This window comes from Scyliorhinus torazame, chromosome X (assembly GCF_047496885.1).
Source record: "Scyliorhinus torazame isolate Kashiwa2021f chromosome X, sScyTor2.1, whole genome shotgun sequence".
In the NCBI taxonomy this organism is placed as follows: domain Eukaryota; kingdom Metazoa; phylum Chordata; class Chondrichthyes; order Carcharhiniformes; family Scyliorhinidae; genus Scyliorhinus; species Scyliorhinus torazame.
The window spans coordinates 42259477-42531825 of NC_092738.1; positions in this window are offsets into that span (position 1 = coordinate 42259477).

Sequence of the window (272349 nt, forward strand, 5' to 3'; positions counted from 1 at the left end):
TTCGTCTCGTTTTGCTCTCTTTCACCCTCCTTCGTCTCGTTTCGCTCTCTTTCACCCTTCTTCGTCTTGTTTCACTCTGTTCCACCTGCCTTCGTCTCGTTTCGCCCTCTTTCACCTTCCTTTGTCTCTTTTCGCTCTCTTTCACCCTCCTTCATCTCGGTTCGCTCTCTTTCACCCTTCTTCTTCTCGTTTCGCTCTCTTTCACCCTCCTTCGTCTCTTTTCACTCTCTTTGACACTCCTTCATCTCGTTTCGCTCTCTTTTACCCTCCTTCGTCTTGTTTCACTCTCTTTCACCCTCCTTCTTCTCGTTTCACTCTCTTTCACCCTCCTTCATCTTGTTTCACTCTCTTTCACACGTCTTCGTCTCGTTTCGGTCTCTTTCACCCTTCTTCGGCTCATTCCGCTCTCTTTCACTTTCTCCGTCTCGTTACGCTCTCTTTCACCCTCCTTCATCTCGTTTCGCTCTCTTTCACCCTCCTTTCGCTCTCTTTCACCCTCCTTCGTCTCGTTTCGCTCTCTTTCACCCTCCTTCTTCTCGTTTCGCTCTCTTTCACCCTCCTTAGCCTCGTTTCGCTCTCTTTCACCCTCCTTCATCTCGTTTCGCTCTCTTTCATCCTCTTTAGTCTCGTTTCGCTCTGTTTCACTCTCCTTCGTCTCGTTTTGCTCTCTTTCACCCTCCTTCGTCTCGTTTCGCTCTCTTTCACCCTTCTTCGTCTTGTTTCACTCTGTTCCACCTGCCTTCGTCTCGTTTCGCCCTCTTTCACCTTCCTTTGTCTCTTTTCGCTCTCTTTCACCCTCCTTCATCTCGTTTCGCTCTCTTTCACCCTTCTTCTTCTCGTTTCGCTCTCTTTCACCCTCCTTCGTCTCTTTTCACTCTCTTTGACACTCCTTCATCTCGTTTCGCTCTCTTTTACCCTCCTTCGTCTTGTTTCACTCTCTTTCACCCTCCTTCTTCTCGTTTCACTCTCTTTCACCCTCCTTCATCTTGTTTCACTCTCTTTCACACGTCTTCGTCTCGTTTCGGTCTCTTTCACCCTCCTTCGTCTCATTCCGCTCTCTTTCACTTTCTCCGTCTCGTTACGCTCTCTTTCACCCGCCTTCGTCTCGTTTCGCCCTCTTTCACCCTCCTTTGTCTCTTTTCACTCTCTTTCACCCTCCTTCATCTCGTTTCGCTCTCTTTCATCCTCCTTCGTCTCGTTTCGCTCTGTTTCACACTCCTTCGTCTGTTTTGCTCTCTTTCACCCTCCTTCATCTCGTTTCGCTCTCTTTCACCCTCCTTCGTCTCGTTTCGCTCTCTTTCACCCTCCTTCTTCTCGTTTCGCTCTCTTTCACCCTCCTTCGTCTTGTTTCGCTCTGTTCCACCCGCCTTCGTCTCGTTTCGCCCTCTTTCACCCTCCTTTGTCTCTTTTCACTCTCTTTCATCCTCCTTCATCTCGTTTCACTCCCTTTCACCCTCCTTCGTCTCGTTTCGCTCTCTTTCACCCTCCTTCCTCTCGTTTTGCTCTATTTCACCCTCCATCGTCTCGTTCCGCTCTCTTTCACACACCTTCGTCTCGTTTTGCTCTCTTTTACCCTCCTTCGTCTCGTTTCGCTCTCTTTCACCCTCCTTCGTCTTGTTTCGCTCTGTTCCACCCGCCTTCGTCTCGTTTCGCCCTCTTTCACCCTCCTTTGTCTCTTTTCACTCTCTTTCACCCTCCTTCATCTCGTTTCGCTCTCTTTCATCCTCCTTCGTCTCGTTTCGCTCTGTTTCACACTACTTCGTCTCGTTTTGCTCTCTTTCACCCTCCTTCGTCTCCTTTCGCTCTCTTTCACCCTCCTTCGTCTCGTTTCGCTCACTTTCACTTTCTTCGTCTCGTTTCGCTCTCTTTCACCCTCCTTCGTCTCGGTTCGCTCTCTTTCCCCTCCTTCGTCTCGTTTCGCTCTCTTTCACCCTCCTTCGTCTTGTTTCGCTCTGTTCCACCCGCCTTCGTCTCGTTTCGCCCTCTTTCACCCTCCTTTGTCTCTATTCGCTCTCTTTCACTCTCCTTCATCTCGTTTCGCTCTCTTTCACCCACCTTCATCTCGTTTCGCTCTCTTTGACACTCCTTCATCTCGTTTCGCTCTCTTTTACCCTCCTTCATCTCGTTTCGATCTCTTTCACCCGCCTTCGTCTCGTTTCGGTCTCTTTCACCCTCCTTCGTCTCGTTCCGCTCTCTTTCACCCTCCTTCGACTCCTTTCGCTCTCTTTCACGCTCCTTCGTCTCGTTTCGCTCTCTTTCACCCTCCTTCGTCTCCTTTCGCTCTCTTTCACCCTCCTTCGTCTCGTTTCGCTCACTTTCACTTTCTTCGTCTCGTTTCGCTCTCTTTCACCCTCCTTCGTCTCGGTTCGCTCTCTTTCCCCTCCTTCGTCTCGTTTTGCTCTCTTTCACCCTCGTTCATCTCGTTTAGCTCTCTTTCATCCTCCTTTGTCTCGTTTCGCTCTGTTTCACACTCCTTCGTCTCGTTTTGCTCTCTTTCACCCTCCTTCGTCTCGTTTCGCTCTCTTTCACCCTGCTTCGTCTTGTTTCGCTCTGTTCCACTCGCCTTCGTCTCGTTTCGCCCTCTTTCACCTTCCTTTGTCTCTTTTCACTCTCTTTCACCCTCCTTCATCTCGTTTCGCTCTCTTTCATCCTCTTTAGTCTCGTTTCGCTCTGTTTCACTCTCCTTCGTCTCGTTTTGCTCTCTTTCACCCTCCTTCGTCTCGTTTCGCTCTCTTTCACCCTTCTTCGTCTTGTTTCACTCTGTTCCACCTGCCTTCGTCTCGTTTCGCCCTCTTTCACCTTCCTTTGTCTCTTTTCGCTCTCTTTCACCGTCCTTCATCTCGTTTCGCTCTCTTTCACCCTTCTTCTTCTCGTTTCGCTCTCTTTCACCCTCCTTCGTCTCTTTTCACTCTCTTTCACCCTCCTTCGTCTCGTTTCGGTCTCTTTCACCCTCCTTTGTCTTGTTTCGATCTCTTTCACCCACATTCATCTCGTTTCGCTCTCTTTCACCCTCCTTCGCCTCGTTTCGGTCTCTTTCATCCTCCTTCATCTCGTTCCGCTCTCTTTCACCCTCCTTCGACTCCTTTCGCTCTCTTTCACCCTCCTTCGTCTCGTTTCGCTCCCTTTCACCCTCCTTCGTCTCGTTTCGCTCTCTTTGACACTCCTTCATCTCGTTTCGCTCTCTTTCACCCTCCTTCGTCTCGTTTCACTCTCCTTCACCCTCCTTCTTCTCGTTTCGCTCTCTTTCACCCTCCTTCATCTCGTTTCGCTCTCTTTCACACGTCTTCGTCTCGTTTCGGTCTCTTTCACCCTCCTTCGTCTCGTTCCGCTCTCTTTCACCCTCCTTCGTCTTGTTTCGCTCTGTTCCACCCGTCTTCGTCTCGTTTCGGTCTCTTTCACCCTCCTTCGTCTCGTTCCGCTCTCTTTCACTCTCCTTCATCTCGTTTCGCTCTCTTTCACCCTCCTTCGTCTCGTTTCGCTCTCTTTGACACTCCTTCATCTCATTTCGCTCTCTTTTACCCTCCTTCATCTCGTTTCGATCTCTTTCACCCGCCTTCGTCTCGTTGCGGTCTCTTTCACCCTCCTTCGTCTCGTTCCGCTCTCTTTCACCCTCCTTCGACTCCTTTCGCTCTCTTTCACCCTCCTTCGTCTCGTTTCGCTCTCTTTCACCCTCCTTCGTCTCCTTTCTCTCTCTTTCACCCTCCTTCGTCTCGTTTCGCTCACTTTCCCCTCCTTCCTCTCGTTTCGCTCTCTTTCACCCTCGTTCGTCTCGTTTCGCTCTGTTCCACCCGCCTTCGGCTCGTTTCGCCCTCTTTCACCCTCCTTTGTCTCTTTTCACTCTCTTTCACCCTCCTTCGTCTCGCTTCGCTCTCTTTCACCCTCCTTCGTCTCGTTTCGCTCTCTTTGGCCCTCCTTCATCTCGTTTTGCTCTCTTTCACCCTCCTTCGTCTCGTTTCACTCTCTTTCACCCTCCTTCTTCTCGTTTCGCTCTCTTTCACCCTCCTTCGTTTCGTTTAGCTCTCTTTCATCCTCCTTTGTCTCGTTTCGCTCTGTTTCACACTCCTTCGTCTCGTATTGCTCTCTTTCACCCTCCTTCGTCTCGTTTTGCTCTCTTTCACCCTGCTTCGTCTTGTTTCGCTCTGTTCCACTCGCCTTCGTCTCGTTTCGCCCTCTTTCACCCTCCCTTTCTCTTTTCACTCTCTTTCACCCTCCTTCATCTCGTTTCGCTCTCTTTCATCCTCTTTAGTCTCGTTTCGCTCTGTTTCACTCTCCTTCGTCTCGTTTTGCTCTCTTTCACCCTCCTTCGTCTCGTTTTGCTCTCTTTCACCCTTCTTCGTCTTGTTTCACTCTGTTCCACCTGCCTTCGTCTCGTTTCGCCCTCTTTCACCTTCCTTTGTCTCTTTTCGCTCTCTTTCACCCTCCTTCATCTCGTTTCGCTCTCTTTCACCCTTCTTCTTCTCGTTTCGCTCTCTTTCACCCTCCTTCGTCTCTTTTCACTCTCTTTGACACTCCTTCATCTCGTTTCGCTCTCTTTTACCCTCCTTCGTCTTGTTTCACTCTCTTTCACCCTCCTTCTTCTCGTTTCACTCTCTTTCACCCTCCTTCATCTTGTTTCACTCTCTTTCACACGTCTTCGTCTCGTTTCGGTCTCTTTCACCCTTCTTCGTCTCATTCCGCTCTCTTTCACTTTCTCCGTCTCGTTACGCTCTCTTTCACCCTCCTTCATCTCGTTTCGCTCTCTTTCACCCTCCTTTCGCTCTCTTTCACCCTCCTTCGTCTCGTTTCGCTCTCTTTCACCCTCCTTCTTCTCGTTTCGCTCTCTTTCACCCTCCTTAGCCTCGTTTCGCTCTCTTTCACCCTCCTTCATCTCGTTTCGCTCTCTTTCATCCTCTTTAGTCTCGTTTCGCTCTGTTTCACTCTCCTTCGTCTCGTTTTGCTCTCTTTCACCCTCCTTCGTCTCGTTTCGCTCTCTTTCACCCTTCTTCGTCTTGTTTCACTCTGTTCCACCTGCCTTCGTCTCGTTTCGCCCTCTTTCACCTTCCTTTGTCTCTTTTCGCTCTCTTTCACCCTCCTTCATCTCGTTTCGCTCTCTTTCACCCTTCTTCTTCTCGTTTCCCTCTCTTTCACCCTCCTTCGTCTCTTTTCACTCTCTTTGACACTCCTTCATCTCGCTTCGCTCTCTTTCACACGTCTTCGTCTCGTTTTGGTCTCTTTCACCCTCCTTCGTCTCGTTCCGCTCTCTTTCACTTTCTTCATCTCGTTTCGCTCTCTTTCACCCTCCTTCATCTCGTTTCGCTCTCTTTCACCCTCATTCGTCTCGTTTCGCTCTCTTTGACACTCCTTCAACTCGTTTCGCTCTCTTTCACCCTCCTTCGTCTCGTTTCACTCTCTTTCACCCTCCTTCTTCTCGTTTCACTCTCTTTCACCCTCCTTCATCTTGTTTCACTCTCTTTCACACGTCTTCGTCTCGTTTCGGTCTCTTTCACCCTCCTTCGTCTCATTCCGCTCTCTTTCACTTTCTCCGTCTCGTTACGCTCTCTTTCACCCTCCTTCATCTCGTTTCGCTCTCTTTCACCCTCCTTCGTCTCGTTTCGCTCTCTTTCACCCTCCTTCTTCTCGTTTCGCTCTCTTTCACCCTCCTTCGTCTCGTTTCGCTCTCTTTCACCCTCCTTCGTCTTGTTTCGCTCTGTTCCACCCGCCTTCGGCTCGTTTCGCCCTCTTTCACCCTCCTTTGTCTCTTTTCACTCTCTTTCACCCTCCTTCGTCTCGCTTCGCTCTCTTTCACCCTCCTTCGTCTCGTTTCGCTCTCTTTGGCCCTCCTTCATCTCGTTTTGCTCTCTTTCACCCTCCTTCGTCTCGTTTCGCTCTCTTTCACCCTCCTTCTTCTCGTTTCGCTCTCTTTCACCCTCCTTCGTCTCGTTTAGCTCTCTTTCATTCTCCTTTGTCTCGTTTCGCTCTGTTTCACACTCCTTCGTCTCGTTTTGCTCTCTTTCACCCTCCTTCGTCTCGTTTTGCTCTCTTTCACCCTGCTTCGTCTTGTTTCGCTCTGTTCCACTCGCCTTCGTCTCGTTTCGCCCTCTTTCACCCTCCTTTGTCTCTTTTCACTCTCTTTCACCGTCCTTCATCTCGTTTCGCTCTTTCATCCTCTTTAGTCTCGTTTCGCTCTGTTTCACTCTCCTTCGTCTCGTTTTGCTCTCTTTCACCCTCCTTCGTCTCGTTTCGCTCTCTTTCACCCTTCTTCGTCTTGTTTCACTCTGTTCCACCTGCCTTCGTCTCGTTTCGCCCTCTTTCACCTTCCTTTGTCTCTTTTCGCTCTCTTTCACCCTCCTTCATCTCGTTTCGCTCTCTTTCACCCTTCTTCTTCTCGTTTCGCTCTCTTTCACCCTCCTTCGTCTCTTTTCACTCTCTTTGACACTCCTTCATCTCGTTTTGCTCTCTTTTACCCTCCTTCGTCTTGTTTCACTCTCTTTCACCCTCCTTCTTCTCGTTTCACTCTCTTTCACCCTCCTTCATCTTGTTTCACTCTCTTTCACACGTCTTCGTCTCGTTTCGGTCTCTTTCACCCTTCTTCGTCTCATTCCGCTCTCTTTCACTTTCTCCGTCTCGTTACGCTCTCTTTCACCCTCCTTCATCTCGTTTCGCTCTCTTTCACCCTCCTTTCGCTCTCTTTCACCCTCCTTCGTCTCGTTTCGCTCTCTTTCACCCTCCTTCTTCTCGTTTCGCTCTCTTTCACCCTCCTTAGCCTCGTTTCGCTCTCTTTCACCCTCCTTCATCTCGTTTCGCTCTCTTTCATCCTCTTTAGTCTCGTTTCGCTCTGTTTCACTCTCCTTCGTCTCGTTTTGCTCTCTTTCACCCTCCTTCGTCTCGTTTCGCTCTCTTTCACCCTTCTTCGTCTTGTTTCACTCTGTTACACCTGCCTTCGTCTCGTTTCGCCCTCTTTCACCTTCCTTTGTCTCTTTTCGCTCTCTTTCACCCTCCTTCATCTCGTTTCGCTCTCTTTCACCCTTCTTCTTCTCGTTTCGCTCTCTTTCACCCTCCTTCGTCTCTTTTCACTCTCTTTGACACTCCTTCATCTCGTTTCGCTCTCTTTTACCCTCCTTCGTCTTGTTTCACTCTCTTTCACCCTCCTTCTTCTCGTTTCACTCTCTTTCACCCTCCTTCATCTTGTTTCACTCTCTTTCACACGTCTTCGTCTCGTTTCGGTCTCTTTCACCCTCCTTCGTCTCATTCCGCTCTCTTTCACTTTCTCCGTCTCGTTACGCTCTCTTTCACCCGCCTTCATCTCGTTTCGCCCTCTTTCACCCTCCTTTGTCTCTTTTCACTCTCTTTCACCCTCCTTCATCTCGTTTCGCTCTCTTTCATCCTCCTTCGTCTCGTTTCGCTCTGTTTCACACTCCTTCGTCTGTTTTGCTCTCTTTCACCCTCCTTCATCTCGTTTCGCTCTCTTTCACCCTCCTTCGTCTCGTTTCGCTCTCTTTCACCCTCCTTCTTCTCGTTTCGCTCTCTTTCACCCTCCTTCGTCTTGTTTCGCTCTGTTCCACCCGCCTTCGTCTCGTTTCGCCCTCTTTCACCCTCCTTTGTCTCTTTTCACTCTCTTTCATCCTCCTTCATCTCGTTTCACTCCCTTTCACCCTCCTTCGTCTCGTTTCGCTCTCTTTCACCCTCCTTCCTCTCGTTTTGCTCTATTTCACCCTCCATCGTCTCGTTCCGCTCTCTTTCACCCGCCTTCGTCTCGTTTCGGTCTCTTTCACCCTCCTTCGTCTCGTTCCGCTCTCTTTCACCCTCCTTCGACTCCTTTCGCTCTCTTTCACGCTCCTTCGTCTCGTTTCGCTCTCTTTCACCCTCCTTCGTCTCCTTTCGCTCTCTTTCACCCTCCTTCGTCTCGTTTCGCTCACTTTCACTTTCTTCGTCTCGTTTCGCTCTCTTTCACCCTCCTTCGTCTCGGTTCGCTCTCTTTCCCCTCCTTCGTCTCGTTTTGCTCTCTTTCACCCTCGTTCATCTCGTTTCGCTCTCTTTCACCCTCCTTCGTCTCGCTTCGCTCTCTTTCACCCTCCTTCGTCTCGTTTCGCTCTCTTTGACCCTCCTTCATCTCGTTTCGCTCTCTGTCACCCTCCTTCGTCTCGTTTCGCTCTCTTTCACCCTCCTTCTTCTCGTTTCGCTCTCTTTCACCCTCCTTCGTCTCGTTTAGCTCTCTTTCATCCTCCTTTGTCTCGTTTCGCTCTGTTTCACACTCCTTCGTCTCGTTTTGCTCTCTTTCACCCTCCTTCGTCTCGTTTCGCTCTCTTTCACCCTGCTTCGTCTTGTTTCGCTCTGTTCCACTCGCCTTCGTCTCGTTTCGCCCTCTTTCACCTTCCTTTGTCTCTTTTCACTCTCTTTCACCCTCCTTCATCTCGTTTCGCTCTCTTTCATCCTCTTTAGTCTCGTTTCGCTCTGTTTCACTCTCCTTCGTCTCGTTTTGCTCTCTTTCACCCTCCTTCGTCTCGTTTCGCTCTCTTTCACCCTTCTTCGTCTTGTTTCACTCTGTTCCACCTGCCTTCGTCTCGTTTCGCCCTCTTTCACCTTCCTTTGTCTCTTTTCGCTCTCTTTCACCGTCCTTCATCTCGTTTCGCTCTCTTTCACCCTTCTTCTTCTCGTTTCGCTCTCTTTCACCCTCCTTCGTCTCTTTTCACTCTCTTTCACCCTCCTTCGTCTCGTTTCGGTCTCTTTCACCCTCCTTTGTCTTGTTTCGATCTCTTTCACCCACATTCATCTCGTTTCGCTCTCTTTCACCCTCCTTCGCCTCGTTTCGGTCTCTTTCATCCTCCTTCATCTCGTTCCGCTCTCTTTCACCCTCCTTCGACTCCTTTCGCTCTCTTTCACCCTCCTTCGTCTCGTTTCGCTCCCTTTCACCCTCCTTCGTCTCGTTTCGCTCTCTTTGACACTCCTTCATCTCGTTTCGCTCTCTTTCACCCTCCTTCGTCTCGTTTCACTCTCCTTCACCCTCCTTCTTCTCGTTTCGCTCTCTTTCACCCTCCTTCATCTCGTTTCGCTCTCTTTCACACTTCTTCGTCTCGTTTCGGTCTCTTTCACCCTCCTTCGTCTCGTTCCGCTCTCTTTCACCCTCCTTCATCTTGATTCGCTCTGTTCCACCCGTCTTCGTCTCGTTTCGGTCTCTTTCACCCTCCTTCGTCTCGTTCCGCTCTCTTTCACTCTCCTTCATCTCGTTTCGCTCTCTTTCACCCTCCTTCGTCTCGTTTTGCTCTCTTTGACACTCCTTCATCTCGTTTCGCTCTCTTTTACCCTCCTTCATCTCGTTTCGATCTCTTTCACCCGCCTTCGTCTCGTTTCGGTCTCTTTCACCCTCCTTCGTCTCGTTCCGCTCTCTTTCACCCTCCTTCGACTCCTTTCGCTCTCTTTCACCCTCCTTCGTCTCGTTTCGCTCTCTTTCACCCTCCTTCGTCTCCTTTCTCTCTCTTTCACCCTCCTTCGTCTCGTTTCGCTCACTTTCCCCTCCTTCCTCTCGTTTCGCTCTCTTTCACCCTCGTTCGTCTCGTTTCGCTCTCTTTCACCCTCCTTCGTCTCGCTTCGCTCTCTTTCACCCTCCTTCGTCTCGTTTCGCTCTCTTTGACCCTCCTTCATCTCGTTTCGCTCTCTTTCACCCTCCTTCGTCTCGTTTAGCTCTCTTTCATCCTCCTTCATCTCGTTTCGCTCTGTTTCACACTCCTTCGTCTCGTTTTGCTCTCTTTCACCCTCCTTCGTCTCGTTTCGCTCTCTTTCACCCTCCTTCATCTTGTTTCACTCAGTTCCACTCGCCTTCGTCTCGTTTTGCCCTCTTTCACCCTCCTTTGTCTCTTTTCACTCTCTTTCACCCTCCTTCATCTCGTTTCGCCCTCTTTCACCTTCCTTTGTCTCTTTTCGCTCTCTTTCACCCTGCTTCATCTCGTTTCGCTCTCTTTCACGCTTCTTCTTCTCGTTTCGCTCTCTTTCACCCTCCTTCGTCTCTTTTCACTCTCTTTCACACTCCTTCGTCTCGTTTCGCCCTCTTTCACCCTCCTTCATCTCGTTTCGCTCTCTTTCACCCTCCTTCGTCTCGTTTCGCTCACTTTCACTCTTCGTCTTCTCGTTTCGCTCTCTTTCACCCTCCTTCGTTGTGTTTTTCTCTGTTCACTCGCCTTCGTCTCGTTTCGCCCTCTTTCACCCTCCTTGTCTCTTTTCAGTCTCTTTCACCCTCCTTCATCTCATTTCGCTCTCTTTCATCCTCCTTAGTTTCGTTTCGCTCTCTTTCACCCTCCTTCATCTCGTTTCGCTCTCTTTCACCCTTCTTCGTCTTGTTTCACTCTGTTCCACCTGCCTTCGTCTCGTTTCGCTCTTTTTCACCTTCCTTTGTCTCCTTTCGCTCTCTTTCACCCTCCTTCATCTCGTTTCGCTCTCTTTCACCCTTCTTCTTCTCATTTCGCTCTCTTTCACCCTCCTTCGTCTCTTTTCACTCTCTTTCACACTCCTTCGTCTCGTTTCGGTCTCTTTCACCCACCTTCATCTCGTTTCACTCTCTTTCACCCTCCTTTGTCTTGTTTCGATCTCTTTCACCCACCTTCATCTCGTTTCGCGCTCTTTCACCCTCCTTCGCCTCGTTTCGGTCTCTTTCATCCTCCTTCGTCTCGTTCCGCTCTCTTTCACCCTCCTTCGACTCCTTTCACTCTCTTTCACCCTCCTTCGTCTCGTTTCGCTCTCTTTCACCCTCCTTCGTCTCGTGTCGCTCTCTTTTACACTCCTTCATCTCGTTTCACTCTCTTTCACCCTCCTTCTTCTCGTTTCGCTCTCTTTCACCCTCCTTCATCTCGTTTCGCTCTCTTTCACAAGTCTTCGTCTCGTTTCGGTCTCTTTCACCCTCCTTCATCTCGTTTCGCTCTCTTTCACCCTCCTTCGTCTCGTTTCGCTCTCTTTGACACTCCTTCATCTCGTTTCGCTCTCTTTCACCCTCCTTCGTCTCGTTTCACTCTCTTTCACCCTCCTTCTTCTCATTTCGCTCTCTTTCACCCTCCTTCATCTCGTTTCGCTCTCTTTCACACGTCTTCGTCTCGTTTCGGTCTCTTTCACCCTCCTTCATCTCGTTCCGCTCTCTTTCACTTTCTTCGTCTCGTTTCGCTCTCTTTCACCCTCCTTCATCTCGTTTCGCTCTCTTTCACCCTCGTTCGTCTCGTTTCGCTCTCTTTCACCCTCCTTCGTCTCGCTTCGCTCTCTTTCACCCTCCTTCGTCTCGTTTCGCTCTCTTTGACCCTCCTACATCTCGTTTCGCTCTCTTTCACCCTCCTTCGTCTCGTTCCGCTCTCTTTCACCCTCCTTCTTCTCGTTTCGCTCTCTTTCACCCTCCTTCGTCTCGTTTAGCTCTCTTTCATCCTCCTTTGTCTCGTTTCGCTCTGTTTCACACTCCTTCGTCTCGTTTTGCTCTCTTTCACCCTCCTTCGTCTCGTTTTGCTCACTTTCACCCTGCTTCGTCTTCTTTCGCTCTGTTCCACTCGCCTTCGTCTCGTTTCGCCCTCATTCACCCTCCTTTGTCTCTTTTCACTCTCTTTCACCCTCCTTCATCTCGTTTCGCTCTCTTTCATCCTCTTTAGTCTCGTTTCGCTCTGTTTCACTCTCCTTCGTCTCGTTTTGCTCTCTTTCACCCTCCTTCGTCTTGTTTCGCTCTGTTCCACCCGTCTTCGTCTCGTTTCGGTCTCTTTCACCCTCCTTCGTCTCGTTCCGCTCTCTTTCACTCTCCTTCATCTCGTTTCGCTCTCTTTCACCCTCCTTCGTCTCGTTTCGCTCTCTTTGACACTCCTTCATCTCGTTTCGCTCTCTTTTACCCTCCTTCATCTCGTTTCGATCTCTTTCACCCGCCTTCGTCTCGTTTCGGTCTCTTTCACCCTCCTTCGTCTCGTTCCGCTCTCTTTCACCCTCCTTCGACTCCTTTCGCTCTCTTTCACCCTCCTTCGTCTCGTTTCGCTCTCTTTCACCCTCCTTCGTCTCCTTTCTCTCTCTTTCACCCTCCTTCGTCTCGTTTCGCTCACTTTCACTTTCTTCGTTTCGTTTCGCTCTCTTTCACCCTCCTTCGTCTCCTTTCTCTCTCTTTCACCCTCCTTCGTCTCGTTTCGCTCACTTTCACTTTCTTCGTTTCGTTTCGCTCTCTTTCACCCTCCTTCGTCTCGTTTCGCTCTCTTTCCCCTCCTTCCTCTCGTTTCGCTCTCTTTCACCCTCGTTCGTCTCGTTTCGCTCTCTTTCACAATCCTTCGTCTCGCTTCGCTCTCTTTCACCCTCCTTCGTCTCGTTTCGCTCTCTTTGACCCTCCTTCATCTCGTTTCGCTCTCTTTCACCCTCCTTCGTCTCGTTTCGCTCTCTTTGACACTCCTTCATCTCGTTTCGCTCTCTTTCACCCTCCTTCGTCTCGTTTCACTCTCCTTCACCCTCCTTCTTCTCGTTTCGCTCTCTTTCACCCTCCTTCATCTCGTTTCGCTCTCTTTCACACTTCTTCGTCTCGTTTCGGTCTCTTTCACCCTCCTTCGTCTCGTTCCGCTCTCTTTCACCCTCCTTCATCTTGATTCGCTCTGTTCCACCCGTCTTCGTCTCGTTTCGGTCTCTTTCACCCTCCTTCGTCTCGTTCCGCTCTCTTTCACTCTCCTTCATCTCGTTTCGCTCTCTTTCACCCTCCTTCGTCTCGTTTTGCTCTCTTTGACACTCCTTCATCTCGTTTCGCTCTCTTTTACCCTCCTTCATCTCGTTTCGATCTCTTTCACCCGCCTTCGTCTCGTTTCGGTCTCTTTCACCCTCCTTCGTCTCGTTCCGCTCTCTTTCACCCTCCTTCGACTCCTTTCGCTCTCTTTCACCCTCCTTCGTCTCGTTTCGCTCTCTTTCACCCTCCTTCGTCTCCTTTCTCTCTCTTTCACCCTCCTTCGTCTCGTTTCGCTCACTTTCCCCTCCTTCCTCTCGTTTCGCTCTCTTTCACCCTCGTTCGTCTCGTTTCGCTCTCTTTCACCCTCCTTCGTCTCGCTTCGCTCTCTTTCACCCTCCTTCGTCTCGTTTCGCTCTCTTTGACCCTCCTTCATCTCGTTTCGCTCTCTTTCACCCTCCTTCGTCTCGTTTCGCTCTCTTTCACCCTCCTTCTTCTCGTTTCGCTCTCTTTCACCCTCCTTCGTCTCGTTTAGCTCTCTTTCATCCTCCTTCATCTCGTTTCGCTCTGTTTCACACTCCTTCGTCTCGTTTTGCTCTCTTTCACCCTCCTTCGTCTCGTTTCGCTCTCTTTCACCCTCCTTCATCTTGTTTCACTCAGTTCCACTCGCCTTCGTCTCGTTTTGCCCTCTTTCACCCTCCTTTGTCTCTTTTCACTCTCTTTCACCCTCCTTCATCTCGTTTCGCCCTCTTTCACCTTCCTTTGTCTCTTTTCGCTCTCTTTCACCCTGCTTCATCTCGTTTCGCTCTCTTTCACGCTTCTTCTTCTCGTTTCGCTCTCTTTCACCCTCCTTCGTCTCTTTTCACTCTCTTTCACACTCCTTCGTCTCGTTTCGCCCTCTTTCACCCTCCTTCATCTCGTTTCGCTCTCTTTCACCCTCCTTCGTCTCGTTTCGCTCACTTTCACTCTTCGTCTTCTCGTTTCGCTCTCTTTCACCCTCCTTCGTTGTGTTTTTCTCTGTTCACTCGCCTTCGTCTCGTTTCGCCCTCTTTCACCCTCCTTGTCTCTTTTCAGTCTCTTTCACCCTCCTTCATCTCATTTCGCTCTCTTTCATCCTCCTTAGTTTCGTTTCGCTCTCTTTCACCCTCCTTCATCTCGTTTCGCTCTCTTTCACCCTTCTTCGTCTTGTTTCACTCTGTTCCACCTGCCTTCGTCTCGTTTCGCTCTTTTTCACCTTCCTTTGTCTCCTTTCGCTCTCTTTCACCCTCCTTCATCTCGTTTCGCTCTCTTTCACCCTTCTTCTTCTCATTTCGCTCTCTTTCACCCTCCTTCGTCTCTTTTCACTCTCTTTCACACTCCTTCGTCTCGTTTCGGTCTCTTTCACCCACCTTCATCTCGTTTCACTCTCTTTCACCCTCCTTTGTCTTGTTTCGATCTCTTTCACCCACCTTCATCTCGTTTCGCGCTCTTTCACCCTCCTTCGCCTCGTTTCGGTCTCTTTCATCCTCCTTCGTCTCGTTCCGCTCTCTTTCACCCTCCTTCGACTCCTTTCACTCTCTTTCACCCTCCTTCGTCTCGTTTCGCTCTCTTTCACCCTCCTTCGTCTCGTGTCGCTCTCTTTTACACTCCTTCATCTCGTTTCACTCTCTTTCACCCTCCTTCTTCTCGTTTCGCTCTCTTTCACCCTCCTTCATCTCGTTTCGCTCTCTTTCACAAGTCTTCGTCTCGTTTCGGTCTCTTTCACCCTCCTTCATCTCGTTTCGCTCTCTTTCACCCTCCTTCGTCTCGTTTCGCTCTCTTTGACACTCCTTCATCTCGTTTCGCTCTCTTTCACCCTCCTTCGTCTCGTTTCACTCTCTTTCACCCTCCTTCTTCTCATTTCGCTCTCTTTCACCCTCCTTCATCTCGTTTCGCTCTCTTTCACACGTCTTCGTCTCGTTTCGGTCTCTTTCACCCTCCTTCATCTCGTTCCGCTCTCTTTCACTTTCTTCGTCTCGTTTCGCTCTCTTTCACCCTCCTTCATCTCGTTTCGCTCTCTTTCACCCTCGTTCGTCTCGTTTCGCTCTCTTTCACCCTCCTTCGTCTCGCTTCGCTCTCTTTCACCCTCCTTCGTCTCGTTTCGCTCTCTTTGACCCTCCTACATCTCGTTTCGCTCTCTTTCACCCTCCTTCGTCTCGTTCCGCTCTCTTTCACCCTCCTTCTTCTCGTTTCGCTCTCTTTCACCCTCCTTCGTCTCGTTTAGCTCTCTTTCATCCTCCTTTGTCTCGTTTCGCTCTGTTTCACACTCCTTCGTCTCGTTTTGCTCTCTTTCACCCTCCTTCGTCTCGTTTTGCTCACTTTCACCCTGCTTCGTCTTCTTTCGCTCTGTTCCACTCGCCTTCGTCTCGTTTCGCCCTCATTCACCCTCCTTTGTCTCTTTTCACTCTCTTTCACCCTCCTTCATCTCGTTTCGCTCTCTTTCATCCTCTTTAGTCTCGTTTCGCTCTGTTTCACTCTCCTTCGTCTCGTTTTGCTCTCTTTCACCCTCCTTCGTCTTGTTTCGCTCTGTTCCACCCGTCTTCGTCTCGTTTCGGTCTCTTTCACCCTCCTTCGTCTCGTTCCGCTCTCTTTCACTCTCCTTCATCTCGTTTCGCTCTCTTTCACCCTCCTTCGTCTCGTTTCGCTCTCTTTGACACTCCTTCATCTCGTTTCGCTCTCTTTTACCCTCCTTCATCTCGTTTCGATCTCTTTCACCCGCCTTCGTCTCGTTTCGGTCTCTTTCACCCTCCTTCGTCTCGTTCCGCTCTCTTTCACCCTCCTTCGACTCCTTTCGCTCTCTTTCACCCTCCTTCGTCTCGTTTCGCTCTCTTTCACCCTCCTTCGTCTCCTTTCTCTCTCTTTCACCCTCCTTCGTCTCGTTTCGCTCACTTTCACTTTCTTCGTTTCGTTTCGCTCTCTTTCACCCTCCTTCGTCTCGTTTCGCTCTCTTTCCCCTCCTTCCTCTCGTTTCGCTCTCTTTCACCCTCGTTCGTCTCGTTTCGCTCTCTTTCACAATCCTTCGTCTCGCTTCGCTCTCTTTCACCCTCCTTCGTCTCGTTTCGCTCTCTTTGACCCTCCTTCATCTCGTTTCGCTCTCTTTCACCCTCCTTCGTCTCGTTTCGCTCTCTTTCACCCTCCTTCTTCTCGTTTCGCTCTCTTTCACCCTCCTTCGTCTCGTTTAGCTCTCTTTCATCCTCCTTCATCTCGTTTCGCTCTGTTTCACACTCCTTCGTCTCGTTTTGCTCTCTTTCACCCTCCTTCGTCTCGTTTCGCTCTCTTTCACCCTCCTTCATCTTGTTTCACACAGTTCCACTCGCCTTCGTCTCGTTTTGCCCTCTTTCACCCTCCTTTGTCTCTTTTCACTCTCTTTCACCCTCCTTCATCTCGTTTCGCCCTCTTTCACCTTCCTTTGTCTCTTTTCGCTCTCTTTCACCCTGCTTCATCTCGTTTCGCTCTCTTTCACCCTTCTTCTTCTCGTTTCGCTCTCTTTCACCCTCCTTCGTCTCTTTTCACTCTCTTTCACACTCCTTCGTCTCGTTTCGCCCTCTTTCACCCTCCTTCATCTCGTTTCGCTCTCTTTCACCCTCCTTCGTCTCGTTTCGCTCTCTTTCACTCTTCGTCTTCTCGTTTCGCTCTCTTTCACCCTCCTTCGTTGTGTTTCGCTCTGTTCACTCGCCTTCGTCTCGTTTCGCCCTCTTTCACCCTCCTTGTCTCTTTTCAGTCTCTTTCACCCTCCTTCATCTCATTTCGCTCTCTTTCATCCTCCTTAGTTTCGTTTCGCTCTCTTTCACCCTCCTTCATCTCGTTTCGCTCTCTTTCACCCTTCTTCGTCTTGTTTCACTCTGTTCCACCTGCCTTCGTCTCGTTTCGCTCTTTTTCACCTTCCTTTGTCTCCTTTCGCTCTCTTTCACCCTCCTTCATCTCGTTTCGCTCTCTTTCACCCTTCTTCTTCTCATTTCGCTCTCTTTCACCCTCCTTCGTCTCTTTTCACTCTCTTTCACACTCCTTCGTCTCGTTTCGGTCTCTTTCACCCTCCTTTGTCTTGTTTCGATCTCTTTCACCCACCTTCATCTCGTTTCGCTCTCTTTCACCCTCCTTCGCCTCGTTTCGGTCTCTTTCATCCTCCTTCGTCTCGTTCCGCTCTCTTTCACCCTCCTTCGACTCCTTTCGCTCTCTTTCACCCTCCTTCGTCTCGTTTCGCTCTCTTTCACCCTCCTTCGTCTCGTGTCGCTCTCTTTTACACTCCTTCATCTCGTTTCGCTCTCTTTGACACTCCTTCATCTCGTTTCGCTCTCTTTCACCCTCCTTCGTCTCGTTTCACTCTCTTTCACCCTCCTTCTTCTCATTTCGCTCTCTTTCACCCTCCTTCATCTCGTTTCGCTCTCTTTCACACGTCTTCGTCTCGTTTCGGTCTCTTTCACCCTCCTTCATCTCGTTCCGCTCTCTTTCACTTTCTTCGTCTCGTTTCGCTCTCTTTCACCCTCCTTCATCTCGTTTCGCACTCTTTCACCCTCGTTCGTCTCGTTTCGCTCTCTTTCACCCTCCTTCGTCTCGCTTCGCTCTCTTTCACCCTCCTTCGTCTCGTTTCGCTCTCTTTGACCCTCCTACATCTCGTTTCGCTCTCTTTCACCCTCCTTCGTCTCGTTTCGCTCTCTTTCACCCTCCTTCTTCTCGTTTCGCTCTCTTTCACCCTCCTTCGTCTCGTTTAGCTCTCTTTCATCCTCCTTTGTCTCGTTTCGCTCTGTTTCACACTCCTTCGTCTCGTTTTGCTCTCTTTCACTCTCCTTCGTCTCGTTTTGCTCACTTTCACCCTGCTTCGTCTTGTTTCGCTCTGTTCCACTCGCCTTCGTCTCGTTTCGCCGTCTTTCACCCTCCTTTGTCTCTTTTCACTCTCTTTCACCCTCCTTCATCTCGTTTCGCTCTCTTTCATCCTCTTTAGTCTCGTTTCGCTCTGTTTCACTCTCCTTCGTCTCGTTTTGCTCTCTTTCACCCTCCTTCGTCTCGTTTCGGTCTCTTTCACCCTCCTTCGTCTCGTTCCGCTCTCTTTCACCCTCCTTCGTCTTGTTTCGCTCTGTTCCACCCGCCTTCGTCTTGTTTCGCCCTCTTTCACCCTCCTTTGTTTCTATTCGCTCTCTTTCACTCCCCTTCATCTCGTTTCGCTCTCTTTCACCCTCCTTCGTCTCGTTTCGCTCTCTTTGACACTCCTTCATCTCGTTTCGCTCTATTTAACCCTCCTTCATCTCGTTTCGCTCTCTTTCACCCGCCTTCGTCTCGTTTCGGTCACTTTCACCCTCCTTCGTCTCGTTCCGCTCTCTTTCACCCTCCTTCGACTCCTTTCGCTCTCTTTCACCCTCCTTCGTCTCGTTTCGCTCTCTTTCCCCTCCTTCCTCTCGTTTCGCTCTCTTTGACCCTCGTTCGTCTCGTTTCGCTCTCTTTCACCCTCCTTCGTCTCGCTTCGCTCTCTTTCACCCTCCTTCGTCTCGTTTCGCTCTCTTTGACCCTGCTTCATCTCGTGTCGTTCTCTTTCACCCTCCTTCGTCTCGTTTGCTCTCTTTCACCCTTCTTCTTCTCGTTTCGCTCTGTTTCACACTCCTTCGTCTCGTTTTGCTCTCTTTCACCCTCCTTCGTCTCGTTTCGCTCTCTTTCACCCTCCTTCATCTTGTTTCACTCTGTTCCACTCGCCTTCGTCTCGTTTTGCCCTCTTTCACCCTCCTTTGTCTCTTTTCACTCTCTTTCACCCTCCTTCATCTCGTTTCGATCTCTTTCACCCGCCTTCGTCTCGTTTCGGTCTCTTTCACCCTCCTTCGTCTCGTTCCGCTCTCTTTCACCCTCCTTCGACTCCTTTCGCTCTCTTTCACCCTCCTTCGTCTCGTTTCGCTCTCTTTCACCCTCCTTCGTCTCCTTTCTCTCTCTTTCACCCTCCTTCGTCTCGTTTCGCTCACTTTCACTTTCTTCGTTTCGTTTCGCTCTCTTTCACCCTCCTTCGTCTCGTTTCGCTCTCTTTCCCCTCCTTCCTCTCGTTTCGCTCTCTTTCACCCTCGTTCGTCTCGTTTCGCTCTCTTTCACAATCCTTCGTCTCGCTTCGCTCTCTTTCACCCTCCTTCGTCTCGTTTCGCTCTCTTTGACCCTCCTTCATCTCGTTTCGCTCTCTTTCACCCTCCTTCGTCTCGTTTCGCTCTCTTTCACCCTCCTTCTTCTCGTTTCGCTCTCTTTCACCCTCCTTCGTCTCGTTTAGCTCTCTTTCATCCTCCTTCATCTCGTTTCGCTCTGTTTCACACTCCTTCGTCTCGTTTTGCTCTCTTTCACCCTCCTTCGTCTCGTTTCGCTCTCTTTCACCCTCCTTCATCTTGTTTCACACAGTTCCACTCGCCTTCGTCTCGTTTTGCCCTCTTTCACCCTCCTTTGTCTCTTTTCACTCTCTTTCACCCTCCTTCATCTCGTTTCGCCCTCTTTCACCTTCCTTTGTCTCTTTTCGCTCTCTTTCACCCTGCTTCATCTCGTTTCGCTCTCTTTCACCCTTCTTCTTCTCGTTTCGCTCTCTTTCACCCTCCTTCGTCTCTTTTCACTCTCTTTCACACTCCTTCGTCTCGTTTCGCCCTCTTTCACCCTCCTTCATCTCGTTTCGCTCTCTTTCACCCTCCTTCGTCTCGTTTCGCTCTCTTTCACTCTTCGTCTTCTCGTTTCGCTCTCTTTCACCCTCCTTCGTTGTGTTTCGCTCTGTTCACTCGCCTTCGTCTCGTTTCGCCCTCTTTCACCCTCCTTGTCTCTTTTCAGTCTCTTTCACCCTCCTTCATCTCATTTCGCTCTCTTTCATCCTCCTTAGTTTCGTTTCGCTCTCTTTCACCCTCCTTCATCTCGTTTCGCTCTCTTTCACCCTTCTTCGTCTTGTTTCACTCTGTTCCACCTGCCTTCGTCTCGTTTCGCTCTTTTTCACCTTCCTTTGTCTCCTTTCGCTCTCTTTCACCCTCCTTCATCTCGTTTCGCTCTCTTTCACCCTTCTTCTTCTCATTTCGCTCTCTTTCACCCTCCTTCGTCTCTTTTCACTCTCTTTCACACTCCTTCGTCTCGTTTCGGTCTCTTTCACCCTCCTTTGTCTTGTTTCGATCTCTTTCACCCACCTTCATCTCGTTTCGCTCTCTTTCACCCTCCTTCGCCTCGTTTCGGTCTCTTTCATCCTCCTTCGTCTCGTTCCGCTCTCTTTCACCCTCCTTCGACTCCTTTCGCTCTCTTTCACCCTCCTTCGTCTCGTTTCGCTCTCTTTCACCCTCCTTCGTCTCGCTTCGCTCTCTTTCACCCTCCTTCGTCTCGTTTCGCTCTCTTTGACCCTCCTACATCTCGTTTCGCTCTCTTTCACCCTCCTTCGTCTCGTTTCGCTCTCTTTCACCCTCCTTCTTCTCGTTTCGCTCTCTTTCACCCTCCTTCGTCTCGTTTAGCTCTCTTTCATCCTCCTTTGTCTCGTTTCGCTCTGTTTCACACTCCTTCGTCTCGTTTTGCTCTCTTTCACTCTCCTTCGTCTCGTTTTGCTCACTTTCACCCTGCTTCGTCTTGTTTCGCTCTGTTCCACTCGCCTTCGTCTCGTTTCGCCGTCTTTCACCCTCCTTTGTCTCTTTTCACTCTCTTTCACCCTCCTTCATCTCGTTTCGCTCTCTTTCATCCTCTTTAGTCTCGTTTCGCTCTGTTTCACTCTCCTTCGTCTCGTTTTGCTCTCTTTCACCCTCCTTCGTCTCGTTTCGGTCTCTTTCACCCTCCTTCGTCTCGTTCCGCTCTCTTTCACCCTCCTTCGTCTTGTTTCGCTCTGTTCCACCCGCCTTCGTCTTGTTTCGCCCTCTTTCACCCTCCTTTGTTTCTATTCGCTCTCTTTCACTCCCCTTCATCTCGTTTCGCTCTCTTTCACCCTCCTTCGTCTCGTTTCGCTCTCTTTGACACTCCTTCATCTCGTTTCGCTCTATTTAACCCTCCTTCATCTCGTTTCGCTCTCTTTCACCCGCCTTCGTCTCGTTTCGGTCACTTTCACCCTCCTTCGTCTCGTTCCGCTCTCTTTCACCCTCCTTCGACTCCTTTCGCTCTCTTTCACCCTCCTTCGTCTCGTTTCGCTCTCTTTCCCCTCCTTCCTCTCGTTTCGCTCTCTTTGACCCTCGTTCGTCTCGTTTCGCTCTCTTTCACCCTCCTTCGTCTCGCTTCGCTCTCTTTCACCCTCCTTCGTCTCGTTTCGCTCTCTTTGACCCTGCTTCATCTCGTGTCGTTCTCTTTCACCCTCCTTCGTCTCGTTTGCTCTCTTTCACCCTTCTTCTTCTCGTTTCGCTCTGTTTCACACTCCTTCGTCTCGTTTTGCTCTCTTTCACCCTCCTTCGTCTCGTTTCGCTCTCTTTCACCCTCCTTCATCTTGTTTCACTCTGTTCCACTCGCCTTCGTCTCGTTTTGCCCTCTTTCACCCTCCTTTGTCTCTTTTCACTCTCTTTCACCCTCCTTCATCTCGTTTCGATCTCTTTCACCCGCCTTCGTCTCGTTTCGGTCTCTTTCACCCTCCTTCGTCTCGTTCCGCTCTCTTTCACCCTCCTTCGACTCCTTTCGCTCTCTTTCACCCTCCTTCGTCTCGTTTCGCTCTCTTTCACCCTCCTTCGTCTCCTTTCTCTCTCTTTCACCCTCCTTCGTCTCGTTTCGCTCACTTTCACTTTCTTCGTTTCGTTTCGCTCTCTTTCACCCTCCTTCGTCTCGTTTCGCTCTCTTTCCCCTCCTTCCTCTCGTTTCGCTCTCTTTCACCCTCGTTCGTCTCGTTTCGCTCTCTTTCACAATCCTTCGTCTCGCTTCGCTCTCTTTCACCCTCCTTCGTCTCGTTTCGCTCTCTTTGACCCTCCTTCATCTCGTTTCGCTCTCTTTCACCCTCCTTCGTCTCGTTTCGCTCTCTTTCACCCTCCTTCTTCTCGTTTCGCTCTCTTTCACCCTCCTTCGTCTCGTTTAGCTCTCTTTCATCCTCCTTCATCTCGTTTCGCTCTGTTTCACACTCCTTCGTCTCGTTTTGCTCTCTTTCACCCTCCTTCGTCTCGTTTCGCTCTCTTTCACCCTCCTTCGTCTCGCTTCGCTCTCTTTCACCCTCCTTCGTCTCGTTTGCTCTCTTTCACCCTTCTTCTTCTCGTTTTGCTCTGTTTCACACTCCTTCGTCTCGTTTTGCTCTCTTTGACACTCCTTCATCTCGTTTCGCTCTATTTAACCCTCCTTCATCTCGTTTCGCTCTCTTTCACCCGCCTTCGTCTCGTTTCGGTCTCTTTCACCCTCCTTCATCTCGTTCCGCTCTCTTTCACTTTCTTCGTCTCGTTTCGCTCTCTTTCACCCTCCTTCATCTCGTTTCGCTCTCTTTCACCCTCGTTCGTCTCGTTTCGCTCTCTTTCACCCTCCTTCGTCTCGCTTCGCTCTCTTTCACCCTCCTTCGTCTCGTTTCGCTCTCTTTGACCCTCCTACATCTCGTTTCGCTCTCTTTCACCCTCCTTCGTCTCGTTTCGCTCTCTTTCACCCTCCTTCTTCTCGTTTCGCTCTCTTTCACCCTCCTTCGTCTCGTTTAGCTCTCTTTCATCCTCCTTTGTCTCGTTTCGCTCTGTTTCACACTCCTTCGTCTCGTTTTGCTCTCTTTCACTCTCCTTCGTCTCGTTTTGCTCACTTTCACCCTGCTTCGTCTTGTTTCGCTCTGTTCCACTCGCCTTCGTCTCGTTTCGCCGTCTTTCACCCTCCTTTGTCTCTTTTCACTCTCTTTCACCCTCCTTCATCTCGTTTCGCTCTCTTTCATCCTCTTTAGTCTCGTTTCGCTCTGTTTCACTCTCCTTCGTCTCGTTTTGCTCTCTTTCACCCTCCTTCGTCTCGTTTCGGTCTCTTTCACCCTCCTTCGTCTCGTTCCGCTCTCTTTCACCCTCCTTCGTCTTGTTTCGCTCTGTTCCACCCGCCTTCGTCTTGTTTCGCCCTCTTTCACCCTCCTTTGTTTCTATTCGCTCTCTTTCACTCCCCTTCATCTCGTTTCGCTCTCTTTCACCCTCCTTCGTCTCGTTTCGCTCTCTTTGACACTCCTTCATCTCGTTTCGCTCTATTTAACCCTCCTTCATCTCGTTTCGCTCTCTTTCACCCGCCTTCGTCTCGTTTCGGTCACTTTCACCCTCCTTCGTCTCGTTCCGCTCTCTTTCACCCTCCTTCGACTCCTTTCGCTCTCTTTCACCCTCCTTCGTCTCGTTTCGCTCTCTTTCCCCTCCTTCCTCTCGTTTCGCTCTCTTTGACCCTCGTTCGTCTCGTTTCGCTCTCTTTCACCCTCCTTCGTCTCACTTCGCTCTCTTTCACCCTCCTTCGTCTCGTTTCGCTCTCTTTGACCCTGCTTCATCTCGTGTCGTTCTCTTTCACCCTCCTTCGTCTCGTTTGCTCTCTTTCACCCTTCTTCTTCTCGTTTCGCTCTGTTTCACACTCCTTCGTCTCGTTTTGCTCTCTTTCACCCTCCTTCGTCTCGTTTCGCTCTCTTTCACCCTCCTTCATCTTGTTTCACTCTGTTCCACTCGCCTTCGTCTCGTTTTGCCCTCTTTCACCCTCCTTTGTCTCTTTTCACTCTCTTTCACCCTCCTTCATCTCGTTTCGCTCTCTTTCACCCTTCTTCTTCTCGTTTCGCTCTCTTTCACCCTCCTTCGTCTCTTTTCACTCTCTTTCACACTCCTTCGTCTCGTTTCGCCCTCTTTCACCCTCCTTCATCTCGTTTCGCTCTCTTTCACCCTCCTTCGTCTCGTTTCGCTCTCTTTCACCCTTCGTCTTCTCGTTTCGCTCTCTTTCACCCTCCTTCGTCTATTTTCACTCTCTTTCACCCTCCTTCGTCTTGTTTCGCTCTGTTCACTCGCCTTCGTCTCGTTTCGCCCTCTTTCACCCTCCTTGTCTCTTTTCAGTCTCTTTCACCCTCCTTCGTCTCGTTTCGCTCTCTTTGACACTCCTTCATCTCGTTTCGCTCCATTTTACCCTCCTTCATCTCGTTTCGCTCTCTTTCACCCGCCTTCGTCTCGTTTCGGTCACTTTCACCCTCCTTCGTCTCGTTCCGCTCTCTTTCACCCTCCTTCGACTCCTTTCGCTCTCTTTCACCCTCCTTCGTCTCGTTTCGCTCTCTTTCCCCTCCTTCCTCTCGTTTCGCTCTCTTTGACCCTCGTTCGTCTCGTTTCGCTCTCTTTCACCCTCCTTCGTCTCGGTTCGCTCTCTTTCACCCTCCTTCGTCTCGTTTCGCTCTCTTTGACCCTGCTTCATCTCGTGTCGTTCTCTTTCACCCTCCTTCGTCTCGTTTCGCTCTCTTTCACCCTCCTTCTTCTCGTTTCGCTCTCTTTCACCCTCCTTCGTCTCGTTTAGCTCTCTTTCATCCTCCTTCATCTCGTTTCGCTCTGTTTCACACTCCTTCGTCTCTTTTTGCTCTCTTTCACCCTCCTTCGTCTCGTTTCGCTCTCTTTCACCCTCCTTCATCTTCTTTCACTCTGTTCCACTCGCCTTCGTCTCGTTTTGCCCTCTTTCACCCTCCTTTGTCTCTTTTCACTCTCTTTCACCCTCCTTCATCTCGTTTCGCTCTCTTTCATCCTCCTCAGTCTCGTTTCGCAATGTTTCACTCTCCTTCGTCTCGTTTCGCTCTCTTTCCCCTCCTTCCTCTCGTTTCGCTCTCTTTGACCCTCGTTCGTCTCGTTTTGCTCTCTTTCACCCTCCTTCGTCTCGTTTCGCTCTCTTTCACCCTTCTTCGTCTTGTTTCACTCTGTTCCACCTGCCTTCGTCTCGTTTCGCCCTCTTTCACCTTCCTTTGTCTCTTTTCGCTCTCTTTCACCCTGCTTCATCTCGTTTCGCTCTCTTTCACCCTTCTTCTTCTCGTTTCGCTCTCTTTCACCCTCCTTCGTCTCTTTTCACTCTCTTTCACACTCCTTCGTCTCGTTTCGCCCTCTTTCACCCTCCTTCATCTCGTTTCGCTCTCTTTCACCCTCCTTCGTCTCGTTTCGCTCTCTTTCACCCTTCGTCTTCTCGTTTCGCTCTCTTTCACCCTCCTTCGTCTATTTTCACTCTCTTTCACCCTCCTTCGTCTTGTTTCGCTCTGTTCACTCGCCTTCGTCTCGTTTCGCCCTCTTTCACCCTCCTTGTCTCTTTTCAGTCTCTTTCACCCTCCGTCATCTCATTTCGCTCTCTTTCATCCTCCTTAGTTTCGTTTCGCTCTCTTTCACCCTCCTTCATCTCGTTTCGCTCTCTTTCACCCTTCTTCGTCTTGTTTCACTCTGTTCCACCTGCCTTCGTCTCGTTTCGCTCTTTTTCACCTTCCTTTGTCTCTTTTCGCTCTCTTTCACCCTCCTTCATCTCGTTTCGCTCTCTTTCACCCTTCTTCTTCTCATTTCGCTCTCTTTCACCCTCCTTCGTCTCTTTTCACTCTCTTTCACACTCCTTCGTCTCGTTTCGGTCTCTTTCACCCTCCTTTGTCTTGTTTCGATCTCTTTCACCCACCTTCATCTCGTTTCGCTCTCTTTCACCCTCCTTCGCCTCGTTTCGGTCTCTTTCATCCTCCTTCGTCTCGTTCCGCTCTCTTTCACCCTCCTTCGACTCCTTTCGCTCTCTTTCACCCTCCTTCGTCTCGTTTCGCTCTCTTTCACCCTCCTTCGTCTCGTGTCGCTCTCTTTTACACTCCTTCATCTCGTTTCGCTCTCTTTCACCCTCCTTCGTCTCGTTTCACTCTCTTTCACCCTACTTCTTCTCGTTTCGCTCTCTTTCACCCTCCTTCATCTCGTTTCGCTCTCTTTCACAAGTCTTCGTCTCGTTTCGGTCTCTTTCACCCTCCTTCATCTCGTTTCGCTCTCTTTCACCCTCCTTCGTCTCGTTTCGCTCTCTTTGACACTCCTTCATCTCGTTTCGCTCTCTTTCACCCTCCTTCGTCTCGTTTCACTCTCTTTCACCCTCCTTCTTCTCATTTCGCTCTCTTTCACCCTCCTTCATCTCGTTTCGCTCTCTTTCACACGTCTTCGTCTCGTTTCGGTCTCTTTCACCCTCCTTCATCTCGTTCCGCTCTCTTTCACTTTCTTCGTCTCGTTTCGCTCTCTTTCACCCTCCTTCATCTCGTTTCGCTCTCTTTCACCCTCCTTCGTCTCGTTTCGCTCTCTTTCATCCTCCTTCGTCTCGTTTCGCTCTCTTTCACCCTCCTTCGTCTTGTTTCACTCTGTTCCACCTGCCTTCGTCTCGTTTCGCCCTCTTTCACCCTCCTTTGTCTCTTTTCGCTCTCTTTCACCCTTCTTCTTCTCGTTTCGCTCTCTTTCACCCTCCTTCGTCTCTTTTCACTCTCTTTCACCCTCCTTCGTCTCGTTTCGGTCTCTTTCACCCTCCTTTGTCTTGTTTCGATCTCTTTCACCCACCTTCATCTCGTTTCGCTCTCTTTCACCCTCCTTCGCCTCGTTTCGGTCTCTTTCATCCTCCTTCGTCTCATTCCGCTCTCTTTCACCCTCCTTCGACTCCTTTCGCTCTCTTTCACCCTCCTTCGACTCCTTTCGCTCTCTTTCACCCTCCTTCGTCTCGTTTCGCTCTCTTTCACCATCCTTCGTCTCGTTTCGCTCTCTTTGACACTCCTTCATCTCGTTTCGCTCTCTTTCACCCTCCTTCGTCTCGTTTCACTCTCTTTCACCCTCCTTCTTCTCGTTTCGCTCTCTTTCACCCTCCTTCGTCTCGTTTCGCTCTCTTTCACCCTCCTTCGTCTTGTTTCGCTCTGTTCCACCCGCCTTCGTCTCGTTTCGCCCTCTTTCACCCTCCTTTGTCTCTTTTCGCTCTCTTTCACCCTCCTTCGTCTCGTTTCGCTCTGTTTCACACTACTTCGTCTCGTTTCGCTCTCTTTCATCCTCCTTCGTCTCGTTTCGCTCTGTTTCACACTACTTCGTCTCGTTTTGCTCTCTTTCACACTCCTTCGTCTCGTTTCGCTCTCTTTCACCCTCCTTCGTCTTGTTTCACTCTGTTCCACCTGCCTTCGTCTCGTTTCGCCCTCTTTCACCCTCCTTTGTCTCTTTTCGCTCTCTTTCACCCTTCTTCTTCTCGTTTCGCTCTCTTTCACCCTCCTTCGTCTCTTTTCACTCTCTTTCACCCTCCTTCGTCTCGTTTCGGTCTCTTTCACCCTCCTTTGTCTTGTTTCGATCTCTTTCACCCACCTTCATCTCGTTTCGCTCTCTTTCACCCTCCTTCGCCTCGTTTCGGTCTCTTTCATCCTCCTTCGTCTCGTTCCGCTCTCTTTCACCCTCCTTCGACTCCTTTCGCTCTCTTTCACCCTCCTTCGTCTCGTTTCGCTCTCTTTCACCATCCTTCGTCTCGTTTCGCTCTCTTTGACACTCCTTCATCTCGTTTCGCTCTCTTTCACAAGTCTTCGTCTCGTTTCGGTCTCTTTCACCCTCCTTCATCTCGTTTCGCTCTCTTTCACCCTCCTTCGTCTCGTTTCGCTCTCTTTGACACTCCTTCATCTCGTTTCGCTCTCTTTCACCCTCCTTCGTCTCGTTTCACTCTCTTTCACCCTCCTTCTTCTCATTTCGCTCTCTTTCACCCTCCTTCATCTCGTTTCGCTCTCTTTCACACGTCTTCGTCTCGTTTCGGTCTCTTTCACCCTCCTTCATCTCGTTCCGCTCTCTTTCACTTTCTTCGTCTCGTTTCGCTCTCTTTCACCCTCCTTCATCTCGTTTCGCTCTCTTTCACCCTCCTTCGTCTCGTTTCGCTCTCTTTCATCCTCCTTCGTCTCGTTTCGCTCTCTTTCACCCTCCTTCGTCTTGTTTCACTCTGTTCCACCTGCCTTCGTCTCGTTTCGCCCTCTTTCACCCTCCTTTGTCTCTTTTCGCTCTCTTTCACCCTTCTTCTTCTCGTTTCGCTCTCTTTCACCCTCCTTCGTCTCTTTTCACTCTCTTTCACCCTCCTTCGTCTCGTTTCGGTCTCTTTCACCCTCCTTTGTCTTGTTTCGATCTCTTTCACCCACCTTCATCTCGTTTCGCTCTCTTTCACCCTCCTTCGCCTCGTTTCGGTCTCTTTCACCCTCCTTCTTCTCGTTTCGCTCTCTTTCACCCTCATTCGTCTCGTTTCGCTCTCTTTCACCCTCCTTCGTCTTGTTTCGCTCTGTTCCACCCGCCTTCGTCTCGTTTCGCCCTCTTTCACCCTCCTTTGTCTCTTTTCGCTCTCTTTCATCCTCCTTCGTCTCGTTTCGCTCTGTTTCACACTACTTCATCTCGTTTCGCTCTCTTTCATCCTCCTTCGTCTCGTTTCGCTCTGTTTCACACTACTTCGTCTCGTTTTGCTCTCTTTCACACTCCTTCGTCTCGTTTCGCTCTCTTTCACCCTCCTTCGTCTTGTTTCGCTCTGTTCCACCCGCCTTCGTCTCGTTTCACCCTCTTTCACCCTCCTTTGTCTCTATTCGCTCTCTTTCACTCTCCTTCATCTCGTTTCGCTCTCTTTCACCCTCCTTCATCTCGTTTCGCTCTCTTTGACATTCCTTCATCTCGTTTCGCTCTCTTTTACCCTCCTTCATCTCGTTTCGACCTCTTCCTCCCGCCTTCGTCTCGTTTCGGTCTCTTTCACCCTCCTTCTTCTCGTTTCGCTCTCTTTCACCCTCATTCGTCTCGTTTCGCTCTCTTTCACCCTCCTTCGTCTTGTTTCGCTCTGTTCCACCCGCCTTCGTCTCGTTTCGCCCTCTTTCACCCTCCTTTGTCTCTTTTCGCTCTCTTTCATCCTCCTTCGTCTCGTTTCGCTCTGTTTCACACTACTTCATCTCGTTTCGCTCTCTTTCATCCTCCTTCGTCTCGTTTCGCTCTGTTTCACACTACTTCGTCTCGTTTTGCTCTCTTTCACACTCCTTCGTCTCGTTTCGCTCTCTTTCACCCTCCTTCGTCTTGTTTCGCTCTGTTCCACCCGCCTTCGTCTCGTTTCACCCTCTTTCACCCTCCTTTGTCTCTATTCGCTCTCTTTCACTCTCCTTCATCTCGTTTCGCTCTCTTTCACCCTCCTTCATCTCGTTTCGCTCTCTTTGACATTCCTTCATCTCGTTTCGCTCTCTTTTACCCTCCTTCATCTCGTTTCGATCTCTTCCTCCCGCCTTCGTCTCGTTTCGGTCTCTTTCACCCTCCTTCGTCTCGTTCCGCTCTCTTTCACCCTCCTTTGACTCCTTTCGCTCTCTTTCACCCTCCTTCGTCTCGTTTCGCTCTCTTTCACCCTCTTTCGTCTCCTTTCGCTCTCTTTCACCCTCCTTCGTCTCGTTTCGCTCACTTTCACTTTCTTCGTCTCGTTTCGCTCTCTTTCACCCTCCTTCGTCTCGGTTCGCTCTCTTTCCCCTCCTTCGTCTCGTTTCGCTCTCTTTCACCCTCGTTCGTCTCGTTTCGCTCTCTTTCACCCTCCTTCGTCTCGCTTCGCTCTCTTTCACCCTCCTTCGTCTCGTTTCGCTCTCTTTGACCCTCCTACATCTCGTTTCACTCTCTTTCACCCTCCTTCGTCTCGTTTCACTCTCTTTCACCCTCCTTCTTCTCGTTTCGCTCTCTTTCACCCTCCTTCGTCTCGTTTAGCTCTCTTTCATCCTCCTTTGTCTCGTTTCGCTCTGTTTCACACTCCTTCGTCTCGTTTTGCTCTCTTTCACCCTCCTTCGTCTCGTTTTGCTCTCTTTCACCCTGCTTCGTCTTGTTTCGCTCTGTTCCACTCGCCTTCGTCTCGTTTCGCCCTCTTTCACCCTCCTTTGTCTCGTTTCGCTCTCTTTCACCCTCCTTCATCTCGTTTCGCTCTCTTTCACCCTCCTTCGTCTCGTTTCGCTCTCTTTCACCCTCCTTCGTCTCGTTTCGCTCTCTTTCACCCTCCTTCGTCTTGTTTCACTCTGTTCCACCTGCCTTCGTCTCGTTTCGCCCTCTTTCACCCTCCTTTGTCTCTTTTCGCTCTCTTTCACCCTTCTTCTTCTCGTTTCGCTCTCTTTCACCCTCCTTCGTCTCTTTTCACTCTCTTTCACCCTCCTTCGTCTCGTTTCGCTCTCTTTCATCCTCCTTCGTCTCGTTTCGCTCTGTTTCACACTACTTCGTCTCGTTTTGCTCTCTTTCACACTCCTTCGTCTCGTTTCGCTCTCTTTCACCCTCCTTCGTCTTGTTTCGCTCTGTTCCACCCGCCTTCGTCTCGTTTCGCCCTCTTTCACCCTCCTTTGTCTCTATTCGCTCTCTTTCACTCTCCTTCATCTCGTTTCGCTCTCTTTCACCCTCCTTCATCTCGTTTCGCTCTCTTTGACATTCCTTCATCTCGTTTCGCTCTCTTTTACCCTCCTTCATCTCGTTTTGATCTCTTCCTCCCGCCTTCGTCTCGTTTCGGTCTCTTTCACCCTCCTTCGTCTCGTTCCGCTCTCTTTCACCCTCCTTTGACTCCTTTCGCTCTCTTTCACCCTCCTTCGTCTCGTTTCGCTCTCTTTCACCCTCTTTCGTCTCCTTTCGCTCTCTTTCACCCTCCTTCGTCTCGTTTCGCTCACTTTCACATTCTTCGTCTCGTTTCGCTCTCTTTCACCCTCCTTCGTCTCGGTTCGCTCTCTTTCCCCTCCTTCGTCTCGTTTCGCTCTCTTTCACCCTCGTTCGTCTCGTTTCGCTCTCTTTCACCCTCCTTCGTCTCGCTTCGCTCTCTTTCACCCTCCTTCGTCTCGTTTCGCTCTCTTTGACCCTCCTACATCTCGTTTCGCTCTCTTTCACCCTCCTTCGTCTCGTTTCACTCTCTTTCACCCTCCTTCTTCTCGTTTCGCTCTCTTTCACCCTCCTTCGTCTCGTTTAGCTCTCTTTCATCCTCCTTTGTCTCGTTTCGCTCTGTTTCACACTCCTTCGTCTCGTTTTGCTCTCTTTCACCCTCCTTCGTCTCGTTTTGCTCTCTTTCACCCTGCTTCGTCTTGTTTCGCTCTGTTCCACTCGCCTTCGTCTCGTTTCGCCCTCTTTCACCCTCCTTTGTCTCGTTTCGCTCTCTTTCACCCTCCTTCATCTCGTTTCGCTCTCTTTCACCCTCCTTCGTCTCGTTTCGCTCTCTTTCACCCTCCTTCGTCTCGTTTCGCTCTCTTTCACCCTCCTTCGTCTTGTTTCACTCTGTTCCACCTGCCTTCGTCTCGTTTCGCCCTCTTTCACCCTCCTTTGTCTCTTTTCGCTCTCTTTCACCCTTCTTCTTCTCGTTTCGCTCTCTTTCACCCTCCTTCGTCTCTTTTCACTCTCTTTCACCCTCCTTCGTCTCGTTTCGGTCTCTTTCACCCTCCTTTGTCTTGTTTCGATCTCTTTCACCCACCTTCATCTCGTTTTGCTCTCTTTCACCCTCCTTCGCCTCGTTTCGGTCTCTTTCATCCTCCTTCGTCTCGTTCCGCTCTCTTTCACCCTCCTTCGACTCCTTTCGCTCTCTTTCACCCTCCTTCGTCTCGTTTCGCTCTCTTTCACCATCCTTCGCCTCGGTTCGCTCTCTTTGACACTCCTTCATCTCGTTTCGCTCTCTTTCACCCTCCTTCGTCTCGTTTCACTCTCTTTCACCCTCCTTCTTCTCGTTTCGCTCTCTTTCACCCTCCTTCGTCTCGTTTCGCTCTCTTTCACCCTCCTTCGTCTTGTTTCGCTCTGTTCCACCCGCCTTCGTCTCGTTTCGCCCTCTTTCACCCTCCTTTGTCTCTTTTCGCTCTCTTTCACCCTCCTTCGTCTCGTTTCGCTCTGTTTCACACTACTTCGTCTCGTTTCTCTCTCTTTCATCCTCCTTCGTCTCGTTTCACTCTGTTTCACACTACTTCGTCTCGTTTTGCTCTCTTTCACACTCCTTCGTCTCGTTTCGCTCTCTTTCACCCTCCTTCGTCTTGTTTCACTCTGTTCCACCTGCCTTCATCTCGTTTCGCCCTCTTTCACCCTCCTTTGTCTCTTTTCGCTCTCTTTCACCCTTCTTCTTCTCGTTTCGCTCTCTTTCACCCTCCTTCGTCTCTTTTCACTCTCTTTCACCCTCCTTCGTCTCGTTTCGGTCTCTTTCACCCTCCTTTGTCTTGTTTCGATCTCTTTCACCCACCTTCATCTCGTTTCGCTCTCTTTCACCCTCCTTCGCCTCGTTTCGGTCTCTTTCATCCTCCTTCGTCTCTCTCCGCTCTCTTTCACCCTCCTTCGACTCCTTTCGCTCTCTTTCACCCTCCTTCGTCTCGTTTCGCTCTCTTTCACCATCCTTCGTCTCGTTTCGCTCTCTTTGACACTCCTTCATCTCGTTTCGCTCTCTTTCACCCTCCTACGTCTCGTTTCACTCTCTTTCACCCTCCTTCTTCTCGTTTCGCTCTCTTTCACCCTCCTTCGTCTCGTTTCGCTCTCTTCCTCCCGCCTTCGTCTCGTTTCGGTCTCTTTCACCCTCCTTCGTCTCGTTCCGCTCTCTTTCACCCTCCTTTGACTCCTTTCGCTCTCTTTCACCCTCCTTCGTCTCGTTTCGCTCTCTTTCACCCTCCTTCGTCTCCTTTCGCTCTCTTTCACCCTCCTTTGTCTCGTTTCGCTCACTTTCACTTTCTTCGTCTCGTTTCGCTCTCTTTCACCCTCCTTCGTCTCGGTTCGCTCTCTTTCCCCTCCTTCGTCTCGTTTCGCTCTCTTTCACCCTCGTTCGTCTCGTTTCGCTCTCTTTCATCCTCCTTCGTCTCGTTTCGCTCTGTTTCACACTACTTCGTCTCGTTTTGCTCTCTTTCACACTCCTTCGTCTCGTTTCGCTCTCTTTCACCCTCCTTCGTCTTGTTTCGCTCTGTTCCACCCGCCTTCGTCTCGTTTCACCCTCTTTCACCCTCCTTCGTCTCTATTCGCTCTCTTTCACTCTCCTTCATCTCGTTTCGCTCTCTTTCACCCTCCTTCATCTCGTTTCGCTCTCTTTGACATTCCTTCATCTCGTTTCGCTCTCTTTTACCCTCCTTCATCTCGTTTCGATCTCTTCCTCCCGCCTTCGTCTCGTTTCGGTCTCTTTCACCCTCCTTCGTCTCGTTCCGCTCTCTTTCACCCTCCTTTGACTCCTTTCGCTCTCTTTCACCCTCCTTCGTCTCGTTTCGCTCTCTTTCACCCTCTTTCGTCTCCTTTCGCTCTCTTTCACCCTCCTTCGTCTCGTTTCGCTCACTTTCACTTTCTTCGTCTCGTTTCGCTCTCTTTCACCCTCCTTCGTCTCGGTTCGCTCTCTTTCCCCTCCTTCGTCTCGTTTCGCTCTCTTTCACCCTCGTTCGTCTCGTTTCGCTCTCTTTCACCCTCCTTCGTCTCGCTTCGCTCTCTTTCACCCTCCTTCGTCTCGTTTCGCTCTCTTTGACCCTCCTACATCTCGTTTCACTCTCTTTCACCCTCCTTCGTCTCGTTTCGCTCTCTTTCACCCTCCTTCTTCTCGTTTCGCTCTCTTTCACCCTCCTTCGTCTCGTTTAGCTCTCTTTCATCCTCCTTTGTCTCGTTTCGCTCTGTTTCACACTCCTTCGTCTCGTTTTGCTCTCTTTCACCCTCCTTCGTCTCGTTTTGCTCTCTTTCACCCTGCTTCGCCTTGTTTCGCTCTGTTCCACTCGCCTTCGTCTCGTTTCGCCCTCTTTCACCCTCCTTTGTCTCGTTTCGCTCTCTTTCACCCTCCTTCATCTCGTTTCGCTCTCTTTCACCCTCCTTCGTCTCGTTTCGCTCTCTTTCACCCTCCTTCGTCTCGTTTCGCTCTCTTTCACCCTCCTTCGTCTTGTTTCACTCTGTTCCACCTGCCTTCGTCTCGTTTCGCCCTCTTTCACCCTCCTTTGTCTCTTTTCGCTCTCTTTCACCCTTCTTCTTCTCGTTTCGCTCTCTTTCATCCTCCTTCGTCTCGTTTCGCTCTGTTTCACACTACTTCGTCTCGTTTTGCTCTCTTTCACACTCCTTCGTCTCGTTTCGCTCTCTTTCACCCTCCTTCGTCTTGTTTCGCTCTGTTCCACCCGCCTTCGTCTCGTTTCGCCCTCTTTCACCCTCCTTTGTCTCTATTCGCTCTCTTTCACTCTCCTTCATCTCGTTTCGCTCTCTTTCACCCTCCTTCATCTCGTTTCGCTCTCTTTGACATTCCTTCATCTCGTTTCGCTCTCTTTTACCCTCCTTCATCTCGTTTCGATCTCTTCCTCCCGCCTTCGTCTCGTTTCGGTCTCTTTCACCCTCCTTCGTCTCGTTCCGCTCTCTTTCACCCTCCTTTGACTCCTTTCGCTCTCTTTCACCCTCCTTCGTCTTGTTTCGCTCTGTTCCACCCGCCTTCGTCTCGTTTCGCCCTCTTTCACCCTCCTTTGTCTCTATTCGCTCTCTTTCACTCTCCTTCATCTCGTTTCGCTCTCTTTCACCCTCCTTCATCTCGTTTCGCTCTCTTTGACATTCCTTCATCTCGTTTCGCTCTCTTTTACCCTCCTTCATCTCGTTTCGATCTCTTCCTCCCGCCTTCGTCTCGTTTCGGTCTCTTTCACCCTCCTTCGTCTCGTTCCGCTCTCTTTCACCCTCCTTTGACTCCTTTCGCTCTCTTTCACCCTCCTTCGTCTCGTTTCGCTCTCTTTCACCCTCTTTCGTCTCCTTTCGCTCTCTTTCACCCTCCTTCGTCTCGTTTCGCTCACTTTCACTTTCTTCGTCTCGTTTCGCTCTCTTTCACCCTCCTTCGTCTCGGTTCGCTCTCTTTCCCCTCCTTCGTCTCGTTTCGCTCTCTTTCACCCTCGTTCGTCTCGTTTCGCTCTCTTTCACCCTCCTTCGTCTCGCTTCGCTCTCTTTCACCCTACTTCGTCTCGTTTCGCTCTCTTTGACCCTCCTACATCTCGTTTTGCTCTCTTTCACCCTGCTTCGTCTTGTTTCGCTCTGTTCCACTCGCCTTCGTCTCGTTTCGCCCTCTTTCACCCTCCTTTGTCTCGTTTCGCTCTCTTTCACCCTCCTTCATCTCGTTTCGCTCTCTTTCACCCTCCTTCGTCTCGTTTCGCTCTCTTTCACCCTCCTTCGTCTCGTTTCGCTCTCTTTCACCCTCCTTCGTCTCTTTTCACTCTCTTTCACCCTCCTTCGTCTCGTTTCGGTCTCTTTCACCCTCCTTTGTCTTGTTTCGATCTCTTTCACCCACCTTCATCTCGTTTCGCTCTCTTTCACCCTCCTTCGCCTCGTTTCGGTCTCTTTCATCCTCCTTCGTCTCGTTCCGCTCTCTTTCACCCTCCTTCGACTCCTTTCGCTCTCTTTCACCCTCCTTCGTCTCGTTTCGCTCTCTTTCACCATCCTTCGCCTCGTTTCGCTCTCTTTGACACTCCTTCATCTCGTTTCGCTCTCTTTCACCCTCCTTCGTCTCGTTTCACTCTCTTTCACCCTCCTTCTTCTCGTTTCGCTCTCTTTCACCCTCCTTCGTCTCGTTTCGCTCTCTTTCACCCTCCTTCGTCTTGTTTCGCTCTGTTCCACCCGCCTTCGTCTCGTTTCGCCCTCTTTCACCCTCCTTTGTCTCTTTTCGCTCTCTTTCACCCTCCTTCGTCTCGTTTCGCTCTGTTTCACACTACTTCGTCTCGTTTCGCTCTCTTTCATCCTCCTTCGTCTCGTTTCGCTCTGTTTCACACTACTTCGTCTCGTTTTGCTCTCTTTCACACTCCTTCGTCTCGTTTCGCTCTCTTTCACCCTCCTTCGTCTTGTTTCACTCTGTTCCACCTGCCTTCATCTCGTTTCGCCCTCTTTCACCCTCCTTTGTCTCTTTTCGCTCTCTTTCACCCTTCTTCTTCTCGTTTCGCTCTCTTTCACCCTCCTTCGTCTCTTTTCACTCTCTTTCACCCTCCTTCGTCTCGTTTCGGTCTCTTTCACCCTCCTTTGTCTTGTTTCGATCTCTTTCACCCACCTTCATCTCGTTTCGCTCTCTTTCACCCTCCTTCGCCTCGTTTCGGTCTCTTTCATCCTCCTTCGTCTCGTTCCGCTCTCTTTCACCCTCCTTCGACTCCTTTCGCTCTCTTTCACCCTCCTTCGTCTCGTTTCGCTCTCTTTCACCATCCTTCGTCTCGTTTCGCTCTCTTTGACACTCCTTCATCTCGTTTCGCTCTCTTTCACCCTCCTACGTCTCGTTTCACTCTCTTTCACCCTCCTTCTTCTCGTTTCGCTCTCTTTCACCCTCCTTCGTCTCGTTTCGCTCTCTTTCACCCTCCTTCGTCTTGTTTCGCTCTGTTCCACCCGCCTTCGTCTCGTTTCGCCCTCTTTCACCCTCCTTTGTCTCTTTTCGCTCTCTTTCATCCTCCTTCGTCTCATTTCGCTCTGTTTCACACTACTTCGTCTCGTTTCGCTCTCTTTCATCCTCCTTCGTCTCGTTTCGCTCTGTTTCACACTACTTCGTCTCGTTTTGCTCTCTTTCACACTCCTTCGTCTCGTTTCGCTCTCTTTCACCCTCCTTCGTCTTGTTTCGCTCTGTTCCACCCGCCTTCGTCTCGTGTCGCCCTCTTTCACCCTCCTTTGTCTCTATTCGCTCTCTTTCACTCTCCTTCATCTCGTTTCGCTCTCTTTCACCCTCCTTCATCTCGTTTCGCTCTCTTTGACACTCCTTCATCTCGTTTCGCTCTCTTTTACCCTCCTTCATCTCGTTTCGATCTCTTCCTCCCGCCTTCGTCTCGTTTCGGTCTCTTTCACCCTCCTTCGTCTCGTTCCGCTCTCTTTCACCCTCCTTTGACTCCTTTCGCTCTCTTTCACCCTCCTTCGTCTCGTTTCGCTCTCTTTCACCCTCCTTCGTCTCCTTTCGCTCTCTTTCACCCTCCTTTGTCTCGTTTCGCTCACTTTCACTTTCTTCGTCTCGTTTCGCTCTCTTTCACCCTCCTTCGTCTCGGTTCGCTCTCTTTCCCCTCCTTCGTCTCGTTTCGCTCTCTTTCACCCTCGTTCGTCTCGTTTCGCTCTCTTTCACCCTCCTTCGTCTCGCTTCGCTCTCTTTCACCCTCCTTCGTCTCGTTTCGCTCTCTTTGACCCTCCTACATCTCGTTTCGCTCTCTTTCACCCTCCTTCGTCTCGTTTCGCTCTCTTTCACCCTCCTTCTTCTCGTTTCGCTCTCTTTCACCCTCCTTCGTCTCGTTTAGCTCTCTTTCATCCTCCTTTGTCTAGTTTCGCTCTGTTTCACACTCCTTCGTCTCGTTTTGCTCTCTTTCACCCTCCTTCGTCTCGTTTTGCTCTCTTTCACCCTGCTTCGTCTTGTTTCGCTCTGTTCCACTCGCCTTCGTCTCGTTTCGCCCTCTTTCACCCTCCTTTGTCTCTTTTCACTCTCTTTCACCCTCCTTCATCTCGTTTCGCTCTCTTTCATCCTCTTTAGTCTCGTTTCGCTCTGTTTCACTCTCCTTCGTCTCCTTTTGCTCTCTTTCACCCTCCTTCGTCTCGTTTCGGTCTCTTTCACCCTCCTTCGTCTCGTTCCGCTCTCTTTCACCCTCCTTCGTCTTGTTTCGCTCTGTTCCACCCGCCTTCGTCTCGTTTCGCCCTCTTTCACCCTCCTATGTTTCTATTCGCTCTCTTTCACTCTCCTTCATCTCGTTTCGCTCTCTTTCACCCTCCTTCGTCTCGTTTCGCTCTCTTTGACACTCCTTCATCTCGTTTCGCTCTCTTTTACCCTCCTTCATCTCGTTTCGCTGTCTTTCACCCGCCTTCGTCTCGTTTCGGTCACTTTCACCCTCCTTCGTCTCGTTCCGCTCCCTTTCACCCTCCTTCGACTCCTTTCGCTCTCTTTCACCCTCCTTCGTCTCGTTTCGCTCTCTTTCACCCTCCTTCGTCTCCTTTCTCTCTCTTTCACCCTCCTTCGTCTCGTTTCGCTCACTTTCACTTTCTTCGTTTCGTTTCGCTCTCTTTCACCCTCCTTTGTATCGTTTCGCTCTCTTTCCCCTCCTTCCTCTCGTTTTGCTCTCTTTCACACTCCTTCGTCTCGTTTCGCTCTCTTTCACCCTCCTTCGTCTTGTTTCGCTCTGTTCCACCCGCCTTCGTCTCGTTTCGCCCTCTTTCACCCTCCTTTGTCTCTATTCGCTCTCTTTCACTCTCCTTCATCTCGTTTCGCTCTCTTTCACCCTCCTTCATCTCGTTTCGCTCTCTTTGACATTCCTTCATCTCGTTTCGCTCTCTTTTACCCTCCTTCATCTCGTTTCGATCTCTTCCTCCCGCCTTCGTCTCGTTTCGGTCTCTTTCACCCTCCTTCGTCTCGTGCCGCTCTCTTTCACCCTCCTTTGACTCCTTTCGCTCTCTTTCACCCTCCTTCGTCTCGTTTCGCTCTCTTTCACCCTCTTTCGTCTCCTTTCGCTCTCTTTCACCCTCCTTCGTCTCGTTTCGCTCACTTTCACTTTCTTCGTCTCGTTTCGCTCTCTTTCACCCTCCTTCGTCTCGGTTCGCTCTCTTTCCACTCCTTCGTCTCGTTTCGCTCTCTTTCACCCTCGTTCGTCTCGTTTCGCTCTCTTTCACCCTCCTTCGTCTCGCTTCGCTCTCTTTCACCCTCCTTCGTCTCGTTTCGCTCTCTTTGACCCTCCTACATCTCGTTTCGCTCTCTTTCACCCTCCTTCGTCTCGTTTCGCTCTCTTTCACCCTCCTTCTTCTCGTTTCGCTCTCTTTCACCCTCTTTCGTCTCGTTTAGCTCTCTTTCATCCTCCTTTGTCTCGTTTCGCTCTGTTTCACACTCCTTCGTCTCGTTTTGCTCTCTTTCACCCTCCTTCGTCTCGTTTTGCTCTCTTTCACCCTGCTTCGTCTTGTTTCGTTCTGTTCCACTCGCCTTCGTCTCGTTTCGCCCTCTTTCACCCTCCTTTGTCTCGTTTCGCTCTCTTTCATCCTCCTTCATCTCGTTTTGCTCTCTTTCACCCTCCTTCGTCTCGTTTCGCTCTCTTTCACCCTCCTTCGTCTCGTTTCGCTCTCTTTCACCCTCCTTCGTCTTGTTTCACTCTGTTCCACCTGCCTTCGTCTCGTTTCGCCCTCTTTCACCCTCCTTTGTCTCTTTTCGCTCTCTTTCACCCTTCTTCTTCTCGTTTCGCTCTCTTTCACCCTCCTTCGTCTCTTTCCACTCTCTTTCACCCTCCTTCGTCTCGTTTCAGTCTCTTTCACCCTCCTTTGTCTTGTTTCGATCTCTTTCACCCACCTTCATCTCGTTTCGCTCTCTTTCACCCTCCTTCGCCTCGTTTCGGTCTCTTTCATCCTCCTTCGTCTCGTTCCGCTCTCTTTCACCCTCCTTCGACTCCTTTCGCTCTCTTTCACCCTCCTTCGTCTCGTTTCGCTCTCTTTCACCATCCTTCGTCTCGTTTCGCTCTCTTTGACACTCCTTCATCTCGTTTCGCTCTCTTTCACCCTCCTACGTCTCGTTTCACTCTCTTTCACCCTCCTTCTTCTCGTTTCGCTCTCTTTCACCCTCCTTCGTCTCGTTTCGCTCTCTTTCACCCTCCTTCGTCTTGTTTCGCTCTGTTCCACCCGCCTTCGTCTCGTTTCGCCCTCTTTCACCCTCCTTTGTCTCTTTTCGCTCTCTTTCATCCGCCTTCGTCTCGTTTCGCTCTGTTTCACACTACTTCGTCTCGTTTCGCTCTCTTTCATCCTCCTTCGTCTCGTTTCGCTCTGTTTCACACTACTTCGTCTCGTTTTGCTCTCTTTCACACTCCTTCGTCTCGTTTCGCTCTCTTTCACCCTCCTTCGTCTTGTTTCGCTCTGTTCCACCCGCCTTCGTCTCGTTTCGCCCTCTTTCACCCTCCTTTGTGTCTATTCGCTCTCTTTCACTCTCCTTCATCTCGTTTCGCTCTCTTTCACCCTCCTTCATCTCGTTTCGCTCTCTTTGACACTCCTTCATCTCGTTTCGCTCTCTTTTACCCTCCTTCATCTCGTTTCGATCTCTTCCACCCGCCTTCGACTCGTTTCGGTCTCTTTCACCCTCCTTCGTCTCGTTCCGCTCTCTTTCACCCTCCTTCGACTCCTTTCGCTCTCTTTCACCCTCCTTCGTTTCGTTTCGCTCTCTTTCACCCTCCTTCGTCTCCTTTCGCTCTCTTTCACCCTCCTTCGTCTCGTTTCGCTCACTTTCACTTTCTTCGTCTCGTTTCGCTCTCTTTCACCCTCCTTCGTCTCGGTTCGCTCTCTTTCCCCTCCTTCGTCTTGTTTCGCTCTCTTTCACCCTCGTTCATCTCGTTTCGCTCTCTTTCACCCTCCTTCGTCTCGTTTAGCTCTCTTTCATCCTCCTTTGTCTCGTTTCGCTCTGTTTCACACTCCTTCGTCTCGTTTTGCTCTCTTTCACCCTCCTTCGTCTCGTTTTGCTCTCTTTCACCCTGCTTCGTCTTGTTTCGCTCTGTTCCACTCGCCTTCGTCTCGTTTTGCCCTCTTTCACCCTCCTTTGTCTCTTTTCACTCTCTTTCACCCTCCTTCATCTCGTTTCGCTCTCTTTCATCCTCTTTAGTCTCGTTTCGCTCTGTTTCACTCTCCTTCGTCTCGTTTTGCTCTCTTTCACCCTCCTTCGTCTCGTTTCGCTCTCTTTCACCCTTCTTCGTCTTGTTTCACACTGTTCCACCTGCCTTCGTCTCGTTTCGCCCTCTTTCACCCTCCTTCTTCTCATTTCGCTCTCTTTCACCCTCCTTCATCTCGTTTCGCTCTCTTTCGCACGTCTTCGTCTCGTTTCGGTCTCTTTCACCCTCCTTCATCTCGTTCCGCTCTCTTTCACTTTCTTCGTCTCGTTTCGCTCTCTTTCACCCTCCTTCATCTCGTTTCGCTCTCTTTCACCCTCCTTCGTCTCGTTTCGCTCTCTTTCACCCTCCTTCGTCTCGTTTCGCTCTCTTTCACCCTCCTTCGTCTTGTTTCACTCTGTTCCACCTGCCTTCGTCTCGTTTCGCCCTCTTTCACCCTCCTTTGTCTCTTTTCGCTCTCTTTCACCCTCCTTCATCTCGTTTCGCTCTCTTTCACCCTCCTTCGTCTCGTTTCGCTCTCTTTCACCCTCCTTCGTCTCGTTTCGCTCTCTTTCACCGTCCTTCGTCTCGTTTCGATCTCTTTCACCCACCTTCATCTCGTTTCGCTCTCTTTCACCCTCCTTCGCCTCGTTTCGGTCTCTTTCATCCTCCTTCGTCTCGTTCCGCTCTCTTTCACCCTCCTTCGACTCCTTTCGCTCTCTTTCACCCTCCTTCGTCTCGTTTCGCTCTCTTTCACCATCCTTCGTCTCGTTTCGCTCTCTTTGACACTCCTTCATCTCGTTTCGCTCTCTTTCACCCTCCTTCGTCTCGTTTCACTCTCTTTCACCCTCCTTCTTCTCGTTTCGCTCTCTTTCACCCTCCTTCGTCTCGTTTCGCTCTCTTTCACCCTCCTTCGTCTTGTTTCGCTCTGTTCCACCCGCCTTCGTCTCGTTTCGCCCTCTTTCACCCTCCTTTGTCTCTTTTCACTCTCTTTCACCCTCCTTCATCTCGTTTCGCTCTGTTTCATCCTCCTTCGTCTCGTTTCGCTCTGTTTCACACTACTTCGTCTCGTTTGCTCTCTTTCACCCTCCTTCGTCTCGTTTCGCTCTCTTTCACCCTCCTTCGTCTTGTTTCGCTCTGTTCCACCCGCCTTCGTCTCGTTTCGCCCTCTTTCACCCTCCTTTGTCTCTATTCGCTCTCTTTCACTCTCCTTCATCTCGTTTAGCTCTCTTTCATCCTCCTTTGTCTCGTTTCGCTCTCTTTGACACTCCTTCATCTCGTTTCGCTCTCTTTTACCCTCCTTCATCTCGTTTCGATCTCTTCCACCCGCCTTCGTCTCGTTTCGGTCTCTTTCACCCTCCTTCGTCTCGTTCCGCTCTCTTTTACCCTCCTTCGACTCCTTTCGCTCTCTTTCACCCTCCTTCATCTCGTTTCGGTCTCTTTCACCCTCCTTCGTCTCCTTTCGCTCTCTTTCACCCTCCTTCGTCTCGTTTCGCTCACTTTCACTTTCTTCGTCTCGTTTCGCTCTCTTTCACCCTCCTTCATCTCGGTTCGCTCTCTTTCCCCTCCTTCGTCTCGTTTCGCTCTCTTTCACCCTCGTTCGTCTCGTTTCGCTCTCTTTCACCCTCCTTCGTCTCGTTTAGCTCTCTTTCATCCTCCTTTGTCTCGTTTCGCTCTGTTCCACACTCCTTCGTCTCGTTTTGCTCTCTTTTACCCTCCTTCGTCTCGTTTTGCTCTCTTTCACCCTGCTTCGTCTTGTTTCGCTCTGTTCCACTCGCCTTCGTCTCGTTTCGCCCTCTTTCACCCTCCATTGTCTCTTTTCACTCTCTTTCACCCTCCTTCATCTCGTTTCGCTCTCTTTCATCCTCTTTAGTCTCGTTTCGCTCTGTTTCACTCTCCTTCGTCTCGTTTTGCTCTCTTTCACCCTCCTTCGTCTCGTTTCGCTCTCTTTCACCCTTCTTCGTCTTGTTTCACTCTGTTCCACCTGCCTTCGTCTCATTTCGCCCTCTTTCACCTTCCTTTGTCTCTTTTCGCTCTCTTTCACCCTCCTTCATCTCGTTTCGCTCTCTTTCACCCTTCTTCTTCTCGTTTCGCTCTCTTTCACCCTCCTTCGTCTCTTTTCACTCTCTTTCACCCTCCTTCGTCTCGTTTCGGTCTCTTTCACCCTCCTTTGTCTTGTTTCGATCTCTTTCACCCACCTTCATCTCGTTTCGCTCTCTTTAACCCTCCTTCGCCTCGTTTCGGTCTCTTTCATCCTCCTTCGTCTCGTTCCGCTCTCTTTCACCCTCCTTCGACTCATTTCGCTCTCTTTCACCCTCCTTCGTCTCGTTTCGCTCTCTTTCACCCTCCTTCGTCTCGTTTCGCTCTCTTTGACACTCCTTCATCTCGTTTCGCTCTCTTTCACCCTCCTTCATCTCGTTTCACTCTCTTTCACCCTCCTTCTACTCGTTTCGGTCTCTTTCACCCTCCTTCATCTCGTTTCGCTCTCTTTCACACGTCTTCGTCTCGTTTCACTCTCTTTCACCCTCCTTCGTCTCGTTCCGCTCTCTTTCACTTTCTTCGTCTCGTTTCGCTCTCTTTCACCCTCCTTCATCTCGTTTCGCTCTCTTTCACCCTCCTTCGTCTCGTTTCGCTCTCTTTGACACTCCTTCATCTCGTTTCGCTCTCTTTAACCCTCCTTCGTCTCGTTTCACTCTCTTTCACCCTCCTTCTTCTCGTTTCACTCTCTTTCACCCTCCTTCATCTTGTTTCACTCTCTTTCACACGTCTTCGTCTCGTTTCGGTCTCTTTCACCCCCCTTCGTCTCATTCCGCTCTCTTTCACTTTCTCCGTCTCGTTACGCTCTCTTTCACCCTCCTTCATCTCGTTTCGCTCTCTTTCACCCTCCTTCGTCTCGTTTCGCTCTCTTTCACCCTCCTTCATCTCGTTTCGCTCTCTTTCACCGTCCTTCGTCTCGTTTCGCTCTCTTTCACCCTCCTTCGTCTTGTTTCGCTCTGTTCCACCCGCCTTCGTCTCGTTTCGCCCTCTTTCACCCTCCTTTGTCTCTTTTCACTCTCTTTCACCCTCCTTCGTCTCGCTTCGCTCTCTTTCACCCTCCTTCGTCTCGTTTCGCTCTCTTTGACCCTCCTTCATCTCGTTTCGCTCTCTTTCACCCTCCTTCATCTCGTTTCGCTCTCTTTCACCCTCCTTCTTCTCGTTTCGCTCTCTTTCACCCTCCTTCGTCTCGTTTAGCTCTCTTTCATCCTCCTTTGTCTCGTTTCGCTCTGTTTCACCCTCCTTCGTCTCGTTTTGCTCTCTTTCACCCTGCTTCGTCTTGTTTCGCTCTGTTCCACTCGCCTTCGTCTCGTTTCGCCCTCTTTCACCCTCCTTTGTCTCTTTTCACTCTCTTTCACCCTCCTTCGTCTCGGTTCGCTCACTTTCACTTTCTTCGTCTCGTTTCGCTGTCTTTCACCCTCCTTCGTCTCGATTCGCTCCCTTTCCCCTCCTTCGTCTCGTTTCGCTCTCTTTCACCCTCGTTCGTCTCGTTTCGCTCTCTTTCACCCTCCTTCGTCTCGTTTAGCTCTCTTTCATCCTCCTTCGTCTTGTTTCGCTCTGTTCCACTCGCCTTCGTCTCGTTTCGCCCTCTTTCACCCTCCTTCGTCTCGTTTCGCTCTCTTTCACCCGTCTTCGTCTTTTTTCACTCTGTTCCACCTGCCTTCGTCTCGTTTCGCCCTCTTTCACCCTCCTTCTTCTCATTTCGCTCTCTTTCACCCTCCTTCATCTCGTTTCGCTCTCTTTCACACGTCTTCGTCTCGTTTCGGTCTCTTTCACCCTCCTTCATCTCGTTCCGCTCTCTTTCACTTTCTTCGTCTCGTTTCGCTCTCTTTCACCCTCCTTCATCTCGTTTCGCTCTCTTTCACCCTCCTTCGTCTCGTTTCGCTCTCTTTCACCCTCCTTCGTCTCGTTTCGCTCTCTTTCACCCTCCTTCGTCTTGTTTCACTCTGTTCCACCTGCCTTCGTCTCGTTTCGCCCTCTTTCACCCTCCTTTGTCTCTTTTCGCTCTCTTTCACCCTTCTTCTTCTCGTTTCGCTCTCTTTCACCCTCCTTCGTCTCTTTTCACTCTCTTTCACCCTCCTTCGTCTCGTTTCGGTCTCTTTCACCCTCCTTTGTCTTGTTTCGATCTCTTTCACCCACCTTCATCTCGTTTCGCTCTCTTTCACCCTCCTTCGCCTCGTTTCGGTCTCTTTCATCCTCCTTCGTCTCGTTCCGCTCTCTTTCACCCTCCTTCGACTCCTTTCGCTCTCTTTCACCCTCCTTCGTCTCGTTTCGCTCTCTTTCACCATCCTTCGTCTCGTTTCGCTCTCTTTGACACTCCTTCATCTCGTTTCGCTCTCTTTCACCCTCCTTCGTCTTGTTTCGCTCTGTTCCACCCGCCTTCGTCTCGTTTCGCCCTCTTTCACCCTCCTTTGTCTCTTTTCACTCTCTTTCACCCTCCTTCATCTCGTTTCGCTCTCTTTCATCCTCCTTCGTCTCGTTTCGCTCTGTTTCACACTACTTCGTCTCGTTTTGCTCTCTTTCACCCTCCTTCGTCTCGTTTCGCTCTCTTTCACCCTCCTTCGTCTTGTTTCGCTCTGTTCCACCCGCCTTCGTCTCGTTTCGCCCTCTTTCACCCTCCTTTGTCTCTATTCGCTCTCTTTCACTCTCCTTCATCTCGTTTCGCTCTCTTTCACCCTCCTTCATCTCGTTTCGCTCTCTTTGACACTCCTTCATCTCGTTTCGCTCTCTTTTACCCTCCTTCATCTCGTTTCGATCTCTTCCACCCGCCTTCGTCTCGTTTCGGTCTCTTTCACCCTCCTTCGTCTCGTTCCGCTCTCTTTTACCCTCCTTCGACTCCTTTCGCTCTCTTTCACCCTCCTTCGTCTCGTTTCGCTCTCTTTCACCTTCCTTCGTCTCCTTTCGCTCTCTTTCACCCTCCTTCGTCTCGTTTCGCTCACTTTCACTTTCTTCGTCTCGTTTCGTTCTCTTTCACCCTCCTTCATCTCGGTTCGCTCTCTTTCCCCTCCTTCGTCTCGTTTCGCTCTCTTTCACCCTCGTTCGTCTCGTTTCGCTCTCTTTCACCCTCCTTCGTCTCGTTTAGCTCTCTTTCATCCTCCTTTGTCTCGTTTCGCTCTGTTTCACACTCCTTCGTCTCGTTTTGCTCTCTTTTACCCTCCTTCGTCTCGTTTTGCTCTCTTTCACCCTGCTTCGTCTTGTTTCGCTCTGTTCCACTCGCCTTCGTCTCGTTTCGCCTTCTTTCACCCTCCATTGTCTCTTTTCACTCTCTTTCACCCTCCTTCATCTCGTTTCGCTCTCTTTCATCCTCTTTAGTCTCGTTTCGCTCTGTTTCACTCTCCTTCGTCTCGTTTTGCTCTCTTTCACCCTCCTTCGTCTCGTTTCGCTCTCTTTCACCCTTCTTCGCCTTGTTTCACTCTGTTCCACCTGCCTTCGTCTCGTTTCGCCCTCTTTCACCTTCTTTTGTCTCTTTTCGCTCTCTTTCACCCTCCTTCATCTCGTTTCGCTCTCTTCACCCTTCTTCTTCTCGTTTCGCTCCATTTAACCCTCCTTCGTCTCTTTTCACTCTCTTTCACCCTCCTTCGTCTCGTTTCGGTCTCTTTCACCCTCCTTTGTCTTGTTTCGATCTCTTTCACCCACCTTCATCTCGTTTCGCTCTCTTTCACCCTCCTTCGCCTCGTTTCGGTCTCTTTCATCCTCCTTCGTCTCGTTCCGCTCTCTTTTACCCTCCTTCGACTCCTTTCGCTCTCTTTCACCCTCCTTCGTCTCGTTTCGCTCTCTTTCACCCTCCTTCGTCTCGTTTCGCTCTCTTTGACACTCCTTCATCTCGTTTCGCTCTCTTTCACCCTCCTTCATCTCGTTTCACTCTCTTTCACCCTCCTTCTACTCGTTTCGGTCTCTTTCACCCTCCTTCATCTTGTTTCGCTCTCTTTCACACGTCTTCGTCTCGTTTCAGTCTCTTTCACCCTCCTTCGTCTCGTTCCGCTCTCTTTCACTTTCTTCGTCTCGTTTCGCTCTCTTTCACCCTCCTTCATCTCGTTTCGCTCTCTTTCACCCTCCTTCGTCTCGTTTCGCTCTCTTTGACACTCCTTCATCTCGTTTCGCTCTCTTTCACCCTCCTTCGTCTCGTTTCACTCTCTTTCACCCTCCTTCTTCTCGTTTCACTCTCTTTCACCCTCCTTCATCTTGTTTCACTCTCTTTCACACGTCTTCGTCTCGTTTCGGTCTCTTTCACCCCCCTTCGTCTCATTCCGCTCTCTTTCACTTTCTCCGTCTTGTTACGCTCTCTTTCACCCTCCTTCATCTCGTTTCGTTCTCTTTCACCCTCCTTCGTCTCGTTTCGCTCTCTTTCACCCTCCTTCATCTCGTTTCGCTCTCTTTCACCCTCCTTCGTCTTGTTTCGCTCTCTTTCACCCTCCTTCGTCTCATTCCGCTCTCTTTCACTTTCTCCGTCTCGTTACGCTCTCTTTCACCCACCTTCATCTCGTTTCGCCCTCTTTCACCCTCCTTTGTCTCTTTTCACTCTCTTTCACCCTCCTTCGTCTCGCTTCGCTCTCTTTCACCCTCCTTCGTCTCGTTTCGCTCTCTTTGACCCTCCTTCATCTCGTTTCGCTCTCTTTCACCCTCCTTCGTCTCGTTTCGCTCTCTTTCACCCTCCTTCTTCTCGTTTCGCTCTCTTTCACCCTCCTTCGTCTCGTTTAGCTCTCTTTCATCCTCCTTTGTCTCGTTTCGCTCTCTTTCACCCTCCTTCTTCTCGTTTAGCTCTCTTTCATCCTCCTTTGTCTCGTTTCGCTCTGTTTCACACTCCTTCGTCTCGTTTTGCTCTCTTTTACCCTCCTTCGTCTCGTTTTGCTCTCTTTCACCCTGCTTCGTCTTGTTTCGCTCTGTTCCACTCGCCTTCGTCTCGTTTCGCCTTCTTTCACCCTCCATTGTCTCTTTTCACTCTCTTTCACCCTCCTTCATCTCGTTTCGCTCTCTTTCATCCTCTTTAGTCTCGTTTCGCTCTGTTTCACTCTCCTTCGTCTCGTTTTGCTCTCTTTCACCCTCCTTCGTCTCGTTTCGCTCTCTTTCACCCTTCTTCGTCTTGTTTCACTCTGTTCCACCTGCCTTCGTCTCGTTTCGCCCTCTTTCACCTTCTTTTGTCTCTTTTCGCTCTCTTTCACCCTCCTTCATCTCGTTTCGCTCTCTTCACCCTTCTTCTTCTCGTTTCGCTCCATTTCACCCTCCTTCGTCTCTTTTCACTCTCTTTCACCCTCCTTCGTCTCGTTTCGGTCTCTTTCACCCTCCTTTGTCTTGTTTCGATCTCTTTCACCCACCTTCATCTCGTTTCGCTCTCTTTCACCCTCCTTCGCCTCGTTTCGGTCTCTTTCATCCTCCTTCGTCTCGTTCCGCTCTCTTTTACCCTCCTTCGACTCCTTTCGCTCTCTTTCACCCTCCTTCGTCTCGTTTCGCTCTCTTTCACCCTCCTTCGTCTCGTTTCGCTCTCTTTGACACTCCTTCATCTCGTTTCGCTCTCTTTCACCCTCCTTCATCTCGTTTCACTCTCTTTCACCCTCCTTCTACTCGTTTCGGTCTCTTTCACCCTCCTTCATCTCGTTTCGCTCTCTTTCACACGTCTTCGTCTCGTTTCAGTCTCTTTCACCCTCCTTCGTCTCGTTCCGCTCTCTTTCACTTTCTTCGTCTCGTTTCGCTCTCTTTCACCCTCCTTCATCTCGTTTCGCTCTCTTTCACCCTCCTTCGTCTCGTTTCGCTCTCTTTGACACTCCTTCATCTCGTTTCGCTCTCTTTCACCCTCCTTCGTCTCGTTTCACTCTCTTTCACCCTCCTTCTTCTCGTTTCACTCTCTTTCACCCTCCTTCATCTTGTTTCACTCTCTTTCACACGTCTTCGTCTCGTTTCGGTCTCTTTCACCCCCCTTCGTCTCATTCCGCTCTCTTTCACTTTCTCCGTCTCGTTACGCTCTCTTTCACCCTCCTTCATCTCGTTTCGCTCTCTTTCACCCTCCTTCGTCTCGTTTCGCTCTCTTTCACCCTCCTTCATCTCGTTTCGCTCTCTTTCACCGTCCTTCGTCTCGTTTCGCTCTCTTTCACCCTCCTTCGTCTTGTTTCGCTCTCTTTCACCCTCCTTCGTCTCATTCCGCTCTCTTTCACTTTCTCCGTCTCGTTACGCTCTCTTTCACCCACCTTCATCTCGTTTCGCCCTCTTTCACCCTCCTTTGTCTCTTTTCACTCTCTTTCACCCTCCTTCGTCTCGCTTCGCTCTCTTTCACCCTCCTTCGTCTCGTTTCGCTCTCTTTGACCCTCCTTCATCTCGTTTCGCTCTCTTTCACCCTCCTTCGTCTCGTTTCGCTCTCTTTCACTCTCCTTCTTCTCGTTTCGCTCTCTTTCACCCTCCTTCGTCTCGTTTAGCTCTCTTTCATCCTCCTTTGTCTCGTTTCGCTCTGTTTCACACTCCTTCGTCTCGTTTTGCTCTCTTTCACCCTTCTTCGTCTCGTTTTGCTCTCTTTCACCCTGCTTCGTCTTGTTTCGCTCTGTTCCACTCGCCTTCGTCTCGTTTCGCCCTCTTTCACCCTCCTTTGTCTCTTTTCACTCTCTTTCACCCTCCTTCATCTCGTTTCGCTCTCTTTCATCCTCTTTAGTCTCGTTTCGCTCTGTTTCACTCTCCTTCGTCTCGTTTTGCTCTCTTTCACCCTCCTTCGTCTCGTTTCGCTCTCTTTCACCCTTCTTCGTCTTGTTTCACTCTGTTCCACCTGCCTTCGTCTCGTTTCGCCCTCTTTCACCTTCCTTTGTCTCTTTTCGCACTCTTTCACCCTCCTTCATCTCGTTTCGCTCTCTTTCACCCTTCTTCTTCTCGTTTCGCTCTCTTTCACCCTCCTTCGTCTCTTTTCACTCTCTTTCACCCTCCTTCGTCTCGTTTCGGTCTCTTTCACCCTCCTTTGTCTTGTTTCGATCTCTTTCACCCACCTTCATCTCGTTTCGCTCTCTTTCACCCTCCTTCGCCTCGTTTCGGTATCTTTCATCCTCCTTCGTCTCGTTCCGCTCTCTTTCACCCTCCTTCGACTCCTTTCGCTCTCTTTCACCCTCCTTCGTCTTGTTTCGCTCTCTTTCACCCTCCTTCGTCTCGTTTCGCTCTATTTGACACTCCTTCATCTCGTTTCGCTCTCTTTCACCCTCCTTCGTCTCGTTTCACTCTCTTTCACCCTCCTTCTTCTCGTTTCGCTCTCTTTCACCCTCCTTCATCTCGTTTCGCTCTCTTTCACACGTCTTCGTCTTGTTTCGGTCTCTTTCACCCTCCTTCGTCTCGTTCCGCTCTCTTTCACTTTCTTTGTCTCGTTTCGCTCTCTTTCACCCTCCTTCATCTCGTTTCGCTCTCTTTCACCCTCCTTCGTCTCGTTTCGCTCTCTTTGACACTCCTTCATCTCGTTTCGCTCTCTTTCACCCTCCTTCGTCTCGTTTCACTCTCTTTCACCCTCCTTCTTCTCGTTTCACTCTCTTTCACCCTCCTTCATCTTGTTTCACTCTCTTTCACACGTCTTCGTCTCGTTTCGGTCTCTTTCACCCTCCTTCGTCTCATTCCGCTCTCTTTCACTTTCTCCGTCTCGTTACGCTCTCTTTCACCCTCCTTCATCTCGTTTCACTCTCTTTCACCCTCCTTCATCTTGTTTCACTCTCTTTCACACGTCTTCTTCTCGTTTCGCTCTCTTTCACCCTCCTTCGTCTCGTTTCGCTCTCTTTCACCCTCCTTCGTCTTGTTTCGCTCTGTTCCACCCGCCTTCGTCTCGTTTCGCCCTCTTTCACCCTCCTTTGTCTCTTTTCACTCTCTTTCACCCTCCTTCGTCTCGTTTCGCTCTCTTTCACCCTCCTTCTTCTCGTTTCGCTCTCTTTCACCCTCCTTCGTCTTGCTTCGCTCTGTTCCACCCACCTTCGTCTCGTTTCGCCCTCTTTCACCCTCCTTTGTCTCTTTTCACTCTCTTTCATCCTCCTTCATCTCGTTTCGCTCCCTTTCACCCTCCTTCGTCTCGTTTCGCTCTCTTTCACCCTCCTTCCTCTCGTTTTGCTCTATTTCACCCTCCATCGTCTCGTTCCGCTCTCTTTCACACACCTTCGTCTCGTTTTGCTCTCTTTCACCCTCCTTCGTCTCGTTTCGCTCTCTTTCACCCTCCTTCGTCTTGTTTCGCTCTGTTCCACCCGCCTTCGTCTCGTTTCGCCCTCTTCCACCCTCCTTTGTCTCTTTTCACTCTCTTTCACCCTCCTTCATCTCGTTTCGCTCTCTTTCATCCTCCTTCGTCTCGTTTCGCTCTGTTTCACACTACTTCGTCTCGTTTTGCTCTCTTTCACCCTCCTTCGTCTCGTTTCGCTCTCTTTCACCCTCCTTCGTCTTGTTTTGCTCTGTTCCACCCGCCTTCGTCTCGTTTCGCCCTCTTTCACCCTCCTTTGTCTCTATTCGCTCTCTTTCACTCTCCTTCATCTCGTTTCGCTCTCTTTCACCCTCCTTCATCTCGTTTCGCTCTCTTTGACACTCCTTCATCTCGTTTCGTTCTCTTTTACCCTCCTTCATCTCGTTTCGATCTCTTTCACCCGCCTTCGTCTCGTTTCGGTCTCTTTCACCCTCCTTCGTCTCGTTCCGCTCTCTTTCACCCTCCTTCGACTCCTTTCGCTCTCTTTCACCCTCCTTCGTCTCGTTTCGCTCTCTTTCACCCTCCTTCGTCTCCTTTCGCTCTCTTTCACCCTCCTTCGTCTCGTTTCGCTCACTTTCACTTTCTTCGTCTCGTTTCGCTCTCTTTCACCCTCCTTCGTCTCGGTTCGCTCTCTTTCCCCTCCTTCGTCTCGTTTTGCTCTCTTTCACCCTCGTTCGTCTCGTTTCGCTCTCTTTCACCCTCCTTCGTCTCGCTTCGCTCTCTTTCACCCTCCTTCGTCTCGTTTCGCTCTCTTTGACCCTCCTTCATCTTGTTTCGCTCTCTTTCACCCTCCTTCGTCTCGTTTCGCTCTCTTTCACCCTCCTTCTTCTGGTTTCGCTCTCTTTCACCCTCCTTCGTCTCGTTTAGCTCTCTTTCATCCTCCTTTGTCTCGTTTCGCTCTGTTTCACACTCCTTCGTCTCGTTTTGCTCTCTTTCACCCTCCTTCGTCTCGTTTCGCTCTCTTTCACCCTGCTTCGTCTTGTTTCGCTCTGTTCCACTCGCCTTCGTCTCGTTTCGCCCTCTTTCACCCTCCTTTGTCTCTTTTCACTCTCTTTCACCCTCCTTCATCTCGTTTCGCTCTCTTTCATCCTCTTTAGTCTCGTTTCGCTCTGTTTCACTCTCCTTCGTCTCGTTTTGCTCTCTTTCACCCTCCTTCGTCTCGTTTCGCTCTCTTTCACCCTCCTTCGTCTCTTTTCACTCTCTTTCACCCTCCTTCGTCTCGTTTCGGTCTCTTTCACCCTCCTTTGTCTTGTTTCGATCTCTTTCACCCACCTTCATCTCGTTTCGCTCACTTTCACCCTCCTTCGCCTCGTTTCTGTCTCTTTCATCCTCCTTCATCTCGTTTCGCTCCCTTTCACCCTCCTTCGTCTCGTTTCGCTCTCTTTCACCCTCCTTCCTCTCGTTTTGCTCTATTTCACCCTCCATCGTCTCGTTCCGCTCTCTTTCACACACCTTCGTCTCGTTTTGCTCTCTTTCACCCTCCTTCGTCTCGTTTCGCTCTCTTTCACCCTCCTTCGTCTTGTTTCGCTCTGTTCCACCCGCCTTCGTCTCGTTTCGCCCTCTTCCACCCTCCTTTGTCTCTTTTCACTCTCTTTCACCCTCCTTCATCTCGTTTCGCTCTCTTTCATCCTCGTTCGTCTCGTTTCGCTCTGTTTCACACTACTTCGTCTCGTTTTGCTCTCTTTCACCCTCCTTCGTCTCGTTTCGCTCTCTTTCACCCTCCTTCGTCTTGTTTTGCTCTGTTCCACCCGCCTTCGTCTCGTTTCGCCCTCTTTCACCCTCCTTTGTCTCTATTCGCTCTCTTTCACTCTCCTTCATCTCGTTTCGCTCTCTTTCACCCTCCTTCATCTCGTTTCGCTCTCTTTGACACTCCTTCATCTCGTTTCGTTCTCTTTTACCCTCCTTCATCTCGTTTCGATCTCTTTCACCCGCCTTCGTCTCGTTTCGGTCTCTTTCACCCTCCTTCGTCTCGTTCCGCTCTCTTTCACCCTCCTTCGACTCCTTTCGCTCTCTTTCACCCTCCTTCGTCTCGTTTCGCTCTCTTTCACCCTCCTTCGTCTCCTTTCGCTCTCTTTCACCCTCCTTCGTCTCGTTTCGCTCACTTTCACTTTCTTCGTCTCGTTTCGCTCTCTTTCACCCTCCTTCGTCTCGGTTCGCTCTCTTTCCCCTCCTTCGTCTCGTTTTGCTCTCTTTCACCCTCGTTCGTCTCGTTTCGCTCTCTTTCACCCTCCTTCGTCTCGCTTCGCTCTCTTTCACCCTCCTTCGTCTCGTTTCGCTCTCTTTGACCCTCCTTCATCTTGTTTCGCTCTCTTTCACCCTCCTTCGTCTCGTTTCGCTCTCTTTCACCCTCCTTCTTCTGGTTTCGCTCTCTTTCACCCTCCTTCGTCTCGTTTAGCTCTCTTTCATCCTCCTTTGTCTCGTTTCGCTCTGTTTCACACTCCTTCGTCTCGTTTTGCTCTCTTTCACCCTCCTTCGTCTCGTTTCGCTCTCTTTCACCCTGCTTCGTCTTGTTTCGCTCTGTTCCACTCGCCTTCGTCTCGTTTCGCCCTCTTTCACCCTCCTTTGTCTCTTTTCACTCTCTTTCACCCTCCTTCATCTCGTTTCGCTCTCTTTCATCCTCTTTAGTCTCGTTTCGCTCTGTTTCACTCTCCTTCGTCTCGTTTTGCTCTCTTTCACCCTCCTTCGTCTCGTTTCGCTCTCTTTCACCCTCCTTCGTCTCTTTTCACTCTCTTTCACCCTCCTTCGTCTCGTTTCGGTCTCTTTCACCCTCCTTTGTCTTGTTTCGATCTCTTTCACCCACCTTCATCTCGTTTCGCTCACTTTCACCCTCCTTCGCCTCGTTTCTGTCTCTTTCATCCTCCTTCGTCTCGTTCCGCTCTCTTTCACCCTCCTTCGACTCCTTTCGCTCTCTTTCACCCTCCTTCGTCTCGTTTCGCTCTCTTTCACCATCCTTCGTCTCGTTTCGCTCTCTTTGACACTCCTTCTTCTCGTTTCGCTCTCTTTCACACTCCTTCGTCTCGTTTCGCTCTCTTTCACCCTCCTTCGTCTTGTTTCGCTCTGTTCCACCCGCCTTCGTCTCGTTTCGCCCTCTTTCACCCTCCTTTGTCTCTTTTCACTCTCTTTCACCCTCCTTCATCTCGTTTCGCTCTCTTTCATCCTCCTTCGTCTCGTTTCGCTCTGTTTCACACTACTTCGTCTCGTTTTGCTCTCTTTCACCCTCCTTCGTCTCGTTTCGCTCTCTTTCACCCTCCTTCGTCTTGTTTCGCTCTGTTCCACCCGCCTTCGTCTCGTTTCGCCCTCTTTCACCCTCCTTTGTCTCTATTCGCTCTCTTTCACTCTCCTTCATCTCGTTTCGCTCTCTTTCACCCTCCTTCATCTCGTTTCGCTCTCTTTGACACTCCTTCATCTCGTTTCGCTCTCTTTTACCCTCCTTCATCTCGTTTCGATCTCTTCCACCCGCCTTCATCTCGTTTCGGTCTCTTTCACCCTCCTTCGTCTCGTTCCGCTCTCTTTCTCCCTCCTTCGACTCCTTTCGCTCTCTTTCACCCTCCTTCGTCTCGTTTCGCTCTCTTTCACCCTCCTTCGTCTCCTTTCGCTCTCTTTCACCCTCCTTCGTCTCGTTTCGCTCACTTTCACTTTCTTCGTCTCGTTTCGCTCTCTTTCACCCTCCTTCGTCTTGTTTCGCTCTGTTCCACCCGCCTTCGTCTCGTTTCGCCCTCTTTCACCCTCCTTTGTCTCTTTTCACTCTCTTTCACCCTCCTTCGTCTCGTTTCGCTCTCTTTCACCCTCCTTCTTCTCGTTTCGCTCTATTTCACCCTCCTTCGTCTTGCTTCGCTCTGTTCCACCCACCTTCGTCTCGTTTCGCCCTCTTTCACCCTCCTTTGTCTCTTTTCACTCTCTTTCATCCTCCTTCATCTCGTTTCGCTCCCTTTCACCCTCCTTCGTCTCGTTTTGCTCTCTTTCACCCTCCTTCCTCTCGTTTTGCTCTATTTCACCCTCCATCGTCTCGTTCCGCTCTCTTTCACACACCTTCGTCTCGTTTTGCTCTCTTTCACCCTCCTTCGTCTCGTTTCGCTCTCTTTCACCCTCCTTCGTCTTGTTTCGCTCTGTTCCACCCGCCTTCGTCTCGTTTCGCCCTCTTCCACCCTCCTTTGTCTCTTTTCACTCTCTTTCACCCTCCTTCATCTCGTTTCGCTCTCTTTCATCCTCCTTCGTCTCGTTTCGCTCTGTTTCACACTACTTCGTCTCGTTTTGCTCTCTTTCACCCTCCTTCGTCTCGTTTCGCTCTCTTTCACCCTCCTTCGTCTTGTTTTGCTCTGTTCCACCCGCCTTCGTCTCGTTTCGCCCTCTTTCACCCTCCTTTGTCTCTATTCGCTCTCTTTCACTCTCCTTCATCTCGTTTCGCTCTCTTTCACCCTCCTTCATCTCGTTTCGCTCTCTTTGACACTCCTTCATCTCGTTTCGTTCTCTTTTACCCTCCTTCATCTCGTTTCGATCTCTTTCACCCGCCTTCGTCTCGTTTCGGTCTCTTTCACCCTCCTTCGTCTCGTTCCGCTCTCTTTCACCCTCCTTCGACTCCTTTCGCTCTCTTTCACCCTCCTTCGTCTCGTTTCGCTCTCTTTCACCCTCCTTCGTCTCCTTTCGCTCTCTTTCACCCTCCTTCGTCTCGTTTCGCTCACTTTCACTTTCTTCGTCTCGTTTCGCTCTCTTTCACCCTCCTTCGTCTCGGTTCGCTCTCTTTCCCCTCCTTCGTCTCGTTTTGCTCTCTTTCACCCTCGTTCGTCTCGTTTCGCTCTCTTTCACCCTCCTTCGTCTCGCTTCGCTCTCTTTCACCCTCCTTCGTCTCGTTTCGCTCTCTTTGACCCTCCTTCATCTTGTTTCGCTCTCTTTCACCCTCCTTCGTCTCGTTTCGCTCTCTTTCACCCTCCTTCTTCTGGTTTCGCTCTCTTTCACCCTCCTTCGTCTCGTTTAGCTCTCTTTCATCCTCCTTTGTCTCGTTTCGCTCTGTTTCACACTCCTTCGTCTCGTTTTGCTCTCTTTCACCCTCCTTCGTCTCGTTTCGCTCTCTTTCACCCTGCTTCGTCTTGTTTCGCTCTGTTCCACTCGCCTTCGTCTCATTTCGCCCTCTTTCACCCTCCTTTGTCTCTTTTCACTCTCTTTCACCCTCCTTCATCTCGTTTCGCTCTCTTTCATCCTCTTTAGTCTTGTTTCGCTCTGTTTCACTCTCCTTCGTCTCGTTTTGGTCTCTTTCACCCTCCTTCGTCTCGTTTCGCTCTCTTTCACCCTCCTTCGTCTCTTTTCACTCTCTTTCACCCTCCTTCGTCTCGTTTCGGTCTCTTTCACCCTCCTTTGTCTTGTTTCGATCTCTTTCACCCACCTTCATCTCGTTTCGCTCACTTTCACCCTCCTTCGCCTCGTTTCTGTCTCTTTCATCCTCCTTCGCCTCGTTCCGCTCTCTTTCACCCTCCTTCGACTCCTTTCGCTCTCTTTCACCCTCCTTCGTCTCGTTTCGCTCTCTTTCACCATCCTTCGTCTCGTTTCGCTCTCTTTGACACTCCTTCTTCTCGTTTCGCTCTCTTTCACACTCCTTCGTCTCGTTTCGCTCTCTTTCACCCTCCTTCGTCTTGTTTCGCTCTGTTCCACCCGCCTTCGTCTCGTTTCGCCCTCTTTCACCCTCCTTTGTCTCTTTTCACTCTCTTTCACCCTCCTTCATCTCGTTTCGCTCTCTTTCATCCTCCTTCGTCTCGTTTCGCTCTGTTTCACATTACTTCGTCTCGTTTTGCTCTCTTTCACCCTCCTTCGTCTCGTTTCGCTCTCTTTCACCCTCCTTCGTCTTGTTTCGCTCTGTTCCACCCGCCTTCGTCTCGTTTCGCCCTCTTTCACCCTCCTTTGTCTCTATTCGCTCTCTTTCACTCTCCTTCATCTCGTTTCGCTCTCTTTCACCCTCCTTCATCTCGTTTCGCTCTCTTTGACACTCCTTCATCTCGTTTCGCTCTCTTTTACCCTCCTTCATCTCGTTTCGATCTCTTCCACCCGCCTTCGTCTCGTTTCGGTCTCTTTCACCCTCCTTCGTCTCGTTCCGCTCTCTTTCTCCCTCCTTCGACTCCTTTCGCTCTCTTTCACCCTCCTTCGTCTCGTTTCGCTCTCTTTCACCCTCCTTCGTCTCCTTTCGCTCTCTTTCACCCTCCTTCGTCTCGTTTCGCTCACTTTCACTTTCTTCATCTCGTTTCGCTCTCTTTCACCCTCCTTCGTCTCGGTTCGCTCTCTTTCCCCTCCTTCGTCTCGTTTCGCTCTCTTTCACCCTCGTTCGTCTCGTTTCGCTCTCTTTCACCCTCCTTCGTCTCGTTTAGCTCTCTTTCATCCTCCTTTGTCTCGTTTCGCTCTGTTTCTCACTCCTTCGTCTCGTTTTGCTCTCTTTCACCCTCCTTCGTCTCGTTTCGCTCTCTTTCACCCTCCTTCGTCTCGTTTCGCTCTCTTTGACACTCCTTCATCTCGTTTCGCTCTCTTTCACCCTTCTTCGTCTCGTTTCACTCTCTTTCACCCTCCTTCTTCTCGTTTCACTCTCTTTCACCCTCCTTCATCTTGTTTCACTCTCTTTCACACGTCTTCGTCTCGTTTCGGTCTCTTTCACCCTCCTGCGTCTCATTCCGCTCTCTTTCACTTTCTCCGTCTCGTTACGCTCTCTTTCACCCTCCTTCATCTCGTTTCGCTCTCTTTCACCCTCCCTCGTCTCGTTTCGCTCTCTTTCACCCTCCTTCATCTCGTTTCGCTCTCTTTCACCCTCCCTCGTCCCGTTTCGCTCTCTTTCACCCTCCTTCTTCTCGTTTCGCTCTCTTTCACCCTCCTTCGTCTCGTTTCGCTCTCTTTCACCCTCCTTCGTCTTGTTTCGCTCTGTTCCACCCGCCTTCGTCTCGTTTCGCCCTCTTTCACCCTCCTTTGTCTCTTTTCACTCTCTTTCACCCTCCTTCGTCTCGTTTCGCTCTCTTTCACCCTCCTTCTTCTCGTTTCGCTCTCTTTCACCCTCCTTCGTCTTGCTTCGCTCTGTTCCACCCACCTTCGTCTCGTTTCGCCCTCTTTCACCCTCCTTTGTCTCTTTTCACTCTCTTTCATTCTCCTTCATCTCGTTTCGCTCCCTTTCACCCTCCTTCGTCTCGTTTCGCTCTCTTTCACCCTCCTTCCTCTCGTTTTGCTCTATTTCACCCTCCATCGTCTCGTTCCGCTCTCTTTCACACACCTTCGTCTCGTTTTGCTCTCTTTCACCCTCCTTTGTCTCTTTTCACTCTCTTTCACCCTCCTTCATCTCGTTTCGCTCTCTTTCATCCTCCTTCGTCTCGTTTCGCTCTGTTTCACACTACTTCGTCTCGTTTTGCTCTCTTTCACCCTCCTTCGTCTCGTTTCGCTCTCTTTCACCCTCCTTCGTCTTGTTTCGCTCTGTTCCACCCGCCTTCGTCTCGTTTCGGTCTCTTTCACCCTCCTTCGTCTCGTTCCGCTCTCTTTCACTCTCCTTCGACTCCTTTCGCTCTCTTTCACCCTCCTTCGTCTCGTTTCGCTCTCTTTCACCCTCCTTCGTCTCCTTTCGCTCTCTTTCACCCTCCTTCGTCTCGTTTCGCTCACTTTCACTTTCTTCGTCTCGTTTCGCTCTCTTTCACCCTCCTTCGTCTCGGTTCGCTCTCTTTCCCCTCCTTCGTCTCGTTTTGCTCTCTTTCACCCTCGTTCGTCTCGTTTCGCTCTCTTTCACCCTCCTTCGTCTCTCTTCGCTCACTTTCACCCTCCTTCGTCTCGTTTCGCTCTCTTTGACCCTCCTTCATCTTGTTTCGCTCTCTTTCACCCTCCTTCGTCTCGTTTCGCTCTCTTTCACCCTCCTTCTTCTGGTTTCGCTCTCTTTCACCCTCCTTCGTCTCGTTTAGCTCTCTTTCATCCTCCTTTGTCTCGTTTCACTCTGTTTCACACTCCTTCGTCTCGTTTTGCTCTCTTTCACCCTCCTTCGTCTCGTTTCGCTCTCTTTCACCCTGCTTCGTCTTGTTTCGCTCTGTTCCACTCGCCTTCGTCTCGTTTCGCCCTCTTTCACCCTCCTTTGTCTCTTTTCACTCTCTTTCACCCTCCTTCATCTCGTTTCGCTCTCTTTCATCCTCTTTAGTCTCGTTTCGCTCTGTTTCACTCTCCTTCGTCTCGTTTTGCTCTCTTTCACCCTCCTTCGTCTCGTTTCGCTCTCTTTCACCCTCCTTCGTCTCTTTTCACTCTCTTTCACCCTCCTTCGTCTCGTTTCGGTCTCTTTCACCCTCCTTTGTCTTGTTTCGATCTCTTTCACCCACCTTCATCTCGTTTCGCTCACTTTCACCCTCCTTCGCCTCGTTTCTGTCTCTTTCATCCTCCTTCGTCTCGTTCCGCTCTCTTTCACCCTCCTTCGACTCCTTTCGCTCTCTTTCACCCTCCTTCGTCTCGTTTCGCTCTCTTTCACCATCCTTCGTCTCGTTTCGCTCTCTTTGACACTCCTTCTTCTCGTTTCGCTCTCTTTCACACTCCTTCGTCTCGTTTCGCTCTCTTTCACCCTCCTTCGTCTTGTTTCGCTCTGTTCCACCCGCCTTCGTCTCGTTTTGCCCTCTTTCACCCTCCTTTGTCTCTTTTCACTCTCTTTCACCCTCCTTCATCTCGTTTCGCTCTCTTTCACCCTCTCTCGTCTCGTTTCGCTCTCTTTCACCCTCCTTCGTCTCCTTTCGCTCTCTTTCACCCTCCTTCGTCTCGTTTCGCTCACTTTCACTTTCTTCATCTCGTTTCGCTCTCTTTCACCCTCCTTCGTCTCGGTTCGCTCTCTTTCCCCTCCTTCGTCTCGTTTCGCTCTCTTTCACCCTCGTTCGTCTCGTTTCGCTCTCTTTCACCCTCCTTCGTCTCGTTTAGCTCTCTTTCATCCTCCTTTGTCTCGTTTCGCTCTGTTTCTCACTCCTTCGTCTCGTTTTGCTCTCTTTCACCCTCCTTCGTCTCGTTTCGCTCTCTTTCACCCTCCTTCGTCTCGTTTCGCACTCTTTGACACTCCTTCATCTCGTTTCGCTCTCTTTCACCCTTCTTCGTCTCGTTTCACTCTCTTTCACCCTCCTTCTTCTCGTTTCACTCTCTTTCACCCTCCTTCATCTTGTTTCACTCTCTTTCACACGTCTTCGTCTCGTTTCGGTCTCTTTCACCCTCCTGCGTCTCATTCCGCTCTCTTTCACTTTCTCCGTCTCGTTACGCTCTCTTTCACCCTCCTTCATCTCGTTTCGCTCTCTTTCACCCTCCCTCGTCTCGTTTCGCTCTCTTTCACCCTCCTTCATCTCGTTTCGCTCTCTTTCACCCTCCCTCGTCCCGTTTCGCTCTCTTTCACCCTCCTTCTTCTCGTTTCGCTCTCTTTCACCCTCCTTCGTCTCGTTTCGCTCTCTTTCACCCTCCTTCGTCTTGTTTCGCTCTGTTCCACCCGCCTTCGTCTCGTTTCGCCCTCTTTCACCCTCCTTTGTCTCTTTTCACTCTCTTTCACCCTCCTTCGTCTCGTTTCGCTCTCTTTCACCCTCCTTCTTCTCGTTTCGCTCTCTTTCACCCTCCTTCGTCTTGCTTCGCTCTGTTCCACCCACCTTCGTCTCGTTTCGCCCTCTTTCACCCTCCTTTGTCTCTTTTCACTCTCTTTCACCCTCCTTCATCTCGTTTCGCTCTCTTTCACCCTCCCTCGTCCCGTTTCGCTCTCTTTCACCCTCCTTCTTCTCGTTTCGCTCTCTTTCACCCTCCTTCGTCTCGTTTCGCTCTCTTTCACCCTCCTTCGTCTTGTTTCGCTCTGTTCCACCCGCCTTCGTCTCGTTTCGCCCTCTTTCACCCTCCTTTGTCTCTTTTCACTCTCTTTCACCCTCCTTCGTCTCGTTTCGCTCTCTTTCACCCTCCTTCTTCTCGTTTCGCTCTCTTTCACCCTCCTTCGTCTTGCTTCGCTCTGTTCCACCCACCTTCGTCTCGTTTCGCCCTCTTTCACCCTCCTTTGTCTCTTTTCACTCTCTTTCATTCTCCTTCATCTCGTTTCGCTCCCTTTCACCCTCCTTCGTCTCGTTTCGCTCTCTTTCACCCTCCTTCCTCTCGTTTTGCTCTATTTCACCCTCCATCGTCTCGTTCCGCTCTCTTTCACACACCTTCGTCTCGTTTTGCTCTCTTTCACCCTCCTTCGTCTCGTTTCGCTCTCTTTCACCCTCCTTCGTCTTGTTTCGCTCTGTTCCACCCGCCTTCGTCTCGTTTCGCCCTCTTCCACCCTCCTTTGTCTCTTTTCACTCTCTTTCACCCTCCTTCATCTCGTTTCGCTCTCTTTCATCCTCCTTCGTCTCGTTTCGCTCTGTTTCACACTACTTCGTCTCGTTTTGCTCTCTTTCACCCTCCTTCGTCTCGTTTCGCTCTCTTTCACCCTCCTTCGTCTTGTTTTGCTCTGTTCCACCCGCCTTCGTCTCGTTTCGCCCTCTTTCACCCTCCTTTGTCTCTATTCGCTCTCTTTCACTCTCCTTCATCTCGTTTCGCTCTCTTTCACCCTCCTTCATCTCGTTTCGCTCTCTTTGACACTCCTTCATCTCGTTTCGTTCTCTTTTACCCTCCTTCATCTCGTTTCGATCTCTTTCACCCGCCTTCGTCTCGTTTCGGTCTCTTTCACCCTCCTTCGTCTCGTTCCGCTCTCTTTCACTCTCCTTCGACTCCTTTCGCTCTCTTTCACCCTCCTTCGTCTCGTTTCGCTCTCTTTCACCCTCCTTCGTCTCCTTTCGCTCTCTTTCACCCTCCTTCGTCTCGTTTCGCTCACTTTCACTTTCTTCGTCTCGTTTCGCTCTCTTTCACCCTCCTTCGTCTCGGTTCGCTCTCTTTCCCCTCCTTCGTCTCGTTTTGCTCTCTTTCACCCTCGTTCGTCTCGTTTCGCTCTCTTTCACCCTCCTTCGTCTCGCTTCGCTCACTTTCACCCTCCTTCGTCTCGTTTCGCTCTCTTTGACCCTCCTTCATCTTGTTTCGCTCTCTTTCACCCTCCTTCGTCTCGTTTCGCTCTCTTTCACCCTCCTTCTTCTGGTTTCGCTCTCTTTCACCCTCCTTCGTCTCGTTTAGCTCTCTTTCATCCTCCTTTGTCTCGTTTCACTCTGTTTCACACTCCTTCGTCTCGTTTTGCTCTCTTTCACCCTCCTTCGTCTCGTTTCGCTCTCTTTCACCCTGCTTCGTCTTGTTTCGCTCTGTTCCACTCGCCTTCGTCTCGTTTCGCCCTCTTTCACCCTCCTTTGTCTCTTTTCACTCTCTTTCACCCTCCTTCATCTCGTTTCGCTCTCTTTCATCCTCTTTAGTCTCGTTTCGCTCTGTTTCACTCTCCTTCGTCTCGTTTTGCTCTCTTTCACCCTCCTTCGTCTCGTTTCGCTCTCTTTCACCCTCCTTCGTCTCTTTTCACTCTCTTTCACCCTCCTTCGTCTCGTTTCGGTCTCTTTCACCCTCCTTTGTCTTGTTTCGATCTCTTTCACCCACCTTCATCTCGTTTCGCTCACTTTCACCCTCCTTCGCCTCGTTTCTGTCTCTTTCATCCTCCTTCGTCTCGTTCCGCTCTCTTTCACCCTCCTTCGACTCCTTTCGCTCTCTTTCACCCTCCTTCGTCTCGTTTCGCTCTCTTTCACCATCCTTCGTCTCGTTTCGCTCTCTTTGACACTCCTTCTTCTCGTTTCGCTCTCTTTCACACTCCTTCGTCTCGTTTCGCTCTCTTTCACCCTCCTTCGTCTTGTTTCGCTCTGTTCCACCCGCCTTCGTCTCGTTTTGCCCTCTTTCACCCTCCTTTGTCTCTTTTCACTCTCTTTCACCCTCCTTCATCTCGTTTCGCTCTCTTTCACCCTCTCTCGTCTCGTTTCGCTCTCTTTCACCCTCCTTCGTCTCCTTTCGCTCTCTTTCACCCTCCTTCGTCTCGTTTCGCTCACTTTCACTTTCTTCATCTCGTTTCGCTCTCTTTCACCCTCCTTCGTCTCGGTTCGCTCTCTTTCCCCTCCTTCGTCTCGTTTCGCTCTCTTTCACCCTCGTTCGTCTCGTTTCGCTCTCTTTCACCCTCCTTCGTCTCGTTTAGCTCTCTTTCATCCTCCTTTGTCTCGTTTCGCTCTGTTTCTCACTCCTTCGTCTCGTTTTGCTCTCTTTCACCCTCCTTCGTCTCGTTTCGCTCTCTTTCACCCTCCTTCGTCTCGTTTCGCACTCTTTGACACTCCTTCATCTCGTTTCGCTCTCTTTCACCCTTCTTCGTCTCGTTTCACTCTCTTTCACCCTCCTTCTTCTCGTTTCACTCTCTTTCACCCTCCTTCATCTTGTTTCACTCTCTTTCACACGTCTTCGTCTCGTTTCGGTCTCTTTCACCCTCCTGCGTCTCATTCCGCTCTCTTTCACTTTCTCCGTCTCGTTACGCTCTCTTTCACCCTCCTTCATCTCGTTTCGCTCTCTTTCACCCTCCCTCGTCTCGTTTCGCTCTCTTTCACCCTCCTTCATCTCGTTTCGCTCTCTTTCACCCTCCCTCGTCCCGTTTCGCTCTCTTTCACCCTCCTTCTTCTCGTTTCGCTCTCTTTCACCCTCCTTCGTCTCGTTTCGCTCTCTTTCACCCTCCTTCGTCTTGTTTCGCTCTGTTCCACCCGCCTTCGTCTCGTTTCGCCCTCTTTCACCCTCCTTTGTCTCTTTTCACTCTCTTTCACCCTCCTTCGTCTCGTTTCGCTCTCTTTCACCCTCCTTCTTCTCGTTTCGCTCTCTTTCACCCTCCTTCGTCTTGCTTCGCTCTGTTCCACCCACCTTCGTCTCGTTTCGCCCTCTTTCACCCTCCTTTGTCTCTTTTCACTCTCTTTCATCCTCCTTCATCTCGTTTCGCTCCCTTTCACCCTCCTTCGTCTCGTTTCGCTCTCTTTCACCCTCCTTCGTCTCGTTTTGCTCTATTTCACCCTCCATCGTCTCGTTTCGCTCTCTTTCACCCTCCTTCGTCTTGTTTCGCTCTGTTCCACCCGCCTTCGTCTCGTTTCGCCCTCTTCCACCCTCCTTTGTCTCTTTTCACTCTCTTTCACCCTCCTTCATCTCGTTTCGCTCTCTTTCATCCTCCTTCGTCTCGTTTCGCTCTGTTTCACACTACTTCGTCTCGTTTTGCTCTCTTTCACCCTCCTTCGTCTCGTTTCGCTCTCTTTCACCCTCCTTCGTCTTGTTTTGCTCTGTTCCACCCGCCTTCGTCTCGTTTCGCCCTCTTTCACCCTCCTTTGTCTCTATTCGCTCTCTTTCACTCTCCTTCATCTCGTTTCGCTCTCTTTCACCCTCCTTCATCTCGTTTCGCTCTCTTTGACACTCCTTCATCTCGTTTCGTTCTCTTTTACCCTCCTTCATCTCGTTTCGATCTCTTTCACCCGCCTTCGTCTCGTTTCGGTCTCTTTCACCCTCCTTCGTCTCGTTCCGCTCTCTTTCACTCTCCTTCGACTCCTTTCGCTCTCTTTCACCCTCCTTCGTCTCGTTTCGCTCTCTTTCACCCTCCTTCGTCTCCTTTCGCTCTCTTTCACCCTCCTTCGTCTCGTTTCGCTCACTTTCACTTTCTTCGTCTCGTTTCGCTCTCTTTCACCCTCCTTCGTCTCGGTTCGCTCTCTTTCCCCTCCTTCGTCTCGTTTTGCTCTCTTTCACCCTCGTTCGTCTCGTTTCGCTCTCTTTCACCCTCCTTCGTCTCGCTTCGCTCTCTTTCACCCTCCTTCGTCTCGTTTCGCTCTCTTTGACCCTCCTTCATCTTGTTTCGCTCTCTTTCACCCTCCTTCGTCTCGTTTCGCTCTCTTTCACCCTCCTTCTTCTGGTTTCGCTCTCTTTCACCCTCCTTCGTCTCGTTTAGCTCTCTTTCATCCTCCTTTGTCTCGTTTCACTCTGTTTCACACTCCTTCGTCTCGTTTTGCTCTCTTTCACCCTCCTTCGTCTCGTTTCGCTCTCTTTCACCCTGCTTCGTCTTGTTTCGCTCTGTTCCACTCGCCTTCGTCTCGTTTCGCCCTCTTTCACCCTCCTTTGTCTCTTTTCACTCTCTTTCACCCTCCTTCATCTCGTTTCGCTCTCTTTCATCCTCTTTAGTCTCGTTTCGCTCTGTTTCACTCTCCTTCGTCTCGTTTTGCTCTCTTTCACCCTCCTTCGTCTCGTTTCGCTCTCTTTCACCCTCCTTCGTCTCTTTTCACTCTCTTTCACCCTCCTTCGTCTCGTTTCGGTCTCTTTCACCCTCCTTTGTCTTGTTTCGATCTCTTTCACCCACCTTCATCTCGTTTCGCTCACTTTCACCCTCCTTCGCCTCGTTTCTGTCTCTTTCATCCTCCTTCGTCTCGTTCCGCTCTCTTTCACCCTCCTTCGACTCCTTTCGCTCTCTTTCACCCTCCTTCGTCTCGTTTCGCTCTCTTTCACCATCCTTCGTCTCGTTTCGCTCTCTTTGACACTCCTTCTTCTCGTTTCGCTCTCTTTCACACTCCTTCGTCTCGTTTCGCTCTCTTTCACCCTCCTTCGTCTTGTTTCGCTCTGTTCCACCCGCCTTCGTCTCGTTTCGCCCTCTTTCACCCTCCTTTGTCTCTTTTCACTCTCTTTCACCCTCCTTCATCTCGTTTCGCTCTCTTTCACCCTCCCTCGTCTCGTTTCGCTCTCTTTCACCCTCCTTCATCTCGTTTCGCTCTCTTTCACCCTCCCTCGTCCCGTTTCGCTCTCTTTCACCCTCCTTCTTCTCGTTTCGCTCTCTTTCACCCTCCTTCGTCTCGTTTCGCTCTCTTTCACCCTCCTTCGTCTTGTTTCGCTCTGTTCCACCCGCCTTCGTCTCGTTTCGCCCTCTTTCACCCTCCTTTGTCTCTTTTCACTCTCTTTCACCCTCCTTCGTCTCGTTTCGCTCTCTTTCACCCTCCTTCTTCTCGTTTCGCTCTCTTTCACCCTCCTTCGTCTTGCTTCGCTCTGTTCCACCCACCTTCGTCTCGTTTCGCCCTCTTTCACCCTCCTTTGTCTCTTTTCACTCTCTTTCATCCTCCTTCATCTCGTTTCGCTCCCTTTCACCCTCCTTCGTCTCGTTTCGCTCTCTTTCACCCTCCTTCCTCTCGTTTTGCTCTATTTCACCCTCCATCGTCTTGTTCCGCTCTCTTTCACACACCTTCGTCTCGTTTTGCTCTCTTTCACCCTCCTTCGTCTCGTTTCGCTCTCTTTCACCCTCCTTCGTCTTGTTTCGCTCTGTTCCACCCGCCTTCGTCTCGTTTCGCCCTCTTCCACCCTCCTTTGTCTCTTTTCACTCTCTTTCACCCTCCTTCATCTCGTTTCGCTCTCTTTCATCCTCCTTCGTCTCGTTTCGCTCTGTTTCACACTACTTCGTCTCGTTTTGCTCTCTTTCACCCTCCTTCGTCTCGTTTCGCTCTCTTTCACCCTCCTTCGTCTTGTTTTGCTCTGTTCCACCCGCCTTCGTCTCGTTTCGCCCTCTTTCACCCTCCTTTGTCTCTATTCGCTCTCTTTCACTCTCCTTCATCTCGTTTCGCTCTCTTTCACCCTCCTTCATCTCGTTTCGCTCTCTTTGACACTCCTTCATCTCGTTTCGTTCTCTTTTACCCTCCTTCATCTCGTTTCGATCTCTTTCACCCGCCTTCGTCTCGTTTCGGTCTCTTTCACCCTCCTTCGTCTCGTTCCGCTCTCTTTCACTCTCCTTCGACTCCTTTCGCTCTCTTTCACCCTCCTTCGTCTCGTTTCGCTCTCTTTCACCCTCCTTCGTCTCCTTTCGCTCTCTTTCACCCTCCTTCGTCTCGTTTCGCTCACTTTCACTTTCTTCGTCTCGTTTCGCTCTCTTTCACCCTCCTTCGTCTCGGTTCGCTCTCTTTCCCCTCCTTCGTCTCGTTTTGCTCTCTTTCACCCTCCTTCGTCTCGTTTCGCTCTCTTTCACCCTGCTTCGTCTTGTTTCGCTCTGTTCCACTCGCCTTCGTCTCGTTTCGCCCTCTTTCACCCTCCTTTGTCTCTTTTCACTCTCTTTCACCCTCCTTCATCTCGTTTCGCTCTCTTTCATCCTCTTTAGTCTCGTTTCGCTCTGTTTCACTCTCCTTCGTCTCGTTTTGCTCTCTTTCACCCTCCTTCGTCTCGTTTCGCTCTCTTTCACCCTCCTTCGTCTCTTTTCACTCTCTTTCACCCTCCTTCGTCTCGTTTCGGTCTCTTTCACCCTCCTTTGTCTTGTTTCGATCTCTTTCACCCACCTTCATCTCGTTTCGCTCACTTTCACCCTCCTTCGCCTCGTTTCTGTCTCTTTCATCCTCCTTCGTCTCGTTCCGCTCTCTTTCACCCTCCTTCGACTCCTTTCGCTCTCTTTCACCCTCCTTCGTCTCGTTTCGCTCTCTTTCACCATCCTTCGTCTCGTTTCGCTCTCTTTGACACTCCTTCTTCTCGTTTCGCTCTCTTTCACACTCCTTCGTCTCGTTTCGCTCTCTTTCACCCTCCTTCGTCTTGTTTCGCTCTGTTCCACCCGCCTTCGTCTCGTTTCGCCCTCTTTCACCCTCCTTTGTCTCTTTTCACTCTCTTTCACCCTCCTTCATCTCGTTTCGCTCTCTTTCACCCTCCCTCGTCTCGTTTCGCTCTCTTTCACCCTCCTTCATCTCGTTTCGCTCTCTTTCACCCTCCCTCGTCCCGTTTCGCTCTCTTTCACCCTCCTTCTTCTCGTTTCGCTCTCTTTCACCCTCCTTCGTCTCGTTTCGCTCTCTTTCACCCTCCTTCGTCTTGTTTCGCTCTGTTCCACCCGCCTTCGTCTCGTTTCGCCCTCTTTCACCCTCCTTTGTCTCTTTTCACTCTCTTTCACCCTCCTTCGTCTCGTTTCGCTCTCTTTCACCCTCCTTCTTCTCGTTTCGCTCTCTTTCACCCTCCTTCGTCTTGCTTCGCTCTGTTCCACCCACCTTCGTCTCGTTTCGCCCTCTTTCACCCTCCTTTGTCTCTTTTCACTCTCTTTCATCCTCCTTCATCTCGTTTCGCTCCCTTTCACCCTCCTTCGTCTCGTTTCGCTCTCTTTCACCCTCCTTCCTCTCGTTTTGCTCTATTTCACCCTCCATCGTCTTGTTCCGCTCTCTTTCACACACCTTCGTCTCGTTTTGCTCTCTTTCACCCTCCTTCGTCTCGTTTCGCTCTCTTTCACCCTCCTTCGTCTTGTTTCGCTCTGTTCCACCCGCCTTCGTCTCGTTTCGCCCTCTTCCACCCTCCTTTGTCTCTTTTCACTCTCTTTCACCCTCCTTCATCTCGTTTCGCTCTCTTTCATCCTCCTTCGTCTCGTTTCGCTCTGTTTCACACTACTTCGTCTCGTTTTGCTCTCTTTCACCCTCCTTCGTCTCGTTTCGCTCTCTTTCACCCTCCTTCGTCTTGTTTTGCTCTGTTCCACCCGCCTTCGTCTCGTTTCGCCCTCTTTCACCCTCCTTTGTCTCTATTCGCTCTCTTTCACTCTCCTTCATCTCGTTTCGCTCTCTTTCACCCTCCTTCATCTCGTTTCGCTCTCTTTGACACTCCTTCATCTCGTTTCGTTCTCTTTTACCCTCCTTCATCTCGTTTCGATCTCTTTCACCCGCCTTCGTCTCGTTTCGGTCTCTTTCACCCTCCTTCGTCTCGTTCCGCTCTCTTTCACTCTCCTTCGACTCCTTTCGCTCTCTTTCACCCTCCTTCGTCTCGTTTCGCTCTCTTTCACCCTCCTTCGTCTCCTTTCGCTCTCTTTCACCCTCCTTCGTCTCGTTTCGCTCACTTTCACTTTCTTCGTCTCGTTTCGCTCTCTTTCACCCTCCTTCGTCTCGGTTCGCTCTCTTTCCCCTCCTTCGTCTCGTTTTGCTCTCTTTCACCCTCGTTCGTCTCGTTTCGCTCTCTTTCACCTCCTTCGTCTCGCTTCGCTCTCTTTCACCCTCCTTCGTCTCGTTTCGCTCTCTTTGACCCTCCTTCATCTTGTTTCGCTCTCTTTCACCCTCCTTCGTCTCGTTTCGCTCTCTTTCACCCTCCTTCTTCTGGTTTCGCTCTCTTTCACCCTCCTTCGTCTCGTTTAGCTCTCTTTCATCCTCCTTTGTCTCGTTTCACTCTGTTTCACACTCCTTCGTCTCGTTTTGCTCTCTTTCACCCTCCTTCGTCTCGTTTCGCTCTCTTTCACCCTGCTTCGTCTTGTTTCGCTCTGTTCCACTCGCCTTCGTCTCGTTTCGCCCTCTTTCACCCTCCTTTGTCTCTTTTCACTCTCTTTCACCCTCCTTCATCTCGTTTCGCTCTCTTTCATCCTCTTTAGTCTCGTTTCGCTCTGTTTCACTCTCCTTCGTCTCGTTTTGCTCTCTTTCACCCTCCTTCGTCTCGTTTCGCTCTCTTTCACCCTCCTTCGTCTCTTTTCACTCTCTTTCACCCTCCTTCGTCTCGTTTCGGTCTCTTTCACCCTCCTTTGTCTTGTTTCGATCTCTTTCACCCACCTTCATCTCGTTTCGCTCACTTTCACCCTCCTTCGCCTCGTTTCTGTCTCTTTCATCCTCCTTCGTCTCGTTCCGCTCTCTTTCACCCTCCTTCGACTCCTTTCGCTCTCTTTCACCCTCCTTCGTCTCGTTTCGCTCTCTTTCACCATCCTTCGTCTCGTTTCGCTCTCTTTGACACTCCTTCTTCTCGTTTCGCTCTCTTTCACACTCCTTCGTCTCGTTTCGCTCTCTTTCACCCTCCTTCGTCTTGTTTCGCTCTGTTCCACCCGCCTTCGTCTCGTTTCGCCCTCTTTCACCCTCCTTTGTCTCTTTTCACTCTCTTTCACCCTCCTTCATCTCGTTTCGCTCTCTTTCACCCTCCCTCGTCTCGTTTCGCTCTCTTTCACCCTCCTTCATCTCGTTTCGCTCTCTTTCACCCTCCCTCGTCCCGTTTCGCTCTCTTTCACCCTCCTTCTTCTCGTTTCGCTCTCTTTCACCCTCCTTCGTCTCGTTTCGCTCTCTTTCACCCTCCTTCGTCTTGTTTCGCTCTGTTCCACCCGCCTTCGTCTCGTTTCGCCCTCTTTCACCCTCCTTTGTCTCTTTTCACTCTCTTTCACCCTCCTTCGTCTCGTTTCGCTCTCTTTCACCCTCCTTCTTCTCGTTTCGCTCTCTTTCACCCTCCTTCGTCTTGCTTCGCTCTGTTCCACCCACCTTCGTCTCGTTTCGCCCTCTTTCACCCTCCTTTGTCTCTTTTCACTCTCTTTCATCCTCCTTCATCTCGTTTCGCTCCCTTTCACCCTCCTTCGTCTCGTTTCGCTCTCTTTCACCCTCCTTCCTCTCGTTTTGCTCTATTTCACCCTCCATCGTCTCGTTCCGCTCTCTTTCACACACCTTCGTCTCGTTTTGCTCTCTTTCACCCTCCTTCGTCTCGTTTCGCTCTCTTTCACCCTCCTTCGTCTTGTTTCGCACTGTTCCACCCGCCTTCGTCTCGTTTCGCCCTCTTCCACCCTCCTTTGTCTCTTTTCACTCTCTTTCACCCTCCTTCATCTCGTTTCGCTCTCTTTCATCCTCCTTCGTCTCGTTTCGCTCTGTTTCACACTACTTCGTCTCGTTTTGCTCTCTTTCACCCTCCTTCGTCTCGTTTCGCTCTCTTTCACCCTCCTTCGTCTTGTTTTGCTCTGTTCCACCCGCCTTCGTCTCGTTTCGCCCTCTTTCACCCTCCTTTGTCTCTATTCGCTCTCTTTCACTCTCCTTCATCTCGTTTCGCTCTCTTTCACCCTCCTTCATCTCGTTTCGCTCTCTTTGACACTCCTTCATCTCGTTTCGCTCTCTTTTACCCTCCTTCATCTCGTTTCGATCTCTTCCACCCGCCTTCGTCTCATTTCGGTCTCTTTCACCCTCCTTCGTCTCGTTCCGCTCTCTTTCTCCCTCCTTCGACTCCTTTCGCTCTCTTTCACCCTCCTTCGTCTCGTTTCGCTCTCTTTCACCCTCCTTCGTCTCCTTTCGCTCTCTTTCACCCTCCTTCGTCTCGTTTCGCTCACTTTCACCTTCTTCATCTCGTTTCGCTCTCTTTCACCCTCCTTCGTCTCGGTTCGCTCTCTTTCCCCTCCTTCGTCTCGTTTCGCTCTCTTTCACCCTCGTTCGTCTCGTTTCGCTCTCTTTCACCCTCCTTCGTCTCGTTTAGCTCTCTTTCATCCTCCTTTGTCTCGTTTCGCTCTGTTTCACACTCCTTCGTCTCGTTTTGCTCTCTTTCACCCTCCTTCGTCTCGTTTCGCTCTCTTTCACCCTCCTTCGTCTCGTTTCGCTCTCTTTGACACTCCTTCATCTCGTTTCGCTCTCTTTCACCCTTCTTCGTCTCGTTTCACTCTCTTTCACCCTCCTTCTTCTCGTTTCACTCTCTTTCACCCTCCTTCATCTTGTTTCACTCTCTTTCACACGTCTTCGTCTCGTTTCGGTCTCTTTCACCCTCCTGCGTCTCATTCCGCTCTCTTTCACTTTCTCCGTCTCGTTACGCTCTCTTTCACCCTCCTTCATCTCGTTTCGATCTCTTTCACCCGCCTTCGTCTCGTTTCGGTCTCTTTCACCCTCCTTCGTCTCGTTCCGCTCTCTTTCACCCTCCTTCGACTCCTTTCGCTCTCTTTCACCCTCCTTCGTCTCGTTTCGCTCTCTTTCACCCTCCTTCGTCTCCTTTCGCTCTCTTTCACCCTCCTTCGTCTCGTTTCGCTCACTTTCACTTTCTTCGTCTCGTTTCGCTCTCTTTCACCCTCCTTCGTCTCGGTTCGCTCTCTTTCCCCTCCTTCGTCTCGTTTTGCTCTCTTTCACCCTCGTTCGTCTCGTTTCGCTCTCTTTCACCCTCCTTCGTCTCGCTTCGCTCTCTTTCACCCTCCTTCGTCTCGTATCGCTCTCTTTGACCCTCCTTCATCTTGTTTCGCTCTCTTTCACCCTCCTTCGTCTCGTTTCGCTCTCTTTCACCCTCCTTCTTCTGGTTTCGCTCTCTTTCACCCTCCTTCGTCTCGTTTAGCTCTCTTTCATCCTCCTTTGTCTCGTTTCGCTCTGTTTCACACTCCTTCGTCTCGTTTTGCTCTCTTTCACCCTCCTTCGTCTCGTTTCGCTCTCTTTCACCCTGCTTCGTCTTGTTTCGCTCTGTTCCACTCGCCTTCGTCTCATTTCGCCCTCTTTCACCCTCCTTTGTCTCTTTTCACTCTCTTTCACCCTCCTTCATCTCGTTTCGCTCTCTTTCATCCTCTTTAGTCTTGTTTCGCTCTGTTTCACTCTCCTTCGTCTCGTTTTGCTCTCTTTCACCCTCCTTCGTCTCGTTTCGCTCTCTTTCACCCTCCTTCGTCTCTTTTCACTCTCTTTCACCCTCCTTCGTCTCGTTTCGGTCTCTTTCACCCTCCTTTGTCTTGTTTCGATCTCTTTCACCCACCTTCATCTCGTTTCGCTCACTTTCACCCTCCTTCGCCTCGTTTCTGTCTCTTTCATCCTCCTTCGTCTCGTTCCGCTCTCTTTCACCCTCCTTCGACTCCTTTCGCTCTCTTTCACCCTCCTTCGTCTCGTTTCGCTCTCTTTCACCATCCTTCGTCTCGTTTCGCTCTCTTTGACACTCCTTCTTCTCGTTTCGCTCTCTTTCACACTCCTTCGTCTCGTTTCGCTCTCTTTCACCCTCCTTCGTCTTGTTTCGCTCTGTTCCACCCGCCTTCGTCTCGTTTCGCCCTCTTTCACCCTCCTTTGTCTCTTTTCACTCTCTTTCACCCTCCTTCATCTCGTTTCGCTCTCTTTCATCCTCCTTCGTCTCGTTTCGCTCTGTTTCACATTACTTCGTCTCGTTTTGCTCTCTTTCACCCTCCTTCGTCTCGTTTCGCTCTCTTTCACCCTCCTTCGTCTTGTATCGCTCTGTTCCACCCGCCTTCGTCTCGTTTCGCCCTCTTTCACCCTCCTTTGTCTCTATTCGCTCTCTTTCACTCTCCTTCATCTCGTTTCGCTCTCTTTCACCCTCCTTCATCTCGTTTCGCTCTCTTTGACACTCCTTCATCTCGTTTCGCTCTCTTTTACCCTCCTTCATCTCGTTTCGATCTCTTCCACCCGCCTTCGTCTCGTTTCGGTCTCTTTCACCCTCCTTCGTCTCGTTCCGCTCTCTTTCTCCCTCCTTCGACTCCTTTCGCTCTCTTTCACCCTCCTTCGTCTCGTTTCGCTCTCTTTCACCCTCCTTCGTCTCCTTTCGCTCTCTTTCACCCTCCTTCGTCTCGTTTCGCTCACTTTCACTTTCTTCATCTCGTTTCGCTCTCTTTCACCCTCCTTCGTCTCGGTTCGCTCTCTTTCCCCTCCTTCGTCTCGTTTCGCTCTCTTTCACCCTCGTTCGTCTCGTTTCGCTCTCTTTCACCCTCCTTCGTCTCGTTTAGCTCTCTTTCATCCTCCTTTGTCTCGTTTCGCTCTGTTTCTCACTCCTTCGTCTCGTTTTGCTCTCTTTCACCCTCCTTCGTCTCGTTTCGCTCTCTTTCACCCTCCTTCGTCTCGTTTCGCTCTCTTTGACACTCCTTCATCTCGTTTCGCTCTCTTTCACCCTTCTTCGTCTCGTTTCACTCTCTTTCACCCTCCTTCTTCTCGTTTCACTCTCTTTCACCCTCCTTCATCTTGTTTCACTCTCTTTCACACGTCTTCGTCTCGTTTCGGTCTCTTTCACCCTCCTGCGTCTCATTCCGCTCTCTTTCACTTTCTCCGTCTCGTTACGCTCTCTTTCACCCTCCTTCATCTCGTTTCGCTCTCTTTCACCCTCCCTCGTCTCGTTTCGCTCTCTTTCACCCTCCTTCATCTCGTTTCGCTCTCTTTCACCCTCCCTCGTCCCGTTTCGCTCTCTTTCACCCTCCTTCTTCTCGTTTCGCTCTCTTTCACCCTCCTTCGTCTCGTTTCGCTCTCTTTCACCCTCCTTCGTCTTGTTTCGCTCTGTTCCACCCGCCTTCGTCTCGTTTCGCCCTCTTTCACCCTCCTTTGTCTCTTTTCACTCTCTTTCACCCTCCTTCGTCTCGTTTCGCTCTCTTTCACCCTCCTTCTTCTCGTTTCGCTCTCTTTCACCCTCCTTCGTCTTGCTTCGCTCTGTTCCACCCACCTTCGTCTCGTTTCGCCCTCTTTCACCCTCCTTTGTCTCTTTTCACTCTCTTTCATCCTCCTTCATCTCGTTTCGCTCCCTTTCACCCTCCTTCGTCTCGTTTCGCTCTCTTTCACCCTCCTTCCTCTCGTTTTGCTCTATTTCACCCTCCATCGTCTCGTTCCGCTCTCTTTCACACACCTTCGTCTCGTTTTGCTCTCTTTCACCCTCCTTCGTCTCGTTTCGCTCTCTTTCACCCTCCTTCGTCTTGTTTCGCTCTGTTCCACCCGCCTTCGTCTCGTTTCGCCCTCTTCCACCCTCCTTTGTCTCTTTTCACTCTCTTTCACCCTCCTTCATCTCGTTTCGCTCTCTTTCATCCTCCTTCGTCTCGTTTCGCTCTGTTTCACACTACTTCGTCTCGTTTTGCTCTCTTTCACCCTCCTTCGTCTCGTTTCGCTCTCTTTCACCCTCCTTCGTCTTGTTTTGCTCTGTTCCACCCGCCTTCGTCTCGTTTCGCCCTCTTTCACCCTCCTTTGTCTCTATTCGCTCTCTTTCACTCTCCTTCATCTCGTTTCGCTCTCTTTCACCCTCCTTCATCTCGTTTCGCTCTCTTTGACACTCCTTCATCTCGTTTCGTTCTCTTTTACCCTCCTTCATCTCGTTTCGATCTCTTTCACCCGCCTTCGTCTCGTTTCGGTCTCTTTCACCCTCCTTCGTCTCGTTCCGCTCTCTTTCACTCTCCTTCGACTCCTTTCGCTCTCTTTCACCCTCCTTCGTCTCGTTTCGCTCTCTTTCACCCTCCTTCGTCTCCTTTCGCTCTCTTTCACCCTCCTTCGTCTCGTTTCACTCACTTTCACTTTCTTCGTCTCGTTTCGCTCTCTTTCACCCTCCTTCGTCTCGGTTCGCTCTCTTTCCCCTCCTTCGTCTCGTTTTGCTCTCTTTCACCCTCGTTCGTCTCGTTTCGCTCTCTTTCACCCTCCTTCGTCTCGCTTCGCTCTCTTTCACCCTCCTTCGTCTCGTTTCGCTCTCTTTGACCCTCCTTCATCTTGTTTCGCTCTCTTTCACCCTCCTTCGTCTCGTTTCGCTCTCTTTCACCCTCCTTCTTCTGGTTTCGCTCTCTTTCACCCTCCTTCGTCTCGTTTAGCTCTCTTTCATCCTCCTTTGTCTCGTTTCACTCTGTTTCACACTCCTTCGTCTCGTTTTGCTCTCTTTCACCCTCCTTCGTCTCGTTTCGCTCTCTTTCACCCTGCTTCGTCTTGTTTCGCTCTGTTCCACTCGCCTTCGTCTCGTTTCGCCCTCTTTCACCCTCCTTTGTCTCTTTTCACTCTCTTTCACCCTCCTTCATCTCGTTTCGCTCTCTTTCATCCTCTTTAGTCTCGTTTCGCTCTGTTTCACTCTCCTTCGTCTCGTTTTGCTCTCTTTCACCCTCCTTCGTCTCGTTTCGCTCTCTTTCACCCTCCTTCGTCTCTTTTCACTCTCTTTCACCCTCCTTCGTCTCGTTTCGGTCTCTTTCACCCTCCTTTGTCTTGTTTCGATCTCTTTCACCCACCTTCATCTCGTTTCGCTCACTTTCACCCTCCTTCGCCTCGTTTCTGTCTCTTTCATCCTCCTTCGTCTCGTTCCGCTCTCTTTCACCCTCCTTCGACTCCTTTCGCTCTCTTTCACCCTCCTTCGTCTCGTTTCGCTCTCTTTCACCATCCTTCGTCTCGTTTCGCTCTCTTTGACACTCCTTCTTCTCGTTTCGCTCTCTTTCACACTCCTTCGTCTCGTTTCGCTCTCTTTCACCCTCCTTCGTCTTGTTTCGCTCTGTTCCACCCGCCTTCGTCTCGTTTCGCCCTCTTTCACCCTCCTTTGTCTCTTTTCACTCTCTTTCACCCTCCTTCATCTCGTTTCGCTCTCTTTCATCCTCCTTCGTCTCGTTTCGCTCTGTTTCACACTACTTCGTCTCGTTTTGCTCTCTTTCACCCTCCTTCGTCTCGTTTCGCTCTCTTTCACCCTCCTTCGTCTTGTTTCGCTCTGTTCCACCCGCCTTCGTCTCGTTTCGCCCTCTTTCACCCTCCTTTGTCTCTATTCGCTCTCTTTCACTCTCCTTCATCTCCTTTCGCTCTCTTTCACCCTCCTTCGTCTCGTTTCGCTCTCTTTCACCCTCCTTCGTCTCCTTTCGCTCTCTTTCACCCTCCTTCGTCTCGTTTCGCTCACTTTCACTTTCTTCGTCTCGTTTCGCTCTCTTTCACCCTCCTTCGTCTCGGTTCGCTCTCTTTCCCCTCCTTCGTCTCGTTTTGCTCTCTTTCACCCTCGTTCGTCTCGTTTCGCTCTCTTTCACCCTCCTTCGTCTCGCTTCGCTCTCTTTCACCCTCCTTCGTCTCGTTTCGCTCTCTTTGACCCTCCTTCATCTTGTTTCGCTCTCTTTCACCCTCCTTCGTCTCGTTTCGCTCTCTTTCACCCTCCTTCTTCTGGTTTCGCTCTCTTTCACCCTCCTTCGTCTCGTTTAGCTCTCTTTCATCCTCCTTTGTCTCGTTTCACTCTGTTTCACACTCCTTCGTCTCGTTTTGCTCTCTTTCACCCTCCTTCGTCTCGTTTCGCTCTCTTTCACCCTGCTTCGTCTTGTTTCGCTCTGTTCCACTCGCCTTCGTCTCGTTTCGCCCTCTTTCACCCTCCTTTGTCTCTTTTCACTCTCTTTCACCCTCCTTCATCTCGTTTCGCTCTCTTTCATCCTCTTTAGTCTCGTTTCGCTCTGTTTCACTCTCCTTCGTCTCGTTTTGCTCTCTTTCACCCTCCTTCGTCTCGTTTCGCTCTCTTTCACCCTCCTTCGTCTCTTTTCACTCTCTTTCACCCTCCTTCGTCTCGTTTCGGTCTCTTTCACCCTCCTTTGTCTTGTTTCGATCTCTTTCACCCACCTTCATCTCGTTTCGCTCACTTTCACCCTCCTTCGCCTCGTTTCTGTCTCTTTCATCCTCCTTCGTCTCGTTCCGCTCTCTTTCACCCTCCTTCGACTCCTTTCGCTCTCTTTCACCCTCCTTCGTCTCGTTTCGCTCTCTTTCACCATCCTTCGTCTCGTTTCGCTCTCTTTGACACTCCTTCTTCTCGTTTCGCTCTCTTTCACACTCCTTCGTCTCGTTTCGCTCTCTTTCACCCTCCTTCGTCTTGTTTCGCTCTGTTCCACCCGCCTTCGTCTCGTTTCGCCCTCTTTCACCCTCCTTTGTCTCTTTTCACTCTCTTTCACCCTCCTTCATCTCGTTTCGCTCTCTTTCATCCTCCTTCGTCTCGTTTCGCTCTGTTTCACACTACTTCGTCTCGTTTTGCTCTCTTTCACCCTCCTTCGTCTCGTTTCGCTCTCTTTCACCCTCCTTCGTCTTGTTTCGCTCTGTTCCACCCGCCTTCGTCTCGTTTCGCCCTCTTTCACCCTCCTTTGTCTCTATTCGCTCTCTTTCACTCTCCTTCATCTCGTTTCGCTCTCTTTCACCCTCCTTCATCTCGTTTCGCTCTCTTTGACACTCCTTCATCTCGTTTCGCTCTCTTTGACACTCCTTCATCTCGTTTCGCTCTCTTTCACCCTTCTTCGTCTCGTTTCACTCTCTTTCACCCTCCTTCTTCTCGTTTCACTCTCTTTCACCCTCCTTCATCTTGTTTCACTCTCTTTCACACGTCTTCTTCTCGTTTCGGTCTCTTTCACCCTCCTGCGTCTCATTCCGCTCTCTTTCACTTTCTCCGTCTCGTTACGCTCTCTTTCATCCTCCTTCATCTCGCTTCGCTCTCTTTCACCCTCCCTCGTCTCGTTTCGCTCTCTTTCACCCTCCTTCATCTCGTTTCGCTCTCTTTCACCCTCCCTCGTCTTGTTTCGCTCTCTTTCACCCTCCTTCTTCTCGTTTCGGTCTCTTTCACCCTCCTTCGTCTCGTTCCGCTCTCTTTCTCCCTCCTTCGACTCCTTTCGCTCTCTTTCACCCTCCTTCGTCTCGTTTCGCTCTCTTTCACCCTCCTTCGTCTCCTTTCGCTCTCTTTCACCCTCCTTCGTCTCGTTTCGCTCACTTTCACCTTCTTCATCTCGTTTCGCTCTCTTTCACCCTCCTTCGTCTCGGTTCGCTCTCTTTCCCCTCCTTCGTCTCGTTTCGCTCTCTTTCACCCTCGTTCGTCTCGTTTCGCTCTCTTTCACCCTCCTTCGTCTCGTTTAGCTCTCTTTCATCCTCCTTTGTCTCGTTTCGCTCTGTTTCACACTCCTTCGTCTCGTTTTGCTCTCTTTCACCCTCCTTCGTCTTGTTTCGCTCTCTTTCACCCTCCTTCGTCTCGTTTCGCTCTCTTTGACACTCCTTCATCTCGTTTCGCTCTCTTTCACCCTTCTTCGTCTCGTTTCACTCTCTTTCACCCTCCTTCTTCTCGTTTCACTCTCTTTCACCCTCCTTCATCTTGTTTCACTCTCTTTCACACGTCTTCTTCTCGTTTCGGTCTCTTTCACCCTCCTGCGTCTCATTCCGATCTCTTTCACTTTCTCCGTCTCGTTACGCTCTCTTTCATCCTCCTTCATCTCGCTTCGCTCTCTTTCACCCTCCCTCGTCTCGTTTCGCTCTCTTTCACCCTCCTTCATCTCGTTTCGCTCTCTTTCACCCTCCCTCGTCTTGTTTCGCTCTCTTTCACCCTCCTTCTTCTCGTTTCGCTCTCTTTCACCCTCCTTCGTCTCGTTTCGCTCTCTTTCACCCTCCTTCGTCTTGTTTCGCTCTGTTCCACCCGCCTTCGTCTCGTTTCGCCCTCTTTCACCCTCCTTTGTCTCTTTTCACTCTCTATCACCCTCCTTCGTCTCGTTTCGCTCTCTTTCACCCTCCTTCTTCTCGTTTCGCTCTCTTTCACCCTCCTTCGTCTTGCTTCGCTCTGTTCCACCCACCTTCGTCTCGTTTCGCCTTCTTTCACCCTCCTTTGTCTCTTTTCACTCTCTTTCATCCTCCTTCATCTCGTTTCGCTCCCTTTCACCCTCCTTCGTCTCGTTTCGCTCTCTTTCACCCTCCTTCCTCTCGTTTTGCTCTATTTCACCCTCCATCGTCTCGTTCCGCTCTCTTTCACACACCTTCGTCTCGTTTTGCTCTCTTTCACCCTCCTTCGTCTCGTTTCGCTCTCTTTCACCCTCCTTCGTCTTGTTTTGCTCTGTTCCACCCGCCTTCGTCTCGTTTCGCCCTCTTTCACCCTCCTTTGTCTCTATTCGCTCTCTTTCACTCTCCTTCATCTCGTTTCGCTCTCTTTCACCCTCCTTCATCTCGTTTCGCTCTCTTTGACACTCCTTCATCTCGTTTCGTTCTCTTTTACCCTCCTTCATCTCGTTTCGATCTCTTTCACCCGCCTTCGTCTCGTTTCGGTCTCTTTCACCCTCCTTCGTCTCGTTCCGCTCTCTTTCACCCTCCTTCGACTCCTTTCGCTCTCTTTCACCCTCCTTCGTCTCGTTTCGCTCTCTTTCACCCTCCTTCGTCTCCTTTCGCTCTCTTTCACCTTCCTTCGTCTCGTTTCGCTCACTTTCACTTTCTTCGTCTCGTTTCGCTCTCTTTCACCCTCCTTCGTCTCGGTTCGCTCTCTTTCCCCTCCTTCGTCTCGTTTTGCTCTCTTTCACCCTCGTTCGTCTCGTTTCGCTCTCTTTCACCCTCCTTCATCTCGCTTCGCTCTCTTTCACCCTCCTTCGTCTCGTTTCGCTCTCTTTGACCCTCCTTCATCTTGTTTCGCTCTCTTTCACCCTCCTTCATCTCGTTTCGCTCTCTTTCACCCTCCTTCTTCTGGTTTCGCTCTCTTTCACCCTCCTTCGTCTCGTTTAGCTCTCTTTCATCCTCCTTTGTCTCGTTTCGCTCTGTTTCACACTCCTTCGTCTCGTTTTGCTCTCTTTCACCCTCCTTCGTCTCGTTTCGCTCTCTTTCACCCTGCTTCGTCTTGTTTCGCTCTGTTCCACTCGCCTTCGTCTCGTTTCGCCCTCTTTCACCCTCCTTTGTCTCTTTTCACTCTCTTTCACCCTCCTTCATCTCGTTTCGCTCTCTTTCATCCTCTTTAGTCTCGTTTCGCTCTGTTTCACTCTCCTTCGTCTCGTTTTGCTCTCTTTCACCCTCCTTCGTCTCGTTTCGCTCTCTTTCACCCTCCTTCGTCTCTTTTCACTCTCTTTCACCCTCCTTCGTCTCGTTTCGGTCTCTTTCACGCTCCTTTGTCTTGTTTCGATCTCTTTCACCCACCTTCATCTCGTTTCGCTCACTTTCACCCTCCTTCGCCTCGTTTCTGTCTCTTTCATCCTCCTTCGTCTCGTTCCGCTCTCTTTCACCCTCCTTCGACTCCTTTCGCTCTCTTTCACCCTCCTTCGTCTCGTTTCGCTCTCTTTCACCATCCTTCGTCTCGTTTCGCTCTCTTTGACACTCCTTCTTCTCGTTTCGCTCTCTTTCACACTCCTTCGTCTCGTTTCGCTCTCTTTCACCCTCCTTCGTCTTGTTTCGCTCTGTTCCACCCGCCTTCGTCTCGTTTCGCCCTCTTTCACCCTCCTTTGTCTCTTTTCACTCTCTTTCACCCTCCTTCATCTCGTTTCGCTGTCTTTCATCCTCCTTCGTCTCGTTTCGCTCTGTTTCACACTACTTCGTCTCGTTTTGCTCTCTTTCACCCTCCTTCATCTCGTTTCGCTCTCTTTCACCCTCCTTCGTCTTGTTTCGCTCTGTTCCACCCGCCTTCGTCTCGTTTCGCCCTCTTTCACCCTCCTTTGTCTCTATTCGCTCTCTTTCACTCTCCTTCATCTCGTTTCGCTCTCTTTCACCCTCCTTCATCTCGTTTCGCTCTCTTTGACACTCCTTCATCTCGTTTCGCTCTCTTTTACCCTCCTTCATCTCGTTTTGATCTCTTCCACCCGCCTTCGTCTCGTTTCGGTCTCTTTCACCCTCCTTCGTCTCGTTCCGCTCTCTTTCTCCCTCCTTCGACTCCTTTCGCTCTCTTTCACCCTCCTTCGTCTCGTTTCGCTCTCTTTCACCCTCCTTCGTCTCCTTTCGCTCTCTTTCACCCTCCTTCGTCTCGTTTCGCTCACTTTCACTTTCTTCATCTCGTTTCGCTCTCTTTCACCCTCCTTCGTCTCGGTTCGCTCTCTTTCCCCTCCTTCGTCTCGTTTCGCTCTCTTTCACCCTCGTTCGTCTCGTTTCGCTCTCTTTCAACCTCCTTCGTCTCGTTTAGCTCTCTTTCATCCTCCTTTGTCTCGTTTCGCTCTGTTTCACACTCCTTCGTCTCGTTTTGCTCTCTTTCACCCTCCTTCATCTCGTTTCGCTCTCTTTCACCCTCCTTCGTCTCGTTTCACTCTCTTTGACACTCCTTCATCTCGTTTCGCTCTCTTTCACCCTTCTTCGTCTCGTTTCACTCTCTTTCACCCTCCTTCTTCTCGTTTCACTCTCTTTCACCCTCCTTCATCTTGTTTCACTCTCTTTCACACGTCTTCGTCTCGTTTCGGTCTCTTTCACCCTCCTGCGTCTCATTCCGCTCTCTTTCACATTCTCCGTCTCGTTACGCTCTCTTTCACCCTCCTTCATCTCGTTTCGCTCTCTTTCACCCTCCCTCGTCTCGTTTCGCTCTCTTTCACCCTCCTTCTTCTCGTTTCGCTCTCTTTCAGCCTCCTTCGTCTCGTTTCGCTCTCTTTCACCCTCCTTCGTCTTGTTTCGCTCTGTTCCACCCGCCTTCATCTCGTTTCGCCCTCTTTCACCCTCCTTTGTCTCTTTTCACTCTCTTTCACCCTCCTTCGTCTCGTTTCGCTCTCTTTCACCCTCCTTCTTCTCGTTTCGCTCTCTTTCACCCTCCTTCGTCTTGCTTCGCTCTGTTCCACCCGCCTTCGTCTCGTTTCGCCCTCTTTCACCCTCCTTTGTCTCTTTTCACTCTCTTTCATCCTCCTTCATCTCGTTTCGCTCCCTTTCACCCTCCTTCGTCTCGTTTCGCTCTCTTTCACCCTCCTTCCTCTCGTTTTGCTCTATTTCACCCTCCATCGTCTCGTTCCGCTCTCTTTCACACACCTTCGTCTCGTTTTGCTCTCTTTCACCCTCCTTCGTCTCGTTTCGCTCTCTTTCACCCTCCTTCGTCTTGTTTCGCTCTGTTCCACCCGCCTTCGTCTCGTTTCGCCCTCTTCCACCCTCCTTTGTCTCTTTTCACTCTCTTTCACCCTCCTTCATCTCGTTTCGCTCTCTTTCATCCTCCTTCGTCTCGTTTCGCTCTGTTTCACACTACTTCGTCTCGTTTTGCTCTCTTTCACCCTCCTTCGTCTCGTTTCGCTCTCTTTCACCCTCCTTCGTCTTGTTTCGCTCTGTTCCACCCGCCTTCGTCTCGTTTCGCCCTCTTTCACCCTCCTTTGTCTCTATTCGCTCTCTTTCACTCTCCTTCATCTCGTTTCGCTCTCTTTCACCCTCCTTCATCTCGTTTCGCTCTCTTTGACACTCCTTCATCTCGTTTCGCTCTCTTTTACCCTCCTTCATCTCGTTTCGATCTCTTTCACCCGCCTTCGTCTCGTTTCGGTCTCTTTCACCCTCCTTCGTCTCGTTCCGCTCTCTTTCACCCTCCTTCGACTCCTTTCGCTCTCTTTCACCCTCCTTCGTCTCGTTTCGCTCTCTTTCACCCTCCTTCGTCTCCTTTCGCTCTCTTTCACCCTCCTTCGTCTCGTTTCGCTCACTTTCACTTTCTTCGTCTCGTTTCGCTCTCTTTCACCCTCCTTCGTCTCGGTTCGCTCTCTTTCCCCTCCTTCGTCTCGTTTTGCTCTCTTTCACCCTCGTTCGTCTCGTTTCGCTCTCTTTCACCCTCCTTCGTCTCGCTTCGCTCTCTTTCACCCTCCTTCGTCTCGTTTCGCTCTCTTTGACCCTCCTTCATCTTGTTTCGCTCTCTTTCACCCTCCTTCGTCTCGTTTCGCTCTCTTTCACCCTCCTTCTGGTTTCGCTCTCTTTCACCCTCCTTCGTCTCGTTTAGCTCTCTTTCATCCTCCTTTGTCTCGTTTCGCTCTGTTTCACACTCCTTCGTCTCGTTTTGCTCTCTTTCACCCTCCTTCGTCTCGTTTCGCTCTCTTTCACCCTGCTTCGTCTTGTTTCGCTCTGTTCCACTCGCCTTCGTCTCGTTTCGCCCTCTTTCACCCTCCTTTGTCTCTTTTCACTCTCTTTCACCCTCCTTCATCTCGTTTCGCTCTCTTTCATCCTCTTTAGTCTCGTTTCGCTCTGTTTCACTCTCCTTCGTCTCGTTTTGCTCTCTTTCACCCTCCTTCGTCTCGTTTCGCTCTCTTTCACCCTCCTTCGTCTCTTTTCACTCTCTTTCACCCTCCTTCGTCTCGTTTCGGTCTCTTTCACCCTCCTTTGTCTTGTTTCGATCTCTTTCACCCACCTTCATCTCGTTTCGCTCTCTTTCACCCTCCTTCGCCTCGTTTCGCTCTCTTTCATCCTCCTTCGTCTCGTTCCGCTCTCTTTCACCCTCCTTCGACTCCTTTCGCTCTCTTTCACCCTCCTTCGTCTCGTTTCGCTCTCTTTCACCATCCTTCGTCTCGTTTCGCTCTCTTTGACACTCCTTCATCTCGTTTCGCTCTCTTTCACCCTCCTTCGTCTCGTTTCACTCTCTTTCACCCTCCTTCTTCTCGTTTCGCTCTCTTTCACCCTCCTTCGTCTCGTTTCGCTCTCTTTCACCCTCCTTCGTCTTGTTTCGCTCTGTTCCACCCGCCTTCGTCTCGTTTCGCCCTCTTTCACCCTCCTTTGTCTCTTTTCACTCTCTTTCACCCTCCTTCATCTCGTTTCGCTCTCTTTCATCCTCCTTCGTCTCGTTTCGCTCTGTTTCACACTACTTCGTCTCGTTTTGCTCTCTTTCACCCTCCTTCGTCTCGTTTCGCTCTCTTTCACCCTCCTTCGTCTTGTTTCGCTCTGTTCCACCCGCCTTCGTCTCGTTTCGCCCTCTTTCACCCTCCTTTGTCTCTATTCGCTCTCTTTCACTCTCCTTCATCTCGTTTCGCTCTCTTTCACCCTCCTTCATCTCGTTTCGCTCTCTTTGACACTCCTTCATCTCGTTTCGCTCTCTTTTACCCTCCTTCATCTCGTTTCGATCTCTTCCACCCGCCTTCGTCTCGTTTCGGTCTCTTTCACCCTCCTTCGTCTCGTTCCGCTCTCTTTCACCCTCCTTCGACTCCTTTCGCTCTCTTTCACCCTCTTTTGTCTCGTTTCGCTCTCTTTCACCCTCCTTCGTCTCGTTTCGCTCAATTTCACTTTCTTCATCTCGTTTCGCTCTCTTTCACCCTCCTTCGTCTCGGTTCGCTCTCTTTCCCCTCCTTCGTCTCGTTTCGCTCTCTTTCACCCTCGTTCGTCTCGATTCGCTCTCTTTCACCCTCCTTCGTCTCGTTTAGCTCTCTTTCATCCTCCTTTGTCTCGTTTCGCTCTGTTTCACACTCCTTCGTCTCGTTTTGCTCTCTTTCACCCCCCTTCGTCTCGTTTTGCTCTCTTTCACCCTGCTTCGTCTTGTTTCGCTCTGTTCCACTCGCCTTCGTCTCGTTTCGCCCTCTTTCACCCTCCTTTGTCTCTTTTCGCTCTCTTTCACCCTTCTTCGTCTTGTTTCACTCTGTTCCACCTGCCTTCGTCTCGTTTCGCCCTCTTTCACCTTCCTTTGTCTCTTTTCGCTCTCTTTCACACTCCTTCATCTCGTTTCGCTCTCTTTCACCCTTCTTCTTCTCGTTTTGCTCTCTTTCACCCTCCTTCGTCTCTTTTCACTCTCTTTCACCCTCCTTCGTCTCGTTTCGGTCTCTTTCACCCTCCTTTGTCTTGTTTCGATCTCTTTCACCCACCTTCATCTCGTTTCGCTCTCTTTCACCCTCCTTCGCCTCGTTTCGGTCTCTTTCATCCTCCTTCGTCTCGTTCCGCTCTCTTTCACCCTCCTTCGACTCCTTTCGCTCTCTTTCACCCTCCTTCGTCTCGTTTCGCTCTCTTTCACCCTCCTTCGTCTCGTTTCGCTCTCTTTGACACTCCTTCATCTCGTTTCGCTCTCTTTCACCCTCCTTCGTCTCGTTTCACTCTCTTTCACCCTCCTTCTTCTCGTTTCACTCTCTTTCACCCTCCTTCATCTTGTTTCGCTCTCTTTCACACGTCTTCGTCTCGTTTCGGTCTCTTTCACCCCCCTTCGTCTCATTCCGCTCTCTTTCACTTTCTCCGTCTCGTTACGCTCTCTTTCACCCTCCTTCATCTCGTTTCGCTCACTTTCACCCTCCTTTGTCTCGTTTCGCTCTCTTTCACCCTCCTTCATCTCGTTTCGCTCTCTTTCACCGTCCTTCGTCTCGTTTCGCTCTCTTTCACCCTCCTTCGTCTTGTTTCGCTCTGTTCCACCCGCCTTCGTCTCGTTTCGCCCTCTTTCACCCTCCTTTGTCTCTTTTCACTCTCTTTCACCCTCCTTCGTCTCGCTTCGCTCTCTTTCACCCTCCTTCGTCTCGTTTCGCTCTCTTTGACCCTCCTTCGTCTCGTTTCGCTCTCTTTCACCCTCCTTCATCTCGTTTCGCTCTCTTTCACCCTCCTTCTTCTCGTTTCGCTCTCTTTCACCCTCCTTCGTCTCGTTTAGCTCTCTTCCATCCTCCTTTGTCTCGTTTCGCTCTGTTTCACACTCCTTCGTCTCGTTTTGCTCTCTTTCACCCTCCTTCGTCTCGTTTTGCTCTCTTTCACCCTGCTTCGTCTTGTTTCGCTCTGTTCCACTCGCCTTCGTCTCGTTTCGCCCTCTTTCACCCTCCTTTGTCTCTTTTCACTCTCTTTCACCCTCCTTCATCTCGTTTCGCTCTCTTTCATCCTCTTTAGTCTCGTTTCGCTCTTTTTCACTCTCCTTCGTCTCGGTTCGCTCTCTTTCCCCTCCTTCGTCTCGTTTCGCTCTCTTTCACCCTCGTTCGTCTCGTTTCGCTCTCTTTCACCCTCCTTCGTCTCGTTTAGCTCTCTTTCATCCTCCTTTGTCTCGTTTCGCTCTGTTTCACACTCCTTCGTCTCGTTTTGCTCTCTTTCACCCTCCTTCGTCTCGTTTTGCTCTCTTTCACCCTGCTTCGTCTTGTTTCGCTCTGTTCCACTCGCCTTCGTCTCGTTTCGCCCTCTTTCACCCTCCTTTGTCTCTTTTCACTCTCTTTCACCCTCCTTCATCTCGTTTCGCTCTCTTTCATCCTATTTAGTCTCGTTTCGCTCTGTTTCACTCTCCTTCGTCTCGTTTTGCTCTCTTTCACCCTCCTTGGTCTCGTTTCGCTCTCTTTCACCCTTCTTCGTCTTGTTTCACTCTGTTCCACCTGCCTTCGTTTCGTTTCGCCCTCTTTCACCTTCCTTTGTCTCTTTTCGCTCTCTTTCACCCTCCTTCATCTCGTTTCGCTCTCTTTCACCCTTCTTCTTCTCGTTTCGCTCTCTTTCACCCTCCTTCGTCTCTTTTCACTCTCTTTCACCCTCCTTCGTCTCGTTTCGGTCTCTTTCACCCTCCTTTGTCTTGTTGCGATCTCTTTCACCCACCTTCATCTCGTTTCGCTCTCTTTCACCCTCCTTCGCCTCATTTCGGTCTCTTTCATCCTCCTTCGTCTCGTTCCGCTCTCTTTCACCCTCCTTCGACTCCTTTCGCTCTCTTTCACCCTCCTTCGTCTCGTTTCGCTCTCTTTCACCCTCCTTCGTCTCGTTTCGCTCTCTTTGACACTCCTTCATCTCGTTTCGCTCTCTTTCACCCTCCTTCGTCTCGTTTCACTCTCTTTCACCCTCCTTCTACTCGTTTCGGTCTCTTTCACCCTCCTTCATCTCGTTTCGCTCTCTTTCACACGTCTTCGTCTCGTTTCAGTCTCTTTCACCCTCCTTCGTCTCGTTCCGCTCTCTTTCACTTTCTTCGTCTCGTTTCGCTCTCTTTCACCCTCCTTCATCTCGTTTCGCTCTCTTTCACCCTCCTTCGTCTCGTTTCGCTCTCTTTGACACTCCTTCATCTCGTTTCGCTCTCTTTCACCCTCCTTCGTCTCGTTTCACTCTCTTTCACCCTCCTTCTTCTCGTTTCACTCTCTTTCACCCTCCTTCATCTTGTTTCACTCTCTTTCACACGTCTTCGTCTCGTTTCGGTCTCTTTCACCCCCCTTCGTCTCATTCCGCTCTCTTTCACTTTCTCCGTCTCGTTACGCTCTCTTTCACCCTCCTTCATCTCGTTTCGCTCTCTTTCACCCTCCTTCGTCTCGTTTCGCTCTCTTTCACCCTCCTTCAACTCGTTTCGCTCTCTTTCACCGTCCTTCGTCTCGTTTCGCTCTCTTTCACCCTCCTTCGTCTTGTTTCGCTCTGTTCCACCCGCCTTCGTCTCGTTTCGCCCTCTTTCACCCTCCTTTGTCTCTTTTCACTCTCTTTCACACTCCTTCGTCTCGCTTCGCTCTCTTTCAACCTCCTTCGTCTCGTTTCGCTCTCTTTGACCCTCCTTCATCTCGTTTCGCTCTGTTCCACTCGCCTTCGTCTCGTTTCGCCCTCTTTCACCCTCCTTTGTCTCTTTTCACTCTCTTTCACCCTCCTTCATCTCGTTTCGCTCTCTTTCATCCTCTTTAGTCTCGTTTCGCTCTGTTTCACTCTCCTTCGTCTCGTTTTGCTCTCTTTCACCCTCCTTCGTCTCGTTTCGCTCTCTTTCACACTCCTTCGTCTCGTTTCGCTCTCTTTCACCCTCCTTCGTCTTGTTTCGCTCTGTTCCACCCGCCTTCGTCTCGTTTCGCCCTCTTTCACCCTCCTTTGTCTCTTTTCACTCTCTTTCACCCTCCTTCATCTCGTTTCGCTCTCTTTCATCCTCCTTCGTCTCGTTTCGCTCTGTTTCACACTACTTCGTCTCGTTTTGCTCTCTTTCACCCTCCTTCGTCTCGTTTCGCTCTCTTTCACCCTCCTTCGTCTTGTTTCGCTCTGTTCCACCCGCCTTCGTCTCGTTTCGCCCTCTTTCACCCTCCTTTGTCTCTATTCGCTCTCTTTCACTCTCCTTCATCTCGTTTCGCTCTCTTTCACCCTCCTTCATCTCGTTTCGCTCTCTTTGACACTCCTTCATCTCGTTTCGCTCTCTTTTACCCTCCTTCATCTCGTTTCGATCTCTTCCACCCGCCTTCGTCTCGTTTCGGTCTCTTTCACCCTCCTTCGTCTCGTTCCGCTCTCTTTCTCCCTCCTTCGACTCCTTTCGCTCTCTTTCACCCTCCTTCGTCTCGTTTCGCTCTCTTTCACCCTCCTTCATCTCCTTTCGCTCTCTTTCACCCTCCTTCGTCTCGTTTCGCTCACTTTCACTTTCTTCATCTCGTTTCGCTCTCTTTCACCCTCCTTCGTCTCGGTTCGCTCTCTTTCCCCTCCTTCGTCTCGTTTCGCTCTCTTTCACCCTCGTTCGTCTCGTTTCGCTCTCTTTCACCCTCCTTCGTCTCGTTTAGCTCTCTTTCATCCTCCATTGTCTCGTTTCGCTCTGTTTCACACTCCTTCGTCTCGTTTTGCTCTCTTTCACCCTCCTTCGTCTCGTTTCGCTCTCTTTCACCCTTCTTTGTCTTGTTTCACTCTGTTCCACCTGCCTTCGTCTCGTTTCGCCCTCTTTCACCTTCCTTTGTCTCTTTTCGCTCTCTTTCACCCTCCTTCATCTCGTTTCGCTCTCTTTCACCCTTCTTCTTCTCGTTTCGCTCTCTTTCACCCTCCTTCGTCTCTTTTCACTCTCTTTCACCCTCCTTCGTCTCGTTTCGGTCTCTTTCACCCTCCTTTGTCTTGTTGCGATCTCTTTCACCCACCTTCACCTCGTTTCGCTCTCTTTCACCCTCCTTCGCCTCATTTCGGTCTCTTTCATCCTCCTTCGTCTCGTTCCGCTCTCTTTCACCCTCCTTCGACTCCTTTCGCTCTCTTTCACCCTCCTTCGTCTCGTTTCGCTCTCTTTCACCCTCCTTCGTCTCGTTTCGCTCTCTTTGACACTCCTTCATCTCGTTTCGCTCTCTTTCACCCTCCTTCGTCTCGTTTCACTCTCTTTCACCCTCCTTCTACTCGTTTCGGTCTCTTTCACCCTCCTTCATCTCGTTTCGCTCTCTTTCACACGTCTTCGTCTCGTTTCAGTCTCTTTCACCCTCCTTCGTCTCGTTCCGCTCTCTTTCACTTTCTTCGTCTCGTTTCGCTCTCTTTCACCCTCCTTCATCTCGTTTCGCTCTCTTTCACCCTGCTTCGTCTTGTTTCGCTCTGTTCCACTCGCCTTCGTCTCGTTTCGCCCTCTTTCACCCTCCTTTGTCTCTTTTCACTCTCTTTCACCCTCCTTCATCTCGTTTCGCTCTCTTTCATCCTCTTTAGTCTCGTTTCGCTCTGTTTCACTCTCCTTCGTCTCGTTTTGCTCTCTTTCACCCTCCTTCGTCTCGTTTCGCTCTCTTTCACACTCCTTCGTCTCGTTTCGCTCTCTTTCACCCTCCTTCGTCTTGTTTCGCTCTGTTCCACCCGCCTTCGTCTCGTTTCGCCCTCTTTCACCCTCCTTTGTCTCTTTTCACTCTCTTTCACCCTCCTTCATCTCGTTTCGCTCTCTTTCATCCTCCTTCGTCTCGTTTCGCTCTGTTTCACACTACTTCGTCTCGTTTTGCTCTCTTTCACCCTCCTTCGTCTCGTTTCGCTCTCTTTCACCCTCCTTCGTCTTGTTTCGCTCTGTTCCACCCGCCTTCGTCTCGTTTCGCCCTCTTTCACCCTCCTTTGTCTCTATTCGCTCTCTTTCACTCTCCTTCATCTCGTTTCGCTCTCTTTCACCCTCCTTCATCTCGTTTCGCTCTCTTTGACACTCCTTCATCTCGTTTCGCTCTCTTTTACCCTCCTTCATCTCGTTTCGATCTCTTCCACCCGCCTTCGTCTCGTTTCGGTCTCTTTCACCCTCCTTCGTCTCGTTCCGCTCTCTTTCTCCCTCCTTCGACTCCTTTCGCTCTCTTTCACCCTCCTTCGTCTCGTTTCGCTCTCTATCACCCTCCTTCGTCTCCTTTCGCTCTCTTTCACCCTCCTTCGTCTCGTTTCGCTCACTTTCACTTTCTTCATCTCGTTTCGCTCTCTTTCACCCTCCTTCGTCTCGGTTCGCTCTCTTTCCCCTCCTTCGTCTCGTTTCGCTCTCTTTCACCCTCCTTCGACTCCTTTCGCTCTCTTTCACCCTCCTTCGTCTCGTTTCGCTCTCTTTCACCCTCCTTCGTCTCGTTTCGCTCTCTTTGACACTCCTTCATCTCGTTTCGCTCTCTTTCACCCTCCTTCGTCTCGTTTCACTCTCTTTCACCCTCCTTCTACTCGTTTCGGTCTCTTTCACCCTCCTTCATCTCGTTTCGCTCTCTTTCACACGTCTTCGTCTCGTTTCAGTCTCTTTCACCCTCCTTCGTCTCGTTCCGCTCTCTTTCACTTTCTTCGTCTCGTTTCGCTCTCTTTCACCCTCCTTCATCTCGTTTCGCTCTCTTTCACCCTCCTTCGTCTCGTTTCGCTCTCTTTGACACTCCTTCATCTCGTTTCGCTCTCTTTCACCCTCCTTCGTCTCGTTTCACTCTCTTTCACCCTCCTTCTTCTCGTTTCACTCTCTTTCACCCTCCTTCATCTTGTTTCACTCTCTTTCACACGTCTTCGTCTCGTTTCGGTCTCTTTCACCCCCCTTCGTCTCATTCCGCTCTCTTTCACTTTCTCCGTCTCGTTACGCTCTCTTTCACCCTCCTTCATCTCGTTTCGCTCTCTTTCACCCTCCTTCGTCTCGTTTCGCTCTCTTTCACCCTCCTTCAACTCGTTTCGCTCTCTTTCACCGTCCTTCGTCTCGTTTCGCTCTCTTTCACCCTCCTTCGTCTTGTTTCGCTCTGTTCCACCCGCCTTCGTCTCGTTTCGCCCTCTTTCACCCTCCTTTGTCTCTTTTCACTCTCTTTCACACTCCTTCGTCTCGCTTCGCTCTCTTTCAACCTCCTTCGTCTCGTTTCGCTCTCTTTGACCCTCCTTCATCTCGTTTCGCTCTGTTCCACTCGCCTTCGTCTCGTTTCGCCCTCTTTCACCCTCCTTTGTCTCTTTTCACTCTCTTTCACCCTCCTTCATCTCGTTTCGCTCTCTTTCATCCTCTTTAGTCTCGTTTCGCTCTGTTTCACTCTCCTTCGTCTCGTTTTGCTCTCTTTCACCCTCCTTCGTCTCGTTTCGCTCTCTTTCACACTCCTTCGTCTCGTTTCGCTCTCTTTCACCCTCCTTCGTCTTGTTTCGCTCTGTTCCACCCGCCTTCGTCTCGTTTCGCCCTCTTTCACCCTCCTTTGTCTCTTTTCACTCTCTTTCACCCTCCTTCATCTCGTTTCGCTCTCTTTCATCCTCCTTCGTCTCGTTTCGCTCTGTTTCACACTACTTCGTCTCGTTTTGCTCTCTTTCACCCTCCTTCGTCTCGTTTCGCTCTCTTTCACCCTCCTTCGTCTTGTTTCGCTCTGTTCCACCCGCCTTCGTCTCGTTTCGCCCTCTTTCACCCTCCTTTGTCTCTATTCGCTCTCTTTCACTCTCCTTCATCTCGTTTCGCTCTCTTTCACCCTCCTTCATCTCGTTTCGCTCTCTTTGACACTCCTTCATCTCGTTTCGCTCTCTTTTACCCTCCTTCATCTCGTTTCGATCTCTTCCACCCGCCTTCGTCTCGTTTCGGTCTCTTTCACCCTCCTTCGTCTCGTTCCGCTCTCTTTCTCCCTCCTTCGACTCCTTTCGCTCTCTTTCACCCTCCTTCGTCTCGTTTCGCTCTCTTTCACCCTCCTTCATCTCCTTTCGCTCTCTTTCACCCTCCTTCGTCTCGTTTCGCTCACTTTCACTTTCTTCATCTCGTTTCGCTCTCTTTCACCCTCCTTCGTCTCGGTTCGCTCTCTTTCCCCTCCTTCGTCTCGTTTCGCTCTCTTTCACCCTCGTTCGTCTCGTTTCGCTCTCTTTCACCCTCCTTCGTCTCGTTTAGCTCTCTTTCATCCTCCATTGTCTCGTTTCGCTCTGTTTCACACTCCTTCGTCTCGTTTTGCTCTCTTTCACCCTCCTTCGTCTCGTTTCGCTCTCTTTCACCCTTCTTTGTCTTGTTTCACTCTGTTCCACCTGCCTTCGTCTCGTTTCGCCCTCTTTCACCTTCCTTTGTCTCTTTTCGCTCTCTTTCACCCTCCTTCATCTCGTTTCGCTCTCTTTCACCCTTCTTCTTCTCGTTTCGCTCTCTTTCACCCTCCTTCGTCTCTTTTCACTCTCTTTCACCCTCCTTCGTCTCGTTTCGGTCTCTTTCACCCTCCTTTGTCTTGTTGCGATCTCTTTCACCCACCTTCACCTCGTTTCGCTCTCTTTCACCCTCCTTCGCCTCATTTCGGTCTCTTTCATCCTCCTTCGTCTCGTTCCGCTCTCTTTCACCCTCCTTCGACTCCTTTCGCTCTCTTTCACCCTCCTTCGTCTCGTTTCGCTCTCTTTCACCCTCCTTCGTCTCGTTTCGCTCTCTTTGACACTCCTTCATCTCGTTTCGCTCTCTTTCACCCTCCTTCGTCTCGTTTCACTCTCTTTCACCCTCCTTCTACTCGTTTCGGTCTCTTTCACCCTCCTTCATCTCGTTTCGCTCTCTTTCACACGTCTTCGTCTCGTTTCAGTCTCTTTCACCCTCCTTCGTCTCGTTCCGCTCTCTTTCACTTTCTTCGTCTCGTTTCGCTCTCTTTCACCCTCCTTCATCTCGTTTCGCTCTCTTTCACCCTGCTTCGTCTTGTTTCGCTCTGTTCCACTCGCCTTCGTCTCGTTTCGCCCTCTTTCACCCTCCTTTGTCTCTTTTCACTCTCTTTCACCCTCCTTCATCTCGTTTCGCTCTCTTTCATCCTCTTTAGTCTCGTTTCGCTCTGTTTCACTCTCCTTCGTCTCGTTTTGCTCTCTTTCACCCTCCTTCGTCTCGTTTCGCTCTCTTTCACACTCCTTCGTCTCGTTTCGCTCTCTTTCACCCTCCTTCGTCTTGTTTCGCTCTGTTCCACCCGCCTTCGTCTCGTTTCGCCCTCTTTCACCCTCCTTTGTCTCTTTTCACTCTCTTTCACCCTCCTTCATCTCGTTTCGCTCTCTTTCATCCTCCTTCGTCTCGTTTCGCTCTGTTTCACACTACTTCGTCTCGTTTTGCTCTCTTTCACCCTCCTTCGTCTCGTTTCGCTCTCTTTCACCCTCCTTCGTCTTGTTTCGCTCTGTTCCACCCGCCTTCGTCTCGTTTCGCCCTCTTTCACCCTCCTTTGTCTCTATTCGCTCTCTTTCACTCTCCTTCATCTCGTTTCGCTCTCTTTCACCCTCCTTCATCTCGTTTCGCTCTCTTTGACACTCCTTCATCTCGTTTCGCTCTCTTTTACCCTCCTTCATCTCGTTTCGATCTCTTCCACCCGCCTTCGTCTCGTTTCGGTCTCTTTCACCCTCCTTCGTCTCGTTCCGCTCTCTTTCTCCCTCCTTCGACTCCTTTCGCTCTCTTTCACCCTCCTTCGTCTCGTTTCGCTCTCTATCACCCTCCTTCGTCTCCTTTCGCTCTCTTTCACCCTCCTTCGTCTCGTTTCGCTCACTTTCACTTTCTTCATCTCGTTTCGCTCTCTTTCACCCTCCTTCGTCTCGGTTCGCTCTCTTTCCCCTCCTTCGTCTCGTTTCGCTCTCTTTCACCCTCGTTCGTCTCGTTTCGCTCTCTTTCACCCTCCTTCGTCTCGTTTAGCTCTCTTTCATCCTCCTTTGTCTCGTTTCGCTCTGTTTCACACTCCTTCGTCTCGTTTTGCTCTCTTTCACCCTCCTTCGTCTCGTTTCGCTCTCTTTCACCCTCCTTCGTCTCGTTTCACTCTCTTTGACACTCCTTCATCTCGTTTCGCTCTCTTTCACCCTTCTTCGTCTCGTTTCACTCTCTTTCACCCTCCTTCTTCTCGTTTCACTCTCTTTCACCCTCCTTCATCTTGTTTCACTCTCTTTCACACGTCTTCGTCTCGTTTCGGTCTCTTTCACCCTCCTGCGTCTCATTCCGCTCTCTTTCACATTCTCCGTCTCGTTACGCTCTCTTTCACCCTCCTTCATCTCGTTTCGCTCTCTTTCACCCTCCCTCGTCTCGTTTCGCTCTCTTTCACCCTCCTTCTTCTTGTTTCGCTCTCTTTCAGCCTCCTTCGTCTCGTTTCGCTCTCTTTCACCCTCCTTCGTCTTGTTTCGCTCTGTTCCACCCGCCTTCATCTCGTTTCGCCCTCTTTCACCCTCCTTTGTCTCTTTTCACTCTCTTTCACCCTCCTTCGTCTCGTTTCGCTCTCTTTCACCCTCCTTCTTCTCGTTTCGCTCTCTTTCACCCTCCTTCGTCTTGCTTCGCTCTGTTCCACCCGCCTTCGTCTCGTTTCGCCCTCTTTCACCCTCCTTTGTCTCTTTTCACTCTCTTTCATCCTCCTTCATCTCGTTTCGCTCTCTTTCACCCTCCTTCATCTCGTTTCGCTCTCTTTGACACTCCTTCATCTCGTTTCGCTCTCTTTCACCCTCCTTCGTCTCGTTTCACTCTCTTTCACCCTCCTTCTTCTCGTTTCGCTCTCTTTTACCCTCCTTCATCTCGTTTCGATCTCTTTCACCCGCCTTCGTCTCGTTTCGGTCTCTTTCACCCTCCTTCGTCTCGTTCCGCTCTCTTTCACCCTCCTTCGACTCCTTTCGCTCTCTTTCACCCTCCTTCGTCTCGTTTCGCTCTCTTTCACCCTCCTTCGTCTCCTTTCGCTCTCTTTCACCCTCCTTCGTCTCGTTTCGCTCACTTTCACTTTCTTCGTCTCGTTTCGCTCTCTTTCACCCTCCTTCGTCTCGGTTCGCTCTCTTTCCCCTCCTTCGTCTCGTTTTGCTCTCTTTCACCCTCGTTCGTCTCGTTTCGCTCTCTTTCACCCTCCTTCGTCTCGCTTCGCTCTCTTTCACCCTCCTTCGTCTCGTTTCGCTCTCTTTGACCCTCCTTCATCTTGTTTCGCTCTCTTTCACCCTCCTTCGTCTCGTTTCGCTCTCTTTCACCCTCCTTCTGGTTTCGCTCTCTTTCACCCTCCTTCGTCTCGTTTAGCTCTCTTTCATCCTCCTTTGTCTCGTTTCGCTCTGTTTCACACTCCTTCGTCTCGTTTTGCTCTCTTTCACCCTCCTTCGTCTCGTTTCGCTCTCTTTCACCCTGCTTCGTCTTGTTTCGCTCTGTTCCACTCGCCTTCGTCTCGTTTCGCCCTCTTTCACCCTCCTTTGTCTCTTTTCACTCTCTTTCACCCTCCTTCATCTCGTTTCGCTCTCTTTCATCCTCTTTAGTCTCGTTTCGCTCTGTTTCACTCTCCTTCGTCTCGTTTTGCTCTCTTTCACCCTCCTTCGTCTCGTTTCGCTCTCTTTCACCCTCCTTCGTCTCTTTTCACTCTCTTTCACCCTCCTTCGTCTCGTTTCGGTCTCTTTCACCCTCCTTTGTCTTGTTTCGCTCTCTTTCACCATCCTTCGTCTCGTTTCGCTCTCTTTGACACTCCTTCATCTCGTTTCGCCCTCTTTCACCCTCCTTTGTCTCTTTTCACTCTCTTTCACCCTCCTTCATCTCGTTTCGCTCTCTTTCATCCTATTTAGTCTCGTTTCGCTCTGTTTCACTCTCCTTCGTCTCGTTTTGCTCTCTTTCACCCTCCTTCGTCTCGTTTCGCTCTCTTTCACCCTTCTTCGTCTTGTTTCACTCTGTTCCACCTGCCTTCGTCTCGTTTCGCCCTCTTTCACCTTCCTTTGTCTCTTTTCGCTCTCTTTCACCCTCCTTCATCTCGTTTCGCTCTCTTTCACCCTTCTTCTTCTCGTTTCGCTCTCTTTCACCCTCCTTCGTCTCTTTTCACTCTCTTTCACCCTCCTTCGTCTCGTTTCGGTCTCTTTCACCCTCCTTTGTCTTGTTGCGATCTCTTTCACCCACCTTCATCTCGTTTCGCTCTCTTTCACCCTCCTTCGCCTCATTTCGGTCTCTTTCATCCTCCTTCGTCTCGTTCCGCTCTCTTTCACCCTCCTTCGACTCCTTTCGCTCTCTTTCACCCTCCTTCGTCTCGTTTCGCTCTCTTTCACCCTCCTTCGTCTCGTTTCGCTCTCTTTGACACTCCTTCATCTCGTTTCGCTCTCTTTCACCCTCCTTCGTCTCGTTTCACTCTCTTTCACCCTCCTTCTACTCGTTTCGGTCTCTTTCACCCTCCTTCATCTCGTTTCGCTCTCTTTCACACGTCTTCGTCTCGTTTCAGTCTCTTTCACCCTCCTTCGTCTCGTTCCGCTCTCTTTCACTTTCTTCGTCTCGTTTCGCTCTCTTTCACCCTCCTTCATCTCGTTTCGCTCTCTTTCACCCTCCTTCGTCTCGTTTCGCTCTCTTTGACACTCCTTCATCTCGTTTCGCTCTCTTTCACCCTCCTTCGTCTCGTTTCACTCTCTTTCACCCTCCTTCTTCTCGTTTCACTCTCTTTCACCCTCCTTCATCTTGTTTCACTCTCTTTCACACGTCTTCGTCTCGTTTCGGTCTCTTTCACCCCCCTTCGTCTCATTCCGCTCTCTTTCACTTTCTCCGTCTCGTTACGCTCTCTTTCACCCTCCTTCATCTCGTTTCGCTCTCTTTCACCCTCCTTCGTCTCGTTTCGCTCTCTTTCACCCTCCTTCAACTCGTTTCGCTCTCTTTCACCGTCCTTCGTCTCGTTTCGCTCTCTTTCACCCTCCTTCGTCTTGTTTCGCTCTGTTCCACCCGCCTTCGTCTCGTTTCGCCCTCTTTCACCCTCCTTTGTCTCTTTTCACTCTCTTTCACACTCCTTCGTCTCGCTTCGCTCTCTTTCAACCTCCTTCGTCTCGTTTCGCTCTCTTTGACCCTCCTTCATCTCGTTTCGCTCTGTTCCACTCGCCTTCGTCTCGTTTCGCCCTCTTTCACCCTCCTTTGTCTCTTTTCACTCTCTTTCACCCTCCTTCATCTCGTTTCGCTCTCTTTCATCCTCTTTAGTCTCGTTTCGCTCTGTTTCACTCTCCTTCGTCTCGTTTTGCTCTCTTTCACCCTCCTTCGTCTCGTTTCGCTCTCTTTCACCCTTCTTTGTCTTGTTTCACTCTGTTCCACCTGCCTTCGTCTCGTTTCGCCCTCTTTCACCTTCCTTTGTCTCTTTTCGCTCTCTTTCACCCTCCTTCATCTCGTTTCGCTCTCTTTCACCCTTCTTCTTCTCGTTTCGCTCTCTTTCACCCTCCTTCGTCTCTTTTCACTCTCTTTCACCCTCCTTCGTCTCGTTTCGGTCTCTTTCACCCTCCTTTGTCTTGTTGCGATCTCTTTCACCCACCTTCACCTCGTTTCGCTCTCTTTCACCCTCCTTCGCCTCATTTCGGTCTCTTTCATCCTCCTTCGTCTCGTTCCGCTCTCTTTCACCCTCCTTCGACTCCTTTCGCTCTCTTTCACCCTCCTTCGTCTCGTTTCGCTCTCTTTCACCCTCCTTCGTCTCGTTTCGCTCTCTTTGACACTCCTTCATCTCGTTTCGCTCTCTTTCACCCTCCTTCGTCTCGTTTCACTCTCTTTCACCCTCCTTCTACTCGTTTCGGTCTCTTTCACCCTCCTTCATCTCGTTTCGCTCTCTTTCACACGTCTTCGTCTCGTTTCAGTCTCTTTCACCCTCCTTCGTCTCGTTCCGCTCTCTTTCACTTTCTTCGTCTCGTTTCGCTCTCTTTCACCCTCCTTCATCTCGTTTCGCTCTCTTTCACCCTGCTTCGTCTTGTTTCGCTCTGTTCCACTCGCCTTCGTCTCGTTTCGCCCTCTTTCACCCTCCTTTGTCTCTTTTCACTCTCTTTCACCCTCCTTCATCTCGTTTCGCTCTCTTTCATCCTCTTTAGTCTCGTTTCGCTCTGTTTCACTCTCCTTCGTCTCGTTTTGCTCTCTTTCACCCTCCTTCGTCTCGTTTCGCTCTCTTTCACCCTCCTTCGTCTCTTTTCACTCTCTTTCACCCTCCTTCGTCTCGTTTCGGTCTCTTTCACCCTCCTTTGTCTTGTTTCGATCTCTTTCACCCACCTTCATCTCGTTTCGCTCTCTTTCACCCTCCTTCGCCTCGTTTCGGTCTCTTTCATCCTCCTTCGTCTCGTTCCGCTCTCTTTCACCCTCCTTCGACTCCTTTCGCTCTCTTTCACCCTCCTTCGTCTCGTTTCGCTCTCTTTCACCATCCTTCGTCTCGTTTCGCTCTCTTTGACACTCCTTCATCTCGTTTCGCTCTCTTTCACCCTCCTTCGTCTCGTTTCACTCTCTTTCACCCTCCTTCTTCTCGTTTCGCTCTCTTTCACCCTCCTTCGTCTCGTTTCGCTCTCTTTCACCCTCCTTCGTCTTGTTTCGCTCTGTTCCACCCGCCTTCGTCTCGTTTCGCCCTCTTTCACCCTCCTTTGTCTCTTTTCACTCTCTTTCACCCTCCTTCATCTCGTTTCGCTCTCTTTCATCCTCCTTCGTCTCGTTTCGCTCTGTTTCACACTACTTCGTCTCGTTTTGCTCTCTTTCACCCTCCTTCGTCTCGTTTCGCTCTCTTTCACCCTCCTTCGTCTTGTTTCGCTCTGTTCCACCCGCCTTCGTCTCGTTTCGCCCTCTTTCACCCTCCTTTGTCTCTATTCGCTCTCTTTCACTCTCCTTCATCTCGTTTCGCTCTCTTTCACCCTCCTTCATCTCGTTTCGCTCTCTTTGACACTCCTTCATCTCGTTTCGCTCTCTTTTACCCTCCTTCATCTCGTTTCGATCTCTTCCACCCGCCTTCGTCTCGTTTCGGTCTCTTTCACCCTCCTTCGTCTCGTTCCGCTCTCTTTCACCCTCCTTCGACTCCTTTCGCTCTCTTTCACCCTCCTTCGTCTCGTTTCGCTCTCTTTCACCCTCCTTCGTCTCGTTTCACTCTCTTTGACACTCCTTCATCTCGTTTCGCTCTCTTTCACCCTTCTTCGTCTCGTTTCACTCTCTTTCACCCTCCTTCTTCTCGTTTCACTCTCTTTCACCCTCCTTCATCTTGTTTCACTCTCTTTCACACGTCTTCGTCTCGTTTCGGTCTCTTTCACCCTCCTGCGTCTCATTCCGCTCTCTTTCACATTCTCCGTCTCGTTACGCTCTCTTTCACCCTCCTTCATCTCGTTTCGCTCTCTTTCACCCTCCCTCGTCTCGTTTCGCTCTCTTTCACCCTCCTTCTTCTTGTTTCGCTCTCTTTCAGCCTCCTTCGTCTCGTTTCGCTCTCTTTCACCCTCCTTCGTCTTGTTTCGCTCTGTTCCACCCGCCTTCATCTCGTTTCGCCCTCTTTCACCCTCCTTTGTCTCTTTTCACTCTCTTTCACCCTCCTTCGTCTCGTTTCGCTCTCTTTCACCCTCCTTCTTCTCGTTTCGCTCTCTTTCACCCTCCTTCGTCTTGCTTCGCTCTGTTCCACCCGCCTTCGTCTCGTTTCGCCCTCTTTCACCCTCCTTTGTCTCTTTTCACTCTCTTTCATCCTCCTTCATCTCGTTTCGCTCTCTTTCACCCTCCTTCATCTCGTTTCGCTCTCTTTGACACTCCTTCATCTCGTTTCGCTCTCTTTCACCCTCCTTCGTCTCGTTTCACTCTCTTTCACCCTCCTTCTTCTCGTTTCGCTCTCTTTTACCCTCCTTCATCTCGTTTCGATCTCTTTCACCCGCCTTCGTCTCGTTTCGGTCTCTTTCACCCTCCTTCGTCTCGTTCCGCTCTCTTTCACCCTCCTTCGACTCCTTTCGCTCTCTTTCACCCTCCTTCGTCTCGTTTCGCTCTCTTTCACCCTCCTTCGTCTCCTTTCGCTCTCTTTCACCCTCCTTCGTCTCGTTTCGCTCACTTTCACTTTCTTCGTCTCGTTTCGCTCTCTTTCACCCTCCTTCGTCTCGGTTCGCTCTCTTTCCCCTCCTTCGTCTCGTTTTGCTCTCTTTCACCCTCGTTCGTCTCGTTTCGCTCTCTTTCACCCTCCTTCGTCTCGCTTCGCTCTCTTTCACCCTCCTTCGTCTCGTTTCGCTCTCTTTGACCCTCCTTCATCTTGTTTCGCTCTCTTTCACCCTCCTTCGTCTCGTTTCGCTCTCTTTCACCCTCCTTCTGGTTTCGCTCTCTTTCACCCTCCTTCGTCTCGTTTAGCTCTCTTTCATCCTCCTTTGTCTCGTTTCGCTCTGTTTCACACTCCTTCGTCTCGTTTTGCTCTCTTTCACCCTCCTTCGTCTCGTTTCGCTCTCTTTCACCCTGCTTCGTCTTGTTTCGCTCTGTTCCACTCGCCTTCGTCTCGTTTCGCCCTCTTTCACCCTCCTTTGTCTCTTTTCACTCTCTTTCACCCTCCTTCATCTCGTTTCGCTCTCTTTCATCCTCTTTAGTCTCGTTTCGCTCTGTTTCACTCTCCTTCGTCTCGTTTTGCTCTCTTTCACCCTCCTTCGTCTCGTTTCGCTCTCTTTCACCCTCCTTCGTCTCTTTTCACTCTCTTTCACCCTCCTTCGTCTCGTTTCGGTCTCTTTCACCCTCCTTTGTCTTGTTTCGCTCTCTTTCACCATCCTTCGTCTCGTTTCGCTCTCTTTGACACTCCTTCATCTCGTTTCGCCCTCTTTCACCCTCCTTTGTCTCTTTTCACTCTCTTTCACCCTCCTTCATCTCGTTTCGCTCTCTTTCATCCTATTTAGTCTCGTTTCGCTCTGTTTCACTCTCCTTCGTCTCGTTTTGCTCTCTTTCACCCTCCTTCGTCTCGTTTCGCTCTCTTTCACCCTTCTTCGTCTTGTTTCACTCTGTTCCACCTGCCTTCGTCTCGTTTCGCCCTCTTTCACCTTCCTTTGTCTCTTTTCGCTCTCTTTCACCCTCCTTCATCTCGTTTCGCTCTCTTTCACCCTTCTTCTTCTCGTTTCGCTCTCTTTCACCCTCCTTCGTCTCTTTTCACTCTCTTTCACCCTCCTTCGTCTCGTTTCGGTCTCTTTCACCCTCCTTTGTCTTGTTGCGATCTCTTTCACCCACCTTCATCTCGTTTCGCTCTCTTTCACCCTCCTTCGCCTCATTTCGGTCTCTTTCATCCTCCTTCGTCTCGTTCCGCTCTCTTTCACCCTCCTTCGACTCCTTTCGCTCTCTTTCACCCTCCTTCGTCTCGTTTCGCTCTCTTTCACCCTCCTTCGTCTCGTTTCGCTCTCTTTGACACTCCTTCATCTCGTTTCGCTCTCTTTCACCCTCCTTCGTCTCGTTTCACTCTCTTTCACCCTCCTTCTACTCGTTTCGGTCTCTTTCACCCTCCTTCATCTCGTTTCGCTCTCTTTCACACGTCTTCGTCTCGTTTCAGTCTCTTTCACCCTCCTTCGTCTCGTTCCGCTCTCTTTCACTTTCTTCGTCTCGTTTCGCTCTCTTTCACCCTCCTTCATCTCGTTTCGCTCTCTTTCACCCTCCTTCGTCTCGTTTCGCTCTCTTTGACACTCCTTCATCTCGTTTCGCTCTCTTTCACCCTCCTTCGTCTCGTTTCACTCTCTTTCACCCTCCTTCTTCTCGTTTCACTCTCTTTCACCCTCCTTCATCTTGTTTCACTCTCTTTCACACGTCTTCGTCTCGTTTCGGTCTCTTTCACCCCCCTTCGTCTCATTCCGCTCTCTTTCACTTTCTCCGTCTCGTTACGCTCTCTTTCACCCTCCTTCATCTCGTTTCGCTCTCTTTCACCCTCCTTCGTCTCGTTTCGCTCTCTTTCACCCTCCTTCAACTCGTTTCGCTCTCTTTCACCGTCCTTCGTCTCGTTTCGCTCTCTTTCACCCTCCTTCGTCTTGTTTCGCTCTGTTCCACCCGCCTTCGTCTCGTTTCGCCCTCTTTCACCCTCCTTTGTCTCTTTTCACTCTCTTTCACACTCCTTCGTCTCGCTTCGCTCTCTTTCAACCTCCTTCGTCTCGTTTCGCTCTCTTTGACCCTCCTTCATCTCGTTTCGCTCTGTTCCACTCGCCTTCGTCTCGTTTCGCCCTCTTTCACCCTCCTTTGTCTCTTTTCACTCTCTTTCACCCTCCTTCATCTCGTTTCGCTCTCTTTCATCCTCTTTAGTCTCGTTTCGCTCTGTTTCACTCTCCTTCGTCTCGTTTTGCTCTCTTTCACCCTCCTTCGTCTCGTTTCGCTCTCTTTCACCCTTCTTTGTCTTGTTTCACTCTGTTCCACCTGCCTTCGTCTCGTTTCGCCCTCTTTCACCTTCCTTTGTCTCTTTTCGCTCTCTTTCACCCTCCTTCATCTCGTTTCGCTCTCTTTCACCCTTCTTCTTCTCGTTTCGCTCTCTTTCACCCTCCTTCGTCTCTTTTCACTCTCTTTCACCCTCCTTCGTCTCGTTTCGGTCTCTTTCACCCTCCTTTGTCTTGTTGCGATCTCTTTCACCCACCTTCACCTCGTTTCGCTCTCTTTCACCCTCCTTCGCCTCATTTCGGTCTCTTTCATCCTCCTTCGTCTCGTTCCGCTCTCTTTCACCCTCCTTCGACTCCTTTCGCTCTCTTTCACACTCCTTCGTCTCGTTTCGCTCTCTTTCACCCTCCTTCGTCTCGTTTCGCTCTCTTTGACACTCCTTCATCTCGTTTCGCTCTCTTTCACCCTCCTTCGTCTCGTTTCACTCTCTTTCACCCTCCTTCTACTCGTTTCGGTCTCTTTCACCCTCCTTCATCTCGTTTCGCTCTCTTTCACACGTCTTCGTCTCGTTTCAGTCTCTTTCACCCTCCTTCGTCTCGTTCCGCTCTCTTTCACTTTCTTCGTCTCGTTTCGCTCTCTTTCACCCTCCTTCATCTCGTTTCGCTCTCTTTCACCCTGCTTCGTCTTGTTTCGCTCTGTTCCACTCGCCTTCGTCTCGTTTCGCCCTCTTTCACCCTCCTTTGTCTCTTTTCACTCTCTTTCACCCTCCTTCATCTCGTTTCGCTCTCTTTCATCCTCTTTAGTCTCGTTTCGCTCTGTTTCACTCTCCTTCGTCTCGTTTTGCTCTCTTTCACCCTCCTTCGTCTCGTTTCGCTCTCTTTCACCCTCCTTCGTCTCTTTTCACTCTCTTTCACCCTCCTTCGTCTCGTTTCGGTCTCTTTCACCCTCCTTTGTCTTGTTTCGATCTCTTTCACCCACCTTCATCTCGTTTCGCTCTCTTTCACCCTCCTTCGCCTCGTTTCGGTCTCTTTCATCCTCCTTCGTCTCGTTCCGCTCTCTTTCACCCTCCTTCGACTCCTTTCGCTCTCTTTCACCCTCCTTCGTCTCGTTTCGCTCTCTTTCACCATCCTTCGTCTCGTTTCGCTCTCTTTGACACTCCTTCATCTCGTTTCGCTCTCTTTCACCCTCCTTCGTCTCGTTTCACTCTCTTTCACCCTCCTTCTTCTCGTTTCGCTCTCTTTCACCCTCCTTCGTCTCGTTTCGCTCTCTTTCACCCTCCTTCGTCTTGTTTCGCTCTGTTCCACCCGCCTTCGTCTCGTTTCGCCCTCTTTCACCCTCCTTTGTCTCTTTTCACTCTCTTTCACCCTCCTTCATCTCGTTTCGCTCTCTTTCATCCTCCTTCGTCTCGTTTCGCTCTGTTTCACACTACTTCGTCTCGTTTTGCTCTCTTTCACCCTCCTTCGTCTCGTTTCGCTCTCTTTCACCCTCCTTCGTCTTGTTTCGCTCTGTTCCACCCGCCTTCGTCTCGTTTCGCCCTCTTTCACCCTCCTTTGTCTCTATTCGCTCTCTTTCACTCTCCTTCATCTCGTTTCGCTCTCTTTCACCCTCCTTCATCTCGTTTCGCTCTCTTTGACACTCCTTCATCTCGTTTCGCTCTCTTTTACCCTCCTTCATCTCGTTTCGATCTCTTCCACCCGCCTTCGTCTCGTTTCGGTCTCTTTCACCCTCCTTCGTCTCGTTCCGCTCTCTTTCACCCTCCTTCGACTCCTTTCGCTCTCTTTCACCCTCCTTTGTCTCGTTTCGCTCTCTTTCACCCTCCTTCGTCTCCTTTCGCTCTCTTTCACCCTCCTTCGTCTCGTTTCGCTCAATTTCACTTTCTTCATCTCGTTTCGCTCTCTTTCACCCTCCTTCGTCTCGGTTCGCTCTCTTTCCCCTCCTTCGTCTCGTTTCGCTCTCTTTCACCCTCGTTCGTCTCGATTCGCTCTCTTTCACCCTCCTTCGTCTCGTTTAGCTCTCTTTCATCCTCCTTTGTCTCGTTTCGCTCTGTTTCACACTCCTTCGTCTCGTTTTGCTCTCTTTCACCCCCCTTCGTCTCGTTTTGCTCTCTTTCACCCTGCTTCGTCTTGTTTCGCTCTGTTCCACTCGCCTTCGTCTCGTTTCGCCCTCTTTCACCCTCCTTTGTCTCTTTTCGCTCTCTTTCACCCTTCTTCGTCTTGTTTCACTCTGTTCCACCTGCCTTCGTCTCGTTTCGCCCTCTTTCACCTTCCTTTGTCTCTTTTCGCTCTCTTTCACACTCCTTCATCTCGTTTCGCTCTCTTTCACCCTTCTTCTTCTCGTTTCGCTCTCTTTCACCCTCCTTCGTCTCTTTTCACTCTCTTTCACCCTCCTTCGTCTCGTTTCGGTCTCTTTCACCCTCCTTTGTCTTGTTTCGATCTCTTTCACCCACCTTCATCTCGTTTCGCTCTCTTTCACCCTCCTTCGCCTCGTTTCGGTCTCTTTCATCCTCCTTCGTCTCGTTCCGCTCTCTTTCACCCTCCTTCGACTCCTTTCGCTCTCTTTCACCCTCCTTCGTCTCGTTTCGCTCTCTTTCACCCTCCTTCGTCTCGTTTCGCTCTCTTTGACACTCCTTCATCTCGTTTCGCTCTCTTTCACCCTCCTTCGTCTCGTTTCACTCTCTTTCACCCTCCTTCTACTCGTTTCGGTCTCTTTCACCCTCCTTCATCTCGTTTCGCTCTCTTTCACACGTCTTCGTCTCGTTTCAGTCTCTTTCACCCTCCTTCGTCTCATTCCGCTCTCTTTCACTTTCTTCGTCTCGTTTCGCTCTCTTTCACCCTCCTTCATCTCGTTTCGCTCTCTTTCACCCTCCTTCGTCTCGTTTCGCTCTCTTTGACACTCCTTCATCTCGTTTCGCTCTCTTTCACCCTCCTTCGTCTCGTTTCACTCTCTTTCACCCTCCTTCTTCTCGTTTCACTCTCTTTCACCCTCCTTCATCTTGTTTCACTCTCTTTCACACGTCTTCGTCTCGTTTCGGTCTCTTTCACCCCCCTTCGTCTCATTCCGCTCTCTTTCACTTTCTCCGTCTCGTTACGCTCTCTTTCACCCTCCTTCATCTCGTTTCGCTCACTTTCACCCTCCTTTGTCTCGTTTCGCTCTCTTTCACCCTCCTTCATCTCGTTTCGCTCTCTTTCACCGTCCTTCGTCTCGTTTCGCTCTCTTTCACCCTCCTTCGTCTTGTTTCGCTCTGTTCCACCCGCCTTCGTCTCGTTTCGCCCTCTTTCACCCTCCTTTGTCTCTTTTCACTCTCTTTCACCCTCCTTCGTCTCGCTTCGCTCTCTTTCACCCTCCTTCGTCTCGTTTCGCTCTCTTTGACCCTCCTTCGTCTCGTTTCGCTCTCTTTCACCCTCCTTCATCTCGTTTCGCTCTCTTTCACCCTCCTTCTTCTCGTTTCGCTCTCTTTCACCCTCCTTCGTCTCGTTTAGCTCTCTTCCATCCTCCTTTGTCTCGTTTCGCTCTGTTTCACACTCCTTCGTCTCGTTTTGCTCTCTTTCACCCTCCTTCGTCTCGTTTTGCTCTCTTTCACCCTGCTTCGTCTTGTTTCGCTCTGTTCCACTCGCCTTCGTCTCGTTTCGCCCTCTTTCACCCTCCTTTGTCTCTTTTCACTCTCTTTCACCCTCCTTCATCTCGTTTCGCTCTCTTTCATCCTCTTTAGTCTCGTTTCGCTCTTTTTCACTCTCCTTCGTCTCGGTTCGCTCTCTTTCCCCTCCTTCGTCTCGTTTCGCTCTCTTTCACCCTCGTTCGTCTCGTTTCGCTCTCTTTCACCCTCCTTCGTCTCGTTTAGCTCTCTTTCATCCTCCTTTGTCTCGTTTCGCTCTGTTTCACACTCCTTCGTCTCGTTTTGCTCTCTTTCACCCTCCTTCGTCTCGTTTTGCTCTCTTTCACCCTGCTTCGTCTTGTTTCGCTCTGTTCCACTCGCCTTCGTCTCGTTTCGCCCTCTTTCACCCTCCTTTGTCTCTTTTCACTCTCTTTCACCCTCCTTCATCTCGTTTCGCTCTCTTTCATCCTCTTTAGTCTCGTTTCGCTCTGTTTCACTCTCCTTCGTCTCGTTTTGCTCTCTTTCACCCTCCTTCGTCTCGTTTCGCTCTCTTTCACCCTTCTTCGTCTTGTTTCACTCTGTTCCACCTGCCTTCGTCTCGTTTCGCCCTCTTTCACCTTCCTTTGTCTCTTTTCGCTCTCTTTCACCCTCCTTCATCTCGTTTCGCTCTCTTTCACCCTTCTTCTTCTCGTTTCGCTCTCTTTCACCCTCCTTCGTCTCTTTTCACTCTCTTTCACCCTCCTTCGTCTCGTTTCGGTCTCTTTCACCCTCCTTTGTCTTGTTGCGATCTCTTTCACCCACCTTCATCTCGTTTCGCTCTCTTTCACCCTCCTTCGCCTCATTTCGGTCTCTTTCATCCTCCTTCGTCTCGTTCCGCTCTCTTTCACCCTCCTTCGACTCCTTTCGCTCTCTTTCACCCTCCTTCGTCTCGTTTCGCTCTCTTTCACCCTCCTTCGTCTCGTTTCGCTCTCTTTGACACTCCTTCATCTCGTTTCGCTCTCTTTCACCCTCCTTCGTCTCGTTTCACTCTCTTTCACCCTCCTTCTACTCGTTTCGGTCTCTTTCACCCTCCTTCATCTCGTTTTGCTCTCTTTCACACGTCTTCGTCTCGTTTCAGTCTCTTTCACCCTCCTTCGTCTCGTTCCGCTCTCTTTCACTTTCTTCGTCTCGTTTCGCTCTCTTTCACCCTCCTTCATCTCGTTTCGCTCTCTTTCACCCTCCTTCGTCTCGTTTCGCTCTCTTTGACACTCCTTCATCTCGTTTCGCTCTCTTTCACCCTCCTTCGTCTCGTTTCACTCTCTTTCACCCTCCTTCTTCTCGTTTCACTCTCTTTCACCCTCCTTCATCTTGTTTCACTCTCTTTCACACGTCTTCGTCTCGTTTCGGTCTCTTTCACCCCCCTTCGTCTCATTCCGCTCTCTTTCACTTTCTCCGTCTCGTTACGCTCTCTTTCACCCTCCTTCATCTCGTTTCGCTCTCTTTCACCCTCCTTCGTCTCGTTTCGCTCTCTTTCACCCTCCTTCAACTCGTTTCGCTCTCTTTCACCGTCCTTCGTCTCGTTTCGCTCTCTTTCACCCTCCTTCGTCTTGTTTCGCTCTGTTCCACCCGCCTTCGTCTCGTTTCGCCCTCTTTCACCCTCCTTTGTCTCTTTTCACTCTCTTTCACACTCCTTCGTCTCGCTTCGCTCTCTTTCAACCTCCTTCGTCTCGTTTCGCTCTCTTTGACCCTCCTTCATCTCGTTTCGCTCTGTTCCACTCGCCTTCGTCTCGTTTCGCCCTCTTTCACCCTCCTTTGTCTCTTTTCACTCTCTTTCACCCTCCTTCATCTCGTTTCGCTCTCTTTCATCCTCTTTAGTCTCGTTTCGCTCTGTTTCACTCTCCTTCGTCTCGTTTTGCTCTCTTTCACCCTCCTTCGTCTCGTTTCGCTCTCTTTCACCCTTCTTTGTCTTGTTTCACTCTGTTCCACCTGCCTTCGTCTCGTTTCGCCCTCTTTCACCTTCCTTTGTCTCTTTTCGCTCTCTTTCACCCTCCTTCATCTCGTTTCGCTCTCTTTCACCCTTCTTCTTCTCGTTTCGCTCTCTTTCACCCTCCTTCGTCTCTTTTCACTCTCTTTCACCCTCCTTCGTCTCGTTTCGGTCTCTTTCACCCTCCTTTGTCTTGTTGCGATCTCTTTCACCCACCTTCATCTCGTTTCGCTCTCTTTCACCCTCCTTCGCCTCATTTCGGTCTCTTTCATCCTCCTTCGTCTCGTTCCGCTCTCTTTCACCCTCCTTCGACTCCTTTCGCTCTCTTTCACCCTCCTTCGTCTCGTTTCGCTCTCTTTCACCCTCCTTCGTCTCGTTTCGCTCTCTTTGACACTCCTTCATCTCGTTTCGCTCTCTTTCACCCTCCTTCGTCTCGTTTCACTCTCTTTCACCCTCCTTCTACTCGTTTCGGTCTCTTTCACCCTCCTTCATCTCGTTTCGCTCTCTTTCACACGTCTTCGTCTCGTTTCAGTCTCTTTCACCCTCCTTCGTCTCGTTCCGCTCTCTTTCACTTTCTTCGTCTCGTTTCGCTCTCTTTCACCCTCCTTCATCTCGTTTCGCTCTCTTTCACACTCCTTCATCTCGTTTCGCTCTCTTTCACCCTCCTTCGTCTCGTTTCACTCTCTTTCACCCTCCTTCTTCTCGTTTCACTCTCTTTCACCCTCCTTCATCTTGTTTCACTCTCTTTCACACGTCTTCGTCTCGTTTCGGTCTCTTTCACCCCCCTTCGTCTCATTCCGCTCTCTTTCACTTTCTCCGTCTCGTTACGCTCTCTTTCACCCTCCTTCATCTCGTTTCGCTCACTTTCACCCTCCTTTGTCTCGTTTCGCTCTCTTTCACCCTCCTTCATCTCGTTTCGCTCTCTTTCACCGTCCTTCGTCTCGTTTCGCTCTCTTTCACCCTCCTTCGTCTTGTTTCGCTCTGTTCCACCCGCCTTCGTCTCGTTTCGCCCTCTTTCACCCTCCTTTGTCTCTTTTCACTCTCTTTCACCCTCCTTCGTCTCGCTTCGCTCTCTTTCACCCTCCTTCGTCTCGTTTCGCTCTCTTTGACCCTCCTTCGTCTCGTTTCGCTCTCTTTCACCCTCCTTCATCTCGTTTCGCTCTCTTTCACCTTCCTTCTTCTCGTTTCGCTCTCTTTCACCCTCCTTCGTCTCGTTTAGCTCTCTTCCATCCTCCTTTGTCTCGTTTCGCTCTGTTTCACACTCCTTCGTCTCGTTTTGCTCTCTTTCACCCTCCTTCGTCTCGTTTTGCTCTCTTTCACCCTGCTTCATCTTGTTTCGCTCTGTTCCACTCGCCTTCGTCTCGTTTCGCCCTCTTTCACCCTCCTTTGTCTCTTTTCACTCTCTTTCACCCTCCTTCATCTCGTTTCGCTCTCTTTCATCCTCTTTAGTCTCGTTTCGCTCTTTTTCACTCTCCTTCGTCTCGGTTCGCTCTCTTTCCCCTCCTTCGTCTCGTTTCGCTCTCTTTCACCCTCGTTCGTCTCGTTTCGCTCTCTTTCACCCTCCTTCGTCTCGTTTAGCTCTCTTTCATCCTCCTTTGTCTCGTTTCGCTCTGTTTCACACTCCTTCGTCTCGTTTTGCTCTCTTTCACCCTCCTTCGTCTCGTTTTGCTCTCTTTCACCCTGCTTCGTCTTGTTTCGCTCTGTTCCACTCGCCTTCGTCTCGTTTCGCCATCTTTCACCCTCCTTTGTCTCTTTTCACTCTCTTTCACCTTCCTTCATCTCGTTTCGCTCTCTTTCATCCTCTTTAGTCTCGTTTCGCTCTGTTTCACTCTCCTTCGTCTCGTTTTGCTCTCTTTCACCCTCCTTCGTCTCGTTTCGCTCTCTTTCACCCTTCTTCGTCTTGTTTCACTCTGTTCCACCTGCCTTCGTCTCGTTTCGCCCTCTTTCACCTTCCTTTGTCTCTTTTCGCTCTCTTTCACCCTCCTTCATCTCGTTTCGCTCTCTTTCACCCTTCTTCTTCTCGTTTCGCTCTCTTTCACCCTCCTTCGTCTCTTTTCACTCTCTTTCACCCTCCTTCGTCTCGTTTCGGTCTCTTTCACCCTCCTTTGTCTTGTTGCGATCTCTTTCACCCACGTTCATCTCGTTTCGCTCTCTTTCACCCTCCTTCGCCTCATTTCGGTCTCTTTCATCCTCCTTCGTCTCGTTCCGCTCTCTTTCACCCTCCTTCGACTCCTTTCGCTCTCTTTCACCCTCCTTCGTCTCGTTTCGCTCTCTTTCACCCTCCTTCGTCTCGTTTCGCTCTCTTTGACACTCCTTCATCTCGTTTCGCTCTCTTTCACCCTCCTTCGTCTCGTTTCACTCTCTTTCACCCTCCTTCTACTCGTTTCGGTCTCTTTCACCCTCCTTCATCTCGTTTCGCTCTCTTTCACACGTCTTCGTCTCGTTTCAGTCTCTTTCACCCTCCTTCGTCTCGTTCCGCTCTCTTTCACTTTCTTCGTCTCGTTTCGCTCTCTTTCACCCTCCTTCATCTCGTTTCGCTCTCTTTCACCCTCCTTCGTCTCGTTTCGCTCTCTTTGACACTCCTTCATCTCGTTTCGCTCTCTTTCACCCTCCTTCGTCTCGTTTCACTCTCTTTCACCCTCCTTCTTCTCGTTTCACTCTCTTTCACCCTCCTTCATCTTGTTTCACTCTCTTTCACACGTCTTCGTCTCGTTTCGGTCTCTTTCACCCCCCTTCGTCTCATTCCGCTCTCTTTCACTTTCTCCGTCTCGTTACGCTCTCTTTCACCCTCCTTCATCTCGTTTCGCTCTCTTTCACCCTCCTTCGTCTCGTTTCGCTCTCTTTCACCCTCCTTCAACTCGTTTCGCTCTCTTTCACCGTCCTTCGTCTCGTTTCGCTCTCTTTCACCCTCCTTCGTCTTGTTTCGCTCTGTTCCACCCGCCTTCGTCTCGTTTCGCCCTCTTTCACCCTCCTTTGTCTCTTTTCACTCTCTTTCACCCTCCTTCGTCTCGCTTCGCTCTCTTTCAACCTCCTTCGTCTCGTTTCGCTCTCTTTGACCCTCCTTCATCTCGTTTCGCTCTGTTCCACTCGCCTTCGTCTCGTTTCGCCCTCTTTCACCCTCCTTTGTCTCTTTTCACTCTCTTTCACCCTCCTTCATCTCGTTTCGCTCTCTTTCATCCTCTTTAGTCTCGTTTCGCTCTGTTTCACTCTCCTTCGTCTCGTTTTGCTCTCTTTCACCCTCCTTCGTCTCGTTTCGCTCTCTTTCACCCTTCTTCGTCTTGTTTCACTCTGTTCCACCTGCCTTCGTCTCGTTTCGCCCTCTTTCACCTTCCTTTGTCTCTTTTCGCTCTCTTTCACCCTCCTTCATCTCGTTTCGCTCTCTTTCACCCTTCTTCTTCTCGTTTCGCTCTCTTTCACCCTCCTTCGTCTCTTTTCACTCTCTTTCACCCTCCTTCGTCTCGTTTCGGTCTCTTTCACCCTCCTTTGTCTTGTTGCGATCTCTTTCACCCACCTTCATCTCGTTTCGCTCTCTTTCACCCTCCTTCGCCTCATTTCGGTCTCTTTCATCCTCCTTCGTCTCGTTCCGCTCTCTTTCACCCTCCTTCGACTCCTTTCGCTCTCTTTCACCCTCCTTCGTCTCGTTTCGCTCTCTTTCACCCTCCTTCGTCTCGTTTCGCTCTCTTTGACACTCCTTCATCTCGTTTCGCTCTCTTTCACCCTCCTTCGTCTCGTTTCACTCTCTTTCACCCTCCTTCTACTCGTTTCGTTCTCTTTCACCCTCCTTCATCTCGTTTCGCTCTCTTTCACACGTCTTCGTCTCGTTTCAGTCTCTTTCACCCTCCTTCGTCTCGTTCCGCTCTCTTTCACTTTCTTCGTCTCGTTTCGCTCTCTTTCACCCTCCTTCATCTCGTTTCGCTCTCTTTCACCCTCCTTCGTCTCGTTTCGCTCTCTTTGACACTCCTTCATCTCGTTTCGCTCTCTTTCACCCTCCTTCGTCTCGTTTCACTCTCTTTCACCCTCCTTCTTCTCGTTTCACTCTCTTTCACCCTCCTTCATCTTGTTTCACTCTCTTTCACACGTCTTCGTCTCGTTTCGGTCTCTTTCACCCCCCTTCGTCTCATTCCGCTCTCTTTCACTTTCTCCGTCTCGTTACGCTCTCTTTCACCCTCCTTCATCTCGTTTCGCTCTCTTTCATCCTCTTTAGTCTCGTTTCGCTCTGTTTCACTCTCCTTCGTCTCGTTTTGCTCTCTTTCACCCTCCTTCGTCTCGTTTCGCTCTCTTTCACCCTTCTTCGTCTTGTTTCACTCTGTTCCACCTGCCTTCGTCTCGTTTCGCCCTCTTTCACCTTCCTTTGTCTCTTTTCGCTCTCTTTCACCCTCCTTCATCTCGTTTCGCTCTCTTTCACCCTTCTTCTTCTCGTTTCGCTCTCTTTCACCCTCCTTCATCTCGTTTCGCTCTCTTTCACCCTCCTTCGCCTCGTTTCGGTATCTTTCATCCTCCTTCGTCTCGTTCCGCTCTCTTTCACCCTCCTTCGACTCCTTTCGCTCTCTTTCACCCTCCTTCGTCTTGTTTCGCTCTCTTTCACCCTCCTTCGTCTCGTTTCGCTCTATTTGACACTCCTTCATCTCGTTTCGCTCTCTTTCACCCTCCTTCGTGTCGTTTCACTCTCTTTCACCCTCCTTCGTCTCGTTTCGGTCTCTTTCAACCTCCTTTGTCTTGTTTCGATCTCTTTCACCCACCTTCATCTCGTTTCGCTCTCTTTCACCCTCCTTCGCCTCGTTTCGGTCTCTTTCATCCTCCTTCCTATCGTTCCGCTCTCTTTCACCCTCCTTCGACTCCTTTCGCTCTCTTTCACCCTCCTTCGTCTCGTTTCGCTCTCTTTCACCATCCTTCGTCTCGTTTCGCTCTCTTTGACACTCCTTCATCTCGTTTCGCTCTCTTTCACCCTCCTTCGTCTCGTTTCACTCTCTTTCACCCTCCTTCTTCTCGTTTCGCTCTCTTTCACCCCCCTTCGTCTCGTTTCGCTCTCTTTCACCCTCTTTCGTCTTGTTTCGCTCTGTTCCCCCCGCCTTCGTCTCGTTTCGCCCTCTTTCACCCTCCTTTGTCTCTTTTCACTCTCTTTCACCCTCCTTCATCTCGTTTCGCTCTCTTTCATCCTTCTTCGTCTCGTTTCGCTCTGTTTCACACTACTTCGTCTCGTTTTGCTCTCTTTCACCCTCCTTCGTCTCGTTTCGCTCTCTTTCACCCTCCTTCGTCTTGTTTCGCTCTGTTCCACCCGCCTTCGTCTCGTTTCGCCCTCTTTCACCCTCCTTTGTCTCTATTCGCTCTCTTTCACTCTCCTTCATCTCGTTTCGCTCTCTTTCACCCTCCTTCATCTCGTTTCGCTCTCTTTGACACTCCTTCATCTCGTTTCGCTCTCTTTTACCCTCCTTCATCTCGTTTCGATCTCTTCCACCCGCCTTCGTCTCGTTTCGGTCTCTTTCACCCTCCTTCGTCTCGTTCCGCTCTCTTTCACCCTCCTTCGACTCCTTTCGCTCTCTTTCACCCTCCTTCGTCTCGTTTCGCTCTCTTTCACCCTCCTTCGTCTCCTTTCGCTCTCTTTCAGCCTCCTTCGTCTCGTTTCGCTCAGTTTCACTTTCTTCGTCTCGTTTCGCTCTCTTTCACCCTCCTTCGTCTCGGTTCGCTCTCTTTCCCCTCCTTCGTCTCGTTTCGCTCTCTTTCACCCTCGTTCGTCTCGTTTCGCTCTCTTTCACCCTCCTTCGTCTCGCTTCGCTCTCTTTCACCCTCCTTCGTCTCGTTTCGCTCTCTTTGATCCTCCTTCGTCTCGTTTTGCTCTCTTTCACCCTGCTTCGTCTTGTTTCGCTCTGTTCCACTCGCCTTCGTCTCGTTTCGCCCTCTTTCTCCCTCCTTTGTCTCTTTTCACTCTCTTTCACCCTCCTTCATCTCGTTTCGCTCTCTTTCATCCTCTTTAGTCTCGTTTCGCTCTGTTTCACTCTCCTTCGTCTCGTTTTGCTCTCTTTCACCCTCCTTCGTCTCGTTTCGCTCTCTTTCACCCTTCTTCGTCTTGTTTCACTCTGTTCCACCTGCCTTCGTCTCGTTTCGCCCTCTTTCACCTTCCTTTGTCTCTTTTCGCTCTCTTTCACCCTCCTTCGTCTCTTTTCACTCTCTTTCACCCTCCTTCGTCTCGTTTCGGTCTCTTTCACCCTCCTTTGTCTTGTTTCGATCTCTTTCACCCACCTTCATCTCGTTTCGCTCTCTTTCACCCTCCTTCGCCTCGTTTCGGTCTCTTTCATCCTCCTTCGTCTCGTTCCGCTCTCTTTCACACTCCTTCGACTCCTTTCGCTCTCTTTCACCCTCCTTCGTCTCGTTTCGCTCTCTTTCACCCTCCTTCGTCTCGTTTCGCTCTCTTTGACACTCCTTCATCTCGTTTCGCTCTCTTTCACCCTCCTTCGTCTCGTTTCACTCTCTTTCACCCTCCTTCTTCTCGTTTCGGTCTCTTTCACCCTCCTTCATCTCGTTTCGCTCTCTTTCACACGTCTTCGTCTCGTTTCGGTCTCTTTCACCCTCCTTCGTCTCGTTCCGCTCTCTTTCACTTTTTTCGTCTCGTTTCGCTCTCTTTCACCCTCCTTCATCTCGTTTCGCTCTCTTTCACCCTCCTTCGTCTCGTTTCACTCTCTTTGACACTCCTTCATCTCGTTTCGCTCTCTTTCACCCTCCTTCGTCTCGTTTCACTCTCTTTCACCCTCCTTCTTCTCGTTTCACTCTCCTTCACCCTCCTTCATCTTGTTTCACTCTCTTTCACCCTCCTTCGTCTCATTCCGCTCTCTTTCACTTTCTCCGTCTCGTTACGCTCTCTTTCACCCTCCTTCATCTCGTTTCGCTCTCTTTCACCCTCCTTCGTCTCGTTTCGCTCTCTTTCACCCTCCTTCATCTCGTTTCGCTCTCTTTCACCGTCCTTCGTCTCGTTTCGCTCTCTTTCACCCTCCTTCGTCTTGTTTCGCTCTGTTCCACCCGCTTTCGTCTCGTTTCGCCCTCTTTCACCCTCCTTTGTCTCTTTTCACTCTCTTTCACCCTCCTTCGTCTCGCTTCGCTCTCTTTCACCCTCCTTCGTCTCGTTTCGCTCTCTTTGACCCTCCTTCATCTCGTTTCGCTCTCTTTCACCCTCCTTCGTCTCGTTTCGCTCTCTTTCACCCTCCTTCTTCTCGTTTCGCTCTCTTTCACCCTCCTTCGTCTCGTTTAGCTCTCTTTCATCCTCCTTTGTCTCGTTTCGCTCTGTTTCACACTCCTTCGTCTCGTTTTGCTCTCTTTCACCCTCCTTCGTCTCGTTTTGCTCTCTTTCACCCTGCTTCGTCTTGTTTCGCTCTGTTCCACTCGCCTTCGTCTCGTTTCGCCCTCTTTCACCCTCCTTTGTCTCTTTTCACTCTCTTTCACCCTCCTTCATCTCGTTTCGCTCTCTTTCATCCTCTTTAGTCTCGTTTCGCTCTGTTTCACTCTCCTTCGTCTCGTTTTGCTCTCTTTCACCCTCCTTCGTCTCGTTTCGCTCTCTTTCACCCTTCTTCGTCTTGTTTCACTCTGTTCCACCTGCCTTCGTCTCGTTTCGCCCTCTTTCACCTTCCTTTGTCTCTTTTCGCTCTCTTTCACCCTCCTTCATCTCGTTTCGCTCTCTTTCACCCTTCTTCTTCTCGTTTCGCTCTCTTTCACCCTCCTTCGTCTCTTTTCACTCTCTTTCACCCTCCTTCGTCTCGTTTCGGTCTCTTTCACCCTCCTTTGTCTTGTTTCGATCTCTTTCACCCACCTTCGTCTCGTTTCGCTCTCTTTCACCCTCCTTCGCCTCGTTTCGGTCTCTTTCATCCTCCTTCGTCTCGTTCCGCTCTCTTTCACCCTCCTTCGACTCCTTTCGCTCTCTTTCACCCTCCGTCTTGTTTCGCTCTCTTTCACCCTCCTTCGTCTCGTTTCGCTCTATTTGACACTCCTTCATCTCGTTTCGCTCTCTTTCACCCTCCTTCGTCTCGTTTCACTCTCTTTCACCCTCCTTCTTCTCGTTTCGCTCTCTTTCACCCTCCTTCATCTCGTTTCGCTCTCTTTCACACGTCTTCGTCTCGTTTCGGTCTCGTTCACCCTCCTTCGTCTCGTTTCGGTCTCTTTCACCCTCCTTTGTCTTGTTTCGATCTCTTTCACCCACCTTCATCTCGTTTCGCTCTCTTTCACCCTTCTTCTTCTCGTTTCGCTCTCTTTCACCCTCCTTCATCTCTTTTCGCTCTCTTTCACCCTCCTTCGTCTCGTTTCGGTCTCTTTCACCCTCCTTTGTCTTGTTTCGATCTCTTTCACCCACCTTCATCTCGTTTCGGTCTCTTTCACCCTCCTTCGCCTCGTTTCGGTCTCTTTCATCCTCCTTCGTCTCGTTTCACTCTCTTTCACCCTCCTTCATCTTGTTTCACTCTCTTTCACACGTCTTCGTCTCGTTTCGGTCTCTTTCACCCTCCTTCGTCTCATTCCGCTCTCTTTCACTTTCTCCGTCTCGTTACGCTCTCTTTCACCCTCCTTCATCTCGTTTCGCTCTCTTTCACCCTCCCTCGTCTCGTTTCGCTCTCTTTCACCCTCCTTCTTCTCGTTTCGCTCTCTTTCACCCTCCTTCGTCTCGTTTCGCTCTCTTTCACCCTCCTTCGTCTTGTTTCGCTCTGTTCCACCCGCCTTCGTCTCGTTTCGCCCTCTTTCACCCTCCTTTGTCTCTTTTCACTCTCTTTCACCCTCCTTCATCTCGTTTCGCTCTCTTTCACCCTCCTTCATCTCGTTTCGCTCTCTTTCACCCTTCTTCTTCTCGTTTCGCTCTCTTTCACCCTCCTTCGTCTCTTTTCACTCTCTTTCACCCTCCTTCGTCTCGTTTCGGTCTCTTTCACCCTCCTTTGTCTTGTTTCGATCTCTTTCACCCACCTTCGTCTCGTTTCGCTCTCTTTCACCCTCCTTCGCCTCGTTTCGGTCTCTTTCATCCTCCTTCGTCTCGTTCCGCTCTCTTTCACCCTCCTTCGACTCCTTTCGCTCTCTTTCACCCTCCGTCTTGTTTCGCTCTCTTTCACCCTCCTTCGTCTCGTTTCGCTCTATTTGACACTCCTTCATCTCGTTTCGCTCTCTTTCACCCTCCTTCGTCTCGTTTCACTCTCTTTCACCCTCCTTCTTCTCGTTTCGCTCTCTTTCACCCTCCTTCATCTCGTTTCGCTCTCTTTCACACGTCTTCGTCTCGTTTCGGTCTCGTTCACCCTCCTTCGTCTCGTTTCGGTCTCTTTCACCCTCCTTTGTCTTGTTTCGATCTCTTTCACCCACCTTCATCTCGTTTCGCTCTCTTTCACCCTTCTTCTTCTCGTTTCGCTCTCTTTCACCCTCCTTCATCTCTTTTCGCTCTCTTTCACCCTCCTTCGTCTCGTTTCGGTCTCTTTCACCCTCCTTTGTCTTGTTTCGATCTCTTTCACCCACCTTCATCTCGTTTCGGTCTCTTTCACCCTCCTTCGCCTCGTTTCGGTCTCTTTCATCCTCCTTCGTCTCGTTTCACTCTCTTTCACCCTCCTTCATCTTGTTTCACTCTCTTTCACACGTCTTCGTCTCGTTTCGGTCTCTTTCACCCTCCTTCGTCTCATTCCGCTCTCTTTCACTTTCTCCGTCTCGTTACGCTCTCTTTCACCCTCCTTCATCTCGTTTCGCTCTCTTTCACCCTCCCTCGTCTCGTTTCGCTCTCTTTCACCCTCCTTCTTCTCGTTTCGCTCTCTTTCACCCTCCTTCGTCTCGTTTCGCTCTCTTTCACCCTCCTTCGTCTTGTTTCGCTCTGTTCCACCCGCCTTCGTCTCGTTTCGCCCTCTTTCACCCTCCTTTGTCTCTTTTCACTCTCTTTCACCCTCCTTCATCTCGTTTCGCTCTCTTTCATCCTCCATCGTCTCGTTTCGCTCTGTTTCACACTCCTTCGTCTGTTTTGCTCTCTTTCACCCTCCTTCATCTCGTTTCGCTCTCTTTCACCCTCCTTCGTCTCGTTTCGCTCTCTTTCACCCTCCTTCTTCTCGTTTCGCTCTCTTTCACCCTCCTTCGTCTTGCTTCGCTCTGTTCCACCCGCCTTCGTCTCGTTTCGCCCTCTTTCACCCTCCTTTGTCTCTTTTCACTCTCTTTCATCCTCCTTCATCTCGTTTCGCTCCCTTTCACCCTCCTTCGTCTCGTTTCGCTCTTTCATCCTCCTTCCTCTCGTTTTGCTCTATTTCACCCTCCATCGTCTCGTTTCGCTCTGTTCCACCCGCCTTCGTCTCGTTTCGCCCTCTTCCACCCTCCTTTGTCTCTTTTCACTCTCCTTCACCCTCCTTCGTCTCGTTTCACTCTCTTTCACCCTCCTTCTTCTCGTTTCGCTCTCTTTCACCCTCCTTCATCTCGTTTCGGTCTCTTTCACACGTCTTCGTCTCGTTTAGGTCTCTTTCACCCTCTTTCGTCTCGTTCCGCTCTCTTTCACTTTCTTCGTCTCGTTTCGCTCTCTTTCAACCTCCTTCATCTCGTTTCGCTCTCTTTCACCCTCCTTCGTCTCGTTTCGCTCTCTTTGACACTCCTTCATCTCGTTTCGCTCTCTTTCACCCTCCTTCGTCTCGTTTCACTCTCTTTCACCCTCCTTCTTCTCGTTTCACTCTCTTTCACCCTCCTTCATCTTGTTTCAGTCTCTTTCACACGTCTTCGTCTCGTTTCGGTCTCTTTCACCCTCCTTCGTCTCATTCCGCTCTCTTTCACTTTCTCCGACTCGTTACGCTCTCTTTCACCCTCCTTCATCTCGTTTCGCTCTCTTTCACCCTCCCTCATCTCGTTTCGCTCTCTTTCACCCTCCTTCTTCTCGTTTCGCTCTCTTTCACCCTCCTTCGTCTCGTTTCGCTCTCTTTCATCCTCCTTCGCCTCGTTTCGCTCTGTTTCACACTCCTTCGTCTGTTTTGCTCTCTTTCACCCTCCTTCATCTCGTTTCGCTCTCTTTCACCCTCCTTCGTCTCGTTTCGCTCTCTTTCACCCTCCTTCTTCTCGTTTCGCTCTCTTTCACCCTCCTTCGTCTTGCTTCGCTCTGTTCCACCCGCCTTCGTCTCGTTTCGCCCTCTTTCACCCTCCTTTGTCTCTTTTCAGTCACTTTCATCCTCCTTCATCTCGTTTCGCTCCCTTTCACCCTCCTTCGTCTCGTTTCGCTCTCTTTCACCCTCCTTCCTCTCGTTTTGCTCTATTTCACCCTCCATCGTCTCGTTCCGCTCTCTTTCACACACCTTCGTCTCGTTTTGCTCTCTTTCACCCTCCTTCGTCTCGTTTCGCTCTCTTTCACCCTCCTTCGTCTTGTTTCGCTCTGTTCCACCCGCCTTCGTCTCGTTTCGCCCTCTTCCACCCTCCTTTGTCTCTTTTCACTCTCTTTCACCCTCCTTCATCTCGTTTCGCTCTCTTTCATCCTCCTTCGTCTCGTTTCGCTCTGTTTCACACTACTTCGTCTCGTTTTGCTCTCTTTCACCCTCCTTCGTCTCGTTTCGCTCTCTTTCACCCTCCTTCATCTTGTTTCGCTCTGTTCCACCCGCCTTCGTCTCGTTTCGCCCTCTTTCAACCTCCTTTGTCTCTATTCGCTCTCTTTCACTCTCCTTCATCTCGTTTCGCTCTCTTTCACCCTCCTTCATCTCGTTTCGCTCTCTTTGACACTCCTTCATCTCGTTTCGCTCTCTTTTACCCTCCTTCATCTCGTTTCGATCTCTTTCACCCGCCTTCGTCTCGTTTCGGTCTCTTTCACCCTCCTTCGTCTCGTTCCGCTCTCTTTCACCCTCCTTCGACTCCTTTCGCTCTCTTTCACCCTCTTTCGTCTCGTTTCGCTCTCTTTCACCCTCCTTCGTCTCCTTTCGCTCTCTTTCACCCTCCTTCGTCTCGTTTCGCTCACTTTCACTTTCTTCGTCTCGTTTCGCTCTCTTTCACCCTCCTTCGTCTCGGTTCGCTCTCTTTCCCCTCCTTCGTCTCGTTTTGCTCTCTTTCACCCTCGTTCGTCTCGTTTTGCTCTCTTTCACCCTCCTTCGTCTAGCTTCGCTCTCTTTCACCCTCCTTCGTCTCGTTTCGCTCTCTTTCACCCTGCTTCGTCTTGTTTCGCTCTGTTCCACTCGCCTTCGTCTCGTTTCGCCCTCTTTCACCCTCCTTTGTCTCTTTTCACTCTCTTTCACCCTCCTTCATCTCGTTTCGCTCTCTTTCATCCTCTTTAGTCTCGTTTCGCTCTGTTTCACTCTCCTTCGTCTCGTTTTGCTCTCTTTCACCCTCCTTCGTCTCGTTTCGCTCTCTTTCACCCTTCTTCGTCTTGTTTCACTCTGTTCCACCTGCCTTCGTCTCGTTTCGCCCTCTTTCACCTTCCTTTGTCTCTTTTCGCTCTCTTTCACCCTCCTTCATCTCGTTTCGCTCTCTTTCACCCGTCTTCTTCTCGTTTCGCTCTCTTTCACCCTCCTTCGTCTCTTTTCACTCTCTTTCACCCTCCTTCGTCTCGTTTCGGTCTCTTTCACCCTCCTTTGTCTTGTTTCGATCTCTTTCACCCACCTTCATCTCGTTTCGCTCTCTTTCACCCTCCTTCGCCTCGTTTCGGTCTCTTTCATCCTCCTTCATCTCGTTCCGCTCTCTTTCACCCTCCTTCGACTCCTTTCGCTCTCTTTCACCCTCCTTCGTCTCGTTTCGCTCTCTTTCACCCTCCTTCGTCTCGTTTCGCTCTCTTTGACACTCCTTCATCTCGTTTCGCTCTCTTTCACCCTCCTTCGTCTCGTTTCGCTCTCTTTCACCCTCCTTCGTCTCGTTTCGCTCTCTTTGACACTCCTTCATCTCGTTTCGCTCTTTTTCACCCTCCTTCATCTCGTTTCGCTCTCTTTCACACGTCTTCGTCTCGTTTCGGTCTCTTTCACCCTCCTTCGTCTCGTTCCGCTCTCTTTCACTTTCTTCGTCTCGTTTCGCTCTCTTTCAACCTCCTTCATCTCGTTTCGCTCTCTTTCACCCTCCTTCGTCTCGTTTCGCTCTCTTTGACACTCCTTCATCTAGTTTCGCTCTCTTTCACCCTCCTTCGTCTCGTTTCACTCTCTTTCACCCTCCTTCGACTCCTTTCGCTCTCTTTCACCCTCCTTCGTCTCGTTTCGCTCTCTTTCACCCTCCTTCGTCTCGTTTCGCTCTCTTTGACACTCCTTCATCTCGTTTCGCTCTCTTTCACCCTCCTTCGTCTCGTTTCACTCTCTTTCACCCTCCTTCTTCTCGTTTCGCTCTTTTTCACCCTCCTTCATCTCGTTCCGCTCTCTTTCACACGTCTTCGTCTCGTTTCGGTCTCTTTCACCCTCCTTCGTCTCGTTCCGCTCTCTTTCACTTTCTTCGTCTCGTTTCGCTCTCTTTCAACCTCCTTCATCTCGTTTCGCTCTCTTTCACCCTCCTTCGTCTCGTTTCGCTCTCTTTGACACTCCTTCATCTCGTTTCGCTCTCTTTCACCCTCCTTCGTCTCGTTTCACTCTCTTTCACCCTCCTTCTTCTCGTTTCACTCTCTTTCACCCTCCTTCATCTTGTTTCACTCTCTTTCACACGTCTTCGTCTCGTTTCGGTCTCTTTCACCCTCCTTCGTCTCATTCCGCTCTCTTTCACTTTCTCCGTCTCGTTACGCTCTCTTTCACCCTCCTTCATCTCGTTTAGCTCTCTTTCTCCCTCCTTCGTCTCGTTTCGCTCTCTTTCACCCTCCTTCTTCTCGTTTCGCTCTCTTTCACCCACCTTCGTCTCGTTTCGCTCTCTTTCACCCTCCTTCGTCTTGTTTCGCTCTGTTCCACCCGCCTTCGTCTCGTTTCGCCCTCTTTCACCCTCCTTTGTCTCTTTTCACTCTCTTTCACCCTCCTTCATCTCGTTTCGCTCTCTTTCATCCTCCTTCGTCTCGTTTCGCTCTGTTTCACACTCCTTCGTCTGTTTTGCTCTCTTTCACCCTCCTTCATCTCGTTTCGCTCTCTTTCACCCTCCTTCGTCTCGTTTCGCTCTCTTTCACCCTCCTTCTTCTCGTTTTAGCTCTCTTTCACCCTCCTTCTTCTTTTTTCGCTCTGTTCCACCCGCCTTCGTCTCGTTTCGCCCTCTTTCACCCTCCTTTGTCTCTTTTCACTCTCTTTCATCCTCCTTCATCTCGTTTCGCTCCCTTTCACCCTCCTTCGTCTCGTTTCGCTCTCTTTCACCCTCCTTCCTCTCGTTTCGCTCTATTTCACACTCCATCGTCTCGTTCCGCTCTCTTTCACACACCTTCGTCTCGTTTTGCTCTCTTTCACCCTCCTTCGTCTCGTTTCGCTCACTTTCACCCTCCTTCGTCTTGTTTCGCTCTGTTCCACCCGCCTTCGTCTCGTTTCACCCTCTTTCACCCTCCTTCGTCTCGTATCACTGTCTTTCACACTCCTTCGTCTCGTTTCGCTTTCTTTCACCATCCTTCGTCTCGTTTCGCCCTCTTTCACCCTCCTTCATCTCGTTTCGCTCACTTTTATGCTCCTTCGTATCGCTTCGCCCTTTTTCACCCTCCTTCATCTCGTTTCGCCCTCTTTGACCCTCCTTCATCTCGTTTCGCTCTCTTTGACCCTCCTTCGTCTCGTTTAGCTCTCTTTCATCCTCCTTCGTCTCGTTTCGCTCTGTTTCACACTCCTTCGTCTCGTTTCGCCCTCTTTCACCCTCCTTTGTCTCTTTTCGCTCTCTTTCACCCTTCTTCATCTCGTTTTGCTCCCTTTCAGCCTCCTTCGTCTCGTTTCGCTCTCTTTCACCATCCTTCCTCTCGTTTCGCTCTCTTTCACCCTCCTTCGCCTCGTTTCGGTCTCTTTCATCCTCCTTCGTCTCGTTCCATTCTCTTTCACCCTCCTTCGACTCCTTTCGCTCTCTTTCATCCTCCTTCATCTCGTTTCGCTCTCTTTCACCCTCCTTCGTCTCGTTTCGCTCTCTTTGACACTCCTTCATCTCGTTTTGCTCTCTTTCACCATCCTTCGTCTCGTTTCACTCTCTTTCACCCTCCTTCGTCTCTTTTCGGTCTCTTTCACCCTCCTTCGTCTCGTTCCGCTCTCTTTCACCCTCCTTCGACTCCTTTCGCTCTCTTCCACCCTCCTTCATCTCGTTTCGCACTCTTTCTCCCTCCTTCATCTCGTTTCGCTCCCTTTCACCCTCCTTTGTCTCGTTTCACTCTCTTTCACCTTCCTTCATCTCGTTTCTCTCTCTTTCACCCTCTTTGTTCTCGTTTCGCTCTCTTTCACCTTCCTTCGTCTCGTTTCACTCTCTTTCACCCTCCTTCGTCTCGTTTCGCTCTCTTCCACCCTCCTTCATTTCCTTTCGCTCTCCTTCACCCTCCTTCGTCTCGTTTCGCTCTCTTTCACCCTCCTTCTTCTCGTTTCGCTCTCTTTCACCCTCCTTCGTCTCGTTTCACTCTCTTTCACCCTCCTTCGTTTCGTTTCGGTCTCTTTCACCCTCCTTCGTCTTGTTTCGATCTCTTTCAACCACCTTCATTACGTTTCGCTCTCTCTCACCCTCCTTCGCCTCGTTTCGGTCTCTTTCATCCTCCTTCGTCTCGTTCCGCTCTCTTTCACCCTCCTTCGACTCCTTTCGCTCTCCTTCACCCTCCTTCGTCTCGTTTCGCTCTCTTTCACCCTCCTTCGTCTCGTTTCGCTCTCTTTGACACTCCTTCATCTCGTTTCGCTCTCTTTCACCCTCCTTCATCTCGTTTCGCTCTCTTTCACCCTCCTTCGACTCCTTTCGCTCTCTTTCACCCTCCTTCATCTCGTCTCGCTCCCTTTCACCCTCCTTCATCTCGTTTCGCTCTCTTTGACACTCCTTCATCTCGTTTCGCTCTCTTTTACCCTCCTTCATCTCGTTTCGCTCTCTTTCACCCTCCTTCGACTCCTTTCGCTCTCTTTCACCCTCCTTCGTCTCGTTTCGCTCTCTTTCACCCTCCTTCCTCTCCTTTCGCTCTCTTTCACCCTCCTTCGTCTCGTTTCGCTCACTTTCACTTTCTTCGTCTCGTTTCGCTCTCTTTCACCCTCCTTCGTCTCGTTTCGCTATCTTTCCCCTCCTTCATCTCGTTTTGCTCTCTTTCACCCTCGTTCGTCTCGTTTCGCTCTCTTTCACCCTCCTTCGTCTCGTTTCGCTCTCTTTCACCCTCCTTTGTCTCGTTTCGCTCTCTTTGACCCTCCTTCATCTCGTTTCGCTCTCTTTCACCCTCCTTCGTCTCGTTTCGCTCTCTTTCACCCTCCTGCTTCTCGTTTCGCTCTCTTTCACCCTCCTTCGTCTCGTTTAGCTCTCTTTCATCCTCCTTCGTCTCGTTTCGCTCTGTTTCACAATCCTTCGTCTCGTTTTGCTCTCTTTCATCCTCTTTCGTCTCGTTTCGCTCTCTTTCACCCTCCTTCGTCTTGTTTCGCTGTGTTCCACTCGCCTTCGTCTCGTTTCGCCCTCTTTCACCCTCCTTTGTCTCTTTTCACTCGCTTTCACCCTCCTTCATCTCGTTCCATTCTATTTCACCCTCCTTCGACTCCTTTCGCTCTCTTTCATCCTCCTTCATCTCGTTTCGCTCTCTTTCACCCTCCTTCGTCTCGTTTCGCTCTCTTTGACACTCCTTCATCTCGTTTTGCTCTCTTTCACCATCCTTCGTCTCGTTTCACTCTCTTTCACCCTCCTTCGTCTCGTTTCGGTCTCTTTCACCCTCCTTCGTCTTTTTCCGCTCTCTTTCACCCTCCTTCGACTCCTTTCGCACTCTTTCTCCCTCCTTCATCTCGTTTCGCTCCCTTTCACCCTCCTTTGTCTCGTTTCACTCTCTTTCACCTTCCTTCATCTCGTTTCTCTCTCTTTCACCCTCTTTGGTCTCGTTTCGCTCTCTTTCACCTTCCTTCGTCTCGTTTCGCTCTCTTTCACCCTCCTTCTTCTCGTTTCGCTCTCTTTCACCCTCTTTCGTCTCGTTTCACTCTCTTTCACCCTCCTTCGTCTCGTTTCGGTCTCTTTCACCCTCCTTCGTCTTGTTTCGATCTCTTTCAACCACCTTCATCTCGTTTCGCTCTCTCTCACCCTCCTTCGCCTCGTTTCGGTCTCTTTCATCCTATTTCGTCTCGTTCCGCTCTCTTTCACCCTCCTTCGACTCCTTTCGCTCTCCTTCACCCTCCTTCGTCTCGTTTCGCTCTCTTTCACCCTCCTTCGTCTCGTTTCGCTCTCTTTGACACACCTTCATCTCGTTTCGCTCTCTTTCACCCTCCTTCATCTCGTTTCGCTCTCTTTCACCCTCCTTCGACTCCTTTCGCTCTCTTTCACCCTCCTTCGTCTCGTCTCGCTCTCTTTCACCCTCCTTCATCTCGTTTCGCTCTCTTTGACACTCCTTCATCTCGTTTTGCTCTCTTTTACCCTCCTTCATCTCGTTTCGCTCTCTTTCACCCTCCTTCGACTCCTTTCGCACTCTTTCACCCTCCTTCGTCTCGTTTCGCTCCCTTTCACCCTCCTTCCTCTCCTTTCGCTCTCTTTCACCCTCCTTCGTCTCGTTTCGCTCACTTTCACTTTCTTCGTCTCGTTTCGCTCTCTTTCACCCTCCTTCGTCTCGTTTCGCTATCTTTCCCCTCCTTCATCTCGTTTCGCTCTCTTTCACCCTCGTTCGTCTCGTTTCGCTCTCTTTCACCCTCCTTCGTCTCGTTTCGCTCTCTTTCACCCTCCTTTGTCTCGTTTCGCTCTCTTTGACCCTCCTTCATCTCGTTTCGCTCTCTTTCACCCTCCTTCGTCTCGTTTCGCTCTCTTTCACCCTCCTGCTTCTCGTTTCGCTCTCTTTCACCCTCCTTCGTCTCGTTTAGCTCTCTTTCATCCTCCTTCGTCTCGTTTCGCTCTGTTTCACAATCCTTCGTCTCGTTTTGCTCTCTTTCACCCTCTTTCGTCTCGTTTCGCTCTCTTTCACCCTCCTTCGTCTTGTTTCGCTGTGTTCCACTCGCTTTCGTCTCGTTTCGCCCTCTTTCACCCTCCTTTGTCTCTTTTCACTCTCTTTCACCCTCCTTCATCTCGTTTCGCTCTCTTTCATCCTCCTTAGTCTCGTTTCGTTCTGTTTCACTCTCCTTCGTCTCGTTTCGCTCTCTTTCACCCTCCTTCGTCTTGTTTCACTCTGTTCCACCTGCATTCGTCTCGTTTCGCTCTCTTTCACCCTCCTTCGTCTCGTCTCGCTCTCTTTCACCCTCCTTCATCTCGTTTCGCTCTCTTTGACACTCCTTCATCTCGTTTTGCTCTCTTTTACCCTCCTTCATCTCGTTTCGCTCTCTTTCACCCTCCTTCGACTCCTTTCGCACTCTTTCACCCTCCTTCGTCTCGTTTCGCTCCCTTTCACCCTCCTTCCTCTCCTTTCGCTCTCTTTCACCCTCCTTCGTCTCGTTTCGCTCACTTTCACTTTCTTCGTCTCGTTTCGCTCTCTTTCACCCTCCTTCGTCTCGTTTCGCTATCTTTCCCCTCCTTCATCTCGTTTCGCTCTCTTTCACCCTCGTTCGTCTCGTTTCGCTCTCTTTCACCCTCCTTCGTCTCGTTTCGCTCTCTTTCACCCTCCTTTGTCTCGTTTCGCTCTCTTTGACCCTCCTTCATCTCGTTTCGCTCTCTTTCACCCTCCTTCGTCTCGTTTCGCTCTCTTTCACCCTCCTGCTTCTCGTTTCGCTCTCTTTCACCCTCCTTCGTCTCGTTTAGCTCTCTTTCATCCTCCTTCGTCTCGTTTCGCTCTGTTTCACAATCCTTCGTCTCGTTTTGCTCTCTTTCACCCTCTTTCGTCTCGTTTCGCTCTCTTTCACCCTCCTTCGTCTTGTTTCGCTGTGTTCCACTCGCTTTCGTCTCGTTTCGCCCTCTTTCACCCTCCTTTGTCTCTTTTCACTCTCTTTCACCCTCCTTCATCTCGTTTCGCTCTCTTTCATCCTCCTTAGTCTCGTTTCGTTCTGTTTCACTCTCCTTCGTCTCGTTTCGCTCTCTTTCACCCTCCTTCGTCTTGTTTCACTCTGTTCCACCTGCATTCGTCTCGTTTCGCCCTCTTTCACCCTCCTTTGTCTCTTTTCGCTCTCTTTCAACCTCCTTCATCTCGTTTCGCTGTCTTTCACCCTTCTTCTTCTCGTTTCGCTCTCTTTCACCCTCCTTCGTCTCTTTTCACTCTCTTTCACCCTCCTTTGTCTTGTTTCGATCTCTTTCACCCACCTTCATCTCGTTTCGCTCTCTTTCACCCTCCTTCGCCTCGTTTCGGTCTCTTTCATCCTCCTTCGTCTCGTTCCGCTCTCTTTCACCCTCCTACATCTCGTTTCTCTCGCTTTCCCCCTCCTTCATCTCGTTTTGCTCCCTTTCACCCTCCTTCGTCTCGTTTCGTTCTCTTTCACCCTCCTTCCTCTCGTTTTGCTCTCTTTCACCCTCCTTCGACTCCTTTCGCTCTCTTTCACCCTCCTTCGTCTCGTTTCGCTGTCTTTCACCCTCCTTCGTCTCGTTTCGCTCTCTTTGACACTCCTTCATCTCGTTTTGCTCTCTTTTACCCTCCTTCATCTCGTTTCGCTCTCTTTCACCCGCCTTCGTCTCGTTTCGGTCTCTTTCACCCTCCTTCGTCTCGTTCCGCTCTCTTTCACCCTCCTTCGACTCCTTTCGCTCTCTTTCAACCTCCTTCGTCTCGTTTCACTCTCTTTCACCCTCCTTCGTCTCCTTTCGCTCTCTTTCACCCTTCTTCGTCTCGTTTCGCTCACTTTCACTTTCTTCGTCTCGTTTCGCTCTCTTTCACCCTCCTTCGTCTCGTTTCGCTCTCTTTCCCCTCCTTCGTCTCGTTTCGCTCTCTTTCACCCTCGTTCGTCTCGTTTCGCTCTCTTTCACCCTCCTTCGTCTCGCTTCGCTCTCTTTCACCCTCCTTCGTCTCGTTTCGCTCTCTTTGACCCTCCTTCATCTCGTTTCGCTCTCTTTCACCCTCCTTCGTCTAGTTTCGCTCTCCTTCACCCTCCTTCTTCTTGTTTCGCTCTCTTTCACCCTCCTTCGTCTCGTTTAGCTCTCTTTCATCCTCCTCCGTCTCGTTTCGCTCTGTTTCACATTCCTTCGTCTCGTTTTGCTCTTTCACACTCCTTTGTCTCGTTTCGCTCTCTTTCACCCTCCTTTGTCTCGTTTCGCTCTCTTTCACCCTCCTTCGTCTCTTTTCACTCTCTTTCACCCCCCTTTGTCTCTTTTCACTCTCTTTCACCCTCCTTCATCTCGTTTCGCTCTCTTTCATCCTCCTTAGTCTCGTTTCGCTCTGTTTCACTCTCCTTCGTCTCGTTTTGCTCTCTTTCACCCTCCTTCGTGTCGTTTCGCTCTCTTTCACCCTCCTTCGTCTTGTTTCACTCTGTTCCACCTGCCTTCGTCTCGTTTCGCACTCTTTCACCCTCCTTTGTCTCTTTTCGCTCTCTTTCACCCTCCTTCATCTCGTTTCGCTCTCTTTCACCCTTCTTCTTCTCGTTTTGCTCTCTTTCACCCTCCTTCGTCTCTTTTCACTCTCTTTCACCCTCCTTCGTCTCGTTTCGGTCTCTTTCACCCTCCTTTGTCTTGTTTCGATCTCTTTCACCCACCTTCATCTCGTTTCGCTCTCTTTCACCCTCCTTTGCCTCGTTTCGGTCTCTTTCATCCTCCTTCGTCTCGTTCCGCTCTCTTTCACCCTCCTTCGACTCCTTTCGCTCTCTTTCACCCTCATTCGTCTCGTTTCGCTCTCTTTCACCCTCCTTCGTCTCGTTTCGCTCTCATTGACACTCCTATATCTCGTTTCGCTCTCTTTCACCCTCCTTCGTCTCGTTTCACTCTCTTTCCCCCGCCTTCGTCTCGTTTCGCTATCTTTCACCCTCCTTCATCTCGTTTCGCTCTCTTTCACCCTCCTTCGTCTCGTTTCGCTCTCTTTCACCCTCCTTCGTCTCGTTTTCCTCTCTTTCACCCTCCTTCGTCTTGTTTCGCTCTGTTCCACCCGCCCTCGTCTCGTTTCGCCCTCTTTCACCCTCCTTTGTCTCTTTTCACTCTCTTTCACCCTCCTTCATCCCGTTGCGCTCTCTTTCATCCTCGTTCGTCTCGTTTCGCTCTCTTTCACCCTCCTTCGTCTTGTTTCGCTCTGTTCCACCCGCCTTCGTCTCGTTTCGCCCTCTTTCACCCTACTTTGTCTCTATTCGCTCTCTTTCACTCTCCTTCATCTCGTTCCGCTCTCTGTCACCCTCCTTCGTCTCGTTTCGCTCTCTTTGACTCTCCTTCATCTCGTTTCGCTCTCTTTTACCCTCCATCATCTCGTTTCGCTCTCTTTCACCCGCCTTCGTCTCGTTTCGGTCTCTTTCACCCTCCTTCATCTTGTTTCGCTCTGTTCCACTCGCCTTCGTCTCGTTTCGCCCTCTTTCACCCTCCTTTGTCTCTTTTCAGTCTCTTTCACCCTCCTTCATCTCATTTCGCTCTCTTTCATCCTCCTTCGTCTCGTTTCGCCCTCTTTCACCCTCCTTTGTCTCTTTTCGCTCTCTTTCACCCTCCTTCATCTCGTGTGGCTCTCTTTCACCCTTCTTCTTCTCGTTCCGCTCTCTTTCACCCTCCTTCGACTCCTTTCGCTCTCTTTCACCCTCCTTCGTCTCGTTTCGCTCTCTTTCACCCTCCTTCATCTCGTTTCGCTCTCTTTGACACTCCTTCATCTCGTTTCGCTCTCTTTCACCCTCCTTCGTCTCGTTTCACTCTCTTTCACCCTCCTTCTTCTCGTTTCGCTCTCTTTCACCCTCCTTCATCTCGTTTCGCTCTCTTTCACACGTCTTCGTCTCGTTCCGCTCTCTTTCACTTTCTTCGTCTCATTTCGCTCTCTTTCACCCTCCTTCATCTCGTTTCGCTCTCTTTCACCCTCCTTCGTCTCGTTTCGCTCTCTTTCACCCTCCTTCGTCTTGTTTCGCTCTGTTCCACCCGCCTTCGTCTCGTTTCGCCCTCTTTCACCCTCCTTTGTCTCTTTTCACTCTCTTTCACCCTCCTTCATCTCGTTTCGCTCTCTTTCATCCTCCTTCGTCTCGTTTCGCTCTGTTTCACACTCCTTCGTCTCGTTTCGCTCTCTTTCACCCTCCTTCGTCTCGTTTCGCTCTCTTTCACCCTCCTTCTTCTCGTTTCGCTCTCTTTCACCCTCCTTCGTCTCGTTTAGCTCTCTTTCATCCGCCTTCGTCTCGTTTCGCTCTGTTTCACACTCCTTCGTCTCGTTTTGCTCTCTTTCACCCTCCTTTGTCTCGTTTCGCTCTCTTTCACCCTCCTTAGTCTCGTTTCGCTCTGTTTCACTCTCCTTCATCTCGTTTTGCTCTCTTTCACCCTCCTTCGACTCCTTTCGCTCTCTTTCACCCTCCTTCGTCTCGTTTCGCTCTCTTTCACCCTCCTTTGTCTCCTTTCGCTCTCTTTCACCCTCCTTCGTCTCGTTTCGCTCACTTTCACTTTCTTCGTCTCGTTTCGCTCTCTTTCACCCTCCTTTGTCTCGGTTCGCTCTCTTTCACCCTCCTTCGTCTCGCTTCGCTCTCTTTCACCCTCCTTCGTCTCGTTTCGCTCTCTTTGACCCTCCTTCATCTCGTTTCGCTCTCTTTCACCCTCCTTCGTCTCGTTTCGCTCTCTTTCACCCTCCTTCTTCTCATTTCGCTCTCTTTCACCCTCCTTCGTCTCGTTTAGCTCTCTTTCATCCTCCTTTGTCTCGTTTCGCTCTGTTTCACACTCCTTCGTCTCGTTTTGCTCTCTTTGACCCTCCTTCGTCTCGTTTCGCTCTCTTTCACCCTGCTTCGTCTTGTTTCGCTCTGTTCCACTCGCCTTTGTCTCGTTTCGCCCTCTTTCACCCTCCTTTGTCTCTTTTCACTCTCTTTCACCCTCCTTCATCTCGTTTCGCTCTGTTTCATCCTCCTTAGTCTCGTTTCGCTCTGTTTCACTCTCCTTCGTCTCGTTTTGCTCTCTTTCACCCTCCTTCGTCTCGTTTCGCTCTCTTTCACCCTTCTTCGTCTTGTTTCACTCTGTTCCACCTGCCTTCGTCTCGTTTCGCCATCTTTCACCTTCCTTTGTCTCTTTTCGCTCTCTTTCACCCTCCTTCATCTCGTTTCGCTCTCTTTCCCCCTTCTTCTCGTTTCGCTCTCTTTCACCCTCCTTCGTCTCTTTTCACTCTCTTTCACCCTCCTTCGTCTCGTTTCGGTCTCTTTCACCCTCCTTTGTCTTGTTTCGATCTCTTTCACCCAACTTCATCTCGTTTCGCTCTCTTTCACCCTCCTTCGCCTCGTTTCGGTCTCTTTCATCCTCCTTCGTCTCGTTCCGCTCTCTTTCACCCTCCTTCGACTCCTTTCGCTCTCTTTCACCCTCCTTCGTCTCGTTTTGCTCTCTTTCACCCTCCTTCGTCTCGTTTCGCTCTCTTTGACACTCCTTCATCTCGTTTCGCTCTCTTTCACCCTCCTTCGTCGCGTTTCACTCTCTTTCACCCTCCTTCTTCTCGTTTCGCTCTCTTTCACCCTCCTTCATCTCGTTTCACTCTCTTTCACCCTCCTTCTTCTCGTTTCGCTCTCTTTCCCCCTTCTTCTCGTTTCGCTCTCTTTGACCCTCCTTCATCTCGTTTCGCTCTCTTTCACCCTCCTTCTTCTCGTTTCGCTCTCTTTCCCCCTTCTTCTCGTTTCGCTCTCTTTGACCCTCCTTCATCTCGTTTAGCTCTCTTTCATCCTCCTCCGTCTCGTTTCGCTCTGTTTCACATTCCTTCGTCTCGTTTTGCTCTCTTTCACACTCCTTTGTCTCGTTTCGCTCTCTTTCACCCTCCTTTGTCTCGTTTCGCTCTCTTTCACCCTCCTTCGTCTCTTTTCACTCTCTTTCACCCCCCTTTGTCTCTTTTCACTCTCTTTCACCCTCCTTCATCTCGTTTCGCTCTCTTTCATCCTCCTTAGTCTCGTTTCGCTCTGTTTCACTCTCCTTCGTCTCGTTTTGCTCTCTTTCACCCTCCTTCATCTCGTTTCGCTCTCTTTCACCCTTCTTCTTCTCGTTTTGCTCTCTTTCACCCTCCTTCGTCTCTTTTCACTCTCTTTCACCCTCCTTCGTCTCGTTTCGGTCTCTTACACCCTCCTTTGTCTTGTTTCGATCTCTTTCACCCACCTTCATCTCGTTTCGCTCTCTTTCACCCTCCTTTGCCTCGTTTCGGTCTCTTTCATCCTCCTTCGTCTCGTTCCGCTCTCTTTCACCCTCCTTCGACTCCTTTCGCTCTCTTTCACCCTCATTCGTCTCGTTTCGCTCTCTTTCACCCTCCTTCGTCTCGTTTCGCTCTCATTGACACTCCTATATCTCGTTTCGCTCTCTTTCACCCTCCTTCGTCTCGTTTCACTCTCTTTCCCCCGCCTTCGTCTCGTTTCGCTATCTTTCACCCTCCTTCATCTCGTTTCGCTCTCTTTCACCCTCCTTCGTCTCGTTTCGCTCTCTTTCACCCTCCTTCTTCTCGTTTCGCTCTCTTTCACCCTCCTTCGTCTCGTTTTGCTCTCTTTCACCCTCCTTCGTCTTGTTTCGCTCTGTTCCACCCGCCTTCGTCTCGTTTCGCCCTCTTTCACCCTCCTTTGTCTCTTTTCACTCTCTTTCACCCTCCTTCATCCCGTTGCGCTCTCTTTCATCCTCGTTCGTCTCGTTTCGCTCTGTTTCACACTCCTTCGTCTCGTTTTGCTCTCTTTCACCCTCCTTCGTCTCGTTTCGCTCTCTTTCACCCTCCTTCGTCTTGTTTCGCTCTGTTCCACCCGCCTTCATCTCGTTTCGCCCTCTTTCACCCTACTTTGTCTCTATTCGCTCTCTTTCACTCTCCTTCATCTCGTTCCGCTCTCTGTCACCCTCCTTCGTCTCGTTTCGCTCTCTTTGACTCTCCTTCATCTCGTTTCGCTCTCTTTTACCCTCCATCATCTCGTTTCGCTCTCTTTCACCCGCCTTCGTCTCGTTTCGGTCTCTTTCACCCTCCTTCATCTTGTTTCGCTCTGTTCCACTCGCCTTCGTCTCGTTTCGCCCTCTTTCACCCTCCTTTGTCTCTTTTCAGTCTCTTTCACCCTCCTTCATCTCATTTCGCTCTCTTTCATCCTCCTTAGTCTCGTTTCGCCCTCTTTCACCCTCCTTTGTCTCTTTTCGCTCTCTTTCACCATCCTTCATCTCGTGTGGCTCTCTTTCACCCTTCTTCTTCTCGTTCCGCTCTCTTTCACCCTCCTTCGACTCCTTTCACTCTCTTTCACCCTCCTTCGTCTCGTTTCGCTCTCTTTCACCCTCCTTCATCTCGTTTCGCTCTCTTTGACACTCCTTCATCTCGTTTCGCTCTCTTTCACCCTCCTTCGTCTCGTTTCACTCTCTTTCACCCTCCTTCTTCTCGTTTCGCTCTCTTTCACCCTCCTTCATCTCGTTTCGCTCTCTTTCACACGTCTTCGTCTCGTTCCGCTCTCTTTCACTTTCTTCGTCTCATTTCGCTCTCTTTCACCCTCCTTCATCTCGTTTCGCTCTCTTTCACCCTCCTTCGTCTCGTTTCGCTCTCTTTCACCCTCCTTCGTCTTGTTTCGCTCTGTTCCACCCGCCTTCGTCTCGTTTCGCCCTCTTTCACCCTCCTTTGTCTCTTTTCACTCTCTTTCACCCTCCTTCATCTCGTTTCGCTCTCTTTCATCCTCCTTCGTCTCGTTTCGCTCTGTTTCACACTCCTTCGTCTCGTTTCGCTCTCTTTCACCCTCCTTCGTCTCGTTTCGCTCTCTTTCACCCTCCTTCTTCTCGTTTCGCTCTCTTTCACCCTCCTTCGTCTCGTTTAGCTCTCTTTCATCCGCCTTCGTCTCGTTTCGCTCTGTTTCACACTCCTTCGTCTCGTTTTGCTCTCTTTCACCCTCCTTTGTCTCGTTTCGCTCTCTTTCACCCTCCTTAGTCTCGTTTCGCTCTGTTTCACTCTCCTTCGTCTCGTTTTGCTCTCTTTCACCCTCCTTCGACTCCTTTCGCTCTCTTTCACCCTCCTTCTTCTCATTTCGCTCTCTTTCACCCTCCTTCGTCTCGTTTAGCTCTCTTTCATCCTCCTTTGTCTCGTTTCGCTCTGTTTCACACTCCTTCGTCTCGTTTTGCTCTCTTTGACCCTCCTTCGTCTCGTTTCGCTCTCTTTCACCCTGCTTCGTCTTGTTTCGCTCTGTTCCACTCGCCTTTGTCTCGTTTCGCCCTCTTTCACCCTCCTTTGTCTCTTTTCACTCTCTTTCACCCTCCTTCATCTCGTTTCGCTCTGTTTCATCCTCCTTAGTCTCGTTTCGCTCTGTTTCACTCTCCTTCGTCTCGTTTTGCTCTCTTTCACCCTCCTTCGTCTCGTTTCGCTCTCTTTCACCCTTCTTCGTCTTGTTTCACTCTGTTCCACCTGCCTTCGTCTCGTTTCGCCATCTTTCACCTTCCTTTGTCTCTTTTCGCTCTCTTTCACCCTCCTTCATCTCGTTTCGCTCTCTTTCCCCCTTCTTCTCGTTTCGCTCTCTTTCACCCTCCTTCGTCTCTTTTCACTCTCTTTCACCCTCCTTCGTCTCGTTTCGGTCTCTTTCACCCTCCTTTGTCTTGTTTCGATCTCTTTCACCCAACTTCATCTCGTTTCGCTCTCTTTCACCCTCCTTCGCCTCGTTTCGGTCTCTTTCATCCTCCTTCGTCTCGTTCCGCTCTCTTTCACCCTCCTTCGACTCCTTTCGCTCTCTTTCACCCTCCTTCGTCTCGTTTTGCTCTCTTTCACCCTCCTTCGTCTCGTTTCGCTCTCTTTGACACTCCTTCATCTCGTTTCGCTCTCTTTCACCCTCCTTCGTCGCGTTTCACTCTCTTTCACCCTCCTTCTTCTCGTTTCGCTCTCTTTCACCCTCCTTCATCTCGTTTCACTCTCTTTCACCCTCCTTCTTCTCGTTTCGCTCTCTTTCCCCCTTCTTCTCGTTTCGCTCTCTTTGACCCTCCTTCATCTCGTTTCGCTCTCTTTCACCCTCCTTCTTCTCGTTTCGCTCTCTTTCCCCCTTCTTCTCGTTTCGCTCTCTTTGACCCTCCTTCATCTCGTTTAGCTCTCTTTCATCCTCCTCCGTCTCGTTTCGCTCTGTTTCACATTCCTTCGTCTCGTTTTGCTCTCTTTCACACTCCTTTGTCTCGTTTCGCTCTCTTTCACCCTCCTTTGTCTCGTTTCGCTCTCTTTCACCCTCCTTCGTCTCTTTTCACTCTCTTTCACCCCCCTTTGTCTCTTTTCACTCTCTTTCACCCTCCTTCATCTCGTTTCGCTCTCTTTCATCCTCCTTAGTCTCGTTTCGCTCTGTTTCACTCTCCTTCGTCTCGTTTTGCTCTCTTTCACCCTCCTTCATCTCGTTTCGCTCTCTTTCACCCTTCTTCTTCTCGTTTTGCTCTCTTTCACCCTCCTTCGTCTCTTTTCACTCTCTTTCACCCTCCTTCGTCTCGTTTCGGTCTCTTACACCCTCCTTTGTCTTGTTTCGATCTCTTTCACCCACCTTCATCTCGTTTCGCTCTCTTTCACCCTCCTTTGCCTCGTTTCGGTCTCTTTCATCCTCCTTCGTCTCGTTCCGCTCTCTTTCACCCTCCTTCGACTCCTTTCGCTCTCTTTCACCCTCATTCGTCTCGTTTCGCTCTCTTTCACCCTCCTTCGTCTCGTTTCGCTCTCATTGACACTCCTATATCTCGTTTCGCTCTCTTTCACCCTCCTTCGTCTCGTTTCACTCTCTTTCCCCCGCCTTCGTCTCGTTTCGCTATCTTTCACCCTCCTTCATCTCGTTTCGCTCTCTTTCACCCTCCTTCGTCTCGTTTCGCTCTCTTTCACCCTCCTTCTTCTCGTTTCGCTCTCTTTCACCCTCCTTCGTCTCGTTTTGCTCTCTTTCACCCTCCTTCGTCTTGTTTCGCTCTGTTCCACCCGCCTTCGTCTCGTTTCGCCCTCTTTCACCCTCCTTTGTCTCTTTTCACTCTCTTTCACCCTCCTTCATCCCGTTGCGCTCTCTTTCATCCTCGTTCGTCTCGTTTCGCTCTGTTTCACACTCCTTCGTCTCGTTTTGCTCTCTTTCACCCTCCTTCGTCTCGTTTCGCTCTCTTTCACCCTCCTTCGTCTTGTTTCGCTCTGTTCCACCCGCCTTCATCTCGTTTCGCCCTCTTTCACCCTACTTTGTCTCTATTCGCTCTCTTTCACTCTCCTTCATCTCGTTCCGCTCTCTGTCACCCTCCTTCGTCTCGTTTCGCTCTCTTTGACTCTCCTTCATCTCGTTTCGCTCTCTTTTACCCTCCATCATCTCGTTTCGCTCTCTTTCACCCGCCTTCGTCTCGTTCCGGTCTCTTTCACCCTCCTTCATCTTGTTTCGCTCTGTTCCACTCGCCTTCGTCTCGTTTCGCCCTCTTTCACCCTCCTTTGTCTCTTTTCAGTCTCTTTCACCCTCCTTCATCTCATTTCGCTCTCTTTCATCCTCCTTAGTCTCGTTTCGCCCTCTTTCACCCTCCTTTGTCTCTTTTCGCTCTCTTTCACCATCCTTCATCTCGTGTGGCTCTCTTTCACCCTTCTTCTTCTCGTTCCGCTCTCTTTCACCCTCCTTCGACTCCTTTCACTCTCTTTCACCCTCCTTCGTCTCGTTTCGCTCTCTTTCACCCTCCTTCATCTCGTTTCGCTCTCTTTGACACTCCTTCATCTCGTTTCGCTCTCTTTCACCCTCCTTCGTCTCGTTTCACTCTCTTTCACCCTCCTTCTTCTCGTTTCGCTCTCTTTCACCCTCCTTCATCTCGTTTCGCTCTCTTTCACACGTCTTCGTCTCGTTCCGCTCTCTTTCACTTTCTTCGTCTCATTTCGCTCTCTTTCACCCTCCTTCATCTCGTTTCGCTCTCTTTCACCCTCCTTCGTCTCGTTTCGCTCTCTTTCACCCTCCTTCGTCTTGTTTCGCTCTGTTCCACCCGCCTTCGTCTCGTTTCGCCCTCTTTCACCCTCCTTTGTCTCTTTTCACTCTCTTTCACCCTCCTTCATCTCGTTTCGCTCTCTTTCATCCTCCTTCGTCTCGTTTCGCTCTGTTTCACACTCCTTCGTCTCGTTTCGCTCTCTTTCACCCTCCTTCGTCTCGTTTCGCTCTCTTTCACCCTCCTTCTTCTCGTTTCGCTCTCTTTCACCCTCCTTCGTCTCGTTTAGCTCTCTTTCATCCGCCTTCGTCTCGTTTCGCTCTGTTTCACACTCCTTCGTCTCGTTTTGCTCTCTTTCACCCTCCTTTGTCTCGTTTCGCTCTCTTTCACCCTCCTTAGTCTCGTTTCGCTCTGTTTCACTCTCCTTCGTCTCGTTTTGCTCTCTTTCACCCTCCTTCGACTCCTTTCGCTCTCTTTCACCCTCCTTCGTCTCGTTTCGCTCTCTTTCACCCTCCTTTGTCTCCTTTCGCTCTCTTTCACCCTCCTTCGTCTCGTTTCGCTCACTTTCACTTTCTTCGTCTCGTTTCGCTCTCTTTCACCCTCCTTTGTCTCGGTTCGCTCTCTTTCACCCTCCTTCGTCTCGCTTCGCTCTCTTTCACCCTCCTTCGTCTCGTTTCGCTCTCTTTGACCCTCCTTCATCTCGTTTCGCTCTCTTTCACCCTCCTTCGTCTCGTTTCGCTCTCTTTCACCCTCCTTCTTCTCATTTCGCTCTCTTTCACCCTCCTTCGTCTCGTTTAGCTCTCTTTCATCCTCCTTTGTCTCGTTTCGCTCTGTTTCACACTCCTTCGTCTCGTTTTGCTCTCTTTGACCCTCCTTCGTCTCGTTTCGCTCTCTTTCACCCTGCTTCGTCTTGTTTCGCTCTGTTCCACTCGCCTTTGTCTCGTTTCGCCCTCTTTCACCCTCCTTTGTCTCTTTTCACTCTCTTTCACCCTCCTTCATCTCGTTTCGCTCTGTTTCATCCTCCTTAGTCTCGTTTCGCTCTGTTTCACTCTCCTTCGTCTCGTTTTGCTCTCTTTCACCCTCCTTCGTCTCGTTTCGCTCTCTTTCACCCTTCTTCGTCTTGTTTCACTCTGTTCCACCTGCCTTCGTCTCGTTTCGCCATCTTTCACCTTCCTTTGTCTCTTTTCGCTCTCTTTCACCCTCCTTCATCTCGTTTCGCTCTCTTTCCCCCTTCTTCTCGTTTCGCTCTCTTTCACCCTCCTTCGTCTCTTTTCACTCTCTTTCACCCTCCTTCGTCTCGTTTCGGTCTCTTTCACCCTCCTTTGTCTTGTTTCGATCTCTTTCACCCAACTTCATCTCGTTTCGCTCTCTTTCACCCTCCTTCGCCTCGTTTCGGTCTCTTTCATCCTCCTTCGTCTCGTTCCGCTCTCTTTCACCCTCCTTCGACTCCTTTCGCTCTCTTTCACCCTCCTTCGTCTCGTTTTGCTCTCTTTCACCCTCCTTCGTCTCGTTTCGCTCTCTTTGACACTCCTTCATCTCGTTTCGCTCTCTTTCACCCTCCTTCGTCGCGTTTCACTCTCTTTCACCCTCCTTCTTCTCGTTTCGCTCTCTTTCACCCTCCTTCATCTCGTTTCGCTCTCTTTCACACGTCTTCGTCACGTTTCGGTCTCTTTCACCCTCCTTCGTCTCGTTCCGCTCTCTTTCACTTTCTTCGTCTCGTTTCGCTCTCTTTCACCCTCCTTCATCTCGTTTCGCTCTCTTTCACCCTCCTTCGTCTCGTTTCGCTCTCTTTGACACTCCTTCATCTCGTTTCGCTCTCTTTCACCCTCCTTCGTCTCGTTTCACTCTCTTTCACCCTCCTTCTTCTCGTTTCGCTCTCTTTCACCCTCCTTCGTCTTGTTTCGCTCTGTTCCACCCGCCTTCGTCTCGTTTCGCCCTCTTTCACCCTCCTTTGTCTCTTTTCACTCTCTTTCACCCTCCTTCATCTCGTTTCGCTCTCTTTCATCCTCCTTCGTCTCGTTTCGCTCTGTTTCACACTCCTTCGTCTGTTTTGCTCTCTTTCACCCTCCTTCATCTCGTTTCACTCTCTTTCACCCTCCTTCGTCTCGTTTCGCTCTCTTTCACCCTCCTTCTTCTTGTTTCGCTCTCTTTCACCCTCCTTCGTCTTGTTTCGCTCTGTTCCACCCGCCTTCGTCTCGTTTCGCCCTCTTTCACCCTCCTTTGACTCTTTTCACTCTCTTTCATCCTCCTTCATCTCGTTTCACTCCCTTTCACCCTCCTTCATCTCGTTTCGCTCTCTTTCACCCTCCTTCCTCTCGTTTCGCTCTATTTCACCCTCCATCGTCTCGTTCCGCTCTCTTTCACACAAATTCGTCTCGTTTTGCTCTCTTTCACCCTCCTTCGTCTCGTTTCGCTCACTTTCACCCTCCTTCGTCTTGTTTCGCTCTGTTCCACCCGCCTTCGTCTCGTTTCACCCTCTTTCACCCTCCTTCGTCTCGTTTCACTCTCTTTCACACTCCTTCGTCTCGTTTCACTTTCTTTCACCATCCTTCGTCTCGTTTCGCCCTCTTTCACCCTCCTTCATCTCGTTTCGCTCTCTTTTATGCTCCTTCGTCTCGCTTCGCCCTTTTTCACCCTCCTTCATCTCGTTTCGCCCTCTTTGACCCTCCTTCATCTCGTTTTGCTCTCTTTGACCCTCCTTCGTCTCATTTAGCTCTCTTTCATCCTCCTTCGTCTCGTTTCGCTCTGTTTCACACTCCTTCGTCTCGTTTCGCCCTCTTTCACCCTCCTTTGTCTCTTTTCGCTCTCTTTCACCCTCCTTCATCTCGTTTTGCTCCCTTTCAGCCTCCTTCGTCTCGTTTCGCTCTCTTTCACCATCCTTCCTCTCGTTTCGCTCTCTTTCACCCTCCTGCGCCTCGTTTCGGTCTCTTTCATCCTCCTTCGTCTCGTTCCATTCTCTTTCACCCTCCTTCGACTCCTTTCGCTCTCTTTCATCCTCCTTCATCTCGTTTCGCTCTCTTTCACCCTCCTTCGTCTCGTTTCGCTCTCTTTGACACTCCTTCATCTCGTTTTGCTCTCTTTCACCCTCCTTCGTCTCGTTTCACTCTCTTTCACCCTCCTTCTTCTCGTTTCGCTCTCTTTCACCCTCCTTCATCTCGTTTCGCTCTCTTTCACCCTCCTTCGTCTCGTTTCGGTCTCTTTCACCCTCCTTCGTCTCGTTCCGCTCTCTTTCACCCTCCTTCGACTCCTTTCGCTCTCTTTCACCCTCCTTCGTCTCGTTTCGCACTCTTTCACCCTCCTTCATCTCGTTTCACTCCCTTTCACCCTCCTTTGTCTCGTTTCACTCTCTTTCACCTTCCTTCATCTCGTCTCGCTCTCTTTCACCCTCTTTGGTCTCGTTTCGCTCTCTTTCACCTTCCTTCGTCTCGTTTCACTCTCTTCCACCCTCCTTCGTCTCGTTTCGCTATCTTTCCCCTCCTTCATCTCGTTTCGCTCTCTTTCACCCTCGTTCGTCTCGTTTCGCTCTCTTTCACCCTCCTTCGTCTCGTTTCGCTCTCTTTCACCCTCCTTTGTCTCGTTTCGCTCTCTTTGACTCTCCTTCATCTCGTTTCGCTCTCTTTCACTCTCCTTCGTCTCGTTTCACTCTCTTTCACCCTCCTGCTTCTCGTTTCACTCTCTTTCACCCTCCTTCGTCTCGTTTAGCTCTCTTTCATCCTCCTTCGTCTCGTTTCGCTCTGTTTCACACTCCTTCGTCTCGTTTTGCTCTCTTTCACCCTCCTTCGTCTCGTTTCGCTCTCTTTCACCCTCCTGCTTCTCGTTTCACTCTCTTTCACCTTCCTTCGTCTCGTTTAGCTCTCTTTCATCCTCCTTCGTCTCGTTTCGCTCTGTTTCACACTCCTTCGTCTTGTTTTGCTCTCTTTCACCCTCTTTCGTCTCGTTTCGCTCTCTTTCACCCTCCATCGTCTTGTTTCGCTCTGTTCTACTCGCCTTCGTCTCGTTTCGCCCTCTTTCACCCTCCTTTGTCTCTTTTCACTCTCTTTCACCCTCGTTCGTCTCGTTTCGCTCTCTTTCACCCTCCTTCGTCTCGCTTCGCTCTCTTTCACCCTCCTTCGTCTCGCTTCGCTCTCTTTCACCCTCCTTCGTCTCGTTTCGCTCTCTTTGACCCTCCTTCATCTCGTTTCGCTCTCTTTCACCCTCCTTCGTCTCGTTTCGCTCTCTTTCACCCTCCTTCTTCTCGTTTCGCTCACTTTCACCCTCCTTCGTCTCGTTTAGCTCTCTTTCATCCTCCTCCGTCTCGTTTCGCTCTGTTTCACATTCCTTCGTCTCGTTTTGCTCTCTTTCACCCTCCTTTGTCTCGTTTCGCTCTCTTTCACCCTCCTTTGTCTCGTTTCGCTCTCTTTCACCCTCCTTCGTCTTGTTTTGCTCTGTTCCACTCGCCTTCGTCTCGTTTCGCCCTCTTTCACCCTCCTTTGTCTCTTTTCACTCTCTTTCACCCTCCTTCATCTCGTTTCGCTCTCTTTCATCCTCCTTAGTCTCGTTTCGCTTTGTTTCACTCTCCTTCGTCTCGTTTTGCTCACTTTCACCCTCCTTCGTCTCGTATCGCTCTCTTTCACCCTCCTTCGTCTTGTTTCACTCTGTTCCACTCGCCTTCGTCTCGTTTCGCCGTCTTTCACCCTCCTTTGTCTCTTTTCACTCTCTTTCACCCTCCTTCATCTCGTTTCGCTCTCTTTCATCCTTCTTCTTCTCGTTTTGCCCTCTTTCACCCTCCTTCGTCTCTTTTCACTCTCTTTCACCCTCCTTCGTCTCGTTTCGGTCTCTTTCACCCTCCTTTGTCTTGTTTCGATCTCTTTCACCCACCTTCATCTCGTTTCGCTCTCTTTCAACCTCCTTCGCCTCGTTTCGGTCTCTTTCATCCTCCTTCGTCTCGTTCCGCTCTCTTTCACCCTCCTTCGACTCCTTTCGCTCTCTTTCACCCTCCTTCGTCTCGTTTCGCTCTCTTTCACCCTCCTTCGTCTCGTTTCGCTCTCATTGACACTCCTTCATCTCGTTTCGCTCTCTTTCACCCTCCTTCGTCTCGTTTCACTCTCTTTCACCCTCCTTCTTCTCGTTTCGCTCTCTTTCACCCTCCTTCTTCTCGTTTCGCTCTCTTTCACCCTCCTTCATCTCGTTTCGCTCTCTTTCACCCTCCTTCGTCTCGTTTCGCTATCTTTCACCCTCCTTCATCTCGTTTCGCTCTCTTTCACCCTCCTTCGTCTCGTTTTGCTCTCTTTCACCCTCCTTCGTCTTGTTTCGCTCTGTTCCACCCGCCTTCGTCTCGTTTCGCCCTCTTTCACCCTCCTTTGTCTCTTTTCACTCTCTTTCACCCTCCTTCATCTCGTTTCGCTCTCTTTCATCCTCGTTCGTCTCGTTTCGCTCTGTTTCACACTCCTTCGTCTCGTTTTGCTCTCTTTCACCCACCTTCGTCTCGTTTCGCTCTCTTTCACCCTCCTTCGTCTTGTTTCGCTCTGTTCCACCCGCCTTCGTCTCGTTTCGCCCTCTTTCACCCTCCTTTGTCTCTATTCGCTCTCTTTCACTCTCCTTCATCTCGTTTCGCGCTCAGTCACCATCCTTCGTCTCGTTTCGCTCTCTTTGACTCTCCTTCATCTCGTTTCGCTCTCTTTTACCCTCCATCATCTCGTTTCGCTCTCTTTCACCTACCTTCGTCTCGTTTCGGTCTCTTTCACCCTCCTTCGTCTTGTTTCGCTCTGTTCCACTCGCCTTCGTCTCGTTTCGCCCTCTTTCACCATCCTTTGTCTCTTTTCAGTCTCTTTCACCCTCCTTCATCTCATTTCGCTCTCTTTCATCCTCCTTAGTCTCGTTTCGCTCTGTTTCACTCTCCTTCATCTCGTTTTGCTCTCTTTCACCCTCCTTCGTCTCGTTTCGCTCTCTTTCACCCTCCTTCGTCTTGTTTCACTCTGTTCCACCTGCCTTCGTCTCGTTTCGCCCTCTTTCACCCTCCTTTGTCTCTTTTCGCTCTCTTTCACCCTCCTTCATCTCGTGTCGCTCTCTTTCACCCTTCTTCTTCTCGTTCCGCTCTCTTTCACCCTCCTTCGACTCCTTTCGCTCTCTTTCACCCTCCTTCGTCTCGTTTCGCTCTCTTTCACCCTCCTTCATCTCGTTTCGCTCTCTTTGACAGTCCTTCATCTCGTTTCGCTCTCTTTCACCCTCCTTCGTCTCGTTTCACTCTCTTTCACTTTCTTCGTCTCGTTTCGCTCTCTTTCACCCTCCTTCATCTCGTTTCGCTCTCTTTCACCCTCCTTCGTCTCGTTTCGCTCTCTTTCACCCTCGTTCATCTCGTTTCGCTCTCTTTCACCCTCCTTCGTCTCGTTTCGCTCTCTTTCACCCTCCTTCGTCTCGTTTCGCTCTCTTTCACCCTCCTTTGTCTCGTTTCGCTCTCTTTCACCCTCCTTCTTCTCGTTTCGCTCGCTTTCACCCTCCTTCGTCTCGTTTAGCTCTCTTTCATCCTCCTTCGTCTCGTTTCGCTCTGTTTCACACTCCTTCGTCTCGTTGTGCTCTCTTTCACCCTCCTTTGTCTTGTTTCGCTCTCTTTCACCCTCCTTTGTCTCGTTTCACTCTCTTTCACCCTCCTTCGTCTTGTTTCGCTCTGTTCCACTCGCCTTCGTCTCGTTTCGCCCTCTTTCACCCTCCTTTGTCTCTTTTCACTCTCTTTCACCCTCCTTCATCTCATTTCGCTCTCTTTCATCCTCCTTAGTCTCGTTTCGCTCTGTTTCACTCTCCTTCGTCTCGTTTTGCTCTCTTTCACCCTCCTTCGTCTCGTTTCGCTCTCTTTCACCCTCCTTCGTCTTGTTTCACTCTGTTCCACCTGCCTTCGTCCCGTTTCGCCCTCTTTCACCCTCCTTTGTCTCTTTTCGCTCTCTTTCACCCTCCTTCATCTCGTTTCGCTCTCTTTCACCCTTCTTCTTCTCGTTTCGCTTTCTTTCACCCTCCTTCGTCTCTTTTCACTCTCTTTCACCCTCCTTCGTCTCGTTTCGGTCTCTTTCACCCTCCTTTGTCTTGTTTCGATCTCTTTCACCCACCTTCATCTCGTTTCGCTCTCTTTCACCCTCTTTCGCCTCGTTTCGGTCTCTTTCATCCTCCTTCGTCTCGTTCCGTTCTCTTTCACCCTCCTTCGACTCCTTTCGCTCTCTTTCACCCTCCTTCGTCTCGTTTCGCTGTCTTTCACCCTCCTTCGTCTCGTTTCGCTCTCATTGACACTCCTTCATCTCGTTTCGCTCTCTTTCACCCTCCTTCGTCTCGTTTCACTCTCTTTCACCCTCCTTCTTCTCGTTTCGCTCTCTTTCACCCTCCTTCATCTCGTTTCGCTCTCTTTCACACGTCTTCGTCTCGTTTCGGTCTCTTTCACCCTCCTTCGTCTTGTTCCGCTCTCTTTCACTTTCTTCGTCTCGTTTCGCTCTCTTTCACCCTCCTTCATCTCGTTTCGCTCTCTTTCACCCTCCTTCGTCTCGTTTCGCTCTCTTTCACCCTCCGTCGTCTCGTTTCGCTCTCTTTCACCCTCCTTCATCTCGTTTCGCTCTCTTTCACCCTCCTTCGTCTCGTTACGCTCTCTTTCACCCTCCTTCTTTTCGTTTTGCACTCTTTCACCCTCCTTAGTCTCGTTTCGCTCTCTTTCACCCTCCTTCGTCTTGTTTCGCTCTGTTCCACTCGCCTTCGTCTCGTTTCGCCCTCTTTCACCCTTCTTTGTCTCTTTTCAGTCTCTTTCACCCTCCTTCATCTCATTTCGCTCTCTTTCATCCTCCTTAGTCTCGTTTCGCTCTGTTTCACTCTCCTTCGTCTCGTTTTGCTCTCTTTCACCCTCCTTCGTCTCGTTTCGCTCTCTTTCACCCTCCTTCGTCTTGTTTCACTCTGTTCCACCTGCCTTCATCTCATTTCGCTCTCTTTCATCCTCCTTAGTCTCGTTTCGCTCTGTTTCACTCTCCTTCGTCTCGTTTTGCTCTCTTTCACCCTCCTTCGTCTCGTTTCGCTTTCTTTCACCATCCTTCGTCTCGTTTCGCCCTCTTTCACCCTCCTTCATCTCGTTTCGCTCTCTTTTATGCTCCTTCGTCTCGCTTCGCCCTTTTTCACCCTCCTTCATCTCGTTTCGCTCTCTTTCATCCTCCTTAGTCTCGTTTCGTTCTGTTTCACTCTCCTTCGTCTCGTTTCGCTCTCTTTCACCCTCCTTCGTCTTGTTTCACTCTGTTCCACCTGCATTCGTCTCGTTTCGCCCTCTTTCACCCTCCTTTGTCTCTTTTCGCTCTCTTTCAACCTCCTTCATCTCGTTTCGCTGTCTTTCACCCTTCTTCTTCTCGTTTCGCTCTCTTTCACCCTCCTTCGTCTCTTTTCACTCTCTTTCACCCTCCTTTGTCTTGTTTCGATCTCTTTCACCCACCTTCATCTCGTTTCGCTCTCTTTCACCCTCTTTCGCCTCGTTTCGGTCTCTTTCATCTTCCTTCGTCTCGTTCCGCTCTCTTTCACCCTCCTTCATCTCGTTTCGCTCTCTTTCACCCTCCTTCGTCTCGTTTCACTCTCTTTCACCCTCCTTCTTCTCGTTTCGCTCTCTTTCACCCTCCTTCTTCTCGTTTCGCTCTCTTTCACCCTCCTTCATCTCGTTTCGCTCTCTTTCACCCTCCTTCGTCTCGTTTCGCTATCTTTCACCCTCCTTCATCTCGTTTCGCTCTCTTTCACCCTCCTTCGTCTCGTTTTGCTCTCTTTCACCCTCCTTCGTCTTGTTTCGCTCTGTTCCACCCGCCTTCGTCTCGTTTCGCCCTCTTTCACCCTCCTTTGTCTCTTTTCACTCTCTTTCACCCTCCTTCATCTCGTTTCGCTCTCTTTCATCCTCGTTCGTCTCGTTTCGCTCTGTTTCACACTCCTTCGTCTCGTTTCGCTCTCTTTCACCCACCTTCGTCTCGTTTCGCTCTCTTTCACCCTCCTTCGTCTTGTTTCGCTCTGTTCCACCCGCCTTCGTCTCGTTTCGCCCTCTTTCACCCTCCTTTGTCTCTATTCGCTCTCTTTCACTCTCCTTCATCTCGTTTCGCGCTCAGTCACCATCCTTCGTCTCGTTTCGCTCTCTTTGACTCTCCTTCATCTCGTTTCGCTCTCTTTTACCCTCCATCATCTCGTTTCGCTCTCTTTCACCTACCTTCGTCTCGTTTCGGTCTCTTTCACCCTCCTTCGTCTTGTTTCGCTCTGTTCCACTCGCCTTCGTCTCGTTTCGCCCTCTTTCACCATCCTTTGTCTCTTTTCAGTCTCTTTCACCCTCCTTCATCTCATTTCGCTCTCTTTCATCCTCCTTAGTCTCGTTTCGCTCTGTTTCACTCTCCTTCATCTCGTTTTGCTCTCTTTCACCCTCCTTCGTCTCGTTTCGCTCTCTTTCACCCTCCTTCGTCTTGTTTCACTCTGTTCCACCTGCCTTCGTCTCGTTTCGCCCTCTTTCACCCTCCTTTGTCTTTTTCGCTCTCTTTCACCCTCCTTCATCTCGTGTCGCTCTCTTTCACCCTTCTTCTTCTCGTTCCGCTCTCTTTCACCCTCCTTCGACTCCTTTCGCTCTCTTTCACCCTCCTTCGTCTCGTTTCGCTCTCTTTCACCCTCCTTCATCTCGTTTCGCTCTCTTTGACAGTCCTTCATCTCGTTTCGCTCTCTTTCACCCTCCTTCGTCTCGTTTCACTCTCTTTCACTTTCTTCGTCTCGTTTCGCTCTCTTTCACCCTCCTTCATCTCGTTTCGCTCTCTTTCACCCTCCTTCGTCTCGTTTCGCTCTCTTTCACCCTCGTTCATCTCGTTTCGCTCTCTTTCACCCTCCTTCGTCTCGTTTCGCTCTCTTTCACCCTCCTTCGTCTCGTTTCGCTCTCTTTCACCCTCCTTTGTCTCGTTTCGCTCTCTTTCACCCTCCTTCTTCTCGTTTCGCTCGCTTTCACCCTCCTTCGTCTCGTTTAGCTCTCTTTCATCCTCCTTCGTCTCGTTTCGCTCTGTTTCACACTCCTTCGTCTCGTTGTGCTCTCTTTCACCCTCCTTTGTCTTGTTTCGCTCTCTTTCACCCTCCTTTGTCTCGTTTCACTCTCTTTCACCCTCCTTCGTCTTGTTTCGCTCTGTTCCACTCGCCTTCGTCTCGTTTCGCCCTCTTTCACCCTCCTTTGTCTCTTTTCACTCTCTTTCACCCTCCTTCATCTCATTTCGCTCTCTTTCATCCTCCTTAGTCTCGTTTCGCTCTGTTTCACTCTCCTTCGTCTCGTTTTGCTCTCTTTCACCCTCCTTCGTCTCGTTTCGCTCTCTTTCACCCTCCTTCGTCTTGTTTCACTCTGTTCCACCTGCCTTCGTCCCGTTTCGCCCTCTTTCACCCTCCTTTGTCTCTTTTCGCTCTCTTTCACCCTCCTTCATCTCGTTTCGCTCTCTTTCACCCTTCTTCTTCTCGTTTCGCTCTCTTTCACCCTCCTTCGTCTCTTTTCACTCTCTTTCACCCTCCTTCGTCTCGTTTCGGTCTCTTTCACCCTCCTTTGTCTTGTTTCGATCTCTTTCACCCACCTTCATCTCGTTTCGCTCTCTTTCACCCTCTTTCGCCTCGTTTCGGTCTCTTTCATCCTCCTTCGTCTCGTTCCGTTCTCTTTCACCCTCCTTCGACTCCTTTCGCTCTCTTTCACCCTCCTTCGTCTCGTTTCGCTGTCTTTCACCCTCCTTCATCTCGTTTCGCTCTCATTGACACTCCTTCATCTCGTTTCGCTCTCTTTCACCCTCCTTCGTCTCGTTTCACTCTCTTTCACCCTCCTTCTTCTCGTTTCGCTCTCTTTCACCCTCCTTCATCTCGTTTCGCTCTCATTCACACGTCTTCGTCTCGTTTCGGTCTCTTTCACCCTCCTTCGTCTTGTTCCGCTCTCTTTCACTTTCTTCGTCTCGTTTCGCTCTCTTTCACCCTCCTTCATCTCGTTTCGCTCTCTTTCACCCTCCTTCGTCTCGTTTCGCTCTCTTTCACCCTCCGTCGTCTCGTTTCGCTCTCTTTCACCCTCCTTCATCTCGTTTCGCTCTCTTTCACCCTCCTTCGTCTCGTTACGCTCTCTTTCACCCTCCTTCTTTTCGTTTTGCACTCTTTCACCCTCCTTAGTCTCGTTTCGCTCTCTTTCACCCTCCTTCGTCTTGTTTCGCTCTGTTCCACCCGCCTTCGTCTCGTTTCGCCCTCTTTCACCCTCCTTTGTCTCTTTTCACTCTCTTTCACCCTCTTTCATCTCGTTTCGCTCTCTTTCATCCTCGTTCGTCTCGTTTCGCTCTGTTTCACACTCCTTCGTCTCGTTTCGGTCTCTTTCACCCTCCTTCGTCTTGTTTCGCTCTGTTCCACTCGCCTTCGTCTCGTTTCGCCCTCTTTCACCCTTCTTTGTCTCTTTTCAGTCTCTTTCACCCTCCTTCATCTCATTTCGCTCTCTTTCATCCTCCTTAGTCTCGTTTCGCTCTGTTTCACTCTCCTTCGTCTCGTTTTGCTCTCTTTCACCCTCCTTCGTCTCGTTTCGCTCTCTTTCACCCTCCTTCGTCTTGTTTCACTCTGTTCCACCTGCCTTCATCTCATTTCGCTCTCTTTCATCCTCCTTAGTCTCGTTTCGCTCTGTTTCACTCTCCTTCGTCTCGTTTTGCTCTCTTTCACCCTCCTTCGTCTCGTTTCGCTTTCTTTCACCATCCTTCGTCTCGTTTCGCCCTCTTTCACCCTCCTTCATCTCGTTTCGCTCTCTTTTATGCTCCTTCGTCTCGCTTCGCCCTTTTTCACCCTCCTTCATCTCGTTTCGCTCTCTTTCATCCTCCTTAGTCTCGTTTCGTTCTGTTTCACTCTCCTTCGTCTCGTTTCGCTCTCTTTCACCCTCCTTCGTCTTGTTTCACTCTGTTCCACCTGCATTCGTCTCGTTTCGCCCTCTTTCACCCTCCTTTGTCTCTTTTCGCTCTCTTTCAACCTCCTTCATCTCGTTTCGCTGTCTTTCACCCTTCTTCTTCTCGTTTCGCTCTCTTTCACCCTCCTTCGTCTCTTTTCACTCTCTTTCACCCTCCTTTGTCTTGTTTCGATCTCTTTCACCCACCTTCATCTCGTTTCGCTCTCTTTCACCCTCTTTCGCCTCGTTTCGGTCTCTTTCATCCTCCTTCGTCTCGTTCCGCTCTCTTTCACCCTCCTACATCTCGTTTCTCTCGCTTTCCCCCTCCTTCATCTCGTTTTGCTCCCTTTCACCCTCCTTTGTCTCGTTTCGTTCTCTTTCACCCTCCTTCCTCTCGTTTTGCTCTCTTTCACCCTCCTTCGACTCCTTTCGCTCTCTTTCACCCTCCTTCGTCTCGTTTCGCTGTCTTTCACCCTCCTTCGTCTCGTTTCGCTCTCTTTGACACTCCTTCATCTCGTTTTGCTCTCTTTTACCCTCCTTCATCTCGTTTCGCTCTCTTTCACCCGCCTACGTATCGTTTCGGTCTCTTTCACCCTCCTTCGTCTCGTTCCGCTCTCTTTCACCCTCCTTCGACTCCTTTCGCTCTCTTTCAACCTCCTTCGTCTCGTTTCACTCTCTTACACCCTCCTTCGTCTCCTTTCGCTCTCTTTCACCCTTCTTCGTCTCGTTTCGCTCACTTTCACTTTCTTCGTCTCGTTTCGCTCTCTTTCACCCTCCTTCGTCTCGTTTCGCTCTCTTTCCCCTCCTTCGTCTCGTTTCGCTCTCTTTCACCCTCGTTCGTCTCGTTTCGCTCTCTTTCACCCTCCTTCGTCTCGCTTCGCTCTCTTTCACCCTCCTTCGTCTCGTTTCGCTCTCTTTGACCCTCCTTCATCTCGTTTCGCTCTCTTTCACCCTCCTTCGTCTCGTTTCGCTCTCTTTCACCCTCCTTCTTCTCGTTTCGCTCTCTTTCACCCTCCTTCGTCTTGTTTAGCTCTCTTTCATCCTCCTCCGTCTCGTTTCGCTCTGTTTCACATTCCTTCGTCTCGTTTTGCTCTCTTTCACACTCCTTTGTCTCGTTTCGCTCTCTTTCACCCTCCTTTGTCTCGTTTCGCTCTCTTTCACCCTCCTTCGTCTCTTTTCACTCTCTTTCACCCCCCTTTGTCTCTTTTCACTCTCTTTCACCCTCCTTCATCTCGTTTCGCTCTCTTTCATCCTCCTTAGTCTCGTTTCGCTCTGTTTCACTCTCCTTCGTCTCGTTTTTCTCTCTTTCACCCTCCTTCGTCTCGTTTCGCTCTCTTTCACCCTCCTTCGTCTTGTTTCACTCTGTTCCACCTGCCTTCGTCTCGTTTCGCACTCTTTCACCCTCCTTTGTCTCTTTTCGCTCTCTTTCACCCTCCTTCATCTCGTTTCGCTCTCTTTCACCCTTCTTCTTCTCGTTTTGCTCTCTTTCACCCTCCTTCGTCTCTTTTCACTCTCTTTCACCCTCCTTCGTCTCGTTTCGGTCTCTTTCACCCTCCTTTGTCTTGTTTCGATCTCTTTCACCCACCTTCATCTCGTTTCGCTCTCTTTCACCCTCCTTTGCCTCGTTTCGGTCTCTTTCATCCTCCTTCGTCTCGTTCCGCTCTCTTTCACCCTCCTTCGACTCCTTTCGCTCTCTTTCACCCTCATTCGTCTCGTTTCGCTCTCTTTCACCCTCCTTCGTCTCGTTTCGCTCTCATTGACACTCCTTTATCTCGTTTCGCTCTCTTTCACCCTCCTTCGTCTCGTTTCACTCTCTTTCCCCCGCCTTCGTCTCGTTTCGCTATCTTTCACCCTCCTTCATCTCGTTACGCTCTCTTTCACCCTCCTTCGTCTCGTTTCGCACTCTTTCACCCTCCTTCTTCTCGTTTCGCTCTCTTTCACCCTCCTTCGTCTCGTTTTGCTCTCTTTCACCCTCCTTCGTCTTGTTTCGCTCTGTTCCACCTGCCTTCGTCTCGTTTCGCCCTCTTTCACCCTCCTTTGTCTCTTTTCACTCTCTTTCACCCTCCTTCATCTCGTTGCGCTCTCTTTCATCCTCGTTCGTCTCGTTTCGCTCTGTTTCACACTCCTTCGTCTCGTTTTGCTCTCTTTCACCCTCCTTCGTCTCGTTTCGCTCTCTTTCACCCTCCTTCGTCTTGTTTCGCTCTGTTCCACCCGCCTTCGTCTCGTTTCGCCCTCTTTCACCCTACTTTGTCTCTATTCGCTCTCTTTCACTCTCCTTCATCTCGTTCCGCTCTCTGTCACCCTCCTTCGTCTCGTTTCGCTCTCTTTGACTCTCCTTCATCTCGTTTCGCTCTCTTTTACCCTCCATCATCTCGTTTCGCTCTCTTTCACCCGCCTTCGTCTCGTTTCGGTCTCTTTCACCCTCCTTCGTCTTGTTTCGCTCTGTTCCACTCGCCTTCGTCTCGTTTCGCCCTCTTTCACCCTCCTTTGTCTCTTTTCAGTCTCTTTCACCCTCCTTCATCTCATTTCGCTCTCTTTCATCCTCCTTAGTCTCGTTTCGCCCTCTTTCACCCTCCTTTGTCTCATTTCACTCTCTTTCACCCTCCTTCATCTCGTGTGGCTCTCTTTCACCCTTCTTCATCTCGTTTCGCTCTCTTTGACACTCCTTCATCTCGTTTCGCTCTCTTTCACCCTCCTTCGTCTCGTTTCACTCTCTTTCACCCTCCTTCTTCTCGTTTCGCTCTCTTTCACCCTCCTTCATCTCGTTTCGCTCTCTTTCACACGTCTTCGTCTCGTTTCGGTCTCTTTCACCCTCCTTCGTCTCGTTCCGCTCTCTTTCACTTTCTTCGTCTCGTTTCGCTCTCTTTCACCCTCCTTCATCTCGTTTCGCTCTCTTTCACCCTCCTTCGTCTCGTTTCGCTCTCTTTCACCCTCCTTCTTCTCGTTTCGCTCGCTTTCACCCTCCTTCGTCTCGTTTAGCTCTCTTTCATCCTCCTTCGTCTCGTTTCGCTCTGTTTCACACTCCTTCGTCTCGTTGTGCTCTCTTTCACCCTCCTTTGTCTTGTTTCGCTCTCTTTCACCCTCCTTTGTCTCGTTTCACTCTCTTTCACCCTCCTTCGTCTTGTTTCGCTCTGTTCCACTCGCCTTCGTCTCGTTTCGCCCTCTTTCACCCTCCTTTGTCTCTTTTCACTCTCTTTCACCCTCCTTCATCTCATTTCGCTCTCTTTCATCCTCCTTAGTCTCGTTTCGCTCTGTTTCACTCTCCTTCGTCTCGTTTTGCTCTCTTTCACCCTCCTTCGTCTCGTTTCGCTCTCTTTCACCCTCCTTCGTCTTGTTTCACTCTGTTCCACCTGCCTTCGTCCCGTTTCGCCCTCTTTCACCCTCCTTTGTCTCTTTTCGCTCTCTTTCACCCTCCTTCATCTCGTTTCGCTCTCTTTCACCCTTCTTCTTCTCGTTTCGCTCTCTTTCACCCTCCTTCGTCTCTTTTCACTCTCTTTCACCCTCCTTCGTCTCGTTTCGGTCTCTTTCACCCTCCTTTGTCTTGTTTCGATCTCTTTCACCCACCTTCATCTCGTTTCGCTCTCTTTCACCCTCTTTCGCCTCGTTTCGGTCTCTTTCATCCTCCTTCGTCTCGTTCCGTTCTCTTTCACCCTCCTTCGACTCCTTTCGCTCTCTTTCACCCTCCTTCGTCTCGTTTCGCTGTCTTTCACCCTCCTTCGTCTCGTTTCGCTCTCATTGACACTCCTTCATCTCGTTTCGCTCTCTTTCACCCTCCTTCGTCTCGTTTCACTCTCTTTCACCCTCCTTCTTCTCGTTTCGCTCTCTTTCACCCTCCTTCATCTCGTTTCGCTCTCTTTCACACGTCTTCGTCTCGTTTCGGTCTCTTTCACCCTCCTTCGTCTTGTTCCGCTCTCTTTCACTTTCTTCGTCTCGTTTCGCTCTCTTTCACCCTCCTTCATCTCGTTTCGCTCTCTTTCACCCTCCTTCGTCTCGTTTCGCTCTCTTTCACCCTCCGTCGTCTCGTTTCGCTCTCTTTCACCCTCCTTCATCTCGTTTCGCTCTCTTTCACCCTCCTTCGTCTCGTTTCGCTCTCTTTCACCCTCCTTCTTTTCGTTTTGCACTCTTTCACCCTCCTTAGTCTCGTTTCGCTCTCTTTCACCCTCCTTCTTCTTGTTTCGCTCTGTTCCACCCGCCTTCGTCTCGTTTCGCCCTCTTTCACCCTCCTTTGTCTCTTTTCACTCTCTTTCACCCTCCTTCATCTCGTTTCGCTCTCTTTCATTCTCGTTCGTCTCGTTTCGCTCTGTTTCACACTCCTTCGTCTCGTTTTGCTCTCTTTCGCCCTCCTTCGTCTCGTTTCGCTCTCTTTCACCCTCCTTCGTCTCGTTTCGCCCTCTTTCACCCTCCTTTGTCTCTATTCGCTCTCTTTCACTCTCCTTCATCTCGTTTCGCTCTCTTTCACCCTCCTTCGTCTCGTTTTGCTCTCTTTGACTCTCCTTCATCTCGTTTCGCTCTCTTTTACCCTCCATCATCTCGGTTCGCTCTCTTTCACCCGCCTTCGTCTCGTTTCGGTCTCTTTCACCCTCCTTCGTCTTGTTTCGCTCTGTTCCACTCGCCTTCGTCTCGTTTCGCCCTCTTTCACCCTTCTTTGTCTCTTTTCAGTCTCTTTCACCCTCCTTCATCTCATTTCGCTCTCTTTCATCCTCCTTAGTCTCGTTTCGCTCTGTTTCACTCTCCTTCGTCTCGTTTTGCTCTCTTTCACCCTCCTTCGTCTCGTTTCGCTCTCTTTCACCCTCCTTCGTCTTGTTTCACTCTGTTCCACCTGCCTTCATCTCATTTCGCTCTCTTTCATCCTCCTTAGTCTCGTTTCGCTCTGTTTCACTCTCCTTCGTCTCGTTTTGCTCTCTTTCACCCTCCTTCGTCTCGTTTCGCTTTCTTTCACCATCCTTCGTCTCGTTTCGCCCTCTTTCACCCTCCTTCATCTCGTTTCGCTCTCTTTTATGCTCCTTCGTCTCGCTTCGCCCTTTTTCACCCTCCTTCATCTCGTTTCGCTCTCTTTCATCCTCCTTAGTCTCGTTTCGTTCTGTTTCACTCTCCTTCGTCTCGTTTCGCTCTCTTTCACCCTCCTTCGTCTTGTTTCACTCTGTTCCACCTGCATTCGTCTCGTTTCGCCCTCTTTCACCCTCCTTTGTCTCTTTTCGCTCTCTTTCAACCTCCTTCATCTCGTTTCGCTGTCTTTCACCCTTCTTCTTCTCGTTTCGCTCTCTTTCACCCTCCTTCGTCTCTTTTCACTCTCTTTCACCCTCCTTTGTCTTGTTTCGATCTCTTTCACCCACCTTCATCTCGTTTCGCTCTCTTTCACCCTCCTTCGCCTCGTTTCGGTCTCTTTCATCCTCCTTCGTCTCGTTCCGCTCTCTTTCACCCTCCTACATCTCGTTTCTCTCGCTTTCCCCCTCCTTCATCTCGTTTTGCTCCCTTTCACCCTCCTTCGTCTCGTTTCGTTCTCTTTCACCCTCCTTCCTCTCGTTTTGCTCTCTTTCACCGTCCTTCGACTCCTTTCGCTCTCTTTCACCCTCCTTCGTCTCGTTTCGCTGTCTTTCACCCTCCTTCGTCTCGTTTCGCTCTCTTTGACACTCCTTCATCTCGTTTTGCTCTCTTTCACCCTCCTTCGTCTCGTTCCGCTCTCTTTCACCCTCCTTCGACTCCTTTCGCTCTCTTTCAACCTCCTTCGTCTCGTTTCACTCTCTTTCACCCTCCTTCGTCTCGTTTCGCTCTCTTTCACCCTTCTTCGTCTCGTTTCGCTCACTTTCACTTTCTTCGTCTCGTTTCGCTCTCTTTCACCCTCCTTCGTCTCGTTTCGCTCTCTTTCCCCTCCTTCGTCTCGTTTCGCTCTCTTTCACCCTCATTCGTCTCGTTTCGCTCTCTTTCACCCTCCTTCGTCTCGCTTCGCTCTCTTTCACCCTCCTTCGTCTCGTTTCGCTCTCTTTGACCCTCCTTCATCTCGTTTCGCTCTCTTTCACCCTCCTTCGTCTCGTTTCGCTCTCTTTCACCCTCCTTCTTCTCGTTTCGCTCTCTTTCACCCTCCTTCGTCTCGTTTAGCTCTCTTTCATCCTCCTCCGTCTCGTTTCGCTCTGTTTCACATTCCTTCGTCTCGTTTTGCTCTCTTTCACACTCCTTTGTCTCGTTTCGCTCTCTTTCACCCTCCTTTGTCTCGTTTCGCTCTCTTTCACCCTCCTTCGTCTCTTTTCACTCTCTTTCACCCCCCTTTGTCTCTTTTCACTCTCTTTCACCCTCCTTCATCTCTTTTCGCTCTCTTTCATCCTCCTTAGTCTCGTTTCGCTCTGTTTCACTCTCCTTCGTCTCGTTTTGCTCTCTTTCACCCTCCTTCGTCTCATTTCGCTCTCTTTCACCCTCCTTCGTCTTGTTTCACTCTGTTCCACCTGCCTTCGTCTCGTTTCGCACTCTTTCACCCTCCTTTGTCTCTTTTCGCTCTCTTTCACCCTGCTTCGTCTCGTTTCGGTCTCTTTCACCCTCCTTTGTCTTGTTTCGATCTCTTTCACCCACCTTCATCTCGTTTCGCTCTCTTTCACCCTCCTTTGCCTCGTTTCGGTCTCTTTCATCCTCCTTCGTCTCGTTCCGCTCTCTTTCACCCTCCTTCGACTCCTTTCGCTCTCTTTCACCCTCATTCGTCTCGTTTCGCTCTCTTTCACCCTCCTTCGTCTCGTTTCGCTCTCATTGACACTCCTTTATCTCGTTTCGCTCTCTTTCACCCTCCTTCGTCTCGTTTCACTCTCTTTCCCCCGCCTTCGTCTCGTTTCGCTATCTTTCACCCTCCTTCATCTCGTTTCGCTCTCTTTCACCCTCCTTCGTCTCGTTTCGCTCTCTTTCACCCTCCTTCTTCTCGTTTCGCTCTCTTTCACCCTCCTTCGTCTCGTTTTGCTCTCTTTCACCCTCCTTCGTCTTGTTTCGCTCTGTTCCACCCGCCTTCGTCTCGTTTCGCCCTCTTTCACCCTCCTTTGTCTCTTTTCACTCTCTTTCACCCTCCTTCATCTCGTTGCGCTCTCTTTCATCCTCGTTCGTCTCGTTTCGCTCTGTTTCACACTCCTTCGTCTCGTTTTGCTCTCTTTCACCCTCCTTCGTCTCGTTTCGCTCTCTTTCACCCTCCTTCGTCTTGTTTCGCTCTGTTCCACCCGCCTTCGTCTCGTTTCGCCCTCTTTCACCCTACTTTGTCTCTATTCGCTCTCTTTCACTCTCCTTCATCTCGTTCCGCTCTCTGTCACCCTCCTTCGTCTCGTTTCGCTCTCTTTGACTCTCCTTCATCTCGTTTCGCTCTCTTTTACCCTCCATCATCTCGTTTCGCTCTCTTTCACCCGCCTTCGTCTCGTTTCGGTCTCTTTCACCCTCCTTCGTCTTGTTTCGCTCTGTTCCACTCGCCTTCGTCTCGTTTCGCCCTCTTTCACCCTCCTTTGTCTCTTTTCAGTCTCTTTCACCCTCCTTCATCTCATTTCGCTCTCTTTCATCCTCCTTAGTCTCGTTTCGCCCTCTTTCACCCTCCTTTGTCTCTTTTCGCTCTCTTTCACCCTCCTTCATCTCGTGTGGCTCTCTTTCACCCTTCTTCTTCTCGTTCCGCTCTCCTTCACCCTCCTTCGACTCCTTTCGCTCTCTTTCACCCTCCTTCGTCTCGTTTCGCTCTCTTTCACCCTCCTTCATCTCGTTTCGCTCTCTTTGACACTCCTTCATCTCGTTTCGCTCTCTTTCACCCTCCTTCGTCTCGTTTCACTCTCTTTCACCCTCCTTCTTCTCGTTTCGCTCTCTTTCACCCTCCTTCATCTCGTTTCGCTCTCTTTCACACGTCTTCATCTCGTTTCGGTCTCTTTCACCCTCCTTCGTCTCGTTCCGCTCTCTTTCACTTTCTTCGTCTCGTTTCGCTCTCTTTCACCCTCCTTCATCTCGTTTCGCTCTCTTTCACCCTCCTTCGTCTCGTTTCGCTCTCTTTCACCCTCCTTCGTCTTGTTTCGCTCTGTTCCACCCGCCTTCGTCTCGTTTCGCCCTCTTTCACCCTCCTTTGTCTCTTTTCACTCTCTTTCACCCTCCTTCATCTCGTTTCGCTCTCTTTCACCCTCCTTCGTCTCGTTTCGCACTGTTTCACACTCCTTCGTCTCGTTTCGCTCTCTTTCACCCTCCTTCGTCTCGTTTCGCTCTCTTTCACCCTCCTTCATCTCGTTTCGCTCTCTTTCACCCTCCTTCGTCTCGTTTAGCTCTCTTTCATCCGCCTTCATCTTGTTTCGCTCTGTTCCACTCGCCTTCGTCTCGTTTCGCCCTCTTTCACCCTCCTTTGTCTCTTTTCACGTCTCTCACCCTCCTTCATCTCGTTTCGCTCTCTTTCATCCTCCTTAGTCTCGTTTCGCTCTGTTTCACTCTCCTTCATCTCGTTTTGCTCTCTTTCACCCTCCTTCGACTCCTTTCGCTCTCTTTCACCCTCCTTCGTCTCGTTTCGCTCTCTTTCACCCTCCTTTGTCTCCTTTCGCTCTCTTTCACCCTCCTTCGTCTCGTTTCGCTCACTTTCACTTTCTTCGTCTCGTTTCGCTCTCTTTCACCCTCCTTTGTCTCGGTTCGCTCTCTTTCACCCTCCTTCGTCTCGCTTCGCTCTCTTTCACCCTCCTTCGTCTCGTTTCGCTCTCTTTGACCCTCCTTCATCTCGTTTCGCTCTCTTTCACCCTCCTTTGTCTCGTTTCGCTCTGTTTCACACTCCTTCTTCTCGTTTTGCTCTCTTTCACCCTCCTTCGTCTCGTTTCGCTCTCTTTCACCCTGCTTCGTCTTGTTTCGCTCTGTTCCACTCGCCTTCGTCTCGTTTCGCCCTCTTTCACCCTCCTTTGGCTCTTTTCACTCTCTTTCACCCTCCTTCATCTCGTTTCGCTCTGTTTCATCCTCCTTAGTCTCGTTTCGCTCTGTTTCACTCTCCTTCGTCTCGTTTTGCGCTCTTTCACCCTCCTTCGTCTCGTTTCGCTCTCTTTCACCCTTCTTCGTCTTGTTTCACTCTGTTCCACCTGCCTTCGTCTCGTTTCGCCATCTTTCACCTTCCTTTGTCTCTTTTCGCTCTCTTTCACCCTCCTTCATCTCGTTTCGCTCTCTTTCACCCTTCTTCTTCTCGTTTCGCTCTCTTTCACCCTCCTTCGTCTCTTTTCACTCTCTTTCACCCTCCTTCGTCTCGTTTCGGTCTCTTTCACCCTCCTTTGTCTTGTTTCGATCTCTTTCACCCACCTTCATCTCGTTTCGCTCTCTTTCACCCTCCTTCGCCTCGTTTCGGTCTCTTTCATCCTCCTTCGTCTCGTTCCGCTCTCTTTCACCCTCCTTCGACTCCTTTCGCTCTCTTTCACCCTCCTTCGTCTCGTTTCGCTCTCTTTCACCCTCCTTCGTCTCGTTTCGCTCTCTTTGACACTCCTTCATCTCGTTTCGCTCTCTTTCACCCTCCTTCGTCCTGTTTCACTCTCTTTCACCCTCCTTCTTCTCGTTTCGCTCTCTTTCACCCTCCTTCATCTCGTTTCGCTCTCTTTCACACGTCTTCGTCTCGTTTCGGTCTCTTTCACCCTCCTTCGTCTCGTTCCGCTCTCTTTCACTTTCTTCGTCTCGTTTCGCTCTCTTTCACCCTCCTTCATCTCGTTTCGCTCTCTTTCACCCTCCTTCGTCTCGTTTCGCTCTCTTTGACACTCCTGCATCTCGTTTCGCTCTCTTTCACCCTCCTTCGTCTCGTTTCACTCTCTTTCACCCTCCTTCTTCTCGTTTCGGTCTCTTTCACCCTCCTTCGTCTCGTTCCGCTCTCTTTCACTTTCTCCGTCTCGTTACGCTCTCTTTCACCCTCCTTCATCTCGTTTCGCTCTCTTTCACCCTCCTTCGTCTCGTTTCGCTCTCTTTCACCCTCCTTCTTCTCGTTTCGCTCTCTTTCACCCTCCTTCGTCTCGTTTCGCTCTCTTTCACCCTCCTTCGTCTTGTTTCGCTCTGTTCCACCCGCCTTCGTCTCGTTTCGCCCTCTTTCACCCTCCTTTGTCTCTTTTCACTCTCTTTCACCCTCCTTCATCTCGTTTCGCTCTCTTTCATCCTCCTTCGTCTCGTTTCGCTCTGTTTCACACTCCTTCGTCTGTTTTGCTCTCTTTCACCCTCCTTCATCTCGTTTCACTCTCTTTCACCCTCCTTCGTCTCGTTTCGCTCTCTTTCACCCTCCTTCTTCTTGTTTCGCTCTCTTTCACCCTCCTTCGTCTTGTTTCGCTCTGTTCCACCCGCCTTCGTCTCGTTTCGCCCTCTTTCACCCTCCTTTGACTCTTTTCACTCTCTTTCATCCTCCTTCATCTCGTTTCACTCCCTTTCACCCTCCTTCATCTCGTTTCGCTCTCTTTCACCCTCCTTCCTCTCGTTTCGCTCTATTTCACCCTCCATCGTCTCGTTCGCTCTCTTTCACACACCTTCGTCTCGTTTTGCTCTCTTTCACCCTCCTTCATCTCGTTTCGCTCACTTTCACCCTCCTTCGTCTGGTTTCGCTCTGTTCCACCCGCCTTCGTCTCGTTTCACCCTCTTTCACCCTCCTTCGTCTCGTTTCACTCTCTTTCACACTCCTTCGTCTCGTTTCGCTTTCTTTCACCATCCTTCGTCTCGTTTCGCCCTCTTTCACCCTCCTTCATCTCGTTTCGCTCTCTTTTATGCCCCTTCGTCTCGCTTCGCCCTTTTTCACCCTCCTTCATCTCGTTTCGCCCTCTTTGACCCTCCTTCATCTCGTTTCGCTCTCTTTGACCCTCCTTCGTCTCATTTAGCTCTCTTTCATCCTCCTTCGTCTCGTTTCGCTCTGTTTCACACTCCTTCGTCTCGTTTCGCCCTCTTTCACCCTCCTTTGTCTCTTTTCACTCTCTTTCACCCTCCTTCATCTCGTTTTGCTCCCTTTCAGCCTCCTTCGTCTCGTTTCGCTCTCTTTCACCATCCTTCCTCTCGTTTCGCTCTCTTTCACCCTCCTGCGCCTCGTTTCGGTCTCTTTCATCCTCCTTCGTCTCGTTCCATTCTCTTTCACCCTCCTTCGACTCCTTTCGCTCTCTTTCATCCTCCTTCATCTCGTTTCGCTCTCTTTCACCCTCCTTCGTCTCGTTTCGCTCTCTTTGACACTCCTTCATCTCGTTTTGCTCTCTTTCACCCTCCTTCGTCTCGTTTCACTCTCTTTCACCCTCCTTCTTCTCGTTTCGCTCTCTTTCACCATCCTTCCTCTCGTTTCGCTCTCTTTCACCCTCCTGCGCCTCGTTTCGCTCTCTTTCATCCTCCTTCGTCTCGTTCCATTCTCTTTCACCCTCCTTCGACTCCTTTCGCTCTCTTTCATCCTCCTTCATCTCGTTTCGCTCTCTTTCACCTTCCTTCATCTCGTCTCGCTCTCTTTCACCCTCTTTGGTCTCGTTTCGCTCTCTTTCACCTTCCTTCGTCTCGTTTCACTCTCTTTCACCCTCCTTCGTCTCGTTTCGCTATCTTTCCCCTCCTTCATCTCGTTTCGCTCTCTTTCACCCTCGTTCGTCTCGTTTCGCTCTCTTTCACCCTCCTTCGTCTCGTTTCGCTCTCTTTCACCCTCCTTTGTCTCGTTTCGCTCTCTTTGACTCTCCTTCATCTCGTTTCACTCTCTTTCACCCTCCTTCGTCTCGTTTAGCTCTCTTTCATCCTCCTTCGTCTCGTTTCGCTCTGTTTCACACTCCTTCGTCTCGTTTTGCTCTCTTTGACCCTCCTTCGTCTCGTTTCGCTCTCTTTCACCCTCCTGCTTCTCGTTTCACTCTCTTTCACCTTCCTTCGTCTCGTTTAGCTCTCTTTCATCCTCCTTCGTCTCGTTTCGCTCTGTTTCACACTCCTTCGTCTCGTTTTGCTCTCTTTCACCCTCTTTCGTCTCGTTTCGCTCTCTTTCACCCTTCTTCGTCTTGTTTCGCTCTGTTCTACTCGCCTTCGTCTCGTTTCGCCCTCTTTCACCCTCCTTTGTCTCTTTTCACTCTCTTTCACCCTCGTTCGTCTCGTTTCGCTCTCTTTCACCCTCCTTCGTCTCGCTTCGCTCTCTTTCACCCTCCTTCGTCTCGTTTCGCTCTCTTTGACCCTCCTTCATCTCGTTTCGCTCTCTTTCACCCTCCTTCGTCTCGTTTCGCTCTCTTTCACCCTCCTTCTTCTCGTTTCGCTCACTTTCACCCTCCTTCGTCTCGTTTAGCTCTCTTTCATCCTCCTCCGTCTCGTTTCGCTCTGTTTCACATTCCTTCGTCTCGTTTTGCTCTCTTTCACCCTCCTTTGTCTCGTTTCGCTCTCTTTCACCCTCCTTTGTCTCGTTTCGCTCTCTTTCACCCTCCTTCGTCTTGTTTCGCTCTGTTCCACTCGCCTTCGTCTCGTTTCGCCCTCTTTCACCCTCCTTTGTCTCTTTTCACTCTCTTTCACCCTCCTTCATCTCGTTTCGCTCTCTTTCATCCTCCTTAGTCTCGTTTCGCTCTGTTTCACTCTCCTTCGTCTCGTTTTGCTCTCTTTCACCCTCCTTCGTCTCGTTTCGCTCTCTTTCACCCTCCTTCGTCTTGTTTCACTCTGTTCCACCTGCCTTCGTCTCGTTTCGCCCTCTTTCACCCTCCTTTGTCTCTTTTCGCTCTCTTTCACCCTCCTTCATCTCGTTTCGCTCTCTATCACCCTTCTTCTTCTCGTTTTGCCCTCTTTCACCCTCCTTCGTCTCTTTTCACTCTCTTTCACCCTCCTTCGTCTCGTTTCGGTCTCTTTCACCCTCCTTTGTCTTGTTTCGATCTCTTTCACCCACCTTCATCTCGTTTCGCTCTCTTTCAACCTCCTTCGCTTCGTTTCGGTCTCTTTCATCCTCCTTCGTCTCGTTCCGCTCTCTTTCACCCTCCTTCGACTCCTTTCGCTCTCTTTCACCCTCCTACGTCTCGTTTCGCTCTCTTTCACCCTCCTTCGTCTCGTTTCGCTCTCATTGACACTCCTTCATCTCGTTTCGCTCTCTTTCACCCTCCTTCGTCTCGTTTCACTCTCTTTCACCCTCCTTCTTCTCGTTTCGCTCTCTTTCACCCTCCTTCATCTCGTTTCGCTCTCTTTCACCCTCCTTCATCTCGTTTCGCTCTCTTTCACCCTCCTTCGTCTCGTTTCGCTATCTTTCACCCTCCTTCATCTCGTTTCGCTCTCTTTCACCCTCCTTCGTCTCGTTTTGCTCTCTTTCACCCTCCTTCGTCTTGTTTCGCTCTGTTCCACCCGCCTTCGTCTCGTTTCGCCCTCTTTCACCCTCCTTCATCTCGTTTCGCTCTCTTTCATCCTCGTTCGTCTCGTTTCGCTCTGTTTCACACTCCTTCGTCTCGTTTTGCTCTCTTTCACCCACCTTCGTCTCGTTTCGCTCTCTTTCACCCTCCTTCGTCTTGTTTCGCTCTGTTCCACCCGCCTTCGTCTCGTTTCGCCCTCTTTCACCCTCCTTTGTCTCTATTCGCTCTCTTTCACTCTCCTTCATCTCGTTTCGCGCTCTGTCACCATCCTTCGTCTCGTTTCGCTCTCTTTGACTCTCCTTCATCTCGTTTCGCTCTCTTTTACCCTCCATCATCTCGTTTCGCTCTCTTTCACCCGCCTTCGTCTCGTTTCGGTCTCTTTCACCCTCCTTCGTCTTGTTTCGCTCTGTTCCACTCGCCTTCGTCTCGTTTCGCCCTCTTTCACCATCCTTTGTCTCTTTTCAGTCTCTTTCACCCTCCTTCATCTCATTTCGCTCTCTTTCATCCTCCTTAGTCTCGTTTCGCTCTGTTTCACTCTCCTTCGTCTCGTTTTGCTCTCTTTCACCCTCCTTCGTCTCGTTTCGCTCTCTTTCACCCTCCTTCGTCTTGTTTCACTCTGTTCCACCTGCCTTCGTCTCGTTTCGCCCTCTTTCACCCTCCTTTGTCTCTTTTCGCTCTCTTTCACCCTCCTTCATCTCGTGTCGCTCTCTTTCACCCTTCTTCTTCTCGTTCCGCTCTCTTTCACCCTCCTTCGACTCCTTTCGCTCTCTTTCACCCTCCTTCGTCTCGTTTCGCTCTCTTTCACCCTCCTTCATCTCGTTTCGCTCTCTTTGACACTCCTTCATCTCGTTTCGCTCTCTTTCACCCTCCTTCGTCTCGTTTGACTCTCTTTCACTTTCTTCGTCTCGTTTCGCTCTCTTTCACCCTCCTTCATCTCGTTTCGCTCTCTTTCACCCTCCTTGGTCTCGTTTCGCTCTCTTTCACCCTCGTTCATCTCGTTTCGCTCTCTTTCACCCTCCTTCGTCTCGTTTCGCTCTCTTTCACCCTCCTTCGTCTCGTTTCGCTCTCTTTCACCCTCCTTCATCTCGTTTCGCTCTCTTTCACCCTCCTTCATCTCGTTTCGCTCTCTTTCACCCTCCTTCGTCTCGTTTCGCTATCTTTCACCCTCCTTCATCTCGTTTCGCTCTCTTTCACCCTCCTTCGTCTCGTTTTGCTCTCTTTCACCCTCCTTCGTCTTGTTTCGCTCTGTTCCACCCGCCTTCGTCTCGTTTCGCCCTCTTTCACCCTCCTTCATCTCGTTTCGCTCTCTTTCATCCTCGTTCGTCTCGTTTCGCTCTGTTTCACACTCCTTCGTCTCGTTTTGCTCTCTTTCACCCACCTTCGTCTCGTTTCGCTCTCTTTCACCCTCCTTCGTCTTGTTTCGCTCTGTTCCACCCGCCTTCGTCTCGTTTCGCCCTCTTTCACCCTCCTTTGTCTCTATTCGCTCTCTTTCACTCTCCTTCATCTCGTTTCGCGCTCTGTCACCATCCTTCGTCTCGTTTCGCTCTCTTTGACTCTCCTTCATCTCGTTTCGCTCTCTTTTACCCTCCATCATCTCGTTTCGCTCTCTTTCACCCGCCTTCGTCTCGTTTCGGTCTCTTTCACCCTCCTTCGTCTTGTTTCGCTCTGTTCCACTCGCCTTCGTCTCGTTTCGCCCTCTTTCACCATCCTTTGTCTCTTTTCAGTCTCTTTCACCCTCCTTCATCTCATTTCGCTCTCTTTCATCCTCCTTAGTCTCGTTTCGCTCTGTTTCACTCTCCTTCGTCTCGTTTTGCTCTCTTTCACCCTCCTTCGCCTCGTTTCGCTCTCTTTCACCCTCCTTCGTCTTGTTTCACTCTGTTCCACCTGCCTTCGTCTCGTTTCGCCCTCTTTCACCCTCCTTTGTCTCTTTTCGCTCTCTTTCACCCTCCTTCATCTCGTGTCGCTCTCTTTCACCCTTCTTCTTCTCGTTCCGCTCTCTTTCACCCTCCTTCGACTCCTTTCGCTCTCTTTCACCCTCCTTCGTCTCGTTTCGCTCTCTTTCACCCTCCTTCATCTCGTTTCGCTCTCTTTGACACTCCTTCATCTCGTTTCGCTCTCTTTCACCCTCCTTCGTCTCGTTTGACTCTCTTTCACTTTCTTCGTCTCGTTTCGCTCTCTTTCACCCTCCTTCATCTCGTTTCGCTCTCTTTCACCCTCCTTGGTCTCGTTTCGCTCTCTTTCACCCTCGTTCATCTCGTTTCGCTCTCTTTCACCCTCCTTCGTCTCGTTTCGCTCTCTTTCACCCTCCTTCGTCTCGTTTCGCTCTCTTTCACCCTCCTTCGTCTCGTTTCGCTCTCTTTCACCCTCCTTCTTCTCGTTTCGCTCTCTTTCACCCTCCTTCGTCTCGTTTAGCTCTCTTTCATCCTCCTTCGTCTCGTTTCGCTCTGTTTCACACTCCTTCGTCTCGTTGTGCTCTCTTTCACCCTCCTTTGTCTTGTTTCGCTCTCTTTCACCCTCCTTTGTCTCGTTTCACTCTCTTTCACCCTCCTTCGTCTTGTTTCGCTCTGTTCCACTCGCCTTCGTCTCGTTTCGCCCTCTTTCACCCTCCTTTGTCTCTTTTCACTCTCTTTCACCCTCCTTCATCTCATTTCGCTCTCTTTCATCCTCCTTAGTCTCGCTTCGCTCTGTTTCACTCTCCTTCGTCTCGTTTTGCTCTCTTTCACCCTCCTTCGTCTCGTTTCGCTCTCTTTCACCCTCCTTCGTCTTGTTTCACTCTGTTCCACCTGCCTTCGTCCCGTTTCGCCCTCTTTCACCCTCCTTTGTCTCTTTTCGCTCTCTTTCACCCTCCTTCATCTCGTTTCGCTCTCTTTCACCCTTCTTCTTCTCGTTTCGCTCTCTTTCACCCTCCTTCGTCTCTTTTCACTCTCTTTCACCCTCCTTCGTCTCGTTTCGGTCTCTTTCACCCTCCTTTGTCTTGTTTCGATCTCTTTCACCCACCTTCATCTCGTTACGCTCTCTTTCACCTTCTTTCGCCTCGTTTCGGTCTCTTTCATCCTCCTTCGTCTCGTTCCGTTCTCTTTCACCCTCCTTCGACTCCTTTCGCTATCTTTCACCCTCCTTCGTCTCGTTTCGCTGTCTTTCACCCTCCTTCGTCTCGTTTCACTCTCATTGACACTCCTTCATCTCGTTTCGCTCTCTTTCACCCTCCTTCGTCTCGTTTCACTCTCTTTCACCCTCCTTCTTCTCGTTTCGCTCTCTTTCACCCTCCTTCATCTCGTTTCGCTCTCTTTCACACGTCTTCGTCTCGTTTCGGTCTCTTTCACCCTCCTTCGTCTCGTTCCGCTCTCTTTCACTTTCTTCGTCTCGTTTCGCTCTCTTTCACCCTCCTTCATCTCGTTTCGCTCTCTTTCACCCTCCTTCGTCTCGTTTCGCTCTCTTTCACCCTCCGTCGTCTCGTTTCGCTCTCTTTCACCCTCCTTCATCTCGTTTCGCTCTCTTTCACCCTCCTTCGTCTCGTTTCGCTCTCTTTCACCCTCCTTCTTTTCGTTTTGCTCTCTTTCACCCTCCTTAGTCTCGTTTCGCTCTCTTTCACCCTCCTTCATCTCGTTTCGCTCTCTTTCACCCTCCTTCGTCTCGTTTCGCTCTCTTTCACCCTCCGTCGTCTCGTTTCGCTCTCTTTCACCCTCCTTCATCTCGTTTCGCTCTCTTTCACCCGCCTTCGTCTCGTTTCGCCCTCTTTCACCCTCCTTTGTCTCTTTTCACTCTCTTTCACCCTCCTTCATCTCGTTTCGCTCTCTTTCATCCTCGTTCGTCTCGTTTCGCTCTGTTTCACACTCCTTCGTCTCGTTTTGCTCTCTTTCGCCCTCCTTCGTCTCGTTTCGCTCTCTTTCACCCTCCTTCGTCTCGTTTCGCCCTCTTTCACCCTCCTTTGTCTCTATTCGCTCTCTTTCACTCTCCTTCATCTCGTTTCGCTCTCTTTCACCCTCCTTCGTCTCGTTTTGCTCTCTTTGACTCTCCTTCATCTCGTTTCGCTCTCTTTCACCCTTCTTCTTCTCGTTTCGCTCTCTTTCACCCTCCTTCGTCTCTTTTCACTCTCTTTCACCCTCCTTCGTCTCGTTTCGGTCTCTTTCACCCTCCTTTGTCTTGTTTCGATCTCTTTCACCCACCTTCATCTCGTTACGCTCTCTTTCACCCTCGTTCGCCTCGTTTCGGTCTCTTTCATCCTCCTTCGTCTCGTTCCGTTCTCTTTCACCCTCCTTCGACTCCTTTCGCTATCTTTCACCCTCCTTCGTCTCGTTTCGCTGTCTTTCACCCTCCTTCGTCTCGTTTCACTCTCATTGACACTCCTTCATCTCGTTTCGCTCTCTTTCACCCTCCTTCGTCTCGTTTCACTCTCTTTCACCCTCCTTCTTCTCGTTTCGCTCTCTTTCACCCTCCTTCATCTCGTTTCGCTCTCTTTCACACGTCTTCGTCTCGTTTCGGTCTCTTTCACCCTCCTTCGTCTCGTTCCGCTCTCTTTCACTTTCTTCGTCTCGTTTCGCTCTCTTTCACCCTCCTTCATCTCGTTTCGCTCTCTTTCACCCTCCTTCGTCTCGTTTCGCTCTCTTTCACCCTCCGTCGTCTCGTTTCGCTCTCTTTCACCCTCCTTCATCTCGTTTCGCTCTCTTTCACCCTCCTTCGTCTCGTTTCGCTCTCTTTCACCCTCCTTCTTTTCGTTTTGCTCTCTTTCACCCTCCTTAGTCTCGTTTCGCTCTCTTTCACCCTCCTTCATCTCGTTTCGCTCTCTTTCACCCTCCTTCGTCTCGTTTCGCTCTCTTTCACCCTCCGTCGTCTCGTTTCGCTCTCTTTCACCCTCCTTCATCTCGTTTCGCTCTCTTTCACCCGCCTTCGTCTCGTTTCGCCCTCTTTCACCCTCCTTTGTCTCTTTTCACTCTCTTTCACCCTCCTTCATCTCGTTTCGCTCTCTTTCATCCTCGTTCGTCTCGTTTCGCTCTGTTTCACACTCCTTCGTCTCGTTTTGCTCTCTTTCGCCCTCCTTCGTCTCGTTTCGCTCTCTTTCACCCTCCTTCGTCTCGTTTCGCCCTCTTTCACCCTCCTTTGTCTCTATTCGCTCTCTTTCACTCTCCTTCATCTCGTTTCGCTCTCTTTCACCCTCCTTCGTCTCGTTTTGCTCTCTTTGACTCTCCTTCATCTCGTTTCGCTCTCTTTTACCCTCCATCATCTCGGTTCGCTCTCTTTCACCCGCCTTCGTCTCGTTTCGGTCTCTTTCACCCTCCTTCGTCTTGTTTCGCTCTGTTCCACTCGCCTTCGTCTCGTTTCGCCCTCTTTCACCCTTCTTTGTCTCTTTTCAGTCTCTTTCACCCTCCTTCATCTCATTTCGCTCTCTTTCATCTTCCTTAGTCTCGTTTCGCTCTGTTTCACTCTCCTTCGTCTCGTTTTGCTCTCTTTCACCCTCCTTCGTCTCGTTTCGCTCTCTTTCACCCTCCTTCATCTTGTTTCACTCTGTTCCACCTGCCTTCATCTCATTTCGCTCTCTTTCATCCTACTTAGTCTCGTTTCGCTCTGTTTCACTCTCCTTCGTCTCGTTTTGCTCTCTTTCACCCTCCTTCATCTCGTTTCGCTCTCTTTCACCCTCCTTCATCTCGTTTCGCTATCTTTCACCCTCCTTCATCTCGTTTCGCTCTCTTTCACCCTCCTTCGTCTCGTTTTGCTCTCTTTCACCCTCCTTCGTCTTGTTTCGCTCTGTTCCACCCGCCTTCGTCTCGTTTCGCCCTCTTTCACCCTCCTTTGTCTCTTTTCACTCTCTTTCACCCTCCTTCATCTCGTTTCGCTCTCTTTCATCCTCGTTCGTCTCGTTTCGCTCTGTTTCACACTCCTTCATCTCGTTTTGCTCTCTTTCACCCACCTTCGTCTCGTTTCGCTCTCTTTCACCCTCCTTCGTCTTGTTTCGCTCTGTTCCACCCGCCTTCGTCTCGTTTCGCCCTCTTTCACCCTACTTTGTCTCTATTCGCTCTCTTTCACTCTCCTTCATCTCGTTCCGCTCTCTGTCACCCTCCTTCGTCTCGTTTCGCTCTCTTTGACTCTCCTTCATCTCGTTTCGCTCTCTTTTACCCTCCATCATCTCGTTTCGCTCTCTTTCACCCGCCTTCGTCTCGTTTCGGTCTCTTTCACCCTCCTTCGTCTTGTTTCGCTCTGTTCCACTCGCCTTCGTCTCGTTTCGCCCTCTTTCACCCTCCTTTGTCTCTTTTCAGTCTCTTTCACCCTCCTTCATCTCATTTCGCTCTCTTTCATCCTCCTTAGTCTCGTTTCGCCCTCTTTCACCATCCTTTGTCTCTTTTCAGTCTCTTTCACCCTCCTTCATCTCATTTCGCTCTCTTTCATCCTCCTTAGTCTCGTTTCGCTCTGTTTCACTCTCCTTCATCTCGTTTTGCTCTCTTTCACCCTCCTTCGTCTCGTTTCGCTCTCTTTCACCCTCCTTCGTCTTGTTTCACTCTGTTCCACCTGCCTTCGTCTCGTTTCGCCCTCTTTCACCCTCCTTTGTCTCTTTTCGCTCTCGTTCACCCTCCTTCATCTCGTGTCGCTCTCTTTCACCCTTCTTCTTCTCGTTCCGCTCTCTTTCACCCTCCTTCGACTCCTTTCGCTCTCTTTCACCCTCCTTCGTCTCGTTTCGCTCTCTTTCACCCTCCTTCATCTCGTTTCGCTCTCTTTGACACTCCTTCATCTCGTTTCGCTCTCTTTCACCCTCCTTCGTCTCGTTTCACTCTCTTTCACTTTTTTCGTCTCGTTTCGCTCTCTTTCACCCTCCTTCATCTTGTTTCGCTCTCTTTCAACCTCCTTCGTCTCGTTTCGCTCTCTTTCACCCTCGTTCATCTCGTTTCGCTCTCTTTCACCCTCCTTCGTCTCGTTTCGCTCTCTTTCACCGTCCTTCGTCTCGTTTCGCTCTCTTTCACCCTCCTTCGTCTTGTTTCACTCTGTTCCACCTGCCTTCGTCTCGTTTCGCCCTCTTTCACCCTCCTTTGTCTCTTTTCGCTCTCTTTCATCCTCCTTCATCTCGTGTCGCTCTCTTTCACCCTTCTTCTTCTCGTTCCGCTCTCTTTCACCCTCCTTCGACTCCTTTCGCTCTCTTTCACCCTCCTTCGTCTCGTTTCGCTCTCTTTCACCCTCCTTCATCTCGTTTCGCTCTCTTTGACACTCCTTCATCTCGTTTCGCTCTCTTTCACCCTCCTTCGTCTCGTTTCACTCTCTTTCACTTTCTTCGTCTCGTTTCGTTCTCTTTCACCCTCCTTCATCTCGTTTCGCTCTCTTTCACCCTCCTTCGTCTCGTTTCGCTCTCTTTCACCCTCGTTCATCTCGTTTCGCTCTCTTTCACCCTCCTTCTTCTCGTTTCGCTCTCTTTCACCCTCCTTCGTCTCGTTTAGCTCTCTTTCATCCTCCTTCGTCTCGTTTCGCTCTGTTTCACACTCCTTCGTCTCGTTGTGCTCTCTTTCACCCTCCTTTGACTTGTTTCGCTCTCTTTCACCCTCCTTTGTCTCGTTTCACTCTCTTTCACCCTCCTTCGTCTTGTTTCGCTCTGTTCCACTCGCCTTCGTCTCGTTTCGCCCTCTTTCACCCTCCTTTGTCTCTTCTCACTCTCTTTCACCCTCCTTCATCTCATTTCGCTCTCTTTCATCCTCCTTAGTCTCGTTTCGCTCTGTTTCACTCTCCTTCGTCTCGTTTTGCTCTCTTTCACCCTCCTTCGTCTCGTTTCGCTCTCTTTCACCCTCCTTCGTCTTGTTTCACTCTGTTCCACCTGCCTTCGTCCCGTTTCGCCCTCTTTCACCCTCCTTTGTCTCTTTTCGCTCTCTTTCACCCTCCTTCATCTCGTTTCGCTCTCTTTCACCCTTCTTCTTCTCGTTTCGCTCTCTTTCACCCTCCTTCCTCTCTTTTCACTCTCTTTCACCCTCCTTCGTCTCGTTTCGGTCTCTTTCACCCTCCTTTGTCTTGTTTCGATCTCTTTCGCCCACCTTCATCTCGTTTCGCTCTCTTTCACCCTCTTTCGCCTCGTTTCGGTCTCTTTCATCCTCCTTCGTCTCGTTCCGTTCTCTTTCACCCTCCTTCGACTCCTTTCGCTCTCTTTCACCCTCCTTCGTCTCGTTTCGCTGTCTTTCACCCTCCTTCGTCTCGTTTCGCTCTCATTGACACTCCTTCATCTCGTTTCGCTCTCTTTCACCCTCCTTCGTCTCGTTTCACTCTCTTTCACCCTCCTTCTTCTCGTCTCGCTCTCTTTCACCCTCCTTCATCTCGTTTCGCTCTCTTTCACACGTCTTCGTCTCGTTTCGGTCTCTTTCACCCTCCTTCGTCTCGTTCCGCTCTCTTTCACTTTCTTCGTCTCGTTTCGCTCTCTTTCACCCTCCTTCATCTCGTTTCGCTCTCTTTCACCCTCCTTCGTCTCGTTTCGCTCTCTTTCACCCTCCGTCGTCTCGTTTCGCTCTCTTTCACCCTCCTTCATCTCGTTTCGCTCTCTTTCACCCTCCTTCGTCTCGTTTCGCTCTCTTTCACCCTCCTTCTTTTCGTTTTGCTCTCTTTCACCCTCCTTAGTCTCGTTTCGCTCTCTTTCACCCTCCTTCGTCTTGTTTCGCTCTGTTCCACCCGCCTTCGTCTCGTTTCGCCCTCTTTCACCCTCCTTTGTCTCTATTCGCTCTCTTTCACCCTCCTTCTTCTCGTTTCGCTCTCTTTCACCCTCCTTCGTCTCGTTTAGCTCTCTTTCATCCTCCTTCGTCTCGTTTCGCTCTGTTTCACACTCCTTCGTCTCGTTGTGCTCTCTTTCACCCTCCTTCGTCTCGTTTCGCTCTCTTTCACCCTCCTTCGTCTCGTTTCGCTCTCTTTCACCCTCCTTCGTCTCGTTTCGCTCTCTTTCACCCTCCTTCTTCTCGTTTCGCTCTCTTTCACCCTCCTTCGTCTCGTTTAGCTCTCTTTCATCCTCCTTCGTCTCGTTTCGCTCTGTTTCACACTCCTTCGTCTCGTTGTGCTCTCTTTCACCCTCCTTTGTCTTGTTTCGCTCTCTTTCACCCTCCTTTGTCTCGTTTCACTCTCTTTCACCCTCCTTCGTCTTGTTTCGCTCTGTTCCACTCGCCTTCGTCTCGTTTCGCCCTCTTTCACCCTCCTTTGTCTCTTTTCACTCTCTTTCACCCTCCTTCATCTCATTTCGCTCTCTTTCCTCCTCCTTAGTCTCGTTTCGCTCTGTTTCACTCTCCTTCGTCTCGTTTTGCTCTCTTTCACCCTCCTTCGTCTCGTTTCGCTCTCTTTCACCCTCCTTCGTCTTGTTTCACTCTGTTCCACCTGCCTTCGTCCCGTTTCGCCCTCTTTCACCCTCCTTTGTCTCTTTTCGCTCTCTTTCACCCTCCTTCATCTCGTTTCGCTCTCTTTCACCCTTCTTCTTCTCGTTTCGCTCTCTTTCACCCACCTTCGTCTCTTTTCACTCTCTTTCACCCTCCTTCGTCTCGTTTCGGTCTCTTTCACCCTCCTTTGTCTTGTTTCGATCTCTTTCGCCCACCTTCATCTCATTTCGCTCTCTTTCACCCTCCTTCGTCTCGTTTCGCTGTCTTTCACCCTCCTTCGTCTCGTTTCGCTCTCATTGACACTCCTTCATCTCGTTTCGCTCTCTTTCACCCTCCTTCGTCTCGTTTCACTCTCTTTCACCCTCCTTCTTCTCGTTTCGCTCTCTTTCACCCTCCTTCATCTCGTTTCGCTCTCTTTCACACGTCTTCGTCTCGTTTCGGTCCCTTTCACCCTCCTTCGTCTCGTTCCGCTCTCTTTCACTTTCTTCGTCTCGTTTCGCTCTCTTTCACCCTCCTTCATCTCGTTTCGCTCTCTTTCACCCTCCTTCGTCTCGTTTCGCTCTCTTTCACCCTCCGTCGTCTCGTTTCGCTCTCTTTCACCCTCCTTCATCTCGTTTCGCTCTCTTTCACCCTCCTTCGTCTCGTTTCGCTCTCTTTCACCCTCCTTCTTTTCGTTTTGCTCTCTTTCACCCTCCTTAGTCTCGTTTCGCTCTCTTTCACCCTCCTTCGTCTTGTTTCGCTCTGTTCCACCCGCCTTCGTCTCATTTCGCCCTCTTTCACCCTCCTTCGTCTCGTTTCGCCCTCTTTCACCCTCCTTTGTCTCTATTCGCTCTCTTTCACTCTCCTTCATCTCGTTTCGCTCTCTTTCACCCTCCTTCGTCTCGTTTTGCTCTCTTTGACTCTCCTTCATCTCGTTTCGCTCTCTTTTACCCTCCATCATCTCGGTTCGCTCTCTTTCACCCGCCTTCGTCTCGTTTCTGTCTCTTTCACCCTCCTTCGTCTTGTTTCGCTCTGTTCCACTCGCCTTCGTCTCGTTTCGCCCTCTTTCACCCTTCTTTGTCTCTTTTCAGTCTCTTTCGCCCTCCTTCATCTCATTTCGCTCTCTTTCATCCTCCTTAGTCTCGGTTCGCTCTGTTTCACTCTCCTTCGTCTCGTTTTGCTCTCTTTCACCCTCCTTCGTCTCGTTTCGCTCTCTTTCACCCTCCTTCGTCTTGTTTCACTCTGTTCCACCTGCCTTCATCTCATTTCGCTCTCTTTCATCCTCCTTAGTCTCGTTTCGCTCTGTTTCACTCTCCTTCGTCTCGTTTTGCTCTCTTTCACCCTCCTTCGTCTCGTTTCGCTTTCTTTCACCATCCTTCATCTCGTTTCGCCCTCTTTCACCCTCCTTCATCTCGTTTCGCTCTGTTTTATGCTCCTTCGTCTCGCTTCGCCCTTTTTCACCCTCCTTCATCTCGTTTCCCCCTCTTTGACCCTCCTTCATCTCGTTTCGCTCTCTTTGACCCTCCTTCGTCTCGTTTAGCTCTCTTTCATCCTCCTTGGTCTCGTTTCGCTCTGTTTCACACTTCTTCGTCTCGTTTCGCCCTCTTTCACCCTCCTTTGTCTCTTTTCGCTCTCTTTCACCCTCCTTCATCTCGTTTTGCTCCCTTTCAGCCTCCTTCGTCTCGTTTCGCTCTCTTTCACCATCCTTCCTCTCGTTTCGCTCTCTTTCACCCTCCTTCGCCTCGTTTCGGTCTCTTTCAACCTCCTTCGTCTCGTTCCATTCTCTTTCACCCTCCTTCGACTCCTTTCGCTCTCTTTCATCCTCCTTCATCTCGTTTCGCTCTCTTTCACCCTCCTTCGTCTCGTTTCGCTCTCTTTGACACTCCTTCATCTCGTTTTGCTCTCTTTCACCCTCCTTCGTCTCGTTTCACTCTCTTTCACCCACCTTCTTCTCGTTTCGCTCTCTTTGACCCTCCTTCATCTCGTTTCGCTCTCTTTCACCCTCCTTCGACTCCTTTCGCTCTCTTTCACCCTCCTTCGTCTCGTTTCGCTCTCTTTCACCCTCCTTCATCTCGTTTCGCTCTCTTTGACACTCCTTCATCTCGTTTCGCTCTCTTTGACACTCCTTCATCTCGTTTCGCTCTCTTTCACCCTCCTTCGTCTCGTTTCACTCTCTTTCACTTTCTTCGTCTCGTTTCGCTCTCTTTCACCCTCCTTCATCTCGTTTCGCTCTCTTTCACCCTCCTTCGTCTCGTTTCGCTCTCTTTCACCCTCGTTCACCTCGTTTCGCTCTCTTTCACCCTCCTTCGTCTCGTTTCGCTCTCTTTCACCCTCCTTCGTCTCATTTCGCTCTCTTTCACCCTCCTTCTTCTCGTTTCGCTCTCTTTTACCCTCCTTCGTCTCGTTTCGCTCTCTTTCACCCTCCTTCGTCTTGTTTCGCTCTGTTCCACCCGCCTTCGTCTCGTTTCGCCCTCTTTCACCCTCCTTTGTCTCTTTTCACTCTCTTTCACCCTCCTTCATCTCGTTTCGCTCTCTTTCATCCTCCTTCGTCTCGTTTTGCTCTGTTTCACACTCCTTCGTCTCGTTTCGCTCTCTTTCACCCTCCTTCGTCTCGTTTCGCTCTCTTTCACCCTCCTTCTTCTCGTTTCGCTCTCTTTCACCCTCCTTCGTCTCGTTTAGCTCTCTTTCATCCTCCTTCGTCTCGTTTCGCTCTGTTTCACACTCCTTCATCTCGTTGTGCTCTCTTTCACCCTCCTTTGTCTTGTTTCGCTCTCTATCACCCTCCTTTGTCTCGTTTCACTCTCTTTCACCCTCCTTCGTCTTGTTTCGCTCTGTTCCACTCGCCTTCGTCTCGTTTCGCCCTCTTTCACCCTCCTTTGTCTCTTTTCACTCTCTTTCACCCTCCTTCATCTCATTTCGCTCTCTTTCGTCCTCCTTAGTCTCGTTTCGCTCTGTTTCACTCTCCTTCGTCTCGTTTTGCTCTCTTTCACCCTCCTTCGTCTCGTTTCGCTCTCTTTCACCCTCCTTCGTCTTGTTTCACTCTGTTCCACCTGCCTTCGTCCCGTTTCGCCCTCTTTCACCCTCCTTTGTCTCTTTTCGCTCTCTTTCACCCTCCTTCATCTCGTTTCGCTCTCTTTCACCCTTCTTCTTCTCGTTTCGCTCTCTTTCACCCTCCTTCGTCTCTTTTCACTCTCTTTCACCCTCCTTCGTCTCGTTTCGGTCTCTTTCACCCTCCTTTGTCTTGTTTCGATCTCTTTCACCCACCTTCATCTCGTTTCGCTCTCTTTCACCCTCTTTCGCCTCGTTTCGGTCTCTTTCATCCTCCTTCGTCTCGTTCCGTTCTCTTTCACCCTCCTTCGACTCCTTTCGCTCTCTTTCACCCTCCTTCGTCTCGTTTCGCTGTCTTTCACCCTCCTTCGTCTCGTTTCGCTCTCATTGACACTCCTTCATCTCGTTTCGCTCTCTTTCACCCTCCTTCGTCTCGTTTCACTCTCTTTCACCCTCCTTCTTCTCGTTTCGCTCTCTTTCACCCTCCTTCAACTCGTTTCGCTCTCTTTCACACGTCTTCGTCTCGTTTCGGTCTCTTTCACCCTCCTTCGTCTTGTTCCGCTCTCTTTCACTTTCTTCGTCTCGTTTCGCTCTCTTTCACCCTCCTTCGGCTCGTTTCGCTCTCTTTCACCCTCCTTCGTCTTGTTTCACTCTGTTCCACCTGCCTTCATCTCATTTCGCTCTCTTTCATCCTCCTTAGTCTCGTTTCGCTCTGTTTCACTCTCCTTCGTCTCGTTTTGCTCTCTTTCACCCTCCTTCGTCTCGTTTCGCTTTCTTTCACCATCCTTCGTCTCGTTTCGCCCTCTTTCACCCTCCTTCATCTCGTTTCGCTCTCTTTTATGCTCCTTCGTATCGCTTCGCCCTTTTTCACCCTCCTTCATCTCGTTTCGCCCTCTTTGACCCTCCTTCATCTCGTTTCGCTCTCTTTGACCCTCCTTCGTCTCGTTTAGCTCTCTTTCATCCTCCTTCGTCTCGTTTCGCTCTGTTTCACACTTCTTCGTCTCGTTTCGCCCTCTTTCACCCTCCTTTGTCTCTTTTCGCTCTCTTTCACCCTCCTTCATCTCGTTTTGCTCCCTTTCAGCCTCCTTCGTCTCGTTTCGCTCTCTTTCACCATCCTTCCTCTCGTTTCGCTCTCTTTCACCCTCCTTCGCCTCGTTTCGGTCTCTTTCAACCTCCTTCGCCTCGTTCCATTCTCTTTCACCCTCCTTCGACTCCTTTCGCTCTCTTTCATCCTCCTTCATCTCACTTCGCTCTCTTTCACCCTCCTTCGTCTCGTTTCGCACTCTTTGACACTCCTTCATCTCGTTTTGCTCTCTTTCACCCTCCTTCGTCTCGTTTCACTCTCTTTCACCCACCTTCGTCTCGTTTCGCTCTCTTTGACCCTCCTTCATCTCGTTTCGCTCTCTTTCACCCTCCTTCGTCTCGTTTCGGTCTCTTTCACCCTCCTTCGTCTCGTTCCGCTCTCTTTCACCCTCCTTCGACTCCTTTCGCTCTCTTTCACCCTCCTGCGTCTCGTTTCGCACTCTTTCACCCTCCTTCATCTCGTTTCGCTCCCTTTCACCCTCCTTTGTCTCGTTTCACTCTCTTTCACCTTCCTTCATCTCGTTTCTCTCTCTTTCACCCTCTTTGGTCTCATTTCGCTCTCTTTCACCTTCCTTCGTCTCGTTTCACTCTCTTTCACCCTCCTTCGTCTCGTTTCGCTCTCTTCCACCCTCCTTCATTTCCTTTCGCTCTCCTTCACCCTCCTTCGTCTCGTTTCGCTCTCTTTCACCCTCCTTCTTCTCGTTTCGCTCTCTTTCACCCTCCTTCGTCTCGTTTCACTCTCTTTCACCCTCCTTCACCTCGTTTCGGTCTCTTTCATCCTCCTTCGTCTCGTTCCGCTCTCTTTCACCCTCCTTCGACTCCTTTCGCTCTCTTTCACCCTCCTTCGTCTCGTTTCGCTCTCTTTCACCCTCCTTCGTCTCGTTTCGCTCTCTTTGACACTCCTTCATCTCGTTTTGCTCTCTTTCACCCTCCTTCATCTCGTTTCGCTCTCTTTCAGCCTCCTTCGACTTCTTTCGCTCTCGTTCACCCACATTCGTCTCGTCTCGCTCTCTTTCACCCTCCTTCGTCTCGTTTCGCTCTCTTTGACACTCCTTCGACTCCTTTCGCTCTCTTTCACCCTCCTTTGTCTCTTTTCACTCTCTTTCACCCTCCTTCATCTCGTTTCGCTCTCTTTCACCCTCGTTCGTCTCGTTTCGCTCTCTTTCACCCTCCTTTGTCTCGTTTCGCTCTCTTTGACTCTCCTTCATCTCGTTTCGCTCTCTTTCACCCTCCTTCGTCTCGTTTCACTTTCTTTCACCCTCCTGCTTCTCGTTTCGCTCTCTTTCACCCTTCTTCGTCTCGTTTAGCTCTCTTTCATCCTCCTTCGTCTCGTTTCGCTCTCTTTCACCCTCGTTCGTCTCGTTTCGCTCTCTTTCACCCTCCTTCATCTCGTTTCGCTCTCTTTCACTCTCCTTCATCTCGTTTCGCTCTCTTTCACCCTCCTTCGTCTCGTTTCGCTTTCTTTCACCCTCCTGCTTCTCGTTTTGCTCTCTTTCACCCTCTTTCGTCTCGTTTCGCTCTCTTTCACCCTCCTTCGTCTTGTTTCGCTCTGTTCCACTCGCCTTCGTCTCGTTTCGCCCTCTTTCACCCTCCTTTGTCTCTTTTCACTCTCTTTCACCCTCCTTCATCTCGTTTCGCTCTCTTTCATCCTCCTTAGTCTCGTTTCGTTCTGTTTCACTCTCCTTCGTCTCGTTTTGCTCTCTTTCACCCTCCTTCGTCTCGTTTCGCTCTCTTTCACCCTCCTTCGTCTTGTTTCACTCTGTTCCACCTGCCTTCGTCTCGTTTCGCCCTCTTTCACCCTCCTTTGTCTCTTTTCGCTCTCTTTCAACCTCCTTCATCTCGTTTCGCTGTCTTTCACCCTTCTTCTTCTCGTTTCGCTCTCTTTCACCGTCCTTCGTCTCTTTTCACTCTCTTTCACCCTCCTTTGTCTCGTTTCGATCTCTTTCACCCACCTTAATCTCATTTCGCTCTCTTTCACCCTCCTTCGCCTCGTTTCGGTCTCTTTCATCCTCCTTCGTCTCGTTTCGCTCTCTTCCACCCTCCTTCATTTCCTTTCGCTCTCCTCCACCCTCCTTCATCTCGTTTCGCTCTCTTTCACCCTCCTTCTTCTCGTTTCGCTCTCTTTCACCCTCCTTCGTCTCGTTTCACTCTCTTTCACCCTCCTTCGCCTCGTTTCGGTCTCTTTCATCCTCCTTCGTCTCGTTCCGCTCTCTTTCACCCTCCTTCGACTCCTTTCGCTCTCTTTCACCCTCCTTCGTCTCGTTTCGCTCTCTTTCACCCTCCTTCGTCTCGTTTCGCTCTCTTTGACACTCCTTCATCTCGTTTTGCTCTCTTTCACCCTCCTTCATCTCGTTTCGCTCTCTTTCACCCTCCTTCGACTCCTTTCGCTCTCTTTCACCCTCATTCGTCTCGTCTCGCTCTCTTTCACCCTCCTTCGTCTCGTTTCGCTCTCTTTGACACTCCTTCCTCTCGTTTCGCTCTCTTTTACCCTCCTTCATCTCGTTTCGCTCTCTTTTACCCTCCTTCATCTCCTTTCGCTCTCTTTCACCCTCCTTTGTCTCTTTTCACTCTCTTTCACCCTCCTTCATCTCGTTTCGCTATCTTTCACCCTCGTTCGTCTCGTTTCGCTCTCTTTCACCCTCCTTTGTCTCGTTTCGCTCTCTTTGACTCTCCTTCATCTCGTTTCGCTCTCTTTCACCCTCCTTCGTCTCGTTTCACTTTCTTTCACCCTCCTGCTTCTCGTTTCGCTCTCTTTCACCCTTCTTCGTCTCGTTTAGCTCTCTTTCATCCTCCTTCGTCTCGTTTCGCTCTCTTTCACCCTCGTTCGTCTCGTTTCGCTCTCTTTCACCCTCCTTCGTCTCGTTTCGCTCTCTTTCACTCTCCTTCATCTCGTTTCGCTCTCTTTCACCCTCCTTCGTCTCGTTTCGCTTTCTTTCACCCTCCTGCTTCTCGTTTTGCTCTCTTTCACCCTCTTTCGTCTCGTTTCGCTCTCTTTCACCCTCCTTCGTCTTGTTTCGCTCTGTTCCACTCGCCTTCGTCTCGTTTCGCCCTCTTTCACCCTCCTTTGTCTCTTTTCACTCTCTTTCACCCTCCTTCATCTCGTTTCGCTCTCTTTCATCCTCCTTAGTCTCGTTTCGTTCTGTTTCACTCTCCTTCGTCTCGTTTTGCTCTCTTTCACCCTCCTTCGTCTCGTTTCACTCTCTTTCACCCTCCTTCGTCTTGTTTCACTCTGTTCCACCTGCCTTCGTCTCGTTTCGCCCTCTTTCACCCTCCTTTGTCTCTTTTCGCTCTCTTTCAACCTCCTTCATCTCGTTTCGCTGTCTTTCACCCTTCTTCTTCTCGTTTCGCTCTCTTTCACCCTCCTTCGTCTCTTTTCACTCTCTTTTACCCTCCTTTGTCTCGTTTCGATCTCTTTCACCCACCTTCATCTCGTTTCGCTCTCTTTCACCCTCCTTCGCCTCGTTTCGGTCTCTTTCATCCTCCTTCGTCTCGTTTCGTTCTCTTTCACCCTCCTTCCTCTCGTTTTGCTCTCTTTCACCCTCCTTCGACTCCTTTCGCTCTCTTTCACCCTCCTTTGTCTCGTTTCGCTGTCTTTCACCCTCCTTCGTCTCGTTTCGCTCTCTTTGTCACTCCTTCATCTTGTTTCGCTCTCTTTTACCCTTCTTCATCTTGTTTCGCTCTCTTTCACCCTCCTTCATTTCCTTTCGCTCTCCTTCACCCTCCTTCGTCTCGTTTCGCTCTCTTTCACCCTCCTTCTTCTCGTTTCGCTCTCTTTCACCCTCCTTCGTCTCGTTTCACTCTCTTTCACCCTCCTTCACCTCGTTTCGGTCTCTTTCATCCTCCTTCGTCTCGTTCCGCTCTCTTTCACCCTCCTTCGACTCCTTTCGCTCTCTTTCACCCTCCTTCGTCTCGTTTCGCTCTCTTTCACCCTCCTTCGTCTCGTTTCGCTCTCTTTGACACTCCTTCATCTCGTTTTGCTCTCTTTCACCCTCCTTCATCTCGTTTCGCTCTCTTTCAGCCTCCTTCGACTTCTTTCGCTCTCGTTCACCCACATTCGTCTCGTCTCGCTCTCTTTCACCCTCCTTCGTCTCGTTTCGCTCTCTTTGACACTCCTTCGACTCCTTTCGCTCTCTTTCACCCTCCTTTGTCTCTTTTCACTCTCTTTCACCCTCCTTCATCTCGTTTCGCTCTCTTTCACCCTCGTTCGTCTCGTTTCGCTCTCTTTCACCCTCCTTTGTCTCGTTTCGCTCTCTTTGACTCTCCTTCATCTCGTTTCGCTCTCTTTCACCCTCCTTCGTCTCGTTTCACTTTCTTTCACCCTCCTGCTTCTCGTTTCGCTCTCTTTCACCCTTCTTCGTCTCGTTTAGCTCTCTTTCATCCTCCTTCGTCTCGTTTCGCTCTCTTTCACCCTCGTTCGTCTCGTTTCGCTCTCTTTCACCCTCCTTCATCTCGTTTCGCTCTCTTTCACTCTCCTTCATCTCGTTTCGCTCTCTTTCACCCTCCTTCGTCTCGTTTCGCTTTCTTTCACCCTCCTGCTTCTCGTTTTGCTCTCTTTCACCCTCTTTCGTCTCGTTTCGCTCTCTTTCACCCTCCTTCGTCTTGTTTCGCTCTGTTCCACTCGCCTTCGTCTCGTTTCGCCCTCTTTCACCCTCCTTTGTCTCTTTTCACTCTCTTTCACCCTCCTTCATCTCGTTTCGCTCTCTTTCATCCTCCTTAGTCTCGTTTCGTTCTGTTTCACTCTCCTTCGTCTCGTTTTGCTCTCTTTCACCCTCCTTCGTCTCGTTTCGCTCTCTTTCACCCTCCTTCGTCTTGTTTCACTCTGTTCCACCTGCCTTCGTCTCGTTTCGCCCTCTTTCACCCTCCTTTGTCTCTTTTCGCTCTGTTTCAACCTCCTTCATCTCGTTTCGCTGTCTTTCACCCTTCTTCTTCTCGTTTCGCTCTCTTTCACCGTCCTTCGTCTCTTTTCACTCTCTTTCACCCTCCTTTGTCTCGTTTCGATCTCTTTCACCCACCTTCATCTCATTTCGCTCTCTTTCACCCTCCTTCGCCTCGTTTCGGTCTCTTTCATCCTCCTTCGTCTCGTTTCGCTCTCTTCCACCCTCCTTCATTTCCTTTCGCTCTCCTTCACCCTCCTTCATCTCGTTTCGCTCTCTTTCACCCTCCTTCTTCTCGTTTCGCTCTCTTTCACCCTCCTTCGTCTCGTTTCACTCTCTTTCACCCTCCTTCGCCTCGTTTCGGTCTCTTTCATCCTCCTTCGTCTCGTTCCGCTCTCTTTCACCCTCCTTCGACTCCTTTCGCTCTCTTTCACCCTCCTTCGTCTCGTTTCGCTCTCTTTCACCCTCCTTCGTCTCGTTTCGCTCTCTTTGACACTCCTTCATCTCGTTTTGCTCTCTTTCACCCTCCTTCATCTCGTTTCGCTCTCTTTCACCCTCCTTCGACTCCTTTCGCTCTCTTTCACCCTCATTCGTCTCGTCTCGCTCTCTTTCACCCTCCTTCGTCTCGTTTCGCTCTCTTTGACACTCCTTCCTCTCGTTTCGCTCTCTTTTACCCTCCTTCATCTCGTTTCGCTCTCTTTTACCCTCCTTCATCTCCTTTCGCTCTCTTTCACCCTCCTTTGTCTCTTTTCACTCTCTTTCACCCTCCTTCATCTCGTTTCGCTATCTTTCACCCTCGTTCGTCTCGTTTCGCTCTCTTTCACCCTCCTTTGTCTCGTTTCGCTCTCTTTGACTCTCCTTCATCTCGTTTCGCTCTCTTTCACCCTCCTTCGTCTCGTTTCACTTTCTTTCACCCTCCTGCTTCTCGTTTCGCTCTCTTTCACCCTTCTTCGTCTCGTTTAGCTCTCTTTCATCCTCCTTCGTCTCGTTTCGCTCTCTTTCACCCTCGTTCGTCTCGTTTCGCTCTCTTTCACCCTCCTTCGTCTCGTTTCGCTCTCTTTCACTCTCCTTCATCTCGTTTCGCTCTCTTTCACCCTCCTTCGTCTCGTTTCGCTTTCTTTCACCCTCCTGCTTCTCGTTTTGCTCTCTTTCACCCTCTTTCGTCTCGTTTCGCTCTCTTTCACCCTCCTTCGTCTTGTTTCGCTCTGTTCCACTCGCCTTCGTCTCGTTTCGCCCTCTTTCACCCTCCTTTGTCTCTTTTCACTCTCTTTCACCCTCCTTCATCTCGTTTCGCTCTCTTTCATCCTCCTTAGTCTCGTTTCGTTCTGTTTCACTCTCCTTCGTCTCGTTTTGCTCTCTTTCACCCTCCTTCGTCTCGTTTCACTCTCTTTCACCCTCCTTCGTCTTGTTTCACTCTGTTCCACCTGCCTTCGTCTCGTTTCGCCCTCTTTCACCCTCCTTTGTCTCTTTTCGCTCTCTTTCAACCTCCTTCATCTCGTTTCGCTGTCTTTCACCCTTCTTCTTCTCGTTTCGCTCTCTTTCACCCTCCTTCGTCTCTTTTCACTCTCTTTTACCCTCCTTTGTCTCGTTTCGATCTCTTTCACCCACCTTCATCTCGTTTCGCTCTCTTTCACCCTCCTTCGCCTCGTTTCGGTCTCTTTCATCCTCCTTCGTCTCGTTTCGTTCTCTTTCACCCTCCTTCCTCTCGTTTTGCTCTCTTTCACCCTCCTTCGACTCCTTTCGCTCTCTTTCACCCTCCTTTGTCTCGTTTCGCTGTCTTTCACCCTCCTTCGTCTCGTTTCGCTCTCTTTGTCACTCCTTCATCTTGTTTCGCTCTCTTTTACCCTTCTTCATCTTGTTTCGCTCTCTTTCACCCGCCTTCGTCTCGTTTCGGTCTCTTTCACCCTTCTTCGTCTCGTTCCGCTCTCTTTCACCCTCCTTCGACTCCTTTCGCTCTCTTTCACCCTCCTTCGTCTCGTTTCACTCTCTTTCACCCTCCTTCGTCTCCTTTCGCTCTCTTTCACCCTTCTTCGTCTCGTTTCGCTCACTTTCACTTTCTTCGTCTCGCTTCGCTCTCTTTCACCCTCGTTCGTCTCGTTTCGCTCTCTTTGACCCTTCTTCATCTCGTTTCGCTCTCTTTCACCCTCCTTCGTCTCGTTTCGCTCTCTTTCACCCTCCTTCTTCTCGTTTCGCTCTCTTTCACCCTCCTTCGTCTCGTTTAGCTCTCTTTCATCCTCCTCCGTCTCGTTTCGCTCTGTTTCACATTCCTTCGTCTCGTTTTGCTCTCTTTCACCCTCCTTTGTCTCATTTCGTTCTCTTTCACCCTCCTTTGTCTCGTTTCGCTCTCTTTCACCCTCCTTCGTCTTGTTTCGCTCTGTTCCACTCGCCTTCGTCTCGTTTCGCCCTCTTTCACCCTCCTTTGTCTCTTTTCACTCTCTTTCACCCTCCTTCATGTCGTTTCACTCTCTTTCATCCTCCTTAGTCTCGTTTCGCTCTCTTTCACTCTCCTTCGTCTCGTTTTGCTCTCTTTCACCCTCCTTCGTCTTGTTTCGCTCTCTTTCACCCTCCTTCGTCTTGTTTCACTCTGTTCCACCTGCCTTCGTCTCGTTTCGCACTCTTTCACCCTCCTTTGTCTCTTTTCGCTCTCTTTCACCCTCCTTCATCTCGTTTCGCTCTCTTTCACCCTTCTTCTTCTCGTTTTGCTCTCTTTCACCCCCCTTCATCTCTTTTCACTCTCTTTCACCCTCCTTCGTCTCGTTTCGGTCTCTTTCACCCTCCTTTGTCTTGTTTCGATCTCTTTCACCCACCTTCATCTCGTTTCGCTCTCTTTCACCCTCCTTCGCCTCGCTTCGGTCTCTTTCATCCTCCTTCGTCTCGTTCCGCTCTCTTTCACCCTCCTTCGACTCCTTTCGCTCTCTTTCACCCTCCTTCATCTCGTTTCGCTCTCTTTCACCCTCCTTCGTCTCGTTTCGCTCTCATTGACACTCCGTCATCTCGTTTCGCTCTCTTTCACCCTCCTTCGTCTCGTTTCGCTCTCTTTCACCCTCCTTCATCTCGTTTCGCTCTCTTTCACACGTCTTCGTCTCGTTTCGGTCTCTTTCACCCTCCTTCGTCTCGTTCCGCTCTCTTTCACTTTCTTCGTGTCGTTTCGCTCTCTTTCACCCTCCTTCATCTCGTTTCGCTCTCTTTCACCCTCCTTCGTCTCGTTTCGCTATCTTTCACCCTCCTTCATCTCGTTTCGCTCTCTTTCACCCTCCTTCGTCTCGTTTTGCTCTCTTTCACCCTCCTTCGTCTTGTTTCGCTCTGTTCCACCCGCCTTCGTCTCGTTTCACTCTCTTTCACCCTCCTTCATCTCGTTTCGCTCTCTTTCATCCTCGTTCGTCTCGTTTCACTCTGTTTCACACTCCTTCGTCTCGTTTTGCTCTCTTTCACCCTCCTTCGTCTCGTTTTGCCCTCTTTCACCCTCCTTCGTCTTGTTTCGCTCTGTTCCACCCGCCTTCGTCTCGTTTCGCCCTCTTTCACCCTCCTTTGTCTCTATTCGCTCTCTTTCACTCTCCTTCATCTCGTTTCGCGCTCTGTCTCCATCCTTTGTCTCGTTTCGCTCTCTTTGACTCTCCTTCATCTCGTTTCGCTCTCTTTTACCCTCCATCATCTCGTTTCGCTCTCTTTCACCCGCCTTCGTCTCGTTTCGGTCTCTTTCACCCTCCTTCGTCTTGTTTCGCTCTGTTCCACTCGCCTTCGTCTCGTTTCGCCCTCTTTCACCCTCCTTTTTCTCTTTTCAGTCTCTTTCACCCTCCTTTGTCTCGTTTCGATCTCTTTCACCCACCTTCATCTCATTTCGCTCTCTTTCACCCTCCTTCGCCTCGTTTCGGTCTCTTTCATCCTCCTTCGTCTCGTTTCGCTCTCTTCCACCCTCCTTCATTTCCTTTCGCTCTCCTTCACCCTCCTTCATCTCGTTTCGCTCTCTTTCACCCTCCTTCTTCTCGTTTCGCTCTCTTTCACCCTCCTTCGTCTCGTTTCACTCTCTTTCACCCTCCTTCGCCTCGTTTCGGTCTCTTTCATCCTCCTTCGTCTCGTTCCGCTCTCTTTCACCCTCCTTCGACTCCTTTCGCTCTCTTTCACCCTCCTTCGTCTCGTTTCGCTCTCTTTCACCCTCCTTCGTCTCGTTTCGCTCTCTTTGACACTCCTTCATCTCGTTTTGCTCTCTTTCACCCTCCTTCATCTCGTTTCGCTCTCTTTCACCCTCCTTCGACTCCTTTCGCTCTCTTTCACCCTCATTCGTCTCGTCTCGCTCTCTTTCACCCTCCTTCGTCTCGTTTCGCTCTCTTTGACACTCCTTCCTCTCGTTTCGCTCTCTTTTACCCTCCTTCATCTCGTTTCGCTCTCTTTCACCCTCCTTCGACTCCTTTCGCTCTCTTTCACCCTCCTTTGTCTCTTTTCACTCTCTTTCACCCTCCTTCATCTCGTTTCGCTCTCTTTCACCCTCGTTCGTCTCGTTTCGCTCTCTTTCACCCTCCTTTGTCTCGTTTCGCTCTCTTTGACTCTCCTTCATCTCGTTTCGCTCTCTTTCACCCTCCTTCGTCTCGTTTCACTTTCTTTCACCCTCCTGCTTCTCGTTTCGCTCTCTTTCACCCTTCTTCGTCTCGTTTAGCTCTCTTTCATCCTCCTTCGTCTCGTTTCGCTCTCTTTCACCCTCGTTCGTCTCGTTTCGCTCTCTTTCACCCTCCTTCGTCTCGTTTCGCTCTCTTTCACTCTCCTTCATCTCGTTTCGCTCTCTTTCACCCTCCTTCGTCTCGTTTCGCTTTCTTTCACCCTCCTGCTTCTCGTTTTGCTCTCTTTCACCCTCTTTCGTCTCGTTTCGCTCTCTTTCACCCTCCTTCGTCTTGTTTCGCTCTGTTCCACTCGCCTTCGTCTCGTTTCGCCCTCTTTCACCCTCCTTTGTCTCTTTTCACTCTCTTTCACCCTCCTTCATCTCGTTTCGCTCTCTTTCATCCTCCTTAGTCTCGTTTCGTTCTGTTTCACTCTCCTTCGTCTCGTTTTGCTCTCTTTCACCCTCCTTCGTCTCGTTTCACTCTCTTTCACCCTCCTTCGTCTTGTTTCACTCTGTTCCACCTGCCTTCGTCTCGTTTCGCCCTCTTTCACCCTCCTTTGTCTCTTTTCGCTCTCTTTCAACCTCCTTCATCTCGTTTCGCTGTCTTTCACCCTTCTTCTTCTCGTTTCGCTCTCTTTCACCCTCCTTCGTCTCTTTTCACTCTCTTTTACCCTCCTTTGTCTCGTTTCGATCTCTTTCACCCACCTTCATCTCGTTTCGCTCTCTTTCACCCTCCTTCGCCTCGTTTCGGTCTCTTTCATCCTCCTTCGTCTCGTTTCGTTCTCTTTCACCCTCCTTCCTCTCGTTTTGCTCTCTTTCACCCTCCTTCGACTCCTTTCGCTCTCTTTCACCCTCCTTCGTCTCGTTTCGCTGTCTTTCACCCTCCTTCGTCTCGTTTCGCTCTCTTTGTCACTCCTTCATCTTGTTTCGCTCTCTTTTACCCTTCTTCATCTCGTTTCGCTCTCTTTCACCCGCCTTCGTCTCGTTTCGGTCTCTTTCACCCTTCTTCGTCTCGTTCCGCTCTCTTTCACCCTCCTTCGACTCCTTTCGCTCTCTTTCACCCTCCTTCGTCTCGTTTCACTCTCTTTCACCCTCCTTCGTCTCCTTTCGCTCTCTTTCACCCTTCTTCGTCTCGTTTCGCTCACTTTCACTTTCTTCGTCTCGCTTCGCTCTCTTTCACCCTCGTTCGTCTCGTTTCGCTCTCTTTGACCCTCCTTCATCTCGTTTCGCTCTCTTTCACCCTCCTTCGTCTCGTTTCGCTCTCTTTCACCCTCCTTCTTCTCGTTTCGCTCTCTTTCACCCTCCTTCGTCTCGTTTAGCTCTCTTTCATCCTCCTCCGTCTCGTTTCGCTCTGTTTCACATTCCTTCGTCTCGTTTTGCTCTCTTTCACCCTCCTTTGTCTCATTTCGTTCTCTTTCACCCTCCTTTGTCTCTTTTCGCTCTCTTTCACCCTCCTTCATCTCGTTTCACTCTCTTTCACCCTCCTTCGTCTCGTTTCGCTCTCTTTCACCCTCCTTCGTCTCGTTTCGCTCTCTTTGACACTCCTTCATCTCGTTTTGCTCTCTTTCACCCTCCTTCATCTCGTTTCGCTCTCTTTCACCCTCCTTCGACTCCTTTCGCTCTCTTTCACCCTCATTCGTCTCGTCTCGCTCTCTTTCACCCTCCTTCGTCTCGTTTCGCTCTCTTTGACACTCCTTCCTCTCGTTTCGCTCTCTTTTACCCTCCTTCATCTCGTTTCGCTCTCTTTCACCCTCCTTCGACTCCTTTCGCTCTCTTTCACCCTCCTTTGTCTCTTTTCACTCTCTTTCACCCTCCTTCATCTCGTTTCGCTCTCTTTCACCCTCGTTCGTCTCGTTTCGCTCTCTTTCACCCTCCTTTGTCTCGTTTCGCTCTCTTTGACTCTCCTTCATCTCGTTTCGCTCTCTTTCACCCTCCTTCGTCTCGTTTCACTTTCTTTCACCCTCCTGCTTCTCGTTTCGCTCTCTTTCACCCTTCTTCGTCCCGTTTAGCTCTCTTTCATCCTCCTTCGTCTCGTTTCGCTCTCTTTCACCCTCGTTCGTCTCGTTTCGCTCTCTTTCACCCTCCTTCGTCTCGTTTCGCTCTCTTTCACTCTCCTTCATCTCGTTTCGCTCTCTTTCACCCTCCTTCGTCTCGTTTCGCTTTCTTTCACCCTCCTGCTTCTCGTTTTGCTCTCTTTCACCCTCTTTCGTCTCGTTTCGCTCTCTTTCACCCTCCTTCGTCTTGTTTCGCTCTGTTCCACTCGCCTTCGTCTCGTTTCGCCCTCTTTCACCCTCCTTTGTCTCTTTTCACTCTCTTTCACCCTCCTTCATCTCGTTTCGCTCTCTTTCATCCTCCTTAGTCTCGTTTCGTTCTGTTTCACTCTCCTTCGTCTCGTTTTGCTCTCTTTCACCCTCCTTCGTCTCGTTTCACTCTCTTTCACCCTCCTTCGTCTTGTTTCACTCTGTTCCACCTGCCTTCGTCTCGTTTCGCCCTCTTTCACCCTCCTTTGTCTCTTTTCGCTCTCTTTCAACCTCCTTCATCTCGTTTCGCTGTCTTTCACCCTTCTTCTTCTCGTTTCGCTCTCTTTCACCCTCCTTCGTCTCTTTTCACTCTCTTTTACCCTCCTTTGTCTCGTTTCGATCTCTTTCACCCACCTTCATCTCGTTTCGCTCTCTTTCACCCTCCTTCGCCTCGTTTCGGTCTCTTTCATCCTCCTTCGTCTCGTTTCGTTCTCTTTCACCCTCCTTCCTCTCGTTTTGCTCTCTTTCACCCTCCTTCGACTCCTTTCGCTCTCTTTCACCCTCCTTCGTCTCGTTTCGCTGTCTTTCACCCTCCTTCGTCTCGTTTCGCTCTCTTTGTCACTCCTTCATCTTGTTTCGCTCTCTTTTACCCTTCTTCATCTCGTTTCGCTCTCTTTCACCCGCCTTCGTCTCGTTTCGGTCTCTTTCACCCTTCTTCGTCTCGTTCCGCTCTCTTTCACCCTCCTTCGACTCCTTTCGCTCTCTTTCACCCTCCTTCGTCTCGTTTCACTCTCTTTCACCCTCCTTCGTCTCCTTTCGCTCTCTTTCACCCTTCTTCGTCTCGTTTCGCTCACTTTCACTTTCTTCGTCTCGCTTCGCTCTCTTTCACCCTCGTTCGTCTCGTTTCGCTCTCTTTGACCCTCCTTCATCTCGTTTCGCTCTCTTTCACCCTCCTTCGTCTCGTTTCGCTCTCTTTCACCCTCCTTCTTCTCGTTTCGCTCTCTTTCACCCTCCTTCGTCTCGTTTAGCTCTCTTTCATCCTCCTCCGTCTCGTTTCGCTCTGTTTCACATTCCTTCGTCTCGTTTTGCTCTCTTTCACCCTCCTTTGTCTCATTTCGTTCTCTTTCACCCTCCTTTGTCTCGTTTCGCTCTCTTTCACCCTCCTTCGTCTTGTTTCGCTCTGTTCCACTCGCCTTCGTCTCGTTTCGCCCTCTTTCACCCTCCTTTGTCTCTTTTCACTCTCTTTCACCCTCCTTCATGTCGTTTCACTCTCTTTCATCCTCCTTAGTCTCGTTTCGCTCTCTTTCACTCTCCTTCGTCTCGTTTTGCTCTCTTTCACCCTCCTTCGTCTTGTTTCGCTCTCTTTCACCCTCCTTCGTCTTGTTTCACTCTGTTCCACCTGCCTTCGTCTCGTTTCGCCCTCTTTCACCCTCCTTTGTCTCTTTTCGCTCTCTTTCACCCTCCTTCATCTCGTTTCGCTCTCTTTCACCCTTCTTCTTCTCGTTTTGCTCTCTTTCACCCCCCTTCATCTCTTTTCACTCTCTTTCACCCTCCTTCGTCTCGTTTCGATCTCTTTCACCCTCCTTTGTCTTGTTTCGATCTCTTTCACCCACCTTCATCTCGTTTTGCTCTCTTTCACCCTCCTTCGCCTCGCTTCGGTCTCTTTCATCCTCCTTCGTCTCGTTCCGCTCTCTTTCACCCTCCTTCGACTCCTTTCGCTCTCTTTCACCCTCCTTCATCTCGTTTCGCTCTCTTTCACCCTCCTTCGTCTCGTTTCGCTCTCATTGACACTCCTTCATCTCCTTTCGCTCTCTTTCACCCTCCTTCGTCTCGTTTCGCTCTCTTTCACCCTCCTTCATCTCGTTTCGCTCTCTTTCACACGTCTTCGTCTCGTTTCGGTCTCTTTCACCCTCCTTCGTCTCGTTCCGCTCTCTTTCACTTTCTTCGTGTCGTTTCGCTCTCTTTCACCCTCCTTCATCTCGTTTCGCTCTCTTTCACCCTCCTTCGTCTCGTTTCGCTATCTTTCACCCTCCTTCATCTCGTTTCGCTCTCTTTCACCCTCCTTCGTCTCGTTTTGCTCTCTTTCACCCTCCTTCGTCTTGTTTCGCTCTGTTCCACCCGCCTTCGTCTCGTTTCACCCTCTTTCACCCTCCTTTGTCTCTTTTCACTCTCTTTCACCCTCCTTCATCTCGTTTCGCTCTCTTTCATCCTCGTTCGTCTCGTTTCACTCTGTTTCACACTCCTTCGTCTCGTTTTGCTCTCTTTCACCCTCCTTCGTCTCGTTTTGCCCTCTTTCACCCTCCTTCGTCTTGTTTCGCTCTGTTCCACCCGCCTTCGTCTCGTTTCGCCCTCTTTCACCCTCCTTTGTCTCTATTCGCTCTCTTTCACTCTCCTTCATCTCGTTTCGCGCTCTGTCACCATCCTTTGTCTCGTTTCGCTCTCTTTGACTCTCCTTCATCTCGTTTCGCTCTCTTTTACCCTCCATCATCTCGTTTCGCTCTCTTTCACCCGCCTTCGTCTCGTTTCGGTCTCTTTCACCCTCCTTCGTCTTGTTTCGCTCTGTTCCACTCGCCTTCGTCTCGTTTCGCCCTCTTTCACCCTCCTTTTTCTCTTTTCAGTCTCTTTCACCCTCCTTCATCTCATTTCGCTCTCTTTCATCCTCCTTAGTCTCGTTTCGCTCTGTTTCACTCTCCTTCGTCTCGTTTTGCTCTCTTTCACCCTCCTTCGTCTCGTTTCGCTCTCTTTCACCCTCCTTCGTCTTGTTTCACCCTGTTCCACCTGCCTTCGTCTCGTTTCGCCCTCTTTCACCCTCCTTTGTCTCTTTTCGCTCTCTTTCACCCTCCTTCATCTCGTGTCGCTCTCTTTCACCCTCCTTCATCTCGTGTCGCTCTCTTTCACCCTTCTTCTTCTCGTTCCGCTCTCTTTCACCCTCCTTCGACTCGTTTCGCTCTCTTTCACCCTCCTTCGTCTCGTTTCGCTCTCTTTCACCCTCCTTCATCTCGTTTCGCTCTCTTTCATCTCGTTTCGCTCTCTTTCACCCTCCTTCGTCTCGTTTCACTCTCTTTCACCCTCCTTCTTATCGTTTCGCTCTCTTTCACCCTCCTTCATCTCGTTTCGCTCTCTTTCACACGTCTTCGTCTCGTTTCGGTCTCTTTCACCCTCCTTCGTCTCGTTTCGCTCTTTTTCACCCTCCTTCGTCTCGTTTCGCTCTCTTTCACCCTCCTTCATCTCGTTTCGCTCTCTTTCACCCTCCTTTGTCTCGTTTCGCTCTCTTTCACCCTCCTTCGTCTCGTTTCGCTCTCTTTCACCCTCCTTCTTCTCGTTTCGCTCTCTTTCACCCTCCTTCGTCTCGTTTCGCTCTCTTTCACCCTCCTTCGTCTTGTTTCGCTCTGTTCCACCCGCCTTCGTCTCGTTTCGCCCTCTTTCACCCTCCTTTGTCTCTTTTCACTCTCTTTCACCCTCCTTCATCTCGTTTCGCTCTCTTTAATCCTCCTTCGTCTCGTTTTGCTCTGTTTCACACTCCTTCGTCTCGTTTCACTCTCTTTTACCCTCCTTCGTCTCGTTTCGCTCTCTTTCACCCTCCTTCTTCTCGTTTCGCTCTCTTTGACCCTCCTTCGTCTCGATTAGCTCTCTTTCATCCTCCTTCGTCTCGTTTCGCTCTGTTTCACACTCCTTCGTCTCGTTGTGCTCTCTTTCAACCTCCTTTGTCTCGTTTCGCTCTCTTTCACCCTCCTTTGTCTCGTTTCACTCTCTTTCACCCTCCTTCGTCTTGTTTCGCTCTGTTCCACTCGCCTTCGTCTCGTTTCGCCCTCTTTCACCCTCCTTTGTCTCTTTTCACTCTCTTTCACCCTCCTTCATCTCGTTTCACTCTCTTTCACCCTCCTTTGTCTCTTTTCACTCTCTTTCACCCTCCTTCATCTCGTTTCGCTCTCTTTAATCCTCCTTCGTCTCGTTTTGCTCTGTTTCACACTCCTTCGTCTCGTTTCACTCTCTTTTACCCTCCTTCGTCTCGTTTCGCTCTCTTTCACCCTCCTTCTTCTCGTTTCGCTCTCTTTGACCCTCCTTCGTCTCGATTAGCTCTCTTTCATCCTCCTTCGTCTCGTTTCGCTCTGTTTCACACTCCTTCGTCTCGTTGTGCTCTCTTTCAACCTCCTTTGTCTCGTTTCGCTCTCTTTCACCCTCCTTTGTCTCGTTTCACTCTCTTTCACCCTCCTTCGTCTTGTTTCGCTCTGTTCCACTCGCCTTCGTCTCGTTTCGCCCTCTTTCACCCTCCTTTGTCTCTTTTCACTCTCTTTCACCCTCCTTCATCTCGTTTCACTCTCTTTCATCCTCCTTAGTCTCGTTTCGCTCTGTTTCACTCTCCTTTGTCTCGTTTTGCTCTCTTTCAGCCTCCTTCGTCTCGTTTCGCTCACTTTCACCCTCCTTCGTCTTGTTTCACTCTGTTCCACCTGCCCTCGTCTCGTTTCGCCCTCTTTCACCCTCCTTTGTCTCTTTTCGCTCTCTTTCACCCTCCTTCATCTCGTTTCGCTCTCTTTCACCCTTCTTCTTCTCGTTTCGCTCTCTTTCACCCTCCTTCGTCTCTTTTCACTCTCTTTCACCCACCTTCATCTCGTTTCGCTCTCTTTCACCCTCTTTCGCCTCGTTTCGGTCTCTTTCATCCTCCTTCGTCTCGTTCCGTTCTCTTTCACCCTCCTTCGACTCCTTTCGCTCTCTTTCACCCTCCTTCGTCTCCTTTCGCTCTCTTTCACCCTCCTTCATCTCGTTTCGCTCTCATTGACACTCCTTCATCTCGTTTCGCTCTCTTTCACCCTCCTTCGTCTCGTTTCACTCTCTTTCACCCTCCTTCTTCTCGTTTCGCTCTCTTTCACCCTCCTTCATCTCGTTTTGCTCTCTTTCACACGTCTTCGTCTCGTTTCGGTCTCTTTCACCCTCCTTCGTCTCGTTCCGCTCTCTTTCACTTTCTTCGTCTCTTTTCGCTCTCTTTCACCCTCCTTCATCTCGTGTCGCTCTCTTTCACCCTCCTTCATCTCGTGTCGCTCTCTTTCACCCTTCTTCTTCTCGTTCCGCTCTCTTTCACCCTCCTTCGACTCGTTTCGCTCTCTTTCACCCTCCTTCGTCTCGTTTCGCTCTCTTTCACCCTCCTTCATCTCGTTTCGCTCTCTTTCATCTCGTTTCGCTCTCTTTCACCCTCATTCGTCTCGTTTCACTCTCTTTCACCCTCCTTCTTATCGTTTCGCTCTCTTTCACCCTCCTTCATCTCGTTTCGCTCTCTTTCACACGTCTTCGTCTCGTTTCGGTCTCTTTCACCCTCCTTCGTCTCGTTTCGCTCTTTTTCACCCTCCTTCGTCTCGTTTCGCTCTCTTTCACCCTCCTTCATCTCGTTTCGCTCTCTTTCACCCTCCTTTGTCTCGTTTCGCTCTCTTTCACCCTCCTTCGTCTCGTTTCGCTCTCTTTCACCCTCCTTCTTCTCGTTTCGCTCTCTTTCACCCTCCTTCGTCTCGTTTCGCTCTCTTTCACCCTCCTTCGTCTTGTTTCGCTCTGTTCCACCCGCCTTCGTCTCGTTTCGCCCTCTTTCACCCTCCTTTGTCTCTTTTCACTCTCTTTCACCCTCCTTCATCTCGTTTCGCTCTCTTTTACCCTCCTTCGTCTCGTTTCGCTCTCTTTCACCCTCCTTCTTCTCGTTTCGCTCTCTTTGACCCTCCTTCGTCTCGATTAGCTCTCTTTCATCCTCCTTCGTCTCGTTTCGCTCTGTTTCACACTCCTTCGTCTCGTTGTGCTCTCTTTCAACCTCCTTTGTCTCGTTTCGCTCTCTTTCACCCTCCTTTGTCTCGTTTCACTCTCTTTCACCCTCCTTCGTCTTGTTTCGCTCTGTTCCACTCGCCTTCGTCTCGTTTCGCCCTCTTTCACCCTCCTTTGTCTCTTTTCACTGTCTTTCACCCTCCTTCATCTCGTTTCACTCTCTTTCACCCTCCTTTGTCGCTTTTCACTCTCTTTCACCCTCCTTCATCTCGTTTCGCTCTCTTTAATCCTCCTTCGTCTCGTTTTGCTCTGTTTCACACTCCTTCGTCTCGTTTCACTCTCTTTTACCCTCCTTCGTCTCGTTTCGCTCTCTTTCACCCTCCTTCTTCTCGTTTCGCTCTCTTTGACCCTCCTTCGTCTCGATTAGCTCTCTTTCATCCTCCTTCGTCTCGTTTCGCTCTGTTTCACACTCCTTCGTCTCGTTGTGCTCTCTTTCAACCTCCTTTGTCTCGTTTCGCTCTCTTTCACCCTCCTTTGTCTCGTTTCACTCTCTTTCACCCTCCTTCGTCTTGTTTCGCTCTGTTCCACTCGCCTTCGTCTCGTTTCGCCCTCTTTCACCCTCCTTTGTCTCTTTTCACTCTCTTTCACCCTCCTTCATCTCGTTTCACTCTCTTTCATCCTCCTTAGTCTCGTTTCGCTCTGTTTCACTCTCCTTTGTCTCGTTTTGCTCTCTTTCAGCCTCCTTCGTCTCGTTTCGCTCACTTTCACCCTCCTTCGTCTTGTTTCACTCTGTTCCACCTGCCCTCGTCTCGTTTCGCCCTCTTTCACCCTCCTTTGTCTCTTTTCGCTCTCTTTCACCCTCCTTCATCTCGTTTCGCTCTCTTTCACCCTTCTTCTTCTCGTTTCGCTCTCTTTCACCCTCCTTCGTCTCTTTTCACTCTCTTTCACCCACCTTCATCTCGTTTCACTCTCTTTCACCCTCTTTCGCCTCGTTTCGGTCTCTTTCATCCTCCTTCGTCTCGTTCCGTTCTCTTTCACCCTCCTTCGACTCCTTTCGCTCTCTTTCACCCTCCTTCGTCTCCTTTCGCTCTCTTTCACCCTCCTTCATCTCGTTTCGCTCTCATTGACACTCCTTCATCTCGTTTCGCTCTCTTTCACCCTCCTTCGTCTCGTTTCACTCTCTTTCACCCTCCTTCTTCTCGTTTCGCTCTCTTTCACCCTCCTTCATCTCGTTTTGCTCTCTTTCACACGTCTTCGTCTCGTTTCGGTCTCTTTCACCCTCCTTCGTCTCGTTCCGCTCTCTTTCACTTTCTTCGTCTCGTTTCGCTCTCTTTCACCCTCCTTCATCTCGTTTCGCTCTCTTTCACCCTCCTTCGTCTCGTTTCGCTCTGTTTCACCCTCCTTCGTCTCGTTTCGCTCTCTTTCACCCTCCTTCATCTCGTTTCGCTCTCTTTCACCCTCCTTCGTCTCGTTTCGCTCTGTTTCACCCTCCTTCTTCTCGTTTCGCTCTCTTTCACCCTCCTTAGTCTCGTTTCGCTCTCTTTCACCCTCCTTCGTCTTGTTTCACTCTGTTCCACCCGCCTTCGCCTCGTTTCGCCCTCTTTCACCCTCCTTTGTCTCTTTTCACTCTCCTTCACCCTCCTTCATCTCGTTTCACTCTCTTTCATCCTCGTTCGTCTCGTTTCGCTCTGTTTCACACTCCTTCGTCTCGTTTTGCTCTCTTTCACCCTCCTTCGTCTCGTTTCGCTCTCTTTCACCCTACTTCGTCTTGTTTCGCTCTGTTCCACCCGCCTTCGTCTCGTTTCGCCCTCTTTCACCCTCCTTTGTCTCTATTCGCTCTCTTTCACTCTCCTTGAACTCGTTTCGCTCTCTTTCACCCTCCTTCGTCTCGTTTTGCTCTCTTTGACTCTCCTTCATCTCGTTTCGCTCTCTTTTACCCGCCATCATCTCGGTTCACTCTCTTTCACCCTCCTTCATCTCGTTTCGCTCTCTTTAATCCTCCTTCGTCTCGTTTTGCTCTGTTTCACACTCCTTCGTCTCGTTTCACTCTCTTTTACCCTCCTTCGTCTCGTTTCGCTCTCTTTCACCCTCCTTCTTCTCGTTTCGCTCTCTTTGACCCTCCTTCGTCTCGATTAGCTCTCTTTCATCCTCCTTCGTCTCGTTTCGCTCTGTTTCACACTCCTTCGTCTCGTTGTGCTCTCTTTCAACCTCCTTTGTCTCGTTTCGCTCTCTTTCACCCTCCTTTGTCTCGTTTCACTCTCTTTCACCCTCCTTCGTCTTGTTTCGCTCTGTTCCACTCGCCTTCGTCTCGTTTCGCCCTCTTTCACCCTCCTTTGTCTCTTTTCACTCTCTTTCACCCTCCTTCATCTCGTTTCACTCTCTTTCATCCTCCTTAGTCTCGTTTCGCTCTGTTTCACTCTCCTTTGTCTCGTTTTGCTCTCTTTCAGCCTCCTTCGTCTCGTTTCGCTCACTTTCACCCTCCTTCGTCTTGTTTCACTCTGTTCCACCTGCCCTCGTCTCGTTTCGCCCTCTTTCACCCTCCTTTGTCTCTTTTCGCTCTCTTTCACCCTCCTTCATCTCGTTTCGCTCTCTTTCACCCTTCTTCTTCTCGTTTCGCTCTCTTTCACCCTCCTTCGTCTCTTTTCACTCTCTTTCACCCACCTTCATCTCGTTTCGCTCTCTTTCACCCTCTTTCGCCTCGTTTCGGTCTCTTTCATCCTCCTTCGTCTCGTTCCGTTCTCTTTCACCCTCCTTCGACTCCTTTCGCTCTCTTTCACCCTCCTTCGTCTCCTTTCGCTCTCTTTCACCCTCCTTCACCTCGTTTCGCTCTCATTGACACTCCTTCATCTCGTTTCGCTCTCTTTCACCCTCCTTCGTCTCGTTTCACTCTCTTTCACCCTCCTTCTTCTCGTTTCGCTCTCTTTCACCCTCCTTCATCTCGTTTTGCTCTCTTTCACACGTCTTCGTCTCGTTTCGGTCTCTTTCACCCTCCTTCGTCTCGTTCCGCTCTCTTTCACTTTCTTCGTCTCGTTTCGCTCTCTTTCACCCTCCTTCATCTCGTTTCGCTCTCTTTCACCCTCCTTCGTCTCGTTTCGCTCTCTTTCACCCTCCTTCATCTCGTTTCGCTCTCTTTCACCCTCCTTCGTCTCGTTTCGCTCTGTTTCACCCTCCTTCTTCTCGTTTCGCTCTCTTTCACCCTCCTTAGTCTCGTTTCGCTCTCTTTCACCCTCCTTCGTCTTGTTTCGCTCTGTTCCACCCGCCTTCGTCTCGTTTCGCCCTCTTTCACCCTCCTTTGTCTCTTTTCACTCTCTTTCACCCTCCTTCATCTCGTTTCGCTCTCTTTCATCCTCGTTCGTCTCGTTTCGCTCTGTTTCACACTCCTTCGTCTCGTTTTGCTCTCTTTCACCCTCCTTCGTCTCGTTTCGCTCTCTTTCACCCTCCTTCGTCTTGTTTCGCTCTGTTCCACCCGCCTTCGTCTCGTTTCGCCCTCTTTCACCCTCCTTTGTCTCTATTCGCTCTCTTTCACTCTCCTTGAACTCGTTTCGCTCTCTTTCACCCACCTTCGTCTCGTTTTGCTCTCTTTGACTCTCCTTCATCTCGTTTCGCTCTCTTTTACCCTCCATCATCTCGGTTCGCTCTCTTTCACCCGCCTTCGTCTCGTTTCGGTCTCTTTCAACCTCCTTCGTCTTGTTTCGCTCTGTTCCACTCGCCTTCGTCTCGTTTTGCCCTCTTTCACCCTTCGTTGTCTCTTTTCAGTCTCTTTCACCCTCCTTCATCTCATTTCGCTCTCTTTCATCCTCCTTAGTCTCGTTTCGTTCTGTTTCACTCTCCTTCGTCTCGTTTTGCTCTCTTTCACCTTCCTTCGTCTCGTTTCGCTCTCTTTCACCCTCCTTCGTCTTGTTTCACTCTGTTCCACCTGCCTTCGTCTCGTTTCGCCCTCTTTCACCCTCCTTTGTCTCTTTTCGCTCTCTTTCACCCTCCTTCATCTCGTGTCGCTCTCTTTCACCCTTCTTCTTCTCGTTTCGCTCTCTTTCACCCTCCTTCGTCTCTTTTCACTCTCTTTCACCCTCCTTCGTCTCGTTTCGGTCTCTTTCACCCTCCTTTGTCTTGTTTCGATCTCTTTCACCCACCTTCATCTCGTTTCGCTCTCTTTCACCCTCTTTCGCCTCGTTTCGGTCTCTTTCATCCTCCTTCGTCTCGTTCCGTTCTCTTTCACCCTCCTTCGACTCCTTTCGCTCTCTTTCACCCTCCTTCGTCTCGTTTCGCTCTCTTTCACCCTCCTTCGTCTCGTTTCGCTCTCATTGACACTCCTTCATCTCGTTTCGCTCTCTTTCACCCTCCTTTGTCTCGTTTCGCTCTCTTTCACCCTCCTTCATCTCGTTTCGCTCTCTTTCACACGTCTTCGTCTCGTTTCGGTCTCTTTCACCCTCCTTCGTCTCGTTCCGCTCTCTTTCACTTTCTTCGTCTCGTTTCGCTCTCTTTCACCCTCCTTCATCTCGTTTCGCTCTCTTTCACCCTCCTTCGTCTCGTTTCGCTCTCTTTCACCCTCCTTCGTCTCGTTTCGCTCTCTTTCACCCTCCTTCATCTCGTTTCCCTCTCTTTCACCCTCCTTCGTCTCGTTTCGCTCTGTTTCACCCTCCTTCTTCTCGTTTCGCTCTCTTTCACCCTCCTTAGTCTCGTTTCGCTCTCTTTCACCCTCCTTCGTCTTGTTTCTCTCTGTTCCACCCGCCTTCGTCTCGTTTCGCCCTCTTTCACCCTCCTTTGTCTCTTTTCACTCTCTTTCACCCTCCTTCATCTCGTTTCGCTCTCTTTCATCCTCGTTCGTCTCGTTACGCTCTGTTTCACACTCCTTCGTCTCGTTTTGCTCTCTTTCACCCTCCTTCGTCTCGTTTCGCTCTCTTTCACCCTCCTTCGTCTTGTTTCGCTCTGTTCCACCCGCCTTCGTCTCGTTTCGCTCTCTTTCACCCTCCTTTGTCTCTATTCGCTCTCTTTCACCCTCCTTCGTCTCGTTTTGCTCTCTTTGACTCTCCTTCATCTCGTTTCGCTCTCTTTTACCCTCCATCATCTCGGTTCGCTCTCTTTCACCCTCCTTCGTCTCGTTTCACTCTCTTTCACCCTCCTTCTTCTCGTTTCGCTCTCTTTCACCCTCCTTCATCTCGTTTCGCTCTCTTTCACACGTCTTCGTCTCGTTTCGGTCTCTTTCACCCTCCTTCGTCTCGTTCCGCTCTCTTTCACTTTCTTCGTCTTGTTTCACTCTGTTCCACCTGCCTTCGTCTCGTTTCGCCCTCTTTCACCCTACTTTGTCTCTTTTCGCTCTCTTTCAACATCGTTCATCTCGTTTCGCTGTCTTTCACCCTTCTTCTTCTCGCTTCGCTCTCTTTCACCCTCCTTCGTCTCTTTCCACTCTCTTTCACCCTCCTTTGTCTTGTTTCGATCTCTTTCACCCACCTTCATCTCGTTTCGCTCACTTTCACCCTCCTTCGCCTCGTTTCGGTCTCTTTCATCCTCCTTCGTCTCGTTCCGCTCTCTTTCACCCTCCTTCCTCTCGTTTTGCTCTCTTTCACCCTCCTTCGACTCCTTTCACTCTCTTTCACCCTCCTTCGTCTCGTTTCGCTGTCTTTCACCCTCCTTCGTCTCGTTTCGCTCTCTTTGACACTCCTTCATCTCGTTTCGCTCTCTTTTACCCTCCTTCATCTCGTTTCGCTCTCTTTCACCCGCCTTCGTCTCGTTTCCGTCTCTTTCACCCTCCTTCGTCTCGTTCCGCTCTCTTTCACCCTCCTTCGACTCCTTTCGCTCTCTTTCACCCTCTTTCGTCTCGTTTCACTCTCTTTCACCCTCCTTCGTCTCCTTTCGCTCTCTTTCACCCTTCTTCGTCTCGTTTCGCTCACTTTCACTTTCTTCGTCTCGTTTCGCTCTCTTTCACCCTCCTTCGTCTCGTTTCGCTCTCTTTCCCCTCCTTCGTCTCGTTTCGCTCTCTTTCACCCTCGTTCGTCTCGTTTCGCTCTCTTTCACCCTCCTTCGTCTCGCTTCGCTCTCTTTCACCCTCCTTCGTCTCGTTTCGCTCTCTTTGACCCTCCTTCGTCTCGTTTCGCTCTCTTTCACCGTCCTTCTTCTCGTTTCGCTCTCTTTCACCCTCCTTCGTCTCGTTTAGCTCTCTTTCATCCTCCTCCGTCTCGTTTCGCTCTGTTTCACACTCCTTCGTCTCGTTTTGCTCTCTTTCACCCTCCTTTGACTCGTTTCGCTCTCTTTCACCCTCCTTCATCTTGTTTCGCTCACTTTCATGCTCCTTAGTCTCGTTTCGCTCTGTTTCACTCTCCTTTGTCTCGTTTCGCTCTCTTTCACCCTCCTTCATCTCGTTTCGCTCTCTTTCATCCTCCTTAGTCTCGTTTCGCTCTGTTTCACTCTCCTCCGTCTCGTTTTGCTCTCTTTCACCCTCCTTCGTCTCGTTTCGCTCTCTTTCACCCTCCTTCGTCTTGTTTCACTCTGTTCCACCTGCCTTCGTCTCGTTTCGCCCTCTTTCACCCTCCTTTGTCTCTTTTCGCTCTCTTTCACCCTCCTTCATCTCGTTTCGCTCTCTTTCACCCTTCTTCTTCTCGTTTCGCTCTCTTTCACCCTCCTTCGTCTCTTTTCACTCTCTTTCACCCTCCTTCGTCTCGTTTCGCTCTCTTTGACACTCCTTCATCTCGTTTCGCTCTCTTTTACCCTCCTTCATCTCGTTTCGCTCTCTTTCACCCGCCTTCGTCTCGTTTCGGTCTCTTTCACCCACCTTCGTCTCGTTCCGCTCTCTTTCACCCTCCTTCGACTCCTTTCGCTCTCTTTCACCCTCCTTCGTCTCGTTTCACTCTCTTTCACCCTCCTTCGTCTCCTTTCGCTCTCTTTCACCCTTCTTCGTCTCGTTTCGCTCACTTTCACTTTCTTCGACTCGTTTCGCTCTCTTTCACCCTCCTTCGTCTCGTTTCGCTCTCTTTCCCCTCCTTCGTCTCGTTTCGCTCTCTTTCACCCTCGTTCGTCTTGTTTCGCTCTCTTTCACCCTCCTTCGTCTCGCTTCGCTCTCTTTCACCCTACTTCGTCTCGTTTCGCTCTCTTTGACCCTCCTTCATCTCGTTTCGCTCTCTTTCACCCTCCTTCGTCTCGTTTCGCTCTCTTTCACCCTCCTTCGCCTCGTTTCGGTCTCTTTCATCCTCCTTCGTCTCGTTCCGCTCTCTTTCACCCTCCTTCGACTCCTTTCGCTCTCTTTCAACCTCCTTCGTCTCGTTTCGCTCTCTTTCACCCTCCTTCATCATGTTTCGCTCTCTTTGACACTCCTTCTTCTCGTTTCGCTCTCTTTCACCCTCCTTCGACTCCTTTCGCTCTCTTTCACCCTCCTTCGTCTCGTTTCGCTGTCTTTCACCCTCCTTCGTCTCGTTTCGCTCTCTTTGACACTCCTTCATCTCGTTTCGCTCTCTTTTACTCTCCTTCATCTCGTTTCGCTCTCTTTCACCCGCCTTCGTCTCGTTTCGGTCTCTTTCACCCTCCTTCGACTCCTTTCGCTCTCTTTCACCCTCCTTCGTCTCGTTTCACTCTCTTTTACCCTCCTTCGTCTCGTTTCGCTCTCTTTCACCCTTCTTCGTCTCGTTTCGCTCACTTTCACTTTCTTCGACTCGTTTCGCTCTCTTTCACCCACCTTCGTCTCGTTTCGCTCTCTTTCCCCTCCTTCGTCTCGTTTCGCTCTCTTTCACCCTCGTTCGTCTTGTTTCAATCTCTTTCACCCTCCTTCGTCTCGCTTCGCTCTCTTTCACCCTCCTTCGTCTCGTTTCGCTCTCTTTGACCCTCCTTCATCTCGTTTCGCTCTCTTTCACCCTCCTTCGTCTCGTTTCGCTCTCTTTCACCGTCCTTCTCCTCGTTTCGCTCTCTTTCACCCTCCTTCGTCTCGTTTAGCTCTCTTTCATCCGCCTCCGTCTCGTTTCGCTCTGTTTCACACTCCTTCGTCTCGTTTTGCTCTCTTTCACACTCCTTTGTCTCGTTTCGCTCTCTTTCACCCTCCTTCATCTCGTTTCGCTCTCTTTCATCCTCCTTAGTCTCGTTTCGCTCTGTTTCACTCTCCACCGTCTCGTTTTGCTCTCTTTCACCCTCCTTCGTCTCGTTTCGCTCTCTTTCACCCTCCTTCGTCTTGTTTCACTCTGTTCCACCTGCCTTCGTCTCGTTTCGCCCTCTTTCACCCTCCTTTGTCTCTTTTCGCTCTATTTCACCCTCCTTCATCTCGTTTCGCTCTCTTTCACCCTTCTTCTTCTCGTTTCGGTCTCTTTCACCCACCTTCGTCTCGTTCCGCTCTCTTTCACCCTCCTTCGACTCCTTTCGCTCTCTTTCACCCTCCTTCGTCTCGTTTCACTCTCTTTCACCCTCCTTCGTCTCCTTTCGCTCTCTTTCACCCTTCTTCGTCTCGTTTCGCTCACTTTCACTTTCTTCGACTCGTTTCGCTCTCTTTCACCCTCCTTCGTCTCGTTTCGCTCTCTTTCCCCTCCTTCGTCTCGTTTCGCTCTCTTTCACCCTCGTTCGTCTTGTTTCGCTCTCTTTCACCCTCCTTCGTCTCGCTTCGCTCTCTTTCACCCTACTTCGTCTCGTTTCGCTCTCTTTGACCCTCCTTCATCTCGTTTCGCTCTCTTTCACCCTCTTTCGTCTCGTTTCGCTCTCTTTCACCCTCCTTCGCCTCGTTTCGGTCTCTTTCATCCTCCTTCGTCTCGTTCCGCTCTCTTTCACCCTCCTTCGACTCCTTTCGCTCTCTTTCAACCTCCTTCGTCTCGTTTCGCTCTCTTTCACCCTCCTTCATCATGTTTCGCTCTCTTTGACACTCCTTCTTCTCGTTTCGCTCTCTTTCACCCTCCTTCGTCTCGTTTCGCTGTCTTTCACCCTCCTTCGTCTCGTTTCGCTCTCTTTGACACTCCTTCATCTCGTTTCGCTCTCTTTTACTCTCCTTCATCTCGTTTCGCTCTCTTTCACCCGCCTTCGTCTCGTTTCGGTCTCTTTCACCCTCCTTCGACTCCTTTCGCTCTCTTTCACCCTCCTTCGTCTCGTTTCACTCTCTTTTACCCTCCTTCGTCTCGTTTCGCTCTCTTTCACCCTTCTTCGTCTCGTTTCGCTCACTTTCACTTTCTTCGACTCGTTTCGCTCTCTTTCACCCACCTTCGTCTCGTTTCGCTCTCTTTCCCCTCCTTCGTCTCGTTTCGCTCTCTTTCACCCTCGTTCGTCTTGTTTCGCTCTCTTTCACCCTCCTTCGTCTCGCTTCGCTCTCTTTCACCCTCCTTCGTCTCGTTTCGCTCTCTTTGACCCTCCTTCATCTCGTTTCGCTCTCTTTCACCCTCCTTCGTCTCGTTTCGCTCTCTTTCACCGTCCTTCTCCTCGTTTCGCTCTCTTTCACCCTCCTTCGTCTCGTTTAGCTCTCTTTCATCCGCCTCCGTCTCGTTTCGCTCTGTTTCACACTCCTTCGTCTCGTTTTGCTCTCTTTCACACTCCTTTGTCTCGTTTCGCTCTTTTTCACCCTCCTTCATCTCGTTTCGCTCTCTTTCATCCTCCTTAGTCTCGTTTCGCTCTGTTTCACTCTCCACCGTCTCGTTTTGCTCTCTTTCACCCTCCTTCGTCTCGTTTCGCTCTCTTTCACCCTCCTTCGTCTTGTTTCACTCTGTTCCACCTGCCTTCGTCTCGTTTCGCCCTCTTTCACCCTCCTTTGTCTCTTTTCGCTCTCTTTCACCCTCCTTCATCTCGTTTCGCTCTCTTTCACCCTTCTTCTTCTCGTTTCGGTCTCTTTCACCCACCTTCGTCTCGTTCCGCTCTCTTTCACCCTCCTTCGACTCCTTTCGCTCTCTTTCACCCTCCTTCGTCTCGTTTCACTCTCTTTCACCCTCCTTCGTCTCCTTTCGCTCTCTTTCACCCTTCTTCGTCTCGTTTCGCTCACTTTCACTTTCTTCGACTCGTTTCGCTCTCTTTCACCCTCCTTCGTCTCGTTTCGCTCTCTTTCCCCTCCTTCGTCTCGTTTCGCTCTCTTTCACCCTCGTTCGTCTTGTTTCGCTCTCTTTCACCCTCCTTCGTCTCGCTTCGCTCTCTTTCACCCTACTTCGTCTCGTTTCGCTCTCTTTGACCCTCCTTCATCTCGTTTCGCTCTCTTTCACCCTCCTTCGTCTCGTTTCGCTCTCTTTCACCGTCCTTCTCCTCGTTTCGCTCTCTTTCACCCTCCTTCGTCTCGTTTAGCTCTCTTTCATCCGCCTCCGTCTCGTTTCGCTCTGTTTCACACTCCTTCGTCTCGTTTTGCTCTCTTTCACACTCCTTTGTCTCGTTTCGCTCTCTTTCACCCTCCTTCATCTCGTTTCGCTCTCTTTCATCCTCCTTAGTCTCGTTTCGCTCTGTTTCACTCTCCACCGTCTCGTTTTGCTCTCTTTCACCCTCCTTCGTCTCGTTTCGCTCTCTTTCACCCTCCTTCGTCTTGTTTCACTCTGTTCCACCTGCCTTCGTCTCGTTTCGCCCTCTTTCACCCTCCTTTGTCTCTTTTCGCTCTCTTTCACCCTCCTTCATCTCGTTTCGCTCTCTTTCACCCTTCTTCTTCTCGTTTCGGTCTCTTTCACCCACCTTCGTCTCGTTCCGCTCTCTTTCACCCTCCTTCGACTCCTTTCGCTCTCTTTCACCCTCCTTCGTCTCGTTTCACTCTCTTTCACCCTCCTTCGTCTCCTTTCGCTCTCTTTCACCCTTCTTCGTCTCGTTTCGCTCACTTTCACTTTCTTCGACTCGTTTCGCTCTCTTTCACCCTCCTTCGTCTCGTTTCGCTCTCTTTCCCCTCCTTCGTCTCGTTTCGCTCTCTTTCACCCTCGTTCGTCTTGTTTCGCTCTCTTTCACCCTCCTTCGTCTCGCTTCGCTCTCTTTCACCCTACTTCGTCTCGTTTCGCTCTCTTTGACCCTCCTTCATCTCGTTTCGCTCTCTTTCACCCTCCTTCGTCTCGTTTCGCTCTCTTTCACCCACCTTCGCCTCGTTTCGGTCTCTTTCATCCTCCTTCGTCTCGTTCCGCTCTCTTTCACCCTCCTTCGACTCCTTTCGCTCTCTTTCAACCTCCTTCGTCTCGTTTCGCTCTCTTTCACCCTCCTTCATCATGTTTCGCTCTCTTTGACACTCCTTCTTCTCGTTTCGCTCTCTTTCACCCTCCTTCGACTCCTTTCGCTCTCTTTCACCCTCCTTCGTCTCGTTTCGCTGTCTTTCACCCTCCTTCGTCTCGTTTCGCTCTCTTTGACACTCCTTCATCTCGTTTCGCTCTCTTTTACTCTCCTTCATCTCGTTTCGCTCTCTTTCACCCGCCTTCGTCTCGTTTCGGTCTCTTTCACCCTCCTTCGACTCCTTTCGGTCTCTTTCACCCTCCTTCGTCTCGTTTCACTCTCTTTTACCCTCCTTCGTCTCGTTTCGCTCTCTTTCACCCTTCTTCGTCTCGTTTCGCTCACTTTCACTTTCTTCGACTCGTTTCGCTCTCTTTCACCCACCTTCGTCTCGTTTCGCTCTCTTTCCCCTCCTTCGTCTCGTTTCGCTCTCTTTCACCCTCGTTCGTCTTGTTTCGCTCTCTTTCACCCTCCTTCGTCTCGCTTCGCTCTCTTTCACCCTCCTTCGTCTCGTTTCGCTCTCTTTGACCCTCCTTCATCTCGTTTCGCTCTCTTTCACCCTCCTTCGTCTCGTTTCGCTCTCTTTCACCGTCCTTCTCCTCGTTTCGCTCTCTTTCACCCTCCTTCGTCTCGTTTAGCTCTCTTTCATCCGCCTCCGTCTCGTTTCGCTCTGTTTCACACTCCTTCGTCTCGTTTTGCTCTCTTTCACACTCCTTTGTCTCGTTTCGCTCTCTTTCACCCTCCTTCATCTCGTTTCACTCTCTTTCATCCTCCTTAGTCTCGTTTCGCTCTGTTTCACTCTCCTCCGTCTCGTTTTGCTCTCTTTCACCCTCCTTCGTCTCGTTTCGCTCTCTTTCACCCTCCTTCGTCTTGTTTCACTCTGTTCCACCTGCCTTCGTCTCGTTTCGCCCTCTTTCACCCTCCTTTGTCTCTTTTCGCTCTCTTTCACCCTCCTTCATCTCGTTTCGCTCTCTTTCACCCTTCTTCTTCTCGTTTCACTCTCTTTCACCCTCCTTCTTCTCGTTTCGCTCTCTTTCACCCTCCTTCGTCTCGTTTCGGTCTCTTTCACCCTCCTTCGTCTCGTTCCGCTCTCTTTCACTTTCTTCGTCTTGTTTCACTCTGTTCCACCTGCCTTCGTCTCGTTTCGCCCTCTTTCACCCTCCTTTGTCCCTTTTCGCTCTCTTTCAACATCCTTCATCTCGTTTCGCTGTCTTTCACCCTTCTTCTTCTCGCTTCGCTCTCTTTCACCCTCCTTCGTCTCTTTCCACTCTCTTTCACCCTCCTTTGTCTTGTTTCCGTCTCTTTCACCCTCCTTCGTCTCGTTCCGCTCTCTTTCACCCTCCTTCGACTCCTTTCGCTCTCTTTCACCCTCCTTCGTCTCGTTTCACTCTCTTTCACCCTCCTTGGTCTCCTTTCGCTCTCTTTCACCCTTCTTCGTCTCGTTTCGCTCAATTTCACTTTCTTCGTCTCGTTTCGCTCTCTTTCACCCTCCTTCGTCTTGTTTCGCTCTCTTTCCCCTCCTTCGTCTCGTTTCGCTCTCTTTCACCCTCGTTCGTCTCGTTTCGCTCTCTTTCACCCTCCTTCGTCTCGCTTCGCTCTCTTTCACCCTCCTTCGTCTCGTTTCGCTCTCTTTGACCCTCCTTCGTCTCGTTTCGCTCTCTTTCACCGTCCTTCTTCTCGTTTCGCTCTCTTTCACCCTCCTTCGTCTCGTTTAGCTCTCTTTCATCCTCCTCCGTCTCGTTTCGCTCTGTTTCACACTCCTTCGTCTCGTTTTGCTCTCTTTCACCCTCCTTTGACTCGTTTCGCTCTCTTTCACCCTCCTTCATCTCGTTTCGCTCTCTTTCATGCTCCTTAGTCTCGTTTCGCTCTGTTTCACTCTCCTTCGTCTCGTTTTGCTCTCTTTCACCCTCCTTCGTCTCGTTTCGCTCTCTTTCACCCTCCTTCGTCTTGTTTCACTCTGTTCCACCTGCCTTCGTCTCGTTTCGCCCTCTTTCACCCTCCTTTGTCTCTTTTCGCTCTCTTTCACCCTCCTTCATCTCGTTTCGCTCTCTTTCACCCTTCTTCTTCTCGTTTCGCTCTCTTTCACCCTCCTTCGTCTCTTTTCACTCTCTTTCACCCTCCTTCGTCTCGTTTCGTTCTCTTTCACCCTCCTTTGTCTTGTTTCGATCTCTTTCACCCACCTTCAACTCGTTTCGCTCTCTTTCACCCTCCTTCGCCTCGTGTCGGTCTCTTTCAGCCTCCTTCGTCTCGTTCCGCTCTCTTTCACCCTCCTTCGACTCCTTTCGCTCTCTTTCACCCTCCTTCGTCTCGTTTCGCTCTCTTTCACCCTCCTTCGTCTCGTTTCGCTCTCATTGACACTCCTTCATCTTGTTTCGCTCTCTTTCACCCTTCTTCGTCTCGTTTCACTCTCTTTCACCCTCCTTCTTCTCGTTTCGCTCTCTTTCACCCTCCTTCATCTCGTTTTGCTCTCTTTCACACGTCTTCGTCTCGTTTCGGTCTCTTTCACCCTCCTTCGTCTCGTTCCGCTCTCTTTCTCTTTCTTCGTGTCGTTTCGCTCTCTTTCACCCTCCTTCATCTCGTTTCGCTCTCTTTCACCCTCCTTCGTCTCGTTTCGCTGTCTTTCACCCTCCTTCATCTCGTTTCGCTCTCTTTGACACTCCTTCATCTCGTTTCGCTCTCTTTTACCCTCCTTCATCTCGTTTCGCTCTCTTTCACCCGCCTTCGTCTCGTTTCGGTCTCTTTCACCCACCTTCGTCTCGTTCCGCTCTCTTTCACCCTCCTTCGACTCCTTTCGCTCTCTTTCCCCCTCCTTCGTCTCGTTTCACTCTCTTTCACCCTCCTTCGTCTCGTTTCGCTCTCTTTCACCCTTCTTCGTCTCGTTTCGCTCACTTTCACTTTCTTCGACTCGTTTCGCTCTCTTTCACCCTCCTTCGTCTCTTTTCACTCTCTTTCACCCTCCTTCGTCTTGTTTCGCTTTCTTTCACCCTCCTTCGTCTCGCTTCGCTCTCTTTCACCCTACTTCGTCTCGTTTCGCTCTCTTTGACCCTCCTTCATCTCGTTTCGCTCTCTTTCACCCTCCTTCGTCTCGTTTCGCTCTCTTTCACCCTCCTTCGCCTCGTTTCGGTCTCTTTCATCCTCCTTCGTCTCGTTCCGCTCTCTTTCACCCTCCTTCGACTCCTTTCGCTCTCTTTCACCCTCCTTCGTCTCGTTTCGCTCTCTTTCACCCTCCTTCATCATGTTTCGCTCTCTTTGACACTCCTTCTTCTCGTTTCGCTCTCTTTCACCCTCCTTCGAATCCTTTCGCTCTCTTTCACCCTCCTTCGTCTCGTTTCGCTGTCTTTCACCCTCCTTCGTCTCGTTTCGCTCTCATTGACACTCCTTCATCTCGTTTCGCTCTCTTTTACCCTCCTTCATCTCGTTTCGCTCTCTTTCACCCGCCTTCGTCTCGTTTCGGTCTCTTTCACCCTCCTTCGACTCCTTTCGCTCTCTTTCACCCTCCTTCGTCTCGTTTCACTCTCTTTTACCCTCCTTCGTCTCGTTTCGCTCTCTTTCACCCTCCTTCGTCTCGCTTCGCTCTCTTTCACCCTCCTTCGTCTCGTTTCGCTCTCTTTGACCCTCCTTCATCTCGTTTCGCTCTCTTTCACCCTCCTTCGTCTCGTTTCGCTCTCTTTCACCGTCCTTCTCCTCGTTTCGCTCTCTTTCACCCTCCTTCGTCTCGTTTAGCTCTCTTTCATCCGCCTCCGTCTCGTTTCGCTCTGTTTCACACTCCTTCGTCTCGTTTTGCTCTCTTTCACACTCCTTTGTCTCGTTTCGCTCTCTTTCACCCTCCTTCATCTCGTTTCGCTCTCTTTCATCCTCCTTAGTCTCGTTTCGCTCTGTTTCACTCTCCTCCGTCTCGTTTTGCTCTCTTTCACCCTCCTTCGTCTCGTTTCGCTCTCTTTCACCCTCCTTCGTCTTGTTTCACTCTGTTCCACCTGCCTTCGTCTCGTTTCGCCCTCTTTCACCCTCCTTTGTCTCTTTTCGCTCTCTTTCACCCTCCTTCATCTCGTTTCGCTCTCTTTCACCCTTCTTCTTCTCGTTTCGCTCTCTTTCATCCTCCTTCGTCTCTTTTCACTCTCTTTCACCCTCCTTCGTCTCGTTTCGCTCTCTTTGACACTCCTTCATCTCGTTTCGCTCTCTTTTACCCTCCTTCATCTCGTTTCGCTCTCTTTCACCCGCCTTCGTCTCGTTTCGGTCTCTTTCACCCACCTTCGTCTCGTTCCGCTCTCTTTCACCCTCCTTCGACTCCTTTCGCTCTCTTTCACCCTCCTTCGTCTCGTTTCACTCTCTTTCACCCTCCTTCGTCTCCTTTCGCTCTCTTTCACCCTTCTTCGTCTCGTTTCGCTCACTTTCACTTTCTTCGACTCGTTTCGCTCTCTTTCACCCTCCTTCGTCTCGTTTCGCTCTCTTTCCCCTCCTTCGTCTCGTTTCGCTCTCTTTCACCCTCGTTCGTCTTGTTTCGCTCTCTTTCACCCTCCTTCGTCTCGCTTCGCTCTCTTTCACCCTACTTCGTCTCGTTTCGCTCTCTTTGACCCTCCTTCATCTCGTTTCGCTCTCTTTCACCCTCCTTCGTCTCGTTTCGCTCTCTTTCACCGTCCTTCTCCTCGTTTCGCTCTCTTTCACCCTCCTTCATCTCGTTTCGCTCTCTTTCATCCTCCTTAGTCTCGTTTCGCTCTGTTTCACTCTCCTCCGTCTCGTTTTGCTCTCTTTCACCCTCCTTCGTCTCGTTTCGCTCTCTTTCACCCTCCTTCGTCTTGTTTCACTCTGTTCCACCTGCCTTCGTCTCGTTTCGCCCTCCTTTGTCTCTTTTCGCTCTCTTTCACCCTCCTTCATCTCGTTTCGCTCTCTTTCACCCTTCTTCTTCTCGTTTCGCTCTCTTTCACCCTCCTTCGTCTCTTTTCACTCTCTTTCACCCTCCTTCGTCTCGTTTCGTTCTCTTTCACCCTCCTTTGTCTTGTTTCGATCTCTTTCACCCACCTTCATCTCGTTTCGCTCTCTTTCAGCCTCCTTCGCCTCGTTTCGGTCTCTTTCATCCTCCTTCGTCTCGTTCCGCTCTGTTTCACCCTCCTTCGACTCCTTTCGCTCTCTTTCACCCTCCTTCGTCTCGTTTCGCTCTCTTTCACCCTCCTTCGTCTCGTTTCGCTCTCATTGACACTCCTTCATCTCGTTTCGCTCTCTTTCACCCTTCTTCATCTCGTTTCACTCTCTTTCACCCTCCTTCTTCTCGTTTCGCTCTCTTTCACCCTCCTTCATCTCGTTTCGCTCTCTTTCACACGTCTTCGTCTCGTTCCGGTCTCTTTCACCCTCCTTCGTTTCGTTCCGTTCTCTTTCACTTTCTTTGTGTCGTTTCGCTCTCTTTCACCCTCCTTCATCTCGTTTTGCTCTCTTTCACCCTCCTTCGTCTCGTTTCGCTCTCTTTCACCCTCCGTCGTCTCGTTTCGCTCTCTTTCACCCTCCTTCATCTCGTTTCGCTCTCTTTCACCCTCCTTCGTCTTGTTTCGCTCTGTTCCACCCGCCTTCGGCTCGTTTCGCCCTCTTTCACCCTCCTTTGTCTCTTTTCACTCTCTTTCCCCCTCCTTCATCTCGTTTCGCTCTCTTTCATCCTCGTTCGTCTCGTTTCGCTCTGTTTCACACTCCTTCGTCTCGTTTTGCTGTCTTTCACCCTCCTTCGTCTCGTTTCGCTCTCTTTCACCATCCTTCGTCTTGTTTCGCTCTGTTCCACCCGCCTTCGTCTCGTTTCGCCCTCTTTCACCCTCCTTTGTCTCTATTCGCTCTCTTTCACTCTCCTTCATCTCGTTTCGCTCTCTTTCACCCTCCTTCGTCTCGTTTCGCTCTCTTTGACTCTCCTTCATCTCGTTTCGCTCTCTTTTACCCTCCATCATCTCGTTTCGCTCTCTTTCACCCTCCTTCGTCTTGTTTCGCTCTGTTCCACTCGAATTCGTCTCGTTTCGCCGTCTTTCACCCTCCTTTGTCTCTTTTCAGTCTCTTTCACCCTCCTTCGTCTCGTTTCGCTCTCTTTGACACTCCTTCATCTCGTTTCGCTCTCTTTTACCCTCCTTCATCTCGTTTCGCTCTCTTTCACCCGCCTTCGTCTCGTTTCGGTCTCTTTCACCCACCTTCGTCTCGTTCCGCTCTCTTTCACCCTCCTTCGACTCCTTTCGCTCTCTTTCACCCTCCTTCGTCTCGTTTCACTCTCTTTCACCCTCCTTCGTCTCGTTTCGCTCTCTTTCACCCTTCTTCGTCTCGTTTCGCTCACTTTCACTTTCTTCGACTCGTTTCGCTCTCTTTCACCCTCCTTCGTCTCGTTTCGCTCTCTTTCCCCTCCTTCGTCTCGTGTCGCTCTCTTTCACCGTCCTTCTCCTCGTTTCGCTCTCTTTCACCCTCCTTCGTCTCGTTTAGCTCTCTTTCATCCGCCTCCGTCTCGTTTCGCTCTGTTTCACACTCCTTCGTCTCGTTTTGCTCTCTTTCACACTCCTTTGTCTCGTTTCGCTCTCTTTCACCCTCCTTCATCTCGTTTCGCTCTCTTTCATCCTCCTTAGTCTCGTTTCGCTCTGTTTCACTCTCCTCCGTCTCGTTTTGCTCTCTTTCACCCTCCTTCGTCTCGTTTCGCTCTCTTTCACCCTCCTTCGTCTTGTTTCACTCTGTTCCACCTGCCTTCGTCTCGTTTCGCCCTCTTTCACCCTCCTTTGTCTCTTTTCGCTCTCTTTCACCCTCCTTCATCTCGTTTCGCTCTCTTTCACCCTTCTTCTTCTCGTTTCGCTCTCTTTCATCCTCCTTCGTCTCTTTTCACTCTCTTTCACCCTCCTTCGTCTCGTTTCGCTCTCTTTGACACTCCTTCATCTCGTTTCGCTCTCTTTTACCCTCCTTCATCTCGTTTCGCTCTCTTTCACCCGCCTTCGTCTCGTTTCGGTCTCTTTCACCCACCTTCGTCTCGTTCCGCTCTCTTTCACCCTCCTTCGACTCCTTTCGCTCTCTTTCACCCTCCTTCGTCTCGTTTCACTCTCTTTCACCCTCCTTCGTCTCCTTTCGCTCTCTTTCACCCTTCTTCGTCTCGTTTCGCTCACTTTCACTTTCTTCGACTCGTTTCGCTCTCTTTCACCCTCCTTCGTCTCGTTTCGCTCTCTTTCCCCTCCTTCGTCTCGTTTCGCTCTCTTTCACCCTCGTTCGTCTTGTTTCGCTCTCTTTCACCCTCCTTCGTCTCGCTTCGCTCTCTTTCACCCTACTTCGTCTCGTTTCGCTCTCTTTGACCCTCCTTCATCTCGTTTCGCTCTCTTTCACCCTCCTTCGTCTCGTTTCGCTCTCTTTCACCGTCCTTCTCCTCGTTTCGCTCTCTTTCACCCTCCTTCATCTCGTTTCGCTCTCTTTCATCCTCCTTAGTCTCGTTTCGCTCTGTTTCACTCTCCTCCGTCTCGTTTTGCTCTCTTTCACCCTCCTTCGTCTCGTTTCGCTCTCTTTCACCCTCCTTCGTCTTGTTTCACTCTGTTCCACCTGCCTTCGTCTCGTTTCGCCCTCCTTTGTCTCTTTTCGCTCTCTTTCACCCTCCTTCATCTCGTTTCGCTCTCTTTCACCCTTCTTCTTCTCGTTTCGCTCTCTTTCACCCTCCTTCGTCTCTTTTCACTCTCTTTCACCCTCCTTCGTCTCGTTTCGTTCTCTTTCACCCTCCTTTGTCTTGTTTCGATCTCTTTCACCCACCTTCATCTCGTTTCGCTCTCTTTCAGCCTCCTTCGCCTCGTTTCGGTCTCTTTCATCCTCCTTCGTCTCGTTCCGCTCTGTTTCACCCTCCTTCGACTCCTTTCGCTCTCTTTCACCCTCCTTCGTCTCGTTTCGCTCTCTTTCACCCTCCTTCGTCTCGTTTCGCTCTCATTGACACTCCTTCATCTCGTTTCGCTCTCTTTCACCCTTCTTCATCTCGTTTCACTCTCTTTCACCCTCCTTCTTCTCGTTTCGCTCTCTTTCACCCTCCTTCATCTCGTTTCGCTCTCTTTCACACGTCTTCGTCTCGTTCCGGTCTCTTTCACCCTCCTTCGTTTCGTTCCGCTCTCTTTCACTTTCTTTGTGTCGTTTCGCTCTCTTTCACCCTCCTTCATCTCGTTTTGCTCTCTTTCACCCTCCTTCGTCTCGTTTCGCTCTCTTTCACCCTCCGTCGTCTCGTTTCGCTCTCTTTCACCCTCCTTCATCTCGTTTCGCTCTTTCACCCTCCTTCGTCTTGTTTCGCTCTGTTCCACCCGCCTTCGGCTCGTTTCGCCCTCTTTCACCCTCCTTTGTCTCTTTTCACTCTCTTTCCCCCTCCTTCATCTCGTTTCGCTCTCTTTCATCCTCGTTCGTCTCGTTTCGCTCTGTTTCACACTCCTTCGTCTCGTTTTGCTGTCTTTCACCCTCCTTCGTCTCGTTTCGCTCTCTTTCACCATCCTTCGTCTTGTTTCGCTCTGTTCCACCCGCCTTCGTCTCGTTTCGCCCTCTTTCACCCTCCTTTGTCTCTATTCGCTCTCTTTCACTCTCCTTCATCTCGTTTCGCTCTCTTTCACCCTCCTTCGTCTCGTTTCACTCTCTTTGACTCTCCTTCATCTCGTTTCGCTCTCTTTTACCCTCCATCATCTCGTTTCGCTCTCTTTCACCCTCCTTCGTCTTGTTTCGCTCTGTTCCACTCGAATTCGTCTCGTTTCGCCGTCTTTCACCCTCCTTTGTCTCTTTTCAGTCTCTTTCACCCTCCTTCGTCTCGTTTCGCTCTCTTTGACACTCCTTCATCTCGTTTCGCTCTCTTTTACCCTCCTTCATCTCTTTTCGCTCTCTTTCACCCGCCTTCGTCTCGTTTCGGTCTCTTTCACCCACCTTCGTCTCGTTCCGCTCTCTTTCACCCTCCTTCGACTCCTTTCGCTCTCTTTCACCCTCCTTCGTCTCGTTTCACTCTCTTTCACCCTCCTTCGTCTCGTTTCGCTCTCTTTCACCCTTCTTCGTCTCGTTTCGCTCACTTTCACTTTCTTCGACTCGTTTCGCTCTCTTTCACCCTCCTTCGTCTCGTTTCGCTCTCTTTCCCCTCCTTCGTCTCGTTTCGCTCTCTTTCACCCTCGTTCGTCTTGTTTCGCTCTCTTTCACCCTCCTTCGTCTCGCTTCGCTCTCTTTCACCCTACTTCGTCTCGTTTCGCTCTCTTTCACCCTCCTTCATCTCGTTTCGCTCTCTTTCAGCCTCCTTCATCTCGTTTCGCTCTCTTTCACCCGCCTTCGTCTCGTTTCGGTCTCTTTCACCCACCTTCGTCTCGTTCCGCTCTCTTTCACCCTCCTTCGACTCCTTTCGCTCTCTTTCACCCTCCTTCGTCTCGTTTCACTCTCTTTCACCCTCCTTCGTCTCCTTTCGCTCTCTTTCACCCTCCTTCGTCTCGTTTCGCTCTCTTTCCCCTCCTTCGTCTCGTTTCGCTCTCTTTCACCCTCGTTCGTCTTGTTTCGCTCTCTTTCACCCTCCTTCGTCTCGCTTCGCTCTCTTTCACCCTACTTCGTCTCGTTTCGCTCTCTTTGACACTCCTTCATCTCGTTTCGCTCTCTTTTACCCTCCTTCATCTCGTTTCGCTCTCTTTCACCCGCCTTCGTCTCGTTTCGGTCTCTTTCACCCACCTTCGTCTCGTTCCGCTCTCTTTCACCCTCCTTCGACTCCTTTCGCTCTCTTTCACCCTCCTTCGTCTCGTTTCACTCTCTTTCACCCTCCTTCGTCTCCTTTCGCTCTCTTTCACCCTTCTTCGTCTCGTTTCGCTCACTTTCACTTTCTTCGACTCGTTTCGCTCTCTTTCACCCTCCTTCGTCTCGTTTCGCTCTCTTTCCCCTCCTTCGTCTCGTTTCGCTCTCTTTCACCCTCGTTCGTCTTGTTTCGCTCTCTTTCACCCTCCTTCGTCTCGCTTCGCTCTCTTTCACCCTACTTCATCTCGTTTCGCTCTCTTTGACCCTCCTTCATCTCGTTTCGCTCTCTTTCACCCTCCTTCGTCTCGTTTCGCTCTCTTTCACCGTCCTTCTCCTCGTTTCGCTCTCTTTCACCCTCCTTCATCTCGTTTCGCTCTCTTTCATCCTCCTTAGTCTCGTTTCGCTCTGTTTCACTCTCCTCCGTCTCGTTTTGCTCTCTTTCACCCTCCTTCGTCTCGTTTCGCTCTCTTTCACCCTCCTTCGTCTTGTTTCACTCTGTTCCACCTGCCTTCGTCTCGTTTCGCCCTCTTTCACCCTCCTTTGTCTCTTTTCACTCTCTTTCACCCTCCTTCATCTCGTTTCGCTCTCTTTCACCCTTCTTCTTCTCGTTTCGCTCTCTTTCACCCTCCTTCGTCTCTTTTCACTCTCTTTCACCCTCCTTCGTCTCGTTTTGTTCTCTTTCACCCTCCTTTGTCTTGTTTCGATCTCTTTCACCCACCTTCATCTCGTTTCGCTCTCTTTCATCCTCCTTCGCCTCGTTTCGGTCTCTTTCATCCTCCTTCGTCTCGTTCCGCTCTGTTTCACCCTCCTTCGACTCCTTTCGCTCTCTTTCACCCTCCTTCGTCTCGTTTCGCTCTCTTTCACCCTCCTTCGTCTCGTTTCGCTCTCATTGACACTCCTTCATCTCGTTTCGCTCTCTTTCACCCTTCTTCATCTCGTTTCACTCTCTTTCACCCTCCTTCTTCTCGTTTCGCTCTCTTTCACCCTCCTTCATCTCGTTTCGCTCTCTTTCACACGTCTTCGTCTCGTTCCGGTCTCTTTCACCCTCCTTCGTTTCGTTCCGCTCTCTTTCACTTTCTTTGTGTCGTTTCGCTCTCTTTCACCCTCCTTCATCTCGTTTTGCTCTCTTTCACCCTCCTTCGTCTCGTTTCGCTCTCTTTCACCCTCCGTCGTCTCGTTTCGCTCTCTTTCACCCTCCTTCATCTCGTTTCGCTCTCTTTCACCCTCCTTCGTCTTGTTTCGCTCTGTTCCACCCGCCTTCGGCTCGTTTCGCCCTCTTTCACCCTCCTTTGTCTCTTTTCACTCTCTTTCCCCCTCCTTCATCTCGTTTCGCTCTCTTTCATCCTCGTTCGTCTCGTTTCGCTCTGTTTCACACTCCTTCGTCTCGTTTTGCTGTCTTTCACCCTCCTTCGTCTCGTTTCGCTCTCTTTCACCATCCTTCGTCTTGTTTCGCTCTGTTCCACCCGCCTTTGTATCGTTTCGCCCTCTTTCACCCTCCTTTGTCTCTATTCGCTCTCTTTCACTGTCCTTCATCTCGTTTCGCTCTCTTTCACCCTCCGTCGTCTCGTTTCGCTCTCTTTGACTCTCCTTCATCTCGTTTCGCTCTCTTTTACCCTCCATCATCTCGTTTCGCTCTCTTTCACCCTCCTTCGTCTTGTTTCGCTCTGTTCCACTCGAATTCGTCTCGTTTCGCCGTCTTTCACCCTCCTTTGTCTCTTTTCAGTCTCTTTCACCCTCCTTCGTCTCGTTTCGCTCTCTTTGACACTCCTTCATCTCGTTTCGCTCTCTTTTACCCTCCTTCATCTCGTTTCGCTCTCTTTCACCCGCCTTCGTCTCGTTTCGGTCTCTTTCACCCACCTTCGTCTCGTTCCGCTCTCTTTCACGATCCTTCGACTCCTTTCGCTCTCTTTCACCCTCCTTCGTCTCGTTTCACTCTCTTTCACCCTCCTTCGTCTCGTTTCGCTCTCTTTCACCCTTCTTCGTCTCGTTTCGCTCACTTTCACTTTCTTCGACTCGTTTCGCTCTCTTTCACCCTCCTTCGTCTCGTCTCGCTCTCTTTCCCCTCCTTCGTCTCGTTTCGCTCTCTTTCACCCTCGTTCGTCTTGTTTCGCTCTCTTTCACCCTCCTTCGTCTCGCTTCGCTCTCTTTCACCCTACTTCGTCTCGTTTCGCTCTGTTTGACCCTCCTTCATCTCGTTTCGCTCTCTTTCACCCTCCTTCGTCTCGTTTCGCTCTCTTTCACCCTCCTTCGCCTCGTTTCGGTCTCTTTCATCCTCCTTCGTCTCGTTCCGCTCTCTTTCACCCTCCTTCGACTCCTTTCGCTCTCTTTCACCCTCCTTCGTCTCGTTTCGCTCTCTTTCACCCTCCTTCATCATGTTTCGCTCTCTTTGACACTCCTTCTTCTCGTTTCGCTCTCTTTCACCCTCCTTCGACTCCTTTCGCTCTCTCTCACCCTCCTTCGTCTCGTTTCGCTGTCTTTCACCCTCCTTCGTCTCGTTTCGCTCTCATTGACACTCCTTCATCTCGTTTCGCTCTCTTTTACCCTCCTTCATCTCGTTTCGCTCCCTTTCACCCGCCTTCGTCTCGTTTCGGTCTCTTTCACCCTCCTTCGACTCCTTTCGCTCTCTTTCACCCTCCTTCGTCTCGTTTCACTCTCTTTTACCCTCCTTCGTCTCGTTTCGCTCTCTTTCACCCTTCTTCGTCTCGTATCGCTCACTTTCACTTTCTTCGACTCGTTTCGCTCTCTTTCACCCACCTTCGTCTCGTTTCGCTCTCTTTGACCCTCCTTCATCTCGTTTCGCTCTCTTTCACCCTCCTTCGTCTCGTTTCGCTCTCTTTCACCGTCCTTCTCCTCGTTTCGCTCTCTTTCACCCTCCTTCGTCTCGTTTAGCTCTCTTTCATCCGCCTCCGTCTCGGTTCGCTCTGTTTCACACTCCTTCGTCTCGTTTTGCTCTCTTTCACACTCCTTTGTCTCGTTTCGCTCTCTTTCACCCTCCTTCATCTCGTTTCGCTCTCTTTCAACCTCCTTAGTCTCGTTTCGCTCTGTTTCACTCTCCTCCGTCTCGTTTTGCTCTCTTTCACCCTCCTTCGTCTCGTTTCGCTCTCTTTCACCCTCCTTCGTCTTGTTTCACTCTGTTCCACCTGCCTTCGTCTCGTTTCGCCCTCTTTCACCCTCCTTTGTCTCTTTTCGCTCTCTTTCACCCTCCTTCATCTCGTTTCGCTCTCTTTGACACTCCTTCATCTCGTTTCGCTCTCTTTTACCCTCCTTCATCTCGTTTCGCTCTCTTTCACCCGCCTTCGTCTCGTTTCGGTCTCTTTCACCCACCTTCGTCTCGTTCCGCTCTCTTTCACCCTCCTTCGACTCCTTTCGCTCTCTTTCACCCTCCTTCGTCTCGTTTCACTCTCTTTCACCCTCCTTCGTCTCCTTTCGCTCTCTTTCACCCTTCTTCGTCTCGTTTCGCTCACTTTCACTTTCTTCGACTCGTTTCGCTCTCTTTCACCCTCCTTCGTCTCGTTTCGCTCTCTTTCCCCTCCTTCGTCTCGTTTCGCTCTCTTTCACCCTCGTTCGTCTTGTTTCGCTCTCTTTCACCCTCCTTCGTCTCGCTTCGCTCTCTTTCACCCTACTTCGTCTCGTTTCGCTCTCTTTGACCCTCCTTCATCTCGTTTCGCTCTCTTTCACCCTCCTTCGTCTCGTTTCGCTCTCTTTCACCGTCCTTCTCCTCGTTTCGCTCTCTTTCACCCTCCTTCGTCTCGTTTAGCTCTCTTTCATTCTCCTCCGTCTCGTTTCGCTCTGTTTCCCACTCCTTCGTCTCGTTTTGCTCTCTTTCACCGTCCTTTGTCTCGTTTCGCTCTCTTTCACCCTCCTTCATCTCGTTTCGCTCTCTTTCATCCTCCTTAGTCTCGTTTCGCTCTGTTTCACTCTCCTCCGTCTCGTTTTGCTCTCTTTCACCCTCCTTCGTCTCGTTTCGCTCTCTTTCACCCTCCTTCGTCTTGTTTCACTCTGTTCCACCTGCCTTCGTCTCGTTTCGCCCTCTTTCACCCTCCTTTGTCTCTTTTCGCTCTCTTTCACCCTCCTTCATCTCGTTTCGCTCTCTTTCACCCTTCTTCTTCTCGTTTCGCTCTCTTTCACCCTCCTTCGTCTCTTTTCACTCTCTTTCACCCTCCTTCGTCTCGTTTCGTTCTCTTTCACCCTCCTTTGTCTTGTTTCGATCTCTTTCACCCACCTTCATCTCGTTTCGCTCTCTTTCATCCTCCTTCGCCTCGTTTCGGTCTCTTTCATCCTCCTTCGTCTCGTTCCGCTCTGTTTCACCCTCCTTCGACTCCTTTCGCTCTCTTTCACCCTCCTTCGTCTCGTTTCGCTCTCTTTCACCCTCCTTCGTCTCGTTTCGCTCTCATTGACACTCCTTCATCTCGTTTCGCTCTCTTTCACCCTTCTTCATCTCGTTTCACTCTCTTTCACCCTCCTTCTTCTCGTTTCGCTCTCTTTCACCCTCCTTCATCTCGTTTCGCTCTCTTTCACACGTCTTCGTCTCGTTCCGGTCTCTTTCACCCTCCTTCGTTTCGTTCCGCTCTCTTTCACTTTCTTTGTGTCGTTTCGCTCTCTTTCACCCTCCTTCATCTCGTTTTGCTCTCTTTCACCCTCCTTCGTCTCGTTTCGCTCTCTTTCACCCTCCGTCGTCTCGTTTCGCTCTCTTACACCCTCCTTCATCTCGTTTCGCTCTCTTTCACCCTCCTTCGTCTTGTTTCGCTCTGTTCCACCCGCCTTCGGCTCGTTTCGCCCTCTTTCACCCTCCTTTGTCTCTTTTCACTCTCTTTCCCCCTCCTTCATCTCGTTTCGCTCTCTTTCATCCTCGTTCGTCTCGTTTCGCTCTGTTTCACACTCCTTCGTCTCGTTTTGCTGTCTTTCACCCTCCTTCGTCTCGTTTCGCTCTCTTTCACCATCCTTCGTCTTCTTTCGCTCTGTTCCACCCGCCTTCGTCTCGTTTCGCCCTCTTTCACCCTCCTTTGTCTCTATTCGCTCTATTTCACTCTCCTTCATCTCGTTTCGCTCTCTTTCACCCTCCTTCGTCTCGTTTCGCTCTCTTTGACTCTCCTTCATCTCGTTTCGCTCTCTTTTACCCTCCATCATCTCGTTTCGCTCTCTTTCACCCTCCTTCGTCTTGTTTCGCTCTGTTCCACTCGAATTCGTCTCGTTTCGCCGTCTTTCACCCTCCTTTGTCTCTTTTCAGTCTCTTTCACCCTCCTTCATCTCATTTCGCTCTCTTTCATCCTCCTTAGTCCTGTTTCGCTCTGTTTCACTCTCCTTCGTCTCGTTTTGCTCTCTTTCACCCTCCTTCGTCTCGTTTCGCTCTCTTTCACCCTCCTTCGTCTTGTTTCACTCTGTTCCACCTGCCTTCGTCTCGTTTCGCCCTCTTTCACCCTCCTTTGTCTCTTTTCGCTATCTTTCACCCTCCTTTATCTCGTGTCGCTCTCTTTCACCCTTCTTTTTCTCGTTTCGCTCTCTTTCACACTCCTTCGTCTCTTTTCACTCTCTTTCACCCTCCTTCGTCTCGTTTCGGTCTCTTTCACCCTCCTTTGTCTTGTTTCGATCTCTTTCACCCACCTTCATCTCGTTTCGCTCTCTTTCACCCTCCTTCGCTTCGTTTCGGTCTCTTTCATCCTCCTTCGTCTCGTTCCGCTCTCTTTCACCCTCCTTCGACTCCTTTCGCTCTCTTTCACCCTCCTTCGTCTCGTTTCGCTCTCTTTCACCCTCCTTCATCTCGTTTCGCTCTCTTTGACACTCCTTCATCTCGTTTCGCCCTCTTTCACCCTCCTTTGTCTCTATTCGCTCTCTTTCACTCTCCTTCATCTCGTTTCGCTCTCTTTCACCCTCCTTCGTCTCGTTTCGCTCTCTTTGACACTCCTTCATCTCGTTTCGCTCTCTTTTACCCTCCTTCATCTCGTTCGCTCTCTTTCACCCGCCTTCGTCTCGTTTCGATCTCTTTCACCCTCCTTCGTCTCGTTCCGCTCTCTTTCACCCTCCTTCGACTCCTTTCGCTCTCTTTCACCCTCCTTCGTCTCGTTTCGCTCTCTTTCACCCTCCTTCGTCTCCTGTCGCTCTCTTTCATCCTCCTTCGTCTCGTTTCGCTCACTTTCACTTACTTCGTCTCGTTTCGCTCTCTTTCACCCTCCTTCGTCTCGTTTCGCTCTCTTGCCCCTCCTTCGTCTCGTTTCGCTCTCTTTCACCCTCGTTCGTCTCGTTTCGCTCTCTTTCATCCTCCTTCGACTCGCTTCGCTCTCTTTCACCCTCCTTCGTCTTGTTTCGCTCTCTTTGACCCTCCTTCATCTCGTTTCGCTCTCTTTCACCCTCCTTCGTCTCGTTTCGCTCTCTTTCACCATCCTTCGTCTTGTTTCGCTCTGTTCCACCCGCCTTCGTCTCGTTTCGCCCTCTTTCACCCTCCTTTGTCTCTATTCGCTCCCTTTCACTCTCCTTCATCTCGTTTCGCTCTCTTTCACCCTCCTTCGTCTCGTTTCGCTCTCTTTGACTCTCCTTCATCTCGTTTCGCTCTCTTTTACCCTCCATCATCTCGTTTCGCTCTCTTTCACCCTCCTTCGTCTTGTTTCGCTCTGTTCCACTCGAATTCGTCTCGTTTCGCCGTCTTTCACCCTCCTTTGTCTCTTTTCAGTCTCTTTCACCCTCCTTCATCTCATTTCGCTCTCTTTCATCCTCCTTAGTCTCGTTTCGCTCTGTTTCACTCTCCTTCGTCTCGTTTTGCTCTCTTTCACCCTCCTTCGTCTCGTTTCGCTCTCTTTCACCCTCCTTCGTCTTGTTTCACTCTGTTCCACCTGCCTTCGTCTCGTTTCGCCCTCTTTCACCCTCCTTTGTCTCTTTTCGCTCTCTTTCACCCTCCTTTATCTCGTGTCGCTCTCTTTCACCCTTCTTCTTCTCGTTTCGCTCTCTTTCACACTCCTTCGTCTCTTTTCACTCTCTTTCACCCTCCTTCGTCTCGTTTCGGTCTCTTTCACCCTCCTTTGTCTTGTTTCGATCTCTTTCACCCACCTTCATCTCGTTTCGCTCTCTTTCACCCTCCTTCGCTTCGTTTCGGTCTCTTTCATCCTCCTTCGTCTCGTTCCGCTCTCTTTCACCCTCCTTCGACTCCTTTCGCTCTCTTTCACCCTCCTTCGTCTCGTTTCGCTCTCTTTCACCCTCCTTCATCTCGTTTCGCTCTCTTTGACACTCCTTCATCTCGTTTCGCCCTCTTTCACCCTCCTTTGTCTCTATTCGCTCTCTTTCACTCTCCTTCATCTCGTTTCGCTCTCTTTCACCCTCCTTCGTCTCGTTTCGCTCTCTTTGACACTCCTTCATCTCGTTTCGCTCTCTTTTACCCTCCTTCATCTCGTTTCGCTCTCTTTCACCCGCCTTCGTCTCGTTTCGATCTCTTTCACCCTCCTTCGTCTCATTCCGCTCTCTTTCACCCTCCTTCGACTCCTTTCGCTCTCTTTCACCCTCCTTCGTCTCGTTTCGCTCTCTTTCACCCTCCTTCGTCTCCTGTCGCTCTCTTTCATCCTCCTTCGTCTCGTTTCGCTCACTTTCACTTACTTCGTCTCGTTTCGCTCTCTTTCACCCTCCTTCGTCTCGTTTCGCTCTCTTGCCCCTCCTTCGTCTCGTTTCGCTCTCTTTCACCCTCGTTCGTCTCGTTTCGCTCTCTTTCACCCTCCTTCGACTCGCTTCGCTCTCTTTCACCCTCCTTCGTCTTGTTTCGCTCTCTTTGACCCTCCTTCATCTCGTTTCGCTCTCTTTCACCGTCCTTCGTCTCGTTTTGCTCTCTTTCACCCTCCTTCTTCTCGTTTCGCTCTCTTTCACCCTCCTTCGTCTCGTTTAGCTCTCTTTCATCCTCCTTCGTCTCGTTTCGCTCTGTTTCACACTCCTTCGTCTCGTTTTGCTCTCTTTCACCCTCCTTCGTCTCGTTTCGCTCTCTTTCACACTCCTTCGTCTTGTTTCGCTCTGTTCCACTCGCCTTCATCTCGTTTCGCCCTCTTTCACCCTCCTTTGTCTCTTTTCACTCTCTTTCACCCTCCTTCATCTCGTTTCGCTCTCTTTCATCCTCCTTAGTCTCGTTTCGCTCTGTTTCACTCTCCTTCGTCTCGTTTTGCTCTCTTTCACCCTCCTTCATCTCGTTTCGCTCTCTTTCACCCTTCTTCTTCTCGTTTCGCTCTCTTTCACCCTCCTTCGTCTCTTTTCACTCTCTTTCACCCTCCTTCGTCTCGTTTCGGTCTCTTTCACCCTCCTTTGTCTTGTTTCGATCTCTTTCACCCACCTTCATCTCGTTTCGCTCTCTTTCACCCTCCTTCGCCTCGTTTCGGTCTCTTTCATCCTCCTTCGTCTCGTTCCGCTCTCTTTCACCCTCCTTCGACTCCTTTCGCCCTCTTTCACCCTCCTTTGTCTCTTTTCACTCTCTTTCACCCTCCTTCATCTCATTTCGCTCTCTTTCATCCTCCTTAGTCTCGTTTCGCTCTGTTTCACTCTCCTTCGTCTCGTTTTGCTCTCTTTCACCCTCCTTCGTCTCGTTTCGCTCTCCTTCACCCTCCTTCGTCTTGTTTCACTCTGTTCCACCTGCCTTCGTCTCGTTTCGCCCTCTTTCACCCTCCTTTGTCTCTTTTCGCTCTCTTTCACCCTCCATCATCTCGTGTCGCTCTCTTTCAGCCTTCTTCTTCTCGTTTCGCTCTCTTTCACACTCCTTCGTCTCTTTTCACTCTCTTTCACCCTCCTTCGTCTCGTTTCGGTCTCTTTCACCCTCCTTTGTCTTGTTTCGATCTCTTTCACCCACCTTCATCTCGTTTCGCTCTCTTTCACCCTCCTTCGCCTCGTTTCGGTCGCTTTCATCCTCCTTCGTCTCGTTCCGCTCTCTTTCACCCTCCTTCGACTCCTTTCGCTCTCTTTCACCCTCCTTCGTCTCGTTTCGCTCTCTTTCACCCTCCTTCATCTCGTTTCGCTCTCTTTGACACTCCTTCTTCTCGTTTCGCTCTCTTTCACCCTCCTTCGTCTCGTTTCACTCTCTTTCACCCTCCTTCTTCTCGTTTCGCTCTCTTTCACCCTCCTTCATCTCGTTTCGCTCTCTTTCACCCTCCTTCGTCTCGTTTCGCTCTCTTTGACACTCCTTCATCTCGTTTCGCTCTCTTTTACCCTCCTTCATCTCGTTTCGCTCTCTTTCACCCGCCTTCGTCTCGTTTCGATCTCTTTCACCCTCCTTCGTCTCGTTCCGCTCTCTTTCACCCTCCTTCGACTCCTTTCGCTCTCTTTCACCCTCCTTCGTCTCGTTTTGCTCTCTTTCACCCTCCTTCGTCTCCTTTCGCTCTCTTTCATCCTCCTTCGTCTCGTTTCGCTCAATTTCTCTTTCTTCGTCTCGTTTTGCTCTCTTTCACCCTCATTCGTCTCGTTTCGATCTCTTTCACCCTCCTTCGTCTCGTTCCGCTCTCTTTCACCCTCCTTCGACTCCTTTCGCTCTCTTTCACCCTCCTTCGTCTCGTTTCGCTCTCTTTCACCCTCCTTCGTCTCCTGTCGCTCTCTTTCACCCTCCTTCGTCTCGTTTCGCTCTCTTGCCCCTCCTTCGTCTCGTTTCGCTCTCTTTCACTTTCTTTGTGTCGTTTCGCTCTCTTTCACCCTCCTTCATCTCGTTTTGCTCTCTTTCACCCTCCTTCGTCTCGTTTCGCTCTCTTTCACCCTCCTTCGTCTCGGTTCACTCTCTTTCACCCTCCTTCATCTCGTTTCGCTCTCTTTCACCCTCCTTCGTCTTGTTTCGCTCTGTTCCACCCGCCTTCGGCTTGTTTCGCCCTCTTTCACCCTCCTTTGTCTCTTTTCACTCTCTTTCCCCCTCCTTCATCTCGTTTCGCTCTCTTTCATCCTCGTTCATCTCGTTTCGCTCTGTTTCACACTCCTTCGTCTCGTTTTGCTGTCTTTCACCCTCCTTCGTCTCGTTTCGCTCTCTTTCACCATCCTTCGTCTTGTTTCGCTCTGTTCCACCCGCCTTCGTCTCGTTTCGCCCTCTTTCACCCTCCTTTGTCTCTATTCGCTCTCTTTCACTCTCCTTCATCTCGTTTCGCTCTCTTTCACCCTCCTTCGTCTCGTTTCGCTCTCTTTGACTCTCCTTCATCTCGTTTCGCTCTCTTTTACCCTCCATCATCTCGTTTCGCTCTCTTTCACCCTCCTTCGTCTTGTTTCGCTCTGTTCCACTCGAATTCGTCTCGTTTCGCCGTCTTTCACCCTCCTTTGTCTCTTTTCAGTCTCTTTCACCCTCCTTCATCTCATTTCGCTCTCTTTCATCCTCCTTAGTCTCGTTTCGCTCTGTTTCACTCTCCTTCGTCTCGTTTTGCTCTCTTTCACCCTCCTTCGTCTCGTTTCGCTCTCTTTCACCCTCCTTCGTCTTGTTTCACTCTGTTCCACCTGCCTTCGTCTCGTTTCGCCCTCTTTCACCCTCCTTTGTCTCTTTTCGCTCTCTTTCACCCTCCTTTATCTCGTGTCGCTCTCTTTCACCCTTCTTCTTCTCGTTTCGCTCTCTTTCACACTCCTTTGTCTCTTTTCACTCTCTTTCACCCTCCTTCGTCTCGTTTCGGTCTCTTTCACCCTCCTTTGTCTTGTTTCGATCTCTTTCACCCACCTTCATCTCGTTTCGCTCTCTTTCACCCTCCTTCGCTTCGTTTCGGTCTCTTTCATCCTCCTTCGTCTCGTTCCGCTCTCTTTCACCCTCCTTCGACTCCTTTCGCTCTCTTTCACCCTCCTTCGTCTCGTTTCGCTCTCTTTCACCCTCCTTCATCTCGTTTCGCTCTCTTTGACACTCCTTCATCTCGTTTCGCCCTCTTTCACCCTCCTTTGTCTCTATTCGCTCTCTTTCACTCTCCTTCATCTCGTTTCGCTCTCTTTCACCCTCCTTCGTCTCGTTTAGCTCTCTTTCATCCTCCTTCGTCTCGTTTCGCTCTGTTTCACACTCCTTCGTCTCGTTTTGCTCTCTTTCACCCTCCTTCGTCTCGTTTCGCTCTCTTTCACACTCCTTCGTCTTGTTTCGCTCTGTTCCACTCGCCTTCATCTCGTTTCGCCCTCTTTCACCCTCCTTTGTCTCTTTTCACTCTCTTTCACCCTCCTTCATCTCGTTTCGCTCTCTTTCATCCTCATTAGTCTCGTTTCGCTCTGTTTCACTCTCCTTCGTCTCGTTTTGCTCTCTTTCACCCTCCTTCATCTCGTTTCGCTCTCTTTCACCCTTCTTCTTCTCGTTTCGCTCTCTTTCACCCTCCTTCGTCTCTTTTCACTCTCTTTCACCCTCCTTCGTCTCGTTTCGGTCTCTTTCACCCTCCTTTGTCTTGTTTCGATCTCTTTCACCCACCTTCATCTCGTTTCGCTCTCTTTCACCCTCCTTCGCCTCGTTTCGGTCTCTTTCATCCTCCTTCGTCTCGTTCCGCTCTCTTTCACCCTCCTTCGACTCCTTTCGCCCTCTTTCACCCTCCTTTGTCTCTTTTCACTCTCTTTCACCCTCCTTCATCTCATTTCGCTCTCTTTCATCCTCCTTAGTCTCGTTTCGCTCTGTTTCACTCTCCTTCGTCTCGTTTTGCTCTCTTTCACCCTCCTTCGTCTCGTTTCGCTCTCTTTCACCCTCCTTCGTCTTGTTTCACTCTGTTCCACCTGCCTTCGTCTCGTTTCGCCCTCTTTCACCCTCCTTTGTCTCTTTTCGCTCTCTTTCACCCTCCATCATCTCGTGTCGCTCTCTTTCAGCCTTCTTCTTCTCGTTTCGCTCTCTTTCACACTCCTTCGTCTCTTTTCACTCTCTTTCACCCTCCTTCGTCTCGTTTCGGTCTCTTTCACCCTCCTTTGTCTTGTTTCGATCTCTTTCACCCACCTTCATCTCGTTTCGCTCTCTTTCACCCTCCTTCGCCTCGTTTCGGTCGCTTTCATCCTCCTTCGTCTCGTTCCGCTCTCTTTCACCCTCCTTCGACTCCTTTCGCTCTCTTTCACCCTCCTTCGTCTCGTTTCGCTCTCTTTCACCCTCCTTCATCTCGTTTCGCTCTCTTTGACACTCCTTCTTCTCGTTTCGCTCTCTTTCACCCTCCTTCGTCTCGTTTCACTCTCTTTCACCCTCCTTCTTCTCGTTTCGCTCTCTTTCACCCTCCTTCATCTCGTTTCGCTCTCTTTCACACGTCTTCGTCTCGTTTCGGTCTCTTTCACCCTCCTTCGTCTCGTTCCGCTCTCTTTCACTTTCTTCGTCTCGTTTCGCTCTCTTTCACCCTCCATCATCTCGTTTCGCTCTCTTTCACCCTCCTTCATCTCGTTTCGCTCTCTTTCACCCTCCTGCGTCTCGTTTCGCTCTCTTTCACCCTCCTTCATCTCGTTTCGCTCTCTTTCACCTTCCTTCGTCTCGTTTCGCTCTCTTTCACCCTCCTTCTTCTCGTTTTGCTCTCTTTCACCCTCCTTCGTCTCGTTTCGCTCTCTTTCACCCTCCTTCATCTTGTTTCGCTCTGTTCCACCCGCCTTCTTCTCGTTTCGCCCTCTTTCACCCTCCTTTGTCTCTTTTCACTCTCTTTCACCCTCCTTCATCTCGTTTCGCTCTCTTTCATCCTCCTTCGTCTCGTTTCGCTCTGCTTCACACTCCTTCGTCTCGTTGTGCTCTCTTTCACCCTCCTTCGTCTCGTTTCGCTCTCTTTCACCCTCCTTCGTCTTGTTTCGCTCTGTTCCACCCGCCTTCGTCTTGTTTCGCCCTCTTTCACCCTCCTTTATCTCTATTCGCTCTCTTTCACTCTCCTTCATCTCGTTTCGCTCTCTTTCACCCTCCTTCGTCTCGTTTCGCTCTCTTTGACACTCCTTCATCTCGTTTCGCTCTCTTTTACCCTCCTTCATCTCGTTTCGCTCTCTTTCACCCGCCTTCGTCTCGTTTCGATCTCTTTCACCCTCCTTCGTCTCGTTCCGCTCTCTTTCACCCTCCTTCGACTCCTTTCGCTCTCTTTCACCCTCCTTCGTCTCGTTTTGCTCTCTTTCACCCTCCTTCGTCTCCTTTCGCTCTCTTTCATCCTCCTTCGTCTCGTTTCGCTCAATTTCTCTTTCTTCGTCTCGTTTTGCTCTCTTTCACCCTCATTCGTCTCGTTTCGATCTCTTTCACCCTCCTTCGTCTCGTTCCGCTCTCTTTCACCCTCCTTCGACTCCTTTCGCTCTCTTTCACCCTCCTTCGTCTCGTTTCGCTCTCTTTCACCCTCCTTCGTCTCCTGTCGCTCTCTTTCACCCTCCTTCGTCTCGTTTCGCTCTCTTGCCCCTCCTTCGTCTCGTTTCGCTCTCTTTCACTTTCTTTGTGTCGTTTCGCTCTCTTTCACCCTCCTTCATCTCGTTTTGCTCTCTTTCACCCTCCTTCGTCTCGTTTCGCTCTCTTTCACCCTCCTTCGTCTCGGTTCGCTCTCTTTCACCCTCCTTCGTCTTGTTTCGCTCTGTTCCACCCGCCTTCGGCTTGTTTCGCCCTCTTTCACCCTCCTTTGTCTCTTTTCACTCTCTTTCCCCCTCCTTCATCTCGTTTCGCTCTCTTTCATCCTCGTTCGTCTCGTTTCGCTCTGTTTCACACTCCTTCGTCTCGTTTTGCTGTCTTTCACCCTCCTTCGTCTCGTTTCGCTCTCTTTCACCATCCTTCGTCTTGTTTCGCTCTGTTCCACCCGCCTTCGTCTCGTTTCGCCCTCTTTCACCCTCCTTTGTCTCTATTCGCTCTCTTTCACTCTCCTTCATCTCGTTTCGCTCTCTTTCACCCTCCTTCGTCTCGTTTCGCTCTCTTTGACTCTCCTTCATCTCGTTTCGCTCTCTTTTACCCTCCATCATCTCGTTTCGCTCTCTTTCACCCTCCTTCGTCTTGTTTCGCTCTGTTCCACTCGAATTCGTCTCGTTTCGCCGTCTTTCACCCTCCTTTGTCTCTTTTCAGTCTCTTTCACCCTCCTTCATCTCATTTCGCTCTCTTTCATCCTCCTTAGTCTCGTTTCGCTCTGTTTCACTCTCCTTCGTCTCGTTTTGCTCTCTTTCACCCTCCTTCGTCTCGTTTCGCTCTCTTTCACCCTCCTTCGTCTTGTTTCACTCTGTTCCACCTGCCTTCGTCTCGTTTCGCCCTCTTTCACCCTCCTTTGTCTCTTTTCGCTCTCTTTCACCCTCCTTTATCTCGTGTCGCTCTCTTTCACCCTTCTTCTTCTCGTTTCGCTCTCTTTCACACTCCTTTGTCTCTTTTCACTCTCTTTCACCCTCCTTCGTCTCGTTTCGGTCTCTTTCACCCTCCTTTGTCTTGTTTCGATCTCTTTCACCCACCTTCATCTCGTTTCGCTCTCTTTCACCCTCCTTCGCTTCGTTTCGGTCTCTTTCATCCTCCTTCGTCTCGTTCCGCTCTCTTTCACCCTCCTTCGACTCCTTTCGCTCTCTTTCACCCTCCTTCGTCTCGTTTCGCTCTCTTTCACCCTCCTTCATCTCGTTTCGCTCTCTTTGACACTCCTTCATCTCGTTTCGCCCTCTTTCACCCTCCTTTGTCTCTATTCGCTCTCTTTCACTCTCCTTCATCTCGTTTCGCTCTCTTTCACCCTCCTTCGTCTCGTTTCGCTCTCTTTGACACTCCTTCATCTCGTTTCGCTCTCTTTTACCCTCCTTCATCTCGTTTCGCTCTCTTTCACCCGCCTTCGTCTCGTTTCGATCTCTTTCACCCTCCTTCGTCTCGTTCCGCTCTCTTTCACCCTCCTTCGACTCCTTTCGCTCTCTTTCACCCTCCTTCGTCTCGTTTCGCTCTCTTTCACCCTCCTTCGTCTCCTGTCGCTCTCTTTCATCCTCCTTCGTCTCGTTTCGCTCACTTTCACTTACTTCGTCTCGTTTCGCTCTCTTTCACCCTCCTTCGTCTCGTTTCGCTCTCTTGCCCCTCCTTCGTCTCGTTTCGCTCTCTTTCACCCTCGTTCGTCTCGTTTCGCTCTCTTTCACCCTCCTTCGACTCGCTTCGCTCTCTTTCACCCTCCTTCGTCTTGTTTCGCTCTCTTTGACCGTCCTTCATCTCGTTTCGCTCTCTTTCACCCTCCTTCGTCTCGTTTTGCTCTCTTTCACCCTCCTTCTTCTCGTTTCGCTCTCTTTCACCCTCCTTCGTCTCGTTTAGCTCTCTTTCATCCTCCTTCGTCTCGTTTCGCTCTGTTTCACACTCCTTCGTCTCGTTTTGCTCTCTTTCACCCTCCTTCGTCTCGTTTCGCTCTCTTTCACCCTCCTTCGTCTCGTTTCGCTCTCTTTCACCCTCCTTCGTCTTGTTTCGCTCTGTTCCACTCGCCTTCATCTCGTTTCGCCCTCTTTCACCCTCCTTTGTCTCTTTTCACTCTCTTTCACCCTCCTTCATCTCGTTTCGCTCTCTTTCATCCTCCTTAGTCTCGTTTCGCTCTGTTGCACTCTCCTTCGTCTCGTTTTGCTCTCTTTCACCCTCCTTCGTCTCGTTTCGCTCTCTTTCACCCTTCTTCGTCTTGTTTCACTCTGTTCCACCTGCCTTCGTCTCGTTTCGCCCTCTTTCACCTTCCTTTGTCTCTTTTCGCTCTCTTTCACCCTCCTTCATCTCGTTTCGCTCTCTTTCACCCTTCTTCTTCTCGTTTTGCTCTCTTTCACCCTCCTTCGTCTCTTTTCACTCTCTTTCACCCTCCTTTGTCTCGCTTCGGTCTCTTTCACCCTCCTTTGTCTTGTTTCGATCTCTTTCACCCACCTTCATCTCGTTTCGCTCTCTTTCACCCTCCTTCGCCTCGTTTCGGTCTCTTTCATCCTCCTTCGTCTCGTTCCGCTCTCTTTCACCCTCCTTCGACTCCTTTCGCCCTCTTTCACCCTCCTTTGTCTCTTTTCACTCTCTTTCACCCTCCTTCATCTCATTTCGCTCTCTTTCATCCTCCTTAGTCTCGTTTCGCTCTGTTTCACTCTCCTTCGTCTCGTTTTGCTCTCTTTCACCCTCCTTCGTCTCGTTTCGCTCTCTTTCACCCTCCTTCGTCTTGTTTCACTCTGTTCCACCTGCCTTCGTCTCGTTTCGCCCTCTTTCACCCTCCTTTGTCTCTTTTCGCTCTCTTTCACCCTCCATCATCTCGTGTCGCTCTCTTTCAGCCTTCTTCTTCTCGTTTCGCTCTCTTTCACCCTCCTTCGTCTCGTTTCACTCTCTTTCACCCTCCTTCTTCTCGTTTCGCTCTCTTTCACCCTCCTTCATCTCGTTTCGCTCTCTTTCACACGTCTTCGTCTCGTTTCGGTCTCTTTCACCCTCCTTCGTCTCGTTCCGCTCTCTTTCACTTTCTTCATCTCGTTTCGCTCTCTTTCACCCTCCATCATCTCGTTTCGCTCTCTTTCACCCTCCTTCATCTCGTTTCGCTCTCTTTCACCCTCCTGCGTCTCGTTTCGCTCTCTTTCACCCTCCTTCATCTCGTTTCGCTCTCTTTCACCTTCCTTCGTCTCGTTTCGCTCTCTTTCACCCTCCTTCTTCTCGTTTTGCTCTCTTTCACCCTCCTTCGTCTCGTTTCGCTCTCTTTCACCCTCCTTCGTCTTGTTTCGCTCTGTTCCACCCGCCTTCTTTTCGTTTCGCCCTCTTTCACCCTCCTTTGTCTCTTTTCACTCTCTTTCACCCTCCTTCATCTCGTTTCGCTCTCTTTCATCCTCCTTCATCTCGTTTCGCTCTGCTTCACACTCCTTCGTCTCGTTGTGCTCTCTTTCACCCTCCTTCGTCTCGTTTCGCTCTCTTTCACCCTCCTTCGTCTTGTTTCGCTCTGTTCCACCCGCCTTCGTCTCGTTTCGCCCTCTTTCACCCTCCTTTATCTCTATTCGCTCTCTTTCACTCTCCTTCATCTCGTTTCGCTCTCTTTCACCCTCCTTCGTCTCGTTTCGCTCTCTTTGACACTCCCTCATCTCGTTTCGCTCTCTTTTACCCTCCTTCATCTCGTTTCGCTCTCTTTCATCCTCCTTTGTCTCGTTTCGCTCACTTTCACTTTCTTCGTCTCGTTTCGCTCTCTTTCTCCCTCCTTCGTCTCGTTTCGCTCTCTTTCCCCTCCTTCGTCTCGTTTCGCTCTCTTTCACCCTCGTTCGTCTCGTTTCGCTCTCTTTCACCCTCCTTCGTCTCGCTTCGCTCTCTTTCACCCTCCTTCGTCTCGTTTCGCTCTCTGTGACCCTCCTTCATCTCGTTTCGCTCTCTTTCACCCTCCTTCATCTCGTTTCGCTCTCTTTCACCCTCCTTCTCCTCGTTTCGCTCTCTTTCACCCTCCTTCGTCTCGTTTAGCTCTCTTTCATCCTCCTTCGTCTCGTTTCGCTCTGTTTCACACTCCTTCGTCTCGTTTTGCTCTCTTTCACCCTCATTCGTCTCGTTTCGCTCTCTTTCACCCTCCTTCGTCTCGTTCCGCTCTCTTTCACCCTCCTTCGACTCCTTTCGCTCTCTTTCACCCTCCTTCGTCTCGTTTCGCTCTCTTTCACCCTCCTTCGTCTCCTGTCGCTCTCTTTCACCCTCCTTCGTCTCGTTTCGCCCTCTTGCCCCTCCTTCGTCTCGTTTCGCTCTCTTTCACCCTCGTTCGTCTCGTTTCGCTCTCTTTCACCCTCCTTCGACTCGCTTCGCTCTCTTTCACCCTCCTTCGTCTTGTTTCGCTCTCTTTGACCCTCCTTCATCTCGTTTCGCTCTCTTTTACCCTCCTTCATCTCGTTTCGCTCTCTTTCATCCTCCTTCATCTCGTTTCGCTCACTTTCACTTTCTTCGTCTCGTTTCGCTCTGTTTCACCCTCCTTCGTCTCGTTTCGCTCTCTTTCCCCTCCTTCGTCTCGTTTCGCTCTCTTTCACCCTCGTTCGTCTCGTTTCGCTCTCTTTCACCCTCCTTCGTCTCGCTTCGCTCTCTTTCACCCTCCTTCGTCTCGTTTCGCTCTCTGTGACCCTCCTTCATCTCGTTTTGCTCTCTTTCACCCTCCTTCATCTCGTTTCGCTCTCTTTCACCCTCCTTCTTCTCGTTTCGCTCTCTTTCACCCTCCTTCGTCTCGTTTAGCTCTCTTTCATCCTCCTTCGTCTCGTTTCGCTCTGTTTCACACTCCTTCGTCTCGTTTTGCTCTCTTTCACCCTCATTCGTCTCGTTTCGATCTCTTTCACCCTCCTTCGTCTCGTTCCGCTCTCTTTCACCCTCCTTCGACTCCTTTCGCTCTCTTTCACCCTCCTTCGTCTCGTTTCGCTCTCTTTCACCCTCCTTCGTCTCCTGTCGCTCTCTTTCACCCTCCTTCGTCTCGTTTCGCCCTCTTGCCCCTCCTTCGTCTCGTTTCGCTCTCTTTCACCCTCGTTCGTCTCGTTTCGCTCTCTTTCACCCTCCTTCGACTCGCTTCGCTCTCTTTCACCCTCCTTCGTCTTGTTTCGCTCTCTTTGACCCTCCTTCATCTCGTTTCGCTCTCTTTCACCCCCCTTCGTCTCGTTTTGCTCTCTTTCACCCTCCTTCTTCTCGTTTCGCTCTCTTTCACCCTCCTTCGTCTCGTTTAGCTCTCTTTCATCCTCCTTCGTCTCGTTTCGCTCTGTTTCACACTCCTTCGTCTCGTTTTGCTCTCTTTGACACTCCTTCTTCTCGTTTCGCTCTCTTTCACCCTCCTTCGTCTCGTTTCACTCTCTTTCACCCTCCTTCTTCTCGTTTCGCTCTCTTTCACCCTCCTTCATCTCGTTTCGCTCTCTTTCACACGTCTTCGTCTCGTTTCGGTCTCTTTCACCCTCCTTCGTCTCGTTCCGCTCTCTTTCACTTTCTTCGTCTCGTTTCGCTCTCTTTCACCCTCCATCATCTCGTTTCGCTCTCTTTCACCCTCCTTCATCTCGTTTCGCTCTCTTTCACCCTCCTGCGTCTCGTTTCGCTCTCTTTCACCCTCCTTCATCTCGTTTCGCTCTCTTTCACCTTCCTTCGTCTCGTTTCGCTCTCTTTCACCCTCCTTCTTCTCGTTTTGCTCTCTTTCACCCTCCTTCGTCTCGTTTCGCTCTCTTTCACCCTCCTTCGTCTTGTTTCGCTCTGTTCCACCCGCCTTCTTCTCGTTTCCCCCTCTTTCACCCTCCTTTGTCTCTTATCACTCTCTTTCACCCTCCTTCATCTCGTTTCGCTCTCTTTCATCCTCCTTCGTCTCGTTTCGCTCTGCTTCACACTCCTTCGTCTCGTTGTGCTCTCTTTCACCCTCCTTCGTCTCGTTTCGCTCTCTTTCACCCTCCTTCGTCTTGTTTCGCTCTGTTCCACCCGCCTTCGTCTCGTTTCGCCCTCTTTCACCCTCCTTTATCTCTATTCGCTCTCTTTCACTCTCCTTCATCTCGTTTCGCTCTCTTTCACCCTCCTTCGTCTCGTTTCACTCTCTTTGACACTCCTTCATCTCGTTTCGCTCTCTTTCACCCTCCTTCATCTCGTTTCGCTCTCTTTCACACGTCTTCGTCTCGTTTCGGTCTCTTTCACCCTCCTTCGTCTCGTTCCGCTCTCTTTCACTTTCTTCGTCTCGTTTCGCTCTCTTTCACCCTCCATCATCTCGTTTCGCTCTCTTTCACTAACCTTCATCTCGTTTCGCTCTCTTTCACCCTCCTGCGTCTCGTTTCGCTCTCTTTCACCCTCCTTCATCTCGTTTCGCTCTCTTTCACCTTCCTTCGTCTCGTTTCGCTCTCTTTCACCCTCCTTCTTCTCGTTTTGCTCTCTTTCACCCTCCTTCGTCTCGTTTCGCTCTCTTTCACCCTCCTTCGTCTTGTTTCGCTCTGTTCCACCCGCCTTCTTCTCGTTTCGCCCTCTTTCACCCTCCTTTGTCTCTTTTCGCTCTCTTTCACCCTCCTTCATCTCGTTTCGCTCTCTTTCATCCTCCTTCGTCTCGTTTCGCTCTGCTTCACACTCCTTCGTCTCGTTGTGCTCTCTTTCACCCTCCTTCGTCTCGTTTCGCTCTCTTTCACCCTCCTTCGTCTTGTTTCGCTCTGTTCCACCCGCCTTCGTCTCGTTTCGCCCTCTTTCACCCTCCTTTATCTCTATTCGCTCTCTTTCACTCTCCTTCATCTCGTTTCGCTCTCTTTCACCCTCCTTCGTCTCGTTTCGCTCTCTTTGACACTCCTTCATCTCGTTTCGCTCTCTTTTACCCTCCTTCATCTCGTTTCGCTCTCTTTCATCCTCCTTCGTCTCGTTTCGCTCACTTTCACTTTCTTCGTCTCGTTTCGCTATCTTTCACCCTCCTTCGTCTCGTTTCGCTCTCTTTCCCCTCCTTCGTCTCGTTTCGCTCTCTTTCACCCTCGTTCGTCTCGTTTCGCTCTCTTTCACCCTCCTTCGTCTCGCTTCGCTCTCTTTCACCCTCCTTCGTCTCGTTTCGCTCTCTGTGACCCTCCTTCATCTCGTTTCGCTCTCTTTCACCCTCCTTCATCTCGTTTCGCTCTCTTTCACCCTCCTTCTTCTCGTTTCGCTCTCTTTCACCCTCCTTCGTCTCGTTTAGCTCTCTTTCATCCTCCTTCGTCTCGTTTCGCTCTGTTTCACACTCCTTCGTCTCGTTTTGCTCTCTTTCACCCTCATTCGTCTCGTTTCGATCTCTTTCACCCTCCTTCGTCTCGTTCCGCTCTCTTTCACCCTCCTTCGACTCCTTTCGCTCTCTTTCACCCTCCTTCGTCTCGTTTCGCTCTCTTTCACCCTCCTTCGTCTCCTGTCGCTCTCTTTCACCCTCCTTCGTCTCGTTTCGCTCTCTTGCCCCTCCTTCGTCTCGTTTCGCTCTCTTTCACCCTCGTTCGTCTCGTTTCGCTCTCTTTCACCCTCCTTCGACTCGCTTCGCTCTCTTTCACCCTCCTTCGTCTTGTTTCGCTCTCTTTGACCCTCCTTCATCTCGTTTCGCTCTCTTTCACCCCCCTTCGTCTCGTTTTGCTCTCTTTCACCCTCCTTCTTCTCGTTTCGCTCTCTTTCACCCTCCTTCGTCTCGTTTAGCTCTCTTTCATCCTCCTTCGTCTCGTTTCGCTCTGTTTCACACTCCTTCGTCTCGTTTTGCTCTCTTTCACCCTCCTTCGTCTCGTTTCGCTCTCTTTCACCCTCCTTCGTCTTGTTTCGCTCTGTTCCACTCGCCTTCATCTAGTTTCGCCCTCTTTCACCCTCCATTGTCTCTTTTCACTCTCTTTCACCCTCCTTCATCTCGTTTGGCTCTCTTTCATCCTCCTTAGTCTCGTTTCGCTCTGTTTCACTCTCCTTCGTCTCATTTTGCTCTCTTTCACCCTCCTTCGTCTCGTTTCGCTCTCTTTCACCCTTCTTCGTCTTGTTTCACCCTGTTCCACCTGCCTTCGTCTCGTTTCGCCCTCTTTCACCTTCCTTTGTCTCTTTTCGCTCTCTTTCACCCTCCTTCATCTCGTTTCGCTCTCTTTCACCCTTCTTCTTCTCGTTTCGCTCTCTTTCACCCTCCTTCATCTCGTTTCGCTCTCTTTCACCCTTCTTCTTCTCGTTTCGCCATCTTTCACCTTCCTTTGTCTCTTTTCGCTCTCTTTCACCCTCCTTCATCTCGTTTCGCTCTCTTTCACCCTTCTTCTTCTCGTTTCGCTCTCTTTCACCCTCCTTCGTCTCGTTTCGGTCTCTTTCACCCTCCTTTGTCTTGTTTCGATCTCTTTCACCCACCTTCATCTCGTTTCGCTCTCTTTCACCCTCCTTCGCCTCGTTTCGGTCTCTTTCATCCTCCTTCGTCTCGTTCCGCTCTCTTTCACCCTCCTTCGACTCCTTTCGCCCTCTTTCACCCTCCTTTGTCTCTTTTCACTCTCTTTCACCCTCCTTCATCTCATTTCGCTCTCTTTCATCCTCCTTAGTCTCGTTTCGCTCTGTTTCACTCTCCTTCGTCTCGTTTTGCTCTCTTTCACCCTCCTTCGTCTCAATTCGCTCTCTTTCACCCTCCTTCGTCTCGTTTCGCTCTCTTTCACCCTCCTTCGTCTCCTGTCGCTCTCTTTCACCCTCCTTCGTCTCGTTTCGCCCTCTTGCCCCTCCTTCGTCTCGTTTCGCTCTCTTTCACCCTCGTTCGTCTCGTTTCGCTCTCTTTCACCCTCCTTCGACTCGCTTCGCTCTCTTTCACCCTCCTTCGTCTTGTTTCGCTCTCTTTGACCCTCCTTCATCTCGTTTCGCTCTCTTTTACCCTCCTTCATCTCGTTTCGCTCTCTTTCATCCTCCTTCGTCTCGTTTCGCTCACTTTCACTTTCTTCGTCTCGTTTCGCTCTCTTTCACCCTCCTTTGTCTCGTTTCGCTCTCTTTCCCCTCCTTCGTCTCGTTTCGCTCTCTTTCACCCTCGTTCGTCTCGTTTCGCTCTCTTTCACCCTCCTTCGTCTCGCTTCGCTCTCTTTCACCCTCCTTCGTCTCGTTTCGCTCTCTGTGACCCTCCTTCATCTCGTTTCGCTCTCTTTCACCCTCCTTCATCTCGTTTCGCTCTCTTTCACCCTCCTTCTTCTCGTTTCGCTCTCTTTCACCCTCCTTCGTCTCGTTTAGCTCTCTTTCATCCTCCTTCGTCTCGTTTCGCTCTGTTTCACACTCCTTCGTCTCGTTTTGCTCTCTTTCACCCTCTTTCGTCTCGTTTCGATCTCTTTCACCCTCCTTCGTCTCGTTCCGCTCTCTTTCACCCTCCTTCGACTCCTTTCGCTCTCTTTCACCCTCCTTCGTCTCGTTTCGCTCTCTTTCACCCTCCTTCGTCTCCTGTCGCTCTCTTTCACCCTCCTTCGTCTCGTTTCGCCCTCTTGCCCGTCCTTCGTCTCGTTTCGCTCTCTTTCACCCTCGTTCGTCTCGTTTCGCTCTCTTTCACCCTCCTTCGACTCACTTCGCTCTCTTTCACCCTCCTTCGTCTTGTTTCGCTCTCTTTGACCCTCCTTCATCTCGTTTCGCTCTCTTTCACCCCCCTTCGTCTCGTTTTGCTCTCTTTCACCCTCCTTCTTCTCGTTTCGCTCTCTTTCACCCTCCTTCGTCTCGTTTAGCTCTCTTTCATCCTCCTTCGTCTCGTTTCGCTCTGTTTCACACTCCTTCGTCTCGTTTTGCTCTCTTTGACACTCCTTCTTCTCGTTTCGCTCTCTTTCACCCTCCTTCGTCTCGTTTCACTCTCTTTCACCCTCCTTCTTCTCGTTTCGCTCTCTTTCACCCTCCTTCATCTCGTTTCGCTCTCTTTCACACGTCTTCGTCTCGTTTCGGTCTATTTCACCCTCCTTCGTCTCGTTCCGCTCCCTTTCACTTTCTTCGTCTCGTTTCGCTCTCTTTCACCCTCCATCATCTCGTTTCGCTCTCTTTCACCCTCCTTCATCTCGTTTCGCTCTCTTTCACCCTCCTGCGTCTCGTTTCGCTCTCTTTCACCCTCCTTCATCTCGTTTCGCTCTCTTTCACCTTCCTTCGTCTCGTTTCGCTCTCTTTCACCCTCCTTCTTCTCGTTTTGCTCTCTTTCACCCTCCTTCGTCTCGTTTCGCTCTCTTTCACCCTCCTTCGTCTTGTTTCGCTCTGTTCCACCCGCCTTCTTCTCGTTTCGCCCTCTGTCACCCTCCTTTGTCTCTTTTCACTCTCTTTCACCCTCCTTCATCTCGTTTCGCTCTCTTTCATCCTCCTTCGTCTCGTTTCGCTCTGCTTCACACTCCTTCGTCTCGTTGTGCTCTCTTTCACCCTCCTTCGTCTCGTTTCGCTCTCTTTCACCCTCCTTCGTCTTGTTTCGCTCTGTTCCACCCGCCTTCGTCTCGTTTCGCCCTCTTTCACCCTCCTTTATCTCTATTCGCTCTCTTTCACTCTCCTTCATCTCGTTTCGCTCTCTTTCACCCTCCTTCGTCTCGTTTCGCTCTCTTTGACACTCCTTCATCTCGTTTCGCTCTCTTTTACCCTCCTTCATCTCGTTTCGCTCTCTTTCATCCTCCTTCGTCTCGTTTCGCTCACTTTCACTTTCTTCGTCTCGTTTCGCTCTCTTTCACCCTCCTTCGTCTCGTTTCGCTCTCTTTCCCCTCCTTCGTCTCGTTTCGCTCTCTTTCACCCTCGTTCGTCTCGTTTCGCTCTCTTTCACCCTCCTTCGTCTCGCTTCGCTCTCTTTCACCCTCCTTCGTCTCGTTTCGCTCTCTGTGACCCTCCTTCATCTCGTTTCGCTCTCTTTCACCCTCCTTCATCTCGTTTCGCTCTCTTTCACCCTCCTTCTTCTCGTTTCGCTCTCTTTCACCCTCCTTCGTCTCGTTTAGCTCTCTTTCATCCTCCTTCGTCTCGTTTCGCTCTGTTTCACACTCCTTCGTCTCGTTTTGCTCTCTTTCACCCTCATTCGTCTCGTTTCGATCTCTTTCACCCTCCTTCGTCTCGTTCCGCTCTCTTTCACCCTCCTTCGACTCCTTTCGCTCTCTTTCACCCTCCTTCGTCTCGTTTCGCTCTCTTTCACCCTCCTTCGTCTCCTGTCGCTCTCTTTCACCCTCCTTCGTCTCGTTTCGCTCTCTTGCCCCTCCTTCGTCTCGTTTCGCTCTCTTTCACCCTCGTTCGTCTCGTTTCGCTCTCTTTCACCCTCCTTCGACTCGCTTCGCTCTCTTTCACCCTCCTTCGTCTTGTTTCGCTCTCTTTGACCCTCCTTCATCTCGTTTCGCTCTCTTTCACCCCCCTTCGTCTCGTTTTGCTCTCTTTCACCCTCCTTCTTCTCGTTTCGCTCTCTTTCACCCTCCTTCGTCTCGTTTAGCTCTCTTTCATCCTCCTTCGTCTCGTTTCGCTCTGTTTCACACTCCTTCGTCTCGTTTTGCTCTCTTTCACCCTCCTTCGTCTCGTTTCGCTCTCTTTCACCCTCCTTCGTCTTGTTTCGCTCTGTTCCACTCGCCTTCATCTAGTTTCGCCCTCTTTCACCCTCCTTTGTCTCTTTTCACTCTCTTTCACCCTCCTTCATCTCGTTTCGCTCTCTTTCATCCTCCTTAGTCTCGTTTCGCTCTGTTTCACTCTCCTTCGTCTCGTTTTGCTCTCTTTCACCCTCCTTCGTCTCGTTTCGCTCTCTTTCACCCTTCTTCGTCTTGTTTCACTCTGTTCCACCTGCCTTCGTCTCGTTTCGCCCTCTTTCACCTTCCTTTGTCTCTTTTCGCTCTCTTTCACCCTCCTTCATCTCGTTTCGCTCTCTTTCACCCTTCTTCTTCTCGTTTCGCTCTCTTTCACCCTCCTTCGTCTCTTTTCACTCTCTTTCACCCTCCTTCGTCTCGTTTCGGTCTCTTTCACCCTCCTTTGTCTTGTTTCGATCTCTTTCACCCATCTTCATCTCGTTTCGCTCTCTTTCACCCTCCTTCGCCTCGTTTCGGTCTCTTTCATCCTCCTTCGTCTCGTTCCGCTCTCTTTCACCCTCCTTCGACTCCTTTCGCCCTCTTTCACCCTCCTTTGTCTCTTTTCACTCTCTTTCACCCTCCTTCATCTCATTTCGCTCTCTTTCATCCTCCTTAGTCTCGTTTCGCTCTGTTTCACTCTCCTTCGTCTCGTTTTGCTCTCTTTCACCCTCCTTCGTCTCAATTCGCTCTCTTTCACCCTCCTTCGTCTTGTTTCACGCTGTTCCACCTGCCTTCGTCTCGTTTCGCCCTCTTTCACCCTCCTTTGTCTCTTTTCGCTCTCTTTCACCCTCCATCATCTCGTGTCGCTCTCTTTCAGCCTTCTTCTTCTCGTTTCGCTCTCTTTCACACTCCTTCGTCTCTTTTCACTCTCTTTCACCCTCCTTTGTCTCGTTTCGGTCTCTTTCACCCTCGTTCGTCTCGTTTCGCTCTCTTTCACCCTCCTTCATCTCGTTTCGCTCTCTTTCACCCTTCTTCTTCTCGTTTCGCTCTCTTTCACCCTCCTTCGTCTCTTTTCACTCTCTTTCACCCTCCTTCGTCTCGTTTCGGTCTCTTTCACCCTCCTTTGTCTTGTTTCGATCTCTTTCACCCACCTTCATCTCGTTTCGCTCTCTTTCACCCTCCTTCGCCTCGTTTCGGTCTCTTTCATCCTCCTTCGTCTCGTTCCGCTCTCTTTCACCCTCCTTCGACTCCTTTCGCCCTCTTTCACCCTCCTTTGTCTCTTTTCACTCTCTTTCACCCTCCTTCATCTCATTTTGCTCTCTTTCATCCTCCTTAGTCTCGTTTCGCTCTCTTTCACCTTCCTTCGTCTCGTTTCGCTCTCTTTCACCCTCCTTCTTCTCGTTTTGCTCTCTTTCACCCTCCTTCGTCTCGTTTCGCTCTCTTTCACCCTCCTTCGTCTTGTTTCGCTCTGTTCCACCCGCCTTCTTCTCGTTTCGCCCTCTGTCACCCTCCTTTGTCTCTTTTCACTCTCTTTCACCCTCCTTCATCTCGTTTCGCTCTCTTTCATCCTCCTTCGTCTCGTTTCGCTCTGCTTCACACTCCTTCGTCTCGTTGTGCTCTCTTTCACCCTCCTTCGTCTCGTTTCGCTCTCTTTCACCCTCCTTCGTCTTGTTTCGCTCTGTTCCACCCGCCTTCGTCTCGTTTCGCCCTCTTTCACCCTCCTTTATCTCTATTCGCTCTCTTTCACTCTCCTTCATCTCGTTTCGCTCTCTTTCACCCTCCTTCGTCTCGTTTCGCTCTCTTTGACACTCCTTCATCTCGTTTCGCTCTCTTTTACCCTCCTTCATCTCGTTTCGCTCTCTTTCATCCTCCTTCGTCTCGTTTCGCTCACTTTCACTTTCTTCGTCTCGTTTCGCTCTCTTTCACCCTCCTTCGTCTCGTTTCGCTCTCTTTCCCCTCCTTCGTCTCGTTTCGCTCTCTTTCACCCTCGTTCGTCTCGTTTCGCTCTCTTTCACCCTCCTTCGTCTCGCTTCGCTCTCTTTCACCCTCCTTCGTCTCGTTTCGCTCTCTGTGACCCTCCTTCATCTCGTTTCGCTCTCTTTCACCCTCCTTCATCTCGTTTCGCTCTCTTTCACCCTCCTTCTTCTCGTTTCGCTCTCTTTCACCCTCCTTCGTCTCGTTTAGCTCTCTTTCATCCTCCTTCGTCTCGTTTCGCTCTGTTTCACACTCCTTCGTCTCGTTTTGCTCTCTTTCACCCTCATTCGTCTCGTTTCGATCTCTTTCACCCTCCTTCGTCTCGTTCCGCTCTCTTTCACCCTCCTTCGACTCCTTTCGCTCTCTTTCACCCTCCTTCGTCTCGTTTCGCTCTCTTTCACCCTCCTTCGTCTCCTGTCGCTCTCTTTCACCCTCCTTCGTCTCGTTTCGCTCTCTTGCCCCTCCTTCGTCTCGTTTCGCTCTCTTTCACCCTCGTTCGTCTCGTTTCGCTCTCTTTCACCCTCCTTCGACTCGCTTCGCTCTCTTTCACCCTCCTTCGTCTTGTTTCGCTCTCTTTGACCCTCCTTCATCTCGTTTCGCTCTCTTTCACCCCCCTTCGTCTCGTTTTGCTCTCTTTCACCCTCCTTCTTCTCGTTTCGCTCTCTTTCACCCTCCTTCGTCTCGTTTAGCTCTCTTTCATCCTCCTTCGTCTCGTTTCGCTCTGTTTCACACTCCTTCGTCTCGTTTTGCTCTCTTTCACCCTCCTTCGTCTCGTTTCGCTCTCTTTCACCCTCCTTCGTCTTGTTTCGCTCTGTTCCACTCGCCTTCATCTAGTTTCGCCCTCTTTCACCCTCCTTTGTCTCTTTTCACTCTCTTTCACCCTCCTTCATCTCGTTTCGCTCTCTTTCATCCTCCTTAGTCTCGTTTCGCTCTGTTTCACTCTCCTTCGTCTCGTTTTGCTCTCTTTCACCCTCCTTCGTCTCGTTTCGCTCTCTTTCACCCTTCTTCGTCTTGTTTCACTCTGTTCCACCTGCCTTCGTCTCGTTTCGCCCTCTTTCACCTTCCTTTGTCTCTTTTCGCTCTCTTTCACCCTCCTTCATCTCGTTTCGCTCTCTTTCACCCTTCTTCTTCTCGTTTCGCTCTCTTTCACCCTCCTTCGTCTCTTTTCACTCTCTTTCACCCTCCTTCGTCTCGTTTCGGTCTCTTTCACCCTCCTTTGTCTTGTTTCGATCTCTTTCACCCATCTTCATCTCGTTTCGCTCTCTTTCACCCTCCTTCGCCTCGTTTCGGTCTCTTTCATCCTCCTTCGTCTCGTTCCGCTCTCTTTCACCCTCCTTCGACTCCTTTCGCCCTCTTTCACCCTCCTTTGTCTCTTTTCACTCTCTTTCACCCTCCTTCATCTCATTTCGCTCTCTTTCATCCTCCTTAGTCTCGTTTCGCTCTGTTTCACTCTCCTTCGTCTCGTTTTGCTCTCTTTCACCCTCCTTCGTCTCAATTCGCTCTCTTTCACCCTCCTTCGTCTTGTTTCACGCTGTTCCACCTGCCTTCGTCTCGTTTCGCCCTCTTTCACCCTCCTTTGTCTCTTTTCGCTCTCTTTCACCCTCCATCATCTCGTGTCGCTCTCTTTCAGCCTTCTTCTTCTCGTTTCGCTCTCTTTCACACTCCTTCGTCTCTTTTCACTCTCTTTCACCCTCCTTTGTCTCGTTTCGGTCTCTTTCACCCTCGTTCGTCTCGTTTCGCTCTCTTTCACCCTCCTTCATCTCGTTTCGCTCTCTTTCACCCTTCTTCTTCTCGTTTCGCTCTCTTTCACCCTCCTTCGTCTCTTTTCACTCTCTTTCACCCTCCTTCGTCTCGTTTCGGTCTCTTTCACCCTCCTTTGTCTTGTTTCGATCTCTTTCACCCACCTTCATCTCGTTTCGCTCTCTTTCACCCTCCTTCGCCTCGTTTCGGTCTCTTTCATCCTCCTTCGTCTCGTTCCGCTCTCTTTCACCCTCCTTCGACTCCTTTCGCCCTCTTTCACCCTCCTTTGTCTCTTTTCACTCTCTTTCACCCTCCTTCATCTCATTTTGCTCTCTTTCATCCTCCTTAGTCTCGTTTCGCTCTGTTTCACTCTCCTTCGTCTCGTTTTGCTCCCTTTCACCCTCCTTCGTCTCAATTCGCTCTCTTTCACCCTCCTTCGTCTTGTTTCACGCTGTTCCACCTGCCTTCGTCTCGTTTCGCCCTCTTTCACCCTCCTTTGTCTCTTTCCGCTCTCTTTCACCCTCCATCATCTCTTGTCGCTCTCTTTCAGCCTTCTTCTTCTCGTTTCGCTCTCTTTCACACTCCTTCGTCTCTTTTCACTCTCTTTCACCCTCCTTTGTCTCGTTTCGGTCTCTTTCACCCTCGTTCGTCTCGTTTCGCTCTCTTTCACCCTCCTTCGTCTCGTTTCGCTCTCTTTCACCCTCCTTCTTCTCGTTTTGCTCTCTTTCACCCTCCTTCGTCTCGTTTCGCTCTCTTTCACCCTCCTTCGTCTTGTTTCGCTCTGTTCCACCCGCCTTCTTCTCGTTTCGCCCTCTTTCACCCTCCTTTGTCTCTTTTCACTCTCTTTCACCCTCCTTCATCTCGTTTCGCTCTCTTTCATCCTCCTTCGTCTCGTTTCGCTCTGCTTCACACTCCTTCGTCTCGTTGTGCTCTCTTTCACCCTCCTTCGTCTCGTTTCGCTCTCTTTCACCCTCCTTCGTCTTGTTTCGCTCTGTTCCACCCGCCTTCGTCTCGTTTCGCCCTCTTTCACCCTCCTTTATCTCTATTCGCTCTCTTTCACTCTCCTTCATCTCGTTTCGCTCTCTTTCACCCTCCTTCGTCTCGTTTCGCTCTCTTTGACACTCCTTCACCTCGTTTCGCTCTCTTTTACCCTCCTTCACCTCGTTTCGCTCTCTTTCATCCTCCTTCGTCTCGTTTCGCTCACTTTCACTTTCTTCGTCTCGTTTCGCTCTCTTTCACCCTCCTTCGTCTCGTTTCGCTCTCTTTCCCCTCCTTCGTCTCGTTTCGCTCTCTTTCACCCTCGTTCGTCTCGTTTCGCTCTCTTTCACCCTCCTTCGTCTCGCTTCGCTCTCTTTCACCCTCCTTCGTCTCGTTTCGCTCTCTGTGACCCTCCTTCATCTCGTTTCGCTCTCTTTCACCCTCCTTCATCTCGTTTCGCTCTCTTTCACCCTCCTTCATCTCGTTTCGCTCTCTTTCACCCTTCTTCTTCTCGTTTCGCTCTCTTTCACCCTCCTTCGTCTCTTTTCACTCTCTTTCACCCTCCTTCGTCTCGTTTCGGTCTCTTTCACCCTCCTTTGTCTTGTTTCGATCTCTTTCACCCATCTTCATCTCGTTTCGCTCTCTTTCACCCTCCTTCGCCTCGTTTCGGTCTCTTTCATCCTCCTTCGTCTCGTTCCGCTCTCTTTCACCCTCCTTCGACTCCTTTCGCCCTCTTTCACCCTCCTTTGTCTCTTTTCACTCTCTTTCACCCTCCTTCATCTCATTTCGCTCTCTTTCATCCTCCTTAGTCTCGTTTCGCTCTGTTTCACTCTCCTTCGTCTCGTTTTGCTCTCTTTCACCCTCCTTCGTCTCAATTCGCTCTCTTTCACCCTCCTTCGTCTTGTTTCACGCTGTTCCACCTGCCTTCGTCTCGTTTCGCCCTCTTTCACCCTCCTTTGTCTCTTTTCGCTCTCTTTCACCCTCCATCATCTCGTGTCGCTCTCTTTCAGCCTTCTTCTTCTCGTTTCGCTCTCTTTCACACTCCTTCGTCTCTTTTCACTCTCTTTCACCCTCCTTTGTCTCGTTTCGGTCTCTTTCACCCTCGTTCGTCTCGTTTCGCTCTCTTTCACCCTCCTTCATCTCGTTTCGCTCTCTTTCACCCTTCTTCTTCTCGTTTCGCTCTCTTTCACCCTCCTTCGTCTCTTTTCACTCTCTTTCACCCTCCTTCGTCTCGTTTCGGTCTCTTTCACCCTCCTTTGTCTTGTTTCGATCTCTTTCACCCACCTTCATCTCGTTTCGCTCTCTTTCACCCTCCTTCGCCTCGTTTCGGTCTCTTTCATCCTCCTTCGTCTCGTTCCGCTCTCTTTCACCCTCCTTCGACTCCTTTCGCCCTCTTTCACCCTCCTTTGTCTCTTTTCACTCTCTTTCACCCTCCTTCATCTCATTTTGCTCTCTTTCATCCTCCTTAGTCTCGTTTCGCTCTGTTTCACTCTCCTTCGTCTCGTTTTGCTCCCTTTCACCCTCCTTCGTCTCAATTCGCTCTCTTTCACCCTCCTTCGTCTTGTTTCACGCTGTTCCACCTGCCTTCGTCTCGTTTCGCCCTCTTTCACCCTCCTTTGTCTCTTTCCGCTCTCTTTCACCCTCCATCATCTCTTGTCGCTCTCTTTCAGCCTTCTTCTTCTCGTTTCGCTCTCTTTCACACTCCTTCGTCTCTTTTCACTCTCTTTCACCCTCCTTTGTCTCGTTTCGGTCTCTTTCACCCTCGTTCGTCTCGTTTCGCTCTCTTTCACCCTCCTTCGTCTCGTTTCGCTCTCTTTCACCCTCCTTCTTCTCGTTTTGCTCTCTTTCACCCTCCTTCGTCTCGTTTCGCTCTCTTTCACCCTCCTTCGTCTTGTTTCGCTCTGTTCCACCCGCCTTCTTCTCGTTTCGCCCTCTTTCACCCTCCTTTGTCTCTTTTCACTCTCTTTCACCCTCCTTCATCTCGTTTCGCTCTCTTTCATCCTCCTTCGTCTCGTTTCGCTCTGCTTCACACTCCTTCGTCTCGTTGTGCTCTCTTTCACCCTCCTTCGTCTCGTTTCGCTCTCTTTCACCCTCCTTCGTCTTGTTTCGCTCTGTTCCACCCGCCTTCGTCTCGTTTCGCCCTCTTTCACCCTCCTTTATCTCTATTCGCTCTCTTTCACTCTCCTTCATCTCGTTTCGCTCTCTTTCACCCTCCTTCGTCTCGTTTCGCTCTCTTTGACACTCCTTCACCTCGTTTCGCTCTCTTTTACCCTCCTTCATCTCGTTTCGCTCTCTTTCATCCTCCTTCGTCTCGTTTCGCTCACTTTCACTTTCTTCGTCTCGTTTCGCTCTCTTTCACCCTCCTTCGTCTCGTTTCGCTCTCTTTCCCCTCCTTCGTCTCGTTTCGCTCTCTTTCACCCTCGTTCGTCTCGTTTCGCTCTCTTTCACCCTCCTTCGTCTCGCTTCGCTCTCTTTCACCCTCCTTCGTCTCGTTTCGCTCTCTGTGACCCTCCTTCATCTCGTTTCGCTCTCTTTCACCCTCCTTCATCTCGTTTCGCTCTCTTTCACCCTCCTTCTTCTCGTTTCGCTCTCTTTCACCCTCCTTCGTCTCGTTTAGCTCTCTTTCATCCTCCTTCGTCTCGTTTCGCTCTGTTTCACACTCCTTCGTCTCGTTTTGCTCTCTTTCACCCTCATTCGTCTCGTTTCGATCTCTTTCACCCTCCTTCGTCTCGTTCCGCTCTCTTTCACCCTCCTTCGACTCCTTTCGCTCTCTTTCACCCTCCTTCGTCTCGTTTCGCTCTCTTTCACCCTCCTTCGTCTCCTGTCGCTCTCTTTCACCCTCCTTCGTCTCGTTTCGCTCTCTTGCCCCTCCTTCGTCTCGTTTCGCTCTCTTTCACCCTCGTTCGTCTCGTTTCGCTCTCTTTCACCCTCCTTCGACTCGCTTCGCTCTCTTTCACCCTCCTTCATCTTGTTTCGCTCTCTTTGACCCTCCTTCATCTCGTTTCGCTCTCTTTCACCCCCCTTCGTCTCGTTTTGCTCTCTTTCACCCTCCTTCTTCTCGTTTCGCTCTCTTTCACCCTCCTTCGTCTCGTTTAGCTCTCTTTCATCCTCCTTCGTCTCGTTTCGCTCTGTTTCACACTCCTTCGTCTAGTTTTGCTCTCTTTCACCCTCCTTCGTCTCGTTTCGGTCTCTTTCACCCTCCTTCGTCTTGTTTCGCTCTGTTCCACTCGCCTTCATCTAGTTTCGCCCTCTTTCACCCTCCTTTGTCTCTTTTCACTCTCTTTCACCCTCCTTCATCTCGTTTCGCTCTCTTTCATCCTCCTTAGTCTCGTTTCGCTCTGTTTCACTCTCCTTCGTCTCGTTTTGCTCTCTTTCACCCTCCTTCGTCTCGTTTCGCTCTCTTTCACCCTTCTTCGTCTTGTTTCACTCTGTTCCACCTGCCTTCGTCTCGTTTCGCCCTCTTTCACCTTCCTTTGTCTCTTTTCGCTCTCTTTCACCCTCCTTCATCTCGTTTCGCTCTCTTTCACCCTTCTTCTTCTCGTTTCGCTCTCTTTCACCCTCCTTCGTCTCTTTTCACTCTCTTTCACCCTCCTTCGTCTCGTTTCATTCTCTTTCACCCTCCTTTGTCTTGTTTCGATCTCTTTCACCCACCTTCATCTCGTTTCGCTCTCTTTCACCCTCCTTCGCCTCGTTTCGGTCTCTTTCATCCTCCTTCGTCTCGTTCCGCTCTCTTTCACCCTCCTTCGACTCCTTTCGCCCTCTTTCACCCTCCTTTGTCTCTTTTCACTCTCTTTCACCCTCCTTCATCTCATTTCGCTCTCTTTCATCCTCCTTAGTCTCGTTTCGCTCTGTTTCACTCTCCTTCGTCTCGTTTTGCTCTCTTTCACCCTCCTTCGTCTCAATTCGCTCTCTTTCACCCTCCTTCGTCTTGTTTCACGCTGTTCCACCTGCCTTCGTCTCGTTTCGCCCTCTTTCACCCTCCTTTGTCTCTTTTCGCTCTCTTTCACCCTCCATCATCACGTGTCGCTCTCTTTCAGCCTTCTTCTTCTCGTTTCGCTCTCTTTCACACTCCTTCGTCTCTTTTCACTCTCTTTCACCCTCCTTTGTCTCGTTTCGGTCTCTTTCACCCTCCTTTGTCTTGTTTCGATCTCTTTCACCCACCTTCATCTCGTTTCACTCTCTTTCACCCTCCTTCGCCTCGTTTCGGTCTCTTTCATCCTCCTTCGTCTCGTTCCGCTCTCTTTCACCCTCCTTCGACTCCTTTCGCTCTCTTTCACCCTCCTTCGTCTCGTTTCGCTCTCTTTCACCCTCCTTCATCTCGTTTCGCTCTCTTTGACACTCCTTCTTCTCGTTTCGCTCTCTTTCACCCTCCTTCGTCTCGTTTCACTTTCTTTTACCCTCCTTCTTCTCGTTTCGCTCTCTTTCACCCTCCTTCATCTCGTTTCGCTCTCTTTCACACGTCTTCGTCTCGTTTCGGTCTCTTTCACCCTCCTTCGTCTCGTTCCGCTCTCTTTCACTTTCTTCGTCTCGTTTCGCTCTCTTTCACCCTCCATCATCTCGTTTCGCTCTCTTTCACCCTCCTTCATCTCGTTTCGCTCTCTTTCACCCTCCTCCGTCTCGTTTCGCTCTCTTTCACCCTCCTTCATCTCGTTTCGCTCTCTTTCACCCTCCTTCATCTCGTTTCGCTCTCTTTCACCCTCCTTCTTCTCGTTTTGCTCTCTTTCACCCTCCTTCGTCTCGTTTCGCTCTCTTTCACCCTCCTTCGTCTAGTTTCGCTCTGTTCCACCTGCCTTCTTCTCGTTTCGCCCTCTTTCACCCTCCTTTGTCTCTTTTCACTCTCTTTCACCCTCCTTCATCTCGTTTCGCTCTCTTTCATCCTCCTTCGTCTCGTTTCGCTCTGCTTCACACTCCTTCGTCTCGTTGTGCTCTCTTTCACCCTCCTTCGTCTCGTTTCGCTCTCTTTCACCCTCCTTCGTCTTGTTTCACCCTGTTCCACCCGCCTTTGTCTCGTTTCGCCCTCTTTCACCCTCCTTTGTCTCGTTCCGCTCTCTTTCACCCTCCTTCGACTCCTTTCGCTCTCTTTCACCCTCCTTCGTCTCGTTTCGCTCTCTTTCACCCTCCTTCGTCTCCTGTCGCTCTCTTTCACCCTCCTTCGTCTCGTTTCGCTCTCTTGCCCCTCCTTCGTCTCGTTTCGCTCTCTTTCACCCTCGTTCGTCTTGTTTCGCTCTCTTTCACCCTCCTTCGACTCGCTTCGCTCTCTTTCACCCTCCTTCGTCTTGTTTCGCTCTCTTTGACCCTCCTTCATCTCGTTTCCCTCTCTTTCACCCCCCTTCGTCTCGTTTTGCTCTCTTTCACCCTCCTTCTTCTCGTTTCGCTCTCTTTCACATTCCTTCGTCTCGTTTAGCTCTCTTTCATCCTCCTTCGTCTCGTTTCGCTCTGTTTCACACTCCTTCGTCTCGTTTTGCTCTCTTTCACCCTCCTTCGTCTCGTTTCGCTCTCTTTCACCCTCCTTCGTCTTGTTTCGCTCTGTTCCACTCGCCTTCATCTCGTTTCGCCCTCTTTCACCCTCCTTTGTCTCTTTTCACTCTCTTTCACCCTCCTTCATCTCGTTTCGCTCTCTTTCATCCTCCTTAGTCTCGTTTCGATCTGTTTCACCCTCCTTCATCTCGTTTCGCTCTCTTTCACCCTTCTTCTTCTCGTTTCGCTCTCTTTCACCCTCCTTCGTCTCTTTTCACTCTCTTTCACCCTCCTTCGTCTCGTTTTGTTCTCTTTCACCCTCCTTTGTCTTGTTTCGATCTCTTTCACCCACCTTCATCTCGTTTCGCTCTCTTTCACCCTCCTTCGCCTCGTTTCGGTCTCTTTCATCCTCCTTCGTCTCGTTCCGCTCTCTTTCACCCTCCTTCGACTCCTTTCGCCCTCTTTCACCCTCCTTTGTCTCTTTTCACTCTCTTTCACCCTCCTTCATCTCATTTCGCTCTCTTTCATCCTCCTTAGTCTCGTTTCGCTCTGTTTCACTCTCCTTCGTCTCGTTTTGCTCTCTTTCACCCTCCTTCGTCTCAATTCGCTCTCTTTCACCCTCCTTCGTCTTGTTTCACGCTGTTCCACCTGCCTTCGTCTCGTTTCGCCCTCTTTCACCCTCCTTTGTCTCTTTTCGCTCTCTTTCACCCTCCATCATCACGTGTCGCTCTCTTTCAGCCTTCTTCTTCTCGTTTCGCTCTCTTTCACACTCCTTCGTCTCTTTTCACTCTCTTTCACCCTCCTTTGTCTCGTTTCGGTCTCTTTCACCCTCCTTTGTCTTGTTTCGATCTCTTTCACCCACCTTCATCTCGTTTCACTCTCTTTCACCCTCCTTCGCCTCGTTTCGGTCTCTTTCATCCTCCTTCGTCTCGTTCCGCTCTCTTTCACCCTCCTTCGACTCCTTTCGCTCTCTTTCACCCTCCTTCGTCTCGTTTCGCTCTCTTTCACCCTCCTTCATCTCGTTTCGCTCTCTTTGACACTCCTTCTTCTCGTTTCGCTCTCTTTCACCCTCCTTCGTCTCGTTTCACTCTCTTTTACCCTCCTTCTTCTCGTTTCGCTCTCTTTCACCCTCCTTCATCTCGTTTCGCTCTCTTTCACACGTCTTCGTCTCGTTTCGGTCTCTTTCACCCTCCTTCGTCTTGTTCCGCTCTCTTTCACTTTCTTCGTCTCGTTTCGCTCTCTTTCACCCTCCATCATCTCGTTTCGCTCTCTTTCACCCTCCTTCATCTCGTTTCGCTCTCTTTCACCCTCCTCCGTCTCGTTTCGCTCTCTTTCACCCTCCTTCATCTCGTTTCGCTCTCTTTCACCCTCCTTCGTCTCGTTTCGCTCTCTTTCACCCTCCTTCTTCTCGTTTTGCTCTCTTTCACCCTCCTTCGTCTCGTTTCGCTCTCTTTCACCCTCCTTCGTCTAGTTTCGCTCTGTTCCACCCGCCTTCTTCTCGTTTCGCCCTCTTTCACCCTCCTTTGTCTCTTTTCACTCTCTTTCACCCTCCTTCATCTCGTTTCGCTCTCTTTCATCCTCCTTCGTCTCGTTTCGCTCTGCTTCACACTCCTTCGTCTCGTTGTGCTCTCTTTCACCCTCCTTCGTCTCGTTTCGCTCTCTTTCACCCTCCTTCGTCTTGTTTCACTCTGTTCCACCCGCCTTTGTCTCGTGTCGCCCTCTTTCACCCTCCTTTGTCTCGTTCCGCTCTCTTTCACCCTCCTTCGACTCCTTTCGCTCTCTTTCACCCTCCTTCGTCTCGTTTCGCTCTCTTTCACCCTCCTTCGTCTCCTGTCGCTCTCTTTCACCCTCCTTCGTCTCGTTTCGCTCTCTTGCCCCTCCTTCGTCTCGTTTCGCTCTCTTTCACCCTCGTTCGTCTCGTTTCGCTCTCTTTCACCCTCCTTCGACTCGCTTCGCTCTCTTTCACCCTCCTTCGTCTTGTTTCGCTCTCTTTCACCCTCCTTCGTCTCCTGTCGCTCTCTTTCACCCTCCTTCGTCTCGTTTCGCTCTCTTGCCCCTCCTTCGTCTCGTTTCGCTCTCTTTCACCCTCGTTCGTCTCGTTTCGCTCTCTTTCACCCTCCTTCGACTCGCTTCGCTCTCTTTCACCCTCCTTCGTCTCGTTTTGCTCTCTTTCACCCTCCTTCTTCTCGTTTCGCTCTCTTTCACATTCCTTCGTCTCGTTTAGCTCTCTTTCATCCTCCTTCGTCTCGTTTCGCTCTGTTTCACACTCCTTCGTCTCGTTTTGCTCTCTTTCACTCTCCTTCGTCTCGTTTCGCTCTCTTTCACCCTCCTTCGTCTTGTTTCGCTCTGTTCCACTCGCCTTCATCTCGTTTCGCCCTCTTTCACCCTCCTTTGTCTCTTTTCACTCTCTTTCACCCTCCTTCATCTCGTTTCGCTCTCTTTCATCCTCCTTAGTCTCGTTTCGATCTGTTTCACTCTCCTTCGTCTCGTTTTGCTCTCTTTCACCCTCCTTCGTCTTGTTTCGCTCTCTTTCACCCTTCTTCGTCTTGTTTCACTCTGTTCCACCTGCCTTCGTCTCGTTTCGCCCTCTTTCACCTTCCTTTGTCTCTTTTCGCTCTCTTTCACCCTCCTTCACCTCGTTTCGCTCTCTTTCACCCTTCTTCTTCTCGTTTCGCTCTCTTTCACTCTCCTTCGTCTCTTTTCACTCTCTTTCACCCTCCTTCATCTCGTTTCGGTCTCTTTCACCCTCCTTTGTCTTGTTTCGATCTCTTTCACCCACCTTCCTCTCGTTTCGCTCTCTTTCACCCTCCTTCGCCTCGTTTCGGTCTCTTTCATCCTCCTTCGTCTCGTTCCGCTCTCTTTCACCCTCCTTCGACTCCTTTCGCCCTCTTTCACCCTCCTTTGTCTCTTTTCACTCTCTTTCACCCTCCTTCATCTCATTTCGCTCTCTTTCATCCTCCTTAGTCTCGTTTCGCTCTATTTCACTCTCCTTCGTCTCGTTTTGCTCTCTTTCACCCTCCTTCGTCTCGTTTCGCTCTCTTTCACCCTCCTTTGTCTCTTTTCACTCTCTTTCACCCTCCTTCATCTCATTTCGCTCTCTTTCATCCTCCTTCGTCTCGTTTCGCTCTGTTTCACACTCCTTCGTCTCGTTTCGCCCTCTTTCACCCTCCTTTGTCTCTTTTCGCTCTCTTTCACCCTCCATCATCTCGTGTCGCTCTCTTTCAGCCTTCTTCTTCTCGTTTCGCTCTCTTTCACACTCCTTCGTCTCTTTTCACTCTCTTTCACCCTCCTTTGTCTCGTTTCGGTCTCTTTCACCCTCCTTTGTCTTGTTTCGATCTCTTTCACCCACCTTCATCTCGTTTCGCTCTCCTTCACCCTCCTTCGCCTCGTTTCGGTCTCTTTCATCCTCCTTCGTCTCGTTCCGCTCTCTTTCACCCTCCTTCGACTCCTTTCGCTCTCTTTCACCCTCCTTCGTCTCGTTTCGCTCTCTTTCACCCTCCTTCATCTCGTTTCGCTCTCTTTGACACTCCTTCTTCTCGTTTCGCTCTCTTTCACCCTCCTTCGTCTCGTTTCACTCTCTTTCACCCTCCTTCTTCTCGTTTCGCTCTCTTTCACCCTCCTTCATCTCGTTTCGCTCTCTTTCACACGTCTTCGTCTCGTTTCGGTCTCTTTCACCCTCCTTCGTCTCGTTCCGCTCTCTTTCACTTTCTTCGTCTCGTTTCACTCTCTTTCACCCTCCATCATCTCGTTTCGCTCTCTTTCACCCTCCTTCATCTCGTTTCGCTCTCTTTCACCCTCCTCCGTCTCGTTTCGCTCTCTTTCACCCTCCTTCATCTCGTTTCGCTCTCTTTCACCCTCCTTCGTCTCGTTTCGCTCTCTTTCACCCTCCTTCTTCTCGTTTTGCTCTCTTTCACCCTCCTTCGTCTCGTTTCGCTCTCTTTCACCCTCCTTCGTCTTGTTTCGCTCTGTTCCACCCGCCTTCTTCTCGTTTCGCCCTCTTTCACCCTCCTTTGTCTCTTTTCACTTTCTTTCACCCTCCTTCATCTCGTTTCGCTCTCTTTCACCCTCCTTCGTCTCGTTTCGCTCTCTTTCACCCTCCTTCGTCTTGTTTCACTCTGTTCCACCCGCCTTTGTCTCGTTTCGCCCTCTTTCACCCTCCTTTGTCTCGTTCCGCTCTCTTTCACCCTCCTTCGACTCCTTTCGCTCTCTTTCACCCTCCTTCGTCTCGTTTCGCTCTCTTTCACCCTCCTTCGTCTCCTGTCGCTCTCTTTCACCCTCCTTCGTCTCGTTTCGCTCTCTTGCCCCTCCTTCGTCTCGCTTCGCTCTCTTTCACCCTCGTTCGTCTCGTTTCGCTCTCTTTCACCCTCCTTCGACTCGCTTCGCTCTCTTTCACCCTCCTTCGTCTTGTTTCGCTCTCTTTGACCCTCCTTCATCTCGTTTCGCTCTCTTTCACCCCCGTTCATCTCGTTTTGCTCTCTTTCACCCTCCTTCTTCTCGTTTCGCTCTCTTTCACATTCCTTCGTCTCGTTTAGCTCTCTTTCATCCTCCTTCGTCTCGTTTCGCTCTGTTTCACCATCCTTCGTCTCGTTTTGCTCTCTTTCACCCTCCTTCGTCTCGTTTCGCTCTCTTTCACCCTCCTTCGTCTTGTTTCGCTCTGTTCCACTCGCCTTCATCTCGTTTCGCCCTCTTTCACCCTCCTTTGTCTCTTTTCACTCTCTTTCACCCTCCTTCATCTCGTTTCGCTCTCTTTCATCCTCCTTAGTCTCGTTTCGCTCTGTTTCACTCTCCTTCGTCTCGTTTTGCTCTCTTTCACCCTCCTTCGTCTCGTTTCGCTCTCTTTCACCCTTCTTCGTCTTGTTTCACTCTGTTCCACCTGTCTTCGTCTCGTTTCGCCCTCTTTCACCTTCCTTTGTCTCTTTTCGCTCTCTTTCACCCTCCTTCATCTCGTTTCGCTCTCTTTCACCCTTCTTCTTCTCGTTTCGCTCTCTTTCACTCTCCTTCGTCTCTTTTCACTCTCTTTCACCCTCCTTCATCTCGTTTCGGTCTCTTTCACCCTCCTTTGTCTTGTTTCGATCTCTTTCACCCACCTTCATCTCGTTTCGCTCTCTTTCACCCTCCTTCGCCTCGTTTCGGTCTCTTTCATCCTCCTTCGTCTCGTTCCGCTCTCTTTCACCCTCCTTCGACTCCTTTCGCCCTCTTTCACCCTCCTTTGTCTCTTTTCACTCTCTTTCACCCTCCTTCATCTCATTTCGCTCTCTTTCATCCTCCTTAGTCTCGTTTCGCTCTGTTTCACTCTCCTTCGTCTCGTTTTGCTCTCTTTCACCCTCCTTCGTCTCGTTTCGCTCTCTTTCACCCTCCTTCGTCTTGTTTCACTCTGTTCCACCTGCCTTCGTCTCGTTTCGCCCTCTTTCACCCTCCTTTGTCTCTTTTCGCTCTCTTTCACCCTCCATCATCTCGTGTCGCTCTCTTTCAGCCTTCTTCTTCTCGTTTCGCTCTCTTTCACACTCCTTCGTCTCTTTTCACTCTCTTTCACCCTCCTTTGTCTCGTTTCGGTCTCTTTCACCCTCCTTTGTCTTGTTTCGATCTCTTTCACCCACCTTCATCTCGTTTCGCTCTCTTTCACCCTCCTTCGCCTCGTTTCGGTCTCTTTCATCCTCCTTCGTCTCGTTCCGCTCTCTTTCACCCTCCTTCGACTCCTTTCGCTCTCTTTCACCCTCCTTCGTCTCGTTTCGCTCTCTTTCACCCTCCTTCATCTCGTTTCGCTCTCTTTGACACTCCTTCTTCTCGTTTCGCTCTCTTTCACCCTCCTTCGTCTCGTTTCACTCTCTTTCACCCTCCTTCTTCTCGTTTCGCTCTCTTTCACCCTCCTTCATCTCGTTTCGCTCTCTTTCACACGTCTTCGTCTCGTTTCGGTCTCTTTCACCCTCCTTCGTCTCGTTCCGCTCTCTTTCACTTTCTTCGTCTCGTTTCGCTCTCTTTCACCCTCCATCATCTCGTTTCGCTCTCTTTCACCCTCCTTCATCTCGTTTCGCTCTCTTTCACCCTCCTCCGTCTCGTTTCGCTCTCTTTCACCCTCCTTCATCTCGTTTCGCTCTCTTTCACCCTCCTTCGTCTCGTTTCGCTCTCTTTCACCCTCCTTCTTCTCGTTTTGCTCTCTTTCACCCTCCTTCGTCTCGTTTCGCTCTCTTTCACCCTCCTTCGTCTTGTTTCGCTCTGTTCCACCCGCCTTCTTCTCGTTTCGCCCTCTTTCACCCTCCTTTGTCTCTTTTCACTCTCTTTCACCCTCCTTCATCTCGTTTCGCTCTCTTTCATCCTCCTTCGTCTCGTTTCGCTCTGCTTCACACTCCTTCGTCTCGTTGTGCTCTCTTTCACCCTCCTTCGTCTCGTTTTGCTCTCTTTCACCCTCCTTCCTCTTGTTTCGCTCTGTTCCACCCGCCTTCGTCTCGTTTCGCCCTCTTTCACCCTCCTTTGTCTCTATTCGCTCTCTTTCACTCTCCTTCATCTCGTTTCGCTCTCTTTCACCCTCCTTCGTCTCGTTTCGCTCTCTTTGACACTCCTTCATCTCGTTTCGCTCTCTTTTACCCTCCTTCATCTCGTTTCGCTCTCTTTCACCCGCCTTCGTCTCGTTTCGATCTCTTTCACCCTCCTTCGTCTCGTTCCGCTCTCTTTCACCCTCCTTCGACTCCTTTCGCTCTCTTTCACCCTCCTTCGTCTCGTTTCGCTCTCTTTCACCCTCCTTCCTCTCCTTTCGCTCTCTTTCATCCTCCTTCGTCTCGTTTCGCTCACTTTCACTTTCTTCGTCTCGTTTCGCTCTCTTTCACCCTCCTTCGTCTCCTTTCGCTCTCTTTCATCCTCCTTCGTCTCGTTTCGCTCACTTTCACTTTCTTCGTCTCGTTTCGCTCTCTTTCACCCTCCTTCGTCTCGTTTCGCTCTCTTTCCCCTCCTTCGTCTCGTTTCGCTCTCTTTCACCCTCGTTCGTCTCGTTTCGCTCTCTTTCACCCTCCTTCGTCTCGCTTCGCTCTCTTTCACCCTCCTTCGTCTCGTTTCGCTCTCTTTGACCCTCCTTCAATACGTTTCGCTCTCTTTCACCCTCCTTCATCTCGTTTCGCTCTCTTTCACCCTCCTTCTTCTCGTTTCGCTCTCTTTCACCCTCCTTCGTCTCGTTTAGCTCTCTTTCATCCTCCTTCGTCTCGTTTCGCTCTGTTTCACACTCCTTCGTCTCGTTTTGCTCTCTTTCACCCTCATTCGTCTCGTTTCGCTCTCTTTCAACCTCCTTCGTCTTGTTTCGCTCTGTTCCACTCGCCTTCGTCTCGTTTCGCCCTCTTTCACCCTCCTTTGTCTCTTTTCATTCTCTTTCACCCTCCTTCATCTCGTTTCGCTCTCTTTCATCCTCCTTCATCTCGTTTCGCTCTGTTTCACACTCCTTCGTCTGGTTTTGCTCTCTTTCACCCTCCTTCATCTCGTTTCGCTCTCTTTCACCCGCCTTCGTCTCGTTTCGATCTCTTTCACCCTCCTTCGTCTCGTTCCGCTCTCTTTCACCCTCCTTCGACTCCTTTCGCTCTCTTTCACCCTCCTTCGACTCCTTTCGCTCTCTTTCACCCTCCTTCGTCTCGTTTCGCTCTCTTTCACCCTCCTTCGTCTCGCTTCGCTCTCTTTCACCCTCCTTCGTCTCGTTTCGCTCTCTTTGACCCTCCTTCATCTCGTTTCGCTCTCTTTCACCCTCCTTCGTCTCGTTTCGCTCTCTTTCACCCTCCCTCTTCTCGTTTCGCTCTCTTTCACCCTCCTTCGTCTCGTTTAGCTCTCTTTCATCCTCCTTCGTCTCGTTTCGCTCTCTTTCATCCTCATTAGTCTCGTTTCGCTCTGTTTCACTCTCCTTCGTCTCGTTTTGCTCTCTTTCACCCTCATTCGTCTCGTTTCGATCTCTTTCACCCTCCTTCGTCTCGTTCCGCTCTCTTTCACCCTCCTTCGACTCCTTTCGCTCTCTTTCACCCTCCTTCGTCTCGTTTCGCTCTCTTTCACCCTCCTTCGTCTCCTGTCGCTCTCTTTCACCCTCCTTCGTCTCGTTTCGCTCTCTTGCCCCTCCTTCGTCTCGTTTCGCTCTCTTTCACCCTCGTTCGTCTCGTTTCGCTCTCTTTCACCCTCCTTCGACTCGCTTCGCTCTCTTTCACCCTCCTTCGTCTTGTTTCGCTCTCTTTGACCCTCCTTCATCTCGTTTCGCTCTCTTTCCCCCTCCTTCGTCTCGTTTTGCTCTCTTTCACCCTCCTTCTTCTCGTTTCGCTCTCTTTCACCCTCCTTCGTCTCGTTTAGCTCTCTTTCATCCTCCTTCGTCTCGTTTCGCTCTGTTTCAAACTCCTTCGTCTCGTTTTGCTCTCTTTCACCCTCCTTCGTCTCGTTTCGCTCTCTTTCACCCTCCTTCGTCTTGTTTCGCTCTGTTCCACTCGCCTTCATCTCGTTTCGCCCTCTTTCACCCTCCTTTGTCTCTTTTCACTCTCTTTCACCCTCCTTCATCTCGTTTCGCTCTCTTTCATCCTCCTTAGTCTCGTTTCGCTCTGTTTCACTCTCCTTCGTCTCGTTTTGCTCTCTTTCACCCTCCTTCGTCTCGTTTCGCTCTCTTTCACCCTTCTTCGTCTTGTTTCACTCTGTTCCACCTGCCTTCGTCTCGTTTCGCCCTCTTTCACCTTCCTTTGTCTCTTTTCGCTCTCTTTCACCCTCCTTCATCTCGTTTCGCTCTCTTTCACCCTTCTTCTTCTCGTTTCGCTCTCTTTCACCCTCCTTCGTCTCTTTTCACTCTCTTTCACCCTCCTTCGTCTCGTTTCGGTCTCTTTCACCCTCCTTTGTCTTGTTTCGATCTCTTTCACCCACCTTCATCTCGTTTCGCTCTCTTTCACCCTCCTTCGCCTCGTTTCCGTCTCTTTCATCCTCCTTCGTCTCGTTCCGCTCTCTTTCATCCTCCTTCGACTCCTTTCGTCCTCTTTCACCCTCCTTTGTCTCTTTTCACTCTCTTTCACCCTCCTTCATCTCATTTCGCTCTCTTTCATCCTCCTTAGTCTCCTTTCGCTCTGTTTCACTCTCCTTCGTCTCGTTTTGCTCTCTTTCACCCTCCTTCGTCTCGTTTCGCTCTCTTTCACCCTCCTTCGTCTTGTTTCACTCTGTTCCACCTGCCTTCGTCTCGTTTCGCCCTCTTTCACCCTCCTTTGTCTCTTTTCGCTCTCTTTCACCCTCCATCATCTCGTGTCGCTCTCTTTCAGCCTTCTTCGTCTCGTTTCGCTCTCTTTCACCCTCCTTCGTCTCTTTTCACTCTCTTTCACCCTCCTTCGTCTCGTTTCGGTCTCTTTCACCCTCCTTTGTCTTGTTTCGATCTCTTTCACCCTCCTTCGCCTCGTTTCGGTCTCTTTCATCCTCCTTCGTCTCGTTCCGCTCTCTTTCACCCTCCTTCGACTCCTTTCGCTCTCTTTCACCCTCCTTCGTCTCGTTTCGCTCTCTTTCACCCTCCTTCATCTCGTTTCCCTCTCTTTGACACTCCTTCGTCTCGTTTCGCTCTCTTTCACCCTCTTTCGTCTCGTTTCACTCTCTTTCACCCTCCTTCTTCTCGTTTCGCTCTCTTTCACCCTCCTTCATCTCGTTTCGCTCTCTTTCACACGTCTTCGTCTCGTTTCGGTCTCTTTCACCCTCCTTCGTCTCGTTCCGCTCTCTTTCACTTTCTTCGTCTCGTTTCGCTCTCTTTCACCCTCCATCATCTCGTTTCGCTCTCTTTCACCCTCCTTCATCTCGTTTCGCTCTCTTTCACCCTCCTTCGTCTCGTTTCGCTCTCTTTCACCCTCCTTCTTCTCGTTTTGCTCTCTTTCACCCTGCTTAGTCTCGTTTCGCTCTCTTTCACCCTCCTTCGTCTTGTTTCGCTCTGTTCCACCCGCCTTCTTCTCGTTTCGCCCTCTTTCACCCTCCTTTGTCTCTTTTCACTCTCTTTCACCCTCCTTCATCTCGTTTCGCTCTCTTTCATCCTCGTTCGTCTCGTTTCGCTCTGCTTCACACTCCTTCGTCTCGTTGTGCTCTCTTTCACCCTCCTTCGTCTCGTTTCGCTCTCTTTCACCCTCCTTCGTCTTGTTTCGCTCTGTTCCACCCGCCTTCGTCTCGTTTCGCCCTCTTTCACCCTCCTTTGTCTCTATTCGCTCTCTTTCACTCTCCTTCATCTCGTTTCGCTCTCTTTGACCCTCCTTCGTCTCGTTTCGCTCTCTTTGACACTCCTTCATCTCGTTTCGCTCTCTTTTACCCTCCTTCGTCTCGTTCCGCTCTCTTTCACCCTCCTTCGACTCCTTTTGCTCTCTTTCACCCTCCTTCGTCTCGTTTCGCTCTCTTTCACCCTCCTTCGTCTCCTTTCGCTCTCTTTCATCCTCCTTCGTCTCGTTTCGCTCACTTTCACTTTCTTCGTCTCGTTTCGCTCTCTTTCACCCTCCTTCGTCTCGTTTCGCTCTCTTTCCCCTCCTTTGTCTCGTTTCGCTCTCTTTCACCCTCGTTCGTCTCGTTTCGCTCTCTTTCACCCTCCTTCGTCTCGCTTCGCTCTCTTTCACCCTCCTTCGTCTCGTTTCGCTCTCTTTGACCCTCCTTCAATACGTTTCGCTCTCTTTCACCCTCCTTCATCTCGTTTCGCTCTCTTTCACCCTCCTTCTTCTCGTTTCGCTCTCTTTCACCCTCCTTCGTCTCGTTTAGCTCTCTTTCATCCTCCTTCGTCTCGTTTCGCTCTGTTTCACACTCCTTCGTCTCGTTTTGCTCTCTTTCACCCTCATTCGTCTCGTTTCGCTCTCTTTCACCCTCCTTCATCTCGTTTCGCTCTCTTTCATCCTCCTTCATCTCGTTTCGCTCTGTTTCACACTCCTTCGTCTGGTTTTGCTCTCTATCACCCTCCTTCATCTCGTTCCGCTCTCTTTCACCCTCATTCGACTCCTTTTGCTCTCTTTCACCCTCCTTCGACTCCTTTCGCTCTCTTTCACCCTCCTTCGTCTCGTTTCGCTCTCTTTCACCCTCCTTCGTCTCGCTTCGCTCTCTTTCACCCTCCTTCGTCTCGTTTCGCTCTCTTTGACCCTCCTTCATCTCGTTTCACTCTCTTTCACCCTCCTTCATCTCGTTTCGCTCTCTTTCATCCTCCTTAGTCTCGTTTCGCTCCGTTTCACTCTCCTTCGTCTCGTTTTGCTCTCTTTCACCCTCCTTCGTCTCGTTTCGCTCTCTTTCACCCTTCTTCGTCTTGTTTCACTCTGTTCCACCTGCCTTCGTCTCGTTCCGCTCTCCTTCACCTTCCTTTGTCTCTTTTCGCTCTCTTTCACCCTCCTTCATCTCGTTTCGCTCTCTTTCACCCTTCTTCTTCTCGTTTCGCTCTCTTTCACCCTCCTTCGTCTCTTTTCACTCTCTTTCACCCTCCTTCGTCTCGTTTCGGTCTCTTTCACCCTCCTTTGTCTTGTTTCGATCTCTTTCACCCACCTTCATCTCGTTTCGCTCTCTTTCACCCTCCTTCGCCTCGTTTCGGTCTCTTTCATCCTCCTTCGTCTCGTTCCGCTCTCTTTCATCCTCCTTCGACTCCTTTCGCTCTCTTTCACACGTCTTCGTCTCGTTTCGGTCTCTTTCACCCTCCTTCGTCTCGTTCCGCTCTCTTTCACTTTCTTCGTCTCGTTTCGCTCTCTTTCACCCTCCATCATCTCGTTTCGCTCTCTTTCACCCTCCTTCATCTCGTTTCGCTCTCTTTCACCCTCCTCCGTCTCGTTTCGCTCTCTTTCACCCTCCTTCATCTCGTTTCGCTCTCTTTCACCCTCCTTCGTCTCGTTTCGCTCTCTTTCACCCTCCTTCTTCTCGTTTTGCTCTCTTTCACCCTGCTTAGTCTCGTTTCGCTCTCTTTCACCCTCCTTCGTCTTGTTTCGCTCTGTTCCACCCGCCTTCTTCTCGTTTCGCCCTCTTTCACCCTCCTTTGTATCTTTTCACTCTCTTTCACCCTCCTTCATCTCGTTTCGCTCTCTTACATCCTCGTTCGTCTCGTTTCGCTCTGCTTCACACTCCTTCATCTCGTTGTGCTCTCTTTCACCCTCCTTCGTCTCGTTTCGCTCTCTTTCACCCTCCTTCGTCTTGTTTCGCTCTGTTCCACCCGCCTTCGTCTCGTTTCGCCCTCTTTCACCCTCCTTTGTCTCTATTCGCTCTCTTTCACTCTCCTTCATCTCGTTTCGCTCTCTTTCACCCTCCTTCGTCTCGTTTCGCTCTCTTTGACACTCCTTCATCTCGTTTCGCTCTCTTTTACCCTCCTTCGTCTCGTTCCGCTCTCTTTCACCCTCCTTCGACTCCTTTCGCTCTCTTTCACCCTCCTTCGTCTCGTTTCGCTCTCTTTCACCCTCCTTCGTCTCCTTTCGCTCTCTTTCATCCTCCTTCGTCTCGTTTCGCTCACTTTCACTTTCTTCGTCTCGTTTCGCTCTCTTTCACCCTCCTTCGTCTCGTTTCGCTCTCTTTCCCCTCCTTCGTCTCGTTTCGCTCTCTTTCACCCTCGTTCGTCTCGTTTCGCTCTCTTTCACCCTCCTTCGTCTCGCTTCGCTCTCTTTCACCCTCCTTCGTCTCGTTTCGCTCTCTTTGACCCTCCTTCAATACGTTTCACTCTCTTTCACCCTCCTTCATCTCGTTTCGCTCTCTTTCACCCTCCTTCTTCTCGTTTCGCTCTCTTTCACCCTCCTTCGTCTCGTTTAGCTCTCTTTCATCCTCCTTCGTCTCGTTTCGCTCTGTTTCACACTCCTTCGTCTCGTTTTGCTCTCTATCACCCTCCTTCATCTCGTTCCGCTCTCTTTCACCCTCCTTCGACTCCTTTCGCTCTCTTTCACCCTCCTTCGACTCCTTTCGCTCTCTTTCACCCTCCTTCGTCTCGTTTCGCTCTCTTTCACCCTCCTTCGTCTTGCTTCGCTCTCTTTCACCCTCCTTCGTCTCGTTTCGCTCTCTTTGACCCTCCTTCATCTCGTTTCGCTCTCTTTCACCCTCCTTCGTCTCGTTTCGCTCTCTTTCACCCTCCTTCTTCTCGTTTTGCTCTCTTTCACCCTCCTTCGTCTCGTTTAGCTCTCTTTCATCCTCCTTCGTCTCGTTTCGCTCTCTTTCACCCTTCTTCGTCTTGTTTCACTCTGTTCCACCTGCCTTCGTCTCGTTTCGCCCTCTTTCACCTTCCTTTGTCTCTTTTCGCTCTCTTTCACCCTCCTTCATCTCGTTTCGCTCTCTTTCACCCTTCTTCTTCTCGTTTCGCTCTCTTTCACCCTCCTTCGTCTCTTTTCACTCTCTTTCACCCTCCTTCGTCTCGTTTTGGTCTCTTTCACCCTCCTTTGTCTTGTTTTGATCTCTTTCACCCACCTTCATCTCGTTTCGCTCTCTTTCACCCTCCTTCGCCTCGTTTCGGTCTCTTTCATCCTCCTTCGTCTCGTTCCGCTCTCTTTCATCCTCCTTCGACTCCTTTCGCCCTCTTTCACCCTCCTTTGTCTCTTTTCACTCTCTTTCACCCTCCTTCATCTCATTTCGCTCTCTTTCATCCTCCTTAGTCTCCTTTCGCTCTGTTTCACTCTCCTTCGTCTCGTTTTGCTCTCTTTCACCCTCCTTCGTCTCGTTTCGCTCTATTTCACCCTCCTTCGTCTTGTTTCACTCTTATCCACCTGCCTTCGTCTCGTTTCGCCCTCTTTCACCCTCCTTTGTCTCTTTTCGCTCTCTTTCACCCTCCATCATCTCGTGTCGCTCTCTTTCAGCCTTCTTCGTCTCGTTTCGCTCTCTTTCACCCTCCTTCGTCTCTTTTCACTCTCTTTCACCCTCCTTCGTCTCGTTTCGGTCTCTTTCACCCTCCTTTGTCTTGTTTCGATCTCTTTCACCCTCCTTCGCCTCGTTTCGGTCTCTTTCATCCTCCTTCGTCTCGTTCCGCTCTCTTTCACCCTCCTTCGACTCCTTTCGCTCTCTTTCACCCTCCTTCATCTCGTTTCGCTCTCTTTCACCCTCCTTCATCTCGTTTCCCTCTCTTTGACACTCCTTCTTCTCATTTCGCTCTCTTTCACCCTCCTTCGTCTCGTTTCACTCTCTTTCACCCTCCTTCTTCTCGTTTCGCTCTCTTTCACCCTCCTTCATCTCGTTTCGCTCTCTTTCACACGTCTTCGTCTCGTTTCGGTCTCTTTCACCCTCCTTCGTCTCGTTCCGCTCTCTTTCACTTTCTTCGTCTCGTTTCGCTCTCTTTCACCCTCCATCATCTCGTTTCGCTCTCTTTCACCCTACTTCATCTCGTTTCGCTCTCTTTCACCCTCCTTCGTCTCGTTTCGCTCTCTTTCACCCTCCTTCTTCTCGTTTCGCTCTCTTTCACCCTCCTTCGTCTCGTTTCGCTCTCTTTCACCCTCCTTCTTCTCGTTTTGCTCTCTTTCACCCTGCTTAGTCTCGTTTCGCTCTCTTTCACCCTCCTTCGTCTTGTTTCGCTCTGTTCCACCCGCCTTCTTCTCGTTTCGCCCTCTTTCACCCTCCTTTGTCTCTTTTCACTCTCTTTCACCCTCCTTCATCTCGTTTCGCTCTCTTTCATCCTCGTTCGTCTCGTTTCGCTCTGCTTCACACTCCTTCGTCTCGTTGTGCTCTCTTTCACCCTCCTTCGTCTCGTTTCGCTCTCTTTCACCCTCCTTCGTCTTGTTTCGCTCTGTTCCACCCGCCTTCGTCTCGTTTCGCCCTCTTTCACCCTCCTTTGTCTCTATTCGCTCTCTTTCACTCTCCTTCATCTCGTTTCGCTCTCTTTCACCCTCCTTCGTCTCGTTTCGCTCTCTTTGACACTCCTTCATCTCGTTTCGCTCTCTTTCACCCTTCTTCGTCTTGTTTCACTCTGTTCCACCTGCCTTCGTCTCGTTTCGCCCTCTTTCACCTTCCTTTGTCTCTTTTCGCTCTCTTTCACCCTCCTTCATCTCGTTTCGCTCTCTTTCACCCTTCTTCTTCTCGTTTCGCTCTCTTTCACCCTCCTTCGTCTCTTTTCACTCTCTTTCACCCTCCTTCGTCTCGTTTTGGTCTCTTTCACCCTCCTTTGTCTTGTTTTGATCTCTTTCACCCACCTTCATCTCGTTTCGCTCTCTTTCACCCTCCTTCGCCTCGTTTCGGTCTCTTTCATCCTCCTTCGTCTCGTTCCGCTCTCTTTCATCCTCCTTCGACTCCTTTCGCCCTCTTTCACCCTCCTTTGTCTCTTTTCACTCTCTTTCACCCTCCTTCATCTCATTTCGCTCTCTTTCATCCTCCTTAGTCTCCTTTCGCTCTGTTTCACTCTCCTTCGTCTCGTTTTGCTCTCTTTCACCCCCCTTCGTCTCGTTTCGCTCTCTTTCACCCTCCTTCGTCTTGTTTCACTCTTATCCACCTGCCTTCGTCTCGTTTCGCCCTCTTTCACCCTCCTTTGTCTCTTTTCGCTCTCTTTCACCCTCCATCATCTCGTGTCGCTCTCTTTCAGCCTTCTTCGTCTCGTTTCGCTCTCTTTCACCCTCCTTCGTCTCTTTTCACTCTCTTTCACCCTCCTTCGTCTCGTTTCGGTCTCTTTCACCCTCCTTTGTCTTGTTTCGATCTCTTTCACCCTCCTTCGCCTCGTTTCGGTCTCTTTCATCCTCCTTCGTCTCGTTCCGCTCTCTTTCACCCTCCTTCGACTCCTTTCGCTCTCTTTCACCCTCCTTCATCTCGTTTCGCTCTCTTTCACCCTCCTTCATCTCGTTTCCCTCTCTTTGACACTCCTTCTTCTCATTTCGCTCTCTTTCACCCTCCTTCGTCTCGTTTCACTCTCTTTCACCCTCCTTCTTCTCGTTTCGCTCTCTTTCACCCTCCTTCATCTCGTTTCGCTCTCTTTCACACGTCTTCGTCTCGTTTCGGTCTCTTTCACCCTCCTTCGTCTCGTTCCGCTCTCTTTCACTTTCTTCGTCTCGTTTCGCTCTCTTTCACCCTCCATCATCTCGTTTCGCTCTCTTTCACCCTACTTCATCTCGTTTCGCTCTCTTTCACCCTCCTTCGTCTCGTTTCGCTCTCTTTCACCCTCCTTCTTCTCGTTTCGCTCTCTTTCACCCTCCTTCGTCTCGTTTCGCTCTCTTTCACCCTCCTTCTTCTCGTTTTGCTCTCTTTCACCCTGCTTAGTCTCGTTTCGCTCTCTTTCACCCTCCTTCGTCTTGTTTCGCTCTGTTCCACCCGCCTTCTTCTCGTTTCGCCCTCTTTCACCCTCCTTTGTCTCTTTTCACTCTCTTTCACCCTCCTTCATCTCGTTTCGCTCTCTTTCATCCTCGTTCGTCTCGTTTCGCTCTGCTTCACACTCCTTCGTCTCGTTGTGCTCTCTTTCACCCTCCTTCGTCTCGTTTCGCTCTCTTTCACCCTCCTTCGTCTTGTTTCGCTCTGTTCCACCCGCCTTCGTCTCGTTTCGCCCTCTTTCACCCTCCTTTGTCTCTATTCGCTCTCTTTCACTCTCCTTCATCTCGTTTCGCTCTCTTTCACCCTCCTTCGTCTCGTTTCGCTCTCTTTGACACTCCTTCATCTCGTTTCGCTCTCTTTTACCCTCCTTCGTCTCGTTCCGCTCTCTTTCACCCTCCTTCGACTCCTTTCGCTCTCTTTCACCCTCCTTCGTCTCCTTTCGCTCTCTTTCATCCTCCTTCGTCTCGTTTCGCTCACTTTCACTTTCTTCGTCTCGTTTCGCTCTCTTTCACCCTCCTTCGTCTCGTTTCGCTCTCTTTCCCCTCCTTCGTCTCGTTTCGCTCTCTTTCACCCTCGTTCGTCTCGTTTCGCTCTCTTTCACCCTCCTTCGTCTCGCTTCGCTCTCTTTCACCCTCCTTCGTCTCGTTTCGCTCTCTTTGACCCTCCTTCAATACGTTTCGCTCTCTTTCACCCTCCTTCATCTCGTTTCGCTCTCTTTCACCCTCCTTCTTCTCGTTTCGCTCTCTTTCACCCTCCTTCGTCTCGTTTAGCTCTCTTTCATCCTCCTTCGTCTCGTTTCGCTCTGTTTCACACTCCTTCGTCTCGTTTTGCTCTCTTTCACCCTCATTCGTCTCGTTTCGCTCTCTTTCACCCTCCTTCATCTCGTTTCGCTCTCTTTCATCCTCCTTCGTCTCGTTTCGCTCTGTTTCACACTCCTTCGTCTGGTTTTGCTCTCTATCACCCTCCTTCATCTCGTTCCGCTCTCTTTCACCCTCCTTCGACTCCTTTCGCTCTCTTTCACCCTCCTTCGACTCCTTTCGCCCTCTTTCACCCTCCTTTGTCTCTTTTCACACTCGTTCACCCTCCTTCATCTCGTTTCGCTCTCTTTCATCCTCGTTCGTCTCGTTTCGCTCTGCTTCACACTCCTTCGTCTCGTTGTGCTCTCTTTCACCCTCCTTCGTCTCGTTTCGCTCTCTTTCACCCTCCTTCGTCTTGTTTCGCTCTGTTCCACCCGCCTTCGTCTCGTTTCGCCCTCTTTCACCCTCCTTTGTCTCTATTCGCTCTCTTTCACTCTCCTTCATCTCGTTTCGCTCTCTTTCACCCTCCTTCGTCTCGTTTCGCTCTCTTTGACACTCCTTCATCTCGTTTCGCTCTCTTTTACCCTCCTTCGTCTCGTTCCGCTCTCTTTCACCCTCCTTCGACTCCTTTCGCTCTCTTTCACCCTCCTTCGTCTCCTTTCGCTCTCTTTCATCCTCCTTCGTCTCGTTTCGCTCACTTTCACTTTCTTCGTCTCGTTTCGCTCTCTTTCACCCTCCTTCGTCTCGTTTCGCTCTCTTTCCCCTCCTTCGTCTCGTTTCGCTCTCTTTCACCCTCGTTCGTCTCGTTTCGCTCTCTTTCACCCTCCTTCGTCTCGCTTCGCTCTCTTTCACCCTCCTTCGTCTCGTTTCGCTCTCTTTGACCCTCCTTCAATACGTTTCGCTCTCTTTCACCCTCCTTCATCTCGTTTCGCTCTCTTTCACCCTCCTTCTTCTCGTTTCGCTCTCTTTCACCCTCCTTCGTCTCGTTTAGCTCTCTTTCATCCTCCTTCGTCTCGTTTCGCTCTGTTTCACACTCCTTCGTCTCGTTTTGCTCTCTTTCACCCTCATTCGTCTCGTTTCGCTCTCTTTCACCCTCCTTCATCTCGTTTCGCTCTCTTTCATCCTCCTTCGTCTCGTTTCGCTCTGTTTCACACTCCTTCGTCTGGTTTTGCTCTCTATCACCCTCCTTCATCTCGTTCCGCTCTCTTTCACCCTCCTTCGACTCCTTTCGCTCTCTTTCACCCTCCTTCGACTCCTTTCGCTCCCTTTCACCCTCCTTCGTCTCGTTTCGCTCTCTTTCACCCTCCTTCGTCTCGCTTCGCTCTCTTTCACCCTCCTTCGTCTCGTTTTGCTCTCTTTGACCCTCCTTCATCTCGTTTCGCTCTCTTTCACCCTCCTTCGTCTCGTTTCGCTCTCTTTCACCCTCCTTCTTCTCGTTTCGCTCTCTTTCACCCTCCTTCGTCTCGTTTAGCTCTCTTTCATCCTCCTTCGTCTCGTTTCGCTCTCTTTCATCCTCCTTAGTCTCGTTTCGCTCTGTTTCACTCTCCTTCGTCTCGTTTTGCTCTCTATCACCCTCCTTCGTCTCGTTTCGCTCTCTTTCACCCTCCTTCGCCTTGTTTCACTCTGTTCCACCTGCCTTCGTCTCGTTTCGCCCTCTTTCACCCTCCTTTGTCTCTTTTCGCTCTCTTTCACCCTCCTTCATCTCGTTTCGCTCTCTTTCACCCTTCTTCTTCTCGTTTCGCTCTCTTTCACCCTCCTTCGTCTCTTTTCACTCTCTTTCACCCTCCTTCGTCTCGTTTCGGTCTCTTTCACCCTCCTTTGTCTTGTTTCGATCTCTTTCACCCACCTTCATCTCGTTTCGCTCTCTTTCACCCTCCTTCGCCTCGTTTCGGTCTCTTTCATCCTCCTTCATCTCGTTCCGCTCTCTTTCACCCTCCTTCGTCTCGTTTCGCTCTCTTTCACCCTCCTTCGTCTCGTTTCGCTCTCTTTCACCCTCCTTCGTCTCGTTTCGCTCTCATTGACACTCCTTCATCTCGTTTCGCTCTCTTTCACCCTCCTTCGTCTCGTTTCACTCTCTTTCACCCTCCTTCTTCTCGTTTCGCTCTCTTTCACCCTCCTTCATCTCGTTTCGCTCTCTTTCACACATCTTCGTCTCGTTTCGGTCTCTTTCACCCTCCTTCGTCTCGTTCCGCTCTCTTTCACTTTCTTCATGTCGTTTCGTTCTCTTTCACCCTCCTTCAGCTCGTTTCGCTCTCTTTCACCCTCCTTCGTCTTGTTTCGCTCTCTTTCACCCTCCTTCGTCTCGTTTCGCTCTCTTTCACCCTCCTTCATCTCGATTCGCTCTCTTTCACCCTCCTTCGTCTCGTTTCGCTCTCTTTCAACCTCCTTCTTCTCGTTTCGCTCTCTTTCACCCTCCTTCGTCTCGTTTTGCTCTCTTTCACCCTCCTTCGTCTTGTTTCGCTCTGTTCCACCCGCCTTCGTCTCGTTTCGCCCTCTTTCACCCTCCTTTGTCTCTTTTCACTCTCTTTCACCCTCCTTCATCTCGTTTCGCACTCTTTCATCCTCGTTCGTCTCGTTTCGCTCTGTTTCACACTCCTTCGTCTCGATTCGCTCTCTTTCACTCTCCTTCATCTCGTTTCACTCTCTTTCACCCTCCTTCGTCTCGTTTCGCTCTCTTTGACTCTCCTTCACCTCGTTTCGTTCTCTTTTACCCTCCATCATCTCGTTTCACTCTCTTTCACCCGCCTTCGTCTCGTTTCGGTCTCTTTCACCCTCCTTTGTCTCTTTTCAGTCTCTTTCACCGTCCTTCATCTCATTTCGCTCTCTTTCATTCTTCTTAGTCTCGTTTCACTCTGTTTCACTCTCCTTCGTCTCGTTTTGCTCTCTTTCACCCTCCTTCGTCTCGTTCCGCTCTCTTTCACCCTCCTTCGTCTTGTTTCACTCTGTTCCACCTGCCTTCGTCTCGTTTCGCCCTCTTTCACCCTCCTTTGTCTCTTTTCGCTCTCTTTCACCCTCCATCATCTCGTGTCGCTCTCTTTCAGCCTTCTTCGTCTCGTTTCGCTCTCTTTCACCCTCCTTCGTCTTGTTTCGCTCTGTTCCACCCGCCTTCGTCTCGTTTCGCACTCTTTCACCCTCCTTTGTCTCTATTCGCTCTCTTTCACTCTCCTTCATCTCGTTTCGCTCTCTTTCACCCTCCTTCATCTCGTTTCGCTCTCTTTGACACTCCTTCATCTCGTTTCGCTCTCTTTTACCCTCCTTCATCTCGTTTCGCTCTCTTTCACCCGCCTTCGTCTCGTTTCGATCTCTTTCACCCTCCTTCGTCTCGTTCCGCTCTCTTTCACCCTCCTTCGACTCCTTTCGCTCTCTTTCACCCTCCTTCGTCTCGTTTCGCTCTCTTTCACCCTCCTTCGTCTCCTTTCGCTCTCTTTCATCCTCCTTCGTCTCGTTTCGCTCACTTTCACTTTCTTCGTCTCGTTTCGCTCTCTTTCACCCTCCTTCGTCTCGTTTCGCTCTCTTTCCCCTCCTTCGTCTCGTTTCGCTCTCTTTCACCCTCGTTCGTCTCGTTTCGCTCTCTTTCACCCTCCTTCGTCTCGCTTCGCTCTCTTTCACCCTCCTTCGTCTCGTTTCGCTCTCTTTGACCCTCCTTCAATACGTTTCGCTCTCTTTCACCCTCCTTCATCTCGTTTCGCTCTCTTTCACCCTCCTTCTTCTCGTTTCGCTCTCTTTCACCCTCCTTCGTCTCGTTTAGCTCTCTTTCATCCTCCTTCGTCTCGTTTCGCTCTGTTTCACACTCCTTCGTCTCGTTTTGCTCTCTTTCACCCTCATTCGTCTCGTTTCGCTCTCTTTCACCCTCCTTCGACTTGTTTCGCTCTGTTCCACTCGCCTTCGTCTCGTTTCGCCCTCTTTCACCCTCCTTTGTCTCTTTTCATTCTCTTTCACCCTCCTTCATCTCGTTTCGCTCTCTTTCATCCTCCTTCGTCTCGTTTCGCTCTGTTTCACACTCCTTCGTCTGGTTTTGCTCTCTTTCACCCTCCTTCATCTCGTTTCGCTCTCTTTCACCCGCCTTCGTCTCGTTTCGATCTCTTTCACCCTCCTTCGTCTCGTTTCGATCTCTTTCACCCTCCTTCGTCTCGTTCCGCTCTCTTTCACCCTCCTTCGACTCCTTTCGCTCTCTTTCACCCTCCTTCGACTCCTTTCGCTCTCTTTCACCCTCCTTCGTCTCGTTTCGCTCTCTTTCACCCTCCTTCGTCTCGTTTCGCTCTCTTTGACCCTCCTTCGTCTCGTTTCGCTCTCTTTGACCCTCCTTCATCTCGTTTCGCTCTCTTTCACCCTCCTTCGTCTCGTTTATCTCTCTTTCACCCTACTTCTTCTCGTTTCGCTCTCTTTCACTCTCCTTCGTCTCGTTTTGCTCTCTTTCACCCTCATTCGTCTCGTTTCGATCTCTTTCACCCTCCTTCGTCTCGTTCCGCTCTCTTTCACCCTCCTTCGACTCCTTTCGCTCTCTTTCACCCTCCTTCGTCTCGTTTCGCTCTCTTTCACCCTCCTTCGTCTCCTGTCGCTCTCTTTCACCCTCCTTCGTCTCGTTTCGCTCTCTTGCCCCTCCTTCGTCTCGTTTCGCTCTCTTTCACCCTCGTTCGTCTTGTTTCGCTCTCTTTCACCCTCCTTCGACTCGCTTCGCTCTCTTTCACCCTCCTTCGTCTTGTTTCGCTCTCTTTGACCCTCCTTCATCTCGTTTCGCTCTCTTTCACCCTCCTTCGTCTCGTTTTGCTCTCTTTCACCCTCCTTCTTCTCGTTTCGCTCTCTTTCACCCTCCTTCATCTCGTTTAGCTCTCTTTCATCCTCCTTCGTCTCGTTTCGCTCTGTTTCACCCTCCTTCGTCTCGTTTCGCTCTCTTTCACCCTCCTTCATCTCGTTTCGCTCTCTTTCATCCTCCTTAGTCTCGTTTCGCTCTGTTTCACTCCCCTTCGTCTCGTTTCGCTCTGTTTCACTCTCCTTCGTCTCGTTTTGCTCTCTTTCACCCTCCTTCGTCTCGTTTCGCTCTCTTTCACCCTTCTTCGTCTTGTTTCGCCCTCTTTCACCTTCCTTTGTCTCTTTTCGCTCTCTTTCACCCTCCTTCATCTCGTTTCGCTCTCTTTCACCCTTCTTCTTCTCCTTTCGCTCTCTTTCACCCTCCTTCCTCTCTTTTCACTCTCTTTCACCCTCCTTCGTCTCGTTTCGGTCTCTTTCACCCTCCTTTGTCTTGTTTCGATCTCTTTCACCCACCTTCATCTCGTTTCGCTCGTTTCACCCTCCTTCGCCTCGTTTCGGTCTCTTTCATCCTCCTTCGTCTCGTTCCGCCCTCTTTCATCCTCCTTCGACTCCTTTCGCCCTCTTTCACCCTCCTTTGTCTCTTTTCACTCTCTTTCACCCTCCTTCATCTCATTTCGCTCTCTTTCATCCTCCTTAGTCTCCTTTCGCTCTGTTTCACTCTCCTTCGTCTCGTTTTGCTCTCTTTCACCCTCCTTCGTCTCGTTTCGCTCTCTTTCACCCTCCTTCGTCTTGTTTCACTCTGTTCCACCTGCCTTCGTCTCGTTTCGCCCTCTTTCACCCTCCTTTGTCTCTTTTCGCTCTCTTTCACCCTCCATCATCTCGTGTCGCTCTCTTTCAGCCTTCTTCTTCTCGTTTCGCTCTCTTTCACACTCCTTCGTCTCTTTTCACTCTCTTTCACCCTCCTTCGTCTCGTTTCGCTCTCTTTCACCCTCCTTCGTCTTGTTTCGCTCTCTTTGACCCTCCTTCATCTCGTTTCGCTCTCTTTCACCCTCCTTCGTCTCGTTTTGCTCTCTTTCACCCTCCTTCTTCTCGTTTCGCTCTCTTTCACCCTCCTTCGTCTCGTTTAGCTCTCTTTCCTCCTCCTTCGTCTCGTTTCGCTCTGTTTCACCCTCCTTCGTCTCGTTTCGCTCTCTTTCACCCTCCTTCATCTCGTTTCGCTCTCTTTCATCCTCCTTAGTCTCGTTTCGCTCTGTTTCACTCCCCTTCGTCTCGTTTCGCTCTGTTTCACTCTCCTTCGTCTCGTTTTGCTCTCTTTCACCCTCCTTCGTCTCGTTTCGCTCTCTTTCACCCTTCTTCGTCTTGTTTCGCCCTCTTTCACCTTCCTTTGTCTCTTTTCGCTCTCTTTCACCCTCCTTCATCTCGTTTCGCTCTCTTTCACCCTTCTTCTTCTCCTTTCGCTCTCTTTCACCCTCCTTCGTCTCTTTTCACTCTCTTTCACCCTCCTTCGTCTCGTTTCGGTCTCTTTCACCCTCCTTTGTCTTGTTTCGATCTCTTTCACCCACCTTCATCTCGTTTCGCTCGTTTCACCCTCCTTCGCCTCGTTTCGGTCTCTTTCATCCTCCTTCGTCTCGTTCCGCTCTCTTTCATCCTCCTTCGACTCCTTTCGCCCTCTTTCACTCTCCTTTGTCTCTTTTCACTCTCTTTCACCCTCCTTCATCTCATTTCGCTCTCTTTCATCCTCCTTAGTCTCCTTTCGCTCTGTTTCACTCTCCTTCGTCTCGTTTTGCTCTCTTTCACCCTCCTTCGTCTCGTTTCGCTCTCTTTCACCCTCCTTCGTCTTGTTTCACTCTGTTCCACCTGCCTTCGTCTCGTTTCGCCCTCTTTCACCCTCCTTTGTCTCTTTTCGCTCTCTTTTACCCTCCATCATCTCGTGTCGCTCTCTTTCAGCCTTCTTCTTCTCGTTTCGCTCTCTTTCACACTCCTTCGTCTCTTTTCACTCTCTTTCACCCTCCTTCGTCTCGTTTCGGTCTCTTTCACCCTCCTTTGTCTTGTTTCGATCTCTTTCACCCTCCTTCGCCTCGTTTCGGTCTCTTTCATCCTCCTTCGACTCGTTCCGCTCTCTTTCACCCTCCTTCGACTCCTTTCGCTCTCTTTCACCCTCCTTCGTCTCGTTTCGCTCTCTTTCACCCTCCTTCATCTCGTTTCGCTCTCTTTGACACTCCTTCTTCTCGTTTCACTCTCTTTCACCCTCCTTCGTCTCGTTTCACTCTCTTTCACCCTCCTTCTTCTCGTTTCGCTCTCTTTCACCCTCCTTCATCTCGTTTCGCTCTCTTTCACACGTCTTCGTCTCGTTTCGGTCTCTTTCACCCTCCTTCGTCTCGTTCCGCTCTCTTTCACTTTCTTCGTCTCGTTTCGCTCTCTTTCACCCTCCTTCATCTCGTTTCTCTCTCTTTCACCCTCCTCCGTCTCGTTTCGCTCTCTTTCACCCTCCTTCATCTCGTTTCGCTCTCTTTCACCCTCCTTCATCTCGTTTCGCTCTCTTTCACCCTCCTTCTTCTCGTTTTGCTCTCTTTCACCCTGCTTCGTCTCGTTTCGCTCTCTTTCACCCTCCTTCGTCTTGTTTCGCTCTGTTCCACCCGCCTTCTTCTCGTTTCGCCCTCTTTCACCCTCCTTTGTCTCTTTTCACTCTCTTTCACCCTCCTTCATCTCGTTTCGCTCTCTTTCATCCTCGTTCGTCTCGTTTCGCTCTGCTTCACACTCCTTCGTCTCGTTGTGCTCTCTTTCACCCTCCTTCGTTTCGTTTCGCTCTCTTTCACCCTCCTTCGTCTTGTTTCGCTCTGTTCCACCCGCCTTCGTCTCGTTTCGCCCTCTTTCACCCTCCTTTGTCTCTATTCGCTCTCTTTCACTCTCCTTCATCTCGATTCGCTCTCTTTCACCCTCCTTCGTGTTGTTTCGCTCTCTTTGACACTCCTTCATCTCGTTTCGCTCTCTTTTACCCTCCTTCGTCTCGTTCCGCTCTCTTTCACCCTCCTTCATCTCATTTCGCTCTCTTTCATTCTCCTTAGACTCGTTTCGCTCTGTTCCACTCTCCTTCGTCTCGTTTTGCTCTCTTTCACCCTCCTTCGACTCCTTTCGCTCTCTTTCACCCTCCTTCGTCTCGTTTCGCTCTCTTTCACCCTCCTTCATCTCGTTTCGCTCACTTTGACACTCCTTCATCTCGTTTCGCTCTCTTTCACCCTCCTTCGTCTCGTTTCACTCTCTTTCACCCTCCTTCTTCTCTTTTCAGTCTCTTTCACCCTCCTTCATCTCATTTCGCTCTCTTTCATCCTCCTTAGTCTCGTTGCGCTCTGTTTCACTCTCCTTCGTCTCGTTTCGGTCTCTTTCACCCTCCTTCGTCTCGTTCCGCTCTCTTTCACTTTCTTCGTCTCGTTTCGCTCTCTTTCACCCTCCTTCATCTCGTTTCGCTCTCTTTCACCCTCCTTCGTCTCGTTTCGCTCTCTTTCACCCTCCTTCGTCTCGTTTCGCTCTCTTTCACCCTCCTTCATCTCGTTTCGCTCTCTTTCACCCTCCTTCGTCTCGTTTCGCTCTCTTTCATCCTCCTTAGTCTCGTTTC